The following is a 258,622-nucleotide window of genomic DNA, read 5'->3' on the forward strand; positions in this document are numbered from 1 at the left end:
GACTGCGATGCGAAATTCGTTTTATTATTAACGTACGGCTTATTCTGCGTAAAACATAAGCGTAAAGCATGGATTTTATTCTGTTCTTTTATAAAAGTCTTGAGATCATTAAACGTAGGCATTTTTACGTGCTTAATGGATTGTTCAAATAAATTTAGAGTGTCTTTGTCTAATTTACTGAGAGCAATATGAGTCAAAATGAAATCGGAAAGGTCATCAATCTGTAAACGTCGTAAGGCAGCTTCAGCTGAGCAATACTGTTCCAAAAATTCATCTAAAGATTGCGATTTGAAGTTTATTAACTGTTCCAAATACATAGAGGCTTGTACTCTTATGTCTTGGTATTTTTCTAATAGGTTGTTCCAAATTATGCAATAGTTCTCACCAGTAGGTGGAATACCCGAGCAAATTGTAAGTGCTTTTCCGGAAAGTTTTCCTATAAGGTATTGAGCCTTTTCACCTGGAGACAAACCAGTGTTCTCATGAATAAGAGTTTTAAAATTTTGGTAGAAAACGGGCCACTTGGAAGGGGCTCCGTCGAAAGAGACTAGTTCTAAAGGCGGTAATTTTTTTACGAAATCCTGTTTGCGACGCTCTGTGTTGGCCTTTAGTTGTGCGATGGAGCTTTGCACCGAAAGGATGTTACAGTACAAATCGTCAAACGAGTTGAGTGCGGCAAATGTAGGTTTGAGTTCCTCATCATTTTTCATATAACACAAATTAAGTTCGTCAATAGTATCAAGAAAATCCGATCTTGTTTTTTCAATCGAATGCATGCGAGACATGAAAATTTGTTCAATCTGAGGGTCGGAGACCTTTAGGCTGAGGTCGTATAGTTCCTGAACCCTCTGAAAAAGCGCTTCTTTTTTAGCTTCAAGCAAATTAATTTTGCGTTTTACTCCCTCCATTGTATTGTAGGTGAGCAAACACACGCACGAGAGCTAGCGTTAAAAATGAGTTGAGTTGTGCGTATTTATTTATAATCCAGTAGGAAAATAAAATGCGTAGCGTATGTAAGCGAATTTGAAATTGAATTGAAATAAAATTTTAAAAGATTGAATTTAAAAAATACAGGTGTTTACAAACAACGAGTTGACGTTTGAGCGAATAGTAATTTCTAGAATGTGTCAAATATCAAACGAATCGAACTTTCCAGAAAGAATGTGTCAAACGAGCGAATTTTCTAGAATTTTCTAGAGAGTTGTCAAAATGACGGATGCGTGAAAATGTGTAGTTGTGATTTTCTGTAAGTGTAAAGGATAGGAAATGAACCATGCGGCTCGGTAGGACCAGAAAGGAGTTGTAGGAGATTGGGATAGGAATGGGATGGGATACCTTCGATTGAGCAGACTCCACAGGACGGTCCAAGCTTGGTTCTTCTTTCACTTTCACAAACACTTGAATTTTTATTGAGATGAGTTTAGTTCAGCCAAATGTGAACTTAAATAATTTTTGTGAGAGTCAGATTCCAAAAGAGCGTAAATTTCGTCAAGCTTGCGTTTAGCGCCAATGAAGTTAGTACCTCCGTCGCTATATATCATGGAAACGGGGCCTCTTCTACAAATGAATCGACGAAAAGCGGCGAGAAATAGATCAGAGCTTAAGTCTGAAACTAACTCTATGTGTAGAGCCTTAGTTGTAAGACAGCAAAATAAACAAATATAAGCCTTCTGGCTTTTAACACCTCTGCGGCGAATGTGAGTAATAAAGAAGGGACCTGCATAATCGACCGATGTATAAACAAAGGCTTTAGCTTCTGAAACGCGAAATGATGGCAAGTCGCCCATAAGAGGGTTTGTAGATTTAGGGTTTAAACGAAAACAGATATTGCATTGATGCACTCTTTGACGTACTAAGTTACGTGCGGAAAGTATCCAAAATTTCTGTCTAAGCAGACTGAGTAGAAGTGAAGGACCAGTATGTAAATTACATACATGAAAGTAATCAACTAAAAGTTGAGTGAAGCGATGTTTAGGCGATAGAATGATTGGATGCTTTTGTCCATAGTTGAGTTGAGAGTGAGTGAGTCGACCTCCGACACGAAGTATATTATCAGAGTCAATGAAAGGGTTAAGTTTGAGAAGCGATTTGTTAGAGGGTTTATTATTTTTAATTGCGTGCATATCTTGAGTAAAAAATAGTGCCTGTATATGGCGTACTAAATAGAGTTCAGCGAGTTCTAAATCAGAGGATGTAACCACTCCGTTTGAACGTAGTATTTTAGCGAAGCGTAACACGTACACAGTAGCGCGTAATAATTTTGGGTACGTGGAAATGCGATCAATTAATCGATCGAAAAAGTGAGAGTTCGATTGAGAGTTTGTCTCTGAAACAAGAGCGATAGTTTTCTCTTCCAGTCGAACACTGTTAGATGAAACTTGAAATGGCTCGATAGGCCATTGCGAGATTGGCTGAGCTGTCCATTGAGGAGAGTGAAACCAATTTAATTGATTTAATAATGCTTTAGGAGTTACAGGTCGCGATATTACATCTGCAGGATTTTCATTTCCATTAACATGATGCCAAATTTTTGCGTTGAGTTTCGAATTAATTTCAGTAATTCTATTCGCAACAAATGTGTGAAATTTGTACGCGGGAGAATGTATCCACGTGAGAGTGACAGTCGAGTCTGAAAATGCGTAAATTGAGTTAACAGGATAACGATTCTCTATACTATCGCGAACCGATAATAAAAGATTTGTCAAGAGCAGCGCTGCGCACAGTTCAAGCCGCGCAAGAGATATTTTCTTTAAAGGCGCGACGCGCGATTTGGATGCGATAAGAAAGACTTCACCGGGTGAATCTGCATCAGAGCTCACGCGCACATAAACTACAGCTCCGTAGCATACTTCGCTGGCGTCCGCGAAGCCCATGATAGTGACGTGACAACCCGCGGTGATTCCTATGTGACGAGGTATTTTTAATTGCGATAAATAGTTAATCTCACTATCAAACCGATTCCATTTATTTTTTATTGAGTCTGGAACTGGCTGATCCCATTCAAGTTCGCGCTGCCAGCATTCTTGAATTAAGAGTTTGAGAAACGCTGTCACAGGGCCTAGCAAACCCAAAGGGTCGAATAATCTAGCGGTTGCGGAAAGAATCGTGCGTTTTGTGCATTGGTCAGAGTTAGTAGAGTTAATTTTGTAAAGAAAAACGTCATCATTAGGTTGCCACTGCATGCCTATGATTTTTGTCGTAATTTCTGAGTCAGTGTCAAAATCGACGAGCTGTGGATTTTTATGCGAATCGGGAATCTTATTTATAAGCTCAGGGTTGTTCGAGATCCACTTAACCATTTTAAACCCCCCGGCCATGAACATCTTAACCATTTGATGGTAAGATTGTTCAGCTTTTTCTAACCCGTCCATCGATGAGACATAATCGTCCATATACATACAGGATTGAGCTTCAGACGCGGCGATAGGATAATTCGCGCGCTCGTCCTCAGCGAGTTGGCGAACGACACGCATAGCGAGGTAAGGCGAGCTAGAAACGCCAAAAGAAACCCTATTGTATTGATAAGTATCAATCGGTGATTCAGGATCAAATCGAAATAATATGCGTTGAAACGGGTGGTGATTTTGATCAAGCTTTACACAGAAATACATCTTTTCAATATCAGCAGATAAAGCGACTGAGAAAATGCGTAAGTTAATTAAGAGATCAAAAATATTACTTTGTAAGTTTGGGCCAGTGTAAAGAACATCATTTAACGACTTTCCAGAGGTTGTTTTACAACTTGCATCTAAAACGACTCGAGTTTTTGAAGTGAGTTTATCTGGTCGGTATACTGCATGATGAGGTATATAATAATTTGGAGTATTTTCCTCTGAATTCGATGCGTTTTCAACTTTTGACAGAAAACCGCGATCGATACAGTCTTGAATATTTTCATTATAGTTAGTGCGTAAGCCCGGAGTTGAGTCTAACTTTTTCTCTAAGTTATAGAAGCGACGCCTAGCAGTAAAGTAAGAATCGCCGAGTTCTGATGGGTCGAGTTTAAATGGCAAAGAAACGGTATACGTCCCAGAGTCGTCGCGAGAATGAGTTGATTGGAAAATGTTTTCACATATTTCGTCGTCAGGGCTGATGTGTCTCTTAGTAGGTACACTTTCAAGCTCCCAAAAGCGTTGCGTGAGTGATTCTAATGAGTGCGAGTCTACATTGCAAAAGAATGCTTTATTATCATTGCGTGAATGAGCTGAGTAGCACTGAGCGCGTCCCATAGCGAGATATCCGAGCGTGGTTTCGATAGCGATGACAGAGGATTGCGGTGAAGTTATTTTATTACTACCTAAAAGAAGCGGGAATATCTCATTGCCTAACAAACAATCGACTTCAGCAGGGATATCGAAGCTGTCATCAGCCATAGGAAGACCTTGTAAATGCGATAACTGGGTTATGTCAACCTTTACATTAGGTAAATAATCGGTTATTGTATCAATGACGCGTGCGTTAATAGTGTATTTACACCTGGGATCAAAGCGTGAGGCAATTGTGAAAGATACATATCCTAGCGACACACTTTCAGATTGACCTATCCCCTTAATAGTGGTAGGTAGCGGATTGACTTTTAAGTTCAGTCGCGCACAACATTTATTTGTGATAAAGTTGCTCATCGAACCTGTGTCTAGAAACACGCGTAATTTTTGACACGTCTTATTATTGTCATAAGTATACACTGACGCGGTGGGTAATAAGACCGTGGTACTAGATTCATCAGCGATCGACGGCGTGACTGCAGAGAGAGATACATTGTTGGTTGGCATCGATTGCAACGGCGGCGTGACCGGACCGGGCGCGGACATGGACGCGTCGGTCGGCGAAAGCGTCGCGCTGCAAGTCAGCTGTTGTGACGTCATAGGTCTATTCACGTTAAAGTTATCTATATGAATAAGAGTGTGATGTTTACGTTGGCAAACTGAGCAACGATTTTGAGATCTGCAATCTTTGATGTTATGAAAGCCTAAACAATTGAGACAAAAGTTACATTTAGTAACTAAAGAGTGGCGAGTTGGCGCATTTTTCGAGAGAAAATAACTGCATTTGAACAGGGCATGTTCAGGTTCCGTCTTACAAAGTTGACAATTCTTGCGTACAGCGGATGGAGTGTATGAGCCTTGCGAATTCGGTTGAGATTGGAAGTAATGTTGATTGGGTTTTACTCCAGAAGCTGTATTAGAAACAAACGACTGTGTCAGTTTCGAGTTTTTAGACTGCGATGCGAAATTCGTTTTATTATTAACGTACGGCTTATTCTGCGTAAAACATAAGCGTAAAGCATGGATTTTATTTTGTACTTTTATAAAAGTCTTGAGATCATTAAACGTAGGCATTTTTACGTGCTTAATGGATTGTTCAAATAAATTTAGAGTGTCTTTGTCTAATTTACTGAGAGCAATATGAGTCAAAATGAAATCGGAAAGGTCATCAATCTGTAAACGTCGTAAGGCAGCTTCAGCTGAGCAATACTGTTCCAAAAATTCATCTAAAGATTGCGATTTGAAGTTTATTAATTGTTCCAAATACATAGAGGCTTGTACTCTTATGTCTTGGTATTTTTCTAATAGGTTGTTCCAAATTATGTAATAGTTCTCACCAGTCGGTGGAATACCCGAGCAAATTGTAAGTGCTTTTCCGGAAAGTTTTCCTATAAGGTATTGAGCCTTTTCACCTGGAGACAAACCAGTGTTCTCATGAATAAGTGTTTTAAAATTTTGGTAGAAAACGGGCCACTTGGAAGGGGCTCCGTCGAAAGAGACTAGTTCTAAAGGCGGTAATTTTTTTACGAAATCCTGTTTGCGACGCTCTGTGTTGGCCTTTAGTTGTGCGATGGAGCTTTGCACCGAAAGGATGTTACAGTACAAATCGTCAAACGAGTTGAGTGCGGCAAATGTAGGTTTGAGTTCCTCATCATTTTTCATATAACACAAATTAAGTTCGTCAATGGTATCAAGAAAATCCGATCTTGTTTTTTCAATCGAATGCATGCGAGACATGAAAATTTGTTCAATCTGAGGGTCGGAGACCTTTAGGCTGAGGTCGTATAGTTCCTGAACCCTCTGAAAAAGCGCTTCTTTTTTAGCTTCAAGCAAATTAATTTTGCGTTTTACTCCCTCCATTGTATTGTAGGTGAGCAAACACACGCACGAGAGCTAGCGTTAAAAATGAGTTGAGTTGTGCGTATTTATTTATAATCCAGTAGGAAAATAAAATGCGTAGCGTATGTAAGCGAATTTGAAATTGAATTGAAATAAAATTTTAAAAGATTGAATTTAAAAAATACAGGTGTTTACAAACAACGAGTTGACGTTTGAGCGAATAGTAATTTCTAGAATGTGTCAAATATCAAACGAATCGAACTTTCCAGAAAGAATGTGTCAAACGAGCGAATTTTCTAGAATTTTCTAGAGAGTTGTCAAAATGACGGATGCGTGAAAATGTGTAGTTGTGATTTTCTGTAAGTGTAAAGGATAGGAAATGAACCATGCGGCTCGGTAGGACCAGAAAGGAGTTGTAGGAGATTGGGATAGGAACGGGATGGGATACCTTCGATTGAGCAGACTCCACAGGACGGTCCAAGCTTGGTTCTTCTTTCACTTTCACAAACACTTGAATTTTTATTGAGATGAGAAAACGCTTATTCATGAGAATACTGGTTTGTCTCCAGGTGAAAAGGCTCAATACCTTATAGGAAAACTTTCCGGAAAAGCACTTACAATTTGCTCGGGTATTCCACCGACTGGTGAGAACTATTACATAATTTGGAACAACCTATTAGAAAAATACCAAGACATAAGAGTACAAGCCTCTATGTATTTGGAACAATTAATAAACTTCAAATCGCAATCTTTAGATGAATTTTTGGAACAGTATTGCTCAGCTGAAGCTGCCTTACGACGTTTACAGATTGATGACCTTTCCGATTTCATTTTGACTCATATTGCTCTCAGTAAATTAGACAAAGACACACTAAATTTATTTGAACAATCCATTAAGCACGTAAAAATGCCTACGTTTAATGATCTCAAGACTTTTATAAAAGTACAAAATAAAATCCATGCTTTACGCTTATGTTTTACGCAGAATAAGCCGTACGTTAATAATAAAACGAATTTCGCATCGCAGTCTAAAAACTCGAAACCGACACAGTCGTTTGTTTCTAATACAGCTTTTGGAGTAAAACCCAATCAACATTACTTCCAATCTCAACCGAATTCGCAAGGCTCATACACTCCATCCGCTGTACGCAAGAATTGTCAACTTTGTAAGACGGAACCTGAACATGCCCTGTTCAAATGCAGTTATTTTCGCTCGAAAAATGCGCCAACTCGCTACTCTCTAGTGAAAAAATGTAACTTTTGCCTCAATTGTTTAGGCTTTCATAATGTTAAATATTGCAAATCTCAAAACCGTTGCTCAGTTTGCCAACGTAAACATCACACTCTTATTCATATAGATAATTTTAACGTGAATAGACCTATGACGTCACAACAGCTGACTTGCAGCGCGACGCTTTCGCCGACCGACGCATCCATGTCCGCGCCCGGTCCGGTCACGCCGCCGTTGCAATCGATGCCAACCAACAATGTGTCTCTCTCTGCAGTCACGCCGTCGATCGCTGATGAATCTAGTACCACGGTATTATTACCCACCGCGTCAGTGTATACTTATGACAATAATAAGACGTGTCAAAAATTACGCGTGTTTCTAGACACAGGTTCGATGAGCAACTTTATCACAAATAAATGTTGTGCGCGACTGAACTTAAAAGTCAATCCGCTACCTACCACTATTAAGGGCATAGGTCAGTCTGAAAGTGTGTCGCTAGGATATGTATCTTTCACAATTGCCTCACGCTTTGATCCCAGGTGTAAATACACAATTAACGCACGCGTCATTGATACAATAACCGATTATTTACCTAATGTAAAGGTTGACATAACCCAGTTATCGCATTTACAAGGTCTTCCTATGGCTGATGACAGCTTCGATATCCCTGCTGAAATCGATTGTTTGTTAGGCAATGAGATATTCCCGCTTCTTTTAGGTAGTAATAAAATAACTTCACCGCAATCCTCTGTCATCGCCATCGAAACCACGCTCGGATATCTCGCTATGGGACGCGCTCAGTGCTACTCAGCTCATTCACGCAATGATAATAAAGCATTCTTTTGCAATGTAGACTCGCACTCATTAGAATCACTCACGCAACGCTTTTGGGAGCTTGAAAGTGTACCTACTAAGAGACACATCAGCCCTGACGACGAAATATGTGAAAACATTTTCCAATCAACTCATTCTCGCGACGACTCTGGGACTTATACAGTTTCTTTGCCATTTAAACTCGACCCATCAGAACTCGGCGATTCTTACTTTACTGCTAGGCGTCGCTTCTATAACTTAGAGAAAAAGTTAGACTCAACTCCAGGCTTACGCACTAACTATAATGAAAATATTCAAGACTGTATCGATCGCGGTTTTCTGTCAAAAGTCGAAAACGCATCGAATTCAGAGGAAAATACTCCAAATTATTATATACCTCATCATGCAGTATATCGACCAGATAAACTCACTTCAAAAACTCGAGTCGTTTTAGATGCAAGTTGTAAAACAACTTCGGGAAAGTCGTTAAATGATGTTCTTTACACTGGCCCAAACTTACAAAGTAATATTTTTGATCTTTTAATTAACTTACGCATTTTCTCAGTCGCTTTATCTGCTGATATTGAAAAGATGTATTTCTGTGTAAAGCTTGATCAAAATCACCACCCGTTTCAACGCATATTATTTCGATTTGATCCTGGATCACCGATTGATACTTATCAATACAATAGGGTTTCTTTTGGCGTTTCTAGCTCGCCTTACCTCGCTATGCGTGTCGTTCGCCAACTCGCTGAGGACGAGCGCGCGAATTATCCTATCGCCGCGTCTGAAGCTCAATCCTGTATGTATATGGACGATTATGTCTCATCGATGGACGGGTTAGAAAAAGCTGAACAATCTTACCACCAAATGGTTAAGATGTTCATGGCCGGGGGGTTTAAAATGGTTAAGTGGATCTCGAACAACCCTGAGCTTTTAAATAAGATTCCCGATTCGCATAAAAATCCACAGCTCGTCGATTTTGACACTGACTCAGAAATTACGACAAAAATCATAGGCATGCAGTGGCTTCCAAATGATGACGTTTTTCTTTACAAAATTAACTCTACTAACTCTGACCAATGCACAAAACGCACGATTCTCTCCGCAACCGCTAGATTATTCGACCCTTTGGGTTTGCTAGGCCCTGTGACAGCGTTTCTCAAACTTTTAATTCAAGAATGCTGGCAGCGCGAACTTGAATGGGATCAGCCAGTTCCAGACTCAATAAAAAATAAATGGAATCGGTTTGATAGTGAGATTAACTATTTATCGCAATTAAAAATACCTCGTCACATAGGAATCACCGCGGGTTGTCACGTCGCTATCATGGGCTTCGCGGACGCCAGCGAAGTATGCTACGGAGCTGTAGTTTATGTGCGCGTGAGCTCTGATGCAGATTCACCCGGTGAAGTCTTTCTTATCGCATCCAAATCGCGCGTCGCGCCTTTAAAGAAAATATCTCTTGCGCGGCTTGAACTGTGCGCAGCGCTGCTCTTAACAAATCTTTTATTATCGGTTCGCGATAGTATAGAGAATCGTTATCCTGTTAACTCAATTTACGCATTTTCAGACTCGACTGTCACTCTCACGTGGATACATTCTCCCGCGTACAAATTTCACACATTTGTTGCGAATAGAATTACTGAAATTAATTCGAAACTCAACGCCAAAATTTGGTATCATGTTAATGGAAATGAAAATCCTGCAGATGTAATATCGCGACCGGTAACTCCTAAAGCATTATTAAATCAATTAAATTGGTTTCACTCTCCTCAATGGACAGCTCAGCCAATCTCGCAATGGCCTATCGAGCCATTTCAAGTTTCATCTAACAGTGTTCGACTGGAAGAGAAAACTATCGCTCTTGTTTCAGAGACAAGCTCTCAATCGAACTCTCACCCTTTCGATCGATTAATTGATCGCATTTCTACGTACCCAAAATTATTACGCGCTACTGTGTACGTGTTACGCTTCGCTAAAATACTACGTTCAAACGGAGTGGTTACATCCTCTGATTTAGAACTCGCTGAACTCTATTTAGTACGCCATATACAGGCACTATTTTTTGCTCAAGATATACATGCAATTAAAAATAATAAACACTTTAACAAATCGCTTCTCAAACTTAACCCTTTCATTGACTCCGATAATATACTTCGTGTTGGAGGTCGACTCACTCACTCTCAACTCAACTATGGACAAAAGCATCCAATCATTCTATCGCCAAAACATCGCTTCACTCAACTTTTAGTTGATTACTTTCATGTATGTAATTTACATACTGGTCCTTCACTTCTACTCAGTCTGCTTAGACAGAAATTTTGGATACTTTCCGCACGTAACTTAGTACGTCAAAGAGTACATCAATGCAATATTTGTTTTCGTTTAAACCCTAAATCTACAAACCCTCTTATGGGCGACTTGCCATCATTTCGCGTTTCAGAAGCTAAAGCTTTTGTTTACACATCAGTTGATTATGCAGGTCCCTTCTTTATTACTCACATTCGCCGCAGAGGTGTTAAAAGCCAGAAGGCTTATATTTGTTTATTTTGCTGTCTTACAACTAAGGCTCTACACATAGAGTTAGTTTCAGACTTAAGCTCTGATCTATTTCTCGCCGCTTTTCGTCGATTCATTTGTAGAAGAGGCCCCGTTTCCATGATATATAGCGACGGAGGTACTAACTTCATTGGCGCTAAACGCAAGCTTGACGAAATTTACGCTCTTTTAGAATCTGACTCTCACAAAAATTATTAAGTTCACATTTGGCTGAACAACGCATTAAGTTTCTTCATAGTCCACCATATGGTCCGCACTTTAACGGCATCACAGAGATAAATGTTCGTTATGTAAAAACGCATCTTTATAAAGTTATTGGTCTTCAAGTGTTCACATACGAAGAGTTCAACACTGTACTTGTACAAATAGAAGGCTTATTGAATAGTAGACCATTGTGTGTTCTTAGCTCTGACCCATCTGATATATCCGCTCTCACTCCCAATCACTTTCTCAATATAACTCCACTGAAATTCTTACCAGTAGAGAATGTCTCTGATATTTCTGACAATCGGTTAACGCGTTATCAGTTAGTCAATAAATTAGTGCAAAGCTTTTGGCGTCGCTGGAGTCAGGAGTATTTAACTTCTCTACAACGCCGTGAAAAGTGGAATACGGTGACCAAACCGATAGATGTGGGCTCTGTTGTTGTTATAAAAGATGACAATGCGCATCCTCTTTGTTGGCCATTGGGTGTGGTTGTGGAAGTATATCCCGGAAAGGACAAAATCATTCGCACCTTAAAGATTCGCACTGCAACCGGTATTTATGTTCGGCCTGTAGTTAGAGTTTGTCCTCTTCCTTTACAGTAACTCAAATAATGCTTTTAACTTTAATTTTTCTTTAACTTCAATTTAACTCAACTTTAACTTTAATTTAACTCAACTTTAACGCTCATTTAACTCAAATTTAACTCGTTTAGTTCTCTCTAACGCATGCTTTTTTGCGTTTTTAACTTTATTTTTTTTTTACAAACGCTACTCAATCTAGAGGAAGACCTCTAGGCCGGGGGAGTTGTACGCGCCAGCATTAAAACCTCATGCAATTCAAACTCATGTCACACTATTCTATCACTCATTCTGACAGTCCTTTTCCTATCCTCTCCCTCCCACCTTCAGTCTCGCTCTCGCATCGCAACGCGCCGCTTCGCCTACCTATCTGGGCGTTTATTACTAAATAAGTATCCAAAATAAACCAATTCAAATAAACACAAATCGCGCGCTAAACTCATCTCAATAAAATTCAAGTGTTTGTGAAAGTGAAAGAAGAACCAAGCTTGGACCGTCCTGTGGAGTCTGCTCAATCGAAGGTATCCCATCCCGTTCCTATCCCAATCTCCTACAACTCCTTTCTGGTTCGACACGAAGTATATTATCAGAGTCAATGAAAGGGTTAAGTTTGAGAAGCGATTTGTTAAAGGGTTTATTATTTTTAATTGCGTGCATATCTTGAGTAAAAAATAGTGCCTGTATATGGCGTACTAAATAGAGTTCAGCGAGTTCTAAATCAGAGGATGTAACCACTCCGTTTGAACGTAGTATTTTAGCGAAGCGTAACACGTACACAGTAGCGCGTAATAATTTTGGGTACGTGGAAATGCGATCAATTAATCGATCGAAAGGGTGAGAGTTCGATTGAGAGCTTGTCTCTGAAACAAGAGCGATAGTTTTCTCTTCCAGTCGAACACTGTTAGATGAAACTTGAAATGGCTCGATAGGCCATTGCGAGATTGGCTGAGCTGTCCATTGAGGAGAGTGAAACCAATTTAATTGATTTAATAATGCTTTAGGAGTTACAGGTCGCGATATTACATCTGCAGGATTTTCATTTCCATTAACATGATGCCAAATTTTTGCGTTGAGTTTCGAATTAATTTCAGTAATTCTATTCGCAACAAATGTGTGAAATTTGTACGCGGGAGAATGTATCCACGTGAGAGTGACAGTCGAGTCTGAAAATGCGTAAATTGAGTTAACAGGATAACGATTCTCTATACTATCGCGAACCGATAATAAAAGATTTGTTAAGAGCAGCGCTGCGCACAGTTCAAGCCGCGCAAGAGATATTTTCTTTAAAGGCGCGACGCGCGATTTGGATGCGATAAGAAAGACTTCACCGGGTGAATCTGCATCAGAGCTCACGCGCACATAAACCACAGCTCCGTAGCATACTTCGCTGGCGTCCGCGAAGCCCATGATAGTGACGTGGCAACCCGCGGTGATTCCTATATGACGAGATATTTTTAATTGCGATAAATATTTTATCTCACTATCAAACCGATTCCATTTATTTTTTATTGAGTCTGGAACTGGCTGATCCCATTCAAGTTCGCGCTGCCAGCATTCTTGAATTAAGAGTTTGAGAAACGCTGTCACAGGGCCTAGCAAACCCAAAGGGTCGAATAATCTAGCGGTTGCGGAAAGAATCGTGCGTTTTGTGCATTGGTCAGAGTTAGTAGAGTTAATTTTGTAAAGAAAAACGTCATCATTAGGTTGCCACTGCATGCCTATGATTTTTGTCGTAATTTCTGAGTCAGTGTCAAAATCGACGAGCTGTGGATTTTTATGCGAATCGGGAATCCTATTTATAAGCTCAGGGTTGTTCGAGATCCACTTAACCATTTTAAACCCCCCGGCCATGAACATCTTAACCATTTGATGGTAAGATTGTTCAGCTTTTTCTAACCCGTCCATCGATGAGACATAATCGTCCATATACATACAGGATTGAGCTTCAGACGCGGCGATAGGATAATTCGCGCGCTCGTCCTCAGCGAGTTGGCGAACGACACGCATAGCGAGGTAAGGCGAGCTAGAAACGCCAAAAGAAACCCTATTGTATTGATAAGTATCAATCGGTGATTCAGGATCAAATCGAAATAATATGCGTTGAAACGGGTGGTGATTTTGATCAAGCTTTACACAGAAATACATCTTTTCAATATCAGCAGATAAAGCGACTGAGAAAATGCGTAAGTTAATTAAAAGATCAAAAATATTACTTTGTAAGTTTGGGCCAGTGTAAAGAACATCATTTAACGACTTTCCAGAGGTTGTTTTACAACTTGCATCTAAAACGACTCGAGTTTTTGAAGTGAGTTTATCTGGTCGGTATACTGCATGATGAGGTATATAATAATTTGGAGTATTTTCCTCTGAATTCGATGCGTTTTCGACTTTTGACAGAAAACCGCGATCGATACAGTCTTGAATATTTTCATTATAGTTAGTGCGTAAGCCCGGAGTTGAGTCTAACTTTTTCTCTAAGTTATAGAAGCGACGCCTAGCAGTAAAGTAAGAATCGCCGAGTTCTGATGGGTCGAGTTTAAATGGCAAAGAAACGGTATACGTCCCAGAGTCGTCGCGAGAATGAGTTGATTGGAAAATGTTTTCACATATTTCGTCGTCAGGGCTGATGTGTCTCTTAGTAGGTACACTTTCAAGCTCCCAAAAGCGTTGCGTGAGTGATTCTAATGAGTGCGAGTCTACATTGCAAAAGAATGCTTTATTATCATTGCGTGAATGAGCTGAGTAGGACTGAGCGCGTCCCATAGCGAGATATCCGAGCGTGGTTTCGATGGCGATGACAGAGGATTGTGGTGAAGTTATTTTATTACTACCTAAAAGAAGCGGGAATATCTCATTGCCTAACAAACAATCGACTTCAGCAGGGATATCGAAGCTGTCATCAGCCATAGGAAGACCTTGTAAATGCGATAACTGGGTTATGTCAACCTTTACATTAGGTAAATAATCGGTTATTGTATCAATGACGCGTGCGTTAATTGTGTATTTACACCTGGGATCAAAGCGTGAGGCAATTGTGAAAGATACATATCCTAGCGACACACTTTCAGACTGACCTATGCCCTTAATAGTGGTAGGTAGCGGATTGACTTTTAAGTTCAGTCGCGCACAACATTTATTTGTGATAAAGTTGCTCATCGAACCTGTGTCTAGAAACACGCGTAATTTTTGACACGTCTTATTATTGTCATAAGTATACACTGACGCGGTGGGTAATAAGACCGTGGTACTAGATTCATCAGCGATCGACGGCGTGACTGCAGAGAGAGACACATTGTTGGTTGGCATCGATTGCAACGGCGGCGTGACCGGACCGGGCGCGGACATGGACGCGTCGGTCGGCGAAAGCGTCGCGCTGCAAGTCAGCTGTTGTGACGTCATAGGTCTATTCACGTTAAAGTTGTCTATATGAATAAGAGTGTGATGTTTACGTTGGCAAACTGAGCAACGATTTTGAGATCTGCAATCTTTAATGTTATGAAAGCCTAAACAATTGAGGCAAAAGTTACATTTTTTCACTAAAGAGTAGCGAGTTGGCGCATTTTTCGAGCGAAAATAACTGCATTTGAACAGGGCATGTTCAGGTTCCGTCTTACAAAGTTGACAATTCTTGCGTACAGCGGATGGAGTGTATGAGCCTTGCGAATTCGGTTGAGATTGGAAGTAATGTTGGTTGGGTTTTACTCCAGAAGCTGTATTAGAAACAAACGACTGTGTCGGTTTCGAGTTTTTAGACTGCGATGCGAAATTCGTTTTATTATTAACGTACGGCTTATTCTGCGTAAAACATAAGCGTAAAGTATGGATTTTATTCTGTTCTTTTATAAAAGTCTTGAGATCATTAAACGTAGGCATTTTTACGTGCTTAATGGATTGTTCAAATAAATTTAGAGTGTCTTTGTCTAATTTACTGAGAGCAATATGAGTCAAAATGAAATCGGAAAGGTCATCAATCTGTAAACGTCGTAAGGCAGCTTCAGCTGAGCAATACTGTTCCAAAAATTCATCTAAAGATTGCGATTTGAAGTTTATTAACTGTTCCAAATACATAGAGGCTTGTACTCTTATGTCTTGGTATTTTTCTAATAGGTTGTTCCAAATTATGTAATAGTTCTCACCAGTCGGTGGAATACCCGAGCAAATTGTAAGTGCTTTTCCGGAAAGTTTTCCTATAAGGTATTGAGCCTTTTCACCTGGAGACAAACCAGTGTTCTCATGAATAAGCGTTTTAAAATTTTGGTAGAAAACGGGCCACTTGGAAGGGGCTCCGTCGAAAGAGACTAGTTCTAAAGGCGGTAATTTTTTTACGAAATCCTGTTTGCGTCGCTCTGTGTTGGCCTTTAGTTGTGCAATGGAGCTTTGCACCGAAAGGATGTTACAGTACAAATCGTCAAACGAGTTGAGTGCGGCAAATGTAGGTTTGAGTTCCTCATCATTTTTCATATAACACAAATTAAGTTCGTCAATAGTATCAAGAAAATCCGATCTTGTTTTTTCAATCGAATGCATGCGAGACATGAAAATTTGTTCAATCTGAGGGTCGGAGACCTTTAGGCTGAGGTCGTATAGTTCCTGAACCCTCTGAAAAAGCGCTTCTTTTTTAGCTTCAAGCAAATTAATTTTGCGTTTTACTCCCTCCATTGTATTGTAGGTGAGCAAACACACGCACGAGAGCTAGCGTTAAAAATGAGTTGAGTTGTGCGTATTTATTTATAATCCAGTAGGAAAATAAAATGCGTAGCGTATGTAAGCGAATTTGAAATTGAATTGAAATAAAATTTTAAAAGATTGAATTTAAAAATACACGTGTTTACAAACAACGAGTTGACGTTTGAGTGAATAGCAATTTCTAGAATGTGCCAAATGTCAAACGAATCGAACTTTCCAGAAAGAATGTGTCACGAGCGAATTTTCTAGAATTTTCTAGAGGGTTGTCAAAATGACGGATGCGTGAAAATGTGTAGTTGTGATTTTCTGTAAGTGTAAAGGATAGGAAATGAACCATGCGGCTCGGTAGGACCAGAAAGGAGTTGTAGGAGATTGGGATAGGAATGGGATGGGATACCTTCGATTGAGCAGACTCCACAGGACGGTCCAAGCTTGGTTCTTCTTTCACTTTCACAAACACTTGAATTTTTATTGAGATGAGTTTAGCGCGCGATTTGGGTTTATTTGAATTGGTTTATTTTGGATACTTATTTAGTATTGACGCCCAGATAGGTAGGCGAAGCGGCGCGTTGCGATGCGAGAGCGAGACTGAAGGTGGGAGGGAGAGGATAGGAAAAGGACTGTCAGAATGAGTGATAGAATAGTGTGACATGAGTTTGAATTGCATGAGGTTTTAATGCTGGCGCGTACAATTATATTGTAAATTACTGGGTTGTTTAAGTGAATAAATATTTATTATTATTATTGTTTCTTAGGCTTTTTTTTTTACTCGAAGTCCATAAGTTCTTCGGTATAACGTTAACTCACGGGCTCATGCCAAGTGAGTTACGTGTTCAGAGTTGATTGCGGAGTTGGAGTCGTCCTGCATGAACTTTCTGACAATACGACAGGTGTTGAGAATCGCTGCCTTTTGCATAGTCATATAGATATTTTCTTTAATGTCCAAATTGCGTAGGGCAGTTAGCAAGTGGTTTGGGATGACACCCGTGCTGGAGAGCACCAACGGTACAATGTATACTTTTTCCATTTTCCATATTTTCAGAATTTCTTCTTTAAGCTCGGTATATTTTTGTATTTTTTCTGTTATGGTTTTATGCAAATTGTGTGTGTTAGGAACGGCTATGTCTATAATATGTACTGTTTTATTTTGTTTGTCAATTAAGGTGATATCAGGTCTATTATTGTGTATAGTTCGATCGGTAAGTATGGCGCGGTCAAAGTATATCTTGTAGGTGCTGCTCTCCAGCACTGGCTTCGGGTTGTATTGGTAATATGGCAGTGGTTTTCCAGCTAAAAGTTTATGTTTGTATGCTAGCTTCTGGTGTACAATGTTGCAAATTTGGTTATGGCGATGGGTGTAATCTGTTTGGGTTAGATTCGGGCAAGCACTTGTGATATGTTGAATTGTTTCCGATTGTCTGTTGCATTTACGGCATTTATCAGTGGTAAGGTTTTTGTCTTTTATAATATATTTTCTGTAATTGCGGGTGTTTATGACTTGATCCTGAATTGCTATCATAAAGCCTTCAGTTTCAGGAAAAAGAGCGCCTAGTTTTAACCACTTGTTGGAAGCGATAGTATTTATGTGAGGTTGTTCAAGGTCGTGACGATGTCTACCATGCAGTTCTTTCCGGCGCCATGCTGCTAGCTTATCCGCTTCTTGTTGTTTTTTGCTTAAGAACTCTTTATTTGTATCGTGTAAGTCTAGTGGTGTATATTTGTCATCTAAATCTGTTGCTGCTAAATGTATTTGACTTGATGTTGATTTTGATAAGAAAAAACTTCTCATTCTCTCTATTTGCCCTTCCCATAGTACCTTTAAATCTATCAGGCCTCTTCCCCCCTCTTCCCTTTTAAGTGTTGTTCTCTGTATAGCTGATTTAGGATGTAGGTAATTGTGTTTAGTAAGTGTAGTTCTTGTTTTAATTTCTAACTTATTGATGTCTGTTTTGGTCCATTTTATAATGCCGAATGAATATGTTAACACTGGTACTGCAAATGTATTTATGGCTTTAAAAAGATTTTTCGCGTAAAGTTGTTTTTTGCATATCAAGTTAAGGCGTCGGAAATATTCAGCTGTTAGCTCTTTTTTTATTTTGACGTGGTGAATTCCCTTATCTTGTTGAATGCCGAGGTATTTGTAAGTTTCTGTATCATCCATAGTTAAAAAAATACTGGAGTCGCTGTTACTTGTAGATTTTACCTTACCTTTTACTACTCTGAGCTTCCTACATTTGTCAAGACCGAATGTCATATTAATGTCTTTGCTGAATTTCTCTGTTAACGTTATAAGGGTTTTCATAGATTGTTCTGTGTTGGAGAAGAGTTTAATGTCATCCATATACATTAAATGAGATATAGATGTGGCGCTTGTTAACTTGTAACCATTATTAGAACTGTTTAGCAGGTTTGAGAGAGGGTTGAGAGCGAGACAAAACCATAGTGGGCTTAAAGAATCCCCTTGGAAAATGCCATTTTTGATCGAAATTTCGTCTGTGCTGATGGCGTTGCAGTTGTTATTTAAGAAGAGGGAGGTTTTCCAATCTGCCATGGCATTCTCCAAGAAGGTGATTACTGTTGGGTTTACTTTATATATTTGCAAAACTCTAATTAACTATTATTATTATTATTATTTGTCATGCGCCGCATGTCGACGTATCTACCATGTAAGCTAAAAAATTAATAAGAAATCCAATACTGCCTGTAATTGTATGTATTTTTAGAACACCAATCTTTTTATGGTAATGGAAAATAGTTATGCATTTAAATGTAATTTGTAGTAATACTGCTCTTACAATAATAGATCAAATGTGATATTTTACAAATTAAAATTATGTAATGCATTATTAATAAGCTAAGATTTTTTTCAACTATTATTTTTATTCATAAGCAATACATAAATAATATGGGAATAGTGACTTCATAGATAGTTGCTATACAAATTGCATGATATAAAATATGAGGTTATTATGAAATGTATTTTGCTGTGGATATTTGTTGTAAAAAAAGGTTAGATTTATTTATTATTTTATATAAATTGAAAGAATTTTATTTTATTTAGGTGATGTTTAATTGTTTATTATTCAACACATGTGACACTAATATTTTGACTGTCGAAGCAGTCTTCAACTTGTTTAGAATCGCATCTAGTAATGTATAAAATATATTCACTATGACTACAATATCTCTTTTCTTAAAGATTAAGTTGCAATCCCTTCCATGTGGGATTGACCAACTAAATCTGGATATATATTTCTATATTATTTACCATCAGTACTATAATGGAATTTTGCAATATTTCATTATGATACTAATAGTAAGTTCAAAAGTACATGCTGCAGTTAGTAAAAAGTAAATAAATCTTAGTTATTAGGACACACATTTAACAAAGTAAAATAAGAAACAAACCGAATAGTATACATAATAATAAAACTATACAATATTTTTTCTAAATGTATAAGTACAAATTAAATTAAGTATTTCATACCTACATTACTTGACATAAATGAGATTAAAATAGCCACTATACAAAAAACAGATTTTCTACTGTAATTTCTAGGGCACTGAAGACACATCTACAGATTGCAATTAAATGACTACTTTGAACTTTTTAAATGTGTTCCTATTGATTTTTTTTGTAAATCATACTATTGCCATGAATTCAATTAAATTTTTTGAAGATAATTACAAATTAATATACTTTATAAAACTAGTTTCAAGAAGAAATAAAATGATATTATTATACACATTATTAATACATTATTGCATATAAAGCATTACTTTCATTTTAAAAGATAGCATAACAAATGTTATGTTTCAACTTTGGTTAGACTTTGCTGCAAAAGCATTGTCAGTATTTCCATTATTGATAGGTAGATTATGTTTCTGTGCTTGTAAAATCATGTTTCTCTTGGCGGAGTACGCTTGCATCCGCGCCAAGCGCACCTTCCTCTGCTGAGGAGTTTCCTGCGCCAACCGCCGGGCGGCGTAAGCAGACATCTTTGCCAGCCTGATGGCCCTCTGCTGACTGGTCTCCTGGGCAAGTTTACGTGCTGAATATTCCGACATTCGTTTAAGTCTAGCCGCCCGTTGCTCAGGAGTCTCCTTAGCAAGTTTTTTAGCTGCATACGCTGACATTTTAGCCAGGCGAATCTTCCTCTCTTCTGGAGATTCAACCTTAGGTCCTGACCCTCTCCGCTGCCTGCGGGACTCACAAACTACTAACAATGGGTCCAGTTCTTGCATCATTGATTCCATTTCTGGTGCCTGGCTGTAACTGCCATGTTCTGGTTTTACAGGAGTAAAACTAGAAAAGTTTGCAATGTGGTCTCCATCCGAACTAGTATTCGAAGTGTTCACAGAGTCATCGATGTCGCACTGCTCTTGTTTAATGGTAGATACCCATTCATTGTTTGCTTTAGCTAAAACAATCTTTTTCCAGGAACAATCTGATGAATTATTGTCACCCATATTGATTGTTCATTGACTGAGATATCCATAAAACCATATTACGATGAGAAATGATGAATTATATACTTTGTAGTCACTGAGGTAGTTTTCATTGTATTTAAGCTCAACAAATCCCTAAAATAAATAAACTCCATGAAATGTTGAAGAACAAACAACAAATCATTCATTCATTAAATAAATAATGACAGTTGACAGCTATTATTAAAACGTTTCTTGGCTTGCGTGCGTTCATTCATTCCATTCGGTCGCGCCAAGATATGAAAAGAAAGGTGACATGGTAGTTGGACCCGTGTTTTATTTATAAGCTCGATAATCTGTGGGAAGGAAAGTGTCAAGTTGGCTGAGTTGTCAAAATGTTGGCATGAGCACAGATTAGAGCGGCCCTAGTATTGGTTAAACGATAAACAAACTGGTACCGAGCTAGATTGTCCAGTAGGTGGCGCTGAATACAATATGGCGTCTGCCGCCCACAGATGAAATATACCTGTCATACTCTTTTATGATCCGTTCCTTTTCATGTATTGCGGTTAAAAATAAAACTATTGAAGTATCAAATGAAACTTTATTGATGAAATATAACATGAAATATTTTGTTTACGAAAATCAATAAGCATTAAAACTATTGGATTTTAAAAGATTACAGTTACTGTTGTGATTACAGTAGGTACATTGTTTTAGTTTTTACATAATGTACTCACGGCTTGACATTTGTATGTAACTCATACAAAATAAGTTGCGTTATGACTTATAGTAAAATAGTTTTTAATGTTCTCCATAAATTCACACGTTCACTCTCACTTTGGTTCTGTCCAATCCAATAGCCACTGTAAGCAGGCCAGATCTACACGTTTCTCACCACCTGTAAAATATATGAAATATTTGTAAATTAAGAGCAAAAAGATGCACATGTCACCGTAAGACTGTAATCTCCTACATCATCTACATTCTACACTAATATTATAAAGAGTACAGCAGATGAACAAGTGATCTGTCTTATCTACCATACCTACTTACTGTCTGTTTTGTTTCTAGATTTGCACTACTTTGTTAAATAAAATTAATTTACCTTGTCAAATGTGTACTTGTCAATCAATTACATGTACATTCACAGAATCTGGATTCCACCAATCTGTAATTAAATAATTAACTTTTATTTGATCCTAGTTGAAAAGCGTCAGAGGATAGTGTTAGAATCATTTTGAGGGTGTTTTAAATTTTAAAGGTACTTACCAAATGTTCTTATCAACAGAAGTTAATATTCATCTAATACAAATCTTCCTAATTTAATGCATTTATGTCATGGCATAACTTGCAAATGAAATGAGTTCATCGTTTGTAATCAAGCATTCTTGGTCTGGTTTTATTGCTTATATAGGTTTCTTCTAAACTTATTAGAATAGGAAGTAAAGGTTGGTTCATCTGGATTTTAAGTAACAGTTGACAATAATGATCAGCACCGGTGATTCCATAGCAAGCACTTTTATTGTAATTGCAGCTTAACACCTTATAAGTTCGATATTAACCTGAAACAAATAGGTACTTAGATTCACTGTATAAAACACGTATCATCATTCACTGTGTCCTGCAATCTATGCCTGCAATGTACCTACGTGTATTGTATTTTGGGTCCAAACTACAAAGTATGTTGTTACTCCATGAAACGATCCATATTTAGTTTCCATTGATTTAAATGGAGTTATGAATGATATTGTAATGAAGATTTAATCCTTTGTGTGGTTCAATACTTGATAAAACATGATGTTGCTGCAAGCTGCAAATTGCAATAACCTTTCTCGAGTGGATATCTTAGTTGAGAGAAATTTCTTCTTAAAACAAACATCAATCCAACTGGCAATCCATGCACATGTAGTTCTTATTAATATTGATTGAGAAATTATTGATTTTAATTAGATAAAATTTGTTTAAAGAAAAACACGTTTTTTCGATGAAAATTTTTGACGTTTTTTTTTTTAAATAATGTCACAGTTGTAGACTTGAGACGGAACTAAATTGATTAAAGTGAAAATTACGACTTTGAATTAATATACTTTTAATTAATCATTTCATTTATAGAATGCAAATAGATTCAATAAAATAATTTATATATAAAAGTTGAAGTTGTAATTCGAAAATGTTTACTAACTTGATTCCAGACACGCAAAAGACCATTGTCGCATAAAGAACAACTATAAAAAAAGTCACTTCCTCTCGGAACTGTCAAAAAAATTCACTCTCTATGGAGCTGTCAAACTCTATGGCGTTTCCACCCCGTGGGCATGAGTTCCATCTGTTTTATTTTGCTGAAATCCATTTTCATAACATAAATTCCGTATAAATTGGTAATTAAGTGAGTTTCCTTGTATTATTTACGTATGAGGTTCTTGAATACATACGTACTTTTAGTATTGTGCTTCTGTAGTGCTTAGTTACCAAACAATCGCATTTTGTTTTTAAGGACTAAACTCCTGTCCTAGGGTATTTTGATTAGTACGCACTTTTGGAGTTTTTGAACCTTTCCTGCCTTAACTTTATCAACACAATTTAACAATCATCCTTTATTGATATATTAAGTATGATTTTAGGAGGTGGCACTATAACAGAAAGTGATGTGATGACATAATGTGTAATTGTTATTGAGCACTGCAAAGGAACTTATCTCTTAAATAATGGAAACTATGCTCGATTCGCCGGTGAAGACGAGCCCTTCGGGGGAGGCCGAGGGATATGTGGAAAGTGAGACAGATTACTCCAGCATCAGGGGCAAGGTATGACTATCATTGCACATCTACTGGAGTATTCTTAGTTTCATCTCTCTAGATACTTTTTCATATTTATTATTGTTTATAGTGTTTGCATTCATCAAAAACTTATTACTAGGTTAACATTGTTTTATGCTGACATTTGATGTTATTTTTGTTCTTGTTTTATTCTACACATTATTTTAATTTTGTATGTTAAATAAAACATGATTGTCTGTTTATGAACATTTGCACCCAGTTGCATCATGCATCAGGATTTATGGTATTTGTTATCAGCACTTACATTACTATAATAAGTTGCTATTGTGTGTGATTATAGTTGTTATTCTATTCTATTTGGATTCTAAATTTTGAAAAAAAGAAATCCAAACAAATGTGATGTAATAAATAATATTAGATGCAACTGTGACACATTATGGTGTAACATAGCAATTATTAGTAATCCTTATCTTTAAAAACAAAAAGAACATCTTTTTTATTGTGCCTACTATATCATTTTCATTTGACCAATTATTATAATACATATTCAAACTCAATTGAAAGTCTTCTTAAGAAGAGAAGTAGTTTACTGCAATATTCATAATATTAGACTTTATGTGATGTAAAATTAAGGGCCATTGCATAACTTGCAGATGATCCTGGTCAGCCCCACTGCCGATGAGTATGAACTATTAAGGAAACAGCTTCTGGAAAGGTTAGAAGCTGGAAATGGAGAAATTATATATGATATTGGACTAGGGGAAGGTAAGTGGCTTTATCTTATAGCTTGTAATTTGTCCAGTAATATTATTTTATGTTATTTGTTTATTAGCTACTGCTATTGCACCACTCAAAAGGATTAGTAGATCAATAGCATTAAGTGTGCTGTTATAAGTGGTTTTGCGAACCAACTACAACTTTATAGTAATATCTTTTTGGAATGGTAAAAATAATGGTTGTTTTTTTTTGTTGATACATAGTTGAATTGAAAAAAAACTTTTTAAGATAAGTTTAAAAACTTTTTATTCATTCATTCAACAACATTGTTAACTTTATCTGCTTAATGTTTTCTTGCTACACACCACTTTCATTGATAGTTGATTGCAATATTTTAAAGATAATTTGTATTATCTTATAATATTTTTATCTCTTGATAATAATTTCTTTGAAAAGACATGATCAACTGACTCATACATTGCATCATACAATTTTAAATAATATGTAACTGTCATGTAAAATTACAAATACTTGATAGCCAAATAATCCAGTAATGTGGAATAAAATATATCCTAATGTAGCTGTTTAGGAGTACTTTGAAATATGTATATAAATACAAAGCATGTATTTGCGTTTAGGCCGGCTTTTTGTATTTGCCGACGTAGTACATACCTTTAAGAATTCCATATCATATGGATAAGCAATGAAAATCATCGACCTGAAAGTATCGTTCGCACATATGTCTTTCCCGCCAATGTCTATTGCATATACCTGTCTTTGCGCAAGCGTCCTTTCACGCAAAAGTCCAATCGTAAACGTCGAGTCTTATCTGTCACCCTTTGTTCGCGGTGGCATCTCGCTTTGCGTGAGAGGGATAGCTACATTCAAAATTTCGGATAACGTTTTCCGGCGTAACCCCGCAGAACCGATGTGGTTTTATAATGGGATACCGTATGTACGCCGTCCACGTATAGTTATTTTGATATATTCCCCAACTAGATGGGCGAGGGCTGACAGAAGACGAGTACAGCGCGTCAGTGGCGACGCTGCAGTCGCTGGTGAGCGGCGAGCGCGTGTCGTGCGTGGAGCTGCGCCGCTGGGAGTGCGGCAGCGGGCTCACCGGCCAGTACCTGCTGCGCGCCGAGCTGGAGCACACGGACTTCATGGAGATCAGGTGGGACGGAGCTCGACTGCAGCGCGTCGGTGGCCACGCTGCAGTCGCTGGTGAGCGGCGAGCGCGTGTCGTGCGTGGAGCTGGAGCACACGGACTTCATGGAGATCAGGTGGGACACAGAGGAGTGCGCTCGTGGTCGTACTACTGAATATACATACTATCTGATGGACGTGACAACACAGGTGCTTGCTTCTTCATCCCCTTCCCCAATAAAAGTGAAGAAAAAAAGATATGTAAGTATATGTTCGAACGATACGCATAATATGTGTCAAAATTTTAGGCTGATTTAAAAATGATTATGATGAATATTACACAATGATGCATAATTGCTTGTTGATTGCGTGCGTTGTCGATATCGGACGTGATTTTAAAATTACGATAGTAATATTGAAAATAGTTTTCCTGATTACATGCTCATGCGTAACTACGATAACTGATATGAAGCTGTTGATATACCCTTAGCCGCATCAGTGCACATATTGCTCATGCAATCGTAAGCGTCACTATGGCATGCTAGGCTACGCATCAAAGACTTTAAACGAGCTAAATTATATTGTCGATAAATAAACCTACATGGCAATAAAACAATGTAATAAACTTGTGTGCAATTAGATTAGAAAAGTAAATAGCGCGTAATTCAAGCAGAACATAAAACAGTGTAATGTTGAACACACGTTTTAAGGCAAACACCATCGGATGCGAATGCGTTAGTTTACCATGAGATAGAGACCCTTGATATGTAAATACAGGTTTCAGAATCTCATACACCAGCTCCTCTCATTACTAAGTGGTCTTAAGCCTTAGGGAACTCGCCCGCCACGGCGACTTTTTGTCGCGCGTATCGTAAACGAGCGACAGCATCGCTACTAACGCGCGTTAGTCGCATTTGCAACGCACTACAGAAGTGCGACTGCATCGCTACAAAAAATCGCCGTGGGCGAGGGCCCTTAAGCTTTGTTCCTTATTGTTGAAAAGTTATAACTTACAATACCCCTATTGTCTATTGTTGGTAATATAATATTGGTATGGGTAAGGCATTGTTGAAAAGGTATAATTTCCAATGCCTTTTCTCTCCCCACAGAGTGGCAGTGGTGGGCAACGTAGACGCGGGCAAGTCGACTCTGCTGGGTGTGTTGACGCACGGCGAGCTCGACAACGGGCGCGGGTACGCTCGCCAGCGCCTCTTCCGCCACAAGCACGAGCTCGAGAGCGGCCGCACCAGCTCCGTCGGCAACGACATCCTCGGCTTCGACAGCATGGGTAAGCTGCTTATTGCAGGTCTACCATTCAAGCGTGCTTTTCTTTAGTAAGCGAAATCACTGAAGCCTTGAATAGAAAACAAATAGTAATGGGTCTGTTTCTGGATATGAGTAAAGCCTTTGACTTTGTTTGCCACTCCCAGCTACTCCATAAACTTCAAAAGTATGGCATAAGAGGCAAAGCACATGAATGGTTGGAGAGTTACTTGTTCGAGCGTTCCCAATTGACCGAAATCAGCAAAGTATCGGGCAATAAAAAGGTTATTTCTCAATCGTCCACAAAAATCAATTGCTCTGGCGTGCCCCAGGGCAGTATTCTTGGACCTCTACTTTTTATTTTATACATTAATGATCTGCCCAATGCATTGAAACATGAATGTATAATATTCGCGGATGACACTACGTTAGTAATAAAATCTAAAGACAAAAATGCCTTAGAAAACTCATGTAAGGATGAATTAAGAAGAGTTGTAGAGTGGCTTGAACAAAATAAATTAAGGATAAATCTTCAAAAAACAAATGCTATTCACTTTAGAGCATATCACCAGGCAGATGCACCTTTGAGTATCAATTACAACAACACACCTATACAACAGGTCAACTCTGCAACATTCCTAGGCATAACCATAGATAAACACTTGAATTGGAAAGAACACGTTGATAAATTATGCGCAAAACTTGACAAATTCGTATTCGCCCTGCGTCGCTTAAGATTAGTGGCCTCTCGAGACACTGCTTTATCGGCATATCACGGTTATGTGTCTTCAGTATTACGATACGGACTAATCATATGGGGACACTCTGTAGATGTACAACGAGCGTTTATGGTACAAAAAAAGTGCATTAGAGCCTTATGCGGTGCTGATTACTTAGATCACTGCAAACCATTATTTAAAACCCTTAAAATCCTGCCGTTACCCTGCCAATACATATTGGATCTCTGCATGTTTGTAAAAAAACATCCACATTTCTTTCCTTTACATGACACGGTGCTTGGAAAATGTAATAGCAGAGACAAGAGTAAACTATATGTTCCTGTGCAAAGACTGCAAATATTCTCTAACAATGTGTATTGTATCGCAATTAAAATATACTCTAAGCTTCCCTCTAAAGTAAGAGAATTGACATTAAACAGATTTACATGCACGTTATATAAATGGTTAATGCAAGAGTGCTTTTACTCAATTAGAGAATATCTTGACATAAAAATAAAAGAATCAATGTTTAACTGCTAACTGACGACTCAAGAGGGATATGTGACATTGTTGTATAGTAATTAAGAATGCGTAATAATAATGATTTATATAAGTATGTAGACATCGATTGTAATTACCTATGATTTATAATATTTCTACGCCAACAAAATACGGCAGAATATGTAGAACTTTGTCATTTTAAGAACTGTTGTAACCATATTCTTTGAAATAAACTATTCTATTCTATTATTTTGACAGCTTTTTAGGGTTCCGTAGCCAAATGGCAAAAAACGGAACCCTTATAGATTCGTCATGTCTGTCTGTCCGTCGGTCCGTCCGTCTGTCCGTCCGTATGTCACAGCCATTTTTTTCCGAAACTATAAGAGCTATACTGTTGTAACTTGGTAAGTAGATGTATTCTGTGAACCGCATTAAGATTTTGATGCAAAAATAAAAAAATAATAATAAATATTGGGGGCTCCCCATACTTAGAACTAGAGATGAAACGGATAGTTGTTTGGCCGGATACCGGATATCCGGCCAACTGCTAGGCCGGATAGCCGGATATCCGGCGGCCGGATAGTTGGCCCATTGTCTCATTTCATGTCGTGACGAGTTTAGCGCCGCACAAGTGCTTCGAACGCGATCAGTGGGTCTATTAGTAGACTAGACTAGCCACACTTTTCGAAAATCGAATACGTCCGAATAGAATGTCAGATTTTGCCACTTGTCTAGAGGGCAGATCAATTCGGGTGATTTCAGTTGCTATAGTGAGTGTGTGATTGAATAGCGAAAAAATTAGTTTTCTTGCAGCATAATCTAACTGAACTGCATACATCATGTCACCAGACCATCAGTGAAAAAAAGATCGCCTTGTTTATTTGGCAATATTTCTACACTCAGCGGCACGGAATTTGGCCCAAGCCTAAACAACCAGATATGAGGCCAAATAGGTGTTGTATACCTAAGTTTCGTGTGACATGTTAACAGAACATTTGTTTTTGTTAATTTAAGAGGCTAGATTAATAAAAAAATGTTTCTGTTTAACTTTTTTGACTCTAGAAACGCATTTCGTTGTTGGAGCGTAAAGAGTACGGGTAAGTTTAAATTCGATATTAAATGTTGTAAGGGTTTGGCGTTTTGTTTTTTGTTTCTAAATTAATCTTAGGGTTATTCTCGTTTCCATAATTTGAGAATAATGTCCATTACTTCAGCTCAAGTTGCTCAAATAGTGTTGCTTAGAAGTCAAGGGTGTATGCAGCGGGAGATGGCTGAAACTTTGAATTTATAGCGTACAAACTTAAGATACACGTTAAAAAGGCATGACCAGATCGCCTTTTACACAAGAAGACCAAGAAGTGGGGAATTAAGGTGTAAATCAGCGCGCGATGACCCGATTATCGTGCTTGCAATATCAAGAAATCGGGTTCTCACTACGTTTGAGATACGCCAGCGTTTACAAACAACAAGCCTAGTGAATGTCAGTGAGTACACAATAAGAAGAAGGATGGAGAATCATAACCTGCATACTCGAAGACCAGCTCGAGGACCAGAACTTCTCCGATACCTTCGCGAAGTGTGACTTACGTTTTCTAGAGAACATGCAAATTGTACGTTAGACTAATGGAGTAAACTCTTTATGAAAACTGTCTGTTTGCGTAGAAACTCTTCTCCGCACCTTCTCCATACACTTCCACGGCCGTCTGGAGCTCTTAAGGTGACTCTGCAATCATCGATCCATAGAACTTTACTCCATTAGCCTTGCGCCCAATTTGCATGTTCTCTAGAAAACGTAAGTCGCACTTCGCGGAGGTATCGGAGAAGTTCTGGTCCTCGAGCTGGTCTTCGAGTATGCAGGTTATGATCCTCCATCCTTCTTCTTATTGTGTGCTCACTAACATTCACTGAGCTTGCTGTTTGTAAACGCTGGCGTATCTCAAACGTAGTGAGAACCCGATTTCTTGATATTGCAAGCACGATAATCGGGTCATCGCGCGCTGATTTACACCTTAATTCCCCACTTCTTGGTCTTCTTGTGTAAAAGGCGGTATGATCATGCCTTTTTAATGTGTATCTTAAGTTTGTACGCTATAAATTGAAAGTTTCAGCCATCTCCCGCTGTATACGCCCTTGACTTCTAAGCAGCACTATTTGAGCAACTTGAGCTGAAGTAATGGACATTATTCTCAAATTATGGAAACGAGAATAACCCTAAGATTAATTTAAAAACAAAAAACAAAACGCCAAACCCTTACAACATTTAATATCGAATTTAAACTTACCCGTACTCTTTACGCTCCAACAACGAAATGAGTTTCTAGAGTCAAAAAAGTTAAACAGACGCATTTTTTTATTAATCTAGCCTCTTAAATTAACAAAAACAAATGTTCTGTTAACATGTCACACGAAACTTAGGTATACAACACCTATTTGGCCTCATATCTGGTTGTTTAGGCTTGGGCCAAATTCCGTGCCGCTGAGTGTATATTCACAGATGTTTACTATTTATGTATTCGTCATTAGAGTGATTAGCCCAGAAAAAGTAATTAGTTTTTTGAAAGGCCTTAATATGGCTTTTTTGTGTAACTTTTTGAACTTTAAATAAAACCGTCATTATTATAAGCCATTTTATTGATATTTACCTCAAAGATTAATGTATTTCATTTTATTAATAGGAAAATGTCGTAGTTTTTTAATATCCGGTATCCGGCCGGATAGTGAGTTACTATCCGGTATCCGGCCGGATAGTAAATTTAGGCCGGATATCCGGCCTACCGAATAGTTACCGGATATCCGTTTCATCTCTACTTAGAACTGAAACTCAAAAATTTTTTTTTCGTCAAACACATACGTATGGGGTATCTATGGATAGGTCTTCAAAAATGATATCGAGGTTTCTAAAATACTTTTTTTCTAAACCGAATAGTTTGCGTGACAGACGCTTCCAAAGTGGAAAAAAGTTGGTCCCCCCCCCTCTAACTTCTAAAATAATAAAATGAAAAATCTAAAAAAAAACATATGATGTACATTATTTTATCCACGACGAGGAAGCTCTTGGCCTGTATCTCACCTGATGGTAAGTGATGATCAGGCCGAAGGTGGAAGCGAGCTTCACCCGGAAACCTCAACCATGGATGAACAGGCTATCTTACATCTAACTGCCGGAACACAACAATGCTGTTAACATTGTTGTTATGGCGACAGACTTATTAAGTAAGATGGTGGTAGCTAGCCAGACGGACTTAGAACAAATCCTACCACCAACCAAACCGAACAGAAAAATCTGCCCCCACTGGGAATCGAACCCGGGACCGAAAGCAGGTGGTCTTACCACTAGACCACAGATGCGGTTAACAGCTACAGCAGGTTACAGCTATGAATTCCCAACTGTGGTTGGAAAAAAAAATAGTATTCCTCCGCGGCACTCGGCAGCCTTTTCCTCACACCACCGACGAAACCCCGCGCGTACCTATTTTACTTCATCCACCAACCTATACATTTCTTAGATTGCAAACCCTTTGTAATACAGTCCACTTTTCTTCATGTCATCGTTGAAGGAGAGAATACCAATACAACATGTATAGTAGGGAATTTAGTGCAATGATTTGTATGGAGACCCCTCCACTTTGGTATAGAAGGCTCATTTTTGCAACAGTGGTTCTTTGGGTGCTCCTGAGTGGATTTCCGTCGGTAGACATCGGGAGCCCCCCCTGTGGTAGCAGGGGGAGGGGGGGCAAGTTTCCTTCCGCCGCGCTTCACTTTAAGGCCCATATCTTCAAAACTATGTGTATTAGGGCAAGTGTGGTATCATTTTCGGATAATTAAAGAATGGCGAATTCATTTCTAGAACAAACTTTTTGCCTTTTCATATAAAAATATAGAAATATTGAGTAAAATTCACAAAAACCAAAAAGTATTTTTTTAAATAAACGTCATTTACTTTTAAACCACTGGAGATAATCTTATAAAAAAAAATATGACCTGAAAGCTACATTTATCAGGATTATAAAAATATAACATTGTATGGTACTTTTTTCGCAAAAAGTAGGTGAAAAAAATTTTTTCTTCAGGACACAGCGGGCGAATTTTATTGCGCATCGGAAAAAAATATTTATTTTATCCATGAATTCATACTATTTGGTTCATAAGCAAGCAAGGATTATTATTTTAGAATTTATTTAGAGTTGCTGGCACATCAATCTACCATGATTTGTATTTTTTCGTCAATTGATTTTGAACTCTATTTGTGAGACATAAGGTTGAAAATAGCTTAAATACATTTTAATATTGAAAATATCATAAGAAGAAGGCACTAAATTAAGAAATTTAATTTGTCTAAACGTCTTAATGATTATTATTATTTTAATTAACACTTTTATTTCTACATACTATTGTACCAGTGATCTAACGGAAAGGTAAGTGTGAGGAAAATGAGGTTTCACAATCATAGTACGGGAGATATTTTTAGCACAAAGGTTACGGCTGTGACCGTTTTAGTTGTTTTTTTCAGACAGCACCAGCTTCTGCACTACTTCTTGCACTTACATCTCACCATTTCCAGGCAAGCCTCGGCAGCTACGGGCAAACCGGTCCATTTAGGCTCCATCTTGCTATCGACTCTGGTCCACCCCCAACCAGTCGGGTAAAGGGAAGACTCGAGTCGGTTGCTTGCACCTGATCCTATACAAAGCTGCTGCTGCTGTTTGGGTTATCTTATGTAGGGCCTAAGCTAAGCTAGGTCTAAGCGTAGTCCACATCGACCCATTAGGATCTTTATGCTCCATTTTTTTATTCCCTATCATCCAAAAAAATCCTATCCATTAGGTGAATTAAGCGTCTGAGTGAAAGCCTTCTAAGTCTTCTGATGCCGGATATGCTGACCCAAGCAGACCCATCCTTACAGTGTTGATTCATGGACCCCACATGTATTCCACATGCTCGAGAGCTGTCTTCTGTTGTTAGGCCCATTTTGTGGGACATGTGGTTCGTTCCATAATGCCCAGTTTGCGTACCAGTAATTGCTTGGGCTTAGGTACCCTTTATTTCCGCTTAATGAGTTTTCTCCATGACCCTGTGTTTCCCTTTAGGAATGATTTGGAGAGGTTTATCTTATATCGTTGAAGCTTTCACATTCAGCACTGTGCTTCTTGGATGTGGCCATATTATGGCCATGAGGTATGCCGTTAGATAAAGGTAAGTATTAGTTCTGACCCAATAGGTATCGCCTCTGACCCTAGTTTCGCTACACTGTCGGCTCTCCCATTGCATTTGATCCGTGTATGTCCAGGTATCCCATATCAGGGACACTTTCATGCCTTCCGAGTTTGTTCATCTTTAAGATTGCATCTAGAATAATTCTAGACTCAACCTTCACTGAGGCGATGGCTTTTTGTTTGAGTGCTGCCTGGCTGTGGATCAGGATGTAAATATTGCGTTTTTTACACCCCTGTTCTTTAGTGCACACATATTATAGCGTAGAATTCAGCTTGAAACACTGTAGCAAACCTCCTTAAGCGTTCACTATGTTCGAAGTGTTTACAGTAGACGCCCGTTCCCGTTCCCAAGGCCATCTTTGGAGTGGTGGCGTAAGTCCTAAGGCACCCCCTGGTAACCCCCACGATTTTGGGATTACCTACCGATTCCAAGATTGAAAGACAATGACATAGACCGCAGACTTGCTATGCAGATGCGCCAGTGAGTACTAATCTGTGCGACATGTGTCACCCTCTGATGCTTGGCATCCGGGGCGCCCGGATTTTGGTCCTCTTTTCTAGTCGTCCCTTGTTCAAGATCTATCTACTTACTTATTAGATCAATCCAAGGGGTTCGCGTACAGGATTAGTTGCAAGCAACCGACTCAGTCTTCCCTTTACCCGACTGGTTGGGGGTGGACCAGAGCCGATATCAAGATGGAGCCTACATGGACCAGTTTGCCCGTAGCTGCCGAGGCTTGGAAATGGTGAGATGTAAGTGCAAGAAGTAGTGCAGAAGCTGGTGCTGTCTGAAAAAAACAACTAAAACGGTCACAGCCGTAACCTTCGTGCTAAAAATATCTCCCGTACTATGATTGTGAAACCTCATTTTACTCACACTTACCTTTCCGTTAAATCACTGGTACAATAGTATGTAGAAATAAGTGTTAATAAAAATAATAAAAATCATTAAGACGTTTAGACAAATTAAAGTTCTTAATTTAGTGCTTTCTTCTTATGATATTTTCAATATTAAAATGTATTTAAGCTATTTTCAACCTTATGTCTCACACATAGAGTTCAAAATCAATTGACGAAAAAATACAAATTATGGTAGATTGATGTGCCAGCAACTCTAAATAAATTCTAAAATAATAATCCTTGCTTGCTTATGAACCAAATAGTATGAATTCATGGATAAAATAAATATTTTTTTCCGATGCGCAATAAAATTCGCCCGCTGTGTCCTGAAGAAAAAATTTTTTTCACCTACTTTTTGCGAAAAAAGTACCATACAATGTTATATTTTTATAATCCTGATAAATGTAGCTTTCAGGTCATATTTTTTTTATAAGATTATCTCCAGTGGTTTAAAAGTAAATGACGTTTATTTAAAAAAATACTTTTTAGTTTTTGTGAATTTTACTCAATATTTCTATTTTTTTGTATGAAAAGGCAAAAAGTTTGTTCTAGAAATGAATTCGCCATCCTTTAATTATCCGAAAATGATACCACACTTGCCCTAATACACATAGTTTTGAAGATATGGGCCTTAAAGTGAAGCGCGGCGGAAGGAAACTTGCCCCCCCTCCCCCTGCTACCACAGGGGGGGCTCCCGATGTCTACCGACGGAAATCCACTCAGGAGCACCCAAAGAACCACTGTTGCAAAAATGAGCCTTCTATACCAAAGTGGAGGGGTTCTTGCACTAAATTCCCTACTAGTATTAAACTCCAGGTTCACCAGAACTAGATAAGGTCGACTGCCTGAAATCTGAACCTTACGCATGCCGAGCTACTGCCCTGACTTCTGATGCTCTGAGCTACTGAGACGTTAAGGATAATTCCCCGTGTGACAGTCGCATTATGATAGTAGGTGAACCAATTTAGGAGTAGGTACTTTAAGATACATTATTTATTTATGTATTTGTATTGTATCCAGGTAACGTGGTGAACAAGCCTGACCACGGCACGCTGGACTGGGTGAAGATCTGCGAGAAGTCGTCGAAGGTGATCACGTTCATCGACCTAGCGGGCCACGAGCGCTACCTCAAGACTACCGTCTTCGGCATGACGGGCCACGCGCCCGACTTCGGGATGCTTATGGTGAGTCTGATGATTGGAAGAGCGGGATAAATAGGTGCGGTAGAGCAGGACAGACTAGGTGCTAGGAGTAGACTTCAAAAGAAGTGCTGAACAAGTCCAGCCGTGGCACGCTAGACTGGGAGAAGATCTGCGAGAAGTCGTCGAAGGTGATCACGTTCATCGACCTGGCGGGCCACGAGCGCTACCTCAAGACTACCGTCTTCGGCATGACGGGCCACGCGCCCGACTTCGGGATGCTTATGGTGAGTTTGATGACGTGGAATACGTCGTGTGGTAAATAGGTGTTACCTGCTCTGGCAGATTGTGTGTGCTCGAGGTAGATCCTAAAGAGAAGTATATGGTTATATTGCAGTTTTGTGTAAATGAACCGTGCGAGACAACAGCACATTGAGCCAAAAGATCTAACTGATCTGATCTGGCTGTTTGTTATTTTTTAGGCTGTGCCAACAGAAAGCTTTCGCGCATGAGCGCTGAGATGTGTTGTCAATGTGTGTACCATCCTAGATTGCATCTCATTTGGTGTGATTGCAGTCAAATACAGGCTTTGTTTTGCATAAAACATGTGACTGTATCATACCGTCAAACAACCGTTTTATACCGTATCCATTCTCTCGCAGATCGGCGCGAACGCGGGCATAGTGGGCATGACGAAGGAGCACCTGGGACTCGCGCTGGCGCTGTCGGTGCCGGTGTTCGTGGTGGTGACGAAGGTCGACATGTGCCCGCCCAACGTGCTGCAGGACAACCTCAAGCTGCTGGTGCGCGTGCTCAAGTCCTCCGGCTGCCGCAAGGTGCCCGTCATGGTCAAGAACAAGGACGACGTCATCGTCAGCGCCACCAACTTCGTGTCGCAGAGGTCAGTGCGAGCGACGCGGCTCATACTAACTTAACGAAAGTGAAGCAGGACTACCTCAAGCTGCTGGTGCGCGTGCTCAAGTCCTCCGGCTGCCGCAAGGTGCCCGTCATGGTCAAGAACAAGGACGACGTCATCGTCAGCGCCACCAACTTCGTGTCGCAGAGGTCAGTGCGAGCGACGCGGCTCATACTAACTTAACGAAAGTGAAGCAGGACAACCTCAAGCTGCTGGTGCGCGTGCTCAAGTCCTCCGGCTGCCGCAAGGTGCCCGTCATGGTCAAGAACAAGGACGACGTCATCGTCAGCGCCACCAACTTCGTGTCGCAGAGGTCAGTGCGAGCGACGCGGCTCATACGAACTTAACGAAAGTGAAGCAGGACTACCTCAAGCTGCTGGTGCGCGTGCTCAAGTCCTCCGGCTGCCGCAAGGTGCCCGTCATGGTCAAGAACAAGGACGACGTCATCGTCAGCGCCACCAACTTCGTGTCGCAGAGGTCAGTGCGAGCGACGCGGCTCATACTAACTTAACGAAAGTGAAGCAGGACTACCTCAAGCTGCTGGTGCGCGTGCTCAAGTCCTCCGGCTGCCGCAAGGTGCCCGTCATGGTCAAGAACAAGGACGACGTCATCGTCAGCGCCACCAACTTCGTGTCGCAGAGGTCAGTGCGAGCGACGCGGCTCATACTAACTTAACGAAAGTGAAGCAGGACTACCTCAAGCTGCTGGTGCGCGTGCTCAAGTCCTCCGGCTGCCGCAAGGTGCCCGTCATGGTCAAGAACAAGGACGACGTCATCGTCAGCGCCACCAACTTCGTGTCGCAGAGGTCAGTGCGAGCGACGCGGCTCATACTAACTTAACGAAAGTGAAGCAGGACTACCTCAAGCTGCTGGTGCGCGTGCTCAAGTCCTCCGGCTGCCGCAAGGTGCCCGTCATGGTCAAGAACAAGGACGACGTCATCGTCAGCGCCACCAACTTCGTGTCGCAGAGGTCAGTGCGAGCGACGCGGCTCATACTAACTTAACGAAAGTGAAGCAGGACTACCTCAAGCTGCTGGTGCGCGTGCTCAAGTCCTCCGGCTGCCGCAAGGTGCCCGTCATGGTCAAGAACAAGGACGACGTCATCGTCAGCGCCACCAACTTCGTGTCGCAGAGGTCAGTGCGAGCGACGCGGCTCATACTAACTTAACGAAAGTGAAGCAGGACTACCTCAAGCTGCTGGTGCGCGTGCTCAAGTCCTCCGGCTGCCGCAAGGTGCCCGTCATGGTCAAGAACAAGGACGACGTCATCGTCAGCGCCACCAACTTCGTGTCGCAGAGGTCAGTGCGAGCGACGCGGCTCATACTAACTTAACGAAAGTGAAGCAGGACTACCTCAAGCTGCTGGTGCGCGTGCTCAAGTCCTCCGGCTGCCGCAAGGTGCCCGTCATGGTCAAGAACAAGGACGACGTCATCGTCAGCGCCACCAACTTCGTGTCGCAGAGGTCAGTGCGAGCGACGCGGCTCATACTAACTTAACGAAAGTGAAGCAGGACTACCTCAAGCTGCTGGTGCGCGTGCTCAAGTCCTCCGGCTGCCGCAAGGTGCCCGTCATGGTCAAGAACAAGGACGACGTCATCGTCAGCGCCACCAACTTCGTGTCGCAGAGGTCAGTGCGAGCGACGCGGCTCATACTAACTTAACGAAAGTGAAGCAGGACTACCTCAAGCTGCTGGTGCGCGTGCTCAAGTCCTCCGGCTGCCGCAAGGTGCCCGTCATGGTCAAGAACAAGGACGACGTCATCGTCAGCGCCACCAACTTCGTGTCGCAGAGGTCAGTGCGAGCGACGCGGCTCATACTAACTTAACGAAAGTGAAGCAGGACTACCTCAAGCTGCTGGTGCGCGTGCTCAAGTCCTCCGGCTGCCGCAAGGTGCCCGTCATGGTCAAGAACAAGGACGACGTCATCGTCAGCGCCACCAACTTCGTGTCGCAGAGGTCAGTGCGAGCGACGCGGCTCATACTAACTTAACGAAAGTGAAGCAGGACTACCTCAAGCTGCTGGTGCGCGTGCTCAAGTCCTCCGGCTGCCGCAAGGTGCCCGTCATGGTCAAGAACAAGGACGACGTCATCGTCAGCGCCACCAACTTCGTGTCGCAGAGGTCAGTGCGAGCGACGCGGCTCATACTAACTTAACGAAAGTGAAGCAGGACTACCTCAAGCTGCTGGTGCGCGTGCTCAAGTCCTCCGGCTGCCGCAAGGTGCCCGTCATGGTCAAGAACAAGGACGACGTCATCGTCAGCGCCACCAACTTCGTGTCGCAGAGGTCAGTGCGAGCGACGCGGCTCATACTAACTTAACGAAAGTGAAGCAGGACTACCTCAAGCTGCTGGTTCGCGTGCTCAATTTGATACGAATGCATGTTCTTTGTCAGTCGTCGGATCCTAAGCAGCAACGTTCGGTAACTGCTCAGACTGGCAATGCAACGATGCCGCGATGTTCGAAAGACGATAGTGTGATAGATACCCTATGAAGATGGGGGGACCCCCCCATCTTCATCTTGTTAGGTTAAGTTAGTACATACAGTTAAAGTCTGTTCGCCGAGAGTTGATAAATATTACGAAATGTCTTGCAATAGCGACTGTCGCTTAATTATCGCATTCTGTATGGCGGGCGTCGTTTGTCACAACGCGCACTGAGTACCATGGTACGAGCCACGCAGCTGTCGTCAAGCGCCCCGGCCGGCGGGCGGCGGCGGCCACAGCGTGACCACTATTAGTCAGGATTCGAGGATATACAGGGTGTCCCGTAATGTAACGTCAAGCCGGAACTGGGTGTTGAGGCAAGTTGTGCTGGTTATCAGAAAAATATAAAAAAAAATCTATGTGGCATATTTTAAAAATAATAGGCATTTAAAAAAAATCAAAAAATTCTACTCCATGTGACGGTCCTTTTGCTCGTGTTGCCACAAATCTTCACTTTTTCCAAATTTTTTTTTTGTTATGTAACCCTGAATAATGCTTCTCTAAATTGTTATCAAAATTACAAAACCAGCTGCTCCAGCTTGGATGAAAAAAATACATTATTCCCAAAAAAAAATTCAAAATAAAAATTTTGCCTAGTTTAAACTGACTGTACTGAAAAAAAAATTTACTACGCGAGTGTGGCAAGTGACGTCATAATTTGGCGCATTTAGTAAGAATTCCAAAATGGTATAAACACTTGGTAAATTTTTGCTGTAATTGTCGACAATTTTTGGTTTTTTGGAAATAGTCCCGTTTTTAACTTTATCTACCTTGGTAAAAATTATTATTCTAATGTGCCCAAAATTCAAGTTTCTGTGACTGACTACCGTACAGTCAGTCACAGAAACTTTTGTCACCTTGACAGTAATTAGTAGTTGACATACTGTGACAAAAGTCACCCTGCCCCACCTGCTCTGCCTGCATTTGTACTTGGTAACAGGGATAATAAGGATATGAAGTTTCGGTTATGGATACGGTTACGGATATTAGAATAATATTATACCGGTTTCGGTTACGGTCACGGATATGAAATCATTTCAGATTATCCGAAAGTCTCGGATAATTTCGGTTACGGAATTATTAGAATTTCAAAAATGTAGGTATAATACAAATAGCAAGATGCTGCGTGAGCGTGACCCACATAGCTACTTTATGTACCAACTAAGACGACACCTATGTATGATAAAGGTAAAACAGGCTGGCATATTAGATGGTGCCAGCGAATGCCAGACAAGTTGGTAACAAATATTAAGATTTAAGGTACAATTCCAAGACGGGCCGCAGACCGCAAACTGCAAAACTATGAAATCGGCAGCGCGGCATTGCAGCTGTGGCGTGTATACTGCAGATTTCATAGAGTTTTGCAGTTTGGCCTTTATCCGAAACTATCCGTAACTTTTGAATTAGTTTCGGTTACGGTTATGGATATTTTTTTATTTCGGATATCCGATAGTTTCGGTTACGGTTACGGATATCCATAACATCCCTGCTTGGTAAGGTGGCCCTCTCCGTCCCGCTCATACCTTTTAAAATGGCTTCTCCACCTCACTTAAGCCAGAAACTTGAATTTTGGGCACATTAGAATAATATTTTTAACCAAGGTAGATAAAATTAAAAACGGGATTATTTCCAATAAACAAAAATTGTCGACAGTTACAGCAAGATTTTACAAAGTGTTATACCATTTTGGAATCCTTACTAAATGCGCCAAATTATGACGTCACTTGCCACACTCGCGTAGTACAATTTTTTTTCAGTACAGTCAGTTTAAACTAGGCAAAATTTTTATTTTGATATTTTTTTTTGGGAATAATGTATTTTTTTCATCCAAGTTGGAGCAGCTGGTTTTGTAATTTTGATAACAATTTAGAGAAGCATTATTCAGGGTTACATAACAAAAAAAAAAATTGGAAAAAGTGAAGATTTGTGGCAACACGAGTAAAAGGACCGTCACCTGGAGTAGAATTTTTTGATTTTTTTAAAATGCCTATTATTTTTAAAATATGCCACATAGATTTTTTTTTCTATTTTTCTGATAACCAGCACAACTTGCCTCAACACCCAGTTCCGGCTTGACGTTACATTACGGGACACCCTGTATATCAAGGGATATATATCTTGATATATATCGGATATATATCCGATATATATCAAGCCGGTTTTAATGATATATATCAACTTTTAAAATTTGTTACTGTATTTGTACTTTTTGACATAAGATTTTTATTTTTTTAGTTCATTTTGCCGTATTTCAAAGAAATTTTATGTTTTTGCTTTATTTCTCTGATTTTAAGTTTTAAAAACATTAAAAACATGTTTATCTAACACTTATGCAATAGTATTCATGAATAATACAATAAAATAATAGTATGGCTTTCATACAAAATTGATATATATCAAAGTTGATATATATCCGATATATATCATAAATATCCGATATTTTGATATTTATAATAAATATCGGATATTTTCGAACCCTGCTATTAGTAGATTTCTACTTTTTTGGTAGATTTGAGGCAAAGAGAACGATGATTTAGTTAGTAATCCTAAATTCTTTAGAAATTTCCATCGATGTAAACAAACACTTGTGCACACCATTACACTATAATACTCACGTTTTCTTAATATCATACACATTATTTCACAAGCTCATGAAACCAACTTTATTCTCATGATGAAACAAGTATGAAATCTAACATTGAAAACAAAATATTTTAACAAAATATTTGGATAGTGAAAATTTGTGCTTCATGTTAAAATGTCAAATCGACATTTGACGTTTAAATTTAGGTCCTATCTCTGGAAAATCTGTTAGTCATAGACAATATTCAAAGATAATAATCTGTAAATTTTATCGATTTTATTTCAAGTATTCAATTATTTCAATTACCAATTACTTTGATAATATTAATTTAAAGCAAAATATAAACGAGGTTATATTCAACAATGTATTTTTTCTTCATTGAATGCAACAACACACTTTGCGAAGAAGTCTTTGAATTCAGCTTTATTATACAGACGAGTGTCACATAAAAAAGGCCTTTCTACCACTTTTCGACTGGTTTACGATTTTATTGTGCACTTTGTCTAGACCCACAGTATAATTTAATTAAATTATATTTCCTAAACAAATAAAAAAGGGAAAATTAAATTTTCTTTGATTAAGAAGATCCTATTTTGACGATCACATTACTGATCTCAATATCAATCAGAAGAGGGATTGATCTTAATAATTATACAAACGATCTTTAAAAATCTAATAATCGTCTGAAGCAGTCCGTAAATGACATTTACAGAATTGCGAATTAACAAGAGATTTTGTCGCATCACTAGTAGATCAACTGACATAGACTAAAAATTCGTCAATGTCAGTTGGCCATATTTGTTTACATTTAGGGAAATTTCTAAAGAACTAAGGTATAGTGCGAAATCGTTTAGTAGATTTTGGTAGATAATTGGTATTTTTAGAACATTCTTATAAATGGTAGTCCAAAATAAAGGCCAGTCCAAATAATCTACCAACTTTTTCATTATATCGACAAAAATAATTAGCGGGCTGCAATTTATAATGAGTTTAGGACCTCTGATATTTTTTTTTATCAACTCTCGGCGAACAGACTTTAAGACTTTAAGTTAGGTTAAGTTAGTAGTTACATCATATGTAACCTTGTTGGTGATCTAAAATAAACAACCAGTAATTTTCTTTTGTTTTTTTATTGCACAAAACTTGTCGTTCGCAGGCTATGCCCGATCTTCCAAGTGTCTAACGTGACGGGCGAGAACCTGGAACTTTTAACGATGTTCCTGAACCTGCTGAAGACGCGGATGCCGGCGCACGACGACAAGCCCGCCGAGTTCCAGATCGACGACACCTACTCCGTGCCGGTAACTACTTAATTTAACTATTTTTTTTTTATCCACTACGAGGAAGCTCATGGCCCTGATGGTAAGTGACGATCAGGCCGAAGGTGTAAGCGAGCTTCTCCCGGAATCCTCAACCACGGAGGAACTGGCTATCTTACCTCTGACTGCCGGAACACAACAATGCTGTTAACATTGTTGTTATGGCGACAGACTTAGGTAAGATGGTGGTAGCTAGCCAGGCGGACTTAGAACAAGCCCTACCACCAACCAAACCGAACAGAAAAATCTGCCCCCACTAGGAATCGAACCCGGGACCTCTGCGTCTGAAGCAGGTGGTCTTACCACTAGACCACAGAGGCGGTCTTCCTATTTTCTTCTGATCAATAACATTACTCTGATTTGAATTTTGCCCTTACCGGCTGTCAAGCTGTAAGTAGCTCTTGACTGCGCTTTGGTGGGTGGTAAAAATGATGCTGGCTTTAAGCGTAAAATACACTTGCAAAATTTACTGGTTTATCAATATTTTCGAAGCTCAGTGGTCAGATTAGTTAGCTCAGTGGTCAGATTAGGTAGCTCAGTGGTCAGATTAGGTAGTTCAGTGGTCTGATAGGGTAGGTCAGTGGTCAGATTGGGTAGCGCAATGGTCAGATTGGATAGCCCAGTGGCCAGATTAGGTAGCTCATTGGTCAAATACTCCTTTTAAGTTCCACCTCCTGAGACCATCTGATTAATTTCTTTTGCAAGTACAAATCTCAATTTAAGTCATTACTCGACGCTCGACTATTGTGGTGAGCCTACTCGTGACAAGCATTTTTAGCTTAGTACGAGGGGCTAACGGGACTATTTGTAATTTGTGCAATACAAATTACTAACAATCTTTACAAAAAAAAATTAAACTTAATCTGAACGACTTCATAACTGTAAAATTAAATTATCAAGGATCTTTTAATATCAAGTTTTGTTTATGTCTACAGGGTGTGGGTACAGTGGTATCAGGCACGACACTAGCGGGCGTGATCCGGTTGAACGACACGCTACTGCTGGGTCCGGACCCGCTGGGCCGCTTCCAGCCGATCACCGTCAAGAGCATCCACCGCAAACGCATGGCCGTGCCCGAGGTGCGCGGCGGACAGACGGCTAGCTTCGCGCTCAAGAAGGCAAGTCACAGTATATTACTCCTACATTTATGTAGCGTAAACGAACTAAAGTCGCTGACATAGCCCGACGGATTAGCCTATGCGCAGACCATCGATTTTTCGTCGGCCGATAGTTTAGTCGGGCGGTTGATCAGTATGGGCATGTATGGAAGTGCGCACATTACACCGATTTGATTTGGCCGATTCTTCATAGAAATTAAAATCGGGCCCAACTATCGGCCAACTAAAAATCGATGGTCTTCGCCTAGGCTTAGCAAGCTGAAGTGGCAATGGGCAGGGCACATAGTACGCAGAACTGACGGCCGTTGGGGCAACAAATTTCTCGAGTGGAGGCCGCGTACCGGAAAACGCAGCGTGGGACGTCCACCCACAAGGTGGACCGACGACATCATAAAGGTAGCAGGAAGGCGCTGGACGCAGGTCGCTACCAACCGGGGAACATGGAAAGCATTGGGGGAGGCCTATGTTCAGCAGTGGACGTCTTATGGCTGAGATGATGATGATTTATGTGGCAGTCGGCAGAACACATAGCTATGGAGCCACCTACGTCATACGTCATGCGCCGCGCATCGGAGCTGACGGACGCAAGCGGCGGCCGCAACATTTACATGCGCCGGCGATCGGTGACGTCACATGCGCAAGAGCAGCATCGTGACTGATCCGCATGAGTTCCAGGTGCGCACTGAAGGAAACTATGAGTAGTTACAGCGCGAACTCGCAATCATCGAGTGGCGGTCATATAGCGGAAGACATAGTGTAGGTAGACCGACGAGTCTGGTTGAAGTCGGATAAAGCGCAGCGCGGTAGCCGTCGTTGCGGAAATTATTGGAGAAGGAGCCTTTCATTCATCAGTGGATGTCTTTCGGCGTTAAGTCAGCATATACGTTGTTCTCCGCTCAATAAAGCGTTAAAAAATCAGTTCAATAACACTATGGCCCATTACACACGGTGAAACGAAACTGCAACTTCTAGTTACTTTTGAGTTGCATCTAAGTTTCTGCTATAGCGTCCGTTGAGAGACCACATATGACGCGACCAGTTTGAAACCGGTTTGAACTGGTCAAACTGGTCGCGTCATGTGTGGTCTCTCAACGCTATGGCAGAAACTTAGATGCAACTCAAAAATAACTAGAAATTGCAGTTTCGTTGCAATTGCGTTTCACCGTGTGTTCTGGGCCTATCTCCTAACTAAAACGTGTTGTGTAATGAAGTCTCTGGTTGCAGATAAAGCGGTCGCAGATCCGTAAAGGCATGGTGATGGTGTCGCCGGCGCTGAACCCGCAGGCGTGCTGGCAGTTCGAGGGCGAGATCCTCGTGCTGCATCACCCCACCACCATCTCCTCGCGCTACCAGGCCATGGGTGAGTGCGCCCATAAAATAGACAGTTTGACACCATACCCCAATAATTCGAAACCACAACTTTTTTTAAAAGACCCTTCGTTCTGGTCTTAAAAACTTAATTGATTTTAAATTACTTGTAAATTACGATTTTTGGTCGCATTGTAATTGAAAAAAGTAGTTTAATTGAGTTGACAAAATAGTGACGTCACTTGCCTGTAGTGCGATACAAAATCTATGGGAGAGTTTCGTTTTGACAGTTTTAAAAAGTACGTCAATTGATTGGTGGTGTCAACCTATTAGACCCGGTTTCCACCAAGGCGGAGCGAAGCCCAGAAGTGTTTTGAATAACCAATCAGATTTAATTATTCAGGAAACCAGGAAATCTTATTGGTTATTCAAAACACTTTCTCCGCTCCGCCTTGGCTGGAAAAGCTTGGTTGGTATTGCTCGTAGTCCTACTGCATACCTGGCATTGCCATCTTAAAAAAACATTTATTTTACGCTGATTTATTGATAAAGCTGCTGAATGTATTAAATACAACTTTTGATTGGACACACTGGCCTCAGATAAATCTGGTAAAGAAATTCGCCAGTAATTTTAGCTAACGTAAATGTCAGGTCTTTGATTGATTTGCTTGCCCACACAAGCAAAATAATTGATGACGCTGTAGTATGTGCGTCACTACGCACACACTCACATCCCTTACATAGTATATAAGGCAATGCACGTCAATAAACGCACGAACACACTCACATCCCTTAAATAGTATATAAGGTTATGCACTCCTAATAAATGAGCTCTTAATACGCAGTCAGTCTACTTATTCAATCGTCCCAACGCCCAACGTTGCATGGCGACCCTGCCAGTGCTGCTCACGCAGCATTGCGCAGATGGTTTAGTAGAAAATATTAAAATTAATTAAAATAATGTTGAAAATGTAGTGAAAAGTGGACTCGTAAAAATGGACTAAAATTGGACTTAATTAATAAATCTTCAATAAAATTATCGAACTAAAAATAAATGCGTACGTGAAATAGAAATAACAGTGCCAAAAATCAAGAATTTCCTGATCCTGATCAAGATGCAAGAAAACGGACCGAATTGGATAAGCTGGGCGCCGGGCGATGATGGAGTCAGATGAGGTAACAACAGTGTGCTGGGAGCCGGGCGATGATGGAGCCAGATGAGGTTGACAGCAGTTAGCAGGGTGCCGGGAGTGTTCGAGTCGGAAGTGGTCGCAGCCGGGAGAACCCTACATCATGATAAGTCCCCGTGCAGAGGTCCCCATATGCCCCATGAAGAAAAGTCCTCTTGTCCTCTTAAAAATTAGGTCGTCGTTCTACGGTAAAATATATTTTTTTCATTAATTATGATTATCATTTAAATTTTGGAGAATAATTTAATTTTTGAAATGTTAATTTATTGGTTTAATTTGAGATATGATTTTTTTTTTAATAATTTCGTAACGTTTTTTTTAAAGAAAATTATTTTTGTGAGAATATTTTTTATAGAAATATTGAATGTACTAGTTTACTTAATTTTAATTTACAAAATTGCAATTTTATATACTTAAAGGAATAAATAATAGAATTCGATATTTTTATTGAAGATGTGACACATATTAATATTTGATTTTATGTTAGAAATTTAAATTTAAAATAACGTTGTTGACGACTTATTTAGTAAATTTTATTGATAACATATTGCTACTGAATATGAAAATACTGAATATTATTAAATAATAATTTGCATAATATTTTATTTTGTGAAGTTATTTTTTTTTATTAACATTTTTAAAATTTATGAATAATATGTAATTTTATACCAGTGATATTTTACAGTTTCATTTTGTTAAATTTTATTTGTTTAGGATTTATTTAAGTATATTACTTCGATGTTACAATTCGCATTTTAAAATATTTGATTTTGTAAAAGTAGGTCAATAATTTTGTTACTCAGTCATGTCATTGCACTCAACGCATACGACTTATTGCAAATCAGCAAAACGTGATTTAGCATCAGACACGTTATGATGACATGTATGTAGGTATTTTCTAGCGTATCGACACAATACTTCGCTGTAATTAAGATCTTTACATTTTAAACAATAATTGTATTTGGTATGCAAGTAAATATTTTAAATCAGTGTCATATTTGTAGACTTTTAAGACCACCAAGATCACATTTCTAAATATGGAACTTTAACAAAATCATTAATTAGGATTATTGATTGGATTTAACTTTGAAGTACATAAAATAATCTTTTGACATTTTTTTTTCCACGGTCAAGTAATGTAATATTTATGATATGACGAAATAATGTAAAGTAAACCATTGAAAACGCAATACTTATAATTTGATTGCTATATTGAAAAATATTTTGCAGTGTAGGTAAAATATCACTTGGCTAATTACTCGATTGCTTAATTTATTTGGGTCAACACACAATAGATATTGCACAATGATTAACTGTAATTGAAAGTTTTTGACTATGAACGTAAATTATTTTACACAAATTCTATTTGTTTTGATTTAACTATGATTTTATTACAGTACCTATATTCAGTACTTATGTAACTTTAGAAATTATTTACAAAAATTACTTTGAAATTGTGAACATGAAAAATATGATTACACAGATAAGACAATAATAGGAATAATTTTGATTTTATGACAGAATATAATTTATACATTGTATAAGTAAAGAAAATTATAAGGAGGAATATTGTGAGTTAGAAAACTGTAGGCATAGGAATGTACGTTAATGTTATTAAATGACGAAGGCTATGAGATAAAGGTTTGTTGTAATAAGGCAGGTTTTGGTTTGTAATTCAGATAGGCAAAGTTAAAATAGTTTGATATTGTTTGTAAAGATGAGCTAAAAGTTAGGCATGCATTAATTACACAGGATACTTTTGATTATTTTGGACTGATCACCCAAAAGTTTTAAGATATTCTTGTGCATTGATTGCGTAGGTTTGTGAGATTGTAAAGTATTTTGTTAGATATTGAATGAATATTGAAATATTATATGAATATTATGTAAACATGGTACTAAAATAAATAATATTAAGGGGAATTATCCTTCGTTCGATCATGGTGCATACTAGATATCTCTGTGAGAATAGTTGGAGACATTAATAAGTCTTAAAATTATCCCTTAATTTAAATGATTATTATAAATAAATAAATATTATTATAAAGTGTGCGCACATTTTATAAAAGTACCATGATGATGTGATAAAATGAATTAAGTCGACTATAAATAAATAAATAATGATTTGTAAATGTAGTAGATACTAACTATAATTAAAAAACATGAGGGTGGCCACCTCATAAGAATTGATGATGTATCTCGGATATGGAAACTTTAATGGATATGACTTGGGTACTAGTACGAAATACTTTGATGTGACTTTATTATGAATGAATACTATTTTTTTAATATGAATGAATATTACATAAAAATAATATTGTTGAAACATTTTAAATAGTCGTCAACAACACGTTTAGATAAGTTATTTTTATTTTTATTTTTAATATTATTAAATTGTTATGGATATTTGACACCACTAATTTTGAAGAATGAATTCGAACAATAAATTGTGTGCGAGATGGAAGGTTATGGATTTCGGGACAATCCCGCGTCCATAAGCAATGTGTCACGCTAAAAGACCCTAAACGTTTATTAGCGCTCCTGCACACGACGCCGCTACCGCGCCATAGCCGCGCCGTCGCCGCGCCTTTGCACTGTTTATACGCGCCGCGTGAACACCGCTGCCGCGCCGCCGCCGCGAAATTATGCTTTGATGGCGCGGTGGCGGCGCGGCGGCGGTTTTACTCGGTGCGTATGACAAGTGTAGCGGCGCGGCGGCGGCGTCGTGTGCAGGAGCCCTTAGTTTAATGGTGTTAACATCAATTTCTGGTTGCAGTGCACTGCGGCAGCATCCGGCAGACGGCGTCGATCCTGTCGATGTCGCGCGACTGCCTGCGCACGGGCGACAAGGCGCTGGTCCGCTTCCGCTTCATCAAGCACCCCGAGTACCTCAGGCGAGGGCAGCGCATGGTACGTGTGGTACATGACGTGACATGTGACGTGTGGATGTGGATAGGGCAAGCATCCGGCAGACGGCGTCGATCCTGTCGATGTCGCGCGACTGCCTGCGCACGGGCGACAAGGCGCTGGTCCGCTTCCGCTTCATCAAGCACCCCGAGTACCTCAGGCGAGGGCAGCGCATGGTACGTGTGGTACATGACACGTGACATGTGACGTGTGGATGTGGATAGGGCAAGCATCCATATTATTACAATTTACAGCCCGGTCGAGTTAACTGTGCACCTGGCAGCCGTGACGTCATATCGACGCTCTGGTACGGACGGGGTATGCGGGTAAGTGAGAGGCAGTAACTCGATCGGTTTGTATATGATTCGTGATGTGTGGATGCAGATAGAGCATTTACAGGGTTCAGCTGGCTGCCAATCACGATGTAATCTTATCGTTGATTTTAAACGATAATAATTACGTTATTTAATTCGTCTAAAATCGATAAAATGATATCGCACGTCCTAGGTTCTTAGCTGGACGACATTTATGTACAAATTGTTGTATTTCATAAGTTATGAGTAATTGTTACGTCTAATGTGATGTTGTGTACCTACTTGCTAGAACAACTCACTAAATATCCCTATATTTAGAGATGTTATTTCAGTTATTGGAACGGTGTCAAGGAGACAAATAACATAAGAATACACTATTTGCTGAAAATGTTTGTTTAACACAAGGCCTTCTTATTGTGCTGAATAAATATTGATTTTGTGTTGTTGGCAGGCGTTTTGTTTAACACAACGCACCGTTTTTATGCTGAATAAATCATCGTTCATCGTTTCAGCCGAAAGACGTCCACTGCTGGACAAAGGCCTCCCCCAAGGATTTCCACGAAGACCGATCCTGCGCCGCTCGCATCCAGGCACCACCAGATCGTCGGTCCGCTGTAAATACCGCTGAATAAATATTGAATGTATATTATGTCGTTGGCAGGTGTTCCGCGAAGGTCGCACGAAGGCGGTGGGCAACGTGCTGCGGCCCGAGCCGCACGCCAGCAAGCCGCCGCCGCGCCGCGCCAACCACGCGCCCGCGCCGGCGCTCGACACGGTAACTATCACTTTGAAAAGCGTTCAAACATTCATTTGTTCCCGGAGACGAGGACAAATAGTTCGCGACAGTCAGTGGCCAAAAAGTTGGTAAAACAACCTTACCTATTCCACTTTTTGGCTACTTACTTCAGGTGTTTTAATTGCTTACTTTGGGGCTAGGTAGCGCTGTGTGAACTGTGAAATTGTCCAAAGATATTTATTATTATTATTTGACGCTGACTGTACAGTAATGATGTTACAATAGAAAGATGAGCATCTTAATTCAGTGAATTTTTGCATCTTATTTTATGCACAAATAAATAACCGTTGTTTATACGCTTAATAATTCGACCAAATGATATCAAGGAGAACTAAGGTCAGTTAAGTTGATTACATTGAATTACTATCGTAGTAATACAGCTTTGAATATTTTACTTTGTCACAATAACCTCGTAAGACCGTCGGTCCCTTTAAAAGAACCAAATTCTCAGTCGTTCCGTCCTGATCCTGAACATTTCAAAATCAATCTAGTAGGTATGACCGAAGTTCCTTTCTAGTTACCCAAAACGTCATCATCGAATTTTGTTGAAATTTGCTGCTGCTGTTCTTTAGTTTACGATCTCAGCAAGAACATCTCGAACTCATAGACCCTTATCAACCCTGCAGCAAGAGAGCGACGTGACGGCGGCAGACTCGCCGTTCGAGGTGGCTAACGACAAGCGCTCGCGGCGCCCGCGCAAGCGCCACGACAAGCCGCCCGACCAGCCCGCAGCGCCACGCGTCTGAAGTCCGCTCGCCGAACACGACGCCTCACCAGTGCAGGGGACTTCTCACTTTACACCACCATATCAACCCTAAACATTACAGCAAATTATATGATTCAATAAAGTTTGACTTGCCGCCTGCATTCCGCCTAAGGACTTTCCAACAAACTTTTCGTGTTTACTTTCTATGGGTGAGCCATAAATGCGTCTTTTGCGTATAGTGTTGTGTCGTGAGGCGTCGTCGCTAACAGTGTCACTGACTCGTATCAAGTTTCTCGATGTCTCCTTCGGAAGTACATGCAACTAGATATAGGTACAAATCTTACCTAGATCAACTAGAAGGTTCCATAGCGTGGCTAGATTTCTCGAAATCGAGGTTCCGACTGGAAATATCTGGGGTATAGCACACTGGTACAGGTTTTTACAGTCATTATGTAATCCATTACATGCATAAATTGAAGAGAACTCCATATTTTAATAGGAATATTAATGTCTAAATTTTTATACTTTCATGCACTTTACTAAAAATGTCTCCATCTGTAATAAATAAGCCTATCTTTAAGAAGTAATAGTTCCAGTATTTGCTCTTGGTCATTTAATATAGTACCTTTTAATTCAATTATGAATAACACAATATAGAAGATATTCATACATACTATTCAAGATTTGCTCATTCTAAATAAAAATGGTTTACTTTTGATTTTTGTATGCTTACTTTTGAATGTAGTAAAATGGTTGCAAAGTTCTAGTTGTGGTGATAAAGGCAATAAATATTTTTATACATGAACCAAAAATAGAAGAAAATTAAGGCAAAAAATAATATTGATGTGCAAAAATAACAAAAACAGAACTTTTTATTCATAGTTGATTGGCTTGTGATGGATATTTTGTTTAGAAATACAACCTTATTTTTGGAAAGTAATGGTTTTATTTATGTTATTATTAATATTTTTTGTTTTTCAAAATTATTATAATTAATATTAATACATGGATATTTTTTGTTTTTCAAAATTTGATTTTGATTGAAGATGACCTAACTGAAAATAGTCTCATTTTATAAAAAGCTAATGTATGACTACTACAAGCACATTGTTAGTGAGGCTAGCTGCTATTCATATCATACAGTATTTGATTATTTACAATACAATTAGAATGTGATTTTTTCTAGTTTAAGTAAGAGGATATTTTTATTGATTTGTTCAAGAGTGACAAAAAATTAAACTAGCTCGAATTATTGCTGACTTCTTATTTATTATCCCATATGACCAACATTTCAATTTGTAACTAGCTAAACTAAATGACTAAAATATTGTGTCTCATTTTTTTATTTGCTTCTTTGCATCGGCAATCCCTTCTTTTATGTTTTCACTGAATTTTCTCAAGAATGACAAGAATCTGTTGACTTCCTGTGGGTCCATTTCGGATAGTTTCTCCTTGCCTCTATAAAATATAGAGACCGCTAGTTGGGCTGCTCTTCTTACGGGGTAGGACTCGGCGATCCGCTGGACCAGATGCTCATTGTTTGCTAGATATTTGAGCAAAGCACGGAGCGGCATGTTGACTGGGATCACTTGAATGACGTTTCAAATGAGCACATATTACGGTACTTCTGCAACAATTCACGCTTCAGCCTCAGCTGGGTCCGGAGAATTTCAAACTGTTTTAATTGATCCTGTTTATTGTATTCTATACCAGGTAATCGCTTGATCTGAAAGACAAATTTAACCAATATCACTCTGCTATACTGCTGTATTGTTCCAGCCACAAAATGTAAAGCAATAAATTTTAATGTTACATGGGGAGATACGTAGTATGTAATGCGTTACCTGTGAGCGTGCTACGTCAAACTTCTTCTGCAGTTCTAGGACCTTTTGACTGCAATCCTGCGACTCGCGATTCTTGGCAGAGTTGTCGTGAAAGTCTCGTTCTACACTGAAAATATAAATTTGTTAGCAACTCTCTAATACATACAAACAAGGTGACTGTCTATAAATAGATGAATGCAATACCTTCGAATAATTTCATAAACAATTGGCAAAAAATCTACGTCTACTTCTTGCACAGTCAGAGGACTAAAATTGTTTTGATCTGAATGGTCTGTGTTATTTTCCATCTTATGAGTCGAATTATACACAAAATATAACACAAATCACTTGCCTAAATATGAAATCGTCTATGAAAAATGAAAGAAAGAAACGGTGAAGAGAAAAAGAAACGAGTCCAAAATATTTGACACTGACAGCAAATTATGATGACATTGACTTATCACAATGTCCAAAGATTTTATAATTTCATCAAAGATTTATGAGTAACTATGTAAGACGAGTCTACTTCCGGTTCCCCAGCCAGCGCGTGTTTTGCTCTACACATGGCTCTACACAATCATCAAAAAAAATTTGTAGGGAACTTTGATTGATTTACGTGTAGAACACGCACTGCTGTAGTCTCAAAACTTGTAAAGGTCGCCCAACGAAAGTTGAGGTGAAGCAATGGTGAGGGTGAAGCGAACATCTTTATTAAAGGAGGATTAAATTGGCTGGCAGTGCAAGTTGTCACAGTGCGACAAGCAAATGTAATATTGATTGCCTCAACTCTTGCTGCACGACCTATAAAAGTTATATCTCCAATGCAATGGAATCGTAGACAGAGAATAATAATGGAATGAAGTTACGATTTTCCTTGAGATACTTTTAAAAAAAATGACTACAGATTATGTGCGAAAACGTCAAACTTGACATTGACAGCTTGACATTATAAAAATGTTGTTGATCGACTAAATGTGTGTTTTTACAGCATTTTAATTAGATAAATCCATAAAAATGGATGAAGTTGCAAAATTAGAACATCTTTCTTTGGTATCTAAAATATGCACGGAGTTAGATAACCATTTAGGGCTAAATGACAAAGATTTAGGTAAGAATTTTTACATGTGAAATCGTACACTATTATTGCTCAATAATACCCTAAAACGTTTTTATCCTATGCAAATATCAATAAATAATTACTATTTAATATTGCTAGCTTAAATAGACCAATTATCCTATTCAAAATATCTCAATTTCTTCCTTATTTTATAAATTTATTTTAATACCATTTTATTTTTTTCAGCTGAATTCATTATTGATCTAGCAGACAAAAATCCTACATTTGATGGATTCAAGAAAGTTCTTATTGAAAATGGAGCAGAGTTTTCAGATTCTTTCATGACAAACTTGCTTCGAATTATACAGCACATGAAACCTGCCAAGACTGATGCACAAAAAACGGAAACAGAATCAAGCAAGCACAATCCTTTAGCTACGAAATTTCCTGGGCTCGCGATTCCTAATGAAAAACCTCCTGTTTTCTCTTCTGATGATGAAGAAAGTGAGGATGAGAAGAAAAATAAGAGGATAACATCTAAAGACATATTCAAGGATGAAACTAAACCTAAGAGTGATAACGTAATTGACCAGGCGATGGCTGAACTAGAAGCTTTGGCTCCTTCTTACTCTGGACCAAAAGTAGAATCAAAATCAGAAGACAAAAAGAAATCGGAGTCAAGTGATACAAAAGAGACAAAGGATAGTAGGGTTAAAAAAAGAGAAAAATCAAGAGATAGAAGTAGACGCAGTAGAAGTAAAGACAAGAGAAGTCGTAGTAGAGACCGCCGGAGCAGAAGCAGAGATAGGGACAGGAAGCGGAGGTCGCGGAGCAGACAACGTCACAGATCTCGATCCAGAGATAGGCACAGGTCCAGGTCGAGAAACAGGCACAGGTCCAGATCTAAGGACAGGCAGAGGTCGAGGTCCAAGGACAGGCATAGGAGGTCCAGGTCAAGGGACAGACACAGGAGGTCTAGGTCCAGAGGGAAGAGGTCTCATTCAAGGGATAGGGAAGACAGGGGTAGATATGGGGATCAAGGGAAGAAACCTAGAAAGAGGAGTCCTGAGGTTGAAATAAGTGATGACCCAGAACCTGGCAAGGTAATTTTTAAATTAATAAATCCAGTTTCTTTTTGTCAAGTATATGCAGAGTACATCATGCATATAAGTAGTTTTATTAGGTAGTGGTTGACTTACAGCCGCACTCAGAAAGGTTCATTAAATTAGTCCTAATGAGTACTTAACTAATTATCATTAAATTTCTTAATTGACGGTTCATCCCAGAAACAAAACTTAAGGGTTCATTTGCTAATGACAGATTTAAGTAACCGTAGGGCGGACCATCCCTATCGACTGCGTTTCGATAAAGCATTGGTGTAGCCACGCTTAAAAAATATTGGTATTTACTAGTGAAAAAGTGGATTTAAAATATGTAAAATCATTATTTATAGTAATATGATTGATAGTCAGTTCTTTTACTGTTAGTTTTTATTGATTTACAAAGCGAAATAGCTATTTAAATTAAAATTAAATAGAGCAACTTGGGCTTTTTTTTTCTATGGGAACACTCACTGCTGTCAATGTCATAATATTAAACAAGGTTTGTTTGTGATTTCTGTTTTGTTGTTTCTCCGGAAGAGATTATTATATTTTCAACGTAAATATATCCTAAACCTAAAAATATCATGGTAAGTAGGCATTTATATAATACTTTAAAGTGTGTGGCATTCAATTTGTTGTATGTTAAACTTGCATTCATATAAAACTACTGTTTTAATTTAGGATAATAATCAATCAAAAACACCACGCAAAAGAATGTGCAATTTCACTGCCGATGAAAAGGCTCTATTGGCACAATTAATTAAAAAGACGCCAATCGTGGAGTCCAAATTAACGGATGGAAAGTCTGTCTCCAAAAAACAAGCAGCGTGGGATTTAATAACACGAGAGTTTAATAGCAACGCCAATGTACACAAGGTGGTATAGCTTACCTACTTTTTAATTTTTTTTAATGAAATTTATTCTGTTTTATTTATTAAATTTACTCATTCCAAAATATTTATAAATATTGTTATACTATTTCAGCGTGAGACTATTACTTTGAAGAGAGCATGGGATAACATGAAAGCCTACACACGTAAAGCTCGCGCAACTGAACGAGGAAACTTATTAAGAACTGGAGGCGGACCATCAGCACCTCCACCGCCACACAATGAAGCCATAATAACCATGGTTGAAGAGGTGCGTATCATTATGTATTTTCTCTATATAAATGTTTCAAAAACTATCAAGTACTCCCTACCTCAACTGTTTTTATTTTTCAGGCTGCACCTATTATAATTTGTGAGTTGAATAACCCGTTTGATAGTGACGGAACCATACTGGATACAATCAGCAATAGTCAACAACAGGACTTGTTAGACAAACCTAACATTTCTGTATCGATTGACACCAGAGGTACTTTTGCTCTTGTACTATTTTATGGATGATGACAATGTTTTGTTCATCCTTATTTTTATGTTATGCTGATAAGATTGTTAATGTAAGTTTGTTTTTAGATATATTGGAAACAGAGAACTTAAAAGATTCCGAAGTAAATATATTGAGTTTTGAAGAGCAGGAAGACGGCAAAATCTTTGACAATAACCACTTTGAAGTCGAAGATTTGCAAGTTACAGGTATTAAGTATACTTACCTACTATTTATCCAATAATACAAATTATTTAAAAAATTAGAATGATATCTAATAACTTTATGCTTGCTTAAACTCTTTCAGATGGTAAACCTTATTTAGCAGCAAAGACCAAGACTGCTGATCAAGTTCGGAAACCCACAGACTACATTCGTCGAGAGGCTGTGATACGAATTAAACATTTAGAAAATAAAAAAAGAATGGAAATGCAAATATTGAAAACCCAGGTACATTATGTTTCAATCATGAAATCATGAATCTAGTGATTTTTTATCAAGTAATTAAAATAAAGTACAACACAATGTATATTATTATGTTTCTCTTTACAGTTAGAAGTAGAGGAAATTAAAAAAGCAACAGCGTTATTAGAACAACAAAGACAGAAGACATTATTAGAGAAAGCGAAAATTGAGTTAGAAGAAATTAAGAAGTCAAATGGTGGTTAAAAACAAAGAAGTAAAATGGTAGTTAAAAATAAAAATATTTGTTTGATTTTCGGATTTTTATTTATAAAAACATTAATGCATTTGTGTAGATGAAAATTATGTAGGTAGTATGCACGTAGTAATGCTGCAATTCTATTCCCCAAGATAATTATAATGAGAAACACTGGAGAGATGCTTCGGCATAAAGATTCGATCTGGGATGACATAAAAAGATTAATATATATCTATACATAATATATTAAGAAAAAAACCTTTCAACCAAAGATTGTCTTAATGTAAAGCCATTGCTGTTTGGGTTTTCGGTAACTGGTACATCCACAATGTCATTATAAATATCAATGTCATCCCAGTTCGATGGCACCAAGTCATTTACCAATAATGCTATATTGTGCAGTGTTGCACATGCACATATGACAGCCACAACTGTATCCAATTTAATGCCCATTCCGACCTGGAGACAAGGAAATCTTCTTTTCCAAACGCCAAAGCATCTCTCCACAGTGTTTCTCGTTTTAATTTGGCTTCTGTTATAATTCTCTTGGGGAATAGAATTGGGTGATAAAAATGGTGTTAGCAGCACATTACTAACTGCATACCCACTGTCCCCTAAAATTATCCCTTGCAATTGCCCAGTAACAAGTTTTTGCTTAATAGCACTGCTATTATAAATGAAACTGTCATGACTACTGCCAGGCCAACGGGCTACTAAATCGTAAAATTCTAAGTTTGGCCCTGTGACAGCCTGAACATTAATAGAGAAATACCCTTTTCTATTTCTGTACACTTCTGAAGTCATGCCTCCAGGGCTTCTTATTTTAATATGGGTACAGTCTATACAAGCAATGACTCCAGGAAAATGAGCTATTTCGTAGAAAGATTTCCTGCAACAAAAACAATTATTATAAGTCATGAAACTCAGTAACTAGGTAGTACCCAGTAATATATTTTTATTTTTGTCATTATAAAATAGTCTTACTTCACAGAGTTCATTTCTTCAGCAGTTGAGGGACATTTAACAAAATCTTTCATTTTGCTAGCTATCAATGTAGATACTTGAGCAATGATACGTGAAACCGACTGTTGACAAATATTCATAACATCTCCATCTAATTTCTGAAAAAAAGAGACATCCATTTAAAAAATAACACCTTACTACAAACATTGAAATAATCCTAGGTACCTACAATGCTCACAAACTAAAAATAATGCAATTCATATTTAAAATATACAATTCAATCTTTTCAACACTAACCTGAAAACTGCCTGTAGCGAAGTAGCGTAATGTCAGCAGTAACATAATTTCCGGGGCAAATGGTAGTCCTCTTTTTGTTGGTTTCCTTAGGCCATCCAACATAGGTAATAAAACACTTTTTACAGATTCAGGTGTAAATCTATATCGTGCATGGAATTCTTGAACTGAATATTTTGTAAAGGGATCAGAATAATCGCGTAAATATCGCCTCGGTCCCACTTCTCTAAACCTTCTAGCGTATTCCACAAACTCAACAAAGTCACTCAGATCAGACATTTTTGCTTAATTAAACACGATGCGACTGATTCTCAATAATTATCTGGTCAAAATATCAAAATAACCTCAAAACGTAAATGTCAAAATCAACCATTAACTAAGTTAAGTAAAGGTTTGGCTCTACTTAAATTTAATGATCATTAAAGGATGCTAATGCTCCGTTAACTGACTCTGAGAGTGAACTTTTTTAAATCTATACTAAGGAACGACTTAAGTAACCATTAAACGACTCTGAGTGCGGCTGTTAATCATGATTATCAAATGGTCATTAAAATAACATTAGAAGATAGTTTAATTTGACTCCAATGAATGCTCATAAGATGCTATCTATACATTGTAGGAGAAAAAACTTCACACTTAATGAGTACCTACTTGATAATTTTAATTACTGTAGCAAATAAGTTTGTCTTAACACAAAATGTTTATCTTCCAGATTTACAATGGGCGAGTGGCGAACATAGTTCCGTTTGGCTGTTTTGTCCAAATAGAGGGGGTGAGGAAGAGGTGGGAGGGGCTTGTGCACATATCACAGCTGCGCTCCGAGGGCCGGGTCACTAATGTCTCAGACGTAGTCAATAGGGGTGACAAAGTCAAGGTATTATACACTTAAATATAACATTAAATTGTTATGTTAGTCAAAGATTAACTTTTTCAACTACCAAGAGCATCACTATTGATACATCACTAACTAAGATCATTACCAAGTCTAAGGTTGTATTATAAAAATAAAATCTGTTCTTTTACATTTTAAAACATACAGTACATTGTAATTTTTGTTTCAGATTAAAGTTTTGTCAATGACTGGACAAAAGGTCTCTCTGACTATGAAGGATGTTTGCCAAGAAACTGGAAAAGATCTCAACCCTACATCACATGCCCATTTGGAGGTAAGAATTGCTCAGGGTTTCATAGTCTGGTTTATTGTAATTAGGACTAAACATGATTCAATCTCATAGATTCTGTCCCTAAATTATATTCACCAATCAAAAGCCTCAATCTGTGCTTGTGATTGAATCATGTTTTGAGCTTATTTCTTTAACATGGACCTTAATAATGTAATGTGATGCCATGCATTTATGTCCACACATTTGAGCTCTTTTGATTAGCATTTTTTCTGTGTATTTTACACTAACGCGACTCACAGCCAGTTCCAACCAGCTCACGCGTGCCTTAGTTTATTTACTAGTTGTATCTCAGCTCTCGCGCCTCTGGGAAAAGACTTGCATGCTTTGAAAAAACGCAAGAGCCCCTCTTTTAAATTTGCGTTTTTCATTTAACCTTTCAGCCCTAAGCGGTAGCCGGCTGCCGCGTAACAATTGATTATCTATTATGTCTAGATTCACGGAGCTTGAAGGATTAATTTTATAATATCAGTCTATACTGTCATCAATACTTTCGAATAGCAACATTTTCTAAAGTCTCAACACTGGCACTTGTGTAGTTGTTGAATGTTGTTTTCCTCTCATATCGTGGAACCGCGGTATTGGTCGTCAGAAATATCGTACAAGCTTGATATTTATTAATTTTTCATCAGAGCATTTTTTTTAGTAATTTATTTACCTAAATATTGGACTTCATTGCGTAAGTGGCGGTGGAGTTGTTGGTATGGCCATTACAGCAGGACGTTAGGAGCCTATCTGGGCCAAGCTCTGGGTAACTGTTTGAACTGTATGTATTCGAGGCTATGTGGCATCTCCCGAACAACGCCCTGGTAAGCCCAATCTTAATAATTTCTCCACTAAATCAAGGAAACACATTGGCAATTGTCCTTCATCAAACACAATCCACTTTTCAGTTTTGTCGCCTCACTAATATAATTTTCTTTTTATAAAAAAACATACATTTCTTATGAAAGAGTAAATCAATTCTATATCTTTATTCAATACTAACATTTTATGCAACTTAACTGCTTAAATTTTCGCACAGGCAGGCAGCTAAGTGAGATAACTGTTAGATGTCTGCATTCAATGCATCCATCCAGCCCATCATCCTTGCATTTATTTTTATTTTTATGGGTTCTATTGGTCAAGTCTGCTTTTAAATTAGTCTAAGGTATCAGTCGTCAACTTCTTCGATCTCATTCTACATTCTAACTAACCACTCAGTTGCTCAGAGTTGTATTAAAATTCGGAGATGGTGTACAAAGGGTATAACTTTTTCTACGTGTAGTATATGTGTGCGGTTCGTATATTTTTTAGGTAATTCAGTTTTTATGTCGTGGTTGTACAATGTTTTCTTGGATTACGTTTGCGCAGGCAGAACGTGAGGGGCGCAACCCGGACCGACCGGCGCCCGCGGCGACTGTACTGGCGGGGCTGCAGGGCGCGCTCGAGCCTGACGAGGACTCCAGCCGCAAGCGCGTCACCAGGATCTCCAGCCCCGAGCGATGGGAGATCAAGCAGGTCAGTGCACTACATTACACTATTCGATACATTATTATGTTATATTAGTTTTTAAAAAGTAAGTGCAGGCGACCGGCGCACCAGGCTAGACACTGGAAGTGTCTGGTCTGATGTGCCGGCGACTGTAGGAACCAATTTTGCATGTGTGTGTTATTACTTAGTTAATATGTACAATAAGTTACACTTATAACAGTTAGCACGAGAACGACTGCCGACAAACTGTTAAGCAGTTTGGCAGATTAGTATTAAGTAAAATCGATGTAACTTTTATGAGACAATAAATAAAAAAATAAAAAAAAACATAGAGCATTGGTTCCCAAACTTATTTGAGACGCACCCCCTTTCGACCATACAAAAATTCCGCGCCCTTCCTCCAGTCAAGATTTATTGGTCGTATCGAGCAGTCTGGAATGCATTTTCTCAGCGGTCGCAGGTTTTATACAGATGGCCCGCGCCCCTTTTAAGGCGATTAGAGTCCTCAATGACCTTGGGCGTTTGACCTTCACGCCGCGAGCAACACCCGCGTACCCCGCACCAAAAACTCCGATTTGACACCGATCAAAAATACACGGGCATAGGTAGATACAGAATAGAAGCTCTTTCTTCATACATTACTGCCTATTATTTTAAACTTAAATTGATGAACCTTGATGTCGGTGTCATTTAACTCAGGCGTAAAGGTATTTAATAAAAATAACAAAATCCATGAACAATATGAACATTTTGTACGGGATAAAATTTTATTTTATTTTTCGTAAATTTTCTAATGCTTTTGTCGGTTCAGTCGTTCTCGAAATTTGAACAAACCCGACTTTATTACAAGCTTTTATTTAGCTTGCAATTTATGATGTATGTAGGTAATTACATAAATGTTTGTTCGGGTGGAATCTTGCAAGCTGAATTAGTTGCAAGCTGAATTAGTTAGACCAACTTCCTGACGACAACTAGGCTAGATGACAAAATTTCAATTATTTGTCCGCCAGACAGATAATTAGAAAATATTAGACTCATATTTTTTATTTTCTTTCATAATTAAATAATAACAGTGCTACATCGAGTTGAAATGGCGCGATACGCCACGCTTGAGTAGAATTTTTACTCAAATGTGACGTCACGCGACATTTCAACTCAATATAATACTGTAATTATTCGATTATGGAAAAAATTAAAAAATATGAGTCTAATATTTTCTAATTATCTGTCTGACGGACTAAATAGAATTTCGATTTCATTACCCAGTCATCATCCCTATTGGAACGCATTAGTACCTACCTAGTATTGTCTATGGCCTAAAAAAGCAAATGTTTCTGCTTTTGTCTATCACTTATGAAGAATAAACTGAAAATGTATTTGTCTTTTTATTAGAAATCCTTCATCAATTGATTGAGTTCAAATTTCGGATATACATGTGATTCGGGTGACAATGCAATATTGTGATGACATGGAGCTGATCTGATGGTAGAGCTGGAATGCCAGGGGCCCCATAGCAACTCCGGGAATAAACGATATTATTCCATCGAATTTAGGCTCGTTTGATTTGTATTTATTTATTATTATACCTAAATAATTTCATTACAATTTTCTAAAAATGCACAAAAACTTAAAAATCTTGAAAACGGTGATATTTTTACTGGGGTCAAAATTGGACGTTAGGGAGACCATGGCGAGGCCTATCGATGGTTGAAGGGTTATCCATTGTTTTTGGGACACCCTGTATAAGCAAGTACCTAATGTTATGTAAGTAGGTACGCTACTTTGAAAATCATGAGTCTTCAATTCTCTAAGGGAAACTGCAGGGTCTGATGATGGAGCTGGAATGTGGCCATAGGAATAGGCTAGTTTCTTTAAAAAAGACTTTTGGTCCGTCAATTTTACATTATCAAAAAATATTGGACACAGGATATTTTTATTTTTCAATTAAACAATTAATTACGAAGATAATGATGCGATGAAATTCCGCGTGAGACACAAATCGCCACATTTTTAAGCATGCCTTGACGTCATGTGCCTCATCTTCTGAACTTTGGTGCGCTTCATCTCTTTAAATTTTCATAAGTTTAAAAAAGTGAAAAATACATTTAGAGTTTTTTTTTTGGTAAGTTCACCGACGGTCTTATTCAAACTCTTGCTACTTTCTTGCTTTATCCACGAAACATCCCTATTCTTCGAAATTATTACGATCTACAAACGGAAAATCTCTACTACTACGCCGCAGTAAATTCCCCATCATAAATAAAAAGGTTTTTTTTAAAACAAGCTCTTTTATGCTAATAATTTTGGTTTCATGACATGCTCCTAAAATTCATCACCTTATAAGAGGATTTTAGTTTTTATCTGCGAAACTTTTTAATAATATAGGTACGTTTCATGGTTTGGTAATTTAGGGAAGTTTATTTGCACTTAACATGAAAAATATGGTATCAATGTACTGAGTACCTATGCACCTTCAGTGGCAACAACAAGGTCTACTGGGTACCTATAGTCTACTAAAGGCATGAAATAGATTAATTTCACTAAAAATTAAAACCAACTCCAAAACGAGTCACCAAAAGGTAGGACACCGACACCGACTCCGAAAATGGCTAATTTTGTAATCAGTATCCAAATTTTTAATAAGCTCTATAGAACAATTCAATACCACTTTATCTTAATTTTTTTAATGTGACAGGAGGCAAACGAGCAAACGGATCACCTGTTGGTAAATGATTACCGTCACCCATAGACACCCGCAGACCCAGGGGCGTTACAGGTGTTATTTTTAATTGTGGTATTTTCGCGAAGAAACATATTTAAAATCTAATTCTAATAAGTATGAAAAACATAAATTGTTTTCTTCACGTAAATCGATTAAGTTACAGATTCTGACTAGCTCCTAATTTGGATACTGATTGCAAAGGCCTAGTAAATAAATAACGTAATAATTTTTCTACTTGTATTTATCTAGTGCAGTTGTTTTGGAGTCAACTATAGTTTTTTTACACTAATAGATTCTATTCAGGTAGAAAATAGCGTCTGAGCGCGTCATAATTCAATTGTATTGTCTGACTGCACGTACTCTATGAACAATTCTGACATAAAATCTATTGTCGAACAAAAGTTGGGTTGCACCATCTTACTTCAACTTTGACAAGCGTCAAAAGTCTGTCTAACTCCATACAAAAAACACCGGTTATCGCCAAAGCTACGGTCAAAGTTAGGTCACGTCAGGTGGTGCAACTTAGCCAAAGAAAAAATTCATTTTGATCGCTAATGTCAGTTTGTAGCGAGTGACACAACCTCCCCGTCTGAAGGCCAGCGGCCGACTGCCGCCCGCACCCCGCGAAGGCCCCCTCAACAGCAAAACGTTCGGAATTTATCAAAAGTAAAATTTATGAATGAAAGTAATGTTCGATTGAAAAACGCAACGTGTCATTTAAAGATTAAAGAATTCCCAATCTATTCGTGCAAAAATCTTTTAAATTAACATAGCCGTTTTGGAGGAGTAGGGAATTTAAGTAAAAAATCGATGTCCCGTATTTATTTTTTTAATCCAAAACAAAGAGACGTAGCGAAAATTCAAACGTCACAAATGTAGTCCTTGAACTGTTGTATAACATATATTTTTTTCAACTATTTCTGTCCAGCAGTAAAAGAGGAGTAGGCTTTACAAAATGCCCATTTGGCGCGGATTGAGGACACTAATCGCCTTAAAGGTCTTTGCGCCTCCCCAGGGGAGGCCCGCCCGCCACTTTGGGAACCAATGTCATAGAGTCATTTACTTCAAGTCCCACAGTTTCTATCAGTTTACTTGCAGATACAGGTCAACTTACGAAAACCCTACGAGAGGAACGCGATTTGCTTACGTGATAGCCAACATTTATAAAAGCTTTCGAACTTCGACGACTATTTCAATGGTGAACTAATGTAATTCAAACAAGATGCATTTTGATTGTTCTTTTACTCTTCCTTAGTAACTTCAAGCAATCTGGATAGTCTTTCGTCTGATCACAGATAGCATTTCAGAAAAAAAATAGAATTTTGTTACTTAATCTTTATTGTTACTCCACAGATGATATCATCGGGAGTCATAGACAAGAGCGAGTTGCCAGATTTCGACGAGGAGACCGGCCTCCTCCCCAAAGACGAAGACGGCGAGGCTGACATCGAGATCGAATTAGTTGAGGACGAGCCACCCTTCTTGCAAGGCCACGGTCGCGCTTTACACGAATTATCCCCTGTCAGGATCGTAAAGAACCCTGATGGGTCTCTGGCCCAAGCGGCCATGATGCAGTCGGCGTTGGCGAAAGAGAGAAGAGAGCAGAAGATGATTCAGAGGGAGCAAGAGATGGAGAGTCTGCCGACTGGGTTGAATAAGAACTGGATCGATCCGCTTCCCGAAGCTGATGGTAGGGCGTTAGCGGCCAATATGAGAGGGACTGGAATCACGCCTCAAGACTTGCCCGAGTGGAAGAAGCACGTGATTGGTGGCAAAAAGTCGTCTTTTGGCAAGAAGACGAATCTCTCGCTGTTGGAGCAGAGGCAGTCGCTGCCTATCTACAAGTTGAGGGATGAACTCACAAAGGTAAATTGATTTGCATAAATAATATTCTATATATTATGATTTTCTGATATGCTGCGCAATTTAGCAAAATCTATATCTATAAAAACGAAAGGTCACTGGTTGATTTGATTGACTGACTGACTCACTCACTCATCACTAAATCTCAGAAACTACAAGTGCTAGCAGTTAGAATTGCAAGGGTATTCCTTTTAAAACGTAGGTGCTCACTAAGATGGGATTTTGCAAAATTCAACCCCTAAGGCGATAAAACGGGGGTTGGAAGTTTATATGAAAGTGCTATGTTTTCTCGCGTATACCGCGATAGATACGTGAACCTCCAAACTAATCGAACTATTTATTATCAGGCCGTAGCAGACAACCAGATCCTGATCGTCATCGGCGAGACGGGCTCGGGAAAGACAACTCAAATCACGCAGTACCTCGCGGAGTGTGGGCTCACAGCGCGCGGGAAAGTGGCGTGCACGCAGCCTCGCCGCGTTGCCGCCATGTCGGTTGCCAAGCGCGTAGCCGAAGAGTTCGGCTGCCGGCTCGGCCAGGAGGTCGGCTACACCATCCGCTTCGAGGACTGCACCAGCCCCGAGACTGTCATCAAGTGAGTGCTCAGCAGGAACAGGAGTGGCCGCCATGTGTTGCCAAGCGCGTGGCCGAAGAGTTCGGCTGCCTCGGCCAGGAGGTCGGCTACACCATCCGCTTCGAGGACTGCACCAGCCCCGAGACTGTCATCAAGTGAGTAGGTAGTATACATAGCATATAAATAATTGGAAACATATAAAATCTTTGTCACCATTTATTTCAACCTACACTCATCCATTTCACTGCTAACGTCCTTTTTTCCATTAAGCCACAATGACAGCTTACGATCGTCGGTTCATCGAGTAGATACTTGGAGAACATCTTACATTACGTTTTACGAAAGATGGCCTGACAAACTGTTGACCCACTGTCATAAACCCAAACATCGACGTTAGTATAGGTCGCAGAGTAACGTATATTATAAGCCCGAGTGGGCTAGCTTTACTATCACATACGGCGCTGGCCTCCACATTTCATCATTGGTAGGACGCACGCTAGTCAAAATCTTCACGACCTTCTGGCATCTGTGTGAACATTTTTTATTGTTTCATGGTGATGGTCACTTTACTTACTTTCATAGCTCAGCGACCCAAAACGTGTTTTGGCCTCCGATAGGAAATGCCGTTTGCGCTGGTCACCCTGATCATAAAAAAGAAAAAGCTGGCCACCTTTATCATAAGAAAAATAGTCATCATCATCATCATCATCATCATTTCAGCCATAGGACGTTCACTGCTGAACATAGGCCTCCCCTAATGCTTTCCACGTTGATCGATTGGTAGCGGCCTGAATCCAGCGCTTCCCTGCTATCTTTACGATAAAATAGTAATAATTCCTTATCTCTCCAGGTACATGACAGACGGCATGTTGCTCCGCGAGTGCCTGGTGGACCTGGAGCTACGCGCCTACAGCGTCATCATGCTGGACGAAGCTCACGAGCGTACCATCCACACCGACGTGCTGTTCGGCCTGCTCAAGACGGCCGTGCGTTCGCGTCCCGAGCTCAAGCTGATCGTCACCTCCGCCACGTTAGACGCCGTCAAATTCTCGCAGTATTTCTTCGAAGCACCCATATTCACCATCCCAGGAAGAACATTCCCTGTTGAGGTCTTGTATACTAAGGAACCAGAAACGGATTATCTGGATGCATCACTCATTACTGTCATGCAAATACATCTGCGCGAACCGCCAGGAGATATTCTTCTCTTTTTAACTGGACAGGAAGAAATTGATACGGCTTGCGAGATTCTATACGAAAGAATGAAGTCGTTAGGTCCTGATGTACCAGAGCTGATCATCCTGCCAGTATATTCCGCGCTGCCGTCGGAAATGCAAACGCGTATTTTCGAACCCGCTCCGCCTGGTTCCCGAAAGGTGGTCATTGCGACGAATATCGCTGAAACGTCGCTGACAATTGATGGAATTTATTACGTGGTGGATCCAGGATTTGTGAAGCAGAAGGTGTACAATTCGAAGACTGGAATGGATTCGCTGGTTGTTACTCCAATTTCCCAGGTAAGATCATAGTTAAATATTTACCGTTTAATCCAAATCATTGTGTATCTCGAGTAATATCTCATTCTTTGTAATTTTGCAAAAACCGTTGTGAATTGAACTATGAACGATGCCAAATTGATACTGGCATGTAATGTTATCCATTCATTTGCTTTCTCAAACGAACTCTCTGAAATGTGTTATTTGAGATCTACTTCAAAAAACCTTTTTTTCTTCATAGACTTGAAACCTGATCGAGTTTTAGTAACTCTTGTACTTCGGTCGTCAATTAAGCTATAACCGTATCTGAAGGAATACCAACGTTTGTATTAAAACAATGTTTCCCGTTTCCCAGGCGGCGGCGAAACAGCGGGCGGGACGCGCAGGCCGCACGGGCCCGGGCAAGTGCTACCGTCTGTACACCGAGCGCGCCTACCGCGACGAGATGCTGCCCACGCCCGTGCCCGAGATACAGCGCACCAACCTCGCCACCACCGTGCGTATAACACGTCTAAAGCCCGGTCCGTGAGCACGTAGAATTTTGTCCAATGACCCCAAGCTACCCATCCTTATCGCTCGCGCGTAATTATGTTGCTATCGCGCTCGCACACTCACTGCGGGCGCGCGTCGCACAGTCGCGACAGCAATATAATTACGCGCGAGCAATAAGGATGGGTAGCTAGGGGTCATTGGACAAAATTCTACGTGCTCACGGACCGGGCTTTACTTTCCATTAATGCGGAGCGGAGATTAGACGAGAGGAAAGATATGAGCTGTGTCTATAGTCTGATCGCCGAGCACGTAGAATTTTGTCCAATGACCCCAAGCTACCCATCCTTATCGCTCGCGCGTAATTATATTGCTGTCGCGACTGTGCGACGCGCGCCCGCACTGAGTGTGCGAGCGCGATAGCAACATAATTACGCGCGAGCGATAAAGGTAGCTTGGGGTCATTGGACAAAATTCTACGTGCTCACGGACCAGGCTTTACAATTAATATTTTTTTGTAGCCAAAAGCATTTAATAAAATTCATAACCATCGAACAGGTGCTGCAGCTGAAGACCATGGGCATCAACGACCTGCTGCACTTCGACTTCATGGACGCGCCGCCGGTGGAGTCGCTCATCATGGCGCTGGAGCAGCTGCACTCGCTGTCCGCGCTCGACTCCGAGGGGCTGCTCACCAGGCTCGGCCGCCGGGTGAGTCAACATCAAATTCAAATACACTTACGTCTTAGGCTAAGAACTCACAGCGCACAGTGGTCGGCTTTGTATGGGAGAGCGGAAATAATTTCATTTTTCGGTGTTGTCATGCTCCTTTTCGGTTGTGGAATTGCGGTTTTATTTCAAAACTCACGGGAGCTGTTATTTGCGCGGTTATTCTAAATCGCGCCGCGTGCTAAGTCACTGGTACAAAATGGTCGCCCGCCGAGCGGGACCCGATTACAACCGCGCCCGCTGCGGGCGAAAACCGCGTCGTGAGTTGCGCATTAGTTTTTACATACGTATCTGCATTCTACAGAAGCTGCGGGCCCGCAATCGCCGCGGGGCGGGTAAAAATCGCGCCATGAGTTCTTAGCCTTAGGTCTCTCTCAGTCAACTAGCGCGCGCGGCCACTCGAGTCTTTTCGTCTTCTGCGTGTTGACAGTGCTGAACGGGCTACGAGTGTCATTGCGCGCCGTTAGACGCTATATCACGGGCGGACCCAGCCATTAAAACACCCGCACCTAGGGTTGCCAGGTCCAAAAACACAAAAGCCGGATTCGACGCTTAATTTGGCCGGACATTTGACTCTAAAAGCCGGACACGCCTTTTTTTGCCAAGAGAATTTTTGGCCGGACAAGGCCCTAAAAAGCCAAACATGACACCTGGCAACCCTATTCGCACCAACACCCGCGCCCGCGCACGTGACATAAAGACGCGCGACGCGCGGGAGCATTGTGGACGCAACTCGCGTCTACATACATTTTGGTTAACACGCGCCGGGCGCGGGGCGGAATAAGGCCTCATTTCAACACGCGCCGGGCGCGGGGCGGAATAAGGCCTCATTTCAACACGCGCCGGGCGCGGGGCAATAAGGCCTCATTTCCACTCCGACGCGCCGCCGGTGGAGTCGCCCATCATGGCGCTGGAGCAGCTGCACTCGCTGTCCGCGCTCGACTCCGAGGGGCTGCTCACCAGGCTGGGCCGCCGGGTGAGTCAACATCAAATTCAAAAACACTTACGTCTTAGGCTAAGAACTCACGGCGCACAGTGGTCGGCTTTGTATGGGAGAGCGGAAATAATTACATTTTTCGGTGTTGTTATGCTCCTTTTCGGTTCTGGAATTGCGGTTTTATTTCAAAACTCACGGGAGCTGCTATTTGCGCGGTTATTCTAAATCGCGCCGCGTGCTAAGTCACTGGTACAAAATGGTCGCCCGCCGAGCGGGACCCGATTACAACCGCGCCCGCTGTGGGCGAAAACCGCGTCGTGAGTTGTGCATTAGTTTTTACATACGTATCTGCATTCTACAAAAGCTGCGGGCCCGCAATCGCCGCGGGCGCGGGTGAAAATCGCGCCATGAGTTCTTAGCCTTAGGTCTCAGTCAACTAGCGCGCGCGGGCACTCGAGTCTTGGCGTTTTCTGCGTGTTGACAGTGCTGAACGAGCTGCGAGAGTCATTGCACCTTATCAGATGTCACGACACGGGCGAACCGAGCCATTAGAAACTCCCGCGCTCGTGCCCGTGATGCGTGGGAGCACTGTGAACGCAACTCGCGTCTTTAAACATTTTGGTTAACACGCGCCCGCCTCCACTCTGAATGAGACCGTATTTCCACAACGCTGAAGCAGCTGCACGCTTTAAATACGGCCTACATACATAAAGCTGCGGTCTCCTGTTAAACGCTATACGCGGCGTAACATTTCAGTCGACGTCATACGCCGACGTCAACATCTGAAAGATACCACAACAGTACATTTCTATACTAAGCATAAGCATAAGCACGCGGCCATACATGACGCTGTACGCAGCCTATGGCGTTTATAGGAGGCCACAGCCTAATGCACATGAAACATAACCTGAGCCCATATTTCCAGATGGCCGAGTTTCCGCTAGAGCCGAATCTGTCCAAGATCCTGATCATGTCGGTGGCGCTGCAGTGCTCCGACGAGATCCTCACCATCGTGTCCATGCTCAGCGTGCAGAACGTCTTCTACCGCCCCAAGGACAAGCAGGCGCTCGCTGACCAGAAGAAGGTAACGCCCAGCTACAGTCTTCTTGCTAGAATTAGTTTATAATTTTTGAGGTGGGCTCGGATCAACTCGGATTTGAATCGAAAGAAATGCATGTAATTGCATACTTGCCCTGCGAGACATACGCCCGTATTCACAAACGATGCTTGCTTAAGTCAAGCAGCAAATCGAACGCACAGCGTGGAATAGAGCTCTGTGATTGGTTCGTGTGTGATCCTGTGCGTCCACGCGCACTGTGAGACCTCATAGTAGTGTTTGTGAATACGGGTGATAGTAGGTTATGTAGGGTTCCTTTTATAGAAAAGATGAGACATATCCACTAAAATAACCCCAGTGCTCCGTCGTTCACCTTAGTGGGAAGAACTATGGGAATCCGGACAAAAGAACTATGGTAATCCGGACAAACTACCAGCTTAAAGTGAATATGCGATCATGTAAACGGTCCAATAATAATTTCGAATCAGGGGGCGTAGTGCGAGTTTATATCAAACGTATTCGATATCGAGTGCGTTAAAAAGAACGTATCCGCTAGGGGCGCTGTACATACAATCCGTCATACATTTAATGTCATTTTTTTACGCTGTCGATATCGAATACGTTTGTTGTAAACTCACACTAAGCTCTCAGTTCGTGCGTAATAATGTTCGCACGTTGACGCGCAACCAATGAGGGCTATCGTTTTAGCGCTCACCAGTTAGCGCCACTGTAGAGTAAGGTCCTGTCACTTGCTAGTAGCGAAGACAGTGGCGCCAACTGATGAGCGCTAAAGTGGTAAGAGGACTATCGTATTTGCACTCATTAAGATGGCGCCACTGTAGAGTAAGGTCCTGTCAATCGCCAGGGGTGCCAACTGTTAAGTATAAAAACGATAGCCCTCATTTAGACCATGTAGTCGCTTAGTAAACTTGTATGTGTTTTGTTTTATCGTAAAAAATTGCTAATCGTTCGTGGTGTCCGCAGGCGAAGTTCAACCAGCCCGAGGGCGACCACCTGACGCTGCTGGCCGTGTACAACAGCTGGCGCAACAACAAGTTCTCCAACGCCTGGTGCTACGAGAACTTCGTGCAGATACGCACGCTCAAGCGCGCGCAGGACGTGCGCAAGCAGCTGCTCGGCATCATGGACAGGTAGGCTGAATTACTCGTACCAGGCCTGTCCATCTCCGCGAGTTTACATCGAAAACAAAACACGCACGATGGCCCACCTACAGGATACTATTCGACAAGGCCTCACATACGAGCGAACATTGACTCACGCACGCGTATTGTGTATGATGGAAGAAAATAAAGAAAATGGTGTACTAAATACTGTGCAGTATTTAACTGCCTAAATAATAATAAAAACACAGAATGTACTTTTTTAAGTTGCCTCATGACACTGAGAGGTAAATAAGTAGTTAATATTATTCATGATAATTCATGCTAAATCATGTATTTCCTCCGCCATTTTCCGCAGTTTGGCACCTCACGTCACATCATTTTACCGAAGTCAGCCCTATAGCTTCGGCGCAGTGCCGATCACTGACGTTTGTCAACAAAATGGTGCTTGACTCTTGAGACAGGCTAAATTACACCATATTGTTAATGTCATTGAGCATACATTTTTTTAAATACCTTCGCGAAGTAAAACTTCTGTACGTAGTACTTATTATTATTCTGTGCTCGTACGTCGGACTTCTTGGCGGGAATCTGAAGCGTCATGTTAGCGGTTTTGTTTTATTTCCTCTAATTCGTGTTTTGGCGACTATTAATTCGTATAATTTAAGTGTTCGTGAACGTGCATGAGTGTGGGCGAGTGAAGCAAAACAGTGCATCGTGATTCTTCTGGTTCTCTCAAGTTGTCCATAGGAGGTCTCAGTAAAGCACCATAACTTTACTGTGACTCAAAGGGTGGGAAGGGGTATCATCTATCATCCTTCATTATATCATTACTTGATCTCATTTTGTAACTCGTATCACATAAATATTTGAAAATGGCACAAATCAAGTCGACCTCGACGTGTATTGCCAACATCATCAAAAAAGAAGAAGAAGTACTCGTACGTCACTGTTGTTACTTCGCCAAGTAGGAATAGGACATACCTTACAAGTGTGCTTTACATGCTACATTTAGAATAAAATACTTTAGCAACCAAAAGCACGATGGGTATTATGGCCACAATCTTAGTATACCTATTAAGATTGACAGGCTGCTGACGTTCTACCCAATGCCTTATTTGAAATTAAAAAAAATATAGAAGTAATGATTGCAGCCGATTTTCTTGAGTACTGTGATGTGCCCATAACCTTTTTCGAGAGCTGGATCCAACCGACTGATCCAAGAAACTTTTGCAACTATTTATATCAGGTCCAATCCACATTCAAGTCCGTTATTCCGAAACTTCTGTAAGGTGTTTCGCAGTCTCAGTAAATAGTCCATCTCGTAAAATTCTAATGTAAACATACCTCCTTTCTTTTGTTTCATTTGAACACCAATTAAAAAATATTACCTCTTTCCACAGACACAAGCTAGACGTAGTGTCGGCGGGCAAGAACACGGTGCGCATCCAGAAGACGATCTGCTCGGGCTTCTTCCGGAACGCGGCCAAAAAGGACCCGCAGGAAGGCTACCGCACGCTGGTCGACAGCCAGGTCGTCTACATACACCCCTCCAGCGCGCTGTTCAATAGGCAGCCTGAGTGGTGAGTAGAATGGGACGTTGGGGGCCATCCATAAAGTACTTCACACGATTTTCATGATTTTTTTAACCCCCCTCCGTCCTTGTCACAGGTGGTCACATTTCTGAGACCCCCCCCTCCCTAGTGTGACGTCACATGTTTTGCAATTTCACATCGAAAAATTATTAAATTAACAGCAGTTCCGAAATTAGTTTTATTTCTATTTAAATTAAGTATTTTTTATATGAAATCAACATTATATCAAATATTTGAAACAATTGAAATGTGATGTCACGAAATTTAGGACCCCTCCCACCCCTTGTCACACCATGTCACACTTTGTCAACACCCTCCCCCCCTCTTTACGTGTGACGTACTTTATGGATGACCCCTTGGCAATAGAAGCAGACATTCTATAGCTTTAAATGTCGGCTTAATGCTTCAACCACACCAACGCGTGCAAATCGCCATCGCCGGCCCGATCACGGCGCGACCATAGGCCAATAGTGGACTGTCATATATCACCTGTCATTGGCCTATGATCGCGCCGGCAATCTGCACGCGTTGGTGTGGTTGAACTTGAAGCGTAACTTATCCATGACTGAATCCTCATAATTAGGCGGTTATCACACTGCGCCGCGCTCCGCCGCGGTACGCGGGACGACAGATTTAATCATTGTATGCAAGTACCTCAGTTTGTATAGAAAACACGCGCGGCACTTCACACTGACAACGTGTCTGCGCGCGGGATTGTTTTTATATGAAATCACGCGCTCCGCGGCCGAGCGCGGCGCAGTGTGATAACCGCCATAAGGTGTTCTTAACTACGCTCACCAGTTAGCGCCACTGGCAAGTGAGGTCCTTGCTTTTGGCTAAGACAATGGCGCCAATCGGTGAGCGCTGAAGCGGTAGGAGGACTAGCGCATTTGCAATCACCAGGTTGGCGGCACTGTCGAGTATAATCCTATATCCCCAGTGACGTCGACTGGCTAAATGTAAACCTTCCAAAAGACAAGGTTTTTTTTTTATTTAAAGCCTGGTCCGTGAGCACGTAGAATCCCGTCCAATGACCCCAAGCTGCCCATCCTTGTCGCTCGCACGTAATTATGTTGCTGTCGCGCTCGCACACTCACTGCGGGCGCGCGTCACACAGTCGCGACAGCAATATAATTACGCGCGAGCGATAAGGATGGGTAGCTTGGGGTCATTGGACGGGATTCTACGTGCTCACGGACCAGGTTTTAGAAACTACAATCTGTAGACAGGTCCGCACTTTTTTCAGTTTTTTTTAAGTTAACATTTCGCTCCTTAGGTGGTTATTATAAAGACAAGGTTTCTAACTCTTCATTTTATTGCAGGGTAATCTACCACGAACTGGTGCAAACCACCAAGGAGTACATGCGCGAGGTGACCACCATCGACCCCAAGTGGCTGGTGGAGTTCGCGCCCGCCTTCTTCAAGTTCTCGGACCCCACCAAGCTGTCCAAGTTCAAGAAGAACCAGCGTCTCGAGCCGCTCTACAACAAGTACGAGGAGCCCAACGCCTGGAGAATATCGCGCGTCCGCAGGAGAAGGAATTAGGAACGGACGCAAATAAATTCTACCGAATAATATATTTTGTTTCGTTTCTGTTTATCCCACCTGTGTATTGTACAATGCTCCTACGATTACAGAAATCGAAAAAACGACAAGTACCAAGTGTACGTACGAGTCTTTATTTGCAAGCCTCTAGCACTGTGTGTGGGGTGTCATACCGATAAGATTGGTCAGCTGCTGGTTTGGCTCATGGTGGAATCACGATGGAATGTTCCTACCTGTGATCCTATCACAATGTTTGAGATAAGATATTTGTAAGCTGTTTGTTTTCTGAATAAAATAAAATAAAATAAAATAATTACCAAGTAAGGGCAGGACCGGTCCACGGTAATATTATCATATTATTACCGTGACCGGTCTTTGTGGAAATCCTTGGTGGACGTCTTTCGGCTGAGCTGAAGGGCTGTAGCACTATACCTCCTCCATCCAATTTCCTCAAAGAAAATTAATTAAAACGCATTTTAATACTTCATTGCTCCTGATGGTATGGTATAACAGAACGCATTGTCATTAATGTCAAATTTGAACTCGATTGGATTTTTGACAGATCGCAATTTTTTGGTGCAAATTACACAATTTTTTGTGTGGAATAATTGGAAATAATGTCCTAAAACTAGTTGGCTGGATTATTTATAAACAGCAAGAAATGAACTGTAAAATTTGCTGTTAATAAATTGATTGACTTGAAGGAAAATGGATTTCTTTTCGGAGATAATCGGGGAGACCGTGATACTGGGAATAGATTCCCTCATACTTGGTTTCTGCGTGAGACAGCTGAGCAAATGTAAACACATACTAAACGCGCTACAAGTAAGCTACTCATTTTTTAAAGCAATATGTTTCAATACTTTTGTTGAGTACGAAAAAACACGTTTTCTATAATGCTAACTAATTTATTTTTCTAATTAGACAGCTCCTGTACTGGATATAGACAACACCCTAAACAAGGAAATAAATAAATACCCCAACAATACAATCCCTTATGTAGTGATCAGAGGGCTTGTCAAGCCTCTGGGCACTCCTATCACCAGCAACTACAACAATAATGTTACTGGAGTGGTGCAAAGGTAAGCTGATATTTTATTGAATAACTTTTATTTAATAAGTACTCTTACAGTCATTCAACTAAAAATTATTGAAGTATGTACCTACATTTTGAATTTTTTAATAATATCCAAATTCAAATGGTAAAGGCCTCAATATGAAATTACCTCCATTCTCCTCTAATGAAAGACCAACCCAGAGAAGGCCTTGTAGTCTGGACCTACGTTAAAACTGATGTTAACTTGATTTCAGGTTAACAATAAAAGAGCATGTTATAGCTCGGACGTCAGCCGGCTTCTGGTCGGATCAGACCCGCACCATACATGAGGTCTGCAACTCCACGCCTTTCGTCCTGAACAATGGGAAATACAGCATCGAGGTGGTGGATGCACTTGCCGCAGAGTTACTTGGTATGAATGTAAAAGGGCTTTTTGTCTCTATTGTGTAATGTTTCTAGTTCTCATATTGGAAATTCGTTAAATTTTCCATACAAAACCGCAATGTCATACTTTAACACCTAATATAATAAAATTATCTCTTTTGTCTATTTAGATATGGATGTTATATCAGACAAGTTTGAGCCTATGTCCCCTGGAGTCATCGACCACGTGTGGGGCTTCTTCTCTGGAGTCCGGCAGCGGGGGCTGCAGACCATGGAGGAGATGCTCCGGGATGGCTCCTACATTTCTGCCATCGGAGAGCTGAGCAGAAGCAAGACTGGTGCTCTGAAGATACAACCACCGAAAGATGGCCTCCCATTGTACTTGACTACAGCTACTAAATCCAGTTTACTAAAAAGACTGGCCAGTTCCAGGGATTTTCTAAGGTTAGAATCAGTTTTTTAACAATCTATTTACCATCTAATCTCTTTACAATCAATGTGTAGAAACAAGATGATAAAACAAACAGAAACAGAACTGTAATAAAATGGCATAATACAAACAATTTTCAAACGTAACTTCTTTAATTATTTAACGCTTTATTTTAATTATTTGAAATGCTACATACTTTCAACCAATCAGTTATTCCATAGAATATTATCGATATCGATAGCGTCGGTCGTAAAAGCTCAACATTGACTTCCCAAAGACAAGAGATGCGATGTCCATGCCACGAATTACGAATTAAAAAAAAAGATGACAAGCTGTCACTTACTGTCACCACTTTGATTGCTGCTATCAGTGGCATTTTTGTTTTCGTGTTGCAAAATAATTGTTTTTTTACTAAAATAACTGTGTAGAAGTGTAATAAACTTATTAGAATATTGTCAAAATTTAATTGGATTAAATAACCAGAGAATAACACATTAAATTATACGTTACTTCCATGGAGTAATCGTTAAATTGGTGCTTTATTTACATTATTGTCAGATTCTATTGACGTAGTTTCTTTTCAGTCTGAAGATTTCATCGAGTTTTCAACACGAAAAGGCATACGCAAAATATTGTTTAATGATTTGTACGTACAAGTCGATTTGTACGACAATTGATATGTACGTAATTTCATCAACAACTTTTTTGTAAATGGACAGGCCTTTATTTTTTGAAAGACTTCATTTATGCCTCAATGCAATACATATTGGCAAAATAGACAACAATAGCAAAACTCACAAATTATTACAGTTCCTTGCAATTGGCACACAAACACATTTATGTCCATGACTAATAATTGAAAAACAAGTACATATTTAAGTAGAACTTGTCATAATTTATTCCTCATGGGATTAGAACTTGGTACCAGTGCCTTTGGGATTTGAACCACTGGCCTGGCAGCTTTATTTATTTTTGCTTTCAATAATATTGATCTAAAACTGCTTATTATTATTTTTAGCCTGTTATGATGAAAGAACCACAGATGGATTCATCGGAAACTGAATCTGAAACTGAACAAAAAGATGTAAAACCAAAACTGGCACCAAAAAATAAACTTTCCATAAAACAGAAAAAATTTCTTGTAAATGTCTACAATTACTTAGAAAAAACCTGCCCTACATACCCTTCTAAAATGGAACTTTACCAAATAACTTCAAATATTATGCAGGTTTCTGTGGGAAAAGTAAGATCTACTATAAAAAGTTTTAAAGAAACACAAGAAATGCAGCGAGAGGTACCAAAACACTTTAAAGAATTCTACATTTTAAAAATTGATTGCAGAGCAGTCTTTCTCAGAGATATTTTCTTTTTTCAACTCCTAGTGCCCAAGGTTTCCAAAAACCTGTCAAATTTCTTAGTTTTACATAAAGATCTGCCTGTAACCTTACCAAGTTGATGTAAAATTTTATAGGTGTAAAACTGTTCAGTCTTTGTTTTAGCTTGATCTGTTGCACGAATCGCTGGGCATGGGCACTTTAACAACCGATAAAACCATAAAATGGAAAGTACCAAAAATGATGTCTGTTAAGGATCAAAGATATATTGTAAATATCTACAGATATTTTGAAAAAAACTGTCTTACATACCCATACAAAATGGAGCTGTATCAAATAACTTCAGAAATTGCAGAGGTCTCTGTAGGAACAATACGTCTAATTATGAGAAACTATAGACAAAGACAAGAAATGCCAGATCCAGAGGTATACAAATAAAATGTTTTTTTTTTAAATACAAACTTTCAAACAGTTTTAAATACTTTTTTAAATGTAATAATGCTACAGTCTTACAAAAATTAGGTACTTGTGTTTATAAATGCCATTGTAATGGGTCTGTTCACCAACAGTTATATTTCGATTTAAACTTAATTTAGATTGTTTTAATGACTATTATAATGTCATCTAAACGTACGACTTTCCTAATTTTATGCACTACTAGCTGACCCGGCGAACTTTGTTCCGCCTTAATGGCAATAAATAAGCAGACTTTTTTTTTTAATTTCGAACGGGATAAAAAGTATCCTATGTCCTTCTCCTGGCTCTAAACTACCTCCCTGACAATTTTCAGCTAAATCGGTTCAGCCGTTCTTGAGTTATAAGTGGTGTAACTAACACGACTTTCTTTTATATAAATAGATAAGATTAGTACTTGTAACCGTGTATTTATAACCTATAATCTTTTTCCAGAGTCCTCCTGGTGGTGTTCGGGTCGGTGGCGGCGGTGGCGTCGTGCCGGATCGCATACAAGTACCTGAGGCGGCGGCGGCGGCGCGAGGCGGAGGACAGCATCAAGAAGCAGCTCGCACTCGGCAGGAGGGAGCGCCGCGCGCACGCAAGAGAAAAGAATCTCACTGAGGTGCAACTGTGCGTCGTGTGCACAGAGAATCCCAAAGAGGTGAGCGGTCTGTTCTAGTTCTAGACCAAGGCTGCTCAAACTTTTGAAGAGTCGGGCAAAAGGGTGGATTCAGTCGTTAACGACAGGCCACTTACATTTCCTATTTCATTTCCTCTCAGGATAAGCGCAATAAAAACTCTCAAAATGTTTCTCGAGCCTGGGGTTGAGCAGCCTTGTTCTAGACCATAAAGCATACTTTTGGGCAGTATCTTTAATCTGTTACATGGGAATAAACTTACTGCAATAGGACAAGCTATGATATTTTTTTTAAAGATTATTAGCAATTTGTATAATACAAATTGTATTGCACAAATCACTAATTGTCCCGTTAGCCCTTTGTTTTAAGCTAAATAAGCTTGTGTTACGAGTGAGCTCACCACAATAGTCGAGCGGAGGCGGGATTCGAACCCGCGTTCCTCGGATCTCGAGTCGGCCACTCCGACCCCTTCACAGTTCGGCTATCGTGGCTTTAATGAAAAATACCCTGTTTATAACTTGTTTGTTTTTTTTACTTTCAGATAATTTTGCTTCCCTGTGGTCATGTGTGCCTCTGTGAGGACTGCTCCGACAACATCAACGACAACTGCCCCATCTGCCGCGAGAGGATAGAGTCGCGCGCGCCTGCGTTCATCACCTGAGCTCCTCAGTACAGGCTTATTTACTGTCCAAAGGATTCACATTAGATAGGCAACTGAATTCAAAGCAGTAGAGCAACTAAGTGGTGATTGAAAAATTAATTATGTGATAAAAAAATTGATGTTTACTTGCTATCTAATTTGAAACCTCTTGATAAGAATTGTACATCTTTTAGTTAGTAATTAATTAGTCATAAAAAATAAAAGAAAGTATGTGATTAATCTAAAGATTTTATTTATCAAAAACCTATCTGCAATGAGCCCATTTTCCCACAAGCCCCAGCACATGAGTTTTCCTCTTCTTGCTCATTGAATAAAACTTCTCCATCTTCATCATCAGAATTAACTGAAACATCACCATTACCATTTTCTGTTTTATGATCATTACTTGTGTCATTTAACCCATATTCCTCAAGTATTGAATTTATTTTAGTTTTACTTTTTTCATCATCATTGCTTTGATTACTTTTACATTTTCCTGAGCAACATTTCTTATTACTACATTTATCTTCGTTATTTACAATTTCATCATTGCCTGTCCTGCAGGACTTAGATTTTGATAACTTATTGCTAATAACTTCATTTGTGCTATCATTTAAATCTACAATAGCCTTTTCTAAAGCTGTTTTCTCCTGTTTTTGTCTCACGTTATACTCTGCCAACATTTTCTTTGCTTTAGAACTTTTGCCGACACCAAGCCTTGGTAAGCCTTTGTTAAGCCCTTCCAGCAAAACACAAGCCTTGCAGACCTCTTGCGATGAAACAAATTTGCACCTTACACATATACCTTGTTTTGGTAAAGTCACTTCTTCTTTGACAGCCATTGTTTCTCCTAGAACAAGATATTCAATGTTATAGATGACCCACGCTGAACTGTCCCACCAAACTCAATGACAGGGGGGCGCTACCATCGTTCAACTATATGGTTTCCAACATGGCAAAAATCTGAACCAGCGATCCGGTATTGACGGTGGCGCCCCACTGTCAATGTCATCGACAGGACAGTCCAGTATTTTGGAACTATATGAATGGTTTTCTAAAATAGTTTCAATATTATTTAGTTAGTGTTATTTACCTGAGTAAATTATATCCATTATACAAGAGGGTCTTATTTTTTCCATGTCTTTTAGTAAAGCCCTTGCATGCCCTCTATAGGCATTAGGGGCAAACACACACTCAGTGGAGAAATACACCAGTTTCTTGTAATGGGCGTACATTACAATCTCCTTCTCATAAGTATACTTTAGTGGTTTCACTCTTGGTATTGTGCCTTCACTGCCCTAGAAAAATACACATTAAAAATGCAAATCAGTCAGTCTATCTATCAGTGTGTATGTATAGTATTTGTAGTAATTAACAAACTTACCGTTGTAATCGCTGTGCACCTCTTCAACCTGGCTATGTCCCCCCTAAGTACATTCATAAGTACTGTTTCTGCAATATCATCAGCATTGTGACCAGTTGCTATGCACTTAACATTTAGTAATGCAGCTCCTCTATCCAAGGCTTGCCTTCTAAACACACCACAAAATGTGCAGTTATTCTTTCTTCCTATTTGTGCTACTATTTCATCCATGGTCCATCCATACAGATCTTTGTACGAGAGAATTTTTAGGGGCATTTCATAATCATCTCTATTTTGTTTTACTGTTTCGAGACTGTCGTCGCGGTAGCCCGTGATGCCTTCATCGATAGAAAGAAGCATAAGATTTAGCCCATAGTCGTATCGTTGGTTTAGGGTTTTCATCACATGGGCCAGGACTGTGGAGTCTTTTCCACCGGAAGCAGCGATTGCAACAGAATCTCCTTTATTGAATAGTTCACCTTTTGTGATCGTAAAATGGATTTCTGTTTCGAAAACCCAGTAAAAGCATTCCTTACAAAGAGCATCGCCTGTCTTCGGTCTCTGGAATGTAATTTATTTATTTATTTATTTATTTAAAGGCACAACCACAGTATATCAGTTTATACCAAAGTTGTGGTACTTGTGGTGTATAATAAAAAGTAAATAGCAAAATATAACCTTCAAAACTGCGTTTCTACCACAGCCAGTTCTACACGTTACTGGCATCGTAACGTTGTGTAATTTGTGTTGATAAATATTACACGACTGACTCGTTATAATAATATGTAAACAATATTATTTTTTAAGTTAAAAGTTCAACAAATAAAACAAATACAAAAAATAGCTGATGGACACGTTTTGAGTTTTTTGTTTTTGACAATTAATCAAATCAGCTGATAATCGACAGTTCCGTTCCGTTTCACCCGAGTCTCGTAACATTAATGACAATTTTAATTTCGTAATCGCTTCACGGAGCAGCGAAGTGACTACACACAAAATAAAAAACAGGAGAAAGAAGCGATTTCCAAGTGTTTTCAACCGACTTCAAAAAATGGAGGAGGTTCTCAATTCGACCCGTATGTTTTTTTTTTTTTTCTATGTTTGTTACGCGATAACTCCGCCAATGAGGATCAGTACTGTTGTAGAAAATTCAATAAAACTAGTATCTACGTTAATCTTTAAGACATAAGAAAGATACATCTTTTTGAATTATCCAAATCGGACCATTACTTACGAAGATATTAAGTAATAAACATAGGCCGTTTTTGCCGCTAAAAGTCAACGTACGCAGGGCCGCGTGACGTCACTATATCCGAATCGAGCGCAGCCGGCGTACTATTGGGATGGAAAATATTTTTTTCCAGCTAAACTATCAGTTTTAGAAAAAAACTTTTAATAACATTTATTCATCAAAATAAAGTAACCTATCGACCAGTAATTTTTTAAAATAAAAATTGTGAAAAATAAGTATCGCTATGTCCAAAAACCACATTTTTATAGGATTCGATGGAATGCGGAGACGCGGTTGGGATGAGTGTAACTTTATGATTGTTTGTATTGAACATAATAATAATACATAATATGAGTGCTAATGCCCAGTTTCTGGCCTAGAGGGGGGGGGGGGGATAAGTCATACCCAGCTTATAGTCTGGGGGGGAGGGGCAAGCCTTACCCAGCTTCTGGCCTTGGTAAGAGGGGGGGGGAGAGGCAAGTCATACCCAGTTTCTGGCCTAGAAGGGGGGGGGGGGGGGGGGTAGTCATACCCAGCTTCTGGCCGAGGGTGAGTCATACCTAGCTTATGCTTATGGACTGGGGGGAGGGGCTAGCCAGCTTCTGGCCCGGGGGGGGTCAAGTCATAACCAGTTTCTGGTTCTGACCTAGGGTGGGGGGGGGGGGGTAAGTCATACCCAGCTTCTGGCCTAGGGGGAGTCATACCCAGCTTATGCTTATGGCCTGGGGGGAGGGGCAAGCCTTACCCAGCTTCTGGCCTGGAGGGAGGGGGAAAGTCATACCCAGTTTCTGGCCTGGGGGGGGGGGGGGGGGGAAATCATACCCGACTTCTGGCCGAGGGGGAAGTCATGCCCAGCTTATGAGCTGGGGAGAGGAGAGGGGCGGGGGAGTCATACCCAGCTTCTAGGCTAAGATTAAATAGATTTCCAGGAAGGAGCAGCTGGCCCGCCCATGAGAACGGCGAATAGATAGGTAGGTACGTAGGTTTAACTCAGAAAAACTAAATAACAGACGTAGGTATTGCGTGTACATTGAAATGATCTTCATAGCAATGTCTTGTAGCCTAGGCAGAGTGTATCTGCCTCAGCTATACTTATTGTTAGAAGTAAATAAATTAATACTTATACATTTTTATATTTTACTTGGACGAAGATATGACTCTAACAACACTTATGAACACATTATTTGAATAAATCGCCAAATATACCACCGCGGAGAGCCTAATCGCGTCTCCGCGTTCCATTGAATCGTATGAGCGTATGGATTTTTTGCGATATTTTTCACAATTTCTATTTTTAAAAATTACCTATCGATAGCTTACTTTATTCTGATGAATAAATGTCATAACAAGTTTTTCTCTAAAACTGATAGTTTGGCTAGAAAAAAATATTTTCTATCCACGCAGTACGCCGGCAGCGTTCGAATCGGATATAGTGACGTCATCGGTCCCGCGCCGGGCGGTCAGTGAACTTTTTTAGTAATTTGGCCATAACTTCGTCAATTTTTGTCGTAGAACAAAAATTTTTGGACTGTATATTAAGGATTTCTTAGACCTATAAATCTGCATTCACAGCTAAAAATCGAAATGATCCTCATTATGAACCGATTTGAACAAATCTTTTTTCGGCGTATAGGTAATACCTCAAGGGTGGTCCCATTTAAATTTAATAATAAAAAAAACAACCCCCAAGGGTGGAAAATTGGGGATGAACTTTTTTATACGCAATATCTCCGCCGATTATAAACCAATTTGAACGATTATTTTTTTGTTGAATAGGTATTATCAAAAGGGTGGTTTCATGCGAATTTGAAGAAAATATTTCACCCCCAAGGGTGGAAAATTGGGGATGAACTTTTTTATACGCAATATCTCCGCCGATTATGAACCAATTTTTTTTGGTCTCAGTGTACTGCCTACCTTCAGTTGTAACATCAAGGTAATAATTAGTTAACTAAAAAGCAAGAAATAAGTAAAATTTTATAAAAAAAAATAAAACCGACTCCAAAAAACCTACACTAAAACGTAGAAAAATAATTACTAATTACCTACTTATTTATTAGGACGAATTATTAATATTTATGTAGGTATACCATGATTGATACTTTTGGAGTCGGTGCAGGCAAACTTTACATGTTTCATAATCTTGGCACCGACTCCAGAAGTATCAATCATGGTATACCTACATAAATATTAATAATTCGTCCTAATAAATAAGTAGGTAATTAGTAATTATTTTTCTACGTTTTAGTGTAGGTTTTTTGGAGTTGTTTTTTTTTTTTTTTTTTTTTTGTATTTGTCTAGTTTTGAGTCTTTCGAATATGTTATCGATAACATCGTACACCAAATACACAAACAACACACAACACTACCTCATACATTTTTTTTAGCCACGTAGCGTAGGACAAGGAATATATTTTTTCTGCCATGAATGAAATTGCAAGCAGTTCTTCTATTGGTTTTTTCCTATTGTTTGAACCAATCAAAGGAAAGCTTTAGAACAACGTCAAGATTTTAATGAACATGAGTGGTTCGTTCTGATTTTTCTACAGACAGCAGCAGACAAACCGTTTGACAGTTTAGGTTTAGTTCACAGATTAGAGAGTATGTCTAAACTATGGTTTAGTTTACGACGAAACGACAAGTTATTCCGTCCGTATTTCGGTCAAGAATTTTATTTCTATTTGCGTTGAAAATACTTTCTCTGGGATACCGTTAGATTAATTTACAAAATATATGCGCCAAACTCATGATATGGCTGATAATAATGTCTATATCTAACCCTTTCGACGTGTGTTGATGTGTCCATTCAAGTGTCTTTCGAAGTGCGGCTGATTGTGTGATGTTGATAACGTAATTTTTGTTACAAAAATGCACGAACTATTGAAACACGTTTTAAATGAAAGAGACCTGACTCGGGCGGGCGATATTTTCGCCATCCCGGACTCTGAAATAGTCGATGACCTGAATGAAGTGGTAAGTTAACATTATTCATTATTGTGCTTAGTAAACACTGGCGATACACGCATTTGCCGCTGGTTGGAGAGATATTTATTTTGTCAATCTTGATTAATCAACTTGTGTATCTTATCTAGCAATGATCCCTATCCATCTTGCAAATCTACATTGTTATGCAAAAGCTTCATGGAACTTAGAATCCCATTCCTTTAAACCTTATAGTTTTGGTACATGTTGCAACACACTATTGAATTCATTATTATTGTGTTAAGAGGAAAATTTGCATGGATATCATAAGTTTCTGTTGATAAAACATTTATGCAACTTGTGTAACCAGTTTGTTTACTATTTGTCATAAGAGCTGTATGGCTCATATTTGCAAACAGTCCTCATTGCAATGCTTTGTGCAGTAATTTTGATCTATTTATAGTTTGAGGAAACCATTAAAATGTAACAAAGGTATATAATGATACTTAGGGCAATTAATAAATAAGATGCATTCTCAATTTAACCCATCATTAACATCAATAGAAGTTTATTTTCAAACTTTACCTTCTATCTCACTTCACTTAACAGTTAACACCAGGTGCGATTGCGGTCAAATACCTGCTTTGTTACATTAAAAAAAATCTAAATCTATTACAGTTGAAGCAAATAACTGAAATTTCATCGCGACCAGACTATTGCCGCAATGACCGTGACCAAGCTCTCATAGAAATCTGTGTGACCAGAGTGACGTCTTGTATCAAAGAGACTGGGACGTTGGACAAATACTGTGGAGCGCTGGTGTCACTGCTGGAGTCATGCTTGCACCACAATTTGATGCCGCTGGGCCATTTGAGAGATGATGACCCTCCACATGCTAAAATTGCCTCTGATATTATTGCTTGTATTGTCTTGGTAAGTAGTTTTGTATAACTTAAATGTTTTAAGCCACATGTAATAAAGTAATTGAACTTAGAACACAAATACAATACCTCATTTACATTATGCCAATAATAGCTTTATATTCTGATACCAAGGTTGTGACCTCTATGTAAATTCAACCAAACATTTTGGTTTTAAATGCAACTTATTTATGTGCTTCTGGCACAATAGTTCTAAATAAAAATTTAAAGTACTGAAATTCAGTTCAATAGCACTTGAAATAACTGGCCCAACATAAAACCAACTTAAAGAAGAATAATACAAAATATGCATAAGAATTTGAAGTGCTAGCTAATAATAAACTAAATCTCAATAAATCTTTGTTTGTGATATCCTCTTCCTTCCATTGTAGTTTATTTGCAAGTCAAAGACTAGCACTGACTCCACTCTTTTGACTATAGTACTTTGTCAACAGGTCTCGTTTCCAGTACAAGCTGAAAAGGAGAACTATGGCAGCAAGAATATCATGGAGTTATTCCTGCCGGTGGCGGTTCAGTTTCTGCATAAGGGCAACCGCGAGATATCGCGGCACATGGCGCGCTATTTGTCACTGGCGGCAAATCACCACGCGGGGCTGCTCAAGCCGCACGTGCAGACCATTATGGACTCTATCATGTCTGGTGAGTGGTGCAAATTGCATGCAAATCAACTCAAAAGCTTTTGAATATGATCACTTTAAAATGTTAGCATAAATCAGGTTATATGTTATATTAAAGGTGGGTTAGATGTCTCAAGGACACAACAAATGCTAGACCAAAAAATGTTTTTTAAAGTGTGCAAAATATCATTGACCGTATTTTAAATTAAGTCCAGTTTTATTGCCTCTGTTGCAACATGCACTGATTAAATTGACTTTCTTTGCATGGAACCTTTTCAAATTGTTTTGCATGGGCCAGATCAAAAGCGTATATTCCTGATGGAAGATAATGGAGGACATCAGGAAAAAGTTGCGGTAAAGATTTCTTTATATTTATAAATATCACTTTGATTTATATTTATAAATATCACTTTTTTCCCCATGTCCGCCAGTGAGAGACATAATATGATAACAGGAATACACCAATCATAAGCCAGTTGCCCATCTCAATGTCTATCTCATTCCTCCAACAGGCAACTACCCTCTCTGCCGCATCCTGACCAACCTGTACGAGGTGTGTCCATCCCCGCTTGAGGGTCATGCCACGGCGTTAGTATCGCTGCTGCCTCACGCCGAGCAGGTGGAGAAGAACTCTCTGTTCGCGCTGTTCGAGCTCGTTGCTATGCGCCGCCCCGAGGCGCTTAGGACTTGTGTACCGCAGCTGCTGTCGTACTTGTGTCCAAATACTGCGGCGCAGGACGATCCGGGGTGCATGTGTGTGGATATCTTGCAAGTAAGATTCTTATTTTATTACCAATCTGTTCAAATTATGCAAAATTATTGGAGCAAATATTGTTTAACTCTCCTTTCAAAGTCTATTTTCTAAAGCCCAATCGACCTTCTAATTAGACAGCCTATTGATATATTGATATCCGGCTCGAAGGACCATTATGATGTACAGTGAGAGAAGTGCATCTAAAGTATATAAATGCGTTTCAAATTAAAGGCGCGAGGAAGCGCTGCAGTCACGCTACCATCATTTGAGTTTGTCACGGTAGTGGCGCTGCAACTGAACTTCTCGTAATGAGGGTTTTCGCGATTGAAAAATCCGCCAGATGGCAATACGTAGACGCGAGGTCCAAATGCTGCATGATTGGTGGATTTTGACATATCTGTCAATGTCATGTCAAAAATAACCACAGGCATTTTTCAATCGCGAAAACCCTCATTGTATGAAAACTAGTAGTGGTGCGGCGCGGTCCGCTATATGAGCTACCTTGCCTCCCACCGTCATACGTTAGTAAGGCGTGCGAGGGGGCACCGCGCCGAGACGTGGGGCTCGTGAGACTGGTCAGGCGAGAACAAAACGTGATGATGCGGCAAACGCGTCACAGTGGCGCCACTGCAGCGCTTCCTCATGACTCTAATTTGAAGACGCCCTAAATGAAAAATTCCCTTTTTTTTGTAGGTGATAGTGTGCGTCAGTCGGCGGCGGCCATCGCTCGTGGCCGAGCATACGGCGTGCATTCAGCGCGCCGCGCGGCCGCCGCACGCGACCCCGCGCGCGCTCGCGCTCGTGGCCGCCGCGCTCGCGCACCCCGGGTACACCGACAGGGTGCGCACACGCCCCGAGACCCCCGCCCTCCCCTCTAACCCCCTACAAATCTTCCGGGATCACTGTGATTCCCGCCCTCTTCCCTTTAGCACTCTGCGAACAGACTGCGGACCACTGGACCCCTGCCCCTCTCATCTGGCCCCCCACAAATCTTCCGGGATCACTGCGACTCCCGCCCCTCTCCCTTCCAGCTCCCCGCAATGACTGGACCCTCGCTTCTTCCCCTCCAGCCCCCCGTACATCTTACGCGATCACTGCGATTCCGCCCTTCAGCACTCTGCGACCACCGCCACCCCCGCCCACTTCCCTTTAGCGCCCCGCGATGACTACGACCCCTGTCCTCTCTTCCGGTCCTCCGTACACCCCTCGCGATCATTGCGATTCTCGCCTTCTTCCTTTCAGCACTCCTGCGACTCCCGCCCTCTTCCTTTCAGCACTCTACGACCACTGTGACCCCCTCCCCCTCCCCTCTGGTCCCTCGTACACTCCCCGCGATGACTACGACCCCTGTCTTCTCTCTTCCAACCTCCTGTACACCCCCCGCGATCAATGAGTCTCCCGCTCTCTCCTCTTTAGCGCCCCGAGACTACTGGACCTCGCCCCTCTCCCCTCAGTCCCCCCGCATACCTCCCGTGATCAATAAGACTCCCGCACCTCTCCCCTCCAGCCCCCCGTAAACCTCCCGCGATCACTGCTACTCGCGCCCTTTTCCCTTCTATTCCTCTGCAAACCACTGAACCCCTGCCACCTCCCCTTTGGCCTTCCTGCATACCTCCTGCAATCACTGCGATTCCAGCCCTCTTCTCTTCAGCGCTTTACGACCACTGTGACTCCCGCTACCTCTCCTCTAACCCCCCGCGACTACTGGACCTCTGCCCCCTCTTCTTCCAGTCCTCCGTACACCTCCCGCGACCACTGCGACTCCCGCCCCATCCCCTCCAGCACTCTATCATATGACCACTGTGACTCACGTCCTCTCCCCTTTGGCCTCCCCGCATACCTCCCGCGACCACTGCCACTCCCGCCCTCTTCCCTTCAGCACTCTACGACCACTGCGACTCCCTCTAAAGTCAAAGTCAAAGTCAAAATTTCTTTATTTGTTTAGACTAATAAATAGTTCTTACAAATCGTCATTTTGCTCTTAAGGAGCCTCTACATGTCTCATAATCTTTTTACCCTACCAGCGCTTCGAGACCAACATTTGGCAAGTGCTGAGAAGAAGCGCCGCAACAAACTCAGTCACCACTGTCTGCCGGTTAATATAAAAAAATAGAAATAGCAGGTACATTCGATTCAGGAGCAGTTCACTGAATTTACCATGCATTCTTGTATAGTGTATCTTATAAGAATGGGTATACAAAATTGCGTGGCATATTAAACAAGGTAGTGACGTGCTAATATCTAGACTTACAGATTACATACCCAAATACTAGTAGAAATGACTCGCATACATAAGTTGGAATAACTTGGATTGACCAGTCCCCGAAAGCAGCGCCTGTTCACAGACATGACGAGTGAACCAGCCATCGCTTCACTCGACCATATTAGAGGGAATGTAATCTAGCCCCCTGCGATCACTGAGACCCCCGCCCCTCCTCCCCTCTAGCCCCCCGAGACCACTAGCCCCCTGCCTCCTCCCCTTCAGAATCAGCCCTCCATACATCCCCGCGATTGCGCGACCCCACCTCCTTTTCATTACATATGAGTATAATGAGCTATTAATTTATGTACATGAAATTGTAGTTTCTAGACGTATACCATTCGTATTCAGTAGCTTTTAAAATTGTGACAGAACATCTTACTAGTTTGGCTTAGCCAGACCACAATTTTTTGACTACGGAGTATATTGAAATTGACATTAGCCTTAGAGTCTAGCATTAAATTCCCTTGTCAATCACAGGAACGAGCTCAGGAAGCGCTGAACTTCGTGCTAGAGCATTTGCCGGCGGCAGAGGGCGCGCAGGCGGCGCTGCTGCGGGAAGCGACAGCTCTGTGCAGCGCTTTCCCCGCGCTTTTCACTGAGCGCGTTCTAGCCGCCGTGAGGCACCACAGCAGGTCCGTACACATAGAGAAGAAAGAGAAGAAGTATGCTAATCTATGTATAGCAGCCTTTGGGGTTCGTCTTCGAACATAGGCCTCCTCTTCAACCTTCCACCGACTTCTGTCCCTGGCCACTTTCATCCAGTTTATACCAGCTTGTTGCCGGATGTCATTTGTCCATCTTTTAGGCGGTCTTAGAATACCGAAAAAACAAAAATGAAAGGGCTGACATGGACTACATACATAAGCAGGCGAAGAATTGACGCTTTCGTTCCACCTTTAGGCTGGTTTTACAGCCACGTTGTTCGTTGGCACTGATAGGCAACGCTGCTTAGCTTAGCTGATAAAACTGTTCCTGATTAAAAATATTTTAAATAACGGTCCGGTTGTCTTCGGGCTATTGATAAGTCAGTATTTGGCTCGTTAGGCCCGTTTAAGTCTCGAGGTAGTATATCAATTTACTTCTAGACTCAACACTCATTTACCATGCTTTAATAAGTGTAGTTTTCAATTTGTGCTTCATTCCAGCAATCGACCGAAAACCGAACCGTCACACGGCGAGATCAATAGAACATCTGGGGGCGTCACCATCGTGAAACTAGGAGGGCCCACGCCCACGCCTGCACCGACCGCGTCGGTCGCTACGTCATCGGTCGCGTCGACTGCGTCGGTCCCAGCCGCGTCGGTCCCGGCGGCCGGCTACACGCGGCGGGCCAAGTTAGGCGACTCGCGGAGTACGGGCCGCCTGCACCCCGGGCCTAACTCGCATCGGAGCATGACACGACTCAACGTGGCTGGTACGTGTAAATTCAGCACTTAACCGTAGGCCGTATACAGAAAGAAAACTGGAAACTTATAAGCGCTTACCAGCGCTTCTCAGCGCTGGTCCGTTCGTTCACAAAGGAAGCAAGTTCAATGGCATTTTATATGGCAGCGTCCAGCGCTGACCAGCGCGTGTTGAAACTTGTCGGCGCCGTTCAGTACTTATCGGCGCGCGTTCATATATTTTCCTGCGCGGGTTACCAGGGCTGTCGAGCGCCGGTAAGCGTTTATAAGTTTCCAGCTTTCTTTCTGTATACGGCCTTAGATATTTGGTCCCGGCCGCGTCGGTCCCGGCGGCCGGGTACACGCGGCGGGCCAAGTTAGGTGACTCGCGGAGCACCGGCCGCCTGCACCCCGGGCCTAACTCGCATCGCAGCATGACACGACTCAACGTGGCTGGTACGTGTAACTTCAGCACTTTAGATATTTGGTCCCGGCCGCGTCGGTCCCGGCGGCCGGCTACACGCGGCGGGCCAAGTTAGGTGACTCGCGGAGCACAGGCCGCCTGCACCCCGGGCCTAACTCGCATCGCAGCATGACACGACTCAACGTGGCTGGTACGTGTTCATTCAGCACTTTAGATGTTTGGTCCCGGCCGCGTCGGTCCCGGCGGCCGGGTACACGCGGCGGGCCAAGTTAGGTGACTCGCGGAGCACAGGCCGCCTGCACCCCGGGCCTAACTCGCATCGCAGCATGACACCGTGTCATTGACACGACACAACGTGGCTGTTACGTGTGCATTCTACTGAATTAGATTTTTTTTTAGGATGTCATCATATCATAGTATCTAACCAAATGTGACGTCATCTGTGCTAGTGTCAGTCTCATTTGTATCGTAATTTATAAAATAAAAAATTTAGTCTGCTACTTTGTTGGCGTGTAAACTAACCTATTTTATAACCTACGTGCTATTCTGATGTTTGCTATAAAATTGGAAAGTTTCACAAAATACATCCAGTAACAGTCACCCGTCCTTACAAACTTCGCGTTTATAAGAACATGTCATTTTATTGTCATCAGGTGGTTCAGTGGGCGGCCTTCACAAAAGCATGACAAGACTGTCTTCATCACAGCAAATCAACTCTCAGCAAAACGTTAACGGTCCACCTACCACAGGTAATTTTATAAATCAATAAATAGTAAGTCAACTAATTTGGCGGAAAAGTAACGCCAATAACCTAGTTTTTGTACAAAAAACTATGGAAGAAGCTTTTTCGGTGTTTTACAGCTCATAAAGGGGACTGACGTCAACTTCCCTATCATTTTGGGGCCATTCATTTATTACGTATACATACTATATCTTATATTTTCTTACAAGGGGGTGGGAGGGAGTCTCGATAGTTCTTACGTAAGATCACAAAAATGCGCAAAATAAAAAATATACAATTTAACGTGTACTATAATTTTTTTAATTTAGATTCTTACGTAATAAATATTAATCAGGGGGGAGGAGGGGGTCAGCCTATTCTTATTTTTTCTTATAATAGGGGAGGAGGGAGTCAAAAAATAGCGAAAATAGCCTTACGTAATAAATGAATGGCCCCTATTAGGCCCTTTTCACACGTCCCGGTTGCCGGCTAACCGGCGCCGGCTATATGGTGTATGGGCATGGTACGTAACTTTCACATGTTCCGGCGTAATTAATCCGGCATGCCCATACACTTCACGACCGGCGCCGGTTAACCGGCAACCGGGACGTGTGAAAAGGGCCTTACTGTGTTGTGTGTTATCAAGTGTTGATGGTTTCTGTCGTTTCAGGCAGCAAGCCGGCCAACGCATCGCCGCCGCGCGCGCCGCGTCCCGCCGCCCGCAGTCATCACCACAACATCCTCATCGGCTCCGCCGGCTCCACGCACATTGTGAGTTTCACAACATCATACATACAGGGTGGAATTCTGTAATGCCACCTGAAGGGAAAGTACTCTTAATAATTTAGATAGAAAATTTTACTCAAAGAAAACATTCCTTTATTTTTGAAAAGAAATAGAACTGCATTCAACGATTTCCAAAAATTTGCTTGCTACACTCGGGAATCGAACCAACTAAAATCTGTTAAAAATTACACCCTGTATTTTTATTGCATCGATCGTTAGGGTTAAGTATAAGGATGAAATCTCTCAAACAAACTTGATAAATCAAATGAAAGGAAAAGCATGAAATCTTAAATTATTGTAATTATTTACAGAAAATTGTATGGTATGATGGTAATTTTTTGAAACAATTTCGAAAATCTTTGAATGCAGTTGTCTTCTTTTCAAAAATAAAGGAATGTTTTTTTTGAGTAAAATTTTCTATCTACTGTATTAAGGGTACTTTCCCTCCAGGTGGCATTACAAAATTCCACCCTGTATTTAGCACTTTTAAATGTTTCGTGTATAAAATTAAGTCCCTGTTTCTATAGCCTAATCTCTACTAGAGGCAGCCTTGGGTGAAGCGGCAGCCTCGATCCGCGGTTGTTTAAATAGAGATGCTGCCTCAAACTGAGGCCAACTCGTTGCGAGACAAATTTTGTCGCCGCGGACTGAGCCACATTTTGTCGCTCGGGGCGAGGCAGCCACTCGGCCCAAAGCTGCCTCTAGTGGATTTTCAACCGACTTCAAAAAAAGGAGGAGGTTCTCAATTCGACCCGTATGTTTTTTTTTTCTATGTTTGTTACGCGATAACTCCGTCAATTATGAACCGATTTGACCAAATCTTTTTTCGGCGTATAGGTAATACCTCAAGGGTGGTCCCATTTAAATTTAATAATAAAAAAAACAACCCCCAAGGGTGGAAAATTGGGGATGAACTTTTTTAAACGCAATATCTCCGCCGATTATAAACCAATTTGAACGATAATTTTTTTGTTGAATAGGTATTATCAAAAGGGTGGTTTCATGCGAATTTGAAGAAAATATTTCACCCCCAAGGGTAAAAAATTGGGGATGAACTTTTTTATACGCAATATCTCCGCCGATTATGAACCAATTTGAACGATTTTTTTTTTGAATAGGTATTATCATATTTTTTTAATTTTTAGTTTTTTTTTGTGTTCATGCATTTGAAGTCGGTTATATATTTTTTAAAAAGTTAATTATTAGTAATCAATGTCGAATCTTCACTTTATTGACACATCGTCATTTTAAATCGGATATTTTTGAATTAATATATTTTGATTTCGAGTATCTTATCATGTTAATGCGTCTAATGCTCGTTTTGACTATCAATCCCTAATTTTTAAGTGACCCCTGTGGTAACATATAACAGGAATTTTGTTTTCATAGGGGTCACTTAAAAATTAGGCATTGATGGTGAAAACGGGCATAAGTAGTCTAATTCTTTACGTCGTTTATTTATCATTCGCAAAATAGTTTGTTTAACATTATTAAAATGTTCTTGTAGAGTTCGGGAACCACGATAATATCGGGACCACCAGCGCTGCAACAGTCCATCGCAGTGAGCGCGCGCTCGTCGGACGCGCTCGCGCCGGCGCCCGCGCTGGGCCACGTGGCCGTCGTCTCCTCGCACGCCTGCGCCGCGCCCGCCATCATATCGCAAGGTCAGTGCTGCAGCCGTCATATCACAAGGTCACTGCTGCAGTCCATCGCCGGCGCCCGCGCTGGGCCACGTGGCCGTCGTCTCCTCGCACGCCTGCGCCGCGCCCGCCATCATATCGCAAGGTCAGTGCTGCAGCCGTCATATCACAAGGTCACTGCTGCAGTCCATCGCAGTGAGCGCACGCTCGTCGGACGCGCTCGCGCCGGCGCCCGCGCTGGGCCACGTGGCCGTCGTCTCCTCGCACGCCTGCGCCGCGCCCGCCATCATATCGCAAGGTCAGTGCTGCAGCCGTCATATCACAAGGTCACTGCTGCAGTCCATCGCCGGCGCCCGCGCTGGGCCACGTGGCCGTCGTCTCCTCGCACGCCTGCGCCGCGCCCGCCATCATATCGCAAGGTCAGTGCTGCAGCCGTCATATCACAAGGTCACTGCTGCAGTCCATCGCCGGCGCCCGCGCTGGGCCACGTGGCCGTCGTCTCCTCGCACGCCTGCGCCGCGCCCGCCATCATATCGCAAGGTCAGTGCTGCAGCCGTCATATCACAAGGTCACTGCTGCAGTCCATCGCAGTGAGCGCACGCTCGTCGGACGCGCTCGCGCCGGCGCCCGCGCTGGGCCACGTGGCCGTCGTCTCCTCGCACGCCTGCGCCGCGCCCGCCATCATATCGCAAGGTCAGTGCTGCAGCCGTCATATCACAAGGTCACTGCTGCAGTCCATCGCAGTGAGCGCGCGCTCGTCGGACGCGCTCGCGCCGGCGCCCGCGCTGGGCCACGTGGCCGTCGTCTACGCGTCTACGTATTGCCATCTGGCGGATTTTTCAGTCGCGAAAACCCTCATTACGAGCGACTTAGTAGAAAAATATTCGCTATGGAAAGAAGAAACGCGTACGCGTGTGGTGCGCTAGATGGCGATACAATAACTTCTTGTAGCAGCCCTATCGCATCGGCACAGTACCGATAACTGACGTATGTAAACGAAACGGACTCTTTTGAGGAGCAAAATTACACCATATTTTTGACGACATTGATTAGACATTTTTTTTTAAATGCCTTTGTCAAGAAAACTTTCTATACGTAATCCAATTTCACCACGGGGAAAACGAGACAAAAAAAGATGAGTCGTGTTATAAGCACTCGATAGAGTTTTTTCTTCATTCAACTTCAGCGGAACCAGATAAAGTCAAAATTTCTTTATTTGTATAGATAGTACTTACAAATCGTCAAATATTTTGCTCTTAAGGAGCCTCTACATGTCTCATAACAGTCGAACTCAGTTGAAGAATGCTCCGCTCCGCTTTGGTAAAACAATACCTACAATGATTTTATGATTCCGTTGGTTCAAGTGATACAGTTCCAAGTTGGAAGCTAAATGACATTTTAATTACAATTCCAATTAAGTTAAAAATGTGTAACATAGTTAACATCGCAAAATATTCTCGCTAGATCTGTTAATGATGCGTGAATAATTAAAAGGAAGAATGTCGTAACGGAGTAATCAGGCGGTGGATGTCAATGACTAGCTTTAAAATCTTATTGCATAGTTCACTCAAATTGTAGTTTATCTTCATAATCTGTAATAAAAAATATGTTCTGGTAATGAGCCAATAAGTTTTTTTGCAGTAGTTAGTGAGTATAATAAGAAGCGAAGTGTCCGCTGAACATGTTGTGTTTCTAATATTGCTTTGTATGAAAGTGGCGTAAGATTAGACTAAAGAAGAAATATGCGAAGAATAGGCCTCCTCAACCCGTCTAGTCAGCGTGGGGGGTATAGGCCAAATGCTCCATTTACATCTGGTAAATTATAAAGGGTAATTCTCCTGCAGTGGAGATATAATGACCTGGGTTCCGATTGTGCTAAAGATTTTCAACTGCAAAGCGACTGGACGACGAGTGAAATTCAGCTGTTTGCACAAATCCGTATCGCGGTGTCGCTTTGACAGCTAGATCAAACGAAGCTGTAACGTGAACGGAACGCTACTGCGTATTTGTGTAAAAGTTTAAATCAAAATTCTACTATTATTGATATTATGATTAAATGTCTTTTATGTGTGCATGGAACGGTTCGGAACAAACTGCATTGAATCTATATTGCATGTTGTGTCAGCCTATAATTGTTGTTGCATTGTAACTTTGTTCATAATTGTTATTTTTAAGTGTACATGTTGTTATGTAACAATGTTGGTAGACCTAATAAATCCCAACTAATATTATAAATGCGAAAGTAACTCTGTCTGTCTGTCTGTCTGTTACGCTTTCCCGCTTAAACCTCGCAACCGATTTTGATGAAATTTGGCATAGAGATAGTTTGAGTCCCGGGAAAGAACATAGGATAGTTTTTATCCCGGTTTTTGAAACAGGGACGCGCGCGATAAAGTTTTTCTGTGACAGACAAAATTCCACGCGGGCGAAGCCGCGGGCGGAAAGCTAGTAAATAAATAAAGCTGACAGAAAGCTACTTTTTCTCAAACGCAAGTCAAACGCTTCACGAACATTTTCTGTGTTTTAGTGAAAAAATAAGGTGTTCGGACTTCTGATGATGGAAGTGGCAAATCTTAAGCCGAACGTCCACCACCGGCTAAACTAAGTTAGTTTAGCTTAGCTCGCATAGTTGAGCCAGTTTTTCATACATGTGCGTCCACCGTTTTAGTCTTTATCAATCACACAATAAGTTTATTCGTAGGTTCCGGCGGGACGGCGGCGGCGGCGGCGGCGGCGGGTCCGGCGGCGACGGCGGCGGGCAGCCCGGCGGCGGCGGCGCGGCGCGGCAACAACACCAGCGTCACCATGATCAACTCCAACCGCATCAGCGTGTTTGAGCCCTACCCTATGCGTGACACTGTCCAGGTACAATTTTTGTTGCATAATCGCCATTACAACTACCTGAGATCCCGTAGTATTTAGTTTCAACAGCAAACAGCAAGCTAGCTGTGATTATTTAATCAAGCATTTTTGTAAAATAGCACCCATTTATCACTCCTGTCATCAGTGTTTCTTCCTTGAAGTCCTTTCGTTTATACATCAGGAGCCATGACTTTTTCCAATATGTTAATTTCCTTAAACGTTTTGCACCATATTATTAGTCTCGTATCGATCATCGAAACAAGGTGTCAATCAGCAACCTACTGTTTTTTGTGTGTGTATTTAATATTCATATTTTTGCAGCACTTTTGCGAGAAACACTTGGACAAGATCAAAGCTTACATGGACAACGTGTCGTTGCGGCTGCCGCCGCCCGCCAAGTGCACCATCGAAGGTGAGTTGCACAGATCGTGATATTTGAACGATACAGTATTAGATTTGATCAATTTGACTTTTGAAATCTTATGTGTATCTCAACAACTGCCTTTTATGTGTTCGAAAAGGATTCTAAATTCGGTGTACGTACGTGGCATGAATCACTGCGGTACAAGCTGATTTGTATTTGTTTCCTCGCTTAGAGCGTCGTTCAAAGTAGCAGGCGCAGGCGCATTGCCTGTTCACGCGCGTGATATTACTATATTGACGTGACAAGTCGTGTATAATGCGCGATCCAGTTACTGCGACTACTCGGGAGGTCCTGGTGATAAACAGGTCCTTGCTCGGCTCTCCGTTGACGTTCTCTATGTTGACGTGACAAGTCGTGTATAATCCGTGTGTTTCCTTACCCAGAGCGTCGCTCGAAGAAACAAGCGCGTTTACAATTCGCGTGCGGTTGGCGCGGGCCGCACTGCCTGCTCACGCGCGTGATAGTACTATGTTGACGTGACAAGTCGTGTATAATCCGTGTGTTTCCTTACCCAGAGCGTCGCTCGAAGAAGCAGGCGCGTTTACAATTCGCGTGCGGTTGGCGCGGGCCGCACTGCCTGCTCACGCGCGTGATAGTACTATGTTGACGTGACAAGTCGTGTATAATCCATGTGTTTCCTTACGCAGAGCGCCGCTCGAAGAAACAAGCACGTTTACAATTCGCATGCGGTCGTCGCGGGCCGCACTGCCTGTTCACGCGCGCTATAGTAGTTGATGTGACAAGTCGCGTATAATTCGTATGTTTCCTTATCCAGAGCGTCGCTCAAAGAAGCAGGCGCGTTTACAGTTTGCGTGCAGTCGCAGCGGGTCGCACTGCCTATTCACGCGCGCGATAGTACTATGTTGACGTGACAAGTCGTGTATAATCCGTGTGTTTCCTTACCCAGAGCGCCGCTCGAAGAAACAAGCGCGTTTACAGTTCGCGTGCAGTCGCCGCGGGCCGCACTGCCTATTCGCGCGCGCGATTGTAATATACATATTGACATGACAAGTTGGGTATAATGCGTGACTTGTATTTTTTCACTCAGAGCGCCGCTCGAAGAAACAAGCGCGTTTACAATTCGCATGCGGTCGCCGCGGGCCGCACTGCCTGTTCACGCGCGGGATAGTACTATGTTGACGTGACAAGTCGTGTATAATCCGTGTGTTTCCTTACCCAGAGCGTCGCTCGAAGAAGCAGGCGCGTTTACAATTCGCATGCGGTCGCCGCGGGCCGCACTGTCTGTTCACGCGCGGGATAGTACTATGTTGACGTGACAAGTCGTGTATAATCCGTGTGTTTCCTTACCCAGAGCGTCGCTCGAAGAAGCAGGCGCGTTTACAATTCGCATGCGGTCGCCGCGGGCCGCACTGCCTGTTCACGCGCGGGATAGTACTATGTTGACGTGACAAGTCGTGTTTAATTCGTGTGTGTTTCCTTACCCAGAGCGTCGCTCGAAGAAACAAGCACGTTTACAATTCGCATGCGGTCGCCGCGGGCCGCACTGCCTATTCGCGCGCGCGCTATTCTGCGTTCGCACGCGCGCGCCTCGCGTGTGGATCCACCTGATGTTCCTGGCGCTACAGGCGCGCCACGCATCGGCGCTGTCGTCGCGCGACCCCACCGTGGCGTCACTCAAGCACTGCTGGGACATCCTCAAGTGCGAGAACAAGACCTTCCTTACTGTCGTCACCAGCGCCTTTCCCGGCCTCAAGGTAAGCATAATAGGTACCTTCAATTCACAAGCCCATGTATACTCCTCGTTTCAGCCAAATGATGTCCACTGCTGTGCTGGACAAAGACCTCTCAAAAAGAGTTCCATAACGACTGATCTTGCGCTACCCGCATCTAAGACTTTCGCCAGATCGTCGGTCCACCTAGTGTGGGGTTTGTCCTCACTACGTCTATTGCCCCGAGGTCGTCACTCGTCAGTTGATAACTTTTCTGCTTCAGCGGTCATCAGCTCTGCGAGTTATGTGCCCCGCCCATTGCCACTCGATAGTCCTTATGGCATGGGTATGTGACTTAGCAAACTTTCAAGGAACTGCTAATCTGCTTTACATAGAAAATTCAACTACATTTATCTCTAAATACTCAAATTACACAGCATTAACTGAGATTCTGCTCACTTTAGATACTGGCGAACTTTAAACATCATAGGGCTTTCCAGTGACTCTTCTTCCAGGAGCAGGAGAGGGTGGCCTTTTAGATTAGTCTGTTTGTTCGCTAGTTTGCGTTGCTGCCGAGTATGAGGGTCACTCGCTAGTGACTCCACCTATACAACACTGACAGAACCTATATGCTTCCAGGCGCGGGAGATGGTGGCCTTTTAGATAACTTTATTTAGGGCCTGTCGACGAGTTGAAAATTCGCGCGTAAATCTCGTTATACAATACGCTCGTGTTCGCGCGTAGGATTCGTGACGAATTCGCCCTCCTGGACAGGCCCTTATTCGTTGGTTGGCGTTGCTAGCGAGTACGAGTGTGTGACTCGCCAGTAACTCTAACTTAACAGTAACGCTCCTAAAAGTCTTCGTACTTTCAGGAGCAAGAGATGGTGGCGGACGAGCTGCGCGCGGCGGGCTTCTTCGACGTGTTCTCGGTGCCGGGCGGCGCGCCGCAGCAGCCCTGGCGCTGCTTCCTGTGCGCACACCCCGAGCGCGCACAGGGCTTCGTGGCCGGCGCCGCGCCCGTCATCGAGGGCCAGCTGCAGGAGAAGAAGGGCCGCTGGCGCCTCTTCCGGCGCTGGCGCACCAGATACTTCACGCTCTCCGCCGCGCACCTGTCCTGCAAGGGCTCGGTACGTGACGTCACTCGCACCAGACACTGTGCGCGCACCCCGAGCGCGCACAGGGCTTCGTGGCCGGCGCCGCGCCCGTCATCGAGGGCCAGCTGCAGGAGAAGAAGGGCCGCTGGCGCCTCTTCCGGCGCTGGCGCACCAGATACTTCACGCTCTCCGCCGCGCACCTGTCCTGCAAGGGCTCGGTACGTGACGTCACTCGCACCAGACACTGTGCGCGCACCCCGAGCGCGCACAGGGCTTCGTGGCCGGCGCCGCGCCCGTCATCGAGGGCCAGCTGCAGGAGAAGAAGGGCCGCTGGCGCCTCTTCCGGCGCTGGCGCACCAGATACTTCACGCTCTCCGCCGCGCACCTGTCCTGCAAGGGCTCGGTACGTGACGTCACTCGCACCAGACACTGTGCGCGCACCCCGAGCGCGCACAGGGCTTCGTGGCCGGCGCCGCGCCCGTCATCGAGGGCCAGCTGCAGGAGAAGAAGGGCCGCTGGCGCCTCTTCCGGCGCTGGCGCACCAGATACTTCACGCTCTCCGCCGCGCACCTGTCCTGCAAGGGCTCGGTACGTGACGTCACTCGCACCAGATACCTCTCCTGCAAGGGCTCGGTACGTGACGTCACTCGCACCAGATACCTCTCCTGCAAGGGCTCGGTACGTGACGTCACTCGCACTTAGATACCTCTCCTGCAAGGGCTCGGTACGTGACGTCACTCGCACCAGATACCTCTCCTGCAAGGGCTCGGTACGTGACGTCACTCGCATCTGATATCTCTCCTGCAAGGGCTCGGTACGTGACGTCACTCGCACCAGATATCTCTCCTGCAAGGGTTCGGTACGTGACGTCACTCGCTCCAGATACTTCACGCTCTCCGCCGCCCACCTGTCCTGCAAGGGCTCGGTACGTGACGTCACTCCTCCATCAATAGCTGCGTCCACACCGGGCGCATAGGCTTGTGAATCATGCTTGTCATCCTGCTCAATCAATAGCAAGATAAGCAGGATGTCAAGGCTACAGCTTGATCGCCAATATAAAACCCAACCAGTGAAGGTCAAGTTTGTCCCGGGCGAAAGACCCGCAACGAAATTAATCGGAAGAATATAGGTGGAGGTCAAAGTAAAGGTTCAACTTCCCTCCATTGCAAAACGGATGATTATCTGGATTTTTTCTTACCACTACTTCAGTGACTAATCATTAAGAAGTCTTTAAAGTCCGGTCGCCGAGCAGATAGAATTGCGTACAATGACCCCAAGCTACCCAACCTTATCGCTGTTCGACGACCGGACTAGCAAAAAACACAATGTAAATATTCCTTAAACATTCCAGAGCGGCGGCGAGAGCATAGACATCAACCAGATCCGCTCGGTGAAGGTGTCCCGCGGCGCGCGCAACATCCCCAAGGCGTTCGAAATCTTCACGGGCGACCAGACGCTCATCCTCAAGCCCAAGCACGGCAAGGACGCCGAGCAGTGGGTGCAATGCCTTAGCATCGCCGTCGCCCACTCGCAAGCGCGTGATGCGCCCGCCAAGGCCAATAGTCTGCCCGCCCGCGGACTCACGCTCAAGAGCTTCTAGTAAGTTCTACTAGGCCTGTTCATCTAGCGAGTTTGCATCGAAAACAAAACACGCGCGACACACCTGAGATATCTAATCGACAGGACAATCACGAGCTAGCATCGTGTACTCGTAGGCTAAGCACGGCAAGGACGCCGAGCAGTGGGTGCAGTGCCTTAGCATCGCCGTCGCCCACTCTCAAGCGCGCGACGCGCCCGCCAAGGCCAACAGCCTGCCCGCCCGCGGACTCACGCTCAAGAGCTTCTAGTAAGTTCTACCAAGCCTGTTCAACTCCGCGAGTTTGCATCGAAAACAAAACACGCGCGACACACCTAATCACGAGCTAGCATCGTGTACTCGTAGGCTAAGCTTCTTAGCATCGCCGTCGCGCACTCGCAAGCGCGCGACGCGCCCGCCAAGGCCAACAGTCTGCCCGCCCGTGGACTTACGCTCAAGAGCTTCTAGTAAGTTCTACATTCTGCCCGTAAACTGCATTATGCTTCAGTGTATCAAACTTGATATCGTCGTGAACTCGTAGGTTAGGAACGTCGGCTAAGGCCAACAGCCTGCCCGCCTGCCCGTCTCACGCTCAAGAGCTTCTAGTAAGTTCTATACATACTTTATATTAGAGCTGGCATCGTGTACTCGTAGGCTAAGGACGACGGCTATGGCCAACAGTCTGCCAGCGCGTGGCCTCACGCTCAAGAGCTTCTAGTAAGTTCTACCAAGCCTGTTCAACTCCGCGAGTTTGCATCGAAAACAAAACACGCGCGACACACCTGAGATATCTAATCGACAGGACAATCACGAGCTAGCATCGTGTACTCGTAGGCTAAGCACGGCAAGGACGCCGAGCAGTGGGTGCAGTGCCTTAGCATCGCCGTCGCCCACTCGCAAGCGCGCGACGCGCCCGCCAAGGCCAATAGTCTGCCCGCCCGTGGACTTACGCTCAAGAGCTTCTAGTAAGTTCCACATTCTGTCCGCAAACTGCATTATGCTTCAGTACATCAAACTTGTTATCGTCGCACACTCGCAGGCGCGCGACGTGCCCGCCAAGGCCAACAGTCTGCCCGCCCGCGGACTCACGCTCAAGAGCTTCTAGTAAGTTCCACATTCTGTCCGCAAACTGCATTATGCTTCAGTGTATCAAACTTGATATCGTCGTGAACTCGTAGGTTAGGAACGTCGGCTAAGGCCAACAGCCTGCACGCTCAAGAGCTTCTAGTAAGTTCTATACATACTTTATATTAGAGCTGGCATCGTGTACTCGTAGGCTAAGGACGACGGCTATGGCCAATAGTCTGCCCGCCCGTGGACTCACGCTCAAGAGCTTCTAGTAAGTTCTACCAAGCCTGTTCAACTCCGCGAGTTTGCATCGAAAACAAAACACGCGCGACACACCTGAGATATCTAATCGACAGGACAATCACGAGCTAGCATCGTGTACTCGTAGGCTAAGCACGGCAAGGACGCCGAGCAGTGGGTGCAATGCCTCAGCATCGCCGTCGCCCACTCGCAGGCGCGCGACGCGCCCGCCAAGGCCAATAGTCTGTCTGCCCGTGGCCTCACGCTCAAGAGTTTCTAGTAAGTTCCACATTCTGTCCGCAAACTGCATTATGCTACATCAAACTTGATATCGTCGCGCACTCGCAGGCGCGCGACGCGCCCGCCAAAGCCAATAGTCTGCCCACCCGTGGCCTTACGCTCAAGAGTTTCTAGTAAGTGACACACACACTGCAAATACTTTAGTATATCAGAGCTGGCATCGTGTACTCGTAGGCTAAGGACGTTCCGGTCTGCTCGCGCGGGGCCTCACGCTCAAGAGCTTCGAGTAAGTTCTACACATACTTTATATCAGAGCTGGCATCGTGTACAGCGTCAATAGTTCGTGACACCCAAAATAGCCAAAAAGTTCGCAACACGTATTTGTCACATTATTCATACGTATTTGGGTTCATGGTGATCCAATTATATATTTAAGACCTAATGTACACTGTGAAATGCAATAAAGATTTGAGTATTGAGTATTGAGTCACAATTGGAATAAGGTTGTGTGTTTAGTTAATTTTTTGGCCACTTTGGGTGTCACGAACTTTTTGACGCTGATTGTACCTACTCGTAGGCTAAGGACGTTGGCAATGGCCAATACTCTGTCTGCCCGTGGCCGCACGCTCAAGAGCTTCTAGTGACACACACTGCAAATACATACTTTAGTATAGTATATTTGGCACCGTGTAGGGGAGACCGAGGAGAGTTGTGTCATATCGATTTTTTGTCGAGCTCGCAACAGTGCGCATTTTAGTTTAAAGTCTACGCTAACAAATACGTTACCAAAAATCTACAATGTCACAACTCTCTTCTCTCTTCCCTACTCGTAGGCTATGGTCAATAGACTGCCTGCCCGTGGCCTTACGCTCAAGAGCTTCTAGTAAGTTCTACATTCTGCCCGCAAACTGCATTATGCTTCAGTGTATCAAAATTGATATCGTCGTGAACTCGTAGGTTATAGCCAACAGACAGCCCGCGCGCGGACTCACGGTCACTGAAAACTGAAAATACTTTAGCGCTTTAGTTAGCATCAGAAATTGGCGTTTAAAAGCTGTTAAAGTCTCGCTTCTGTACACAAACAAAGTAACTGTATCCTACAGACAGCATATTTGCTGTCTTTGCGACACATTCCGAACCCTGAATCGTCATAACTCTCTCGTAAGTTCTGGGAACTGCGGGCTTGTAGCCGCCACGCCTAACCGACTTCAAAAATTAACTATAATCTCGCAAAGTACTTAATTTGTTCAAGTCGTAAAAAGTCGGTTAATTGTAACTACTTAAATAATGTCATTGTATATGATTTACATTACCAGTAACTCTTGCGATTGTGAACTCTCAATAATTTGGGTATAAAAAGCTCTTTTACATATACGGTAAATCACAAGGACTTTTCCGTGTGCTTTTTTTATTGATAGGTTAAAGTTCGATAGTACTGATCGCCCTGTTCTTTTGAAATATACTCAATCACATTCCCTAACATGCGTCTTATTCATGAATCCTTTGAGAGCATTTCCCTTCATATTCATTTTTGATTTTATCCAACCATTACGATGCCCCATGTTTAGTGGAAACAATAAATCGATTCTATTTTAACGTTTTCGACGTACTTTTTTGTAGCCGATGTAACAGTAATTTAGTTAAATGTGCCTTATAAATTAGTGTTCGTTAATGAGGGTTACTTAAAGTACAATGATGTTAATACAATTTTATCGTTTTAAGAAGTAAAATTTATGATTTTTATTGTTAAGTTTTGTAATCTTGGTTAATGATTTTTGAAATAAGGATAATTTCTTGATACTTGAATGTTCTTGTTGCTGAATTTCGAAGAGACTAGTTAGTGTGTTCGATTTAAATCAGGTATTCATAGTCTGTGTCTGTTTATTGAACTACTTATTCCTTATTTTTCATTACAATGTTTACAATTGACATACTCGTATTTTATCCATTTGAGATTAAAAGAGATGTTGTCGAAGACTGATCGCTGGTCATATCGTAGACTAGTGACGCGTGTGCACGTGAGACCACGTTTGTGATTCAAAATTGACATTCCCGTCCTGTGAGACAGTTGGCTCGATAATAATGAAATTATTATGGTCTCAAAATACATTTAATGGTTGTAACAAACAAGAATGACATTAGGGTTAGCTTGCCGAGCATTATGTTCGATTAATTTTAGTGCTAAGTTTTGTTTAGGCGATGTCTATGAATGCTGCCGTAAATCAGATACACTTGCCATTTTCATAATGCAATAAGCACAATATTTGTAATACACTCGCTTAGTATATGCTTTTCGTAGACGAAGATGTATCCCGCACTAGCTTTTTTTTCAATGAATTTAAGGTATCCATTTATAAATGTGTATTCTTCATAATTTAATTAGTGGCTCTATTTCCAACACAATAAGGATTCATTTTGTGGACGTAAACCAACCGGTTATGGTTTTCTTTGCATAGTGTATTGGGTTATGTATATTCGATGATTTTCTTGATGAGTCTGATAATAGTAACAGTGTACCTGCCTGATTTGTTTTGCATACCTACATACCAGTGTTCAAGCCTGACTGTCATCATCACCAAATATGAAGTGTTCATTGAATTATTAATACATTGTAATTCTTAGATTGTGTGCGCTGCAAAAATCACACTATTGTGACAAAATGTGTAAGCAAAGCTGATTAAAATGATGGAGATTGTGACAGGAGATCAACATTATTTTCCAATCCCTTTTTTAAGCTGGTTGTACCTACATATTTATCTGCAATGGTGCGAATTTGTAGCGCGACTCGTACTTATAACACTTATGCTATAAGGTGCTTAATATTGCTCAGTCCCTAAGCTAAATAGTTAGTTATGTAAAATAAATAAGATATACCACAAACTTAAGCAATCGAAACTGCTTATTGAATTAAATACATTATTATTAATTTAAATCCAAGACATTATTATTGTAAAGTTGTCTCAAGATCTTTTGCGTATGTTTGATACTTACGAATTATTTTTTTGCTATATTATTCAATCATTATTTATGAATTAAAATGTCGTCAATTGAATACTATTTGTATATTTGGTTATATTATACTACTTATATCTAATTAAGGGAATTAAATGTTACAAGATTTTATGAAAGTTTTTCCCATTTTAAAACTGTAGACTGTAAATCTAGAATGACTTTTTTTAAACTGGCACTGAATATGGCAATGGTAAAGGAGAATTCAATATTAAGTAAAAATAAGTTGTATTATTTCAATTTACATAAATTACTTTACTATATCTGTTCAGAATCAAGGGTTATGGAACTTTCTAATGTAGTAGATATTTATAAAATTTTATACAATGTTAATTAAGTTTAAGTATAGCTTTAGCTTCTGAAACTTATGAACTTGGTGCTACATAATAATACATATTGTACCTAATTAACGAATTAGTGCTTCCATTGTAATTGGGTGTAAAGCGACACAATCCTGCTTTTATTGCCTATACAAAATGTTTGGCTCTTGTACTTAAACATTTACTTATTTATTACAATAAATAACTAGTTCTGTTTGTATTCAATGGTTTTATTTTTATTTACATATTCTCATATTATATGGCCAGGACTCATGAGCATCAACTGCCGTTTGAAACCTGCATTAGGTTGCACAGCAGGCCTTTTCCCTTTAACTAAATTGTAAGCATCTTCATATTGCATACCTTTGTAATGCATCAAATATGCTATAGCGATCGTAGAAGTGCGAGACACTCCCGCGTTGCAGTGGACCAACACATTGACGCCCGACTCCACAGCTCTGTGGATGAATGGCAAACTGTCACAGAGTACAGGTTTTATATCTGTTTCAGGCAAATCCAGACAAACTACATACTTATGTTGTACATCAACATCCGCATCTATTCCTAGACTTAGCACACATTTAATGTTATATGTTTCTAACACATTACTTGCTGTACAATCTTGTGAACCTATGTACAGGTGATCAACAATCATAACAGGAACATTGTCCGGTTTTGTATCGACGACAAAACCGTAAGTGGATTCGAGTTTTTCTACATTTCCGCCACTTTCCACGAACCTCTGTCCGTCCACTTTAGTCACCACTGTTTTAGTTTCTTTTAGTTTATTTTTCTGTTTTGTCAATTCACTGAGGAAACTCATGTTTATTCACTATCACTTAAGTCGCTGTCTTCTTGTTTTTCGGCAGTTAGTGCCGCGTTGTCGTGGTATACAAGATCCTGTGGATTGTATTCCACTTTGCACAAGTACAGTCCATCTGGGGGACAGCTGGGAATGAATGTGTGCCAGGAATGCTTGGAAGGCACTTGTAACATTACCTTTATCTCTTCAGGAGGTAATTTACCGATTGCACAACTGATGAGTGTTCCCATCATCCGTCGGATCTGAAATAAGGGGTAACAAAATGTAAATAATATGGTATAATTCTTGAATCTGAGTCAATTCAATCAACTGCTTCACTGGTAGTAGAATTATCTGTGGCAAAACATGGCTAAGTAGATTGAGATGAGCAGTTTTATTCAGTTATTGCATATGTGTAACTATACTGACCTTGCAGGTGGCAAGGGATGTCTGCTCCTACCACATAAAATAGGTACTGTTGACATTCTTTTGAGATGTGCATGTGGATTGAGTGATCCTTGCTTCAATCTTAACAAAAATCGAGGAAGTTTTACTTAAAATATGTTAAAACATTGCGATGAAGTTTAAAAATTTGTTAAACCTAAGATAAAAATGTTATGGCCAATAAATAGGAGCACTCATACCGCACGCTTTAAGAAAACGTCAACATGTTTATTTCAGACTAGCTTTCCGCCCGCGGCTTCGCCCGCGTGGAATTTTGTCTGTCACAGAAAAACTTTATCGCGCGCGTCCCTGTTTCAAAAACCGGGATAAAAACTATCCTATGTTCTTTCCCGGGACTCAAACTATCTCTATGCCAAATTTCATCAAAATCGGTTGCGAGGTTTAAGCGGGAAAGCGTAACAGACAGACAGACAGACAGACAGACAGACAGACAGACAGACAGACAGAGTTACTTTCGCATTTATAATATTAGTTGGGATAATAAAGCCTTTCCACTTCTTTTTATAGTATTGAAAAAATGTTAAGAATATGTTAAAACTATTAACAAATTCAGAAATTCCTTGCACGTCCCGTTCCAAAGTTATGACGATTATTTAGGATCACTCACACCGCACACGGGCCGTATGAGTGCTCTTCAAAATAATTACTTTTTATTAATAAATACGTTTTATTTCTGTTGGGAAATGTGTGCAAACTGACGAGCGAATTTGTTAAAGAATAAGTGTGACAAAACTTAAAAGCTGAAGGAAGAAATTAACCTTTATTCTTTCCTCCAATATGCCGTGTGAGTGATCCTTACTTTTACCTCTATCTGCTCATATGTAGTTCGTAGGCAGACTGAGATAGTATCTAAAATTGTTAATTGTTTTTAACAATTATTTGGCATATATTTTGCTTTTATTAAGGTCATAATTTAAGAAATATCAGGCTTAGATGATTCCTAAAGGAAAATGTTGATTAGGGTACATATGATTTTTTATTTTGTGAGACTGTTCCGATTCGTCAGACGTGACAATGCAAAACCAATGCAATCTAATATGTAGTAGGTTTAGGGTCCTCCGCTAAAACTCGCGGGGGGCGTCCGTCACCGCGGTCGGCAGTAGCGCGAGTTTTAGTGGTTTACCCCTACATCTTGAATGATAGAAATAAAGAAACATTACAATTGTTTATAGGATTGAATTCAAATTTGACTTGTAATATGAATTGAGAAAGATACTCACGGTTTTATTTAAATAAATTACAAATTTCTCAACAAAACTGTTGGACGGTTTTTTGGTTGGACTATAAAATACGATAAAATAATATTATTAAATCTCACATGTAAACTTCTGATGAATCGAAACAGTCTCTCAAAATAAAAAATCATACGTACCCTAATCACCATTTTCCTTTAGGAATCATCTAAGCCTGATATTTCTTAAATTATGACCTTAATAAAAGCAAAATATATGCCAAATAATTGTTAAAAACAATTAACAATTTTAGATACTATCTCAGTCTGCCTACGAACTACATATGAGCAGATAGAGGTAAAAGTAAGGATCACTCACACGGCATATTGGAGGAAAGAATAAAGGTTAATTTCTTCCTTCAGCTTTTAAGTTTTGTCACACTTATTCTTTAACAAATTCGCTCGTCAGTTTGCACACATTTCCCAACAGAAATAAAACGTATTTATTAATAAAAAGTCATTATTTTGAAGAGCACTCATACGGCCCGTGTGCGGTGTGAGTGATCCTAAATAATCGTCATAACTTTGGAACGGGACGTGCAAGGAATTTCTGAATTTGTTAATAGTTTTAACATATTCTTAACATTTTTTCAATACTATAAAAAGAAGTGGAAAGGCTTTATTTTCTGAAATAAACATGTTGACGTTTTCTTAAAGCGTGCGGTATGAGTGCTCCTATTTATTGGCCATAACATTTTTATCTTAGGTTTAACAAATTTTTAAACTTCATCGCAATGTTTTAACATATTTTAAGTAAAACTTCCTCGATTTTTGTTAATATTGAAGCAAGGATCACTCAATCCACATGCACATTCTTTTGAGCACGAATTACAAATTGGCTGCTACAGCACAAGTATGTATTCTGTGGTGCTACTTAGTACTTAATTGCTTGCTCTGCAGAGGAGACTATGTTCTACAGTGTGGAGACTATAGTGAATGTACGCATACCTGGTTGTGAACAAACGCGCGCCCCCTGAACTCCACCTCCCAATGATCAAATAGCGAGTCCTCCGCTTGCGAGTGTGACGTCACGAGCGGCGCGCCGGGCCGCACCGCGACGGAGTATAACTCGCGCCGGTTCGACTTGTTCTCCTTTAGCTTGTCGAACTTCTTGAAGGTGGTGAAGTCGTGGTACCCCACTAAATACTTCGCGCCTTCTTTCAGCTTCTCAATGTCGAAGTTGGATAGCCTTAACAAAATAAAAATAATGATTTGTTACATAATTTCTTACATCTATTGTCATAATTATTAATTACAGTCAAAATAGTTTTTAAATTATGTGTTACTAGCTTTTGCCCGCGGTTTCACCCGCGTGAAATTTAGTATGTCACAGATCGTCATAAATTATAGCCTATCTATATGTTAATCTGGGTTATAAACAGTAATACTGTGAAGTTTCAACAAAATCCGTTCAGCAGTTTTTGCGTGAAAGAGTAACAAACATCCAGACATCCAAACTTTCGCATTTATAATATTAAGTAGGATTTTCAATTTTATTAACAGTCCAATTTTAACAGTATATTTCTGGCTTAATAGAGCATACACAATTTTTATCAAGAGGTATAACTAACTCTTAATAAGGCAATGGGAGTTAATTGGAGGGTATAGTTCACTAGAATCTAGCTGCTAGATCATAGATAGAGGATATAACTAATTCTCTAAATGCTAGATCTAATTGTAGATAAAAATGTTATGTTACCTTGTGAAATGGCACCTCTTCCATTCTTCAATAGGTATGTGTGATGCTATGCAAGAGTGTTCTGGTAGAACTTTATCTTTTTTCAGTACAGCAAGTCTATAATTAACAAATTAATCTATTAAATCTTACTCATACCTTGTCAAATAAACAATTTGATATATTAAACCAAGTTAAAACTTACCTATACAAATATGTTCTAGATAATGCTTTAAATCTGGCATTAAAATCATCAGGAACCCTCAAGCACTTCTTGACAAATATGCTACTATTTGTGTTGTAAAAGTACTTGTTTAAGACATAGCTAATGTGAGGTGGATCATAAATTTTGGTGCCATATCTGTCCAAATCAAAGTGGGCACTGGAGCACAGTGCATGCACTCCACCATCTGTGCTGAGGAAAAATAAAATATAAATCAATTTATTATATTTTGTATTAAATAAGCAATGTAAAATTACGTAACAAACCTCTTAGTTTGAAATAATAATAATAATAAACTTTCTTTCTTTCTATTTTTATAATTATCATTATCATATTACAGAATTTACAGATAATACTATATTATTGTCTTCTATTAGTAGTAAGTATCATACAACAGCTTGTAATTCAAGGAAAATCACACGAAAAGTAAATCTAGAACATGATTTCACTGTATTCTAGGTGGAAACTATTATACCTCAATTATTTATCTTCTAGATACAATGAGATGTAGACATAATATCAATTAGACGATATTTGATGATTGATGTATAAGAGTATTTCTCAAAAAAAATGTACATTTTGAAAAAAAAAAGTGTGCTTTGAAACAGTTCAAAAGTTTTATATTTATAAATCATCACACAAAAAAAACACACACACAATTTTGAAGGATGAATATTAATCTTTAAGATAACGAAGAATTATAGCTATAATCTTACTTATTACCAAATATTTAGATATTTTAAAAATAGTCCTTTTTTACCTTTCATACAAAAACCTGTTTGCCACCCTAGCTTTTTCATGTATTTTTGTTTCATAAAATGCGATACGTAACTAAATTATTGTAAATTTCTTTGTATTATCGTTCTACAGTAATCGCAGTTTCTGTATCAAATTGATTTTCTATGGGGTGTCATAATGAATTGGCAATTTAAAGCAAAAAAACAAAATGAGTCGCTCTCATTTACTATTTCGTTATTTACTCTTTAGTTACGATTTATTTCTACTTTCCCATGGTTTCTGAACAATTCCGTATTTATTTTACACGGACAACAATAGCTGCACTCTGAATGGCTGTTGGCCCGACGTCTCCGCCATAACATCTATCGCGAAAATTAGTGAAAACGTGTGTGTTTTGTGGGATTACTTTTTCGTAACAGGCAGTAAAATCAGCGATTTTATATAGAACGGTAAGTCTTCATTTAACCATTTTTTGTAATACGTGTGGTACGAACATTTAGTAAGCTTTTATATTTGCTGTAACAAATTTTATCAAAAAAATACTTGTTTCTGATCTCATTTTGTGTAATATTTCGTTACGTTTTTTACGAATTTCGTTACGTTACGAAAAAGTACAACATAATGCTGAGTGTATACTGTTATTACCTGACTAAGCATAGTAATATTCACTACTTAATTTATTTCAAAAAATATAGAGCGTTAATAACAAAATGATTGGATACTATCTGCTTTACAGAAGTGCCACCAGCAAAAAATTATCAAATCATTTAGATTACGTTTTTATTATGTGATTACTTCTTTTGTTTTTTTAGGAATGCCGCCAAAAACCAATGCCGAAAGGCAAAAAGCTTACAGAGAACGACTCAAAATGGATAAACATGATGGAACAAAAATAATTTTATTAAAATACACTCGGCATCAAATAAATCGCACCTCCCGCGACAAGCACTTATCAAACGTATGCATCCCCACTTCCCACCAACATTGGTACCATTGAAAGCCTAGTTCTAAACTTCATTTCATTAAAGGAAAGGTTTTTACCCCAAAAATATGTCTTTACAAGGATCCAGAGTCACTTCTTCAAAAAATAGGTAGTTACGCTATAGCCATTTTTTATGACTATAAAACTGTTAAGTTGGGATTAATCGCTATCCATCTGTTAAAGAGGACACGTGAGATCTTTATTTGGTTTTATAACCATAAAAATTGGTCTAATTGATCCCAGAGATGAGCCCAAAGTGAGGTCTATTTTCAAGTCACATTTATGGTATATGTTAATCATTTATTTAGAAATGAAATGTATTTTTCTTTAAGTATATTTATTGGGCTTTCAAATAACATCAATATTGTTGGGGTACCATGATTGTGTCAGAAGCAAATCTTTAAAGTTGGCGTCGCGGAAGGTGCGGTTTATTTGATGTTGAGTGTAGTATGAATGATTACTCCCTTATTTTATTTCTAACCCCTTAATATTACCCCGTATTTGGGTGCATACTTACAAATATTTCGAATTGAATAAATGAAGAGCATTCACAATATTTCGCCAATGTATAACAAGCCTTATGGCCTTACTATTTCGTTACTACCGTTTCGTTACGTACATTTTTTTTGAGAAATACTCATAAAAAGAATTAACAAAGTAATAAAATATGAACTTACAGGGGACAAGCTTACCGGCTAGACAGGGTAATTTGCGGATAGTTCAAAGACTTCAGTTTATATAGCCCCATTTCTATCATTCCTTGCACACTATCAGGATCAGGATATTGACTTTTGCCTTTAATCCATAATTTTTCTGAAGATCTGGGGGTTATTGCAATAATAATTAATACCCTACAATCGTGAGTAATCTTGGTATTATAACAATTATTTATTATCAATTTTATTAGTTTCTTACCTAAATCTGGTTCCTATGTACGAAAAGAATGCTAAGTATCTAGCTTTCATTGTTAGCCACAACCACTACATAGGTTAAATTGAATTGATTGATTTACTAAATAAAATAAAAATAATTGAACTCATGAACTGTGCGTTTTGAGGTTAGCCTTTGAAATAAGACAGATTTGACAGCTGTCATAGAGTGAACAGCTGACTTCACAGATATGGATAGATGCAGCATGTGTCAAAAATTGTATGAAGCCGAGCGTGCCACTTTTTAAACGTCATTAGTGTCATTTTAGCGAATTTTAGTGATTGCCGCAACGTAAAAGTAATCGTATCATCGTATTGCATTTGCAAAGTCATCGAATGATATCGTGCGACTCGATTCGAAAATTAATTAATTCCGATAAAACTGATAATTTGTTAAATACAAAACCAAAAACATCTTTATTTACCTTTTTAAAATAAATTAATTCTTACAAATCATCAAATCTCGTTATTTTTTTTACCCTACCAGCGTTTCAAGACATAAATTTGTCAAATGCATGAATACATGCATCAGTGTGTGTCTTATTGTTATGAGTAAGTACGGTTCCTTGGGATCGGTATGAGTGCACCACATACAGGGACCATGGTTTTAACTCTTAAGAGTACATCGCAGGATATGTATTAAAACAATGCTACTTTATACTTCTTCTACTGCTACTTTATTCTAATTAATTATTTGTTACTTGTGCTGTTAATTACAATTCTCAATCCGTAAATAATTTCTTCTTTCTACCGTGTTCGTACTACTGTCCTCGTAAAATCATCGTAACCGATTGTTGTAATCGGATTACATGAACATCACTCGACCATGTATGTCCATTTGGACATATCGGAATGGCACGCTTTGACGATCAACTTGCTGTATCTACTCTAATCCATATCTGTGGCTGACTTGCATCAGTGAAAAAATCCAAATCGCTATGCGGAGTGAAGTGAATACAAATAAACACAGGAGCGAAGAGATGTCGGAATAAAAACTACTGCTAATGTTACTTTGTCTAGACTAGAGTCTAGACACTGCTGTTTTTAGATTTTTTTACATTCTGTGTGGAAAGGAATGGTTTTAGTTTGACATTGACAAGTTGTTTCATTCATCTTTTTCTTTCTTTCATCATTCATTCATTTGTCATTGTCGAAAATGGCACAACGGACGTGGCATATGTTTACAGTGTTAACAGTAATATTTACAATTTTATCACTCGTCGGCGATGTTTTCTCTACATCAGCGGCACCATGGTACGAAAATCTACCAGCGGTCACCATGGATTATAAGGTTCACATAGACGCCGGGAAGGAAGACTGCTACTTTCAGTATGTTCAGCCGGGCGCTACGTTTTACGCCAGCTATCAGGTAATTAACGTGTTTTTCCGTTTATAACGCATATGTTCCACATTAGCGTTTGGTTCTGGTCGGTTAGTGGTTCTATAATCAAGTTATACGGTGGTTATTGTGATTGAAAAACTAAGTGACGTTTGTGAACTTTCTAATTTGTAGGTGTTGAAAGGTGGCGATGGAATGTGCGGGTTCGCGGTGCGGCACCCGAACGGGCAGATCGTGCACCCGTACGAGTGGCGGCAGAGCGCGGAGTACGCCGACCAGTCGTCTTCGGGCGGCTACTACGCCGTGTGCATCGACAACCAGTTCTCTCGGTTTGCCGGCAAGCTCGTCAACTTGTACCTGTCTGTCATCCGGTATGACATGTGGGAGAAGTACGCTAAGGAGGTGGAGGAGATGGACATGAACATAAAGAACTTTACTGTAAGTATTTCCTTTCTTCTTCATTCTGATTCAAGTGAATGTTAAAAAAATATATCAAACCGACAAGCAAATTATTTACACAAATTAGGAGTTGTGGTGGTGTTTAACATGCAAATATACTAATATTTCAGATAGGTAAAGAACCTTTAAAATGCTTCACTAGTAGCATTATCTGTGGCAAAACATGGCTAAGTAGATTGAGATGAGCAGTTTTATTAAGTTATTGCATGTGTAAGTGTAACTGCTGCCCTTGCTGACAAGCAAATTATTTACAAAAATTAGGAGTTGTGGTGGTGTTTAACATGCAAATATATTTCAGATAGGTAAAGAACCCTTAAAACGGCTCACATACATAGGATTTTATGAATAAACAATACAATTAATGTAGTATTGGAAAGCTTGAACAAACTGGCATCCTAAAGATGCCAGGTCCCGAAACATGTCTGTAAGAAAGGTAATTAGTTCTTTTGGTTTTGTTTCAGAACTCTATCCAGTTTGTGGAACGTAATATTAATGATATACTGCAGTACCAGTACCATTCCAGAGCGAGAGAGTCTCGAGACTACAACTTGTTGATGGACAACAATAATTATGTTTTAAGGTAATTTCCATTTCAAACTTATCAAATTAATTAAGCTTTGAGGCAATATATCAAATTAGTTATGGCAGAATTCCATACCTTTGTAATGTTTATCAAACAACCTTGAATTTGTATTAAAACCAACATGGATTGATTTTCTGATTTCATTAATGATATCAAAAAATGATAACTCATGATTGGATTTTCCCCACAGTACTATGTTTTGTATTATTCGGCACAATGTTACCAGTTTTCATAACAAATCCATAATGTTACCTGTTAAAATTATTAGCATCAAAATAACCATTAGTCATCTACAGTATTGCAAATACCTATATTTCATTTTTAGGAAGACATTACACATGTAGCAAAAGAATTGAAAAACATAACTATATGATTGGTAGAAATAATTTATTATGACATTTCTTACAGGTGGTCATTTATCCAAATCCTGGCGATAGCAACAACAGCCACGCTGCAAGTCTACTTTGTTCGGAAACTGTTTGAAGTCAAAGACAACTCCTCCAAGACAAGGATATGATGTACTTCAGGTCCGCACAGGGTGATCTATGACTTGTTATCTCAACGCACATTCGACTGAACATTCCTGTTATTTAATTTCTTCGTTCTGGACTTCGATCTCTGTATCCATTGTGTTAGTAGCTTGGTTTCTATAGTCATAATAAGTAACAGTGCATTCATTAGTTTTAATTTTGCATGTAAGGTACACAATCATTTCCAATAGCTCTAAATACTGTATAGAAATTGAATTGTGTTTACATTCTTATCCATGATATCTGAGATTAACATTTCTATGATCTGAATAATTTTAAGTATTTTTAAATGGATTTTTTACTTATTCTAAGTTAAATTGTTTTATATTTATTTGTAACAAGTCAAAATATTTTTTAATTTATTTACAAAAACAAAATGAATAAATCAATTTCAAAGCTTGACATTTTTTATACTACTTTTGTACTTGTAAGTGTTACCAATTTGTTGAGAAAATTGGCTTTTAAATGCTGATTCTATTGCTTACAATAATAGTTCATGTACTTTAGGTTTGTTGTAAAATAAAAAGTTAAGTACATAAAATAATAAAAAATATATTTCCTATCTTAGTTTGTTTCTTTCTAAATAAACAATATTTATGATTTTGGTGTCTTTGCAGTAGTGTAACAAATTAATCAAATTAGAGGGCTGTAATAAAGAAAATAACATGCTTTAAAGAAATTTATTATATTTGATAATATTCATCATTATTACATAACTATAAATAGATCTCACCGACTAATACATGTCATTAACTCTATATACAAAACAATAATTTACTAAAGTAAGTACAATAGATATTGGTGATGATACTTATTACAATTTCATTGCCTGCTAATGTCATTAAACGGAATGTTAATACAATTTATTATAATGAAATTTATCCGTGAACATCGAAAAATATGTAATAATATAACATTTGACTCATTCGCTTATATGACTAGGTAATTTAAGAAATTGCGGTCAAGCGAAGCGGAGACATACAAACTACACAATATAGTGGGCGAATACACTCGTAAACTTAACAACTAATCAGTAAAGGTTCCTAATTAGAAAATATTCTGTACAATAAATTGCCGTGAATCTCATGCGTAACTGTACATTTCACATCTAACAATAATTAAACATAGCATTATAAAGAATACTCTTTGAGAGTCAGCCCCGTCCCATCGAGTGGGCGACAGCGAGCACCGTGTTAGTAAACGTGTCCAAAAGTACGCTTCTTACGTCTAAGTAAAGGCAGTGTCTGGACGGACGAGCGTCGTTCTAGTGCGTCACACTTAATAGTGCAAATTACAGACTTCCTAAATAACTCCTACCAAACTTCGCGAGGACCGCGGTTCCAAAAAGTGAGCACCATTTGATATACGAGTAGTTGTGGTTTCAATGTGTCAATATTTTTTGGATTGTTAAAGCTAATAGGTAAACTACTAAGTGTTTGTCAGACTGTGATATTATTTAGTTTTTGTGATGTCTTTCAGTAACTAGTGAAATAAGGAAAATTAGGTGTAGTTATTCTAGATATACAGTAGATTCTATAGGAGCACCATGTCCGTTTCGTAGAATGCAATTCTTTCCTGCCAAAGATTAGGTTCAAAGTCGTATAACTTGATATCGTAAATATTTTATCTCATAACGGTTGCTGGCTCACAGTTTAATTAAGCCGGAAACCAGTATCAGAATGACTAATTTGTTATTTAAATGTGGTAATGTAGTGGCGACACCTTAATCTAAGTTACGCGCGCGTAAATTCAGAACTTCGGAAACCTGTTTAAAAATGTAATGTTTTTCAAGCGGTCGTCTCTCACGCCGTTAGTACTTATCTAAACGGGCAATTGCCGCATAGCAGTCTTTGTCACCAAGGTTTAAAGGTGTCTTCGTTTCCTTAGAGCTGCCGCGTATTTAAGAGCGTTGCCTGGAGATGAGCGGTCGAGTGGTGATTGGCGATCCGCTCAGCTGTTTAATCCGGAGCGAGAGAAAGTAGGCCGCTCAGACCGGTGCCGATTCACTCAGCTGCCCAATCTGGACCGAGTGTAGGTTAGTCGCTCTGAGCAGGCAGCGCTCTTGGTAGTTGGAGATGAGTGGATTAGTGACGATCTTGTTTTCTCAAATCTGGAGGCACCAGCAGCCTCTTTTCTCAGAGCGGCGCTAAGTATACATTCAATAGCGTTGGCAATCCCGTTCAGCTGTCAAATCCAGTGGGCGTCGCTTCCCTCAGAGCGGCGCTAAGTATACATCCGACAATGTTAGCGATCTTGTTTTTGTCAAGTCCGGAGTGGAATCTGGAGCGAGAGAAAGTAGGCCGCTCAGACCGGTGCCGATTCACTCAGCTGCCCAACCTGGAGCAAATGTAGGTGTTAATCGCTCTGAGCAGGCAGCGCATTTGAGAGTTGGAGATGAGCGGTAGTGACGATCTTGTTCTTTCAAAATCCGGAGACACCAGCAGCCTTTTGTCTCCGAGCGGCGCTAAGTATGCATCCGACAGTATTGGCGAACCCGTTCAGCTGTCAAATCCAGAGTGGGCGTCGCTTCCCTCAGAGCGGCGCTAACTATACATCGGACAATGTTAGCGATTTCGTTTTTGTCAAGTCCGGAGTGGGCGTGGCTTGCTCAGCATCTGACAATATTGGCGATCCGTTCAGCTGTCAAATCCAGTGGGCGTGGCTTGCCTCAGAGGGGGCGACGCTTGCGATCCGTTCAGCTGTCAAATCCAGTGGGCGTGGCTTGCCTCAAAGTGGGCGGCGCTTGTGCGCGAGGTAGGTGGCGGAGAGCGCGAGCAGGCGGTACCGCTGGCGCAGGTTGCGCGCGCGCACGTGAGGAGACGCAATCTCCGCCGTATACGCGCCCGGGAACCAGCCCGCCTCGCCGTCGCGCGTTCGCTCGCCGTAGTACCAACCTAGGGGATAACACTGATTAGTATGGACTCTGTGTGGATAGTCGCCGTAGTACCAACCTGCGGGGATAACACTGATTAGTTTCAACTCTGTGGGAATGGGTGTTAGGTCGCGTTTTGATTGATACAGGACTGAGAGCCGTGCGGTGTTTTTGTACATTTTACATGCTGCTTAAATATGAGCACGTCTAAAGTTTACTTTACTCCGCATCAATAAAAACGTAGCCTTAAGGATAAATTGGCAAATCTTTAGGACATCTCACGCGAATGTTGATTATAAACAACAGTCGTTGCTAGTTGACTATTAAGTTCCGGTGACCACAAGAGGATGAGTCCCGTGATTCTCGCTGGTTTTGCTCGTGAGAAGTACCACCTGCGGGCAGTCCCGGCCGCTGGTGTCACGCGTGACAGTGACAGTGTCCCAGCTAGCGACCTACCCTCGCTGGTCTTGCGCGTGACGTTGACGATGTCTCCCTCGGCCAGCGGCAGCTCGTCGGGCTGGGCGGCGCGGTAGGCGTAGAGCGCGGCCACCTGCGGGCAGTCCCGGCCGCTGGTGTCACGCGTGACAGTGACAGTGTCCCAGCTAGCGACCTACCCTCGCTGGTCTTGCGCGTGACGTTGACGATGTCTCCCTCGGCCAGCGGCAGCTCGTCGGGCTGGGCGGCGCGGTAGGCGTAGAGCGCGGCCACCTGCGGGCAGTCCCGGCCGCTGGTGTCACGCGTGACAGTGACAGTGTCCCAGCTAGCGACCTACCCTCGCTGGTCTTGCGCGTGACGTTGACGATGTCTCCCTCGGCCAGCGGCAGCTCGTCGGGCTGGGCGGCGCGGTAGGCGTAGAGCGCAGCCACCTGCGGACAGTCCCAGCCGGCGTAGACCGCCTCGCCCTCCGCGCCGTCGGCCGGCGGCGCCAGCGCCTCGCTCCAGCGCGACGCGTCCGTCTCGCTCGGGCACGACATCAGCTGCGGGGAAAATAATAATAATATAATAAATATCTTTGGACAATCTCACACAGCGCCATCTAGCCCCAAAGTAAGCAATTAATATGCTTGTTTTATGGGTGCTAGCTTAACGGATATACTACTTATATACTTTGTTTTTAAATACATACATATTATACATAGTAACACCCAGACCCGTCACAGAAATTAAAATTCATCATTTCAATTTCTGCCCGGCCGTGAATTGAACCCGGGACCTCTCGGCATAGTAGTCCGTTCTGAACCACTACACCAAACGGCCGACAGCAACAAAAACAAGGACAAATTAACATCGAGACGAGACCTAAATGTTCCGAGTGCTTAGTACGAGTTTACACGAAACGTCATCGCTAGCGACTGCGTAAAAAATATATGAAAGATTGTGCAGCGCCCCTTGCGGATACTTTCTTAAAATCTTCATAGATTTTTTGACGCACTCACTAGTGATGCGAAAACGTTCAATGCAAACTCGCACTAAGCACATTGATATAGCGCTGCGATTACTGCTCAGTGCTCTCGCTAGTGGGTGTGAAGCAGAGCAATGCTCGCAATGCTATATCGGAACATACACTTATTGATTAGGCGATAAACGATTTACCACTAAAAATAAAGGACATCTGTTGGGCTAAAAGTTTACACCTCAATGGGTTGCTGGAACAGGTTTTTGTTTCTCAAAGACATTAATTGTGACCATCAATAAAAGACGAGTGTGGGGTATTCCATTTACAGGCACATTGCCATTGCATATCCACGCATGCGCTAGCTGCGCTTACGCATACACCTATCCCGAACAAGTCATGTAAATATTAGGTTGATTTACGGATCCTCCACACTAGCGTCTTTCGAGCGTCGTTTTCTTGTCAGCACTCGTCCAGCGTCGGCACGTCACTGGTTCACAGTCACCGCGACGCCAATACTTAATGGCTGCCGAACGCCGGATCTACGCAGAATGCGGCGCCAATGGGCGTTGCGTCGACGTTGCCGAAACGAAAGACGCTAGTATGCGGGATACCCTAGTGTATGTATTATATTCTATGTAGTAGTGCTCACCATCTCGATGGTGCGTCCACGCGGTGGTGGTCCGCGGCCACGTACGACTCCTCGCTAAGATAGGGGATAATGCACTCTATTACAAGAGCCATACGCACCATCTCGACGGTGCGTCCCTCGTGGTTCTCGAGCAGCGTGAGCAGAAGCGCGTGTCGCGCCGCCACGTACGATTCCTCGCTAAGGCAGGGGATAATGTGCTCTATTACAAGAGCCATACGCACCATCTCGACGGTGCGGCCCTCGTGGTTCTCGAGCAGCGTGAGCAGCAGCGCATGTCGCGCCGCCGCCGCGCCGCCGTCGCTGCCGCCACGTACGACTCCTCGCTAAGGGATAATGTGCTCTATTACAAGAGCCATACGCACCATCTCGACGGTGCGGCCCTCGTGGCGTGGTCCGCGGCCACGTATACTCCTCGCTAAGGCAGGGGATAATGCACTCTATTACAAGAGCCATACGCACCATCTCGACGGTGCGTTCCTCGTGGTTCTCAAGCAGCGTGAGCAGCAGCGCGTGCCGCCACGTACGACTCCTCGCTAAGGGATAATGTGCTCTATTACAAGAGTCATACGCATCATCTCGACGGTACGCCCCTCGTGGCGTGGTCCACGGGCACGTACGACTCCTCGCTAAGGGATAATGCACTCTATTACAAGAGCCATACGCACCATCTCGACGGTGCGTCCCTCGTGGTTCTCGAGCAGCGTGAGCAGCAGCGCGTGTCGCGCCGCCGCCGCGCCGCCGTCGCTGTCGCCACGTACGACTCCTCACTAAGGGATAATGCACTCTATTACAAGAGACATACGCACCATCTCGACGGTACGCCACTCGTGGCGTGGTCCACGGCCACGTACGACTCCTCGCTACGGGATAATGTGCTCTATTACAAGAGCCATACGCACCATCTCGACGGTGCGTCCCTCGTGGTTCTCGAGCAGCGTGACCCACAGCCAGCAGCGAGCGCGCGCAGTGGTCACGGCCACGTACGACTCCTCGCTAAGGTAGGGGATAATGTACCTTATTACAAGAGCCATAAACACCATCTCGACGGTGCGGCCCTCGTGGCGTGGTCCGCGGCCACGTATACTCCTCGCTAAGACAGGGGATAATGCACTCTATTACAAGAGTCATACGCACCATCTCGACGGTGCGTCCCTCGTGGTGTGGTTCACGTCTTCGCTAAGGTAGGGGATAATGCACTCTATTATAAGAGCCATACGCACCATCTCGACGGTGCGTCCCTCGTGGTTCTCAAGCAGCGTGAGCAGCAGCGCGTGCCGCCACGCACGACTCCTCGCTAAGGGATAATGTGCTCTATTACAAGAGCCATACGTACCATCTCGACGGTGCGTCCCTCGTGGTTCTCGAGCAGCGTGAGCAGCAGCGCGTGTCTTGCCGCCACGTACGACTCCTCGCTAAGGGATAATGTGCTCTATTACAAGAGCCATACGCACCATCTCGACGGTGCGTCCCTCGTGGTTCTCGAGCAGCGTGAGCAGCAGCGCGTGTCGCGCAGCTGCCGCGCCGCCGTCGCTGCCGCACACCTCCAGTAGTGAGCGGGCGCAGTGGTCCACGGCTACGTATGACTCCTCGCTGTGGATAATGTACTTTATTACAACCGGTTAAAGGTGCTTTTTATTGCTATTGATCGCTTGTACACATCTACAAGAATGTCAGACGATCAGAGGGCCTAGTGCGAGTTGACATTTTTTAACGCGCTCACTAGTGAAAACGTTTGAGTACATAAAACGTATTCGATATCGAGTGCGTCAAAAAAAATCTATGAAGATTTTAATTCTTGAAAGTACCCGCTAGGGGCGCTGTACCATTCGTCATACATTTATTATCATTTTTTTGCGCAGTCGATAATATCGAATACGTTTGATGTAAATTCACACTAATACCCTGGTGAAGGTCGCGAAAGGCACTGGATGGGGACAGCGCTCGACCAGTCGTTGTTGATATTCTTGAAAGAGGCTTTTTTTCAGCAGTGAACGCCATTTTGTGGAAACGAAGTTGTAAGTTGATTATGCTACATTATTTGTGTAATGCAGAAAAAATATCGAGTGGCGACCACGAACCAGAAAACATGATATATGCAGGCCTCAAAGCTTGCCAATCTATGAACCGACGATCTCACGAAAATCACAGAAATGCTAAAATGCTGCCCGCATTCATGATTGCCGCGGTCTAGGGCCGGTAATAATGGAAATCCGAGGAGATCTTTGTGGAAATTCGTGGTGATCTTTGTCCACGAGTGGACGGCATTAGGTTGAAATAAAAAAAATAATTGTCAAAAGACTGACCTCTTCTTCTTGGTGATGACGAGCAGGTCGTTGAAGAGGAACAGGTGCAGCGGCAGCTTGTGGAACTTCTTGCCGAACGTCAGCTTCAGCTCGTCCGCCTTCCACACCAGCTGCGTCATCTCGCCCGACCGCACCAGCCAGCGTACCGGCCTGCGAGAAGATATCGATAACCTTGCTTACCAAATCATACATATAGCTCACCAAGTCAAACATAAACTGCGGAAATAATAGTTTAGATCCAAGGCTGACACACTCACTTTGCCATACAACGTTTGAAAGGGGTTAGGTACACAAAATACGCACGTAACAATTTTAATGGTCGCTAAAGGCAATGTAAAATGAAACATCTTTATTCAATTTTGTCTCCTTTTCAATTTTATGCCCCTTTTTACCATTAATCCCCAATTTTTAAGTAGCCCCTTTGAAAACAAAATTCCTGTTATGCGTTACCATAAGGGTCACTTAAAAATTAGATATTGATTGTGATTACGGGCATTAGAGTTCAATTTACCTTCTATCCCGTCGTCCGCAGGCCGGGTCCAGGAGTGGCGGATCGCGGATATGCGGCGGGAACTCGATGATCTGAGCGAGCCGGAACATTTTCTCGACCCGCTTCGTGTTGTGCGCGTTTTCGAGCATGGACTAATGACCCTTAACCCTCTTGTTTTAGAGTTCAATTTACCTTCTATCCCGTCGTCCGCAGGCCGGGCCCATGAGCGGCGGGTCGCGGATGTGCGGCGGGAACTCGATGATCTGAGCGAGTCGGAACATCTCCTCGTCCCGCTCCGTGTTGCGCGCGTTTTCGAGCATGGACTAATGACCCTTAACCCTCTTGTTTTAGAGTTCAATTTACCTTCTATCCCGTCGCCCGCAGGCCGGGCCAAGGAGTGGCGGGTCGCGGATGTGCGGCGGGAACTCGATGATCTGAGCGAGTCGGAACATCTCCTCGACTCGTTCAGTATTCCGAGCGCCTTCGTTGCACTGTGATACGAACTGGGGACAAAGGGATCATTGAGAGAGTGGTTCTATGATTATTTTACCTCATCAGCTACACTACTCGTCAAGTTGGCCGAAGTTAATCGAAGTAAGATAGTGTGGTGGACACGTACTTCACTTCGAGCTAACTTGCCTTGCTTTGCTATTTCTGATTATTGCCAGTATTGCACCCGGGTCAAAGGACCCAAAAGCGTCTTGAAGTTTGAACATGAAGTGTCTGACTACACTACTCGGCTAACTTCGGTACTTCGTCGAAACGCCAAAGGTTAAGTAGCTGAGGTATGTAGTGGTGAGTGATGATATCGTGCTTGACAGACCATTTATTAGAAGTTTTCCTAAAATGATTTTGAACTTCATTTCATTTTGTAGTAAACATGGTACTTCTGGGGTGAAGGCCGCGCAAAAAACGCAGCGTGGGACATCCACCCACAAGGTGGACCGACGACATCATAAAGGTAGCAGAAAGACGCTGGACGCAGGCCGCTAACCGGGCAAGATGGAAAGCATTGGGGGAGTCCTATGTTCAGCAGTGGACGTCCTGTGGCTGAGATGATGATGAGGATGATGATGACTGAGAGAGGCTCAAACTAGCATGTAGCTCTTGTGGTTTTTGCTAAAGCGTCTATTAATTCAATATCAACACCAAATCTGGGTGTCAAGTAGTGATGTACCTACAAGGCTTGAGGCTTCCGAGTCCTTTTGCCGAGAGCTCAGAGTCGTTTACAGGGCTCGCCTCGTTTGTATGAAGCTCGACGAATCGGAAGTCTTTTTTAGAGTTCGAGCCTTTTTCAGGGCTCGCCTCGTTTGTATGAAGCTTGGAGTCTTTCGCAGAGCTCGAGCCTTTTTGAAAGCTCAAGCCTTTTGAAAGCCCAGTTAACTTTTGTGTTAAGATCGTTCTATTTAATAAAACTGCAGAAATTCTGATGGTCTACAATAAAATACATATTTGAAAAACGTTTTTCACAAAAGGACACAAATCAAATAATGACTACATACGATTAGAATTATAACTTTTCCTAACAAAATAAAATATAAGTAAATTTTAAGAATCTTATAATAAAAATCAATGTAGGTGATGTTTTTTTATTTTTTTCGAAGGTTCGAGCTCTTTAGAAGGCTCGAGCTTTTTTAAAGGCTCGAGGCATAGCTCAGAGAGCTCGCAGCTCGGCTAAGCTCGGGGCACCGAGCCTACCGAGCTCACTGAGTCTTGTCATTCCGCCTCGAGGCTTCAAAAATAGGACTCGACGCGTCGAGTCTTGTACATCACTAGTGTCAAGCCTATGGTACTCACTCCGTTGAGCGTGGCGAGCGCCAGCATGCAGCCCTGGTACTCGGGGTCCTGCGGCGGCAGGTGCTTGAGCACGGCGTCCAGCAGCAGCGGCAGGCGCGTGACCCGCTGCATCGGCAGCATCAGGAAGCTGTGCAGCGACAGCGACTGGCACGCCGGGTGGCTCTCCAGTCTGTAGACACGTGAGAATGTTATGATTAACACACAGTTTTGTTCATTTATACTTACTTGACTTTTAAGGTCCTAGTCCCCTAGATGGGGCAGAGGGCGTCCACAACAGTCCTCCATCGCGTGTTCATTGATTACATACAAAATATCTAAACCCACCCCCAAATACCGCCTATCGAGCGTTGCCGTTTTGCCTGCGCACGCGCAGCGTTGACGTGACATGGCGCCGATTCAACATCGCTATGACCGCCAACTCAATGTTTTTTCCGTCCAATTGACGCAAAATCCTTATTCCATTGTGCAACCTCTGCGTTCGGCAGCTGTTTAGTGTTGGCGTAACGGCGACGCTAAACCAGTGCCGCGTCGATGTTGTGTGGGCGTTGGCAAGACGACAACGTTCGAAAGACGCTAGTTAATCTGCAAACGCCGGTTTTTCTTTCAGCCGCTGCAGGGCTCGTACCATGAGCGCCTGGTGTTTGCAGTACTTGACGTACTCAACTAATAAGCTTACTAAGATACAGCAGTTGTTTCTTACCTCTTCAACGCTGCAGCAAACGCCGGCTTTTCGCTTAGCCGCTGTAGCGCGTGCACCATTAGCGCCTGGTGCTCGCAGTACTTGACGTTGACAGTCTAAAACTACAAGCTTGATACAGCAGTTGTTTTTCACCTCTTCAGCGCTGCAGCGAAGGCCGGCTTCTCTCTCAGCCGCTGCAGCGCGCGCACCATGAGCGCCTGGTGCTCGCAGTACTTGACGTACTCAACTAATAAGCCTAGTATGATACCGCAGTTGTTTCTTACCTCTTCAGCGCTGCAGCGAAGGCCGGCTTCTCTCTCAGCCGCTGCAGCGCGCGCACCATGAGCGCCTGGTGCTCGCAGTACTTGACGTACTCAACTAATAAGCCTAGTATGATACCGCAGTTGTTTCTTACCTCTTCAGCGCTGCAGCGAAGGCCGGCTTCTCTCTCAGCCGCTGCAGCGCGCGCACCATGAGCGCCTGGTGCTCGCAGTACTTGACGTACTCAACTAATAAGCCTAGTATGATACTGCAGTTGTTTCTTACCTCTTCAGCGCTGCAGCGAAGGCCGGCTTTTCTCTCAGCCGCTGCAGCGCGCGCACCATGAGCGCCTGGTGCTCGCAGTACTTGACGTACTCAACTAATAAGCCTAGTATGATACCGCAGTTGTTTCTTACCTCTTCAGCGCTGCAGCGAAGGCCGGCTTCTCTCAGCCGCTGCAGCGCGCGCACCATGAGTGCCTGGTGCTCGCAGTACTTGACGTATACGGCGAAGTACCATTCAGCGTGCTCGCGCACTATGTCACAGATGAAGCGCTTTATCTAATTGTTTCTTACCTCTTCAGCGCTGCAGCAAACGCCGGCTTTTCTCTCAGCCGCTGCAGCGCGCGCACCATAAGCGCTTGGTGCTCGCAGTACTTGACGTACACGGCGAAGTGCCGCTCGGCGTGCTCGCGCACGATGTCGCAGATAAAGCGCTGTATCTTTACAACAACACAAATGGTTCTTACCTCTTCAGCGCTGCAACGAAGGCCGGCTTCTCTCTCAGCCGCTGCAGCGCGCGCACCATGAGCGCTTGGTGCTCGCAGTACTTGACGTAGACGGCGAAGTGCCGCTCGGCGTGTTCCCGCACGATGTCGTACATAAAGCGCTTTATGTTTACACCAACACATATTAGTTCTTACCTCTTCAGCGCTGCAGCGAAGGCCGGCTTCTCTCTCAGCCGCTGCAGCGCGCGCACCATGAGCGCCTGGTGCTCGCAGTACTTGACGTAGACTAGTCTAATACTCCAAGCATGATACAGCAGTTGTTTCTTACCTCTTCAGCGCTGCAGCAAACGCCGGCTTCTCTCTCAGCCGCTGCAGCGCGCGCACCATGAGTGCCTGGTGCTCGCAGTACTTGACGTACTCAACTAATAAGCCTAGTATGATACAGCAGTTGTTTCTTACCTCTTCAGCGCTGCAGCGAAGGCCGGCTTTTCTCTCAGCCGCTGCAGCGCGCGCACCATGAGCGCCTGGTGCTCGCAGTACTTGACGTACTCAACTAATAAGCCTAGTATGATACAGCAGTTGTTTCTTACCTCTTCAGCGCTGCAGCAAACGCCGGCTTTTCTCTCAGCCGCTGCAGCGCGCGCACCATAAGCGCTTGGTGCTCGCAGTACTTGACGTACACGGCGAAGTGCCGCTCGGCGTGCTCGCGCACGATGTCGCAGATGAAGCGATGTATCTTTACTACAACACATATTAGTTCTTACCTCTTCAGCGCTGCAGCGAAGGCCGGCTTCTCCCTCAGCCGCTGCAGCGCGCGCACCATGAGCGCCTGGTGCTCGCAGTACTTGACGTAGACGGCGAAGTGCCGCTCGACGTGTTCCCGCACGATGTCGTACATAAAGCGCTTTATGTTTACACCAGCACATATTAGTTCTTACCTCTTCAGCGCTGCAGCGAACGCCGGCTTTTCTCTCAGCCGCTGCAGCGCGCGCACCATGAGCGCCTGGTGCTCGCAGTACTTGACGTACACGGCGAAGTGCCGCTCGGCGTGCTCGCGCACGATGTCGCAGATGCCAGCTAGAAGGATGTTGTCCTGCCAGCACTTCTCCAGCTCGTTCATCAGGAGTTGCGAGCACTTGCGCACTGGGAAAGAAAATGTTTATTAAACTATGCTTTTGGATTCTTAGGGCCGTAGATCATTGTAAGGTACAAAGGTAGTTGTAAGCTTTGTTCGAATTCCACTTAAGGTGAATGATGGAGCACCAGAGTAATTGGAAAGGGTAAATCCCCTTCCTTCCGATGAGGTAATTCTGCAGGGTAGGGGATTCAATGCATTTCTTTGTTTGGTTTCAGTCGTGTGCTCTTTTGGCGGGGCTTCCTCAATCCTTCTGGCCAGCGTGGAGACTTAGGGAGACTAGACCAAATCCATTTGCCTCTGAATTTGAGAAGTTTGTGCTCTTGCATTGGAGACAAAATGACCCAATGATGATGTTGTGGATGTAGGACTCACCAGGCAATATGGTCGCGAACAGCGTGTCCCAGTCGTCCCGGGACAGCACGTGTGGCTCGCGGAAGCCGGGGTGCGCCTCCAGCCGTTAAGCGAGTTCAGGTAGGACTTCCCCCGGACCAGTATGTATTATACGCAACGACGTAAAGGTTATGTCAGGGCACTCACCAGGCAGTATGGTCGCGAACAGCGTGTCCCAGTCGTCCCGGGACACCATATATTTGTGAAGCTTACCAGGCAGTATGATAGCAAACAGCGTTTTCCAGTCGTCCCAGGACAGCACGTATTTGTGGAACTCACCAGGCAGTATGGTCGCGAACAGCATGTTCCAGTCTTCCCAGGGCAGCACGTATTTGTGGAACTCACCAAGCAGTATGGTAGCGAACAGCGTGTCCCAGTCATCCCGGGACACCATATATTTGTGGAACCTTCCAGGCAGTATGGTAGCAAACAGCGTGTCCCAGTCGTGCGCCTTGGTCGTTTCTAGTACCCAAGGCGCCGACCACTATGCGGCAGAGGGAACACCCCAGGTTTTTAGTGGGTTCGAGCCCCACATAACCTGCCGTCTTCCGGCGGTAGGTGTGGATAGGCCATTTTCCTGGGTAAAAAAAGGGCACTCACCAGGCAGTATGGTCGCGAACAGCGTGTCCCAGTCGTCCCGGGACAGTATATGTGGCTCGCGGAAGGCGGGGTGCGCCACGAAATGTGCCTCCAGCACGTTAAGCGAGTTCAGGTAGGACGCCTCTGACGTCAGCAGCTCGAACTTCGCCTCTTGCAGGCGCTTCTGCGCGGGCGCCAAGGAACCTACGGAAGAAAGTCATTTAGCACTGTGTTATGATGAACAACACTGGTTCTGGTTAGTCTTAATGACCATTCTTCAATTTCGCCTCTGTTCTGTGCGGCTGCTAAGGAATCTAAGGATTATAGTTAGCACCGGATTACGAACAAGTTTCAATAGCAGGTGAGATTGATCACAGGGACGTCTTAAGGCATTTGTGCTCTGATTGAAAACTAATAGATGCTACTATACATAGTTTGTACAAAACAAAATGGAAGCGCGATACCATAGAGGAAGATCCCAGATAGTTATAGCAGAAGTAGAGACTGGTGAAGTGTCAGCATTAGAGTTGACACAACAAAAATATCATTAGTCGACAATCGTGGGATGTAATGTATTGCAAAGTGATTTGGATTTGCTCTACGAGTATCTCTATTGCTGGTACAAAGTACGGAATTATATTTCTCGGACTATTTTGAATATCTACATCTGGGAGTCGAACCCACGATCACGATCAAGAGAGTCTTTGTGATCTAACTGCCTAAGCACTGGACCATGGAGGCATTAATGAAAAAGGAAACTTACTCAGTACAGCAGAATTGACGACCTCCGGCACTTCACACCAGAGGGTCCGTGCGGGGCCCCTGGGGGCCACGAGGGCCATCGCGGAGGGCCTCACAGGCAGCGGCGGGGGCACCGACGCGTCAGGCGCGAGAGGGGGCACGGGGGGCAGTGGGGGGCACGCGCCCGCACCGCTTGCCTCGTACGCGTCCGAATCTGAATCTCCCGTTTCGCGACACACCGACTGTGGGAGAGAGAGAAAGGATTTAGCACGACAGGTTATAGAATTAAGGCCATACTTGTGCGCGGCCAGCCGGGCTAGGAATTTCGCAATTTTCAACCCTATAGGATGCGCGCTATGATAAAATCTTATCGATGGTTTTGGACGATAAACGTATGGATTTATCTAGGCTTACAGTACGGCTAGCACGAAAAACTTTCGAGTTCAAATCGTTTGCGTACTCGAATCGCCATCAAAAGATTTAGTAAGAAAACTACAACAGCACCCTTGTGAACGTGTCGTAAAGTGAACTTAGTATGAGATGTGGTTGCACAAAACTTATTTTGAGAGTCAAAATTGTCACGTTATCGTTTAATTTGAAGATTGAGTGTCAAATTATATCGAATATGCAAACGATTCGAAGACGAAAGTTGTTCATGCTAGACGAACAGGTCGCTGCGGTCATCGATTTTAGTCCGTTTAAGTTGACGGTTAATCATAATAATATACCGTTTAAAATGTCTTAGCAAGAAGCTTGTATCTACCTACCTACGAGTAAATTACCATCTCAGGAGTTGAAGTTACGTCGCGTGTACTGTGATTATCATGGAAACTAGTGCATGGATGCTGATAATTTACATCGCATATTAAATACCGGAATTCAAACACGTACCTACATATAACATGGACGTAACATTTTCTAGTGAATAATTGGTCGTTACCAACGACGTTGTATTATGTAAATTACTTACAATGTTACAATAATATACAAAACATGATGTAATTCTCCTACACTATGAAGTAAGGTAATTAAATACAATGTAACGGTAATAATAATATCTGCCTACTAATATGCGGGCTCTATCGCGACGAGAGCGTAAAATTAACAATCTTTATGAAGCACAGAACTCCACTATGTATTAAATATTCCGTAAATTGTTATGTAACTGACTAACATAAGGAGCAAATTCAAAGCCTATTGAAATTATCTTACTTTGATTCTTTATTTAGCAATCATCCTTAGATCCTTAGACCAAAGTTACACATGATTAGCTATGTATTCTGTGTAAAATTAATTATTCATGTCCATTTCCGAATACTAATACCTACTCTGAGTATATTTAAATACCGCGGTAGAAAATCATCGATTAAGGTCACCCAAGCCCACATCATTACGGTCGCATCATGAAGTCATCCACATTCAGGAAGACGTCGCATTGTGGGCCCGTTTGTTACCGCGACAATCGTTTATCCTAACAATCGCCATTGTTACACGCACATTTGCCGCTATATCTCCGGAGGAAAAACGTCTTATGCATTTTATTAAAGACAACTCAAGTTTTTCTCGCTCAAGGTTATCAATTAAGTGAACTTCGTGATAGGAAAAATATGTTGTTTGAATGATGTTAGCAAGACAGAAACACAACAAAATGTCTTACCTATACAGGATGGAAACGATAAGTGATCTCACTCGATTATTTCTAAACTATACAAGGTATCGAAAAACTGGTTACTAATCCTGAAAGTACTACACGAGCTCTTTCAAACTGTACTAATAGGTTACAGAACAAACTGGAACTATCCGAAAATTCAATGGTGTTTTTTATCGAAGACGAAAAATATCACAATACAGGCAGGCACATAAGACTTAATTTTGTTAAAATTATAATTTGTGGCTAATTAGATTGAGTTATCACTACCGGTTAATTTAGGTGCCCAGACGCACGTCCAATGTCAATGGCGTTAAAATAACAATTAGAGCATTCTGAAGGCCGCCCAATTGTTCCAATTAACAATCGGCAAAACAACGTGCGTGCAGTCATTAACAAACACCTACACAGTTATTTTGATTATGGACTATATTGCAAAGACTTAAGTGTGATATTAAGAATGTCTTGGACAGCCTGTACTTACTGTGAAGATTAGCGCTGTTGCTGTTTACTTCCTTCAAGTCAAACATTGTTTATTATGGAAACTTTTGATTAGAACGTGGTTATTGACTTTGGATACAAGCCAGGTACTTAGTCGAATAATTCATAGGTACTACTCGACTCTTTGTAAAGTATAAAGGAAGTAGGTACATGAGTGTTAACTCTTTATTCAAATATTTTTATCGATATAACTTCGCTTATAAACTAAGTAAGACACAGACAGTCACGTCACGATGGCTACGTTAATGGATCCGATCTTTATCTCGATTTGTTTCTAAGATCTAGGTTATTGATTTAGTTCCTCTGAATCTACTTCGTTGTCCTACATTATTTTTCAAATCGATACAAAGAGCCTTTGTACAATAAAGGCGACCAGGAGACAGAGAGTACCGTGAAAGTAGAGATCACCGTTTTATTTATTAGGTAGGTCGTTAGGTATGTTAATATACATGTTTCCCTCTATGTACCTACCTACATACATACATACATACACTCGAAAAACATAACCCTCCTTCGGGCGCAGTCGAGTAACAAGAATTAGATTTCACTCCCGCTCCCTGGTTGTCTTTGTGTAGTAGACTCTACGAGGATAGGGCATTCTACGACTATCGTAGATCGTAGTATACCCTATTCTCGTAGCAGTGTCGTAGAATGTCGTAGACGCAAATAAGAAGCGACTGTCGTAGTCATAGAATTCGACTTGAAGGAAACTCTCTTGCCAGCCCCGCGGCCGATGACTACTCGCAGCTTTGATTATTTACAGTAAGTACTAGTCCTGAATAAAATAGGTAAGTCGTAGACACAGATCACAGAAACTAAAGGGAGATGTGACAAGGGGGCGGGGCCTGTGTCGCAGCAATATGCCCAAAAACAGAACACATTGCTCGTGACAGCAATGATGACAGCAGAGCGCCGTCATATAGTTAACAGTTTACCTTGCTTACGTAGTACGTAATACCGCAGTGGATAATGATCACATATTTTGATTACTTTATGCGTGTGAATTTCTAATGCGACACTGAGTTTCGAACTCAGCGCATTAGTTGGCATCTCTCTAGATTTCTATGATGGTAGAGTATAGGGTTACCTCGACTTTAGCCGCGTTGTAGAACTGGTAGAGCGGCTCGTGCGTGAACAGCGAGTGCGGCAGCGGCGACGCGGGATGCGAGCCCGAGGACGCTCCCGATGACGATGACACGTTGCCCACTTGGTACAGCCCTGCTTCCGCGTACCTGAAGACAACATCTTACTGTTAACATAAGGGTATTATATTAAGCGAGCCGAATGCCGAGCAGGGAACGCGAACGAATGCTTCGGCGTTTTGCCGCCGATGGTGATGTCCCGCGTTCCCGACTCATTCGGCTTACACAGGGCAACGTCAGGTATTTAGTGGGAAGGCCCTGCCCTTTTGGCAGGGGGAACCTCACATAACCCACTAGCTGTCCCCGCGGCTGGTGGGTATACAAAATCATGCATTATTTGTATTTTTCTGACGAAAAAAGGGGTATATTCTACACCTGTAGGTTATGTGTACGGATAAACGGCTCATCAACTGTGGCTTCTTAGGAACAATAATACAACAGCACGAATATTAGCCTAAAGTGCTGTCGACGTTGCCTAGGAGATACTTAAGTGCAAATAATGCATGCCTCTTGTGGCTCTACAGCAGTTTAAGAGAAGATCAGAAGACCTAGGGCGACAGTCTTAAGTTGGAATCAAGCGAAATTGAAGTCTGGATTCAGATGGACTGGTTTAACATTTAAAGAGTTGAGAAACATTACTCAGTCCGATTGTCAGATAAGAAAGACAATTCCGTGCTCCAGAAGGCACATTAATCCGCCTCGGTCCAGTTCCGATCAGATTCCAGACCCCTAAACCAGTTTATTAACTCTATGGCACGTTTCTTTCAGTTCACACAATAAAAGACCACACAATATATTTTAAAAGCACTGCTATTGGGATTGAGACGTTAATTTACCTTCTCGCGACACGCACCGACTTTACACTAGAAATCGATATTACTCTATCACCCTTAACCTACATAATGGAAAACTTAAAGAAAATCAATAGCTATTAACATACATCTAGGACGTATGCGTACTTAAGTAGGTAATCCCTAACACAAGCTACTAAACGTACCTAATCCGTACTAAGTAACACATAACACATTGGAAGACTAAAAAAAGATTGGAGTTTAGAAAGTAAGTAAGTATGTAGAATTACATAATTTACATGCTAATATTGTTATTTTAGCATTAGTCAGACAAAAAGCGCATGGTACAATCTGCATGATAACATGCGACAATCAGCCCAAGGAGTGAATTAGTATTCTGTGACCTACGCTATTAGATTAGTCATTGTTTGATTCACTGTTGGTACTTAGTAGGGGTATTCCTTGTTACGTCCATTGTATGAGACCATTTCATTTGTGTTTCCTTTAAAAATACGAATATCTTTATTTGCTTTTTACTACGTTAGCATTTTGTGTTAAAATTTTTGCACAAATCAAGTTTTGGTAGTCTGTAAATTACCGAAATGATATGGACAACGTCTTAATATGATCAACCTTAGGAGACACAAGAATTCTAAAGAAAGAATGTAATTTAATTTCATAAAGACATTTAAAATAGAATAACTTCTTTGTCATATACAGGGTGTTACTTTGCATTCTTGCCATATTTACAGAGGTAACTATATTACTGATACTGAACACAAATCCGTAAAAAAATAATGCCCGAAAAAATTTTTTTTTAGTCTTGAGTATTTTATTTTATCGACAATCTGTTAAACACATCACTAATTATCGTAACGCATGCACATCACTAATGTTGGCGATGGCGATGGAGACTTTTTTACTTTTTATTGTATTTTTAAATATCTTTAAGCAATCTATTGTCTTTAAAATGTCTTTTTGACACTTGTAAAAAACTGAGAAATCCATCAATCACAAATCACGTTATAAATAATACAAAAATGACTGAAATGTATTCAAACAACGAATAATTTAATCAAAATGGTGCTTGGAGTGTCTGCAAGACGTCTTAGACGAAATGCTTGATGACGTACCCTTGGCGTTGCACCAAATGCTCTACTACCAGCAGGATGGTACTCCCCCACAAATAAGGACGCCAAGTGCGCGAATAATACGTTTGGTGAACAGTGGATTGGACGAGGGGTCCAGTAGCTTGGCCACCACGGTCCACGATTTTTGCAGTGACTTGAAACGACTGGTATGCGCAGAAGAGATAAACAGTGTAAACGCGTTACATGAAAGGATTGTTTTAGTGAAACTGTGAGACAAAACGTTTATGTGTTGCGAAAACTAAAGCGAAAAACCTACGCTTCGCCGTGCTAGACTGTTGTGACTGTGCCTTCATCAGAACGGAGGATACTTTGAACACTTGCTTTGCAATACGTAAACTTTGTAAGTAGGAACTTATAAATAAATAATTAATTGTGAATAAGGTGATTTCATTTCATACTTAATTTATTAATTTGTAAAAATAGGGAACAACATTATAAATTAATTAAAACCCTAATAATTATTACGTATTTTTGACGGTCCTAAGACCGTAAAGTAGAAAGGAAAATCTGAAATCAACTGAAGGGTATTTTAAAATATAGCCTGACCAGGAACATAAAAACCCTCGCCATGTTGCGGAAAACTAATGGTACTAATTTCTTTTAATGGCAACAGTAACTGAAAACTTCATTGACATGTCACCTTGCATGTCAGTCTATTGTTGTCAAAGTGTAAACAAACTTTATTTTAAATGTGTGCAATTGATTTTGTGAATTAAATTGCTAAAATATTTTTATAGTCGTGAAAGAAAAGTGGTTCACGGTGTGTTAATGTATTTGTCGAAGAGAAATACTAAGGGTTCGGACAATATTTTCATTGAATAATGTTTCCGACAAAGGTTGTCAAATTGACTGACATGTTTATCGTATAGTACAGTCCACTATGAAAATTAGCTGTAGTCTGTTTCAACTACCCATTTTAAAGTGTTTTGTTACTTTCTAAGTTTTGAATTTTATGGAATTGGGAAAGAAGTACCGAGTTTGAAGCGTTCATGAGCAGACATTGCAGTTGAATATTCAAGTTCTGAATTTGATTATTGATGAATAATAAAATAAATCCTACTAGCTCGATTGATGGTTTCATTTAATTTATTTAAACCAGGTTACCTTTAATAATATTTTTCGTTAATTTATGAAAATATCAAATTAGCCTGTAATCCTGAATCCTGATACATAAATTTAGCCTATTAATTTAACACATGTACGACTGTACTCAGTGTTGCACTATCAAATGCAATTGAAGCGCCTCTATGCCAGGGTTTTTATGTTCCTGGTCAGGCTATAATTATTATGACTGGATAAAAAGGCTGGTACCCAGGGCCATAAAACAACAGATTAATAAGAACTAGGCCACGCCCACTAGGTTTATTCCAATTGCACCTGTAGAACGTGCGAGACAAAATTGGTTTATTCCAATTTGTACTGAAAAACCAAATTTACTAAAAACTTAGCGTACTTTCTTTATGGGAGTCTCTTGTTTATCTTAAATAATAGGTATTGTTCCCTACTTTCATCTCTGTGAATATGGCAAGAATGCAAAGTAACACGGTGTATATCCTAACATCACCTACCTACCCACAACTAAACAGCTTGAAGGCAAAAGTTTCAAAATACTTTTCGGATTTAGGCACTACGAAGATATTACAAAATCCCGTAGCAAATTCTTAACTATGGGAAGCAGCGGCAGCCTTGTAGTTGACGATGCAAATGGATTGTTACTCACGCTATAAAAGGTCATATACAATCTCGGCGCGTTAACGACATAACCACATAACGGGTTCTTATAAATCATTGACAAAGAAAACTCGCCACTATTTAGCATACAAATTAGGGTTGCACTTTCATCACTATTATTGATAGATTTGAAAGAAAAAACAAAAGAAATCCACAATATTTGGTGCTATTAGACTCCACAGACGTCTTTGCGATCGCCCAAGCAGATGTTGAATAACAGAATATGCATTTAAGTACTGCAATAAAGTTAAGTGTGTCACAATTTGCGAAGATCGCGCAGACGAGAAATACGACTTTTGAATTCCTGTTCAGGAATTCGGGCAAGTAAAAAGAGGAAAGAGAGATTGGAAGAAATTCAGCGAGAGATTGGAAGAAATTCAGCGAGAGATTGGAAGAAATTCAGCGAGAAATTTAGCCTTTTCTTTCAATAATCCTGTGTAAGCTTTGTGATAAAATTTTGGACAACTTTTAAATTAAAAAATAAACTTTTGATTGAGTTCTGAATCGGATGATTCCACTGTGTTTAAAAATATTTTAATTACCAGATAAACTAATTGGTCTGCTGCAATAACACTTTAATGTTGAGTAAATAAACGTTCCAAAATAGTTTCAATAGGGCCAATTTTCAAAACGATTTCCACTAAGATACGCACGTGGTCAACCGCCCGCGTCCTGAACTTGCGGCAAGTTTAACGGTCGTCGGGAAACTGGCTCCGGTGAGTCATCGGCCACGAAACGTCATGCGCCCGCGCAACCGCCTCGCTGACTAAAGCGAGGATTACACTCGCGAGGCACCACCGTTCGATACAGACGATAGCACATTAGACTAAACATTTTCGTTGGAAAACCGCACTTATTCCAACTCCATTAAGATAAGGTGTAAAGCTTTATGTGCCGTCGTTTATACTAGGCTGTTATGCGTCACGGGCTATGGACTGCCCCCAAGTCAGTTTAGTATGTTAACTTTTTTATCTTGATGCGTTAACTCCAGAGTTAACGCATCAAGGCTCCAGAGCCTGGATATGTAGAAATATGTACACCAGGGTTTGATATTAGTCAAAAAGTCAAAGTCAAAGTCAAAGTCAAAATTTCTTTATTTGTTTGGACTAATAAATAGTTCTTACAAATCGTCATTTTGCTCTTAAGGAGCCTCTACATGTCTCATAATCTTTTTACCCTACCAGCGCTTCGAGACCAACATTTGGCAAGTGCTGAGAAGAAGCGCCGCAACAAACTCAGTCACCACTGTCTGCCGGTTAATATAAATAAATAGAAATAGTAGTAGTAGGTACATTCGATTCAGGAGCAGTTCACTGAATTTACCATGCATTCTTGTATGGTGTATCTTATAAGAATGGGTATACAAGATTGCGTGGTATATTAAACAAGGTAGTGACGTGCTAATATCTAGACTTACATATTAAGATACTAGTAGAAATGACTCGCATACATAAATTTGAATAACTTGGATTGACCAGTCCCCGAAAGCAGCGCCTGTTCACAGACATGACGAGTGAACCAGCCATCGCTTCACTCGACCATATTAGAGGGAATGTAACGACCCGCCTCACTACGCCACCACCCCAGAGACATTTTAGTGAGAATGACAATTCATCCTTTAGTCATCCTTTAACGCTCTATGATAGCGAAGAAAATTGATTCACCAATTATTTAATAATCTTTTATATGAACGTAATTTAATGATACAGGTCGGTCGGATGACTAAAGGCATAATAAGAAATTAAAAGCGATTTTTGTATTTACGAGTACCTAGTTGGACTTCAATTATTTCTGCAGAGTATTGAGGGGTATTCGCGAGCATTCAATTGATTGATAAGATAATACCATTAAATAAGCACCGCAACGGTTTAAAGTCGTATTACCAAGTATACTTTATAACCCCAAGTCGAACAGTGGGGCCGTTAAATTAATTTTAGTTTATTCAAAAACGGAAAGTATACATAAGAGTTTTAACTTATAAAACTCTTTTTCGCGGAAGGAACCATTGTTATGCTTACCTTATATGATGCGTCAGAATTTTGTAGAACTGTTGACCTACCACGGAGTTTACGTCACGGGCTACGTGCGCCCTCAATCGTTTTATAATTGATTGCTTGAAATAATTGTGTTTGTCTGCTGTCTCTTTTGTCTACTGCTTACTGAACGTAATCCTGATATTCGTGTATAAGTAAGTAAGTAAGTAAGCATTTATTTGCTGCACACAAAGTCACATACATAGTTCAACAAAATAACATAATACAATATTTAACATGCACATTCAAAATAAAAAAAATAAAATAAATAACAATGAAAAATGAAATAATGTGAGCAGAGTTGCGGCAGCAAAAGGTCTCCGTCTCAGCATGTGTCACAAGCTAATGCCTGGACGCTGATTTTCAGACGGCGGCCGACGAAAGTGGAGAGCGGCGGTAATCGCCGTATCGTAATCGTATCGCTTGGTGATACATTTTATGTCGTTAAGGTAAGGTAAATAGACTTCAGATGACCGTCTTCTAGGAAACTAACTGCAACAGCTTTAAATCTTACGACGCGAATAACATATTGATGTTCTATTGTTTCTGCGTAAGAAGGTGCACTTTGAAAGTATGTTTGTACGTAGAAACACTGTCATTCTACTATTACCTATGCACTACTTTTTTTCAGCAGAAATCGTTTTCCTGTCAAGGCTGCTCAACCCCGTGGCCCGCGATAGAATTTAAGTGGCCCGCGCAAGTATGGTTTGATCTTTTAATGATTGAGTTTTTATTGCGCTTGTCCTAAGAGTAACTAAAATAGGAAATGTAAGTGGCCCGTCGTTAACGACTGAACCCACCGTTTGGCCCGACTCTTCAAAAGTTTGAGCAGCCTCTGTAAACTGACAGATTCTGACAGAGCTGTGAATAAAGACACTCTTTAGATCCAATTTGAATGCCATGAACATGCAATTATAGCACTTACCAGCAGGTATTAGAGGTGTTGACGGAGGCGGTGTCGCTGGCGCCGCACTCTGCATACCACGAGGTGCGTGTGCGCGGGCTCTTGTCTTTGCGCGACAGCGTCGGCAGCAGGCGCTTTAGTTCTGCGCAGACATAACAACATGTTACTATATGACTCGCCAATCAGCTGCAACAATAAATTATCTTAAAGGTCATCGCACATTTATCAATACGGAAAGGGATGGTAACCGTATCAACTCGAGGCGGTCAGTATTCTTTGTATGGAACTCCATACTGAAACTGAAACGCACGCTTGTCACGTTTGACAGCGCGCGAAAGGCGATACGGCGTTGATCCCTTTCCGAGTTGATAGTCTGCTAAGAACTTAACTCACTAAAGCCCGTTTTCCACCGCCAAAGAGGATTGAACTAAGGGTGTCTAGTGGAGCGGTTTGCAGGTACATAAATAGGATTGCTTTTCCACCGAGAAAGAGTTCGGGAGTATTGATTTGATGAGAGAACTCATTTTTTACTCTTTTTGCCCTCTTTGTCATTTTCACTTGACTCCGTTGTTGGTGGAAACAGTTGTATTTTATGCATTTTTGTATTGCAGCGGTGAACGGAGTCATTAATTGGCTCGCTCCGCTCGTGGTGGAAAACCCGCTTGACTTAGGGATGAACTTTTGGATACGTATTGTTGCAGTTGATGTGGTTATTTGGGTTTAACTATCGAGGAAAGTGTATCACATGAGCTGGTGAAGACTGTATTAACGGAAAAACAATTAGGTAAATATCTTGAATTGCAGTGTGATTAGAACAATGAATTAGGATGGAGTGAGAGTTACTGTTGGATGGTAGTTGATATAAGTTCCTCGATAGTGGTTACATATTTGGTAAACACATGAAAACATAAAAACATGCTTGTGCAGTGTTTGATTAGAAAACATAAAGTTAAAATGTTGATAAAACTGCAAAACAATATTTTGCAAGGGCAAATCGCAATTTAAATGACTAACAATCAAGTAGGTATTTCAGTAAGTTTTTGAAAGAAATATTGATGAAAATATATTCAGCATTGTGTATAATTTTGTAAATGCATAATGTTTTTATTTCTAACACACATGTTCAACAATATGACAGGAGGAAACACTTGATGCAAAAACATAACTCGATTAATCGTGATTCTCGATTCGTGTGGAATTAACACGATTACCAATTCTCACGCCAACTAGTGTTTAGTCGATGAGATTTACGCCCAATAAACAATGAAAACACATGAGATAATTGCTCTGTTGATTTGAGTAATTGTTACAAAGAGTGCGGTGAAGATATTGCAGAAGCTTAATAATAATTGTGTTCATGCACAGTGACTCGAAAGATAAGGAAACTCACGACGCATAGAGCAGACGGCACATAACAATAAAAATTATAAAACGAGGATTGCTAACGAGAGAATCGTTCGAAGGCCGGCACGAGCGTAGCGTGTCTCCGCCAACGGATTACTAAGAAACTATTGCAAAATGACGCGAGCGCAAACCAGTCTGCGCGCTGTAGGCACATTGATTGCATTCTGTTAATTCAAATGCATTTTTCATGAATCTGTAATGGCGATTGAATGATGAAATCATATTAATAACAAATCGCGGAAATAAACATTTAATTAGAAGCCATAACCAGTAATAAAGTGTGTGTAAAGAACGAAAACATGGAAACAAAGACAGTGCAAGCTAGACATTCACGTGAAGTTTTTGCGTCGCACCACAACCACAAACCTCCGCTTGGTCGAAACTGATCTGTATAAGGAAAAGGCAAACACACAAATTGTAAACAACTCATCTTAATCGGACCTAAAGAGATATAATTAAATAATTATGGTCCTATGGCATAAGACTGATCGCGAGCCATTCGCCTACTAGTCTACAAGATAGTTGTTTGCCCACATTACTCGACCTAGCACTTTGAGAACTTTGGACTAGATATTAACCCCTTTAATGCCGTTGTAGATTACAGCAGACATAAAGGCACCAATTGATAAAAATGTCTCTGTCTCTCTCATATTTCATTTTAGAGAAGGCGTAATGTAACTCTCATTATACCGGGGTATTTTGTGTGTTACTTAGAAATTTCGAATTAAGGAAAACTTTATGAAGAGAAGAGCTAACAAAATAAGGAAATTTAGCTCTCGTAGGTATCCATAAATTAGAATTTTGAAATCGGGACACGTTAACCACATACGTACGATTGTAGAGTTAGGAAAACATAACGAAAAACCCACAATATATACAAAATATGACTTCGATGTTAAGTCTAAGTTATATTTATGATGGCAATATCGCAACTATCTGCGTACCTATTGATACTAAGATTTATAGGGTCATGTTGTGATAACAGGTCCAGCTAGTTTTACATTATGCTGCGTATGCTCAAGTAGGTATTTCCATATAAATAACACGAGTTGTGATATTGATGGACCTATTCTTACATATCCTGAGAAACTTATCAACGGTTATTTCTTAAAGAAGTTAGGTATTGAAGATTAAATAATCTCTACAGTTCTACACATAGGTTAGGTATACCTAAAACGTTTCTTTATCTACCTATCGGTCTACTAATAAACCATATTCTTGAATTGAGCGATATCTAATCCCATACCAATAAATAACTAAACAAAATAAGCCAAAGAATAAATCGAGAGATAGATAGGAAGTAATATCAGATTAAGCTGAGAAAGCATTTCAGTTTCTGTAAAATCAAATTCAATTGTAAATCAGATGAGGTATTTACAGGTGTCAATCTTGTTTGTTTATTTTGTGTGTTTACCGATGTTTTTTTGTAATAATTAGAGTTTTACGGGTTAAAACAGGCGTTTTTGACCAAGCGGAGTTGCACTGACCTCCGTTAGCGCTGTCTTCGTTCTGTCTGCTCTCTATTTTAAAAGAGTTAACTTTTAAGTTAACTATTGTATTAAATTCTACACGTTACGGACAGACGTCAACTGAAATAGTTATAGTGCATTTTAAAACACATACATAAGTTTTCGAGATCTAGAGCGGGTAGATATGAAGTTTCAACGAATAATAACATGGCAAATAAGAGTTTACTTGTTGTACATATATAATAATATCTTACGGTTATGTTAGAAAATAGGTTTCTAAATCATTTCGTCACAAAAATGTTATGAGGGTTTCGTTAAAAAAGTCGGCTGATATAAGTACTTAAATGCGATTAAAATGTGTATAGGCTTTATTAATCGAAGGTATAGCTATAGACATAGGAAATTCTACAACCGTTTTTTCTGCGTAAAATTGACTGCATGATTTTCTTAATTGTATCTCACAATGCAAGGCCGTTAGCCGCGAGGCGCGCAGTTTACGCTGTTTTATGGTCACGCCATGGTTCGCAAGGTTGTACAGTAATGTTATTAACACGACTCTAAGATTAAAGGTCTACAAAATAAAAATATAATTGTCTAAATAAATGACATTAGTATAAACTCTGCTGTTAGTAAAGGTAAAACGGGACTATTCCCACCTCTCTTTCCCACCGCTGCAACTCCTATGTAGCCAAAATCTACAGCTTGACCGCCAATAAAAACCCAACCAGTGAAGGTCAAGTTTGTCCCGGGGAAAGTTAAACTGTCATTGGACCCGTAATGAAATTAATCGTAGAACATAGGAGGAGTTACGTGTTAGTAAAGATAAGGTAAAAAACACTAAACTGTTACAGATATCACCAGATTTTGGTTTATCAGCTTTATGCGTCTGTTTTTCTTTTGCTGGTTGATTGGCTGGTTTTATTGAAGTGTGAAATTATTTAATTTTAATATTTGACCTGGCAATCAGTTTATTGATGGTTTGAAGAGACCACAAGGCTTTAAGAGTGTCTAAGTAGTCAAATGTTTTGTATTCATAGAGGGCGATAAGTTAAGGCATGTTATAGCGCTTATCTGAGTATGTTTTGACAGTAATCAAGCGATGTGGAAGGGTGTGTTAAACATTGTATGTAACATCGATGTTCAGACATGTTTAAGTACCGTATACTGACAGTTCTGTTACGTCACATGTTAACCTGTAGAAATCAGTAGGGTGCCAATGAATGGCTGATGGTTGGATGTTATAATAAGAAAACACGCCACTTTGTAATTAATAAAGTTATTTATTCCAAAAACACTATAGTTAAGTACCAATTTGGTTTACAATAATTTGAAAGGAAATATTTAACCAATGTTGCTTGGCAACTGTTTATCCCACATCACTCCACTACCGCTGGAACATACTTAACCTGTGGAGTGTGGAATCTTCCTATCCTATCTGCTTATTTGGAAAATTTAGAAGAGATTAAGAGCGCTTTCACATTAGGGCATTAGTAGCGCGACTGCAACGCGGCAGCGTTTCATAATGTGAAGGGATGCATCCACTGTCACATAGTATGAAATTTTCGGCAGCACGTCTGTCGCGCGTCTTTCGCGCTCCTAAATCGCTTAAAGGTGAAAGCGCTCTAAAGGTTTTCGTTTAATAGAACAGCAGCTTTATTAGAAGAGAGTGAAAGTTTATATTTGTTTGTGTAGTGTCCAGTTGACGCCTGCGCGTTACCTTCGTTGACAGCGCTAAGGTCGGTCGCGGTCGGCGGCGGCGGCGGCGGCGCGGTCGGTCGCTCGAGCGCTAAGCAGGGCGTGGATTCCGCCCACGCGCGCGGCCTCCGCCCCAGCTCGGGCTCCCGCGTACCATCGCGGCGGCGGCCTGCGCTGCCCGGGGAAAGAGTTTCGGTGCTGCCCGCTTGCCCGTTGTCGCTGCTGAACGGAGATAAGGGTTACATTTTGATGGTAAATTCAGTGAACTGCTCCTGAATCGTATGTACCTACTACTACTATTTCTATTTATTTATATTAACCGGCAGACAGGTGACTGAGTTTGTTGCGGCGCTTCTTCTCAGCACTTGCCAAATGTTGGTCTCGAAGCGCTGGTAGGGTAAAACGATTATGAGACATGTAGAGGCTCCTTAAGAGCAAAATGACGACTTGTAAGAACTATTTATTAGTCTAAACAAATAAAGAAATTTTGACTTTTGACTTTTTTTATAGACATTTGTAGGTATCAAACATGTCCCTAGGATGATATAAAAAAGAACGTACACTAAATTCAAGAGAATATAGTGTATAGTGGCTGGTAGGTTGATATGGTGGCATCTGCAATTTCCAACTGACATTGGGGTTCAGTAACCCATTGCTGCAACTCCTGTGTAGCCAGGATCTTGACCGTTTGTGCGTTAATAAAAACCCACCCAGTGAAGGTCAAGTTTGTTCCGGGGGAAAGTTAAACAGTTATTGTTACGTTAGGAAGCGTTTGAAATTAACGATCACCTCCAGTGTGAAGCGAATGACAGACGACAAAAAAAGGTTTAAGTAACTTATAAGAAAACGCCATAGATAAACAGCATTAACTACTATGGGGACCTATCACGAACTTATGCTAAAGTCACAGAATAAAGTAGCTACGTTGCTTTAGTGGCATCCGCAACTTTCAACTGATATTGTAGGTCGGTAAGCGAAACACCACGAGTGTGGATAGAGGACCTCATAAAGGAAGTCGCTGGAAGCAGGCCTCTATCAACCAGCCAATCTGGAAATCATTAGGGTCTATGTTCAGCACTGGATATCCTATAGCTGAACTGATGATGATAATGAAAGATGTAGCGAACCACAGAGGGTAGACACAGACCAGGGTCTGATGGTCGTTACCGTCCATTTTAGGCTACTCCTATTTCAGTACACGCACCAGTTGCTGAATCCGGAGTCGCCGTCCATAGAATCCGTGAGGTAGAAGGTGGAGTTGGTGATCTTGAGGGCACTCGGCACGTCGGAATTGATGTCCACCGCCATGGACGTGGCGCGACGGAAGCGCGACTTGAACGAGAAGTAAGCCTTGCGCGAGAGCGTGCCACTGTCCTTTTTGCTGTAACAATAAAAATAATATATAACTCAAAGGTGACTGACTACCTGACTGACTGACATAGTGATCTATCAACGTACAGCCCAAATCACTGGACGGATCGGGCTGAAATTTGGCATGCAGGTAGATGTTATGACGTAGGCATCCGCTAAGAAAGGATTTTACGAAAATCCGCCCCTAAGGGAGTAAAACGGGATCCACGCGCACGAAGTCGCGGACGGCCTCTAGTAAAAATAATAAAGACGTGTCCTGTTATGTAACATTTGCTCGATCCGATCACAGTAGCCATATCGCCGACGTGTTTCATTAGGGCAGGCCGGTTTTCACTAAAGCGGAGAGAAGGATACGAGGGAAGGTGTTTTGATCTGATTGGTTGTTCAAAACACACACATCTCGCACGCGTCTGATCTTCTCTTCGCTTTGCTGGAAACTTAACGTCTAGTTTTGATAAGCCGATCTGATACGATATGTGATGGATACAGCCTGATCCATGTCGAGTCGGAGTTTGACTGATCATCAAAGAAGATACTTAAGTTAAACTGTTGCCAATTTGATGCGCGATCAATGGAAGAAAATAAAGAGGTCCATAACATGATACGATACGAATGATACGGTGATCGGATCCAGCAAATGTTAAATGTGAATAACTTAGGACACAAAAGATGCAGCGGCGGCCTTATACAAACGTCGCCAGGCTATTTTCACTTATTAAATTATAAATTTTAAGAGAACACTAATTGATTTCATGTAATGATTTCTCTTCATGATTTAATTTTAATATGCATTTAGCAATTAGTTCACTCTCTTAGACAGTTCGATTTTCTCAAGTTATTTATAATTTAGTTCACTTTCAATGAAATAAATGATTTATCTATCAGATAATTTAATCTTCATAACAACTAAAGTAAAAGTATTTTCTAGATCAATTAAAACTAGATTAGAAAGTGTAGTCCTCCTGCAGACTATATTCTGAATTGATGATGATGTTGAATTCAAACGCCAAATCACAGAAATGTAAATATTTCGTTCAAAATCAATATACTTACACGGCATTTTCTGTAGTGGGCGTGGTCGGTTTCTCCGGCGGCGGTTTTTCGGGCAACGGGGGCGGGACGTCGCCGTTGCTCAGTCTCTTTTCCGTTACTACAGTCTTAAGCTCCTCCTTCAAAGACAAAGTAAAAATGTATTTATTTTGTATTAGACTATTAAATGTCTTCGTCAAATTATGAAAGAAAAAAAGACAAAAAAAATTAGAAGTGCCCTTATGAAACCCTGGCATGTCTCATAATCTTTTTGCCTATCAACGATTCGAGCGAAAGCAACATTTGGCAAGTGTTGAGGTGAAGTTTCGGTAGAGTATGAAATAGGACCCCCACTCTTGCCGAGGATGTCGTAAGATGCCACTCAGAGAGAAATACATAATTATGCGCACTTCAGTCCTCTCTAACCAGGGTGAGGGTCTAGTAACACATAACAGGAATTTTGTTGTCATAGGGGTCACTTAAAAATTAGGGATTGATGGTGAAAACATGCATAGGTCTAACGAAACCTCCATTTGCCTCTGGTAAATTGGAGGGGATCGTTATTCCGACGTGGAGTGGATACTTGATTATGTTTCCTCGCCTTTTTTACCTTGAATCCGTTGCGGTCAGTCTTGAGGACGGGGCGGGTATCGTTGAACTGCAGGTTGCTGTATGGGTGTTGTATCTGACGCCACTCGCAGTTGGCGTAGATGGCGCCTTGACATTGGTCTTGAGTCTAGATCTTACCTTGAATCCGTTCCGGTCAGTCTTGAGCACGGGGCGGGTGTCGTTGAACTGCAGGTTGCTGTAGGGGTGCTGGATCTCAGGCCGCTCGCAGTTGGCGTAGATGGCGCCTTGGCTTTGGTCTTGAGTCTAGATCTTACCTTGAATCCGTTGCGGTCAGTCTTGAGAACGGGGCGGGTGTCGTTGAACTGCAGGTTGCTGTAGGGGTGCTGTATCTCAGGCCGCTCGCAGTTGGCGTAGATTGCGCCTTGGCTTTGGTCTTGAGTCCAGATCTTACCTTGAATCCGTTGCGGTCAGTCTTGAGGACGGGGCGGGTGTCGTTGAACTCCAGGTTGCTGTATCTCAGGCCACTCGCAGTTGGCGTAGATGGCGCCTTGGCTTTGGTCTTGAGTCTAGTTCTTACCTTGAATCCGTTGCGGGCAGTCTTGAGCACGGGGCGGGTATCGTTGAACTGCAGGTTGCTGTAGGGGTGCTGGATCTCAGGCCGCTCGCAGTTGGCGTAGATGGCGCCTTGGCTTTGGTCTTGAGTCTAGTTCTTACCTTGAATCCGTTGCGGGCAGTCTTGAGGACGGGGCGGGTATCGTTGAACTGCAGGTTGCTGTAAGGGCGCTATATCTCAGGCCGCTCGCAGTTGGCGTAGATGGCGCCTTGGCTTTGGTCTTGAGTCTAGATCTTACCTTGAATCCGTTGCGGTCAGTCTTGAGGACGGGGCGGGTGTCGATGAACTGCAGGTTGCTGTAGGGGTGCTGGATCTCAGGCCGCTCGCAGTTGGCATAGATTGGCGCCTTGACTTTGGTCTTTGGCGTGTCGTAGATGCCGTTTTGGGCGGCTGCTGTCTTGCTGAACGGCTTGCCGTCCATTGCCACTGTTGGGAATTTTAAAATTACTAAAGTTTTTTTTAAAGGAGAATGAATTTAATTCCGATGTTGGTGTTTTTTAGAAATATTTATTTGGCAGTCTTGTTCTTGTTATCTTGTGAAAAAAAAAATACTTTGCGACTGTTTAATTTATAAAAAGATTACAACAATAAAGATAAACTTGTTATTGCGAGACCAAAATAATAATGTCAAATGAATATAAATGTAGTTTAAAGATTTGAATCCCAAAACCGTCTTATCTTTAATCATCTTTGCCAAGATCCGATATGGTCTAGTGGCTAGGATACCTGGCTCTCACCCAGGAGGCTCGGGTTCGATTCCCGGTATCGGAATAACTTTTTTGCTTCATATTTTTTGTTCCGAATTGCTCATAAAGCGTCGAGAATCACGTTTGTTGGTTGCTCCAGTGAAGTTTGTTTTTATTAAAAATAAAAGAAAATAATGAAAAACAATTTAATAATATTTATTATTGAAAAACATTTTGAGATTTCATGCAAAAACTAAACACTATAATAATTTCGCTCGCAAACTCAATATCCGATATGGTCTAGTGGCTAGGATACCTGGCTCTCACCCAGGAGGCTCGGGTTCGATTCCCGGTATCGGAATACTTTTTTGATATTTTTATTTTTGTTTTACGGCTAGTTATTTGAACGCTCAAAAGACATTCTGTAAGTTCTATCTATCACACCTCTAAAACCAAGATACACTGACGTATTCCAGTTACAAAAATAGCTACCATAATAGCGATACACTGTCAGTCACTAGAGAGATGGTGCGAAGAGCGAAGCTCCCAGGTTGACCCAAAATAGCACACTACCATTATTTATTCTGTCACACTACCAGACTGACATTGGAGTAAAAGTTGTATAGTTTATTAATATTGTATTTTTTAAAACAGCTAAGCTACGTTTAACTGAATGGTCTAATCCAGGGGTCTCCAAACTTTGAAGCCTTGGGGCCATAATTTTTTTTTCGATATGTTGCAAGGGACATAAAAATTATAGGCAAACATAGGCTTAGTCTTAAGCTTGGAGTTTGGAGACCCCTGGTCTAATTTATCTCTAATGTCAGTTTGACCTGCCATTTTCGCTCTAAAGCCACCAATTTTTTTGATACCCACCGCTATATCGCTTGGTGAGGTTGCGCTTGATCTGCCTCATCTTCCGCTGGGCGGCGCTGGCGATCTTCGTCAGTGTGTACTGCCCTCCGCTGGGCGGCGAGGGCAGACGGGAGGCGGGTAGGGGCGGCGCTTGCGGCGACGACTGAAAAAGACAGTTAAGATGTTATTATAATCTATACTAATATTATAAATGCGAAAGTCTGTCTGTCTGTTTCGCTTTCACGTCTAAACAACTGAACCGATTTGATGAAATTTGGTATAGAGATAGTTTGAGTCCCGGGAAAGGACATAGGATAGTTTATATCCCGGTTTTTGAAACAGGAACGCGCGTGATAAAGTTATTCTGTGACAGACAAAATTCCACGCGGGCGAAGCCGCGGGCGGAAAGCTAGTATGGACATAAGGATCAAAATCAATCAGAAAGATATTGTGTTTGTAGAATACTTTGTTCTTGACGAAATTGTTTAGGCCCAGAAGTAACGATTTAATCGGTTAAACCAAGTTCACGTCTACGAACTATTCCAAATTGTTTTTGTTGTTTACAAACTTGCATCATTATTGTATTGGTCTGGCAAAATATAAAGTTAAGCTGTATTAGCTACATAAATATACCTGTTATTGTTTCATATAAAATAATCTGTAATCTGTAATTGTATTAAATAACTAATTTTTCATTAACATTATTTTAGCGCGTTTTATTTTTTCTAATTGACAAAATAAATCTTCTTGAATTATGTTATTATTATGTATACGTACAATGATATACGCTCATCGGCTTAATCACATTTATTACGGGCTTGTTTTTTCGCTTGATGTAAAGTCATGCGGATAAGAGATTACAAATCTCATTAATTTCGGTCTGTATAAGATATAAGTATTCTACTGTTTAAAATCGGTTCAGTAGTTCCAAAGCTGTTGATATTATACTCAGCTCCTTAGATTTATCCACAGATCACAGAAACTAAAGGAGATGTGACAAGGGGGCGGGGCCGATGTCGCAGCAATATGCCCAAAAACAGCCCCCCTAGACAAAACGCACTTTTTGATCGAATCGAAAATCGAATCCGTCAAAACTCCATACAAAGAAGGGGCTTTTTGACCACTTTTCGACTGGTTTGCGATTATAATTTGCACTTTGTCTAGACCCACAGAACACATTGCTCGTGAAAGCAATGATGACAGCAGCGACGTCATAATGTAAACAGACATTGCTTGCTTAATTACTAAAGATTATTCGAACATTGAGTACTGATACCGCAGTGGATAATGAGCACATATTTTGATTACTTTTATGAATTTCTAATGCAACACTGAGTTTGAAACTCAGCGCTTTAGTTGGCATCTATCATATCTCTATGGATTTATCTATGGTCAGCTCCGACTTATGCTGAGTTAGGGACCTTGTAAGCGCACTTTTTGGTTTGAATAGATTTTCTTCTTTTTGTTTAATTTTAATCATCATTTTGTGTGCAAATAAACTATTTCTAGTGTAGGAAACACTCAATAGAGGCGTTTGGCCGAATATAGCGCCTGTTAGAAATTGTTAGCAAAATGGCGATCGCCATGGAAACCGCCGAAAACATGCTAAAGTTTGCTAGGAAGAAGAAGAAGGACACGTTTGCTAGTTTCAAAAGTGACGTTTTACCATACATTCTTACTATAGTGAACCCACGCTGAACTGTCCCACCAAACTCAATGACAGGGGGGCGCTACCATCGTTCATCTATATGGTTTCCAACATGGCAAAAATCTGAACCAGCGATCCGGTATTGACGGTGGCGCCCCACTGTCAATGTCATCGACAGGACAGTCCAGTATTTTGGAACTATAGCGCTATTTTCAAACGCCTCCGTTGCTCGTCGCGGCTTACCTTGTCATGTTCATCCGAGTCGGTGTCGCTGTCGAACGAATCAAAGTCGTCGTCGATAGGGGTGGGGGGCGCGGGGGTAGGTGGCTGCGCCGGCGCCGGCTCCAGCGACTCGTACAGGTGCCCCGAGTCGCTGCTGTCGCACTCTGGAGGGAAGAGAGAAAGAAAAACATTTATTTTGGTTCCAACTTAAAAAATATATAACACAGTTATGTAAGTGCAAGACAGTTAGAACCAAAAATGGCCACCGCTCCGCATGTGTCATGCTCTGGAGTAGTAAAACCCAGAATATGACGCTGTTATTCAAGAGATATTGGTTAGTTGGCACTTTAGAAGCATCATCATCGTTATCAGCAGGGCTGTGTTTCTTCCTAATGGGGGCGCTGGACATGTGAGTCCTATTGAAAAGACCATGGACGCTCATTGGTGGATACTGGCATGCAGCTAGGTCTGTCTACACTACGTCGTAATGGTTTAACGAAATAGGTACTTATAGGAATACATAGGTATGGCAAGAACTGTAGCAGTTAATTCAGATCGCAGCTGGCGCGGATTGAAAGTAGATTTCGAAATTCATATACTCGTATGTACCACTAAAATTTAAAAATCTAATCAGAAAAGATTGCGATATTATTAAGCATCCTTTTAATTCGATTTATTACTTATTTATTGTACTAACAATGTAAAAAACTTGAAAGTGGTTAGTAGGATACGTATCTGATAATTTAGGTATACTTATCAAATGCCTATTAAGAATTCCGTTAAATAGTTATACCCGTTCCGAAGGATTGCACATTAAAGTAGGTACGCGTCAATATTCCAGCAACTTGCTAACTAAATTCAACTAATGATTGGGGACAAGTTATGTCAAAAGCTACACAATAAATCGTTAACGTTGTATTGAAGCTGGTGCAAAAACCGATGTAGAGATATTTTCTTAGGTGTTGGTCGAACAATGTTTGGACCTTGTCCAAAACCAAATGAATCATATTTCGGCCAGTTTACACCTGAGTCACAAACCTTTAAAAGGGACACAATACGTTATAATTTCCCAAGCTTGAAATGCAAATTATTACAATTTGAGCTAAAAGATAATGCAGCCCAACTGCCCAATATTCTGGTACTTGAAAATATGTCTTATATTAGCTGTACATCATATTCCTTACTACAGCTAGGACTGTCAAAGTAACAAGGTATACCATGTTTAGCATCAAATTGATATTTACAGAACAGACTTATGACTGCCATAAAGAAATAGTAATGGCTATTGTACCTAATTTACATTCCACAGTATAACTTTGGAACGCAGAATGCAATAACGCATAATGTGACACGAATATTCGCCGGAAAACAATAGACAAATAAAATTAATTGAATAATTCACCATCAGATGTTATGTCTGTCGTCACAGGGTCAAAGGTGTGGTCTGATGTGAGCAGGTTTTAGAATACCCGTTGGTCTTGACTAGATAAGGAAGTGAAAGCAGCTTGTCTGCCTTTTTGAGATGTTAATTTTATTTTTAGACTTGTATTTTACTCTTTATTCATGCGTGAATATAACTTTGACATAACATTTATTGCCTATTTTATGTAATATAATTTGAATTTGCATGTTTTATAACATTATTATTTTGATTATGACTAGGTATTAGAAATAGATAGCCTAACGCTTCTTCTTCGCTGTTCTAATTTAGATACAAGTGATTTGTGACTTTGACACACAAAAAGGTGTAGTAGGAAACGATCGCAATTAAAATCATAGCTGTATCTTAGCTGAAACTGGTAAAACCTGCTCGTATCCTGTCACAGAGGTTAACGCTTCTTTGACAGTTGCCCTCGCGTCAATTATGTATAGTATCATACATCCGCGACGAATGAAACTCGAAATGTCAAGGTTCGTTACATAACGCACCTGCGGCTGCTGAGGCAACGAACACGCCATGCACTTCGATCGGCTGCGTTTCACAATACTGGGTCACTGGGTACCGATTTCGTACTAACAGCAGCTCCATCTACCTCAGAATGAGTCAAATTTTGAGCATAATATCCTTTGAAATATGGTTTTAACTTAGTACCGACAGCAGGTCAACCTACTACAAACGACTGGAATGGATTTAGAATTTAAATAATTTAACATAAGATTCAATCTATTGCGGAAATTAGGTTTTAGATGTGCTTGTGTGAAACTTTGATGAGAGACGAGGCTTTGACGAGACGTTCAATACTTTGGCTTTGTCAAATAACAACACTTGCTAGAATAGTTCATTGTTCTTTTTATACGCTGAAGCATGCGAGTCTGACATGACCTGCTCTACCTAGAGACACGCTATGCACTTCGATCGATTTGACTCGTTAGGTGACTTTTTGCAACAACACTGGGTCACTAATTTTCTACTTTATACTTGGTTAGGCTTCGTTTTGTTTAGTTATTGCAACAGTTCGACGCTTCATGAAATAAACTGTTTGACCTTACAGAGTTATAAGCTTTCAAAAGTACAAACCTGTAGTGACTGTAACATAAAAAGTCTTTAAAAAGCGCTTTTATGATAGTTACGATAGTAGGAGGTGTCGTGAAAAGCCAGTTTTAAAAACACCCGCATTTTTTACACTATTTAGTGCAGCACTATTTAGTTATCACTTTAACTGCCAGCTTTACCATAACGAAAACTAACGTAAGTTACTTTTTAACTTTAACAATACATAAGGGATGTGACAATCATTGGGTGCAATTAGCAACAATCAGCAGCAATTACAAGAACGATAATTCCAGTGGCGACAATAACTGACAAAATAACAGAAAAAACGTTTTCCATTTGATTCATCCACTCTAATTTCACAATTTCACAGTGGGTTAAATGGTTAGCGCACATAACATCAACACCATGACGGATGGCGCACTTTTACCGGATAGTTGTAAGACGGCAACCTGCACCGGTGTAACCAGAACAGTAATACGTACGTTACAGCCTTATAACTTCAAATTGTCAGAGATAACACCGGTGCCTGAGCAAATTGAGTTTAGCTCTACAAACAATTTATCACTTGAAATTGCATTGTGCATTGTGCCAGAAAATGTAGACGTCTCTATCTAGAAAATAATCCAATTATAGTCGCTCTACGCTCACAAAACATTGTAGGTATTGGGGAGTTTCTATATTCGATTACATTCAAGAATTAGGCCGCACCGAAAGCTCTTTTAGCTCCAAAAGTGCTTACTTATTTAAGTATCTTTATCAACTTTCATAAAGGATACAAATATCTATTATGCTAACTGAGCGATGTATTGAGGAAACCCCCCTCTTCTTTTTTGCCTGATTAACACATAAAGTTACGTTTCAATTAGATACTGTAAATAGAATTTCAAAATACCTGTTACAGTTTACAACTACCATTTTACAATTCCACTATCCGCATTTATTAATTTGCATTTAACTCTTGATTAAAACCATTAACGGAAACGTATTTGCATCCAGTTAACGGCAAAACCCATCTATTGGTTAAATTGGCTATTCGATTTACTAACCTCAGGTAATTAACTTTCAAGATTGCTATTCATGTGATATATTGTTAGTATATCATAAACCATTGCTACATTAGCTTCATTAAGAAGTAATATCGCCGAAATGGTCAATGATTCGGCGATATAATAGGTGATGACTCGTCGAATGCTATTTGAAATGAATCGAAAAATTGATTCGATACTAATCACACGAGTAAAAAGGTGAAGGTCGTCTGTTATGTACACCCGAAAGGTTTGCGGAATAACAATTTCTATAGATTTCGTTGTTTCCAAAGTGATTGCCGTCTTTACTATCAATAACTCTTTTCTATCTAATTGATATCTGTTATTAGATAAATACATCGTTTAATCACACTCAGAATAACGAGGTCTTTGTCTTAACGCCTCAGTATCTAAGAGATCGAACTTTCATTTTGATTTTCTATTGCTATTGTGAGACAGTTAAGTCTCCATCATATCTTTACAAACATGTAGGGTAGCTACGGTATTTATAGAAAAATTGCAGTTACTAACTGGTCATTTATCGACATGAAGCGAAGTAGAAAGTAAGTAAAAGTGCACTTTATGTGGCTGACCATAAAACATCAGCGCGAGAGGAACGCCCGAATAACGCGTGCTTTAAAACGATCATACGCAAGAAAACGGCTTATCTGCTAAGAAGAGTGAGAGATAGTCATAACAGCATTCTAAAAACACTAGCGGAGAGCTCTTCGATTGGTCAAAATTCTATTGTTTACTAACCCTAGTTTATACTCGTACGTAAGTAATTTATTAACTGTTAGTACTAACACAAATATGGATTATTCTGGTCCGAAATAAATAAATAATTTATTATTATTAGTCGTGAGCCCGTGCACTTCTGCGCTGTCTCCACCATGTCCGGAGTGAAACGAAAATTAAAAACTATTCCAAGTTTCACTCTCAGAGGAAACGGAGCAAAAACAATAATACAAGTCAAAACAGTTTGTAGACACGAATTTAACTAGACAATAAATAAACTGATTACTACAACTTCCTGATGTCTTACAGGCATTTTATGTAAATATTTTTTTATTTTACGTTAATGCTGAGTAAACTGCATTACTTAGTTTTATTGATTTCGCCCCTGATTACCAATTTTCTGTTACGTAAAAAGAGTTTTAGAATTACCGATAAATGCAATGAGATCTTGGATTTCGATTTCTCCATCGCGCAGGACAGTCCTGAAGCTGAGCCAGCACTTGTGCTCCAGGACCTCGATCAGCCTCACCCTATCTTCCAAGTTGCTCTTCGGGGTGAGGCGCTGCGCATCTTCGTCGTTCTGGCTGTAGTACGAAGACTTCACGCTTGTGTCGATGTACACAGTAGACGGGGACGTTATGAACACTACAAAAAACGATCAGGGTAATCCAGACTGAAGACAACTCCATCTCTCTCACGACCTTCGGATCGCACAAATACCTCACAATTCTGAGCCATGCGTGACAAGTTACAGTTTCGCATAAAGAATATCGTCAAATCGCTACACCACGAACTTTAACAGAACTTGTGCAACGGCGAATTAGCATGCCATTTTGTTGAATACAAGCTTTTAACCTAGTTGGGTAAATATACATATTTTAAAGAATTGATACAAAAATTATGCGACGTAACTTTCGTAATAATGACATATGACATTGGCTCAGTTTTGGTGACATATTTGGATGGTGAGGTGTCTAAAGCCTGGTCTACCTTGATCGCCACAATTCCTCCGAATAGTCCGCGGCCTCGTCGGCGGGCCGACTCCTCCGTTCACCGGGGGCCTTTCCGATACCATTTTTCATCATCACTTATTTTCACTTTGTCACTTTACTTCACTCGCACGATTGCACTTCACTCGAGGATTCGCTTCCATCTGTAGACACAGTGATATGTTTCGTATTGTTGAATGTCAGCAAGATGCGTTGGCATCTGATATCAGTTTCCTTATTAAATCTTGGCCAGTTACGCGGTCGAGTTACAGAAAAAAACGAACGAAGTCGCCGGCAACTGCGAGACTGGCCGGCTCAGGGTCGACCGGTGCGCGCTTATTTTTCACAGTTTCAATGCTAACCGAGTTATTGCAATCGTACCGAATAATCACATTTCGAAGAATTATGTTGACATTGGTTGTGGTTAATGCACTCTGGTTTACGTTTCAGATAGTTATGCTTCACTAACGCAGTTCGATATTTCTAGCGTTTCGCAACAGAAGGATTAGTAGAGCCAGTAATAATTTATAGAAACGATGTGCTAAAGTTGAGTAATTGGATGTTAATAATGACTGATAGCTTCAGCATTCTTATATAAGGTGACCAAATGAAATGAAAACAATGTCATTAAATAATTACAGCAAAAAGCAATTAGCTGAAGTTGTGAAATGAAACCAGTTAGGCTTTGTGGAAACTTTTTAATTCAGTGACTTGTTTATGGGATATAGAGTGGATAACCGTTTGGTGCAACTGAACAGTTTGCATGGAATCGTTTATGGTGCAGTGGTGGAGTTGCAAAACGCGAGATAGCGTTTGTGTGTGGTTGCAATCAGAGCATGCGCCTTGCGAAACAATGAACGCGTAGCGAATAATTTGTTCCGCGGAAGGAGGCCTGCACAATCAATTTACTTGCCTATAAACTTGTAGCTTGAAATTGTAATTTGTTTAACATTAGATAAATTAAGATACAAAAAGATGTAGAGCACCAAGCAAATTAGAAAATGTTAACAATACTTTTTCAATCGATACCATGTCTTATTAGAAAATCCAAATCCAATCGCTGAAAAATGGCGTTACTATTAACTTTTTTTAGAAACCGTCAATAAATCGTTTCAATTACAAATCACGGAAAGATCAGATAAAATTATATCCGTTGACCAGTTCATTTTAAATACTAAATATCTTCCGGGGTAACTGTTTATTATACTATATCTTTATATGGCCATAATAAAAGCTGATACATGATATTGACTAGGACGTATTGAAGCTAATGCTGGTGATCAGACTCCGACAAGAAACGATCCCGTTAACGTTATAAGTTAACGGCTACCACAACATTTCTCGGCCTATGCAGATTCTTTCAACGACAATAATGATGTTATTGTTAACATAAATAATAAACTAGTTCCTATTCCGATTGGAAATGACAAGCGCGGGCTTTCTCTTTGTGCAATCACTATTGTACCAGTGTTTACGTGATTGGGCAATGATGTCATTAGCTGATTACTACTAGAAATGTTTACATTAATTATTTTTAACAATGACCATAGAAATAGCGTGTTTAAAAACACCTTTGAATCATTTATTAGTATGGAAACAATAATTGCGTATATAAAAATAGTTTTAATTAGTTATGAAAATAATACCTATATCAAATGATAAAAAAGCAGATGGGAATTGGAAAAACGACAATGGCTTAATTGAAATATTTTAAGTATCTAGATATTATTTAGAATTCAACAAGAAAACATCCAAGGTAAGTAAATAATTGAGAGGCCATGACAGGTAGGTAGATACAGATGACAAGCAGATTTTGAATAAGCCGAGAAACAAACTGGTTGAACAACTAATATTAGATGCTGCCTTATGCATTCGAGTACGAGGTGCGTGTGATGCACGATTGTGTTTTGATCACACGACGGAACCATTGGTAGTATCGTAAATTTCAAGAGACGGTGTCGTGGTATGTAACGGCTGAATGACCCTTTGAACCGTAGGATACACAACACATTGATGAAGTGTGTTACGTCATCAAAACCAACACAAACATTACTTAGGTAGTGGCTAATAATAGTGCCAGAATTAGGCACCGTAACAACAGTTCCACAAAGACTCTTAATTGCTATGATAGAGTCAGCGAAAATGTAAACCAGAGATACAAATTACACCAATCTTACTTCCATCTTAGTTCACAATGGTTTTTGTAAAACACATTAACACTTTTAGCAGCAATAAATGAAAATATATGTATACAGAGCAAGACTATACATCGCCAACTTCGATGGACCGAAGCGTAGCGTGACGAAAGATAATGTGAATAAAAACTCCTAGTTAGAAAGTAAACTGAAGCAGTTTATGTAACTGTAAACAAATATCTTCATGGACGAGTCAGCAGTTGCAAGTTTTCGTCAAGATGATAGGGGGACACAACGCAACCGGCCGGTCAAACCACAAAGAACGTGAAACACTTGCGAAATTCAACAATACGAATGGATTTCCGTTTCGTGAGAGTTGCTGTTGATTTCATTTGGGAACGATCTGAATGAGCACTGAATATTGTTTCGATGGGTTTTTCACGATTGTTTTGTTCAGATAGTGAGCTAGCACGAAGGCCACTTTCACTGTGCGCGCGCGGAGGCGTCCGTCCGCGTGCGCGGGCGCAGGGCAAACTCGCGCGCGCGCTGCCCGCGCCTCCCTCTCCGGGCCAAGCCTTTTGCGACAACTGTTCCGAACGCGTGGGCGCACCAGAATTGCCTTTTAGGCATCACCCCTGAAGGCAAGATTAGCACGTTTGGTATGAGACGTCCTCATAGTCAGACGTCATCTAGCTATCACAGTTTTTGATCAACATTGCAACTGTAGATTAGCATATATTGAAAGAGCCTTAACTCAATCAAATGATGACTTAACTCACTCATAACTATACTGCGTCAATTAAGCAAAACTAATTAGGTGTGGCTAACAATTTGAGCCTTTGATTTTGCTTATCACAAATGTCGAAACGTTTGATATTCTGAAACAAACCAATTTGACCAGTTCCACATTTTGCAAAACTGGTCCAGCAAGACAACAGGGAATTTAGGCCGAAATGTAATCAATTAAGCTGTAAATTACAGAAAACAAGATAGTAGAAGGGGAAATAAAGATGGCGGATAAGGCGAAAATTCCGACGGTATAAGCAACGTGACTTAAACGCCTGCTAATTGTAATGCACCGGAGATCTGGAGCGGTGCTCTGGTTCGAGACCAGTGACATAAGATCGACAGCGTCGCTTAATAATTGATCCCACGTTCGACTTCGGCTAGAATTTGACTGCGTTAGTTGCGCAAGCGATTTAAGTTATCGAGATTTAGTGCAGTCTGTTCCTGAATCGAGATTGGTTGGTTCAGGTTTAATGCTCCGGTTTAATTGCAGGCCTTCCGTGAGTTGCTTCAGTGAAGGTTACCGAACCTGTGATAGCATCAGCTTCCTGATGGACTAATTAAAAACAAATACGCGTTCAGCAATTTTTTGGGGAAAAGAAATCGAAAATTTTAAAAGAGCATTATGTAATGAAACGCACGTACCTATACGAGTATTACGTCCAAAAATAAATGTTTTAGATATCTAAATCGGAGTCCAATCACGAGTAGACAATGACAAGAAACAGCCTTCCTAGAGCCGTCGACGTAATCTGACCATTGTTGCTGGACCTTACAAAGGCTTCTCATAATTATGTCTTTATCCGCCATTTATTAAAATTGCTTAGCGAAAGTCAAATAATTTTCGTTTTTCCTATCAATTATGTATTTTCATAACTACTCTAAATGCGTTCTTGTGTTTTACAATATTTTCTTTCATGGAACAATATTGTGTTAGTGTGATATCTATCGCATGAAGGTAATTAGCACTGGCTTTCCTCCGAGAGATGGATTTCCCGCCTTCTGTATGCCATTTATAGTTTTTGCCTCTACATTGTTCACGAAGACTCTTGTTTTAGAAACATGTTCTGTATTGTCTTTAATTTTATCTATCGGAGAAAGTTATGTACGACATTTATTTTATGTTTTATCAATAGAGCAATTATTATTGCCTAAGCCCCACAGTTGAGATATCAGACTTTAAGACTTACGTAGCTCTGTTCAAATTGATCATAAAGGTTGGACAATTTGGACACTACATCAATATTACAAGATGGATTAACAACATTCTCAAAAGCAAGTGATAAAAATCATGCCATTATTTTTACAAATGTGCATATCGCTAATGATCCGAGTGGTTTCGTTACACCATTTACTCTGAAGTTTGTCAAGGAAATACCGACGGTAGAGCTTGACGCAAGAGCTCATTTTTAATGGTCCGCCTCATATTTTAATGGCAAGCCCATACTCTTTTACGGTCAAGGATGAATAGCACCAACGTTGCGGAGGCACCGTGTGAAGACATGTTTTGCTCCTCGAAGATATGTGCGAAGGAATTCTATTGTTGAGGTATTTTCGATTCGATTTCCTTTGTTTTCAACGGATTGTAAACATTGTGATTGTAAATGTTTACGCTTATAGCGACAATGGAGGAGTGAAAATCAACAATTAAGAAGGAATATTGTGCTGAATATTAGATTGCTGCTGATTGATTGATTGTAAATTGGCATCAACATTAGAAAGTATTGATTAAATTATTGATTCTAACATGGTACTAAATCAATTTATTTCATTCGACTAACAATAAACTAATCCGATTATAATTTTAAGTCAGAAAAACTTAGAACAGTCAGGTGAAAATTAATATTAGTTTCCGCAAAGAAAACAAAAGCAGACAAGCAAATCGCGTTCGTTGCAAATGAAATGTCTGCGCCAGAGCAGGAAGAGAAAAACCGCGTAACGCACGAAGGCGAACCGGAATCGGTGCACTTGCCGGACTCATTATGGCCGCTTGTTTTATAGATTCGATTGTGACTCATTAGAAACATTGTGCCTTGCTTAATGACGTGACGAAATCGCTCAATTTTAATCTATAGACGGGTTTAAGAGCTGCAGTTGAATACAAAGCAGTAATTAACCACACAGCGAAAAATACTGCAGACATTTTTAAGGTTGTTAAAATATTACTAAACAATATTGATAGAAGAATTCAGAGAATCTCGGTGGATTATTGAAATTGAGCCGTAAATAAATGTCACTGACGCGTGTAGAGTTCCTAAAATTGAGTAATTTCATGAAAACAAACTAAGGGACTAGGGAAGGTGCAGTAATGTCAAGCTACAAGAACACTACTGTTTATTGCGGCCTTACTTTTCCTTTTTAGATTACTACTGAATTGACCAAAACCGAAATCAGACCAAACTTATTAATGCCAGTTATAATAGTTTTGTGAGACAAACTGAAAATTGCAAGTTACCAGTGCGATTGCATATAAATTAACAGTTTATTTATAGGCGTACTTGAATGCAGCAGTGCAGCTTATTTGAAAGTGGAGTTGTTATGTAAATATTTAAGATATAAGTATAATTAACCACTGATATCTACAGATAAACGTGCGAAATGAGCGGTGACACGCCAGGTTCTCACAGAAGTTTTGACCTTCAGGTTAAATTAGTAATGAATTCGCTAAGCATTTTATACTCGTAGCACGACCTTTTTGACGATCCTTAACACCAAGAGATCAGGAGAGCTACTCCGGAACCCTGTTTACGTAGTTTCGAGTCTATCTGTCACCGTCTCTCATGCTGGCATCTTGCTTTGCGTGAGAGGGGTGGCAACATTCGAAGCTTCAGATAACGTTTTTCGGAGTAGCCCCGCAGCATCGATATGGTAAAGAAAGACACTTTGACAACAGTAGCAATTAGTCTTATAAAAGCTGTATCTACTTGCTTATGCCTATGAACGGGGCGATCTACATTATGCAATATTATAAATGCAAGATATAAAATTAAAAAGCGTGAAAATTATGTTTCATAAATCAAAATTTCTCGCATAACAAGTTTATGTAGATACAGATCTGGAAAGCATAATTTATTAGTAGAGTAATTAAATAGAAAATAATATAATTTATCGAACCCATCTGAAGCAGAATCTGCACAAACAGAATGCTCCAGTACTTCATCATTAACAATTTCCTCATGTTAATTATTAAAAATATGAAATAACACCAACTGCAATGTACAATAATTAGAAGACAAAGCTACAAATGTAAGTAGTTACACGGTTGATGGAGTAATCGATGTTTGGACAAGTCATATGGCCTTGAAGTATTAAAGAGCTTAATGCTAGTTTTTACTGCTAGACTGCGTAAGGCAGATTTGTATGTAATCCGTTGTGGCGCCACCTGGAGGTAACTCGGTGAACTAACGAAACACTTTTTTACAATAACGAAACTGTGTAGGTACCTACTTTAAAAGTTAAGTACTTGTTCGACAGCGACCGTGTGATCTGGCTTGTCGGTGAAACGCACGACCTAGACATGGATGACGTAAGCGCGAATCTGGTAAATAATTCAGATATTTACCCGTTTCTACCTATCTACACGAAGCTATCGCAAGAACGTGAAATACGAGGATAAAGGGAATTGGTAAGATACGCGAGATACCCACGAGATCTATAAATCTGAGCACGTTTTCATAAAAAACTTGGCAGAGGCAAAGTAGAGGCTTTCTCGAATTATTAAGTCTTTATTTCAGTATCCACGGAGAAATGAATGTTTAAAAATAGTTTTTGGAGTTAGCGGCTATTGACAAGACCGTATTCATAGGCTCCATCAATGATATGAAAATGATAGAGCTATGTTAAGGTAGCCTTTCGAACTAAGCGTCACAGACGCAGCGTATTTAGCTTTGGTCTTTAAAGGTAGCCTTTCGAAGCGAGTTAGTGACGCGGCGTTGGTGGCACAAGACCAAAGGTAAAGACGCTGCGTCTGTGACGCTTAGTTCGAAAGGCTACCTTTAGGCTGTTTCTGGTTCATTCGTTTTTCGGAGTAAATAAATAAATAAAAACTCAACTGATCGATATGACCAGTGAACTGGATCGATACTACGGAGTGTTTGGGCCGTCACGGCGCGTGCCCAACGCAGGGCGTCAGCTGCGCGCGCACCCAACGAGGAAGTCCACTTCGCTAGCCGAGCACAATGCCTTGTTACACGTAATGGGCTTTGTGTGCTTGACAAATTACCAGGAACAATTTAGGTGTGGAAAGGCTCAGCAATATGTGGCTTATGTTATATCAGTTAGGCAGTCTTTCCCAAAGTGGGCGATAACGCCCCCTTGTGGGCGCTGCAGGCTTAAAGGGGGGCGGTAAAAGACCCCGGAAAAAAGTCGGGGCATTGTGTAGAGGCTTGGGAGGCGATTTATAATATCATCTACTAGGAGGACTCTTAGACACCGACTGAGCACTCGACTCTTGACTACAAAAATGGGGGCTCTAAAAAAGATTTTATTCTCAAAGTGGGCAGTAGACAAAATAAGTTTGGGAACCGCTGAGTTAGAGAGTGTGTCTTGAACTGAAAGGTCCTTTTCAGGTTAATATCTCTAGGCAAGCTAATATTTTAATGTCATGAGACGTCTCAAAGACCATGTCGTTAAACAGGCCTTAGCACTGCCATATAATAAGAGAGGTAGAGGATGCCCACTGACCACCAGACAAGTATTTCGACAACCCAGGAGAGACTGTCCCGGCGCCTCAGAAAAAGGAGAGCTGACCCCAAATAATGGGAAAAGATCAAGGGAAAATAAGAAGCTAAAATTATGATATGCTTGTGTTAGAGCTGGGTCACCATAACGTATAAGAACCATTTAGGTGACGAGTGGTTCAGGAATACTTGCATAGTGTCTTGAACTGGAAGGTCCTTTTCAGGATAACTTCTCCAAGTAAGCTAAATATGCTTGTTTAAGGAGTTGGTCACCACCACAATATTTTAGCAGTCGCAAGATTAAGCCGGCATGTTCTTTTGAATCGACAATCTTGTTTAAAACATGGGGCTTTTCATGTATCTATAGAGAGGAAACACCTAATCCAAAAGAAAACCACTTCCTTAAAATTATCTACCATTAGATGATCAATGATGATGAACATGAAACGAACACGATGCAATTTTATGTTGCAAAATATTTAGAAAGAAATGGCGGACTAGAAATTTGGTATTTTTGAAATTTCGACAATATGAGTACCGTACAATTACGACCACAAGGTGGTAAAATGAAATAAAAACTTAGATTGTCATTACAGCGAACGTTGAAAGTGCTTTTTACTCTATTCTCTACTACTCACAATAATAATGACCAGTAATTGCAGCAAAAAAGATCCACAGTCCACTAGATACTTTTGTCACTTCACTTTTTATTTGGAGTCTATTTTCATTCAGACTTAGTCTAGACCACACAAAGGGGCCTGTCTTCCATTCTTTTCGAAAGTCATCAACAACACAACCACCGTCTGAGTTTCATTTCTTGGCACTGAAACTTAGCGTATTTTCTAAATAACTCTTCCAATAAAAAATCTGAGAATATGATTGTTCTTCTAGGTGTAAGATAGGACTGATCGACGTATTTACTTGTACTTCAGTCAACGTAAGTGTATCTACGTGGGTCACGTTATCGCAATGATCTCACAGCCCGCAAATCGATAAGTCGTGTAAGGGTAGATTGTCATTGAGGGCCGACTGTTATTGTGACGCTGAAAATAACAACATCAATACAAAAGTACACTATCTGCTCCACAATTTATTTACAAATAGGTATATTATAGATGATTATTTGTTCAAACTCTTTGTTATTATCGTAATGCAAAAGAAGCGTCCTCTACTCACTCAAAAGAACTTATCTATATCTACTATATAAAAATAAGTCGGGTTTTCCTCCCTGACGCTATAACTCCAGAACGCAAGAACCGATTTCCACGGTTTTGCATTCGTTGGAAAGGTCTCGGGCTCCGTGAGGTTTATAGCAAAGAAAATTCGGGAAAAGGGGGTAAAACGGGATCCACGCGTACGAAGTCGCAGGCGGCCGCTAGTTTTGTATATTTTTCAGATTGTCCTGAGATTGCAGTAATACCTATTCTTAGGCTGGGTTGCACCATCTTACTTTAACTTTGACAAACGTCAAAAATCTGTCAAACTCCATACAAAAAGCACCGGTTATCGTTATAGTTACGGTCAAAGTTAGGTGGTGCAACTCAGCCTTAGACTTACATCATGCATGCATGTTGTTTTCCTCATCATCAGAGACATTGAGCGTAGTGTGGATTATGGTAGCGCATTTTCTTACATAACTTTTCAATTCCTATCATTGGAGGTCCGAAAATATTTCTCATACAATTTGATACCATAATGATCATTCTTCATAAAAAATTTAAAACCTACATATTTAAAAACATAATCATTGATATTCATAATATCACTAATCATACACTTAGTTTTTACTAACATTTGTTTTCATATATTTTTCTATACTAATGATCGAAACTCATAATCATTCGAGTAAATAACTATAATATTCATAAATGTGATGTATCCTAATATTTGTTTTCATAATTACTCATAAGTGTATTTATCCATATTATTGAAAATCATGATGTCTATATTCGTATTAAATCGTATTTTAACATTAAATTAATTTGAAATGGTCCAAAACAGGCAATATTTTGTGCCACAAAACTAACGTGACAGAAACGAATCGCTGCAAAACCGACTCCACGTAGTCTTGTCTGCCCTACCTAGGGTTTCTGATTTCTCGACTTATTTTTTTTCTCGAGTTTCGGGAATTCTCGAGGCCAAAGTCTCGAGTTTTCTCGGGTCTCGAGTCTTTTAATTAAAACTGTTGAAATTGGTTGAAATTTAATAAAAACACGGGTTTTTATTTATGTTATAATGTGTCTGGGTTATAATCAATAATACTGTAAAGTTTCAACAAAATCCGTTCAGTAGTTTTTGCGTGAAAGAGTAACAAACATCCAGACATCCACACAAACTTTCGCATTTATAATATTAGTAGAATAATTATAACTTAGTAATTAACTAAAGGAACAAAAGTCATAAAGTCGCGTGTACTTTAAGGATTAATAACCATAAATATCTGGAGCTCCAATTGAATCACTTGTTTTCCAAAGAACACAAGTCCAAATTAATTGAAAAATTACGATAATAAACCTACATTTACAAACAAAAAAACTTTTAAATAATTTTTTAAACTTAAAGATAACGACTTGAATAAACGTATTTACGAGTACCTAAACTAACAGATAGTTAACAAAAAAGTTTCAGTCTTTAAATCAGTCAGTTATACAAACATAATAAAATATAGCATCGTAGGTGAACATTATTAGTTTCGGTTAAGATCATTACTTGCAAATCAAATTAGTTAAAAAAAGGAAAGACTAGGCCAGTCTAAACGCAACGTTAACCTATTAAATAATTAAAAACTTACTTTTGTCTAAGAAAATAGGCTTTCAAGAATATTAAAGCTTCAAAATCGAAACTCGAGAATTCTCGAGCTCCGGTAATTTTTTTCTCGTCTCGAATGAAGCCAAATTTCTCGAGTTTTCTCGAGTTCGAGAAAGCTCGAGCAGAAACCCTAGCCCTACCCCTAGAGTGTAATTTAAAAGCCGGAGGCGCGGAGGGAGGGCAGCACTCGCCCGCTGTAACGAGGCTCAGGCGCCCGGGTGAGCTGGAGCGGCTGAGGCTGGTCGCCGAGGCGCCGAAGGCGCCGATGGCGATCCAAAAAGCCGAAGCTGCGGAAGCAAGCGTGGGTGCCTGAGCCTCGTTACGCAAGGGCGGAAGGGCTGCACATCCCGCAGCGCCGGAGACGAGGAGATACCAATGCATGCTGCATGCTTGCTTTCATGAAGCATGCTCTGCATGCTTATCTACTTTATTAAATTATATATGATTTTTTTAAAGATACGAGTATGTCCGTTATAAAGTAAATTATTCTGTACAACAACATTATGAGTTGAAGTATGTTCTTAGTAACAACATTATTATTGAAAACAATATGATCAATGAATGTTATGAAGAAAAAAGATCTGAAAATAAAAAATATGTATTTTAAATGGTTCTTGGCAGTAACAGTATTGATAAAAAAATTATGATCACTAACTGTTATGAGCTCCGTTGGTAGTAATAAAAATGTATGAATAAAAAAAGTATGAAAAATAAAATTATGAAGAGAGATTATTATGAACACAAATCGGTAGTAAGACAAAGAATAGGATTTAGAATTTTATGTGAGCCAATATAGAACCGTGGATTATAATAAAATCAACTATGTATGCTGGCAGTTTGTTAGGGATATTTAGCTATTTCCACTTAATTTTCTTAAAACTAAACACAAAAAGGATTTAGTGCACTTTTTCTATTGTTATTGTAATTAAACGCAAAATAACATAGTTATTAGTTTCCTACTTTAAGCAAATCGATTTTTCAAATTATTAAAAACAAAATAACTTAATTTAATTACATTATCTCAAGTCGTAACCCGAGCTGGAATCCGGCAGCGATTAGCGAACGCCTACACCAAGTGCGCGGGCGCAGCGCGGTCCGTGAACTTGTTGCAACATAACCATTTTAATCATATTTAGCTTATTATTCCAACTATCACACTAACTGTCTATGTCCAAAGTAAACTTGTATTGTGGTAAGCAATTAGATAATTAGGTAGCTAGTGCTGTAGTCCGAAATGCAAACCACCAGAATTATAGGCAATGAGTTAAATTAACGAATCAAAGTATATAAAACCGAAGTTAGGGGAATCTTCTTTGACTTTTTTTTCCAGAAAACTGGAGTTGATAAGTAAGATTCAATACAAGAGTTGGCATGCTTAAGCGACAGACTTAATGAGTTTTTTTATGTTGGTAGATTAGTAGTCCTCTTATTGTTTTTTTTGCGGATCTGAAGACAATAGACAGCTCAGTCTCTACTGGTAGGATGCTGATCCTAGCTATTGAGAAGTTATGGAGGTGGCATTTAAGCAGTGTGCTTTTAGAACCAGCTTCTAAGCGGGAGCAGACATTTGTGAAGCCTGAAATGTTTCCCTAAATCCTACTTCCTACTAATATTATAAATGCGAAAGTTTGTGTGGATGTCAGGATGTCTGGATGTTTGTTACTCTTTCACGCAAAAACTACTGAACGGATTTTGATGAAAATTTACAGTATTATTGTTTATAACCCAGAATAACATATAGGCTATAATTAATGACGATCTGTGACAAACTAAATTTCACTCACGCTAGTGTTATAATATAAACCCCATAAATAATACTAGCCAACTTCCGAAAAATCCAAAAGATTCTTGTTACTGTTCATAGGTCTATTGTGGGCAGTTTTGGTCGTGGCGTTTGTGAGCTTTATTGCGTTGCGTAGGATTCGTAAATACGCGTTAGCTTTCTTTATGAGGTGTGCATAGGCCGTTTTATGATTGTGGCCTACGATAAGTTATGGCGATAACGTTATTTATGTATCTTATTATCAATAAAACATTTTTACGACTTTTATCTGTGTTCCATTCTTGACCTACAGTATTATTGTATTTTATGAGATAAACTCATTGTGCAGGTCAATTATTGTCTTGGTGCATTTGGTCAAAAACGTTGTTTAATAATATAAAATAATGCGTATTAGGGATGTTGCGGATGCTGATTTTTTAACATCCGCGGATGCGGATTTTTGAAAGCTCACATCCGCGGATGCGGATGCGGATGTTTAAAATCTTATACAGTGTGAGTGACGATAAAGTGTACATATGAAAATAAGTGAAACTAGACCTATTTTTAACGACAAAAAAAGGCCAAAAAATTTTTGGGATACTTTTTTAATTTTTTATAGAATTTTTATTCTTCCAATTACTTCTTGTAAAGAAAACATAAATAACTTTTAAACTAAGAGGTATATCCTGATAAAATAAAAACAGTAATAATGCTAAATAACAGGCAATACTAAAAAAATACATAAAATACTCAGGAAATGGCAACAAATAATTAAAAAATAATACATTTTGAGAAAAATCTGCATTTTAATTCGTGTTTTTTTTGTAATTTGATAAATTTCTCCAAATAATGCCCCCATAATAGGTAGTTTTTATTACTTTGTGTTATTCTTTATCGTATTACCTTTGTAAAACCAAAAATCGCATGTATCTATCCCTATCACAACGTTTGCAATGATCGTTTGAACTAAGCCTCTCCGGGCGCGCCATTCAACGCTTCGCTAACAACGAAACTGAATGTTATAGGGGCATTTTTTGGAGAAATTTATCAAACAACCAAAAAAAAAACACGAATTTAAAAGCAGAGATTCTTTCAAAAAGTATATTTTTTATTATTTGTTGGCATTTTCTGGGTATTTTATGTATTTTTTTAGTATCGCCTGCTATTTAGCATTATTACTGTTTTTATTTTATCAGGATATAGCTACCTACCTACCTCTAAAAAAATATACCTCTAGAAAAAATCTATAAAAATTAAAAAAAAAACTCAAAAAATTTTTGACCTCTTTTTTGTCGATAAAAATAGGTCTAGTTTCCCTTTTTTTCATATGTGCACTTTATCGTGACTCACACTGTATAAAAAGTATATTAAATTAATAGCATTTAAGAAATTGCGAAATTAGCAATTAAATTTTTACAATCAGCCTTATCATTGACTCAAAATAATTACATATTAGTTTGAGTCGGGAACAACGCTGGAAAAATTGAGTTTTGTTATACTTAAAACGATAAACTTTACATAATGTTTTTTTAACGTTGTAGCCTAGTGTATTATTACCTACTTGGCGATTTTAATAAGCTACGACGCATAGACCAATAATAAAAAAAATCCCAATAAACGATTATTTAAACACAATGTAAATGTATCACAATAACACTCAAAGTATCTATCTATACAATAAGTATTCCACAGCGAAAACTAGTACCGGATAAACCCTTAAGCAATTTAAATGTGTAATAAATAGGTTATGTTTCCTAGTAGCTTACCATGGTGGGGTGTGGTGTGGACCGCTTAGGGCATCAAGTAGTTTTAATCCGGCACTGGCGCAAACACGTTAAATGATTTATTTATAAGAAACAAATGATAGTTCACAACAAACCGTTGGATCTTGTCACCATTTTTTTTTCGTTTACATTGGTTAATGTCAATGCGAACAGCACGCGCCATGCCAGTGCTGTTCGTGACCGTGCCCAATTTCTTTCTTGTAGTAACTTGTCTTACATCCGCATCCGCATAAAAATCCGCATTTGATCATTGCGGATGCGGATGCGGATGTCCAAATCCATGCGGATGCGGATGCGAATATTCGCAACATCCCTAATGCGTATTATTAAATGACTGAAACTGATTCAACATTAGATAAAAAATAGTTTTTTTTAATCGATTGTAGTTCGTTAAGTAACCGCTAGAGGCGCTGAGAGGTGCATGCCCGGATTTACGGTGTTCCAAGATTTATTACTAATAAATAAATGAATAAATCAGAATTAACGACATTATAGCTTTTTAATGGTATTAGAATGTTAATGGTGCGGAATGCACGCGTAGGACGCCTGTCACCGGCGCTTGCGCAACCCGCGAATAATCGCAACAAACCGCCTTTATGCTAATGCTGTTCGTTTACAAATAAGAGCATTCGGGGTTTCAGCTCCAAGATTTCAATGTATTTAGAAATTATTTCAAAGACGTGACGTGACGTGAACATAGGCACATGGCACAGGTTGAATGAAATTGGCGGTCTATTAGACCATGTTGCTTACTTGAAAATCAATGGGGGTTGCGATAATTAAATAATTTATGATATTAAATTCTGGATACTGGAAGACTAGGTGATCTGAATTGAATGTCACTAATTTTTGCCAACTTTATGTTACATCCTGCATTTTTTGAGTCCGCATTACCAAGTTCTTAACCCACCTTTTGAATTAAAACAGTACCTAATATCATGTATGTATTTATAGTAGTTTTGAAATAAAAATCTATTTACTATTACACAACGCGTCGCATGGAGCGCCACCTATAGTGATCTATGTTAACTATCACCTCTGCGACGCGAGTCAATGAATTGCGTAGGCGACGGTGCACCACAGTCACTCATAGATGGCGCTGTTGTTGACAACTCGAATAAAGGTGGACTCACACTAGTATTCAGGTTTTAACAATTAATTAACTAGCCACTAACCTTTGTCCTGTGGTTTTTGCTTTGGAGATTTGTGCCATTGATGCCTCACTTTCTGCGACCAGCTGACCGGACTTTTCTTTCCCCTACTCCTTTCACGGACACTGTAATTGAAAATATTCATAATAATACAACTATAATAAAACTGTAACTGAATTCAGAGAACGAAAACACGTTTAACGTAACCCTGCACATTTTCAGCACTGAGCTCCAACCAAACAATTTATATCGGGTTCAACAGATAAGGCTGTTTACATTTCGCTTAGGAAACTGTTATTACTAGTTATGTGGGATCACCTAATTTATTAGGTCATGCACAGCGATAGATAATGATATTGATCTTTACCACATAGAAGTTACGGCATGCCAATATTATAATACTAACTAGTATGAATACTTACATGATAATCTTCTGTTCTTCAGTCTTTTCCTCGTCAGAAACGTCGACCCAGTCGTCACTTCTGTCGCTTCTATCGCTGACGCTCGTCTCACTGCTGGGCACTTGAAATGCTATCTCCTGCCCATTATAACTCAGCACTGATCGCTGCCCGTAAATGCTATTAGTCTTTTGCTCGCTCGACATCGTCGATTGGCTTATATTTGACACAGTGTCAAACGACAGGCGCTTCTGGACAGCAGAGGCCAACTGTTTCTTCAGATTATTCCTCAGCTTCACCATACTTGGGCTGTTAGGTATGCTTTCATAGCAATGCGACAATGATGCTCCATCGCTGTGTTTGATTGTATCATAAATGTTCTCCGTATCATTGTATCCTGTATAATCGGACGATACGAAGGAATGCCTGTCACTGTAGTTGGGACTACTGTCTTTGGATTTTGGAGGTCGTAGTGGAATCTTCTCGTATATCCTTTCGGAACCAATCTTTTCGTAACTCACAGTGGAGGTTCCACTGACCGATTTTGAGATCGCGTAATTCTTGTGATTGTTATCAGAGTACGGTCGGTAGTCTTCGGCGATTTGAATGCCCGAGCTTGATGTTAAGCAGTAGGGTTTAATGGGAGACTTGCAGTACTCATAACCATCGTCACTGTCGCCATCTCCACGAGTTCTCTCCTCTAACTGTTCATCGCATAGTTCGTAATTATGCAAACTGCTTTCGTCACCTTCGGGATGTGATCTTGTTTCCATTAGACACTGGTAAATATTGTCTTTAGGGTCAGTGACTGGGGACTCTGGAGTCGACGTAGGGTTTTCCTTAGGAATTTCTGGTAACGGGCAATTTATTTTAGAAGATCTATCTATCGGCTTGATGGGTATTATCACAACGTTATCGGCGTCTCTTGGTTCTAAGGGCTCGTAGTCATCTTCAATAACTGGCTCCTTTTTGGGTTTAGACGTGTAACCAGCTAAAACCTCTTTATTGTAAGCCTCGACTAGATTACTTTCAAAATCAGAGTCAGTATCGCCTTTACTTTGATTAGTTTGAGATTCTATCTTTTCAGGAGTTTGAGATTCTTCTAAGCCAGTTACTTCTGTAGAGTTTCCCGTGCAAGTTATTGTTACTTCATTCATAGTGACACTAATAAAACTATACGGACTGTCCGAAATAGATTTCTCACTGTCTGAGTATATCTGAGTGCTACTCTTTCTTCGCCATAGAAATGAGTCATTAGGAGTAATATTAGAACTAATGTCTTGATATGTCTTTTCTTCTCCTTGAGATATTGTTATGTCCGCGGGTGGTTGTACCGGTTCTGTTATGACTGGCATTACCGTTACTTCATTTGCATCTTCTTGAATTATTTCGACTACCTTTAAAGGCAGTTTTTCCGAATGAATGTAGTTTGTTTTATATTTTTTCTTATCATACAGAGGTTCTTTTCTTTTAGGCTCGATGATAGTAATTTTATCTGGTTTTGGCAGTGCTTCTACGGGAGGAGGCGGTCTGATAGTTTTAATTTTCGGAACGCCATCCTTCACTACAATATTTTTGGTTAAAACTAATGATGATTTCTTTTCAGGTACTTTAGGTTTTTCTTTTACAGGTGTTGTACTTTTATTAATTTTCTCTACTTGTCTTTTTATTGTATTGTTTGAATTTGATTGAGCTATTTCACATTCAAACTTTTTAATAACGTTCTTTACAACATTCTGTGCCTTTGTTTTTTCCTCGGGTTTCTCAGCCTCCATTGATTTGACAGGGGTACCGTCCACTGAGTCCGACCCACTTTGGTGTCCACTAGAATCTTGATACTTTAAACGTTTCTTTGGAGATTTTGGAATTTTCGTACCATCTGATTTAGAGCGGATGACACGAATTTTTGCTGAAGTATTATCTGTTATAATTAGTTTGTCTATGGAATCCATACTTGAACATCGTTTTCTATGGTTTCGTTTTTTGGAATTTCGTTTATGACGAAGAACTATTTTGATATTAGGGCTTGAACTAAGAGTTGATGAAGGAGTAGAACTGTTGCTTGCGGAACATCGCGTCGCTGTTTGTAAATCCTCAATAGTTTTTGCAAGTTTAGATTGTTTTATTGATCCGTTATGAGATTCAGTGACAAGATTGTTGAACTTTTTCGTTAATTCTGACACTTTGCTGCTTGTTATTGTCATAGTTTTGGTCGCTAGCGGAGGTCGTCTGTATGAAGTTGACGCATTTTTTATTTTAAAGCTTACTTTTCTATGTTGCGGTTGTTCAATTTTCTTCTTATTATCTACGAGATTGCTCACGGATATTTTATGTTTTGTGGGAGTGACTGGTGGTTTCACATTTTTCCCTCCACCTGTACTTCTCGTATCTTCACTCTCTGTAGTAATTGCTATTTGAGCGTAGTGTATTTGGGATTCTTGTTCTTTTACGTTTTGTTTTGGAGAGGTCATAACAGAACTGACAGTGGAGTTCAGAAATGCTAGTTTCGCTTCATTTATTGATTTCATCCTATCATTTTGAGTTGGTGTAGGAGGTTTTACGGGTATTGTGTATACATAATTATTGCTGTCAGTTTTGTTTTCTTTTATTGCCATTTTGTCGTCCTCTGGCAAGATAAAGTTTTTCAACAGCGCCTTTATAGAAGTACCGTGTTCCTTCCCGTCACTGTTGAAACTCTTTATGGATGAAATCAAGTTGTTCGTAGTTATCGGTTCTCCTTCCATTAGCTTGTTTAATAACATTTGTGATGGATATCTCGGATCGTTTTTCTACGCCATCTGTAACAATCAAAAGCGGAAATTAAAGTAATTGTAGGAAGTTATTACCTACGCAATGTTCGAAACTGATCTTAGATAATGTGGGTTTTGGTTAGTGAATTAATCTATAAAGATTGCGTCACGAAATTACAGCACGTAGCAATGAAAAACTAATTGCTACATCAATAAACCTGGTTCGCTTTGAGAAGTGGACCGCGTAAGTAGCGAAAGTGCGCTTGTTTTCTATTGTCCTTATATTTCCAGTATTTTCCCGTGTTGCTAGATTGAATGGTATTATTGTGGTTCTAAATACGTTCCCATGAGATTGCACTAACGATATAGCACGGTACGACATCAAGACATGGTGTAATTTTCAAGTCATTAATATGTGTCCAGTGTTACTATTGCATTCAGGTTAATAAATAGGCATTATTAACTTGGCGATACTTTTGTTATAAAATATTAATTATCATTACAACATGTTAAACGATTGTCAATTGGTTTTTACTAAATTATGTCACTGCATTCTAAAAGAGCTTGCCAAAACACGGCCTTTTGGGGTAAGCCCACGTCGTCCGTCTGAGTATGGACACGATGGCGATTGTTCTGGCCAAAGAGAGCGCTCCACGTGTATTGCATACAAATTGTCTACATAAAGCACAGTACATATTTACTAAGGACTGATTAGTTTCTCGGGGCTCGGGAGTGCTTTTTGACTCTCGGTTGGCTATATTTAGTAGAGCGTATTCCTTAGCCTTTAAAAATCACAATTTTTATACCAATTTTTCCAAGAAATGCCTTAAAGGTTCGTAAAGGCGATGTCATTAGAGAAAACCGAATACAGGAGTAGTAAAAACCAAGTCATTTGTTTGCCTTTAATACTCATTTACACTATTCGTTCGTGATTCGATAGTCAATACTAACTGACGTCATATGCTTATGATTTATCCTCGAATGTCATTTGTCAGTGTAGGGATTTAACCGCAATAGGCTAGTTGCCTAAAAAAATTTTTTTAGTCCGTAATGTTTAATATCAAAAAATATTGGACACGTATAATTTTATTTGTCAATCTAACAAATAATTACATAGTTATGGTGCGTTGAAGTTGCGCACGACGTCACAACGTGCGGCATTTTTAAGCAAGCGTTGACGTCACGGGCCTCTTCTTATAAACTTTGGGGCGCTTTATCTCTTTAAATTTTCATTAGTTTGAAAAAGTGAAAAATACGAGTAGAGTATTTTTTGATAAGTTAACTGACGGACTAATTAAAACTCTTGCTTTTTGACCCAGGCAACATCCCCATTGTTGCGTTGGTCGCGCCTTTACATTGTGTACGTACACCAGCTTTAACATCGCTTGTTGTTCAGTAGACAGCACGTCAGACTATTCTTGTTGTAATATAGCACCTATTACAAGTAAATAAGGTGCTATAGTGGTTAGCTTGATGTGCTGTTGTCTGCAACAATATGACGTGCAATTTCGCAGCATATTACAATCACAATGGAGTTTACGCGGCCAGACAATAATGCAGGCGATAACTTGGTATTTAGGTGACAAAAGCAGCCATTGTCCTGCCATATGTTAGAAGTGGATGTCGTCTGCTAGTTATTTGCGCAAATATGCGGAATAATTAAGGAAAACCAAAACAAATCGCTGGCGATTTCCTAAATCGGAACATGACCGCGGTCATGACGCTAGAGGCCTTATTATCTATCCACAAGTAAGTGCCTAATTTATGTTGTTTCCACCACAAGTAAATCCCGATACTTAACCGTTTTATTATTGTAATTTCTAAAAAATAAATAAAATAATCGTCCAAATGAGACTGATAGTTCTATATCCATAACAAGAATTTACTCAATGTTTCAAGTCTTTTGAAGACTTTTATGATTGAATTTTTTATCAAGACCTTAACACATTTAAAAGTTTTCAGATGAGTTTCACAGATTGCAATTGAGAATGTTACTAGGTATACAAAATCACTTGAAACCTATGTTACAGTTAAGCTTTTACATTTACAAATACATTAGTTTTTATTTCATTCAAAAATACCCAGTAGTTATGATTTTATAGGCATTAAAAGTTCGCTTAAATATTGGGTCCCGCCGACGGTCACGTGACCCCGTGTGACGTACATTCACAGCGTCCGCTCACTAGAAAACGGATATAAACATACTTAAATATTTTTTTTTTGTATTTACAAACTTATTATACATATTAACACCCAGACCCATCACAGAAATTAAAATTGAACCAAACCCAAACTTGATGTGATTGTGTCGTTTTATTGCGAATTACCTTCCAGCTCCATCATTAGACCCCGATTACTATATAGAATTAAAATACTCATCAATACAAAACGAACGAGCCCAAACTCGATGCATTTAAGTCGTTTTATTATAGAGTTCCTATGGCTACTTTCCAGCTCCATCATCAGATCAGCTCCATGTCATCATAATATTGCATGGTCATCCAAATCACATGTGTTTGCGAAATTTCAGCTTAATCGGTTGCCTGGAAGTGGGTCTTAATTCAGCTTGCAAGATTCCACCCATACAAATATGAGCCAGTCACTGTAATATGACGTCACGCGCATAAAATGGCGGGCCGGCCGCCGCCCGCACTTTTAAAATTCAATATCTTGGAAACTAATTGACGTATCGAAATAATTCTTTCACGTGTATATTTTATTTTTAACAGAGAATACAGAAAGCTAATAAACAAAATTAGTGAACATTCTTCATTGTAATGGCGGAGGGCGGTGCGTACGCGTCGATCAGGATTACACTTAGCAGGTCAGGTCGTGTGCTTTCGCCATGGGAAAATGGTACGTGGGGTTCATATCGCACAAAAGGTTTATTTATGGACCACAACTGATGTATAAAGTTTTCCCTTGAATTGATAGCAGGTAGGAGTTAAGTACGCTCTATAGCGGTAGTTTGGATAAACTTTGCGAATTGCAAAAATTGTATAGCTAGGTTTACCTTTCCCATTAGAAAGGGCTGATATTATAAGCGCAGAACTCATGACGGACGTTCGTGGTATATTCGGTTTCACGCAATTTTTCTTTTCTGATGTGGCATTGCTGTTAAAAGACAGGGAAATTAGTGGTTTATGGTAATGTTTAGTAAGAGGCTGTGTCATGAAGTTTGTAAATGATATATAAACTTTAAAATCTTAGTTACAAAAAGACGCAGTGACTTACGCGCGTACCTATTCACAAACATTACTATGGGGTGCGTGGATGCACAGGGTGACACACGAACCAATCACAGAGCTCTATTAAACGCTGTGCGTTCGATTTGCTGCTTCACTTAAGCAAGCATCGTTTGTGAATACGGGCTTTAATCTTGACGCAGGAACTAACGAATGTTACTTCGTCTAAAGGGGCAGCGATTCCAAAGTTTTGTTTAACCGCTAAAACCCTGTGTTGGATAAACAGACATACATATAATACAATAAGACGGATTGACCTCTAATAAAGCTGAACCGTTAAAGGCTAACACTACATCGGAACCAATCAGCAATAATCGTTAGTGCCTATCCACTAAATTATTATTTATACAGCAGTAAAATAAAGGTCAAATCGTGTGTAATTTCAGCGGTTTCTAAAATATTCCAGATGAGAAACGTCTAGTTAAAAGTCTATTTACCAATATAACGATTTACAATCATACCCGCGATGGCTATACCGTGAAAAGGGTTAATGCTAAGATTAATTAATTTCCTTATATTCTTGCACATCTAATAGATGATAAATCTTTATCATAAATTGCATTTTACAGCAAAATTAATGACGTACGTTAGGTGGTTGTAATAAATATGAATAGAAAGTAGTAATAAAATAATCAATAATGCAAATACGTCAAAATGTAACCTACTAAACGATTCCACATGTCCTTAAAGGAAGGCAAAGGACCAATAAAAATTATGTTTTTTTTTGTGACAGGAGGCAAACGAACAGACGGATCACCTGATGGTACCTAAGTGATTACCGATGGTTTCTTTTTCTACATCACCATAGAAATAATGTGTTCGTATATGGGTAGAGTCGTCACGTCACGCATTTGCTTTTATTGGCTTAGCACAAAATGAAATCAATACCTTGTATTTTCACATCCATCAGTAGCTGGATGCTGACAGAACATGAGATGGTGATGATCTAACCGACAGTTACACGTAACAAGTAAAAGGGGTATCAGTTATTACATTACTTACATCTTCTTAATTACCGAAGAAAAGACACATCATCGATTCTTCTCAGACACGGCACATCATCTGATGGGCTACGGTTGTTATGAGCAAGCGCACGTTGCGTAACGTCTCGTGCCTATAAAAAGGGGTATTTTGATTTTTTTAAATTATGAAGCTGAGTTATTGGTATCTTTTTCAGTTATAATAAGTATGATTTTTCAGAAAATAAATTGGGAAGAGGAAAATATTGCCTCACTTCTGGGAAAACGGAGTTAACTTCAAAGGGCATTACAACATTATGTTGCCCATTTCATAGCAAAGAAAGGCAACTTTTACAGCCATTGAAACTAGGCGGGTTTCAGAGAAGTAACCTAGGTATGGGACGGCGATTCATTAAAAAATGAATCGAATATGAGTCTGAAACAAGGGGGATTTCTGAAAAATCTGCCCAACCTACTACCTACTAAACTTGTCTTACTAGTACCTACTGTCTTTGATTGATTGACAAACGTTGGATCTATAAAATATGGATCGAGTAAAAAAGAGATTTTCCTTGACCCAAAAAATGGGGTAAAAAATTGATTTCGATGATTATTATTCTTCGCAAACATTGTTGATTATTACACTATTTAATAAATTAAGAGTAATAAGGCTTGCAAGAATCAAAACTGTTTTGACACGCAATCTTACTTTAGGTAATTAATAATTATTTAATATTTTAAAGCGTGCATATTATTTCTTCTATAAATGATAAATTGGCGAATAAAAGGCTATTAACAATCACACATCATCATTTTTTCAGCCACGGCCATTACCCGATGGGCCACGGCTGTTGGTTGCACAATGTCTCGCGTTGTTTCGGTGTTCGCGGCGCGTGCGCATGCAAAGCTCTAGAAAGCAGATACGTGACGGAAATCCATTCAGGCAAGGATAGGGTTGCCAGTTAAGAATTAAGAGCAGAAATTTTCTTTTTTCCCGGGATTTTCAATTTCGACAGTACTATAAATTCATCAAAAATTAGAGCCCCAAATTCTTTAAGAAATAAAAGATTACAGTCTCTACAGTACGTATTTAACGAAATCTAGTCATATGAAACAAGATCATATCCAAAAGATCAGTATTTTCACTTGATAAAATACAAAATATCGTCTAAGCGAAGTAACATAACTCCATAATGAGAAAATCATGTTAGCTGGTTGTCAATTTATGTCAAATGAATAACTGTAATTAAGCCTTTTCATTTCTCAGAAAACTAAGTTGGCAACCCTGCAAGGATTATATTAAGACGCGCCGGCAACACCATACCAAACACTGTGGTTATTTAACTAAGCTGTGTGTTTACACTAGAAATGCAGTTTCTATAATCCATAACTAATTATCAGACGAGAGCTTAAGTTATGATGATAGAGTTGCTGTAGAGCTGCTTATTGGCCGGTTTTCGAATGCCGATAGTGTGTAATTTGTGGGGTGCAAACATTTAACTGTGATATCTACAGGATGGGAAAATGGCGCACGTTTTCCAGTGCAGTTGTGTTATTTCGAAAGTAATTTCTAAAACACGTAAAAACAAAATAGCTTTTTTACCACGTCTAAGTTAAATTTTTACGTTTGTTTTTCGAAACAGTACCGAGGATACGACCAACGGCATTTTTTGGCGGTAAACGCGCAAACTTGTGTATTGTAAGGTTAAATTTGACCAAATTACGTTGATCCCAGTCTGAGACTTCCTTCAAGGAGGTTTCAATTTCGGACACAAGTAATTTTAAAAGTAGGGCTCAATACGAAACAAAAGTGGCTACACTTTCGTTTAAACCACAACTTTAAAAAGAAAACGAGAAAAATAAACACTGGCAACATAGAAACCTATTTGAGCAACAAAAGAACACATTATTGAAAATCGAACGCGCGCGAACGCAACGTTTTTCGTTTGCGCACGAGTCTCGCGGCCAGTTTGGATAACTGTAGCTAACGGCACATGTGCTCGATGAATCGGAAATGACTAAAATAAGCGGTTTCTAAAGAATAACTACCTACATCATTCATCTCATTTGGAGAATATCGTAAATAGTTTTCAGACAGAAAAAAACTAGTTAGACGCGCGTCATCTGTCTATATCTTTTCTATCTAAACAGTTTTTACTCGCTGAATGTTTGAAGAAACTAATTTATTTGAGAAAATTTTCACCATTTATAAATTGATAAATAGGAAACAATGGCGAAACATAATTTCATAATCAGTATTACATTGATTCGCCAATTAGTCAGGCTAATCTGTAGACATCATTAATACGAACAACATTATTAATTAGAATTAATTAGTGTTGTTGCAATTATAAATTAACATGATAAAAGACGCGTATTTAACCTTTTAAAAACTAACTTTTTGTAAATGCATGTCTATGGTAAGATAAGCTTTTTTTAATTCGGTTTATTATTACAAAAACTGCCTAGTGACATAGGTATTCTGCTAGTCAACCAAAATAACATAATATACTAAGTTAATTTATGAATAAAGTAAGTAATAATTTACTTCGCCTTCAAAACTGGTTTTAAACTCACGACAAGGGTCATAGACAATTCGATGTCAATGTTAACCAGCCGGATCAGTTTGCGATATACAAGCTGTAGGCGCTAACATAAGGCACAAACTACTCATAGGTACTACATTTTAGTAGACTAAAGGAGATTGGAAATCGAGTGGTAGAATAGTTTTTCTCACTATACAATGAAAACGGCCTATGTTAATTTTGTCGTTTGCAAAATAGATCGTTTTCAGTAGCGAAAAGCTAAGCCGTTTAGTAGACATAGTTTCTAATGCTGGGAACAACATGGTACTTAAGTGATTGTCTGAACAGAAACTAGGACGTAGGAAGTACAATAATATCATTTGCCGTGCGACGAATGTAAATTAGTCGTGAAATACGAGGATGTGTAGCTTCTGAATTTCTCAAGATACTGTTACAAAGTTAACTTCTGGATATAGAGTTTAAAATTCACTGTATTTCTTATTATTTAACTAAGTAGTACGAGTATTAATTCAAATAAATATTAGACCTTTAAACAAGCTAGCTCTTAAATTAAGGATGGCTTGTACTCTTAACGACCTTATTACACCGTCCATAACTCCCTGTCATTACTCTGTTTTCATAGATGCTAGAGCTCATCACACTAAAATGTTGTCCTTCACGGGATTCAAACCCGAAACAACAGCTCAACATGTACCTACTCCGTCATGGTACACTACCAGGCTTGCAGCGTCACGTGTTCACAGCATGGATTAAGGTTAAGTCACATAACTTCTTTAACCACAACTTTATAGCCACGATAGTCGAACGGTGAAGGGGTCGGAGTGGCCGACTCGAGATCCGAGGAACGCGGGTTCGAATCCACCGCCGCTCGACTATTGTGGTGAGCCCATTCGTAACACAAGCTTATTTAGCTTAACACGAGGGGCTAACGGGAATATTAGTAATTTGTGCAATACAAATTGCTAATAATCTTTAAAAAAAAAGAACTCTATCCAACTGTCAGTTTTACAACCGAGTTCAAAGGAGGTATAAATTTGGAATTCATGAAGTGTGTCATAACGGCTGAAATGCCGCAACACTTCAGGAATGCGCATAGATAGCGCCATTAGCGCACAGGGGGCCATCACATCGCCACTGAAGCGTTACACTGAATCCATTTCCAACCATACTAATACAAGAGAAACGCTGTCTGTCTGTTAACATTTCATGCTAAAAATAATAAATTGATTTAGATGATATTTTAGCCGAGACATAGTAATTTGAAACCCAAGAAAAGATAGATTATTGTGCATTAAAAACTATCTACATATCAATCCGATTAAAAATGAAAATCGAATATTTTATGATCAATAAATTCATCTGTGAGTGCTAAATATGAATTTTATTGGATACAATTTTAGCAAACCGGGTCTTTCGTTGTCAAAATGTTGACGAATTTTAAGCTTAATCAATCAATTCTCACGCATTAGAAAATCAAATGGGAGAGCTCCACAATAAAATCAATTATAATATTTCATGTTTCATAAAACTATTGCTTGTAATGGTCGTTCGACATGTAATAAGCCAATAAACTATACATTTGAATGCTGACATAACTTATTACACTATGAAATCATTCGATGCAAATGCTCCGCAGTGAAAGGTTTTCATTGATTGTATGAAACCAATTATTATCGATTTGATATCTAAATCAATGAAACAGTCATTATTTAATATTTATTTAAGGCATATGTCGTTAGAGATTTCGATATACCTAATTTAAAGTTAATAGTTCAGGTTTATGGTGTATTTTTTTATTTATTAACACATTAACTTCTTTAAATATAACTTTCTACGAGTCGTGTAGTCGTTAGGAATTGTCACGTAGGCAATATACAGTCGTAATGAGCGTTTTGTTGAAACTTTGTTTGCTTTTTACTGAGGGAAAAGTGAAGTTAAGTATTGTAGACCCTTCGTCATAGTGAAGTTAGCGTATTATGAGAAAATATAAAAAATATGTAATGTCGTTTAATAAGTTAATCTATCGGATAACTCAATATAGTTAGGCTCTGCTTGAAGCTGAACTCTTTTAATGTTAGCATTCAAGATCTAAAGCTTTCAGTAAGTATAGCATGGCGACAAGCATCAAGTTTTGGTAGCATAAAACTTAAACTTGTTCGCTAATCTTAGAATTTGGCAAGTCGCTCGCTTGTTTCAGCCAAGCTTCTATGAGGCCCATAGTAAGCGACCACGTCTCAGATCCATATTGTGCATATACCTACATACCAACACTGGCAACACACTGGTCAAATACTTTTGTCTTGAGATACTTGAGAATTGACGACTAGCGACAAACAATAAGGATATTTGCTAATTTAAAGAGGTGGAAGTCTCGAACATTAACGCAAGTAAACATACATTTCCGTGGTTTCTGTTGCTTTAGACTTAGTTAATTTCCTAAAGTGAAATCAACAAATACAAAGGGCCATAATAATAGATGCGTGGAAAACAGCTGTTCGACTATGCAAATGATCGGCCATATTGGAAAGGTTGGCTTTCTCTTGGAAAACCTTGATAACGTTGTCAATCAGTTATGTAACAAATAAAACCCTAATAAGGGCTTTTCCCATCGTTATATGGGCGGCGTGGTATTTTCGGTTATTGCATGTGGAATATTAATTTGGATTATCAGCTGTTATGTAGAGAAAGAGAGTTTGTATTTGATTATTTTTATTATCATTGGGGAGGCCTATGTTCAGCAGTGGACGTCCTGTGGCTAAAATAATGATGATACTTTTTGTGCTGTGTGCCATAAAATTGCTTATCTATAGTCGACTCTACAATATTGAGTGTCATTTCATTTGGTAATACGGGTTTAATAAGTACGGTTTTATAACTTTTATAACATCAAGTTGTTGGTTGGTATTGGAAAAACAATGTAATAGGTAAGTATATGACAAAAATATGACACATGATGTTGATCAAATAAAACAACATGTAAGTAAATAACAATACTGCGATGTATAAGATTTCAGTTGAGAGCATGATTTTCCTTATAAAACTGCACCGCGTAGTTTATTTTGCCTGGATTCTTTTTTTTTACATTCCAGACAGCAGTTAACTACACCCGTTGTAAGGCAAGTTACTGCCAAGTTATTTCATTTACATTATCCTCAGACAAACTTGTTGAGATGTAGAGTTCAGTGCGGGCCGTGATAAAATCTTATAAGATTTTATGATCTTATAGATGGCGACAAACCTATCGTGTAAGATCGGTTTTTGGTAAGGTCTGGGTTCAATAACATCAGCTTTTTATAATGTACTTATTATAGTCTTGATTTATTTATCTACGAATTTTTACATGTGGAATAATTCTTATAGCAGATCCGACTTGGTATTCACGATAGCATTCCTTTCTAATTAAATAAGACATAATTAATATGTGACAACTGTGACAAGTCCCGTGGACGGGTCAAGCTATATCTCAAGATCTACGAATGTGCCCCAGACTTCAGTTAGGTAATCTTACAGTGAATGAAAATAAAATAAACTGCACTTGGCAGTTAGATAACAAGTACGTACTGACATAATCTCTAGAAACTTTATTTATAGCCAGTGGGGGTCTAAAATAAACACTAAATTGTTTTATTATGTTTTCTAGTCAATGTACGAGTCTCGTTTTTATTGTATGAATGACATACAAAACAGCAAAATACTGACATTTATTTCCTTATTGCAAACTAGGTGGCTATTGTAACGTTATATCTCCGTCTATAGTAAGTATAGATAGATAGACCCTTTAGTGATCAAAATTTATTCTTTAAATACCCGACTGCACCAGAAGGAGGGTTATGTTTTGTTTATTAGTTAACATATTATGGGTACAATCAACGAAATGGAAATCTTTGGGGGAATCCTTTGTCCAGCAGTGGACGTCATTTGGCTGAAACGAACGAACGAATCTTTCTAAGGGTGGATTCGACCAAACAAGAGTAAATATTAATCTATACTTATAATAAATCTGTAGAGATGTCAATTCTGTACATGAAATATATTTTCAAAATAACTATCAGGGGGTGATAAGTAGAGATGAAACGGATAGTTGTTTGGCCGGATACCGGATATCCGGCCAGCTGCTAGGCCGGATAGCCGGATATCCGGCGGCCGGATAGTTGGCCCATTGTCTCGTTGCATGTCGTGACGAGTTTAACGCCGCACAGGTGCTTCGAACGCGATCAGTGGGTCTATTAGTATACTAGACTAGTCACACTTTTCGAAAATCGAATCCGTCCGAATAGAATGACAGATTTTGCCACTTATCTAGGGGGAAGATCAATTCGGGTGACTTCGGTTACTATAGCGAGAGTGTGATTGAATAGCTAAAATTAAATTTGTTTACTTGCTGCGTCATCTGACATGCATGCATGCATCATGTCACCAGACCATCAGTGAAAAAAAGATCGCCTTTTTATTTGGCAATATTTCGACATTAACCGATGTTTACTGTTTATGTTTTCGTCATTAGAGTGATTAGCACAGAAAAAGAAATTAGTTTTATGAAAGGCCTTTTTGTATAGTATACTTAGGAATTCCCACGGGAACGGGAATTAGCAGGAAAATCCGTTTGTATGAAAAATCTAAACCGCTTAAGTTAGACGCTTGAAATTTGGCATGCAGGTATCTTAGTAAACTTAAAGCTTAGTTACAACAGGATATTGCAAAATTCCCACGGGAACGGCAGTTAGCGGGAAAAAACATTTGTATGACAAAATCTAAACCGCGTAAGATAGATGAAGGGGGTAAAACGGGATCCACGCGTACGAAGTCGCAGGCGGCCGCTAGTCTCAGAATAAATCGTCAGTTTTGACATATTTCCCTTACTGAAACTGTCAATGTACCAGTTATACCAGGAGTTATTCTCAGATAAAAGTTTGGTCGAATCGGGTCTAATTCGGCCACTAATATTATAAGAAGAACCAATATATCCGACATTGTCAACCCACATGTTATTATAGTGGTACTTGGAGCGAGTAAAGTGCAGCAGATGTTTAATCAAGTTTTTGTTATCGCCGCTATTTTTAACGCGCGTACAAAGAGCGCAGGCACAGCGCGGAATGATAAAATTACTGCGAAACGCACAAAGTAATATTCAGGAAACAAGTAGCTTTCTGTTTACTTTGTTTTACTTTTTATCTGCAGCGATATAAGCCTAACAGTTTCTGGTAGTTGTGGAGTTAAATGGTTTGAATTATAAAATTATCAAAATGAAATTACCTAGTACTTATAGTTAGTAAAAAAGTATATTATCCCATATATGCCCAGAGGTACGAAAACAACTGGTACTAACCCCATGTTCTCTTGCGATGCCCATAAAAGAAACTGTAAATATGCCAAATTACATAACAATCTGACACCTGCATGTATGGGTTATACAGTAAACAATGGGTACAATGCAGAACCTTCTGTATTAGTTTAGGTTTGGTATATAAGGTGTTATCTAAGTAGGTAATTAACTAATCAAGTATTTGCTATAACTTTCCAACGTGAATGTTAAGTCTTGGTTATTAGTATTATCCTTAAAATATGTATGGAGGTAAAAAGGCCAATGTACTCTTTATTTCATTCAGTTTAGTCGGCGGTTCTTCATCCACGTGGTTTTGCAAAAATAAGTATTAATACATAATTATAATTTTAAGTAACTTGACTTAGCCTGTAGATTTCCTTGTGTTTTGTTGTAGATTGATGAATTTTGCTGTAGGTATAAGGTATTTAACTAGGTTTTTGGAAATACATTGAAAAATACTACTAGTGAGTGAATAATCTGCTAACAGCAAACTACATATAGTCCAGTCAATAAAGCATTATAGATGGAAAACTGTAGAACACAATTTCTGACTTCAGGACTTTATTTAGACTAGTTAGGAGGTGAACATAGCAAAAGTCCCCGCCCTTAGCCCTTGAGCCGGCGGGGAGAGGGGGGTTTAAAGGTGCCACTTTTCGGTTTTTCGCTTAATCCTCGGAAACTATGCGTCCTAGTGACATGACTACTTTGAACCAAAAAAAGCATATTTAATTTGCTACAGATGAGATAGACAAGTTTTTCTATAAATTGTATAGTTTTCGCGGCATCTGCTCTAGAAGGTCTGTAATATAGGATATTTTATTTTTGTTTCACATGTTCCCATCAGGAGAAAATCGACTAAATCAACATTGAGCAATCATTCTAGACATGCGGGAGCATGTTAAGCCTAGTTCCAGCGAGGGGACTACACCGTGCGTATATTTAGACGAGTCACTTTGAGCCACTTTTGAGTCCTCATCACTCAAAAACTACTGTGCATTAACACTTAAAATTTGGCTCATGTGTTGAGACTTACAAGATATACATCAGTTTCAAATTTCATAAATCTGCCTCAAACGGTTCTTTAGATATTGACGTCCAAAAATCTACACGTCTGACCTATAGACCAAATTCTAACCACTTCCAGATGACCTCGAAGGTTCAAATTTGGCATCCAGAAAGGTAGTTATGTAAATACAAAGGAACAAATAAAAAACCAGTAAATTTTAACATTTCACATGTGATAGATAGATAGTAGTGCTCTAAATATCGATTTTTGAACGTCAATACCTAAATAACCGTTTGAGGTATATTTATGAAATTTGAAGCTGATGTACATCTTGCAAGTCTCAATACATGAGCCAAATTTGAAGTGTTAATGCACAGTAGTTTTTGAATGATGAGGAGTCAAAAGTGGCTCTATTTGATTCGTCTAAATATACGCACGGTGCAGTCCCCTCCATGGAACTAGGCTTAACATGCTCCCGCATGTCTATAGTGTTTGCTCAATGTTGATTTAGTCGATTTTCTCCTGAAAGGAACATGTAAGACAACAATAAAATTTCCAATTTTACAGACCTTCTAGAGCAGATGCTGCAAAAACTATACAAGATATAGAAAAACTTGAGTGTCTCATCTGTAGCAAATTGAATAAACTTTTTTTGGTTCATAGTAGTCATGTCACTAGGACGCATAGTTTCCGAGGATTAAGCGAAAAACCGAAAAGTGGTACCTTTAAACCCCCCTCTCCCCGCCAGCTCAAGGGCTAAGGGCGGGGACTTTTGCTATGTTCACCACCTAACTAGGCTAAATAAAGTCCCGAGGTCAGAAATTGTGTTCCACGGATTTCTCTCTACACCGTCGTTAAGGCATTCATTGACTGGACTAATAGGAGTAATAATTAAGTGTAAGAGTAACATGGGTAAACAGGCATATTAACATAAATGTCAGTTAAAACTTAACCTTGTAACGTCAGCTAACATAACAACTTGCTAATATACGTAATACGTATTAAATTTTACTATGCTTGTGTATTTCTTGAATAGGGTGGTTGTACCTATAAGGCAGGTGTTCGTAACGATCTATAATAGCTAACGTACAGTGTATAATAAACATAAACTACTTACATCTTTAATATCTAATTAACCACTAGTAGCTGGAATATCAACAGCAGTTATGAAAACCACAGTTGATACACGAGTAAAGGGTAACATGGTAGCCGACATTAATGAAAGATGAAGTTTTGACATTGACTAGGTTTGGAATAGTGAAAATAGTGTCAGATTTTATCATGACGTGTTTAGTTGGGAAACATATCCAATTATTATGTTCAGTGATTAAAATAGGTAATTTCAATCAACTGTATAAAAATTATCAATTAATGCAATATAACCCAATTTCCTTGAAAATTCTCTAATCATAATTTTTTATTCATCAAACTATCATAAGAACTTAAAACGTAAAAAGTGAATCCACTGTAAAGGGGCCGTCCATATATTACGTCATTCTAAATTAGGGGGGGGGGGGGCGGGGGTTGGTCTGCGGATGACGGTAAATGATAGATAGGGAGGGGGGGTGTTTCGAAATTGACGTCATTCTTATTTATTTATTTATAGTTTATTGTTCACATACAAAAAGATTATTTCCAAAAAAGAAATTTCTTCCAGCACACCTAGTAAGTGAGACTGCAAATGTGAGAGGCGGCTAAGGCGCGTACAATACTAAAATAAGTCATAATAAACATACATAATGCAACATAGATGTACACAAATACAGTAATACCCTATTTTTCTCAAATCTGCAATGTTTTAATTTTGTCAAACTGGTAATGACGTCAATTTTGGGAGAAGGGGGGGGGGGGGGGGTCATTAAGAAATGACGATAAGATGATTGTAGGGGGGGGGGTCTAAAATCTGAAAAAATCGATGACGTAATTTATGGACGGCCCCAAAGGGACTTTATGCTTGCTTACGTCATTAAGGACCTACGTCATTTGCATTCCTCAAGCGATGATAGATAAGCAAACATACAGAAACTAAATCCTTTCAAAGTGTTACGACGATAGAGCCACATGGCATTTTTTGCAAAACGAACAAAAGGTGTTTGTCATAAAAAATGCGATTGACCTACGTTTTTAACAACCTGTAGAGAAATATCGATTAAGAAATCATTACATCCGGAATTCCAAATTCCGGTTTAATAGTGTTAAATTCGTATAAAGCTTGAGAACAAGGAAAGTAATTCGAATGAAAATTATACCTTTTTGGTTGCGAGAAATGAATAAGGTGACAACTGTACCTATTTCAACTACCAACAGAGTAAAAAATTGTTGAATGAACACGTTATTACTTTCCATCATGAGGAATACCATTATAACTAAGACAAGAACCCCAAAAGAAGCACAAAACTACGGGGAAGGAGTCAAGGTTACTGGCTGGGACCGGATAATGTTTGCATTTTGTACAATACGCATTGTTAGCCATAACAATGCAATGGGTGCCGGACAAAATTAGCAGGGAAAAGATTTGTTTATCGAAACATTTAGGAATCTATTAAAGGTCAAAAAAGTTACATTCTAGAAAAGCGATTTTATTTGTTTGGGATTCTGATACTCTAGAAGTGTTCTGGATTTTATAAAAAAACATGTTGATCTTACAAAAAACAAATCATAATCCATCATATCGCTACTTGAAAGAGCCAAAAAACGAATTGTAAATGTCTATGCATGGTCGATTGGAAATAGATAGTTGATCAAACAGTAGTTAGTAGCCTTTGAAACTTTTATTACAGAAAATCCTTGTACCAACGGAAGTGAAGCAATAGTTCTATTAATATCCGCAATTGCATCGGATGCAGATGTGGTCGGTTCATTGGAGATCACTAAACGGAATATACTCAGAATTTCATCGACTGATGATGAAATTCGTAAAAGTTTACCAAAAGACACTTCGTTTAAAGAACACAATGAAATAGTTGTAAATCGGCCAGCTGATATCTTAACAATGGACAAAACAATGTCCGTTTAAACAAACGAACAATGATATGTTGTAAGGTCCTTCAAATTACAACTGCAACATTAAACGGTGAATGTTGCCAATTTAAGCAATAACAATTCATTGTAGTGGACAGGACTTATCGTTAATAGATTGGCTGCGCTATAAGAGAGACTAAACGCTGACCCAAACATGGTAATTGGATCATTTGAGCTGTACAAGATCGACAAATTAGGCAAGATATCTGGAAGAGGATTGTAATTTGTTATGCTAATTAGGTATTTCAAATAAATACTGATTTAAAGATTTCTATTAATGATTTGGAAACAACTCAATCAGAAACCGAGCAACGCAAAGGCATGTGAGATCCGAAAGATATTGCATCGATTACAGACGCGTTACTTCACACAGGTAATGATTGGAGGCAGTGGCGCGTGACTGCATCTGACCCTAATAACCATTGCATACCAAAGATACAATTCAATCTAGTTGAGCGATGGCGGGAAAGATACTGGTGTTTTTATGGGGCTTGCATGCAAAGATTTAGATGATAACCGCGGATATAAAACAGAAATAGCTTTTTAAAAGTTATCAAGACTATGAAGTTTAACAAATGTAATACTACGTGATAGTAGTAGTAGGTACTTAGGTTTAAAACTAAAATTTTCAATTGAACACGCAAAAAATTATACAACGACTAAATGCCATTTATTTTCAGGTAATATCGTGTGCAACCTGTATGCTGACTCTTATCAGTAGGTGCAATGTTATTAATTTAAATGACATATAATTTAACATCAGATAAGCTCGAAAAAGTTATTATGACTTCATCTAATGTGAATCATCTTAAAGAAAATGGGTTGCAAGATGATAGTATTATTTACGGAAGCATGAAACATATTTGTTAAAGTAAAGTTGTGATGAAACGCAACAAGGACGTTTGATACTATTAAAAATTTCGAGTCGAGATAATGTACCCGACCGATTACAGTTTAAATCACTATTTAAATATTTCTATCGATTATCAGTAACAACATTTGTAACTAAATATTTGCTCAAAAGGAAAATAACATCATACAATAAAATTGTGGTCGTTAAAACACATGTTTGACGCATGTCTGCAGGGTTTTTACAAACTTGTATACCTCATTATAACAGAGCATGTTTTTAACTTGAGCCCTAAAGAGAAAAGCGTATCATTTCTACTTGACCTTTCGACATTCCAAGCGCGTTAAACTATATCGTGGGTTTGTGCAAGGAGCTGCACTTTCACCACATTGTATCCACTACAAACAAGTATAACTAAGGGGCTATAAATTGAAACACTTTCGTTGATTAGGTAATCGATATGCAGGTAGAACCTAGCAGATTTACTATCGTTTGAATTCATGCTAGAGAATTGATTGCGCTTAAACGAGAGATGTAATTGATAGTAAAATTTTGTATATTGCATTCTGGTCTTAAACCAATACAGTGAAGATATACTTTGGAATAATCAGAAAGAGCCATAAACAGTACAACGTTGTTATGTTTGTTATTAGGAGTAATTGAGGAGGTAGTGAATTCGTGATGGTGATGACTTTTATTTACGAGATGTAGCCAAATCAAAGACCACACACGGAATCGAAAGTTCTAAAAGATGAAATATTGACGCCGCCAAGTTTTCTTGCATAAATGATAAAACGCTACATACAGATGAGACTTTCTCTAGAATTATTGACGTTGAATTGTAAGTATCGCTCTATCGTCACGCGATAATTATGAGTTTTAATGTTGGCGCGATGTTTGGTTTGTAATTAGTAATTTACATACCTTTATTGGGGATGGCAATATCCGTTTAGACACATCACATCACAAGATCACTGCACACACATGGGCACATGTTATGATTGATATAGTTGGTGTATTATTAGAGTTCTCTGCGGGAGGTTTGTTCGGCGAGCGCCGCGGAGCGAGCGATGCGTGCGCGCGCGGGGAGGCTTGCCGCGGTTCTGCCGGCGAGCGCTGGTCTCCGACATGACCTAGTGGAAATTGGGTGAAGCGGAATGGGCTACCTGAGTAAATTCTTTAGAAACCTTTATCTGTTTAACAGTTAATTTTAACTGAGCGTGTTTTTTTTGTGTTTTGACAAATTTGACGGTAGAGTAGTTTTTGTGTTGTCGCGTGTACAATCTGCTTTTTGTTTGTGTGCCTTAACAATATTTGACTATTGGTAAATGTTTAGTTACGTTATCATCTTAAAAGGGTCAGCTGTCACAGACGCAACAACTTAATACATTACTATTTGAAAAAAGTAAAACCTTTGAAGACAACTGGTCAAGGTCTCCCAAAACGGATTACGTGAAAGCCGAAACAATCGATATTGGATCAAATAGTGTTGTAAAGGAGCATGTCAGCATTGAATAATGGACAATGGCAGGCTGTGTCGTGCCGGGCCGCGGTAGACTCCGATACACCCAATTACCGCGGAATGTGGGTCACTCATGCGCCGCGTAGTTAAGCCTGTGGACTAACGAATGGAGCATAAGTTCTGTTGATGATGGAAAGGCAAATATCAACCATATCTAGCAAAATGAACTCTTTATATTTAACTTTGCGAATCTGGGATGCTGTGCTGTCATGACTGATCAACAAAGCTCTACATTTCGCAGCGTTTCGCTGAGTAGATTGAGTGAGTTTATTTTCAGAGGTTTAAAACACAGAGATAATTAAGATATAGAGGTTACTCGAGTAGTTATATTAGAAACTAATTAATTAATATAATATACGTGTATAAAAGCAATCAAATCTTGCAAAAACACTAACTTTAAATACTAAATGAAATATGAAGACACCACAACCACAGAATAAAAAACATTTATAACAGTTATATGGCCATTTAAAATGATGGCTAGTCTATGAGCTAATCCAATAAACGTGCTGCTAAGTTATGCTAACGACCGTAAAAAATGAAGACAACACATAACTCTGTAATGAGGCGGTGATCAAGCCGCGCAGTCGACTGCAGATGATCTACAGTTTCACGTGGTTTTTGCCATCCTTGCTGGATTTAAGAATACTTTGTTGGCTGTCATTCTTGGGTATTGTATCAGATTTTATTGGGTTATAAAGTCTAACATCACGGTTGTGACTTGAGATGTGATACACAAGTTACACAATTTCATAAATTAGAAGAAGAATTGATGTAAATATAATGATTGTGTACCTTCAATTAAAAACTTCGAAAGGTTCTTTGATGTTTTCAAAATATATTGGAAATGAAACGGAGAAGAATGAAGATCACAAATGATAACAAAAAGACAATTACCAAATACTCAAATCTGTGGAAAGAAAGTATTAAGTGTAGGATAAATTAGTAGGAAGCCGTCGTGATTTTAAAGTAAATAGAGAAGTACTTTCTTGCGAACATCATCGTTAGTAGCTGGTGCTTTTGCAGAGTTATTATTATCATCATAGACAAAAGCTCGAAGGTGAAAGTTTGACTGTTCAGTCACGACATCAACTACAAACCTATTTTTAAATTTTGAACGCTTTTTAAATCTTGAATATCCTAACGTGAACGTTGACGGAACCCTGTGCGGTAGTTTACCGTTTTTGCTGTGCCATCATGACGCCATAATTCTGCTGACTCTTGACCAATACACAAATAATGATCTCAATGTCAGATGTAACGATTTTAACATTGAAATCATTAGAAATACTACAGGCGCGGCTGACCTTCGGTAAGATTTCTTTACCAATGATGACTTAACTATAGTAATGCTTGACGTTATTTAAGCATTACGTTATTATGTAAGAATTTAGTTATCTTGTGTGGAAAAAGGATGAGATTTATTATTATTTTGTAAATCAGTTCTTTTATTCGTTAACAGTTTGCCAATCCCTTTTTGTTCTGCGTGTCTTTTTAACTTAGGTTTCTACCTTGTAAATTGGTATGTAATTTAATAAGAATATAGTTATTTAATTCGGTTATCTTTTGTGAAATGATATAAGATTTTCTATTTGTAAATCAGTTCTTATATTCATTTAGTTTATCAATTCGTTTACCTTGTGTGATTATTTTTAACTTAAGCTTTTCCTTTGTAAATTTTCGTTGTGAAACCTATACCACTATATCGATTACTTCACATACTCATTCCATGGAAGCCCGGCGAGGAAGCAAGCACGATTCGCCTATAAGGTTTCCTGCCTTGTCACCAGAAATCGATCAGCATTCTCAAGTTATTTCGAACACTTTCGCAGTTTCTATTTGATTTGCCAATAGTAATATCAATCGTTTTTTATTTCTCAACGGTAAACAGAAACCACAATAAAATTTAGAACGTGATCTAAGATGAGCAATCGTGCGTGGATTGGACTAAAATCTTTATGAGTTTTTATGAAATAGTTTAGGTTTAGGATCATTTAAGGGACATGGTGGAGTCAAAACTAATAACGATATAGTTGAAATGTAAGAACATAAGAAAAAAAAAATCTAAAATATTTATTCAGTTTATTTAGACCACAAGTGGCACTTATGAACGTCAAAATATAGTAAATAATAAAAAAGAAAAGGTAGCCCTTATGGGGCACTTTACATGTCTCCTTATCTTTTGGGCCTTACCAGCGCTTCGAGACAAACATATGGCAAGTGCTGAGAAGAAACGCCGGAACAAACTCAAAGGTTTTACAAAACACTAAAAATTAATAAGAAAATCTATCATCATAAAAAGATATTGAATCGAGTACTCGCACAAGAGTAACATTGGGCAATATTTGAGACAATCGCAGAAAACAGAGCTCACTTCTAGACTATAGAAAATTGGTGTCTTGTGTAATATTATTTGCTCGACGAGTTGAGCAACACCTGTTCACTCTACTCAAGAAATAGGCACATACATTACAAAAGAGCATAAAACGTAAAGCCGTAATTTACGCGAGCTTGCATTTATCTAATTAAAAAATGACGGGTAATGAATCTACTGTGTAAGACATTGACGGCATGTGAATAATATTAGCAATAGCAAACCAAATGCAAACATTAGTATACTGTACTAGTCGATAGATGGCACATCAAGCAACAGCTTTTACACATTTTGTTGCAAAATCGCTTTTATTAGAACTGTATAAAGTTCCGCAGTGTTTACTTCGATTTAGTCCATATTACTGCGTATCTACAGGGTGTTAGGTAAATGGGTATATGAGCCGACACTAGCCCATGTTAACATGGTCATCTAAATGGTATGGTGAAGTCAAAAAACTGATATCTTCATTTTAATTATTTTATTTTTCATACAAATCGGATTTTATTAAATTTATTTTGTATGAAAATTTTAAAAATTAAAATGATGATATAAAATTTCTGACTTTACCATACCATTTATATGACCATGTTAACATGGGCTAGTGTCGGCTCATATACCCATTTACCTAACACCCTGTATACCTACAGTAAAATCCAGTTTCCCCAGGGACATTGTCAAGACAAACAATCGAACATAAGAATGTGTCGATAAAATGATAATTTAATTTTGCAATGAAATTCTGAGCCACACCTGAGACTTAACATATCACAACTTGTGTAAAACCAGTACGTAAGGTTTAAAAGATTACATATTGTGATTTCTAAAATATTTATATTTTAAGCACAATAGACAATTTGCCATTTAGCGATGACAAACTCGCAAATGCTCAGAAAGGTAAGGCGTTACAAACATTAAATTACAATTCTTTCTCAAAATTCGATTGTTACATAAGCTGAAATAGAGACGACAGAGGATCTCAAACTAGCAAGTTGTAACAAGCCATGTTTAGATTGTAAAATGTAAATTAATAACGGGTAATGCAAGGCAACTGGACATAGGCGGTAACCGCGCCAATCGATAGCCTGGGTAGGACAAAATAGGGTTACCATCTAATCAGGTGGCAGGTCACATAAAGCTAGGAAGATATCATTATTTACCAACTATAAGCCTGCTTGTGACCACGGCTGCAGCATCGCAGCCGAAACGTCAAGCCATGAGTACACAATGTAACTCATTAATAAACGTCGCGTTAAGACCCTTGTCTTACTATTTTAGTTGAAATGGAATGCGAAAGTTTAAAATCTTATATTAAACTACAAAGATGGTCCTAAAAGTCTGCCCTAAGGAACGTCACAAACACACTCTCCCATTTTTTTTATCCAGCCGCTTCCTGCTTCTTAAGATCGTAAGAGCAGTTGGGCGTCCTATAGGCACTACGTTTGCCGAGACGTCGTCTCTTTTTGAAGAAGACATTGTCAGTTGCAAAATTAAAAACGCAACGATTGTTTCTTTTGCTGTAAGCGTCTGCGTGTTTTTGTCAAAACAAGAATTTAGGCATAGTCTGATGAATACCCAAATGTCTTATCAGGTCTAGGCAAATCCGGACGGAGGGTAGCCCTCAGTCTAGCCAATCAACTATAAAAGGTTGCATTGCGTGAAGTCGTCTGCCCTCTCAGGTTGCAGGACGGGGAAAGTGCCCGGGTCAACGCACGCGCCACCTGTTTTCCGTTTCATAGCTTTTGTTAATGGGTCTACTATGCAGACGATGGTTGTTCAATTAAGATGAAATATGATTGAGAAAGAACTTTAAAATTATAGGGCAAACAGCCGACACTTTGAATTGTAGGATCTTAATTAAAAACTGTAGGTAGAGTCACATCACAACCTGGTGATTAAATGAATGAAAACATCAAATTATTATTTTACCTACAATTATTTTATTGAAACAAACATGACAACCCAAGGATAATAATAAACCTTAGAAAGATTTATAATTGAGCAGAACATACCTAAATAGAATGAATGACTTTAGTTCGTATAATCAAAAGTAAACTTCAGGGAAAAAATGGCATTGGGTCGTCAATTAATTCCGTTACGAAATGTTACAGTTTATTTTGATAAAACAACTTTTTAGCAAAGATAAACAAGTTTATTAATTCTGTGCAATACTTGAAAAAGTGGCCCGAAATTAGCTCCCAGCGTGACACCTTGACCTGGTTGATACATTGGCCTAGGTGAAGCCAAAGTAGGCTTAAAAACAACCGACAAACGACACTTAAATCTATTATAATGATGTAGCTACTTGTAGCTAGACGATGTTTACTAATTACGATAGCATCTACATTGAGATAAGGCAAAAAAAGTAAATTATGAGAATTATGATCATAAAAAAGGAATTCTGTTGTTTCTATAATTACAGAATACAATTACCTCAGTAATTCAACTTGCACATAGAGAAATAGCGTCTTAGGAAGTCTTATATGGGTTGAAAGCTTCCAAGTCTAGCTGAAAGGCGTCAAGTTTAAATGGTGTTATGGTTAGAAACTGCGCGCGCGCAGCAAATAATGCTCTGGAAAGTTGTGATATTATTCGGCTGCAGTTGCCGATCGGGAATATGACAGGCCGGTATGACAAATGAGGCGAGTTTATCGCACTTGCCAGCCGGTTCGGTGCCACCCAGCGAGCAGTTTCACCCTTTTTAGTGATGTGCCATATCGATAAGTGGAATCGAGTAATCGAATTGGTTTTATCTGATAAATTATTAGAAGCTTTAAGCTTCAAAATTGTTATTATCAATTGAATTAACTTCAGAGACAATGAAAACAAAGCTGTTTGCGTTATTTTAATAAAACATAAGGAGTGTCAAGGTATCTAAGTTGTTAACAAGTAGCACAATGATCGTGGGCGTAGCTAAATAGGTACATTTCTTGGTCATATCAAGAATTCCAACTCAATCGGTTACTAAGTACTTCAGTAAACAAGCACGTGTAAATCGATCGAATCGAATTGTGAAGTTACTCGCACGTCGCTACCACACGCGTGGGAATCAATCTTGCAATGGTTATTGATATCACAGAATCTGAGCATTGAGAGAAAGTTAATGGTGTTCGAGATGAAATTGAAAAGGAGCAAGAACAAGATACGAATATAATTCGAAATGAAACAAAAGCATACATTGATAAATTTTTTGTCGATGTAAACCTTCAATTAAACATGATTGTATGAATCAAAGGAATCACTATAAAATTTCTTCATTTAGATGTAGATTTTATTACCATTAATGATGAATATCTAATAACCCCTTCTAAAGATGGAAGCATTAACATCAGTCATTAAGAAATCACTCAAGGCAATATCCATAACTTTAGTGCCTGCGTAATGCAAGTCTAAATCGTAGTTAGAGCTGCATGAAAGATGTTCTGTGTTTTAACGACCGACGGATGCTCTCGGCCAGTTATTACAAAAGCTAAGTGCGTTACTTAGCGTTTGACGTCAAACCATTTAAACCCATACTCAGTCACTTAGGCGCATTGCTATTTTTAATTACAATATTATTTTTAGCGCTAATTGTTTTAATGACTCGATCATTCACATTGTCACTTATAACAAAGACAAATAAAACGAAAAAAAGAACATTGCTGAAAATCGCATATTATAATTTCTGACCTGGAGTCCTGAAATACAGGGCTGCCCTACATTAGGCTCCAGTCACACCATTCTCTGTTCCTTCATAATGTATGTTTAATTCTAATAGCATCAGGTGTGATTGCAGTGAAATCTGCCTTATTCTACATAAAAAATACTTTCCAAAAATGGGTATTTCACATCACAGCACGGGACAAAAGCACCCATAGGATTAAACTGAATGAACAAATCTAAATGACTAATCCAGTATTTAGCAAAATATCTGGGAAAACTTTTCTTTGTACGCAGCCCGACCGAACGCATTTCTGCGAATTGATTAGCATTGTAAAATTGCATGCATTGAAAGCAAGAGTGAAGAGTGCACCCACGGGTGTCAACGTCCTTGATATGAATGACGCACATTCATGCCTGGACGAACGATAGCATACGCACTGAAATCAGACATAAGTATACTAATATGGTGCCTTCGTTAGAATACGTTAAGGACTTTTTGTACATACGAGTAGCAGGCACTTGTTCTAAGTTTGTTGAGCGGCTATTCTGGTTCTATGAAGCTGGGACTTCATTCATCACTACGACTGGTGCCGGCCGATCTATTATTATTCGAAGTTACTAAATTTCTGAATGCTCTATCTCAAATCATAAAGTATCGGAGGTAGAAAGGTACAAAATTATTAAGATCAAAATGGATGCACGCAATCCGTGTATTTGTTATACTTTGTGTGAATCAGACTTTTTAAATGTTTAGCTTACGAAAGACTCAATCAAAAATGTAGTCTATATTAACAGTTTGTTACTTTCGAACCAGTATTTATTATGACAAACGGTTTTATTGTGATTAGACGTCTACTTATTTTCTGTTGCAAATCATAAAAAGTTACGCAACAGTAAAATTATTCATTCACTCCTAATGTAGAGACGCACTTTAATTTAAATAATAAATAATAAAAAGACGCATAATCGAAATAATTAGAAATCGGAACCCGCGTTTATTGCCAGACCAATAATTGAAAATGAAACTGATGCAGTTACGTCACGAGACGTAAGTACCCTTTAAAATTGGTATTTGCACAGTGGTTATTGAGTCAAAAGTTTCCCCCAAAAGTCGCGTAACTGGACAAGACAGGTTGGTCGAGTTTTCTTCCCAACTCGTAATGTGACATCGCGTGATTATTTTTGACATTTGCAGACAATTTTATGATGAGCTGCAATGTAAAGTAGTACCCAATTTGTGCGGAAAAGTTGTCACTGCCATCGTTATCTCTGAGAAAGATGGAGATCACAGACGCCGTCTCAGCTGGTTGTTTAATGCATATTGGGTGACTGAAATATCGCCTTGTTGTGTTAATTATATGGCCAACTAATTGGTTTTTCGCTATGGTCAACCTTTTGTCAAGGAAAGTAGTTAATTTTTTATTCGGGTTTTTATTGACAAGACAAGATATTTTGTACATACAGTTGCCAGCATAATGCATGTAGGTATATTTATTAATTACAAATATTGCCTAAAAACAAAACAACAATACACAGCACAGAACTATTTTAGTTGTAAGTTATGCTTACGTACTTACTCGTAAACATTATTTTGGAGTTGGAACTGTAATAATTTTTTATGCCAAGCAATTACTGTCAAAATGGTTTAAAATTCTCTACAAATACTAGTTTAATAGTTATTTTTCACGTGTCTTGGTTGGTTATTACAAAGTTGGTTACTATAATCAGGAGATTGAAACCAACCATGTCAGCCACCTCATTACGTTAAAACGTAATGAGGTGGCTGACATGGTTGGTTCATAAATGAAGTTGATGACTTACATTTATTTTGTTAGAGGCGTTAGAGCCCACAAGATAAATGTAAAAGTAGAAGAATAACTTAGATATTTTCGTGTTGGCTAAATAAAAGCTCTCAGTTAAAGACAAGCCCTTACAAACCGATATTATACGACTCTACTCATTGCTACCGGACATAATGTTTATGGTTTCCTTTGAGGGGTGCGCTGTCCGTAACAAAAATCGACTGTGTCCGATAGTCGTTACCGGACAGGATATACAACTACGGTTTCTTATGTTAGCGTGCCGTATCGGTAACAAATGTGTTTACATGTCTCTACATGTGTCGCAAAGTCTTGACGCTATATTTTAAATAACTCGAAAAAATCTGATTACCTAAGATGGGAATCGAATTTACGACCTTTAGCTCGCCGGGCGTCTGCTCGCATCATATGAGCTACCGTCAGCTATCTACTAAGAAATTGGATGAACACTGAACCCGTCGAATTTTTGCTGAGAGATAGAGAAGAATCTTTTATTTTTGTGTCAAATGAGTTTTGCCGTAATTACGTCACGTTTCTATGTTGCCACAGTAAAGCAAGCCCTTCCAGCGCCATTATTGCTGCGCAAGCGCTATCTCCAAAGATTTGTTTCGTTTCGTCAGGCATGGTAGACTGGTATTCTGGTTTTTGTTAACGAAACGCTCGTCTGGTGCGGATCCGCAAGGCTAACTGGCCCGGCCGGTTCTCACACATACTACGATATGCATAATGAGATGACAGTATATCTAGTTAAACACTGTAGCATCTTAAGTAGCTGGAAAAGGTGCTATTTGGCAACGAAAATGTTTAGTCTGATGTGCTGTCTGAATTAGGGGCCAAATTTCCATCATAGGTGTTGGACTGAGAAAAGATAGTGTTAGTCACTACGTGGTAATGATAAATGGACGATCGAGCGATCGAATTTAGAGAGAAGAATAAAATTAATTATGGCAAAACATAGAGTTACTTGAATGTGTAACTTCCAAGCTTTAAAATAGACACGAAATGTTTGAGCTGGAACCAAATTACAATTAGGTATCATGCTACGAAGTATTTAATTTAATATTTCTTACCTGCATGTGTTTGGTTTACTTTCAAATCTGAAACAAAAAACAATTATTGAATGAAGTTAGATCAACAAAAACATTAACAAAGTGGATATAACAGACAGGACCCTAATGTTTCAGTTTTATGTTTGGCTTTCATTGAAACGTAAAAGATTGTGGTTTACAACAGGTAGCGTTTGAATATGGTTTGAATGATGTATGTAACAGGCGGTTGAAGAAGTACGCAACCAATGACAGATACATTTAAATGATAGGAAGCCAAATGAGGAAGCGCCAGAGCAGTGAACATTGAACGAGCGAGAAAAACCGCGTAACTGCACACAACACCGCGTAATTTACGTACGGGCGCGTATTACCAATGTTTTGTGCGGTGCAGGAAGCGCGGGCGCCATTGTTACAACACGTTCGAGTACTTTGTTGCTATTTTTGTGAGAACAGGGCTGATTGTGAGTTGTGAGAGACGATCTGGAGAGTTCGATTGGATGCGTTCGATTTCATTATTGTGTGATAATGAAACTCAGACCCCCTAGAGCTAGACAAAGTAAGTGACAGTTGGAATTGCTTGATCGCTTCGCTCCGTCCTTGTTTTGTGTGAAGTTATTTCGCCTAAAGATGCGATTTCGAAACTAAATCTACTATTAACTAATGTACCTTTGTCTCTCCAGAACTTCAAGTTTTCAGTTTCTAGATTTAATTTTATAAAAAAAGTTTTGTAGTCTTCAGTAACAACTTTCGGGTCATAGTGACAATGATTTTTGATATTTGAATCGGCTCTACATTTTACAGAATTTAAATTAACTTCCCAAAGTAAACAATTACTTATTGTCTTTTGTGAACGAAATACTGACGCTACATTGCACTAGCAACAACCTATTACGTACCATAATAATGACCAAAGTCATAACAAATGACACTAATATCAGAGAAAAGATAATTCCTGCTAAGTGCTAATTCGTTATATGTTTTATCAATAAAGTAGCTTCGGGCGATGAAAACAATGAATGTATGCGTTGAGTAATATTATTGTTCGGGCTATCATAATATTATTTAACCTGACCTATCCTATCCCTAGTTTATAATCTGACAGTAAATGAACAAATACTTGGGTGGGGCCCTTTGGGGATAGACTGACTGTACTGTAGATACAGGGTTGAACATTGGTGATAGTTCAAATGCATCAAATTTTTCCAAGAGAACGACGAAGTAGAAAAAATTTCAGAATAAAAATAAAATTAACCTCCTACAAATTGCCAGTTTCTGTAAGGGAAAAATGTATTTTAATAATAGATAATCCTGTATGTTTAATCATCCTATTAATCAACCTAATATGTGCTGTGTACCTGCGAATGAAAGGAAAATGAATATATTTATATTTCGTGCAAAAAATTATCTTATCCATTTTTTGTAATAGAAGCCAATACTGACTGAATTCTAATTAATTATTAAATTACGTTGCGAAATTATTGCGTTGAACAAAGAAAAAAGTGTAAAAAATGAATGATTTGCAGGAATTCGACTTTTTTGTTAATAAAATATGCTTTGATAGATAATGATTATTATACTCACGGAATTTCTGATTTTCTCACATGATCAATAAACATTCTGTTGAAATAGTTTCGCACAATAATGAGGTCACTACTCACTAAGTTACTATCCTACATCTATAATAAAATTGTGTATGGAATCACACACTAAAACATTAACTTTGTATTTTATATCATACTTATAAATTACTACCTATCTTAATTAGTAACGTAAGGTTAATAGGTTAATACGCGTATCCACGCAGTTTTATTTTAAATCATAATGCGTATTTACATAATATACATAATAGGCTTAGATAACAATGGGCTGTGTGGGAAGTCGCATAGTTCCCATATTTGTGGAGCTGTGATTTAGTCGCACGTAAAAAAACGTCCTACATTAGTACCAATATGCAGTTTGAATAAGGCTCATTATTACGTGCGTTTTTTCAGTACTCCATGGTTGGTACAATTTTCAGACGGTGGTTATAGTTATCTATGAAATACAGACAGGTGATTTTGGTGTAAAATTACACAACAATTTATTAAAGACCAGCTGGCTTACATTTTAGAGCTCAAAGATATTTTATATTACTCTTATGTAGTTTTATAAATGTGGATGTAGAAAAATGATCAAAATCGGTTCAGTAGTTCCAGCCAGAGATTAAGTACTTCCCAGTTCCTACAAACAAAACAAACTCTAGAGTCATAGACTCTACCTCTTTAAAATATTAGTATGACGAGTAAGGGGTGAAAAGGGGTATTAAATATTGTAGTGTATTATGTATTCTACCTAAATAAAATTACACCAACCCTAATGCCACTGGAATTCTTCAATAGTTCCACTTTACGCAAACCGCATCTCGTTGTGGTGTAGAGCGGTTATGCTTGCAAAACATTACACTAATGATGCTTAATTACGTAGTATACATGAGATAATATAATATACAACACATAATATGATAGGATGACCAGCCTTAATGAACTTAAAACATTATTTTAATGCGTGAGATGCGTAGGCGCACGGTTGCATAGCCATAAATGAATAGTTAATTAATAGTAGGTATTTTACCAAAAAAAACTTGTTATCCTGTAAACCCTGTGATTTACATGTAAACGTACACATATTTATTTATTACCTACACGCTGTGCTCGCGACTTCACGTGAATTTTGGTCTGTCGCTGAAAATTGAACCTTATACGAAAACTTCTATTAAGTTAAACTTACGAAAAGTAAAAAAAGGCAAACTGAAACTTTAGAGCTAAGTGTTTGCACAATTTAAATGAAACAGGATATTTGATTATCAGTATCAATGAAAGGTGATAACACAAGGCGTTTCTGTTGGGGTAACTCTGACGCAGAACTCACGCGTAACTTAAAGTCAATAATGATTCATTCATTTCTCCAATATCCTCATGAATGAAACGATCAGCATTTGCGAAAATGACCTGTAAAACAACGTGCCAAGTTTCAGATTCCAATGTCGACTTTCACTGTCATTTTTGCTGACCTAAGTTTTCTCTCGGACATGCGCCTGGGCATGAATCAGTGCGCAAAACTTGTAGGTCAATGCTGTGACGTAGTTTCATATTACTACACCAGTCTACCTAATAGATTATGACTCATTTTAAAAGATATTATTGGGGAATCTATGCAGGTGTATAATCTTAGCGTCTTTAGAAAATAACATAAACACAACACAGCTTTTAGCACTTAAGTTTAAACATTTTCTGGACGCCAAAATAGATCTAATATAGAGCTAAGAAATTAAAATATTACTTATGGAGATTGGAGATGTTTTAGACTTTAAAATTATTGTACATCATAATATTATTGGCACTAACAAATTATTCAATTGCATCTCTTTCCCAATACACATCATTTAAATTAAAGTTGATAAAATTACCCCGAGTAATTTACGTTATACAAACGCCCATAGTCGGATTCGTAATCTGTAACATGAATGATTTGATGATGGCCATTATGCAATTTGAATTTAGGCAATATGCTACATTCACCGGTGATTGATTATCGTAATTGGCGGGTGTAAATAATACCACTTAACAGTCATTTTTCAAGACGATTGCATGGGGTTACGGAATTGCCCACGCGTTAATGGTTTGTTAATTACATTAAAAATATGAGATACAGATTTGTAACACAACTGTGTAGAAGGAACTCAAGGAACATATATTATACCTCTGCACTGGAATAAACTCTATGTTTTTTCTTACATTATAGCGCGGAATTGCCCACGCGTTGTTAATGGTTTGTTAATTGTACATTAGAAATAATTATGAGATACAGATTTGTAACACAACTGCGTAGGAGCAACATACCTCTCTGCAATGAACTCTATGTTTTTGCAAATACATGATAGCGCCCTCCAGCGAGAGAGCTTGGGCGATATTATGCAAAGGATATAACTGAATCTACTCTTACATCATCAATCATTATCATTAAGTATTATAATAGAATTAGCCGTAAGCTGTCTGTTCACTATTGAACATAAATAAACAAACATACGCCTCCTCTTTAGATTTTGGAGCGGGAAGCAATAATTAGTATGCCTTCAGCAACTTATCAAATCGTCTATAGCGTCAGTTGATATGGTTTGAAGTTAATGGCACTGCATTTTTTAAACTTGACATGTATTAATTATTATTTTTACTCTTTGCCGTTATCATACTTATCAGTTTTCGTGCTATGCAGTGTAAAGTTGTACCGACGGAGTTAATACTGTCCAAAATTATGTGAAGATCAAGCAATAATATAGTATTTGAATTTTAATTAAACTGCCGTTTTCATAGGCTAGTAAGCAAAGTTACATTAGTAACCGTAGCCCTGCTTCATTCTGGGATATTATAAACTTAAAATTGATACCATAGATACATACAATACATAGTCATTCAGTTCTTAAGACCGCTCGGAACATAAAGGGGTGATTCCATACTTTTGCTCGTAAGTATAGTTAATTACTTAGATCCCGTAGTAAAAACGTAGTGGGCCAATTATTGTATCATTTACGTAAGCTGTAGGTAATACGTCACTCCAGCGCTTACATAAAGAAGATGTGGGGCCGTCCTTTGAAAGCTCGCAGATTTTTACTGGCCACGGTTTTCACAAATCCTACCTACACCGCTTCAAGATCATAGACAACCCCTACTGCCCCTGCGATGACTCCAGCTTACAGGATATTGACCATCTCATGCAAGACTGCCCAATATTTAGCAGACTCCGGCATGAGCACGAGATGACATGCAACAATTTACGGATTGACGCCTATAAACCACAACAAATCATAACAAAATCCCAACCAATCGTCACGTTCATAGCCCTCATTAACTCAATAGTCCATCAACTCAAGGGGATCAACAAAACATAGCTTGTAAGCTACGTATTGTTGGATCTCTCTCTCTTTTCACGTTTGGTAGCAGACTGTATCCATTAGCAGACTGCAACTAAACGCCCTTGGAGCTCAGAACTTTCGAAGTTCAATAAAAACTGTGAGCACATTATTAGGTACTTTAACCAAAATCGAAAAAGTGCCGAAGACAAAAAAAAAAAAAAAAAAAAAGAAGATACATAATAATATAAGTTATTGCAAGAAATTTAAATTGAAAACGAATTAGTATTAAGTGTAGCAAAGTTTAAAAGAGCACACAATTCATTAATTACGACATCACTCAGGTATATTCTTGTAAAGAATAAGTGCATTATACTTTAACATGTGCATTGATCTGGTTTTATAAACATAATAATATGTACTTAACAAATGTCATGTTTAATTACAGTTCTGCAAAAGCCAGCGGTACAGAACAATGGTCTACATTTATGCAACTTTAACGAATTGAAATTGATAGACAATGTTATAATTTTCTATAGATGGGCTTTCATATCAGCAACTTATACGCAGCCATTCCCAGGTCATCAATTCAATGGGCTTATTAACCACTTAGATATTCATTACACTAGCAGCAGCAGTGGACTTCAAGGCAGATGATGCTGATGAAAATTCTTTAAACAAGATTAAATTCCAACAGCTCATCATCATCATTCTTCGATCTTAGATTGATACACGACTTGACAAGTCTCGAGAATATTCACACATTCCCTGCTGCTATTAATCAAGAGCAATCGTAGACGAATTGGCTTCAACATCGATTATCGTTCATTAGCAAAGGTCAGAAGCCGTGGCAAAACGTTGAAGCAAGTACTTTCCCTGTCAAATAAACGGTATGCCCGATAACATTCAAAATCGGCGGGGGGACCGATTATGGCATGTAGTAGAGATGTGCCGAGTCACTATCCATTGCGATTTTCTTGCCCAATACTCGAGTTCTATGTTTGGAGATATGTAGGTAGACCGAATTTGATACGAGTCTAGAAATTCAAATCGAGAAGTTAGTCTAGAAATTCAACCCACTGACTTTGACACTGAAAAAGAAACAGCAAACTTCATACACTTTTGCTGAATTCATGAAGTCTACTTAGAGAATTCAAAATCGAATTTTCCTGACTCGAGTACATACTAGACTTGAGACCAGCTTACTCGAATCAAAATAAATTGGGTGGGAAGTCCAAAGTAGGAATCGAGTCTGACTCGAGTCAAACGGTACTCGGCACATCGCCATCTGTCAAATAAACGGTATGTCCGATAACATTCAAAATCGGCGGTGAACCGACTATGGTATGTAGCATGCCGCGATGCGATCTGCGCCCGCGCCTTATCATCAATCACAAATCCACAACAAAGATGGCGTAACTGAAGAAAGTGAACGTACTTCCGCTGCAAATATGTCGTAGATAAAAAAAACCGGCCAAGTGCGAGTCGGACTCGCGCACCGAGGGTTCCGTACAAACCTGCAAGGTTTACAAAGTTCGTTCATTACGACAATCGAGTCATAACTATGTTTTTTTTTTTCACGGGTTAAAGGCAATTAGATCTAAGTATTTGATATGAATTTCAACTTGATAGCTCTACGCGTTCATGAGGAAAAAAGTAATAAGTTTATATTTATTAAAAGATATATATTTTGTAATGTAACTAAAAATTTAAGGTTTTCGGAATTTTTCCTTTATGTGTGCTATAAAACGTTGCTTCATGCCAAATTTCAAGATTCTAGGTCGACTGGAAGTACCCTTTAAGTTTTGATTCCCTTGCGAGTACTTGCGAGTTTCAAAATATGCAGCTTAAATTGCTGTTTCTTTTGATTGCGTTAACATAGAAGTTTGATTTTGTTACAGCTTAAAGGTATTATAGACCTGAGTATTTGGTATGAATTTCAATTTAATACCTCTACACGTTTATGAGGAAATGGGTAGTAAGTTTAAAATTATTAAAAAAAATATATTATGTGATGTAACTAAAAATGTATGGTTTTCGTAATTTTTCCTTTATCTATGCTATAAGACGTTGCTTCGTACCAAATTTCAAGATTGTAGGTTTTGATTCCCTTGCAAGTGTCGAAAATTTGCGGCATAAACGGCTGTATCTTTTGATTACGTTGGCTTAGAAGTTTGATTTTTTCACAGCTTCAAGGGACAGTAGACCTGAGTAATTGATATAAATTTCAGCTTCATACCTCCACGCGTTCCTGAGAAAAAGGGTCTTGACAGACGGACGGACGGACAACAAAGTGATCCTATAAGGGTTCCGTTTTTTCCTTTTGAGGTACGGAACCCTAAAAACGCAAAATATTTCAATTCGCAAGCGACAATGAATAGCGAGATTATTTTAATTAGAATACCGGGCGTGGCTTCGTTAAAGCATTTATTGAATACTAAAATGATGTAATTTTATTGAACGAGTTCTTTAGGAGTATTAATATTGACTTGAGTATAATTAACATGAATTCCATGTAAAAATGATAAGAAAATATGAATTAGAAAACTTTTCTCACGTTTATTCCACTTTTTAGAATTTGGTGACGAAGCTGTCTTTCGATTATGTGGATTGAATGCAAGTTTTGATCAAGTAATTTGTTTCTATTAATTGTATTGCAATAGCATTAATGGTATTACTCGTTTAATACAACTCTGAAGGGATTTTCTGATTAGATATAGTATTAGTCATCTGAAATCCACCAATGACGTTCGAAACCGGTACACAAGTGTGTCCGACATTATACGTCAGAATAAGGATGACGAAACTATATTATTATTCTAGCTAGACGATATTGCAACATAAATGTTATATTATAAGGTAGCGTAAATTAACAAGAAATAATGTTAGAAAATAAACTATAGGTAATTTACAAGACAACTAAAAAACTTAATCACACATCGTTTCGCTACCCTGCTCGATCGTCTGACGTCTAGATTATTATTGTATCATAATAAGGTAGTTCATAGTTGGCTAGAATGAAAGACAAACTTATGGATCTGTCAGTCTGACAGTCTTCTTCTTCTGACCCACTCACGTAGTAATTAGATGTGATGAAAAAAGCTTATGAAGCTTATCTTATAGCTTTTAGCAAATGCACTTATTCCCATTTCATTTGCATTTGTAATTTTTTTAAAATATTTCCATTTTTATCGGCAAAGCGTTTAACCATACCTTAAGTTAAACTTATCTTTTTTATGTCCCTGCTAAATACAGTGTGAGTCACGTTAAAGTGTACATATGAAAATAGATGAAACTAACTAGACCTATTTTTATCGACAAAAAAGTGGTAAAAAATTTTTTGAGATTTTTTTAAAATTTTTTATAGAATTTTTTTTCTTCCAAATCCTTATTGTAAAGAAAACGTAATAACTTTTAAACTAAGCGGTATATCCTGATAAAATAAAAACAGTAATAATGCTAAATAACAGGCAATACTAAAAAAACACATAAAATACAAAAAAAAATCCAACAAATAATAAAAAATGATACTTTATGAAAAAAATCTGCTTAAAAATTCGTGTTTTTTTGGTTATTTGATAAATTTCTCTAAAAAATGCCCCTATAACCGGTGGTTTTTATTACTTTGTATTATTCTCTACGGTATTACCTTCGTAAAACCAAAAATCGCATGTCTCTATCCCTATCACAACGTTTGCAATGATCGTTTGAACTAAGCCTCTCCTGGCGCGCCATTCAACGCTTCGTTAACAACAAAACTAAAATTGGCTCTAGATTTGTAATTTTGATAAAGACAAGTAAGATTTCAAATAAAAACAAAAGATTTCGAAGTAAAATAAGCATTTTAGTTAAAATTAAAATTGTCTCTACCTGTAGCGGAGAATAATGTTGTGGCAGGCCTTTGTTCAAACGATCATAGCAAATGTTGTGATAGGGATAGAGACATGCTATTTTTGGTTTTACAAAGATAATACGATAGAGAACAATACAAAGTAATAAAAACCACCGGTTATAGGGGCATTTTTTGGAGAAATTTATCAAATAACCAAAAAACCACGAATTTTTAAGCAGTTTTTTTTTCGAAAAGTATCATTTTTTATTATTTTTTGGCCTTTTTTGTGTATTTTATGTATTTTTTAGTATCGCCTGTTATTTAGCATTATTACTGTTTTTATTTTATCAGGATATACTGCTTAGTTTAAAAGTTATTACGTTTTCTTTACAATAAGTAATTGGAAGAAAAAAAATTCTATAAAAAATTTAAAAAAAATCTCAAAAACTTTTTGACCTCTTTTTTGTCGATAAAAACAGGTCTAGTTTCATTTATTTTCATATGTACACTTTAACGTGACTCACACTGTATAAACATGTCGTTCGGTGTGCAGTGGCATAATATTATGCTACCTAATTTGGTACGTTTACTTTTAAGAGAATCTACCTACAAGGTTTTACAATACTGAATTGTGCCAAATAATCGTTAATTCATTTGTAAAAAATAAAAAATACTTGGAATATGAATGATAATGGATGCGATAGAACTACAATGCCATTCATTTCATAACTTTTCAGTAGCGATTACAATAACTTTCGAAGACTATAATCATTCTACCAACCGAACAACAGTCAATGAATGAAAACCGGTACTATTGTTCTTGCGATGACCGTCATTAGTACGATAGCCGATAGTTGGCTGGGCCATTGTGGCTGACTTTATCACGAGTATTAATATACTGATGACTTTGTTGGTTGAATGATTCAATGGAAGACATTTCCATGATGTTTTATTCAATACAGACGATTATCGAGTTCCTATGATACGGGGCTATTCCCACCCCTAGCTCTAGTTCCCACCGTTGCAAGTCCTCTGTAGCCAGGATCTACAGCTTGACCGCCAATAAAAATCCAACCAGTGAGGGTCAAGTTTGTCCCGGGGAAAAGTTAACTGTCATTGGATCAGACCAACGAAAGTTTACTACGTTAGTCCTTTAAAACATCCAAATAAAAATAAATATGTATTTGATACGTAAGTAACAAGATATTTTATGTAGTTTGAAACATCAGCTCTACAACGCTAGATCAATCCTGCGCTGGTTTTCAGTTAGCGACCTTTATTAGATTGAATAACTTGAATATCTATTGGCACAGATGATATTACAACAATATGGCGTCATGCCATAATGTTGTTATGTTCATCAAAATAACTGATTAAAATTAATTAATATTTTATTATTTATTCAGTTTCACTTGTTCCGTCTGTGCTAAAATTTTGCATATTAATAGAGTCCATTGACAATAAATAAAATCAACATTGTGGTTTGATGATAGAGCCGAATGGTAGAAAATACAAAAAATTCCTTTTCTGTAACTGAAGAAACTGAACTGAAATCATGTTCTTTCTCTTTAAATGTTTTAACTACACCGGTATTTATTTTGAATATCATTATGCCTCGTGAAGCTAAATCGTTTGCAGTATGCAGTTCCAGATTCAACCATAAAAGCTTAATATTTTTACGATGTGCGAACCAATGGGCAATGTACTCGTATTATACACTTTCCATCGCTTGCGCCATGCCATGCCTGTGCCTAATGTGGTTCGAAAGACAATGGCGCAAACACCACACTTCAGCTTACAAACGACGGCAAATCAAGCTCAACTCTGCGGTCTCTTATGTGCTTGTAGATAGAGACGATTTTTCAATAAAAATGTATCGTCTGACGTGCTTTCGTCACAAACAAAGGCGGGCCATGTTATAAATTATACTTAATGCGGTGGATGGATGTCTAGTTATATTGATTTTATGACGAAAGATCGTTTGATATGCCGGTCAGTTTGTTCTAATATGACGTGTGTTCTTTGAAGGAACGACTGTTAATAATAGAAATCCATTATACATAATAGAGTCGGTTAAGTTTTGACACCGCGTGAATGAAAAACATTACAAGAAAAGGAATTACTAGTATTCGAGGCCAAGATCAGGTCAGGATGTCCAGGAAAGGACTGAGATGGGCACAGGATTTGTCGTGGTGAAAATATGAGGTTTAATAGAGCCTGAATCGCACACCTAGATAAAGGGCAGAACAACACAAAATTATTTTAAATAGTTTTATTGTGATTATCGGAATCTGCGTCAAAAACTAATGGTTGTTCCTTTAAAATAAGTAATATAATACTTTGAGTTGTACTTACTACACAACATATAACTGGAAATACGGAATCATAGAATGTCATAACTACCTACTATAATATAGTCGGAAAATCCTTACGGTGTTTTGTCCTAGCTAGACAGTTAACACGAGTATAAAGTAAAACCGTTAGGCAGTGCTATTTTTAAACTCAATTTCAACAGTCCAAGACTAACAAAAGCTTGTTTATTTAAATAATTTAAATGCATAAGATTGATGGATGACTTAACTATTTATTACCAGAAGTTACCAAAGCATTGTTTTGGGAAACCCAACGTAAACTGTATGTGCTACTTTTGATTGTTTTTCTATCCTCTTCAGGTCAAGGAAACATGCAAATTCTTGAATGGAAAACCACTTGTCTTGCACGATTCTTTCGCCAGCAAATAATGGTAAAATACAAGTAAAAAATCTACCTATCAATGAAGTAAATTTTGTTGAGGTACCTTCACCTGTTGAATTTTGAAAAGTTTTTTCTTAGCATTTCTTAGGGCCTGTTCCCACTAACTAAAGAGACGGATATGCCAGTGTCAGTGGAATTTATATGACACTGTTCACATTTAGGCTGCTCCGTATACAGTGTGAGTCACGTTAAAGTGTACATATGAAAATAGATGAAACTAGACCTATTTTTATTGACAAAAAAGATCTCAAAAAATTTTTGAGATTTTTTTTAAATTTTTTATAGAAGTTTTTTTCCTCCAATTACTTATTGTAAAAAAAACGTAATAACTTTTAAACTAAGCGGTATATCCTGATAAAATAAAAACAGTAATAATGCTTAATAACAGACGATACTGAAAAAATACATAAAATACCCAGAAAATGCCAACAAATAATAAAAAATGATACTTTTTGAAAAAAATATGCTTAAAAATTCGTATTTTTTTATTATTTGATAAATTTCTCCAAAAAATGCCCCTATAACAGGTAGTTTTTATTACTTTGTATTATTTTCTATCGTATTATCTTTTTAAAACCAAAAATCGCATGTCTCTATCCCTATCACAACATTTGCTATGATCGTTTGAACAAAGGCCTGCCACAACATTATTCTCCGCTACAGGTAGAGACAATTTAATTGTAACTAAAATGCTTATTTTACTTCGAAATCTTTTGTTTTTATTTGAAATCTAACTTCTCTTTATCAAAATTACAAATCTAGAGCCATTTTCAGTTTCGTTGTTAACGAAGCGTTGAATGGCGCGCCCGGAGAGGCTTAGTTCAAACGATCATTGCAAACGTAGTGATAGGGATAGAGACATGCGATTTTTGGTTTTACGAAGGTAATACGATAGATAATAATACAAAGTAATAAAAACCACCGGTTATAGGAGCATTTTTTGGAGAAATTTATCAAATAACCAAAAAAAACACGAATTTTTAAGCAGATTTTTTTCAAAAAGTATATTTTTTTATTATTTGTTGGCCTTCTTTGTATATTTTATGTATTTTTTTAGTATTGCTTGTTATTTAGCATTATTACTGTTTTTATTTTATCAGGATATACCGCTTACTTTAAAAGTTATTACGTTTTCTTTACAATAAGTAATTGAAAGAAAAAAAATTCTATAAAAAATTAAAAAAAAATCTCAAAAAAAATTTGACCTCTTTTTTGTCGATAAAAATAGGTCTAGTTTCATCTATTTTCATATGTACACTTTAACGTGACTCACACTGTATACCGAAAACAGACGGTTCTTCAAAGTGGAAACAGGACCTTAGCCACAAGGAAGATAAATTTTATCTCTAGCTGTCCATTTACGAAGCAGATGATCGCGTAAGGCGGGTTTGTTGGCATCGCTGGGCGAGGAATGTGCAAGTTCGATGCGTTTCTCGCTCGTGACCGGCATTCTACGCAGACCCTTTTGCCCACGCGAGCGAATGAGACTATGGAATGTTTACTTTGTTTAGTAGCAAATATGGAATTTTAATCAGAATCAGCATCATCATTTATTTGCTTTAAATGTAAGATCCAAAAGATGGATACAGATAATGGATTAGGTTTCACAACAAGGACATGCAGAACAAGGCAGGTATTTGACCGCAATCACACTTGAGGTAAAAAAGTGAGATGCAGTCTAGAAAGGTACATAGCTGCCCTGGACTACTTGCCTTTTGTAGTTTACGGAATGGAGTCCCTGATTACAGGATATTACCTATCAATGCTCATGCATGATCCTTGCAGGTTTAACGATATTTTAGTTGAGCGACAATTACCCAAACTTCACCGTTTGGATTGATTGGCGACAAACATCCTAAATATTACAAGTTATACATTACAAATGTTATGCACACACATACAATACACATGCCTTCATTTTACAACATCAAGTAATTTTTGTTGGTTTTAGACGAGGATTTAAAAAATCAAGGGTAATCTTTCGGACCCAATTAGAATAGTCGGTCACGCGCTTCGTAAAGGTAATCCAATTTACTGCATTATTTTGATTGGATTAAGTGGCACTGTTAAATCAATTTCGATACGGAATTTTCCACGATGGTTCCAGTACAAAAACTGTACGTGACTGTCAAAATTAATTAAGTACCAACATTGAAAGTCACCCTAAAAGGCTAATTTTCGAAACGAAAAGCCATTTTTGTAAATCAAAATAGGAGATTCGATGACTCTACCATATCGATATCGACTAGTTTCACCGCAGTATACAAACTAGCACTGGGTGCAACTAGGAAGAGACTAGTGAAGGACTGGTCGGGCATCAAACCCGTTGGGAAATCCTAATAGGAAACCGAATTTGCATACATCTTCCAATAAAGACACGCTCATTAGAAACTTTGGGTTCCGTGATTATACACGGAAGATTTGTCTACCGTACGTACATACTTCTCTTGAAAAAAACATAGCTTTTTTACCAAAAGAGAAATAGATAATAGAGTTTTTACAATGATTCGATCAACCGAACAATACGATGGAATGGAACCCTAACTCTCACCATTATACTGCGCTTTCTTTCTGTAATTGCACTTTTAATTTGTATTGTCGTTTAGAAAAAGTAATAGCAAATTGGTTAGGAAGTTACAATTTCTGCAAAATTGACGTTCAAGTAAATGCGGTGTAGAGATAAGTTAGAAAGATTTTTATTTGAATTCAATTACTTAGCATCAATATTTGAACACCATAAAACCATAACTACTACATGAAAATGATAACAAAACATGTTGCATCATGCTCATGTTAATAACAGTTTGGTTCTGCAACTCCAAAGAGGCTGCAAGGCCGAATTCAAATTGTACGATCTCTTTCACATTCCTTAAAACGTGTACCATACAAAACTCATAAAGGCTTAGTACAAGGAAAGGCAGCAGAGGACAAATCCTTCAGAGAGAGCCGACGGCATGCCAATACGGTGCAACGATCACGGATTCCATGCGTGCGCGCAATTTACAAGCTGCGCGTCAAAACTGGACGGACAGATTAAATTCTTTTTTTTATGTGTTCTTTTGCAGAACTTGTTGATTCAAGTTGTGAATAACTTTTTTGAATTTAGAAAATTCTTCTGTTTCGCGAATTGAAACCTAATTTCTTTTGTTTCTTGTCAAAACTTGAAATACTTTTTAGCCTCTATGCTACCGAAGCAGTACTCGTAAATAGTGTTCAGACTGTTCAGTTTAATTTTTATTCAGTCATCCGAAACATGTTCAATGTTCATACGAAGTTGGACACCGGTCGATACTAATTTGTGGATGAAATAGTACCAGAGACTGTCGTAGTTTTTAATTTTAAGAATCCTGAGTGAAAAGGAACCAGAACTTCACGGTATTTTTTTTATTGTTATGTCAAAGCAAGAAGGTCCTAAAGGATACATTTTTCGATTCGGGCTGTGACGAGCCACATACGAAACTCCTTGGTCACTGGCCACTAAGAATCTTTAATACACAAAGACCAAAGTTTGTCTTTTTACATCTCAAAAAGTTCAGAGCTGTATGTGTAAGGTAGAGCATAATAATGAAAATGAAAGAAAACTAAAAGTTAGAAGAACGTCCACGATCCGATTGGTGGAAGAATGAATCAATATTACATAATTAATTGCACTTAAAATACAGCAATACAAGTTAAAAACACAATAAACTGGCTATTAGGGCGATAGATAAGAGATACGAACTTGCGAAGTGTGAACATTTAATTTAAATAAATTAAAGGGAAAGTTTTATTGGCCTCCGATAGTTCTGGCAAGCAGTCACGTCAAGACGGAATCTTCAATGTTTATTAAAGAGAAATCAAAAACTGATCGAGTCAATATTGGTTGATCTCAAGTTGCAAGGCCTCTGTTATTTAAGTACCTACTACGAGTATACGAAACTTGTTGAAATTGTTATTCTTTGTAATTTTACAAAAATATCTTGACAGAAGCGAATGAACCTTCAACAACCAATTGTCTCTATTATGTTACAAGTACTCATAATAATGTTCTAATAAATAATTTTACCAATCGATCAACATGGAAAGCATTGGTTGAGGCCTATGTTCAGCAGTGGATGTCCTTTGGCTGAAATGATGAAGATGATGATGAAATAATTTTAGGATACCGCATCAGTTTTTTTTCGCAGGTTAGGAGATTGACGTGCATCAATGACAAAGAGCTGGAAGAATCCTATACGTATAATAATATTTTGCGAAATTTGTTCTACACGAACCAACCTAGAACGTAGAATACCTGCATTTTTAGTGAGTGAATTATTCATCCATCACAAAATAAAAATTTGTAGCGTATTACTTTCTAGTTTTAATTTCCTACTTTACCTAATACCAGAAATAAAAATGATGTATTGTTATATTAAAGTTACGATAACGACTTTATTAAATGGTGCGTCAGCCTTCATACGTAGTTGATTTGGTCATTAATCGGCTGAGGATGCTTAATGGTACCACGTGGGGCCGATGGATGAGTTATGTGTGAAATGATGTTGCTTTGGTGAGGGTAAAATGCTCTTTCAGATTTCAGAATAGAACTATTACTTAAGATTTGGAAAGACGTCATGATGAGGGAAGCGATGGAGGAGGAGGTAGAAGGATGGAGGAGGACCATGAAGGAGGATGAAGGAGAAGTCGGGAGGATTGAGGAGGATAAAGAGGCTGACAAAGGTGATTGAGTTTCTTCCGCCACTTTTTCTCAGCACCAGCCCATATGTTGTCCCGAAGTGATGGTAGGGTAAGCTACATTTGGGACGTGTATAAGTGCCCTGGAAAGGGCCTATGTGCTAAATAAACTATTTGAATTTGATAATGCTGAACTGGAGGGAAGGGAGCTGGAGAAGGTTGAGGTTCGTTGTAAAGGCATGATACTTCTTTGAATGCTGGTGCACCACCACGAATCTTTTCTCTTGGTTCTAGATTATCCTAATTTGTCACGCCAGATCGCGAAGCAGAAGAATCAACGGTTAAAATTAACACCACAAACTAATCTATACTTGAGGCGTCTAGTTTCAAATCCCGCTAAAACGATTTTGATAAGATTTCGAGAAATTGAAAAAAACCGCTTATCTATATAGCTTTGGCCTTAGGCAAAAAAAAATATGATACGAATTATTATTGTCATCTGGCAATACTCACAGTAATTGCTATTTATCTTTAAATTAAATATAATTTGAATTATAATGAAAACTATTTTCATTTTGGCGTATTTTGTTACGAACATTCGGTTTTAATGGGATTTGAAACGGACATGTTGTATTTTAGCGGAATTTGATAAGAGCAAATTATGAAGCAACCACGTTATAAAAAAATCTCCATACTGATTCCGCAGTCACGTGACCAAAATACCGTGCTACCATTGGTCAATCAACTTTTAGAGGGTTTTGAAAGAAACAGACGGCGTTTTAGCGGAGTTTGTAACACAAACCTAATTTTAAGTGCTAGTTTAGTAGTCTTTTAGTGTATTTTGATCGAAAACGATTGAACAGTATGATGAGAAAATTGCAGTAGCATCATTTAGAGATATAAACAGAAATTAGTTGCAGGAGCGTTTTAGCGGGTTTTGAAACTAGACGACTCACTTATAATAAATCTGTAAAGAGGTCAATTCTGTACATGAAATATATATTCAAAATAACTATCAGGGGGTGATTAGTGATCGATACTGATGCCAAAAATGCAATCAGTAAAATTTTTGTCTGTCTGTCTGTCTGTCTGTCTGTCTGTCTGTATGTTCCTTATAGAAACAAAAACTACTGGACGGATTTTAACGAAACTTGGTACAATTATTCTTCATACTCCTGGGCAGGTTATAGTATACTTAGGAATTCCCACGGGAAGAGGAATTAGCGGGAAAATCCTTTTGTATGAAAAATCTAAACCGCTTAAGTTAGACGCTTGAAATTTGGTATGCAGGTACCTTAGTAAACTTAAAGCTTAGTTACAACAAGGAATTCCCGAAATTCCCACAGGAACGGGAATTCGCGGGGAAATCCTTTTGTATGAAAAATCTAAACCGCTTAAATTAGACGCTTGAAATTTGGCATGCAGGTACCTTATTAAACTTAAAGCTTAGTTACAACAGGATATTGCAAAATTCCCACGGGAACGGGAGTTAGCGGGAAAAAACATTTGTATGAAAAAATCTAAACCGCGTAAGGTAGATGAAGGGGGTAAAACGGGATCCACGCGTACGAAGTCGCGGGCGGCCGCTAGTAAATACTATAAGGCACATCTTCTCAGAACATTTCAAGCCTTGTAAACTTAATCAGTTTTTTGTTATTAATTAATTGTAACTATGACTCAGTTTCTTTGAAAAAGCTTAAATGATACAGGACTCTTGTTTTGACAGCATATGAAGAGTAAAGTAAGTATTGATGGTCGTGTCATCCACCTAATTAATATGAAGCCGTGTAGTCACTACTTTAAATTAAATTAAATATGAACACAGTTCGATGCCGGAAGGTTGTTTTTGCGTTTAAAATATTGCCTGCGATAATTTTAATTATAAAAATAACTTAAAAAGTTGCGTTATATCACTCCACCCAGGTGTGTGTGATATAACACTTTTTTGCGCCTTCAATTTATAAGGAAACGCGGGGGTAAAAAGCGGTCCTGGTCAATACCGGACCATAACTTGTGATTAGAAAGCTCGCTAAGCATACCCACTGTGGTAGTAATTAGTAGTTATCGGAATTATTGGAAGACCTTTAAATCCTTCAAGAAAAAGTTGTTTTCTTATTATGTTAAGTAGGATTTAACACCTAGAGTCGTTTAAAAAATTATATGCTAAGAAGAGAGCATAGTCAGGAATTCTGGACATAGTACACCGATGAAGGGTGGATTCGACCAAACAAGAGAAAAATATTAATCTCAGAATAAATCGTCAGTTTTCACATATTTCCCATACTGAAGCTGTCAATGTGCCAGTTATACCAGGGCAGGAGTTATTCTCGGATAAAAGTTTGGTCGAATCGAGCGTAAGAAAAAGATCCCTTTGTGCGAGTCAAACGTGTTCTGACTTCTGTCCCAGTTACTTTTATTGGAAATCTCACTAACCCTCTCGTAAACCATTAAATAAAAGTTGCTCTATGTTTCAATATTCAAGGATCTAATGTAGATAACCTTATCTGAATATAAGCTTATTTTAAAAATTATAAATACTTGAAAAATCAAACTGCCCAAGGCGGGAATTGAACCCACGACCTTTCGCTTAAATTAGTTTGAGATGCAACTCTTATCGCTAAAAATTAAATAAACTATGAATATGAGCTTTACCTACGTCAGACATCGATGGCACCCACATGACACCAATTGAATTTTGACAGTAAGGTTCGGCAGGTGATTCTATGGAGGCTACTAATTTCTTCTTTTATCAATCTCACGTAATTAATCACTATTAAAATAAGTCGACATATTACGAAACCTGCCAGTCCACTCTTTATCTTAATCAGCAGATTCGAGATAGCAATACCTAAGCCGATACATGGACCTTACAATCGTCACGTTCATGAGCCAACCTCTTCCATAAACATACAAACACATATCGATAAAATTGTAGACTCGATATCGATAATGGACGAAAAACATTACCCCCTTTTGACTTCTTCGAACCTGGGACCGGTTGTTTGACACACTGCGGGATTTCTCCACAGCAATGCGTGTGGATTGCTATGATTTTTATTAACTACTTGCAGTTTTCTATTTTCAATCGTAATGATTATTTATTTCTTGAAGAGTCATGAAAGCTACGACAGGATGTTTGCGTTTTGGCCTCTAGTCTATGCATCTTAAACAGCAGTAATATAAAATGAAGCAGTAAGACATACTTTGGTTTTTTGGTTCTTTTCAGATCATAGCACTGCGAAATGAAGGAAAAAAAATTCATATCCTAATTATGCAAAGTTAAACATACTTTTTACTAAAAACAATTGCTAGTCATGCAACCTTGAGAGTCCGGAGAATCGTTAAATACCGAAAAACCGTTACGAAAGCAAAGCGTAGGTGTCAATGGATGTTTCCATCTTCTTGACCAACAAGTTACTACGTTTCAAAATCAAAACAACAGATTACCAGCTCGATAGTTCATTTTGTTGCTTTGTAAGCAGTTAATGTCATCATGGAAGCATTGGGGGAGGCCTATGTTCAGCAGTGGAAGTCCTATGACTGAAATGATGATGATGATAATGAAGAAACAGTTAAAGAGCTACTAATTTTTTTTTAGACCTAAATGTAATAAAACAGCTTTAGGAATCAACGCAGTGCTGATAAGCAGAATTTATATCACATCTTATTAGTAAGTGGTTTTATTGCCAAAAGTAAAATACAGATTCGCGAGTATCTATTTTTAAATCCAAAAAACAAACTAATAAACACTCAGTCCAATGAGACTGTCAATTGTATGGAAACTTGATTTTGTGTTATCGCTATTACGTTGCTCAGAATTCAGAATCAAAGAACCGGTTTTAACGATTTTTTTCAGCGACTAACCAGAACTTATGTAGAGTCGAGACTAAACTAAAAAGTATTTCGTTAAAACAACTCACCGTGCTATTGATATGTCGGGCAATATTATAGCAGACCTGAAAAGAAAACACTTGGGTAAATAACACGAATCTGTGACATTCCTCCAACTGCTCGGTCTCTACATGACGCATGTCTGCGCAAGCACCTTATAACATATGTCATGACATATGACGAAGATAGAATTGTGGTGATTGCTTCTTAGCGTTCAGCCAGGCATGAATAAAAAGCTAGAGCCTAAACAAAATGACATTTGCGACTGTTAAAACACCGGAGCGAAGCGATTTCGGAATTACAACTGTCATGTTTGGATCTGACTTCTTGTCTAGGAAGGTGTAGTTTTAAACCCAGTATTAAACTAATTCCAATCCAATGCCTTAATAAAGTGAGCTAATCTGAAGAGGCCTGTGAGAGTTAGGTATTATTGGATTATGTATTAACGGAATACGATTAACGGCTTATTTCTAGTCTAGTCTCGTCTAAACTAAGTCTAGGTATTCAGCCAATTTATAGGCCATCAAACGCGCTCTATAGTGAAATAAAATAGGCTTTTCCAAAATCACTTCTTTATCACGAGGGTGACGATTATAATGAAAAGCTTCCTAACTATTTATAAATAGGTTTAACTAACAAATCCCAGAACTCTACATGAACTCGCATGAGTTTAAGATCTTAAAATGCTAAACTGAACGATGAACAAAACAAAGCCACGAAAACCTCCCGGGGATAAAATATTAAGCATAAAGCATACAAATAATAAGACGAGAAGGTAATGCAATAATTATTACAGTATGTACTACTTTCTTACCGGATATAGGTTTTTATGCATTTTCATTAAGACTCAGAAAACAAAAAATGTTTAAACACAAAAACGAGGAATTACTGATTTTAAAACTAACGTGAATGTAGAAAACCAATCCAATTCGAAATAATTGGGTATTGCCCATTGATAGGTAACAAGCTTCCATGCGTTTTTGTTCTCAAACTAATAATTAACACGTTTTTCGCAAATAATCTCTCTAATTGGACCGTAATTGTAAATTAAACAATCCAATCAAAAATGTTTTTCATAATTAATTTAATCTATGTCGTTACACACATCCAATTAAGTTTTATCCGCACTCATTAGCGAGAAAAGCTTGGCGTGGGAAATGTGTAACAAATAGGTACAGGTAGCTGGGACACCCTGACATAAAGGTGGCCAAGACGAATTTTCGATGTAGAGCACCTTTATTTTTGTAGTCAACATTTAAAAGATATCTCAGAGGACGTAGGTACTCCTACTCACTCAAGCAAGATGCAGATCCAATGTAGGTATCCGAAGATTAGAAATAGTTCTTGCAAATTATTAGAAGTAGGTATGTGATTTAGGCCCGATTCGACCAAACTTTTATCCGAGAATAACTCCCGGTATAACTGGCACATTTACAGTTTCAGTACCTATGTTAAATATGTCAAAATGTCGAATAACTGACGATTTATTCTGAGATTATTATTTACTCTTGTTTCGTCTAATGTTTATAGAAAAATACCAACATACGTATTAGAGCAAAATAATTCTTTTAATTTTGGTTAAATATGTAAAAAATTAAGTTACCTACCACATTGTAATTTTCATTATTATCTAACCTAGAAAAGTTGCAGGATGGCAGGTGGTGGTTACTCTATTGATAACACATAAATTAAAGACGATATGTAGCTGAATTATTACTGGTATAAGCTGATAGGTTGGTTCAGAATGATACAGCACTAAGATCACTTTAATCTAAAGAACCATTAGCAGGTGAGATAATTCTACCAACAAACTGACTTTTTGATGATCTTTCCTATCAAATCATTTCTTATCAGAATAGTTGTAATCATTATTGTTTTTATAATCACACGGATCCATGTTCTTGTTATTAGTTTTATAATGAGTCAGAGTATATATACGTGGTGTATTTAAAAAACATGACAAAATAAATAATAAGACAGGACCAATTCATTGTTATTCAATATCTTAGCTGCAACACCTAAGCCCAGTATAGTTTGTTGTCCCAAATAAAGAGAAAAAAAAAGACCAGACTTGCTAAACGAACGTTTTGAAGACGATGTCAACAAGTCGTCAACCTATGTAAAACCGCAAAACCTAACGCTTAAAACTTAGAACGCACGCAGTTTGGATCAACAATGAAATCACACTCACCACACAGAGTAAACCAAAATCCCAAAACAATCGGATCTAATCACACACTTCCCTTTAATGTCCAGTATAAAGAGAGGTTAGTTCCTTCACAACACGGCACTACGCGGGTCGGGTCGCGCGGCGGGCGCGGGCGCACCGACGGCTGGGCACTGCGCACTGAGTCGGACACGCCTCCGTCTGGCGAGAGATGACGGACGCGCTTGCGCAACCAATCGAACTCGGATTTTGAATTAACGGAATACGATTAACGGTTTAGTACTAAGCCCTTTCTTAGACTTTAACGCGGGTTGTAGACCAAGAGCTTAGTAAGTTTAAGAGTAGCTTAGCTCACATAGCTGGCGCTGTTATTAATGGTTGTGTGTGCACACTGCAAATTATACAAACACCATGGAAAACTTTTTTTTACTGTCAAGAAATTACACACCCACGGGGGCTGCTAGTGGGTTATGTGGGGCTCTCCCTACTAGAAGAGTGGGCCTACCCGCTAAAAACCTGACTTTTTCCGCCATGAGCCATATGAGTGGGGAACGCGTGACATCTTCATTGACAATGGAAAACTGCATTAGCTATGCGAGCTAAACAAATTTAAACTAGCTTTGCTCTTGGTCTGCATTATGAGGTGGCTTGAAAATTAAGCTTTACGTGATGCTAGACTAAATTATTTACAGAAAGAAATTTGAAGGTTCAGGATATGAGTACATACTGCGCACTGACACGCCTCCGTCTGGCGAGAGATGACGGACGCGCTTGCGCAACCAATCGAACTCGGATTTTGAATTAACGGAATACGATTAACGGTTTAATACTAAGCTTGAAAATTAAGCTTTACGAGATGCTAAACTGAATGTAGACAGGCTGCTGCTAAAGGGTGATTAAGATTTTGAAGATTTTTATCAAGATAATGGATTGTTTGATAAGAAACATTGCCACTTAACTTAATAACGCGTTGAACACTAGTTCTACATTTAGTAGGAAAATGACGTATTAACTAGCGTGCAACGCGCGTTTTTTTGTGGTAAAGAGCATGATGTTTACTTCTACCTATGTTCTACTTTTGGTAGAGTCATCATGACAAACGTCTATGGGCAGTTGTTGTGACGGTATAGTCATGATTACAGCCAACGCTGCTGAAGAAATGAATTATTGGCAAAACGATAATCTAGAAAATAAGTTATTGGAATTATCGCACCAACTATGGAAACTAGAGAATGGATACAAATACTTGTTTTATTCATACATTTGACTCTCTTTGCTAAACTCAAGAATATTGTTAACCCACTGTCGTAAGATCATAAATAATTTAATAATACTCAGTGAAATTGATTATTTTTACATTATAATTTTATTTATTCATCGATTTCTTCCCATGTTCCGATTCTTCATTAACCATTGTCCTATTAAAAATACTATAAATAACCTGAAAGTCTATTAAAAATACTAGCACCTTAAGTGGTTGTGTTATGATCGATTTTGCAACAAAAATTTATAGTCTGATATGTTGTCAGTAATGACTACAGTATCGATACGATCATAATCAATCGTTCTTACAGCTAATCGCTACCAATTTGACATCGTACGTAACTGATGATTGTATTAACGTTCTCTAATTAAATCCTTATCAGTAAAATATAATAATTAATAATCATCATTTTAATTAGTAATTATAATCATAATAGAAGTGATTGTGCTGGTGCAGTGAATTTTAGTAGTTATATTAGATACTAGCTGTGCCAGCGGTGTTACCCGCGGTAAAACGTAGCCTATGTCTATGTGTTAATCCAGGGTGTCAGCTAACTCCATTTAATATTTTTATACACCTGTTGTGTATGCCCTTAATAAATAAATTAATAAATCTGTGATAGTGGCTGAGTGCTTGTTCAAGTCCAGCACAGTTGAAACACGTGTCCGTCATAGCTTTGCATTATTTGGCTCTACATTGCGGGTGTTTTCAATTTAAATTAGGTAGGTACTACATATTTTAAAAATTGACACTAAATGTTGCTCGACTTAAGCTTAGCAATAATTACCTATTGAATCTGATACTTTGACCTTTCACTGTCGGTATTATCAAATATTAAACGGATTGATCAAGCATTACGTCGCTGGCAGCTTGAAATAGCGCTGACGTTATCAACGAAACACCCCGAACATCTGCACCACCTGTTTTAAGTTACTGTGTGCAAACTTTACTTGTTCCAATGACGTCATTAATATTGAATTCGATCGTTTGAACCGAGGTTAATAGCGACAATCGTAATATTTTTGTATCATCATCTTCATCATTTCAGCCACAGGATGACAGGACGTCCTCTGCTGAACATAGGCCTCCACCACATCGCCCGGTTGGCAGTGCTCTGCATCCAGCGCTTTCCTGGTACCTTTATAATTTCATCATCATCATCATTTCAGCCATAGGACGTCCACTGCTGAACATAGGCCTTCCCCAATGCTTTCCATGTTGATCGATCGATTGGTAGCGGCCTGCGTCCAGCGCTTCCCTGCTACCTTTACGATGTCGTCCTAATACCTTACATTATAATTTTGTATCGTATTATTACTTTTATTAAAAAAAACCTTGTAACACAAAAATGGAAATAGTAATGTTATTCCATTCCAACAGACTAGGGACAACGCAAAAACCTTTGTTGATAAACTCGTACTTATTTATGCTAATGATGGACATTTACCTAATTGTAGCCGCTACTTATTAATGATTGATGTGGGTTCCTGTTTTGATCATAATCTGATGTAATTAATAATTTTTGCATTTATTCAATTTTAAAATTTGTTACATTTCAAACCTAATTTGGTCTTGCAACCTAAATTCTGTCAAAATGATGGGACGACACATAATTTTCGAGGTGGTGTATGACATGCGTTGGAGCCCGTTTCTACCTGTATCTTTCCTGTCTACATGTGAATTTTTAATACATAAGAGTCCATGCCCCCTTACGTATGTATGTAATGTACGTACATAAACGTTGAACATTAGTTTTAATAAACTTAAAGTGACGTTTAATATGCAAGAGAATTGAAACGATAGAGGCGGCACTACGGCCATTTCAGAGCATAGTACCTGATTACATCTTTTATTAATGTAGCATTAAAAGCCTACAATATCATATTACTACAGCATTCACAATCGACGCTGATTTATGTTCAAATCACCAGCAAATTTCCAAGAATTGTGTTTAACGTAATAATAGACGAGTGAAAGTCACTTCCGTCGTACGCGACAATTAATAACACATTGTTGTACACTTCTTCTATATTGGCATTTTATTGAGTAATTAAGATAACATGTTCAGTTCATACTTTGTAATGGCATAAGAATCTCTGATAAAAATAACTAATGTAACAAAGCAACTTGAGAAACCACAGAAAAAAAGATAGAAGACGTATCGGATGATTAAATAATAAATTGTGATGAAGGTAATAACTTAAAAGTTTAGAGAGTACAAAATATGTCCGAGATGACAATAAAACATATATCCGGTGATGTGTCTCTTATTAATTTGAGAGACAGCACAATGGAGCACATTACAAGGCACTTTGTTAACAAACAAGATGGAAAGTGGAGAGGAAATGTTCCCACCGTCGTGACAAATTAAATGTTATCTCATTTCGGCTAATGCAGTAAAACAATGAAAGTGTCACATTGCGTAACACTCGCGTAATGCCTTTGGGAATGGGGTATAGATTAGCGGGATCGAGATAAGCTAGCAAAAATGTTGTATAATTTGACACACTAACAATTAAGTGTGTTAATGACTGCTCTATTCGAGCGGAATGCTCCAAATTAAAAAAATCCTTGGCATTTGAGAAATTTGCATTAATAATCATAATTGCAAGCTTATTAATAGCTAAATTACAATACATAAATCAGACCACAAATTGATCACAAGTCATTATAAGACAAACAGTCGTAAAAATAAACAAACGACTAATGAAGCGAGTAACAGCATCTAAGTATAGTTAAAACACAGTGGTAAGTAACGTAATTATGATAATAAAGCAGCAGCACCTCTCTATTGGAAAGCCAATGAAAGTAAACGCGTAAATTGATCTCGATACGTTGAGGTCTAGACGGAACCTGTTCACTGTAACATAATATTTAACAAACCCTATAGCCATGCTTTAAGTAAATTGCATAATGGACTGATATTACAGACAGTTGTTAGAATCTAGTATTAAGAGAAAGGAAAGAACACACACTAACATTCATAAGAAGTTTTTGCTTTTGGATGTAGCTCAAACAGAAAATAATACCCTGAAAAAAGCATTATAAACCATCTGTTCCGTTTCAATAAATTACTAGTTGGATGCGTTATGTGCGGTAGTGAATTATTAATGAAATTAACAAACAAATGAATAAAGATGAACAAATGGTCTAATTTGAGATAAGAAACAATTAGAGACCGTTCGTCTCTATAGGAATTTATTGATTTTTGATTAACAGCAGCACCGAACCATTTCGTGATATGATTTCAAGGCATTAATTAAAGATGTGCTAAACAATCGCTAATCTACATACGCTCAAGGTCGACGCTGCAACAATGCGGTCGGACCACTTATCAAAATGTCAACGGTGCGGAACCCATTTTGCTGAGGAATTGCTTGCAAACTACTGCGATATCAATAAAACGATAAACATTGGAAATGGGGCTAAGTTATAGTTTGTAACACAAATTCTTTTCTTTTTCAATAAATGGTACACGGTAAGTTGTCGTCGAGCTTTTTCCGAATTTAGTGAGAAATGATTCAACTTCTAACGGGAAAGAGGCCAAGATCGGGAGCTGTATTTTTTGTTTTTATACACCTCAGGCCATGGCACCACTTGGTACGGCCGCGCGTGAGTTTAAATATACATAGGAAATTAAACATTGGCTGGCGCAAGATGATCTTTTGTCACTGCAATCTTTTATTTCATATTGTAGAAGACATGGGGAAATGAAATAAAAGGATTCCTCACTCAGCGCACTGTCGATGTTTTTGAATCTGCTGATGACCTAATACACTTCTCAAGTAAAATACAAGGCAAATTGGTTTTGCCCCGTGTCGTGACTTCATTGTGTGTTCAGCACAAACGGACGCTGAATGCTGATAAGCTAAGCCCGTGATAACGCACCGCAAAAATGAGAATTGTTTGAACGGGACAGCCAAGAGCAGGTTAAGGAGTTAAATATTATGCAATATTGCTTTCACTGTACCACCCTTGTACAAACCTCTCTATGCCTTTTACTTGCGAAGATGTCAGAGGCGAAAAAAACGAAAGTGGCCGACTGTTTAGCTATTCGCGAGCGGCTGACGTAGCTGGAAAGGTGTTAGTTAAAATAGTGCCTAATCCAAATAGCGTTGGAGCATGCGCGGGCGCTTGTCGCTTGTTGATAGCGACACGGCGCGAATGGTAATCGCGAACGGCAATGTCCTTGCGCGAGAGCCGAAAGCTAATGCTTGCTTTTATTTTGCAACACGGTTAATACCTTGCTCGTAGCGCGTAACGCCCGATGTCCTGCGCATACCGTATTTGTGCTGGCTATGAGTGTTTTAAGACACATTAAACGGTACTGTGTCAATGATGGATGGTGATTGCGAGACGTTTGAATTAATCATCAAGTTGCGCTGAAGCGTAAACTAAATATTTATTAATTAGCCGATTCTTGAGCAACCCTGGAACATTTAATAGAACAATGTCTGCGTAAGATAACTGAATGTGTTGTTACAGATCCAGTTATTTCAGTTATTCTGTTTTAACAAAATCGACTAACATTCATTACATATTGTAAATTAATTGGATAATAATTGCTGAAAGAATGATAAATCGGTAGCATTGATACTAAAAAGTGTGACGACGTGTGATTTTCTTTGTCGAAGAACAAATTAAGCAGTAGGTATATCATTCATCCAAATATTGAAATTAAAACAAGTGACGCCTTTATAAATTTCAGGGATATTTCGCAGTCTACATTTTCTTATCTTCTAAAACTGACACAGATTACAGCTGGTTCATATTATCCTGATTTTACAAGGACCTTGTTGTTTTCAAATGCGCCAGGGTGGTTGACCTCATAACGTTTTCGCGGGCACGTCTCGCGCCATATTCGTCCGGCACTCGCGGGTAAACAAACTACTTTGAGGTTAGGTACCAACATAATAACATGAAGTGGGTTTAAGTATACCGTAGTAAAGTAAAGGTTCGGCCAAACCAACGCGATCACACGCGATCAACCGGCGTGCAGCGATGGCGATCAATGCATTTAGGTCTGGTCGCCATCGCTGCACGCCGGCTGATCGCGGTGTTATCGCGTTGGTTTGGCCGAACCTTAATAGAACCTACATCCAAATACACAGCAGGATTACGGTATCTTGTCATAGAATACACATACTAGTCCGGTTGAAAACGCTTTATTGTGAGACGATGCTCTCTTTATTGTACCAATTAAGGAAGCATTATTGTAGTCAGTAATTATGAATCTGAGTGAAAATACATATTACTCAATCAATGACTGACTTACTTTTTTTTATTCAGGCCGTTTGTGAGCTGTATGGATAGTTATTGTAATTTAATCACTGAAGACAAATTATGCGTTTATGATTATTTATAATCATGCAGTAGGATAATGACATTAGCATAAGTGGAGGTTAAAATGACAAAAATATTTACGCCGCTCGACCTTGACTATCTTAACCTTTGTTGGTATAATTAAATAATCATGCATGAGAGTTAAACTCCGCGACTAACCAGAGGTTAAATATATGACGTCTGTAAGATTAACTACTCGTAAGTAGTACCAACTTACTTACTTATTTTCATACATAAATAACCTACGGGGAAATAGGTACGTTAACGTGTAAACTGTAGCACAATGTAGAGTCACTCTATGTTTCAGGACTCCAGGGTTTTTTTTACGAATAACTATCGCTGAATCCTCCATTTGCCTCTGGTGAATTAGAGAGGGTCGTGCTCCTGCAGTGGAGACTAAATGACCTGATGATGATGATGATGATGATCGCTGAAGGTTTTATATTATAGTGTCATTATGTAGAGGCGAGTTTCAGGAGTAAAGGTGAGCGCTTAGATTTGATAGAACCTTAAAATTCAAGCAACGGAATAAACTTCTTACAAAATTTACCTAATATCTACAAAGCATTTCAGACTCCGTGCAGTTTTGTATAAAAAATAGGTTAATATTTTTTTGATCAGTGCGAAATTTAGTCAAAATTAAATCAGCTGGATTAAAAACTGTCGGAATCCTTTTCTAAATCTTCGGATTAAAAACTTACCTGAGATTGCTGGCCCAACTACGTAACATGTTTGTCATGCTCGCAAAGTCCGCACTCCGTTACCTGCAACAAAAGGTAAAATACCTTAAACTGGGCCTACAGGCATGATGCATAACTGACATAGTATAAAAGATTGTTGTCTGTATTCCAAGTTGCATGACAGTGGCATGTTGGGCGTTAACCCTGCGCGCGCAGAGTATGCGCATGAACAGATCCCGCATATTATTATGGAAATCTTTAGTTAACAATAACATTTCATAACTAGGTACCTATTATAGTTTAAATACATAACGACGATCAATCATAAGAAATCTTTCCATTGTTCATCGATCTACTACATAAGGATAGTGATTTATTCTCTATGGAAACTTTGAATTCGCGAATATCTTTTGTTAGGTAATATAAATTACCGCTCTACCTCAATGATTGATAATAAATATTGCTGATGACTAAATTGACACCTTGTTTAACATGAAGTAGGAATATTTTAGACCCCTTCAACGATAATTAGAAGCCTTCAGGAATTTTCGTACTTTAGTAATTTATTTCAGTACTAGCTTTTGCCCGCGGCTTCACCAGCGTGAAATTTAGTTTGTCACATATCGTCATAAATTATAGCCTATATGTTATTCTGGGTTATAATCAAAAATACTGTAAAGTTTCATCAAACTCCGTTCAGTAGTTTTTGCGTGAAAGAGTAACAAACTTCCAAACAAACCTTCGCATTTATAATATTATTAGGAATTAACGTAAATGCGCCTATTACCGCCAGTTTAAGCTGACTTCGGATAAACGTTAGAAAAATAGATGTAAGACGTGGTGATAGAAAAGACACTTTAATTTATTTATAACAATGATGAAGTAATCTTTGAATTCAAGTAGTAACAATGAGTATTCAATCACACAATAATTAATAAATAGCAATTTAATCTGAAAAAGCAGTTGTTTCTATTACCGACCTATAGACGAGGTGTGTTTCTATTAACGGTTTTTCTGTTTCTATTACCGACCGCTAAGAATATTGCTTTTCAATTGGGTATATTCCAAAGGGCACGGGTTCGAATCCCGCTCAGAGGCTCGGGAACCACTAGATTTTTTCAAGTTAAATTTGTTTTGCTTTTAGTTTTAGTTAAATTTGTTTTTTTTTCAAGTTCTTTCTTTTATTTATTTTTTTTATTATTAAAAGAGAAAAGGCACGCTTCTCGAAAATAAATAAATAATCAAGCAAAAATAGTAGAATAATAAATTCCTCTATTATACACTGATTACGCGGTAACCCGGTGTCCTAGTGAGTGTAGTGGGGGTCATTATTTAAACTATATTTGAGTTTTAATAAAATTTAATTTTCATTTAATATTTTATTTTTATTAGTTTTTGACTTATGTTTTTGATTTTAATTATTGTGTGTAATTGTGTATTTTAATTTAAACTATGGACAATTGGACACTGTCTGTTATTTTAAATTATTTTTTTATTATTCAAAAGATCTTAAAAAGTTACATAGCAGTTGTGATAACGCATGATTGGTTTGGTGTCATGTCATAAATGTTAGTTATATACAAAATAAAGGCTTATAAGTCTTCGCAGGTGGCGTTATAGTTATGAGGCGGTAATAGAATTAAGTATGAATATTACTTTATTCTATTAGCGACCGTAAAAAAAAACAGTAACCAGCTAAAATATCTACTTTAATGAAGACATGATCAGTGAAGTATCATTTTTATAAGGTTTTATTTTATATCAAATAGGTACTAATTAGAATTTAACAGGTTTTTATAAAATCTATTGTCATACATTATTAGATATATTCTTTAATGTTCATTGCAGTTTTATGCCAAACCTATGACAATTAACGTATGGCGTTAATTGATTTAACTATGTGAAATATTATTATGAATCGATCAAGACAACAAAATGGAGGTTAAATGCGTAATTCAAGATATAAATACTAAAATAAAAAAACTTTATCAAAATTCTAACAACGCCATGGGTCGTTATTAGGAACCAAATTATGAAAAGTGTTTCTATTACCGCCCTTATTTAAAATTGTATTTAAGCCACAAAAATACAGCGAGAGGGCTATATTGAGGGTTTATTAAGGAAACTAAAGTACGAATTAATATTGTTATGCAAAAACATGTTGGTATACTCATTTTAAATGTGTTAAAATCGCAAATTAATAACAAGGTGCACCTTAAGTAGCTGGGAGCGCGTCAGTATGAAAAGGGCGTCCGTTGCGGGTGCGTCCCATTTAATGTCAAATAACTCCGTTTACTGGTTATTTACGAACACAAACTTTAATCGTTTTGATAGTCAATAGACATATCTAGATATTTTTTAGGTAACGTGTTTTCTGGAACCTGTTATTATGTCTTTTATGAAAGAAAGAAAAATAGGGCGGTAATAGGATACAAATTTTGGGGGGTCGTTAATAGGCGCACTTACGTTAGTAGGATTTTAGGCTAAGTTATCAGAACTTCACACAACCGCCAAAAAATTTTTGTTTCATTAAAATATTTGGTACTTATACGATTAAAATAATTGTCCGAGCTGCAAGCCATCTACGCAGTCTTCGCAGACATCCGGCGCGGGCGCAAGCAATTTGACGCTCGATTGCAGGCGATCGCGCGCAGGCATTAGACGTAGCTTTGATCTGCTGTAGATCATAATGGTATTAAGTACTTGAGGAGTATTAGAAATATTTCCAGAGCTCGTAGAAGCATTTGAGAGCTAAGCTTTTTACTTGACTTTTTCAGTAACACACGTAAAAGTTTCAACTAGCACCGTAAAGCTAGCGCCTTATTTATTCTTAATTCCTCGTTTATTATATCTTCATAGTTTGTTGAGAAATGAAAACCATGTAAAAGTAGTTTGCCTGTTTTTTTATACTATGGTTAAAGAAACAATTAAGAAACGCTTCTTACTTCTGACTTTTTCAGCAAAACACGAAAAAAATTCAACTAGTACCGTAAAACTAGCGCCTTTTTAATCTTAATCTCACGTTTCATAGTTTTTTGAGGTATTAAAAACCCTGTAAAAGTAAATTGCCCGTTTTTCAAACTTTCCATTTGTACTCGCTATCAAAACAGAAGTAATTGGTATCAATAATTTTATCTCAGTGACTGATTGGTGTGAAATCTACTCGTAAATTGCAATCGCTGATACAGATTCATAATAGCAATTGTTTTACATAACAAATAGACCGGGAAATTACATGTTACATACCATGATTGCACCATGGTGCGAAAGGGACCCAATTGAGAAACCATGGGCGATCCATTACACCGAGTGCATGGCAATAACATTACGTGAGTGTCGATCGTAAAACACTTCAGTATGTAAATTAGAGAGAGTAGATCTCATAAAAATATAAAGTAAAAAGTTAAGCTCTTGATAAGAACTAGCAAGTTGGTATGACGGAGCGGGCAATTTCAATGAACCTGCTTTTACAGCGAAATCCGGGGATGGCTATCATTTTCAATGTTTTCAGGACGGGTTTTGAGAACTTAATTACATCAGGTTGTCTTCATAAGCAGCGATAATGTAAAGATTACTTATTTTAAAAAATGTCTGCGAAAGGAGCATACACATTGATTGACTCAGGCACGGACAGTTGGACATTGATATAAGTAAGTTTCTGACTTTGTTATGAGTCAAGGAAGTGAAGATACTTGACTTATAGTGGACATACGCGAGACATAATTTATGTAAGATACAAAATACATTCCCAGGAGTGCGGATGTCACGATAATTGAGAAATATGACAACTAAAACAATATAAAATTAGATTAGTCCCATAAACGTCTGCGGCTCGGATGTGACCGATGCTATCATGCGTGCGAGTCTAGGTCGCCGTGATCCGGTTTACATGGCTTTGTCATATTATCCATGTTAAAATAATGATCCTATGTAATGACGGTACGAGTATGATTTACTTTACAGTTAGACCTGGATTGATTTTCATCGTAACGAGTGCCCTCATGTGTTTGTTTAGCAAAAGTTATAAGATGCGACTCAACGCTAGAAAATTTTAGTAACTAAGTTTGACAATAGAGCATAAAACTTATTAGAGGTTTTCAAACTCGCACAATAATTCCACATTCAAATGGTCAATAATATTCATCCAAGAACTGATTCCGTACGCACAATGAATAGATTATAGGAGGGTAACAAGAGACAAACTGTTACAAATTCAAGCAAATCATATCGTTAGACAACAACTGGAAGTTATACCGAACTGAGATTGCCAGTTTGAACTTGCTCAATGCTCATCTTCTAGTCAAGAATAAATTCAATTCATCAAACCCCAAGCAGTCGCTTATGACCGCGTAACAATTGATAGTCTATTGTCTCGTTTCGCGGGGCTTGAATGGTAAATGTCCATACTTGATCAGATACGCTCAAGCTAAAAATCTTTTTTAGGGTAGCTCCACCACATGTAAAGTGGGGATGAATATTTTTTTCATCTTATACCCCATCGTATGGGGTATCGTTGGCTAGGTATTTAAAATGGCTTAGGGGTTTCTAACACTATTTTTCGATTTAGGGATTCGTTTGCAAAATATGAAAGTTTAAAGTGCCAATTTTTGTTCGAGTAGGGCGTCCCCCCCTCTAAAAATTAACTTTTGGTTTGAAAAATCTGGGAAAATTCGTAATAATACTGCTTTTCATGGCCAATTTTTAAATGTAAGTGAGACTGACTTTTTGATCACATTATACTCTACAAATTCCCAGCAATGACATAACCAGGCCAGATGCGCACGCTCACCTACCGCATTTGGCTAACGTGGTGATTAAGATGCATATCTATCATTACATCCATGACTTGATTAGGCGATGAAGATCTTCGCCAGAGGGGTTCTCCATTATAATGTAACACTCACTGTTATGGGGAATCAAATTCCGATCTAATCTTAAGTACGAGTAATATTGATTTGCCTACCTACTTATTGATTTTCAAAGCGGGCATACACGATTGAATGAATTCTGTTTATGTTTTCTATAAACGGAATCTTCAACGTGTTAAAATTACTAACTCTATTTCACTTAGGCCATGATTTAAATTCATTTATAATCAAAATCAGTGAGGTGTTTGATTTCTTTAAAATAATGTTTTTTTTTAATATCCTCAACAATCTCAATTCAGAAACTAAATCATGTAATGTAATTTAAATAATTTTTATTAAGCTGATTATACAAAGACGTCTCTGCCTCATCTCCTTGAAGTTAGACGTTATGTTACATCTATTCAAATTTAATTATTATATCTACTTCATATTTAATTAGCTGTGCAAAATCAAATATTAAAAATCCATAAATTAACAAGAACGGAAGAGTTGATAACACATCGAATGATTAATAAACAAGACGAAACCAGGTCAAGGATGATTCCATTGAAATTTAGCTAAAAACCGTGAATTTACAATAACATGGTAAAATCACGTTGTTTATCTTGGAATATCATAAGCGTAAATGGTGATTTTAAGCCATGAAGATGCAATCGTATCTGAGGTAGGTAATAAAGATTTCAACTACTCGTGGGCTAGTCAATGCCACCGAGATTTGACTGGTTTTAAAAATTATTATGTTTTGTTACATTAGATGAATTTACAATTTATTTATTTACATTTTAAACTTAAAGTTGCACAAATAGCTTGGTGGTTTGTAAGAAGAAACCTAGCTCCGTAAAAGATTACGGATTGCTAGAGTCTTATAAGAAGAGCCCAAACTTTTACGCAAAGATACAAGACTCTGTCAGTAGTTTGTTGAATTTCACCATTTGACCCGATCACAGGTTTTCATCTTTTTTTAGGATTAAATTCGTATTTCAGTGTCTAATTTGGTAGAAGCCTGATCAAAATAATCTATTTTTATCCTAACAGTAATGTCTTCCATCAAATAATGCTTACCAAGCGTAACTAATCTCTCAAAGCAGCTGGCTTTGTCTTAGGACAACGATCTAGGTGCAATACACCCCGAGATTATCGCAAAAACTTTGACAAAACAATGAACCTGCCGCAGAAAGGCCAGCCGAGCAGAAAATACAAGTTTTTATAGGTGGCCGGGAGAAAAAGACGCCTAGCGTAAAATTACGGTCTGGTTTTGAACTTAGCAATTAGCATTTTTGCATGTTTACAACGTCTGTATTTGCACAGCTTAAGATTGTTGTCACTGCTTATCACGATGCAATTAACACCTCATCATGGCTTAAAATCTAGCGTAATAAATGCTTTATAAGCCGCCATAACTATTAGGTAATCTGTGCAATAAGTCTTAACAGGGCCTAATGGTGCGGAATCTTAGCTTAATCCAATTTATGCTCCAATGTTCTGATTACATTTACGAGCCACCAAAATAGAGAGATTTATATGATAAATGGGAAGGGACCAAGTCTAACTATAAGTCCAAGTCACTCACCATAGCTAAACGTGAACTCTGTTCTATCCTCTCAACTATGGCAGATTTTTTCTATATCGGTTTTCCCAGGTTTTGTCCCGGAACCGGTACATCCACAGTTGAGAGGTCTATCATAGAATATAAGTATTTGACCATAATCATTATAATCAAGATGATGATGGTTAAAATACGGTGTACCTACTTACTCGGATATCGATTCGATCGTAAACAACTTTTTTACTTTCTGGAACGTAAAAACACGCACTTTAATACCACATTAAGGTTGGGTTGCACCATCTTACTTTAACTTTAACAAACGTTAAAAATCTCTCTCTATACAAAAAAACACCGGTTATTGTAATGTTACAGTTAAAGTTAGCTGGTGCAAATCAGCCTAAGCACGGTAATACAAGTGTTAATCTCTAAACTTGAGCTACATAACTCAATTCTCATAATGGCTGGCCGTAATCAATGTTAACTGGTACAGAACTACAGACGGATACGGTAACCTAGTCGTGTATCCGATCGGAGTTATCCGCGCTTCCTCGTCCGTTTTGGGCGTTGCCGAACTCATTTTTCTGGTTTATGGTTTAACACCAATAAACACGTTTTAAGAATTTTTTTATATTATGCTATTTGATGGTTATCTACTTATTGATTGATTAGGTTAAGATAGTAGGCTAGACTAGTGAAGAGAATAATATGAATGCATTGCTCTTTTTGGGTTGTTTCTTTTGTTTCAGTGTGGTATAATAGTGTTTATTTTCAGAAATATCATAAATTTTATCGTGAAGAAGGCATCACGTTGTAACGTTGTTAAGAACTTAAAACATAGCCGAAGGGTGTGAAAGTCGAACTGATCATCAGTTATGGGTATTTACATGGTAGAGTTCCAATCAATTTTTTTTTATCTACAACGAGGAAGCTCTTGGCCTGTATCTCACCTGATGGTAAGCGAGCTTCACCCGGAATCCTCAAACCACGGAGGAACTGGCTATCTTACCTCTAACTGCCGGAACACAACAATGCTGTTCGTGTATTTCCACTGTCTCCGTGATTTCATGTTGGGGACAGATGATGAAGTATCACATTTTTTTTGTTTTTGTTTTTCAGACATTTATTGAGTTAGAATAATCGTACAAAATAGATTTTTAATTGTAAATAATATAAAATTACAGTTAAAATTAGATTGATCAGGTGCATTCTACAGCTACATTATTTATATTAAGTATTTCATTTGCAAAACAATAAATACATATGGTAACTCTCTCCAAGTTCCAATGCAACTAATAAAAGGCGGAATAAATTTAGAACTGCCCACGCAGCAGCTAAGGAATGTCATTTCTCGTTCAAGACGCTTTTTACACTAATTAGATTGTCATGTCATACAAACTACAGAGTGAAATTGTTCCTTACATTGGAAATTACTTCCGTCTCTTATCACATATTGATATTGTTTATTGGTTGATCAGCAATGTACAGGAACTTTTATTTTGATAACATTTTGAATCACGAAAACAAAAAAGTGAACTAAACCATGGGCCAAGTAGGCTCAAAATAACTCTTAATTAAATTAAGTATTAGGTTTTTTTAAAGCATACTTTTAAAAGAAAAACTAAGTTGTTACTTGAGAAATGTACAAAACAATGTAAAGGAAAGTCAGGAAATAAAACTTTATTAAATTAATTAAATGCCTTTCTTCCGAGTACACTTACATGAGATAATGATCATCACATAGGACGCGTAGAATCTACCTAAGAAGACACGTCGCTAATGGTAGAAAATTCATCGCATAGCATTATCTTTGTTGTTTAAAACAATATACAAGTAATAACGAGAATAAAATAACTATAGAAATCAAGCAACAATTCCATAGAGAGGAAAACGTGTAAAAACATCTCGTGCCAGTACCGGATACTTCACATCCCGGTGGCTTGACGGAATCCGATGATGATACCTTGCCAATAGTTCCTTCTCAAGTAACGGTGCATCGGTCTAAAACAATCGTCACAGTTGTTAATTAATCCGTTAGGAAGGCAGTTTAATTAGGCAATGTTTGCAGAACTGATTTAGCAGGTGGTCGACCATTCATCGGTCTGGTAACTGTTAATTTCGTTTTTTTATTTTAGATGAATCACAATAAAACAGCTGACATTTAAAACCACCTTGAAAATGTCTACTAATACTAGTTTCTGCCTTCTACTTCGGGCGCGTGGAATTTTCTACTGAGATCATGAGTTCTTGAAGTCGCATTTACGCCATTCGCTGCAGCACTGATGCAAGTTATTATTGAATGTCCTACATTTTTGCCTATTTGAATAAGATTACTCTTCTGTTGTTTAACGATATAACCAAAAATTAGCGCAACTTTTTTAGAAACACGTATTGCGTGACTTCTGATCCGTATCATCAAAGCGAAGTAGTCGTCCTTTTTACCTCATTTCGAGGTCGTTCAGTGACTGCTAGCGCGGTTTTCGGAGGCATCAAGACATGAACTATTAGTAAACTGATGGATACTTATGCTAAGCGACACGCAAAACGCTTGCTTTTTATTCGTTGGTACAATATGATCTCTATAAAACTCATTTTACACCTCAATCTACTACAATCCCTATCAGATACGTAGTCCGCCAGGCGATTACTTATTTCACTAGCCCAAATTCTCAAACAAAAATCCTTTTAGTCAAGAAACTCTTTGATCTACTGCGGTCATCCTTCGCGATTAAAAGAAAATGCTGCACGTGCAAAGAACAATCGAGTTCAAATCTCGCCAAATGACCGTGGCAGCTTTGTTGCTAAGTGCCAATTCGCGGGGATTGTCAACCTTCAGTCACTCAGGTGAGTGCTCGATTATCGACTGCACCAGTTGAGTGACCGACGCCAATGGGGAACGCGTGACCGCGACCAGCCATGATGGGTGACCAAAGCGATTCGGACGCCTATCAGATCAGCATCAGAGGACACATAGAGACGCTTTCTATGGAAATGGGTGATGATAAGCACGAAAAATTGTGGGGTTTAGAAATCTAGCGAGAAAATTGCTAGTTTCCAAAATTCTAGAGATTTTAACCGAGATATGAAGGTTACGGAGTTTGGGAGTAGGTGTACCTGCAACCTTCATGGTTTGGGAACAGACTAAATAGGCGGAAACAACCTAAAATTGCTCGTCTTCTTTTGGTGGTTTCCGTATTTGTCGACGCGACGTTTGGTAATGAAACGAGAGTTAATTAGATAAGATAATACCTATAATAATACTTAGCGGTCAAGGAAATTAGGAATCAACCTGTCTGTTTTAAGTTTATTATTATTTGTTTCAAGGGCATGCGTAGCGAAACAAGTTTTTATCAACCATCGTTAATCATATTACCTACCAGATAAATAGTACAAAAATACATTTATCGACGATGCTTTTGTTACAAAAGGATTACAATAAGATTAATAAACAAGTAATTTTATGCAAGTAGATTCTGTAACTTCTGCAGTTGATCAATTTACTTACATTTTCTATATCTTACATACCTGGCTAATGAAAAGCGAACTAATAGGTTACTTTTAGGTTACAGGTGTGACTAAAATGTTTAATAAGGTAGATAGACTTTAGGTTGCGAAATTTTAGAGGTCTAACTTTTTATTTATTTTTCTTCCGATTTGTTTAATGTTTAAACCTATAACCGTTGATGTCACAACGAGTGGGAGGCGTGAACTCTACCACGTCACAATTTCGGGCTCATAATAACATTTAATCGTTGTTTGATAAGCAATCCTACACCTCAAGCTCCCGCACATGTAATTATCGCCCATTAAAATGTATATCTATGCAAATAACAAAAACAAACACGGGCAAGGTCGGTTTGCACAACGCGGGAGAGAGACGAGGCCACTTTCCTATTGTCTCTGGCCCCGCGACCCGGGCTTTGGATTTTCATACACGCATGATTGATGTCGAGCTAAAAGATGAAGATATTATGCTGATTGGTGTGGTGTGCAAGGAAAGGAAACCCAATGCGTGAACATGAAACTCTCTCTAGATTATCTTTTGATTGATGATTACTTGTTTTTGTATGATCGCATGCTAATGTCGTGCTACTGATTTCGATACAGCGATGCATTTTGTTTCCAACTGATGTTGCGCTCGCTCAAAAAACGTGGGGAACGTGTTCATTGAGCAGCGTATTAATGAGAGGAAACGAATCTTTATAATTTGCTTCTTCCAAGAATGTTAAATGCGATTCATTAGATACCTACACAATCGGATCTTCCTTGACAAGTGTAGCAGTAGGAAACCCGACCATTAACACGCGAATCACGTAGACACAAGTTCATAGTTACTGGCACGTGCCTATCTCGAATTTTAAGGAGTGTAGAGGTTAACGCTCTAATCGTAACTACGTCTTTATAATTCTCTAGATTTGCCATATAAAGTTTTAAATGGTCGGTCTCTGAACAAATCTATAATGATTGTTTGCTCGCCGCATGTTTGGTATTTTACAAAAATAGTAAAACCAGTTGGTGAGTCACCTTTTCGTCGCACGCGGCGCAGGAGGCTTCGGAACTGGTGGAGCAAGTCTGGAGTTATCGAGCTGCAGTTTCCCGGTAGCTGACTCACTATCGAATACTTATTGCTAGGAGATAAAAATGAAAGATGCACGCAAAAATGATCGCACTTCGGAATGTCCGCACGAGTTTTGAATAAGGTAAAGTACAATATTCTGTCTAAATTTTAAACATCAATAAGTTAATAGGTTTGGCTTGGCGGCGGTCGTTCAAATTGTTAGCATAGGCACATATTATTTATTATTATTATTAATCGTTACCTATACTCGAGAATGATTGTACAAACATTTGCGTGGCCGATAGATGGCGCTGACCGTTTTTAGGATCTCAGTAACATCTTGAGCATTTAATAAAAGTAATAAATTGAAAGAAAGATTGCATATTAAACACAGAATTAAATATAAAAAAATTGGATAGAATTGTCAAACAAGGTAAAACAGATTAGGTACCTATTTATTTTGAATTCTAAGAACTGAGTTTTATCATGGCATGAACATAAAATGAATTATAATTTACAATAAAATTATTGTTTCCATTTCAAAATAATTTTTCAATTAAACTATTTTCACTTTGAATTTAAGAGAATTAAACTAGTAATACACTGGATACAATGTGATCTAAACCAACATAGAAATTTTAATTGAAATTAAAAAAAAAAACAAATTATTATCACAAAACTCACAAGCCTGATTGAAGATTTAATAACTTAAAAATATATTTCATTCATATCACCAAAATAACTAATAATTTAGAATATTTATTCAGTAAGTACAGTCGACAGCACATCAACCTATATACATTTTTGTTGCAAAATAGCCTGTATTACAATGAGATAAGACGCTACTGTTTAGGTTGATGTGCTGTCGTCCGTACCTAAGTAGTTTTTGTTTTTTGACCTGATCTAGGGGATGAAACTTATAAACTTATTAGTTTTTTTAGGCTGTTTACTATTAAATTTTATATTATAAGACCAAATGCTTTTCTCTTTACTTTACTATCCAATTTTATTTTCGTTGTTATCCAATTCCTTTTCTCTTGTGGTATGAAGCTTCTGTGTAAAAAATTTTTTGTCTTTTATTTTATTCATTTTCATTTTCATGGATGATCAGCAGCCAGTGGAATTTATGTTTTCATCTGAAAGTCGACTCATGATTCAGAAAACAGACGCATCTTACTAATTACAACAATGTAGGTAGGTATATAAGTATTGTTTCAAATTGGAAAAAATAATTACAACATTCGAACTTACAGAATACTGTTGGGCCGTTGAGTTGTGCAGGACGAAATTGAACTGTATCTGTTTATGACTTAACACAACTATTTCAAAATTTAAAAGCTAAATAGGTAATTAAGTTTCGTTGATAAAAGTTACAAGTTGAAAATAGAAAATCTTAATCTTTAAAACTTTCTAACCAAAAACAAAACTTCCGAAAACTTCGAACAAAAACAAACAACTTTCTGTCATCTGTCAAATTGACAAGAAAGTTTCTTTTTATAGAAACAGACGAAAAGAAAAAAATTATACAGCCTATTTACCATAAACAACATGATCTAAGCAATTTATGGTAAGTTTAATATTCGTTTTCCTTGCAGCTTATTTAGTTTGACATTGACAGATGGTAGTCATGACAACGGTTTTCTGTATACTACAAAACAACACTGTGATCTGCGATCGAAATGTTTATAAATTGATGTTATTCAGAATGTTTGAAAGCTAATTATTTATCAAAATGGGTACTATGACGCGCTGGCTGGATGTGGAAGTGGGAACGGATGACATCGAACTTAATACACTGCCATCAAACTTGGCTTTGATAGACCTGAACAATGATAATGAATTCAAGCTCGTTGTCGGTGATTTAGGTAAAGGAGACGAAGGACCGAAGTTAAAAGTACGTATAAGTGTTCCTGAGTTGGTTAAGTTCATGGTCAAAGCAAAGTTTCAAAAGTTGTAAGGATTCATGTTTGTGAGGTTAGGTCAGATGAATACCTATTTTTTTCTAGGTGTTCAAAGGGGCCATGCAAGTATCAGACATGCTACTACCAGACCTCCCTCTGGCAGTTGTTGGCTTCTACACAAACGAGTCGCTACCACGATCGGCGCCCATGATAGCTGTGGCCTTCAGCTCCTGTGTCTACATATACAAGAACATGAAACTGTTCTACAAATACTATCTGCCGTCTATTGATCTAAGTGTATGCGAGACTGAAGTGTGGAAACAGGCAAGTACAGACTTAATGAAGATATTATAAATACTAGCTATTACATGTCATTACCTATTCCGTGAAATAATTGCTATTAAATTTAAAAAATAGACATCCTAGTACCACAGATAACATAATACTAGTACTCAAAATACCTACAAGGTGGACCGACGACATCGTAAAGGTAGCAGGGAAGCGCTGGACGCAGGCTGCTACCAATCGATCAACATGGAAAGCATTGGGGGAGGCCTATGTTCAGCAGTGGACATCCTATGGCTGAAATGAGGAGTACTCAAAAATGTATAACTTAACTATTTCAGTTAATGGATCCTGCTAACCACAATATCGAGGCAATTTCAAGACTGACTGAAAACTTAAATGCTATACCGCACAAGATACTCAGCTCACAGTCTCGTAATTTCATTGCGTTGACATCGGAGCAGCAGCTGGAATACTTAGAACAATTACCAGAAGCCCCATCACGGAAACAACCGGAGGTTGCTTGTATTACCACATTGAAGATGCACTCTGTTGAACGGTACTCCGTTAGCTGTCTTGTGGTTGGTACCGAAGATGGTGAAGTGGTTGTCCTAGATCCACAGACGTTTACACAGGTTTCAGTGGTAAGTTACAGCATGAAATTCAGGTCTATTCCACTTTGATCACCTGGCTTTGATCACCCAGGTGATCAAAGTGGACTCCAGTTCAATTATTATTTTAGTTTCTTTTGATCACCTATGAATAAATAAATCACACCTCTGAAATAGAATAGACTGGAATTCAGTATAAATCTCTTATCATTTTTTACTCAGACTAAGCTGTGCAGTGTTAAAAGGACTCCGTACCAAATGGTGACAACTGGACTGTACAATGTAGACTACAGAATCACAGTAGCCACAAGGTGTGCTCAGTGGAACCGTTATGAAACACAAACTGTCTTAACACATTATTGCTAAACGTGAGCACCATGCACCCTGTTCCAGCATTTATGTTTTATGATTTAAACAAAATGTTTTTCACACCTTGTACATAAAGCAAAATAGTGCTGATTTTTCATGTATTTTATGAATTTGTGAATTCTGTAGTAAGACAAACAAGTTTATTGATTATATTAAATAAATCTGCTGAAGTGCTGAAAACAAAAAGAAAATGTAATTTCAGACCTTAACTTTCAGCACATCGTACGCCGGTATTCACAAACGATGCTTGCTTAAGTGAAGCAGCAAATCGAACGCACAGCGTTGAATAGAGCTTTGTAATGAGGGCTATCGTTTTTATACTTAACAGTTGGCACCCCTGGCGATTGACAGGACCTTACTCTACAGTGGCGCCATCTTGATGAGTGCAATTGCGATAGTCCTCCTACCACTTTCGCTCTCACCAGTTGGTGCCACTGTCTTCGCTACTAGCAAGTGACAGGACCTTACTCTACAGTGGCGCTAACTGGTGAGCGCTAAAACGATAGCCCTCCCTGAGAGTCCACGCGCACTGTGAGACCTCATAGTAATGTTTGTGAATACAAGCGTAAGTGTTGTACTGCTTTTTATTTCAACTTCATCTGTGAAGGCCAAGTTAAACATGTATAAATCATACATCTCTCTTGACATCTTAAACCCTATTCCTATTTCAGAGAGAAGTCCGTCTGCGTTATAAAGCGGGACTGGGCCGAGGGCCGGCAGTTGCTGGCGACAGAGGAGCACATCATCGCCATGGAGGTGCTCACGGCAGATCTCAGTATTATGCTCGTCTGCGCAGATAATACGCTCGCTTCTTACAGTAAGAAGGTGAGGCATTATTTACGTTAAAGTAATTTTGCTGCTATAATCCTCATAGGCACCTCACAAAAGTCTTTTCTATTTATTTAAAAAACATTTGTGGTGATTTTAGCCAGCAAGTGTATTAAATAATTTAATCAGGTAGATATCTTGGCTTAGAGTATAATTAGCAGTTACCTGCATCCTACAACTGAGAAGACGTCCACTGCTGAATAAAGATCGCCGTCAGCCACCTCTGCGTCCCGTGACCCTCGCTAGGTCGTCTTTTCCTGATTTTGTTATAGTCGAATCCGTCTGTAGGTATTCTCTCCTTCGGGAGATCTTCGCTTCTGAGGGAAATCTACATTTTGGCCAATCTATTATTATTAGACATATCCCAAATTGATTTATTGCTCCCCAAAGAAGAGTGATTAAGTTTATCTAAACTGAGAGTAAAAAGAGAGTGGATGTCTATACAATAATCAACAATTTAAATGACTGCACGTTTTTTCTTTTCCCCAGCAGTGGCGGATTTACCGTTTTGCCACCCGTAGGCTAGGGTGGGGTTGGATTTTAATTTAACTTTTATCTTCTGAAATCGAGTAAGCGTCATCTGAAATCTGCCGCCCCTAGGACGCTGCCGCCCCTAGCCCGCGCCCTATACGGCCTATTGACAGATCCAGGACTGTTCCCCAGGGCAAGAAGCAATGGTCAATCAACCTAGAGCACCGGCCGGTGGCCATGACACTAGTCCCTGTGCTGCACCTAGGAGTCACTCTGGCGGCCGTAGCGCTAGCGTCAGGTCACGTGCTCCTATATGATGGGAAGGCGCGGCGAGACAACATGTTCGTCAGAGGTAATGATGACACCGGGGCATCTTCTCGTAAAGTAATTTTGCCCTGGAAACCCATTTTGATTTTAATTAATTGATTTCAATTGTTTCATCGTTGATTTTAGTGAATGAAGTTGGTGAAATCTAGTGTTTATTTCAGATGTCGTTTCCGTAATGAAGTTCGGCCAGTTGGGACAAGAAGAACACGTATTCATTATAGTTACTGTGGGTAAGTTCTTAATTTACTTGGCTTTATAAGCTTATACTTTAAAACATCTTCAAAAACATATAGTAGGTATAAATTGTAGTCATTATCAATTCTTCAACGAATGCTCCAAAACCAACTTTGCTAAGCGAATACTTTCAGGGTTAGAATGACACTTATTAACCTTCATTCTGTTTGAAAACTACAACTCCTGACTGTTCTTTGTACATCACTTTTGTTATATAGCCCTTAAAATCATCACCTTTAGGTGGTAACCTCATGCTGAAGATCCTAAAATGCATGGCGAACTTCGGCGGGCGTGACCATTGTGATATAGCTCTTAAACTCAGCACTTGTAGTACCAAGGGTAAAAAAAGACTGTGTTGCATTGCCATTCTAATTCAGCTCTTAAAATCATCGCCTATAGGTGGTAACCTCATGCTGAAGATCCTGAAACGCACGGCGGACTTCGCAGGCCACTCGGCGGGCGTTGACGCGCTGCCGGCCGCGGGGCAGAAACCCTGGCTCATCCCCAAGAAGTCCAAGCTGTTTCTGGAACAATCTCTGAGAGAACGGGAGAACGCTATTGGTGAGTGACGTAGCAGAATTCAAAAAGCTTTTGGCTCTTAAGCTGGAGACAATTGACCTACCACTAGTATGTTTGGCCCCCTATCCCTGCCCCCCACCCCCCTCCTTTCATGACCTAGACAAAGTTCCAAATGTAACAGAAGCCCTGGCTCATCCCCAAGAAATCCAAGCTGTTTCTGGAACAGTCGCTGAGAGAGCGTGAGAATGCTGTCGGTAAGTGACGTATCAGACCTTGAAAAACTTGAGTTCTTATGCTAGAGACAATATAATAAGCATTTATTTTGCCTTTTCTAGTCATATGGTCGAAAGACCTTATTAAAGAGCTCAATCTTGTTTGTGTCTCCGAGAAGTCATCCTATCCTAACTTAGATGTCAGTGTGCAAACCATTATTCAGTTAGTCATATGATTTCAAAAGTGGTTAGCCCAAAATGACGTAAGTTACCAAGCTCCCTGATTAATGGTCCTATAACTTGGACCATCTCAAAATGATAGCTTAGCCGATGGTGTACGTCAAGCTCTATGGCTAACATTCACTTTTTATTCCTTACAGAGAATAGTCCAAAAATAACGAAACTTTAAATGCTGCCATCTAGCGAAGTAAAAGCTACGTTATAACATTAAATACAAAGTCCTATCTTCTCTGTCCAGCCATGCACGAGAACTTTCAACACGAGCTGAACCGCCTGCGACTTCAAGCCGCCAAGACTCTGCTGGATGCTCACGTCAGGTCTGACAATTCCATCGGAGTGGGCGCTATGGAGTCTGTCCGGTTGTCTGCTGAGGTATGTTGATAAAATTGATAGCTCTTATAACCAAATAACATTATTAATTCAAAACGAAGCCCTATGGTTGTACCACCGAATTTAATATTAGTACATTATGTACTTCTAGCGCCACCTAGTGTCAGCTTTGGTAATGGGTTCTACGATTAGAACAGCCTGGTACCCGGACACTGGATATTGGAAGTGAGAAGAAAACCATAAGAAGTTGGTTAAAATTTTCAACAAAATGTATGCTGCTGACAACGATTGGATTCACCTGGCGCGATAAATTCGCAGAATGGGTCTTCATTTTATACGTTTAGCGCCATCTTTTGTTGAGATCTTCCATAATAATCGATTCATGTCAATCAGTTCAAATAAAGACGACAGATAGCGCCACGTGTTTTCTGTCTTATCAAAGTCTGGATTAGGATGAGTTTTGCGAACGTATCTACAAATTGATAAGTGTATTTAACGCACGAACTAATTATCTTATCTAATACCTATATCTTTATATTTATGATGGGTTAGGACTTAAAAATATACGCCTCATGATTTACTTATTTACTTATCATTTCACAATACCCGGTTTCGACTAAAGCTGAAAGGGGAGGAAACAATCATTACCATCATCTTAGCCATAGGACGTCCACTGCTGAACATAGGCCTTCTTCAATGATTTCCATAATAACCGGTTAGTAGCGGCCTGCATCCAGCGCCTTCCTGCTACCTTTAAGAAGTCGTCGGTCTACCATGTGGGTGGGCGTTCTACGCTGCGGTTTCCACCACCACCAATCAGATTTCGTTATTTCCACATCTTGGCTCCGCTCAACTAGGTTTGGAAATCTGATTAATTATTCAGAATCCATATCCCTTTGACTCTTTCGCTTTGGTAGAAAGATTTTAGGGTAATTTGACCCTTATTCCGTAGGTGGAAGGCCTGGGTCCCGTGTTCTGCGTGAGCCTGATAGTGGAGAACACGTCGCCCGATAAAGCCGTCATCGGGCTGTCCATATTGTTTCACGTGCACACCACCAACTACAAGGTTTCCAACCCACACATCAAGGTATGTATTCAAACTATAGTATAGCGGTTAACAGAGTCAGTGCCTGAGGTATAGAAAGAAAGAAAGAAAGAAAGAAAAAATATTTATTTGACAACTAAAAAAAAAGTAGGTACAAAGATAATGAAGAGAAAAGAGAAAAAAGAAATGTTGCCAAAAAGGTCACCCACTCAGTATCATCTTGACAGTTGACATTTTACTGCCAAGTGCCAAGACACTGGTTTTCAGACTTCAGTGGGTACCTTGTACGCAGGGGCAAAAAGAATGTAATAAAATAAAATAAATTCAAATTAATTAAATTCACATATAATAAATACAATTACAATAACAATTACAATAAAATTAACGAAAAACAATACAATTGGTATAGAAGCGGCACGAGAGGGGTGACATTGACATTTATGACGTGATCATACAAATCTGAAGATATGAAGTCTCGCTGACGTTTGACCGTCACAAAAACACCCTCCCGTGCCCCTCCCATACCTCAGGCACTAATAAGTTAAGCGTTAGACGAGAGGTATATTGCAATTTATAATACCTATACCTATTTTAGGTGGTAAATTAACACACTTGAAATCATATAACAATGAACGCTGTGTTTACATATAAATAGGCGAACATTACTTGAACTGGAACTTTTGATTTACCTATATTGCATTTACGTCATGCTCATGTGTTTTGAATGTTGTGGAAATGTATTTAAAAAACACAACCACTTGCAATTTCTCGTATTTTCCACTATCCTATGATAATAAGAAATAAATATGTACATACAAAATGAACTTGCGTCAATTAATATTAAACATGATGACGGTAAATTTATTACACCTAACATTTTAATATTAATAGACACTATGAAACATAGTCATGCACAGTTCATTGTGTCATTTGTGTTAAAAATTACTTGATTTTTTCGTTCCACTTGGGCTTTTATGGCGCAGTAAATAGGTACCTACGTGCATGTGCGTCATATCTATTCACAACTCCATTGCAATAAAAAATATAACAAGCACACATTAAGATTCATAGCTAAGGTAGGTAAGACCTCAGCATCAGTTGAACAGTCATGATTTACTCGGATTTATTTGTCTACCTTGAAATAGACAAGAGTTTGAAATAATATCAACATTGGAATTTCAAGCCGCGAGGCCTATTCGATCAAACTATTAAGCTATCGAACATAGCATAAAATTAAGTAGTGTCCATTCCAAAGATTGTTTGAGAAAGCGTGTAAAATCACTTTAAGATGTGGTAAAAGTATCTTTAATTCCTAATTTCTCATTGACCACAAATAGAAAAAATAATAGGTATTTAAAGTAGTCTAATGCCCGTTTTCACCATCATTCCCTAATTTTTAAGTGACCCGTGTGAGTGAGTGTTTTACCATAAGGGTCACTTAAAAATCAGGGATTGATGGTGAAAACGGGCATAAGACAACCGTCCCAGCTATGACATTGTCAGGAGGGCGGTACTGTCAACAATACTGGGTTATTAGTTTCAATTTGGATTCCGTGGAGGGTAGTTGAACGGGAAGCATGGTCGATCTGTTTTAATGGTTTCAATTTATTATTTAATGGACTTTAGTGTACAAATTTGGTGTTATTTTGTGTTCTAAAGTGCAGTGAAGTGATAAATTAATAAAAACATTGAAATACTTCGAATTTGAGCGCGCATCGAGTGTCGAGTGGGTTGTCGTATGAACAACCCGCTTTGGACCCGGTGGCGTCTCGAAACCTGCTTACGGGCATACTTAACTCCACGGAATCCATGAAAAATCAATAGAACTGAAACACCCACGTTCTATTGATAACTTTGTCAATTATTGTTCACTCGACATTGGCAGAAATAAACCTCCCAGAGAGGTTTGGTTGCCATTAAAAAAAAAAAAAAAAAAAAATTTAGTTTCAATTTTTGCCATTTGACAGTTCAGAATCGTTCGACTATATTCCAGTTAGAAAAATAAATTAGCTGCCAAGTTATGTTGAAAAATTTTCTTTCAAAGGTGCCCCTGCTCCCTCCGAATGGAAAGCTGAAGTTTCCAACCAAAGTGGAGGAGGTATTCGACGATGACGTAAGTCCCGATGTCCTCTTCCGAACTGTGACAGGGGAGGGCGGGCAAAGAGCGCTGGTGAAAATCCTGCTCCTCAAGGCGGGGAGACACAGCCCGGCTTTGGCTGCGACTGTCATGATGCCCCCAACTGACCCTATGATGATTCCTGTGGATAAGATGCAGTCTAGCGGTTTTGGGGACGAGAAACTGCAGTCTGGATAGAAGATATGGTGAAAAGGCTGATGTTAAGCTACGGCGGACTTCTATAAAGCTGGGATGCACCATCTTACTTTAACTTTAACAAACGTCAAAAATCTGTTAAACTCCATACAAAAACACTGGTTATCGTCATAGTTACGGTTAAAGTTACGTTTTTTTTTTTTTTTTTTTTTTTTTTGCGTCAGGAAAATGTATTGAAATGCATACCCACCGGTCCGGGGGTTCCGGTGGGTTATGTGGGGCTCTCCCTGCCAGAAGGGCAGGGCCTACCCACTAAAAACCTGACGGGTCCCTCGGGTGGCGCTTAGTGGAGTAGCACGTAAGGCGCCGTTAAGTCGTTCACATGCGTACCCCCACGCTTTGGCCGCAGCCTCACTCAAACTGTCGCCCTTAGAAGGGCAACTCTCTCCGAAGCGCGCGGGGACACCGCGCGCACTTCGGGCCTCAATGTTAGGAGGCAGACGCCCCCGCGTCTACCTCCATGAGGCTCGCCGTCGTGCCGGCTCGCTGCGCCGGCTTCGGCTTTTGCGCCGGCTGAGGGCAATCTTTTGCCCCCAGCATGTGCTCCACGGCCTTACCAGCCGCTGCACACAACAAGCAGCGGGGAACCTGGGCCGGGCACACCTTGGCCTTATGGCCCTCTTCACCGCAGCGGAAACAGAGTCCACTGCGATCAATGCCAGCGGCGCACTTAAAGGCCGTGTGGCCAGTGCCCCAACAGGCGACACACCTTGACGGCCTCGGTTTCAACAGCGTTATCTGTACCGAGGCCCATCCGATTAGACGATTAAAGTTACGTGGTGCAACCCAGCTTAAGTGTGAAACTTCTTTTGTAAGGCGAAGTGTAGTTCACTCTTGACAATGTGGTCTGTGGCCGATGCTTGCTGACGATTAAAAAAGTCCACCTTCAAGAATATAAATAAATAAATAATAAAAGTTTCGTTAAGATGTAAAGATTTAGATGATGTCATAGCAAGTTAACTTTAACCCTACCTAAATAAAAAACTTACTTGGAAAAAATGATTTTTAATTTAGATTATAAATACCATAATCACTCGAAGTAACTGACGTGTCCAAATGTTAAAATTGCAAAACTACGATAACCGAACTCATGTTCCGTGTCCTAATCTGATAGCGCCGGCAGATTACGATTGTACCCGGACTGTTTTATCGGGCCGTTTATAAGTATTAAACTTTAGTACGTGTATATTATGTACACGAGGCCGCGATGTATTGGTCTATTCCACATTGATCACCCAGAGTGGACTTCTTATCCATGGGTGATCAAAGGACACCAAAGTGTCGCCTGGAATCCACTTTGGTCATCTGGGTGATCAAAGTGGAATATACCGATATATTGGCTATTGACCAACCTTAGGTCCATTAAGACTGATTTACACCCGCAGTCATGGAAGTTTCATGGCTGATCAGCCCATTAAAAAATCAGGTGTAGAGTCATGGACATTAAAGGCCCATTTACGTTACGATACGAACGTCACTTCAAGTTTGAATCGCACAGGTGTGTCAAGCATGGATTCAGGATTTACTGAATTTCAATTTTAACTACAATACCTAGGGAAAAACTGTAAAGTGGCATGGTATTGATACTTAAACAACACCTAATTCTAATGTCCTACCACAAAATTAAATATGATTAAGTACCTACCTTAATAACGCAAGATATTTTTTAAGATAATTTTTCCTGGAAATTTATAAGCTAAGAGTATTTTCGTTGTTTGTAGAGCCTGCCTAGGCCTCTAACAACGTTTTCCTAGTTAATACTTAGGTACAGCGAAAGTACTTTAACGAGTATTAGGATTTTTGTACTTAATCTCAAACCATTTATCAAGACTTGAAATACCTAAGTTGTCTCAAGTGAGAATATTGAACCCAGCAGAACTGGCAGAACCCAGAAATGAGCAGTTGCCCGACAAGTAAAAGGATTCAAATATCAAAGCAATTTTTTTCAAGCTTAAAAAAATACCTACCTATGTAAATTGTTACAAATCGTTTTTTGAAAAACACTCATTTAACTTTGCTGGTAAAATTTTGATTGAGAAAAGGCCGTGATTATGCGATCGATTATGCTTATTACATCTATGTCATTGACACTCAGAAAGGTTAAACAATATTATATCTTGACATTGGAAAATGCTAAATGAATAGCTCGCAGAATTGCTAAAATCAAGTGGCAGTGGGCGGGGCACATAGCTCGTAGAGACGATGGCCGTTGGGGCAGGAAAGTTCTCGAGTGGCGACCACGGGCTGGAAGACGTAGCGTGGGCAGGCCTCCTACTAGGTGGACCGACGATCTGGTAAAGGTCGCGGGAAGAGCCTGGATGCGGGCAGCGCAGGACCGTTCATTGTGGAAAACCTTGGGGGAGGCCTTTGTCCAGCAGTGGACGTCATTTGGCTGAAACGATTGGAAAATGGCCTCACGCGCAATTTGAATGACTTTAGGTAAATAACGTAAGTATAATGATAACGGATACCTACTTTACTAGTTTATAGCGTTTGATGATAATGATAGATAATGCAAAAGTATGAGAATGGTTACGCCACACAAAACAAGAAAAGAAAGAAAGATATATGAAGCGATCTCTACCAGACAACCTAGGGAGAGGCCAGAAGTTCCTAATATTTTCAAAATTTATTCAAAGATCAGCTACAGGTTTTAGCTCTAGCTAGATGGAGAATTATGTTAAATGTGGCGTGCATGTTACGATTCCATAAACAGAATGAAGATTTACGATCAGACATGATACTGATGTCGCTGACCGGCGCCCGCGCATCTAGCTATCATTATGTCGGCTTAATAAGCATCAGCGATTTCACTTCAATGGTTTTAAAACACGGATGTCCGCGTTTGGTGTTAAAAATGTTCAGCGTTACTTATTAGCACTGGTATTATACGCGTACGCAGGTACATAGAAGTGACTAAGTTACATTTATTACTTATGCCTATTAGTAGGTATCGCTTAAGTTTCTGTTTTCAGATTTTCACCAAACGCGGCGCGGAGCGGTTGATCAAAACTTTCACCGTTCCTCTCCGCCTCGGTGGAAACCTGACCTAAAGGAGTTATTTTTTTAAATCGAGTGGATTATTTTATAAATCTTATTTTCTTTCTGTTCTAATTGCTTTTAAATTATATTAACGTCATTGATGCGATAAACATGATTCAAATTATTGATACGATGGTATTAATTGATTGACGTTTAGCCGAGTGTAGGTATCAGGTGTTTATCATGGCATTTCAAAATGGCTAGGACAGTGCTTAATGCGGTGTACATTATCCTTTGTAATAAGAGAATAATACGCTGTTAACATGCATTCTTTAAGACATTCTTATCGTGTGCAAAAAGTGCAATTCAACTGTGCCTAATTGATAACACAATCTACTGATAGTGGTGACGGATCAGCAACTAGTCCAGCTTATCCTGCTAATCTACAAGTGACTAGGACCATATATTTACGCGGGTGTGTCGGGAATTTTCCAATCTTCATAGGAATTGTTGCGAAAATTATCGCAAAAGGTGTGCCCCCCGGTGCGGCGACGTTAACTATAAAGTTATACTTATCTATCTAGGTGTCACACACTTTTTCGCAAAACATAAGAAATACCGAACAAAATAATTGGTTATAGAATTTGGCTGTAGGTATGGCGGTAACAACACAGAAGTAGGTTACACTGTTATAGCAAACATTCTTAATTTCTCCAGTCGCAGGCTTTTACCAGATAAAGTTCAGGAATCAAACTGCAAATTTCTAGAGATTGGTTGCAATTTTTAAACAACCCATCTAAAGATCGGTCAAAGCGCGGGTTCGATTCCTTGGTTGCGTAAGAAATCGTCGTCAAAAAATCTTCATGATTCGTGGCTCTTGTTTGTTCTTATTATGAATCTATTAGGTACAGCTACTTTAATGCGATCAACAGTATTTATTCAATACATACCATACAGATCTTTTGATTACCACTTTGTTTATCATTTGCATCAGGATTATATACCTCTAGACAACGTCATGTCCGTTTATCGAAAATGTAATTCATTACTTATGTCAAGGGATTTACTTTGCAACAGTTGACTTGGCTGATAATCGTGTTACTAGGATATAGAATAGGCAGGATATGTAAAATTTTCCACTGTTTATTATCTAAACGCTACCAACCGGTCATTATGGAAATCATTGGGGGAGGCCCAAGTTCAGCAGTGGACGTCCTGTGGCTGAAATGTTGGTGAATATCTAAAAAGAACTAGGTAGTTTAGTAACTAGAATTTTAAGTTTAATAAGGTAGAAATCGTTCCTGAAATATTCCTGAATTAAAATTGCTGTGTCTGAAAAGTATTCTAGCTAATTTAAAAAATGTTTTTAGAATGTGTAACTACTCAAGACTCTACATAGATTCATTTAATTATATACGGTGGCAAGACTAGTTTTAAGCAATGGTTATTGGAACAATACTTAATTGCAAGAAATATGTACTTGATGGCATTTTGTGAGTGTGTGAATAATTGGTGGGGTGCGTAGAACTTGCTAAAGCAATCTGTAAGGATTCTATGGATCAAGTAAAGAGCACAAGCTTAGTTCCTATAATATTATTTAAATAAATAAATAAATAAATAAATTAACTAGATTCTTTCTTGTGGTACATTTTTTAATAATTTGTAATAAACAAATTTATTGGAACAATAATTGCAAGAAATATATAGCATATATAGCAATATTATGTTTTATCAGAAAACACAAGATTAGCAGACACGATAAGGTGGTCAATTTATAGCCTAAGCTATCGAGTTTATTTACTTCAAGATTGGCGACAGGGTTGGCGCTTTTCTGTTGGTATGAGTATTATTCCGTTTAAAAATAAGATTCTATTCGACTCTTTAGTGTAAGGATTAAATAATAATAATATAATCGGTGACCATGATCCGCTGGGCAAATCGGAAGGTAAGATAAAATTCTAGCATTTATTTTAGGTATTCTTGCAATATTGTAGCTTGCAATCAGATGATTTGGACACATAGGGAGGTATTTTAGTA

General features: G+C 39.3%; 14 protein-coding genes, 1 long non-coding RNA gene and 2 other non-coding genes across 20 annotated transcripts; 9 read left to right on the top strand and 8 right to left on the bottom strand.

Annotated features, from left to right (window-relative positions):
• Positions 1-18,785: 18,785 nt before the first annotated feature.
• Positions 18,786-20,812, bottom strand: LOC135072200 (uncharacterized). The gene has a single exon (XM_063966153.1). It carries the CDS (start codon positions 20,649-20,651, stop codon positions 19,998-20,000), a length of 654 nt encoding a protein of 217 aa, XP_063822223.1. The 5' UTR covers positions 20,652-20,812; the 3' UTR covers positions 18,786-19,997.
• A 387-nt stretch (positions 20,813-21,199) lies between these two features.
• On the bottom strand, positions 21,200-22,613 carry LOC135072201 (uncharacterized). 3 transcript variants are annotated; one of them, XR_010257365.1, is made up of 4 exons: positions 22,440-22,613; positions 21,882-22,174; positions 21,718-21,780; positions 21,200-21,510 (listed from the first exon to the last, which is right to left on the bottom strand). It is a non-coding gene; the product is annotated as an uncharacterized LOC135072201 (long non-coding RNA). The 3 variants fall into 3 exon arrangements; XR_010257363.1 differs by having other exon boundaries at positions 22,262-22,613; XR_010257364.1 differs by having other exon boundaries at positions 22,258-22,613.
• A 308-nt stretch (positions 22,614-22,921) lies between these two features.
• LOC135071653 (GTP-binding protein 1-like) lies at positions 22,922-51,877 on the top strand. Its single transcript, XM_063965418.1, has 13 exons — positions 22,922-22,998; positions 23,234-23,416; positions 24,043-24,154; positions 25,106-25,280; positions 26,362-26,540; positions 34,869-35,032; positions 35,650-35,888; positions 42,124-42,268; positions 43,222-43,404; positions 44,629-44,764; positions 48,679-48,812; positions 49,785-49,898; positions 50,546-51,877. The coding sequence occupies exons 2-13, from the start codon at positions 23,318-23,320 to the stop codon at positions 50,663-50,665; spliced, it is 1,800 nt and encodes a 599-aa protein (XP_063821488.1). The 5' UTR covers positions 22,922-22,998; positions 23,234-23,317; the 3' UTR covers positions 50,666-51,877.
• A 235-nt stretch (positions 51,878-52,112) lies between these two features.
• On the bottom strand, positions 52,113-52,869 carry LOC135071652 (mediator of RNA polymerase II transcription subunit 9). The gene is made up of 3 exons (XM_063965417.1): positions 52,653-52,869; positions 52,470-52,575; positions 52,113-52,351 (listed from the first exon to the last, which is right to left on the bottom strand). The coding sequence occupies exons 1-3, from the start codon at positions 52,754-52,756 to the stop codon at positions 52,211-52,213; spliced, it is 351 nt and encodes a 116-aa protein (XP_063821487.1). The 5' UTR covers positions 52,757-52,869; the 3' UTR covers positions 52,113-52,210.
• Positions 52,870-53,373: 504 nt separating this feature from the next.
• Positions 53,374-74,708, top strand: LOC135071648 (ATP-dependent RNA helicase DHX8). Its single transcript, XM_063965411.1, has 14 exons — positions 53,374-53,556; positions 53,752-54,608; positions 58,607-58,768; positions 58,956-59,060; positions 60,429-60,575; positions 64,624-65,136; positions 65,481-65,728; positions 66,558-67,224; positions 67,559-67,699; positions 68,251-68,403; positions 70,284-70,442; positions 71,400-71,566; positions 72,940-73,119; positions 74,454-74,708. The coding sequence occupies exons 1-14, from the start codon at positions 53,463-53,465 to the stop codon at positions 74,674-74,676; spliced, it is 3,816 nt and encodes a 1,271-aa protein (XP_063821481.1). The 5' UTR covers positions 53,374-53,462; the 3' UTR covers positions 74,677-74,708.
• Positions 54,708-56,691, top strand: LOC135072203 (uncharacterized). Its single transcript, XM_063966156.1, has 7 exons — positions 54,708-55,195; positions 55,290-55,484; positions 55,593-55,748; positions 55,832-55,964; positions 56,066-56,185; positions 56,284-56,426; positions 56,529-56,691. The coding sequence occupies exons 1-7, from the start codon at positions 55,193-55,195 to the stop codon at positions 56,643-56,645; spliced, it is 867 nt and encodes a 288-aa protein (XP_063822226.1). The 5' UTR covers positions 54,708-55,192; the 3' UTR covers positions 56,646-56,691.
• Positions 56,709-58,369, bottom strand: LOC135072202 (putative nuclease HARBI1). Its single transcript, XM_063966155.1, has 3 exons — positions 57,898-58,369; positions 57,622-57,758; positions 56,709-57,526 (listed from the first exon to the last, which is right to left on the bottom strand). Exons 1-3 carry the CDS (start codon positions 58,171-58,173, stop codon positions 56,884-56,886), a joined length of 1,056 nt encoding a protein of 351 aa, XP_063822225.1. The 5' UTR covers positions 58,174-58,369; the 3' UTR covers positions 56,709-56,883.
• A 507-nt stretch (positions 74,709-75,215) lies between the features above and the next one.
• LOC135071650 (mitochondrial E3 ubiquitin protein ligase 1) lies at positions 75,216-79,855 on the top strand. The gene is made up of 6 exons (XM_063965413.1): positions 75,216-75,501; positions 75,601-75,758; positions 75,988-76,145; positions 76,288-76,561; positions 78,791-78,998; positions 79,517-79,855. Exons 1-6 carry the CDS (start codon positions 75,385-75,387, stop codon positions 79,634-79,636), a joined length of 1,035 nt encoding a protein of 344 aa, XP_063821483.1. The 5' UTR covers positions 75,216-75,384; the 3' UTR covers positions 79,637-79,855.
• Positions 79,847-81,846, bottom strand: LOC135071649 (cytoplasmic tRNA 2-thiolation protein 1). Its single transcript, XM_063965412.1, has 4 exons — positions 81,657-81,846; positions 81,000-81,539; positions 80,709-80,913; positions 79,847-80,465 (listed from the first exon to the last, which is right to left on the bottom strand). Exons 1-4 carry the CDS (start codon positions 81,702-81,704, stop codon positions 79,873-79,875), a joined length of 1,386 nt encoding a protein of 461 aa, XP_063821482.1. The 5' UTR covers positions 81,705-81,846; the 3' UTR covers positions 79,847-79,872.
• Positions 81,847-84,606: 2,760 nt separating this feature from the next.
• On the top strand, positions 84,607-103,501 carry LOC135072109 (protein melted). The gene is made up of 19 exons (XM_063966061.1): positions 84,607-84,789; positions 84,833-85,182; positions 85,810-86,064; positions 86,507-86,711; positions 87,202-87,461; positions 88,137-88,283; positions 90,184-90,338; positions 90,852-91,120; positions 91,258-91,303; positions 91,411-91,544; positions 92,166-92,261; positions 92,904-93,004; positions 94,527-95,565; positions 97,361-97,524; positions 97,843-97,933; positions 98,463-98,480; positions 99,392-99,660; positions 100,490-100,744; positions 102,063-103,501. The coding sequence occupies exons 2-19, from the start codon at positions 85,078-85,080 to the stop codon at positions 102,309-102,311; spliced, it is 3,858 nt and encodes a 1,285-aa protein (XP_063822131.1). The 5' UTR covers positions 84,607-84,789; positions 84,833-85,077; the 3' UTR covers positions 102,312-103,501.
• Positions 103,502-104,228: 727 nt separating this feature from the next.
• On the bottom strand, positions 104,229-114,358 carry LOC135071651 (tRNA pseudouridine synthase-like 1). Of its 2 annotated transcripts, XM_063965414.1 has the most exons (6): positions 114,196-114,358; positions 113,973-114,101; positions 111,543-111,752; positions 111,362-111,457; positions 110,611-110,851; positions 104,229-108,229 (listed from the first exon to the last, which is right to left on the bottom strand). In XM_063965414.1, exons 1-6 carry the CDS (start codon positions 114,243-114,245, stop codon positions 107,990-107,992), a joined length of 966 nt encoding a protein of 321 aa, XP_063821484.1. In that variant the 5' UTR covers positions 114,246-114,358; the 3' UTR covers positions 104,229-107,989. The 2 variants fall into 2 exon arrangements, with proteins under 2 accessions (XP_063821484.1, XP_063821485.1); XM_063965415.1 differs by lacking the exon at positions 113,973-114,101.
• Positions 114,359-115,328: 970 nt separating this feature from the next.
• Positions 115,329-117,684, top strand: LOC135071654 (transmembrane emp24 domain-containing protein 5). The gene is made up of 4 exons (XM_063965419.1): positions 115,329-115,578; positions 115,723-115,986; positions 116,469-116,587; positions 116,999-117,684. Exons 1-4 carry the CDS (start codon positions 115,366-115,368, stop codon positions 117,105-117,107), a joined length of 705 nt encoding a protein of 234 aa, XP_063821489.1. The 5' UTR covers positions 115,329-115,365; the 3' UTR covers positions 117,108-117,684.
• A 102-nt stretch (positions 117,685-117,786) lies between these two features.
• LOC135071655 (ephexin-1) lies at positions 117,787-148,692 on the bottom strand. Its single transcript, XM_063965420.1, has 15 exons — positions 148,622-148,692; positions 148,036-148,151; positions 146,816-146,992; positions 145,634-145,833; positions 141,065-141,185; positions 134,379-134,523; positions 131,165-131,384; positions 130,423-130,605; positions 129,233-129,437; positions 126,628-126,796; positions 125,194-125,333; positions 124,341-124,490; positions 123,489-123,627; positions 120,765-120,969; positions 117,787-120,014 (listed from the first exon to the last, which is right to left on the bottom strand). Exons 3-15 carry the CDS (start codon positions 146,917-146,919, stop codon positions 119,848-119,850), a joined length of 2,148 nt encoding a protein of 715 aa, XP_063821490.1. The 5' UTR covers positions 146,920-146,992; positions 148,036-148,151; positions 148,622-148,692; the 3' UTR covers positions 117,787-119,847.
• Positions 148,032-225,811, bottom strand: LOC135072110 (uncharacterized). Its single transcript, XM_063966062.1, has 12 exons — positions 225,668-225,811; positions 223,506-223,541; positions 203,480-203,506; positions 173,379-176,152; positions 172,981-173,081; positions 152,627-152,769; positions 150,757-150,898; positions 149,433-149,620; positions 149,033-149,284; positions 148,759-148,884; positions 148,622-148,696; positions 148,032-148,151 (listed from the first exon to the last, which is right to left on the bottom strand). The coding sequence occupies exons 4-12, from the start codon at positions 176,114-176,116 to the stop codon at positions 148,032-148,034; spliced, it is 3,885 nt and encodes a 1,294-aa protein (XP_063822132.1). The 5' UTR covers positions 176,117-176,152; positions 203,480-203,506; positions 223,506-223,541; positions 225,668-225,811.
• On the top strand, positions 149,894-149,965 carry Trnae-cuc (transfer RNA glutamic acid (anticodon CUC)). Its single transcript has one exon. It is a non-coding gene; the product is annotated as a tRNA-Glu (tRNA).
• Positions 150,170-150,241, top strand: Trnae-cuc (transfer RNA glutamic acid (anticodon CUC)). Its single transcript has one exon. It is a non-coding gene; the product is annotated as a tRNA-Glu (tRNA).
• Positions 225,812-245,631: 19,820 nt separating the features above from the next.
• LOC135072111 (Bardet-Biedl syndrome 1 protein) lies at positions 245,632-253,967 on the top strand. The gene is made up of 11 exons (XM_063966063.1): positions 245,632-245,793; positions 245,906-246,124; positions 246,427-246,729; positions 246,919-247,007; positions 247,737-247,890; positions 248,494-248,716; positions 248,853-248,921; positions 249,325-249,486; positions 250,135-250,268; positions 251,179-251,313; positions 253,316-253,967. Exons 1-11 carry the CDS (start codon positions 245,632-245,634, stop codon positions 253,583-253,585), a joined length of 1,920 nt encoding a protein of 639 aa, XP_063822133.1. The 3' UTR covers positions 253,586-253,967.
• Positions 253,968-258,622: the final 4,655 nt, after the last annotated feature.

This window comes from Ostrinia nubilalis, chromosome 5 (assembly GCF_963855985.1).
Source record: "Ostrinia nubilalis chromosome 5, ilOstNubi1.1, whole genome shotgun sequence".
In the NCBI taxonomy this organism is placed as follows: domain Eukaryota; kingdom Metazoa; phylum Arthropoda; class Insecta; order Lepidoptera; family Crambidae; genus Ostrinia; species Ostrinia nubilalis.

Bases quoted from the DNA above. Each gene is read 5' to 3' on its own strand.
- LOC135072200 (XM_063966153.1), bottom strand. From the start codon at position 20,651: ATGGGTGACAATAATTCATCAGATTGTTCCTGGAAAAAGATTGTTTTA.
- LOC135071653 (XM_063965418.1), top strand. From the start codon at position 23,318: ATGGAAACTATGCTCGATTCGCCGGTGAAGACGAGCCCTTCGGGGGAG. The intron at 25,281-26,361 runs GTGGGACGGAGC...CTCTCCCCACAG, and splicing joins ACGGACTTCATGGAGATCAG to AGTGGCAGTGGTGGGCAACG. The intron at 42,269-43,221 runs GTAACTACTTAA...TTATGTCTACAG, and splicing joins ACGACACCTACTCCGTGCCG to GGTGTGGGTACAGTGGTATC.
- LOC135071652 (XM_063965417.1), bottom strand. From the start codon at position 52,756: ATGGAAAATAACACAGACCATTCAGATCAAAACAATTTTAGTCCTCTG. The intron at 52,576-52,652 runs GTATTGCATTCA...TTATATTTTCAG, and splicing joins GTTTATGAAATTATTCGAAG to TGTAGAACGAGACTTTCACG. The intron at 52,352-52,469 runs GTAACGCATTAC...TTTGTCTTTCAG, and splicing joins TTGACGTAGCACGCTCACAG to ATCAAGCGATTACCTGGTAT.
- LOC135071648 (XM_063965411.1), top strand. From the start codon at position 53,463: ATGGATGAAGTTGCAAAATTAGAACATCTTTCTTTGGTATCTAAAATA. The intron at 54,609-58,606 runs GTAATTTTTAAA...TTTATCTTCCAG, and splicing joins ATGACCCAGAACCTGGCAAG to ATTTACAATGGGCGAGTGGC. The intron at 67,225-67,558 runs GTAAGATCATAG...CCCGTTTCCCAG, and splicing joins TTGTTACTCCAATTTCCCAG to GCGGCGGCGAAACAGCGGGC.
- LOC135072203 (XM_063966156.1), top strand. The intron at 55,485-55,592 runs GTGGTATAGCTT...ATACTATTTCAG, and splicing joins GCAACGCCAATGTACACAAG to CGTGAGACTATTACTTTGAA. The intron at 56,427-56,528 runs GTACATTATGTT...TTCTCTTTACAG, and splicing joins TGCAAATATTGAAAACCCAG to TTAGAAGTAGAGGAAATTAA.
- LOC135072202 (XM_063966155.1), bottom strand. From the start codon at position 58,173: ATGTCTGATCTGAGTGACTTTGTTGAGTTTGTGGAATACGCTAGAAGG. The intron at 57,759-57,897 runs GTTAGTGTTGAA...TCTTTTTTTCAG, and splicing joins TCGCTACAGGCAGTTTTCAG to AAATTAGATGGAGATGTTAT. The intron at 57,527-57,621 runs GTAAGACTATTT...TTTTTGTTGCAG, and splicing joins GAAGAAATGAACTCTGTGAA to GAAATCTTTCTACGAAATAG.
- LOC135071650 (XM_063965413.1), top strand. From the start codon at position 75,385: ATGGATTTCTTTTCGGAGATAATCGGGGAGACCGTGATACTGGGAATA. The intron at 75,502-75,600 runs GTAAGCTACTCA...TTTTCTAATTAG, and splicing joins ACATACTAAACGCGCTACAA to ACAGCTCCTGTACTGGATAT. The intron at 76,146-76,287 runs GTATGAATGTAA...TTGTCTATTTAG, and splicing joins ACTTGCCGCAGAGTTACTTG to ATATGGATGTTATATCAGAC.
- LOC135071649 (XM_063965412.1), bottom strand. From the start codon at position 81,704: ATGCCAGTAACGTGTAGAACTGGCTGTGGTAGAAACGCAGTTTTGAAG. The intron at 81,540-81,656 runs GTTATATTTTGC...ATTACATTCCAG, and splicing joins GTAGAAACGCAGTTTTGAAG to AGACCGAAGACAGGCGATGC. The intron at 80,914-80,999 runs GTAAGTTTGTTA...GTATTTTTCTAG, and splicing joins GGTGCACAGCGATTACAACG to GGCAGTGAAGGCACAATACC.
- LOC135072109 (XM_063966061.1), top strand. From the start codon at position 85,078: ATGCACGAACTATTGAAACACGTTTTAAATGAAAGAGACCTGACTCGG. The intron at 91,304-91,410 runs GTACTTATCGGC...ATACGGCCTTAG, and splicing joins AAACTTGTCGGCGCCGTTCA to ATATTTGGTCCCGGCCGCGT. The intron at 97,525-97,842 runs GTACAATTTTTG...ATATTTTTGCAG, and splicing joins CTATGCGTGACACTGTCCAG to CACTTTTGCGAGAAACACTT.
- LOC135071651 (XM_063965414.1), bottom strand. From the start codon at position 114,245: ATGAAAGCTAGATACTTAGCATTCTTTTCGTACATAGGAACCAGATTT. The intron at 114,102-114,195 runs GTAAGAAACTAA...AATAACCCCCAG, and splicing joins TACATAGGAACCAGATTTAG to ATCTTCAGAAAAATTATGGA. The intron at 108,230-110,610 runs GTATGCGTACAT...CCCTTATTTCAG, and splicing joins GCGCGTTTGTTCACAACCAG to ATCCGACGGATGATGGGAAC.
- LOC135071654 (XM_063965419.1), top strand. From the start codon at position 115,366: ATGGCACAACGGACGTGGCATATGTTTACAGTGTTAACAGTAATATTT. The intron at 115,579-115,722 runs GTAATTAACGTG...TCTAATTTGTAG, and splicing joins CGTTTTACGCCAGCTATCAG to GTGTTGAAAGGTGGCGATGG. The intron at 115,987-116,468 runs GTAAGTATTTCC...GTTTTGTTTCAG, and splicing joins TGAACATAAAGAACTTTACT to AACTCTATCCAGTTTGTGGA.
- LOC135071655 (XM_063965420.1), bottom strand. From the start codon at position 146,919: ATGGCGGTGGACATCAATTCCGACGTGCCGAGTGCCCTCAAGATCACC. The intron at 129,438-130,422 runs GTGAGTGCCCTT...TTTCTTTCCCAG, and splicing joins GTTCGCGACCATACTGCCTG to TGCGCAAGTGCTCGCAACTC. The intron at 126,797-129,232 runs GTAAGAACTAAT...ACGTGTCTACAG, and splicing joins TTCGCTGCAGCGCTGAAGAG to ACTGGAGAGCCACCCGGCGT.
- LOC135072110 (XM_063966062.1), bottom strand. From the start codon at position 176,116: ATGTTATTAAACAAGCTAATGGAAGGAGAACCGATAACTACGAACAAC. The intron at 173,082-173,378 runs GTAAGTATTCAT...TTTCAATTACAG, and splicing joins GAAGAACAGAAGATTATCAT to TGTCCGTGAAAGGAGTAGGG. The intron at 148,152-148,621 runs GTAAAAAAGGCG...TTGTCTTTGAAG, and splicing joins CTGACCGCAACGGATTCAAG to GAGGAGCTTAAGACTGTAGT.
- LOC135072111 (XM_063966063.1), top strand. From the start codon at position 245,632: ATGGGTACTATGACGCGCTGGCTGGATGTGGAAGTGGGAACGGATGAC. The intron at 247,008-247,736 runs GTGTGCTCAGTG...TTCCTATTTCAG, and splicing joins AGAATCACAGTAGCCACAAG to AGAGAAGTCCGTCTGCGTTA. The intron at 248,717-248,852 runs GTAATGATGACA...TGTTTATTTCAG, and splicing joins AGACAACATGTTCGTCAGAG to ATGTCGTTTCCGTAATGAAG.